Source organism: Cetorhinus maximus, chromosome 13 (assembly GCF_964194155.1).
Source record: "Cetorhinus maximus chromosome 13, sCetMax3.hap1.1, whole genome shotgun sequence".
NCBI classification, from domain to species: Eukaryota; Metazoa; Chordata; class Chondrichthyes; order Lamniformes; family Cetorhinidae; genus Cetorhinus; species Cetorhinus maximus.
The window spans coordinates 90,367,335-90,655,692 of record NC_135891.1 but is presented as its reverse complement, the minus strand read 5'-3'; the positions used below and the strand labels follow the sequence as shown (position 1 = coordinate 90,655,692).

The window sequence follows — 288,358 nt, the reverse complement described above, 5'->3', positions numbered from 1 at the left end:
CAACAGCACCTCATATTTCAATTAGGCATCTTACAGCCTTCCAGATTCAACATTGAGTTTAACAATATCAGACTAATCTCTACTCCCATTTTGTTTCCTTTTTCTTTGCAGGTCTCAGTTTTATTCTTGTTTTTCTCTTGTTTTCAGAAGGCAGCTGTTCATCATTCTGCCATTCACACACCTCTAGACACATCTTTTATTTATTTTCTTGTCACATTACCACTCTCTTTGGTTCAACTCATCAACTCTACTCATCAACCACATTCACATCCACAAACATTCACTCCCTCCACCACCGATGCACAGTAGCAGCAGTGTGTACCATCTACAAGATGCGCTGCAGCAACTCACCAAGGCTCCTTCAACAGCACCTTCCACTACCATTTAGAAGGACAAGGACAGCAGATAGATGGGAACACCACCACCTGGAAGTCCCCTTCCAACTCACTAACCACCCTGATTTGGAAATATATCATTTCTTCACTGTTGCTGGGTCAAAATCCTGGAACTCCCTCCCTAACAGTACTGTGGGTGTACCATATGGACTGAAGCAATTCAAGAAGGCAGCTCACCACCACCTTCTCAAGGGCAACTACGGATGGGCAATAAATACTGGCCCAGCCAGCAAAGCCTATTTCCCGTGAATGAATAAAAAAAATTAATCTCTCTTGTCCTCCACTCTATCATAGATCTTTCCTTTGATTCTTTTTCCGCCCTTCACCACTTTCACTTGCTTAACCCCTTTTACATTTCTAACTTTTGCCAGTTCTGATAAAAAGTCACAGATCTGAAACGTTAACTCTGTTCTGTCTCCACAGATGCTGCCTACCCTGTTGAACATTTCCAGCATTTCCTCTTTTTGTTATAGTGTGGCTCATATTTTGGTGAAAAAGTTTAATCTATGAGCTATGCTGATGGGCTCAGTTGTTAAAGCCAATCTTTAGTGCAGTCCTGAGCCATGTCACCCGCAAATTGTATCCCGGATCTGTCCTGGGTTAGCTGCTGTAATAGTAGACGTGTTACCATTGAATGTAATGCCACAGCTGTGTGTGAGGACAGGCTTGGGTTTGTCTGTGACCCTACAGTAAAACAGCCTAATGAGATTCATTGTACTTGTTCACCAAGGAAGGAAGATCACTTCAGTCCCATGATTCTCAAACATTTTTGGTTGGAGGACCCCTTTTCAAATGGATTAATAATCATGGAGCACCACCCCCTCCCCCCCCCAACATCTAAATTATAATATTATATAACAATTGCATTTACAAAAGTGTTGCATGTAAAGTGTTTTAATAATGCTCTCAAGATAACAGGTAATTAATTAGAGTAGCAATTTGAGGACTATTTCACTGCTGTAGATAGTGATGAGACAACACTGTAGATAAAGGATATGTGTGATTCTATTTACACTTCAGTGCATGACAATAATCTTTAATTGTTAATGGTATTCATACCTGATCACAGATCATATCCAATATAAACAATTCTTGGCAAAGTCAGTCTTAACAGTGTCTCACCCTATTTAGATGTTTAACATGCTCAAAGAAGGTTGTTATTGTAATTTTAAAAGTTAAATTTCCATCAACATACAAGTTTCCTTCTCTCCAATTCAATTACACTAGAATATGACATTCTTGGATTTGTTTTACAGACCTGTTCAAATCCCACCAGTTTCTCAATGTAATTTAATCATTCCAGGAATTTACATTACTGCAACGTAGTGGAAGATTTAATAAGTCAAATTGACAACATTCCCACAATTACAAGGTTCAGACCAAGAAGAATAAACAAAAAATAATACTGGAAATACTCAGTAGGCCAGGCAGCTTTATAATGGCAGTTGCTCATTGCATGAGTCCAAATTGAATGCACCCGAGTGTAAGAGCATCCGCTGAGCTCCCACCTCCCCCTCTCATCCGTCCAAAAGTAAATGCGAGACTCACCGCTGAAAACCATGCTGCCGAGATGTCTGTCACCTTGAAAAAGGCAAAGCATTTGGGGAGCTTCAGATGTGGACATCTTTTCAGCTACTTGTGCGGTACTAATACAGACTGCTTTTAATTAACACAAAGCCTTCTTTTTCTCCCTCCCCCGCCCCACTTTTTCTCCCCCTCTTTTACCCATTAGAGAGATCATTTTGTGAACCCCCCCAGAAAGTCTCAGAGGAGAATCGCTGACTTATGTAAAGTACCAAAGGGTGACCGCAGTCACCATGGACACTTAACGGGTCAGTTTGACCCACTTGATAATACAGTCAGCTCTGACCCAGAAGTTTCATAGGCTCAAGGGTCCTATGGGTCAGTTAGTAGCACTCTTACCTCTGTATTAGAAGTTTGTGGGTTCAAATCCCACTCGAGAGACTAGAATTTTTAAAAAAAACAAGGCTGTAGGTGTTGTGCAGTATGAGGAAGTGCTGTATGGTTGGAGGTACTGTCTTTCAGGTGAGATAGTAAACTGAGGTGGTTGAAAAAGATCCCTTGGCACAATTTAGAAGAAGAGAAATGAAATTGTTGCTGGTTTCCCGGCCAATATTTTCAGAGTCCCTGACAACTAATGAATTATTTTTTCAGTATAGTCACTGTTGTTATGTAGACATGTGTAGCAGCCAATTTGCACACAGTAAGGTCGCACAAACAACAAATGGTATCAATGACCAGTTAATCTGTTGGTGAGAGATAAACATTGGCCAGGACATAAAAACAACTCCCCTGATAGAACCATTGAAGAGTTACGATGCAGATAGAGGCCATTCAGCCCATTGTATCTGTGCCGGCCAAAAAGAGAGAAAAGAAACTAGCCACTCATTTTAATCCCACTTTCCAGTAGCTGGTCCATACCCTTGCAGGTTACAGCACTTCGGTTGCAGATCCAGGGACTTTTTAAATGAGTTGAGCGTTTCAGCCTCAATCACCAACTTAGGCAGTGAATTCCAGACACCCACCATCCTCTGGGTGAAGTCCTACTCGAGAGACTAGAGTTTAAAAAAAAGGCTGTAGCCGTTGTGCAGTATGAGGAAGTGCTGTATGGTTGGAGGTACTGCCTTTCAGATGAGATAGTAAACTGAGGTGGATGAAAAAGATCCATTGGCACAATTTAGAAGAAGAGAAATGAAATTGTTGCTGGTTTCCCTGCCAAAATTTATCCCTCAATCTGCTTCATTTTCTACGTTACAACAGTGACTTCACTTCAAAAGTATCTCATTAGCTGTAAAGTGCTTTAGACCATTCTGCGGTCGTGAAAGGTGCTATATAAATGCAAGTCATATTTTTATTCTGGGGTTTGAGCATTTAACCTGGTGGCATTCTACCCTATGTAAACTTGGGGTTATCCAAAACTCTGCTGCCACTGTCTTAACTCACATCAAGTTCCTTTCCCTCATCATCCCTATGCTCACTGATCTACATTGGCTCCTGGTCAAACAACGCCTTGATTTTAGCATTCTCATCTTTGTTTTCAAATCCCTCCATGGCTGCACTCCCCCCTATCTCTGTAATCTTCTCCAGCCCCATAACCTTTTGAGATATCTGCACTTCTCTGATTCTAACCTCTTGTGCATCCCCAATTTTAATTGCTCCATGCTTGGTGGCCGTGCCTTCAGTTATCTAGGCCCAAGCTCTGGAATACCCTCCCCACACATCTCCACCTCTCCACCTTGCTTTTGTCCTTTAAGGCATTCCTTAAAACCCACCTCTTTGATTTGGTATTCTGACCTAATATCTCCTAATGTGGCTCAGTGTCATACTTTGATTTATAATGTTCCGTTGAAGTGACTTCATTGCATTGATGGCACTATATAAATATAAGTTGTTGTTGTTCATGATACATTGTACAATACTATGGGATTGCTGCATTATTTGAGGTGCTGTTTTTCAGATGAGACATTTAGCTGAGGCCTATCTGCCTGTTGGGATGGACATAAATAATCCCATTGCACTATTTCACTGAGATAATGAGGAAAAGCCTTTTCACCCAGAGGGTGGTGGATGCCTGGAATTCACTGCCTAAGTTGGTAATTGAGGCTGAAACGCTCAACTCATTTAAAAGGTCCCTGGATCTGCATCTGAAGTGCTGTAACCTGCAAGGGTACGGACCAGGTACTGGAAAGTGGGATTAAAATGAGTGGCTAGTTTCTTTTCTCTCTTTTTGGCTGGTGCAGATACAATGGGCTAAATGGCCTCTATCTGCATCGTAACTTTTCTATGGTTCTATCAGGGGAGTTGCCTCTATGTCCCGGCCAATGTTTATCTCTCACCAACAGATTAACTGGTCATTGATACCATTTGTTGTTTGTGCGACCTTATTGTGTGCAAATTGGCTGCTACACATGTCTACATAACAACAGTGACTATACTGAAAAAATAATTCATTGGTTGTCAGGGACTCTGAAAAGTCCTGAGAATGTGAAAGACACAGTAGAAATACAAATATTTTAGTACATTTATAAAGTGACCTCCCTGCACCAGATGACTAAAAACAATTAATTGGATGCAACTGGACTAAAAATACAATAACTAAATGGACCTCATTTTGAGGATATAAATGTACCTTTGTAGTTAATCTCACTCTTTAACTTCTAGCAGCTCTGTTCAATGGGTTTAGTTTATATTGGCTGAGAATGATCCGTAAAATAACTCCTCAAGTGGAAAAATTACAGTGCTACGAGGCAAGGGCCAGGGAGTGGGACTAACTAGTACATGACCAAATGGTCTCTTTCTGTCCTGTATGATTCCATGAAACAATTTAAAGCGATTATCTGATTATTCAGAACAACCTTTCCACAAAATGTTTTTATTCACTGGAATAATCCTGTGCCTCCATTGAATCTCTTCCCCTTAATATTTGATAAGCAGTAGTGCATCACATCAGACCTTAGTTCAAGTTTATAGGCGAATATGTGAATATGTAATGAAATAACAGAACTTAGTTCCAGCGACAGGGGTCCCTCCCACCACTGGTTAGAGAACCAGTCGTAACCCCGCATTGCTTTTCTCCAGAAGGCCCAACGCAATTATGTGGCAAGCAGGCACTTAGCTGGACAGCATCAGATCTCCTGACGGATTAAGTCCCCAGTAGGACAGAAATCCCGCCCCCAAGAGCTGCTGGCCAATTTGGGTCTGGCAGCTCTCCGTTGTTGGCAGCGCAAGCGGGAACACAGGCTGCTGTTGGTAATGTTCCGAGGCCTTCACCAGTGATCATCACTGGATCCCTGGAGATAAGCAAGTGGTGTAAAATGGGGGATCGTGAGGAGCGTGTTGCCAAAATGAGGGGGAGGGTTTTTGCTATTCTTTCATGGATGTGGGCGTCACTGGCAAGGCCAACATTTGTTGCCCATCCCTAACTGCTCTTGAAAAGGTGGTGGTGAGCTGCCTTCTTGAACCTCTGGAGTCCATGTGGTGTAGGAACACCCACAGTGCTGTTAGGGAGGGAGTTCCAGGATTTTGATCCAGTGACAGTGAAGGACAGCTAAGTTTCAAGTCAGAATAGTGAGCAGCATGGAGGGAAACTTGCAGGGGTGGTGATGTTCCCATGCGTCTGCTGCCCTTGTCCCTCTAGGTGGTGGAGGTTGTGGGTTTGGAAGATGCTGTCAAAGGAATCTTGGTGATTGCTGCAGTGTATCTTGCAGATGGTACACACTGCTGCCACTGTGTATCAGTGGCTGAGGGAGTGAATGTTTTACATAGTAGATGTTGTACCAATCAAGCAGACTGCTTTGTCTTGGATGATGTTGAGCATCTTGAGTTGTTGAAGCTGTGCTCATCTGGGCGAGTGGAAAGTATTCCATCACACTCTTGACTTGTGCCTTGTAGATGCTGAACAGGCTTTGGGGAGTCAGGAGTTACATGCCTCAGAATTCCTAGCCACTGACTCTGATATAATTGAACACAGGTGAGGCCAGCTGCTTCAGGACATTACATTTAATCTTGCAGATCGCTTTAATTGTGCTTGCATACAGCACTATTCAAACAGCCTCACAGCTCCAAGACACCACCAACATTGCTTATCCATTATCCGTCAGTGCAATTTAAAGGTCTGGGTGTTACTGCCCTAGTGAGAGGGTTTTATATCCCTTCAGAGGGTCTGGCAATCTGCTGCAGAGGAGTGCCAGATTTAAATACAACAAAATGATTTGAAGGTGAGGACATTTTATTGCACTTGTTTCTTGCTTATGACATTTTCTCATACTCTACAATTACAAACCTGCCATTTTAAGTACTGCCTTCTCTCTCAACCATCTTATAGTGATGTCTTGAATTAAAGCTTGGATTGTAAGGTATGGAAGCAGTACCTATCCTATACTCTGCACTTCTGAAGGGCTAAGCATGACCCCATTTTCAGTAATTGGATTACTGATGGATTTAACATGGCTCACAATAGGTTCCAGCTTGGGGGTGAGGCCTAGACACCTGCAGAAATTCCCAAGGTATAGTTAGAGATTAGCCTCCTGGTAACAAAGCCTTGGAACAATGACAATTGGCAGAGGTTGCCGCTGTTGAAGTGAGCAGTTGCCCAGTACCTCTTCTTCCCATCCATGTTCTGCTAGTTATCTTGGATATGACTTTAGTGATATGGGCGCCTGGCAATGAAATTCAAATGAGATAATCTAGCCTTGATTCCAGATAGTGTCAGTGCTGGAGCACCCCAGCCGGTGAGATTAAAGCACCTAGACAGGCTGCAAAAATCTCTGAAAATTCAGGAACAAAGGTTTGGTATTGGTATTCTTGCTCTGTAACTGGAAAGTTCCTATTATATAATGATGTATAGTTTTGTTCAAGCAATGAGAGTAACAAAGGGCAACATCTTTTACTGGCCTGACCTGCAGGGAAGGCGTCTTCGGAAAGTTGTTGGGAAGCCGCTTTTCGGGACTCTCCACCCCGCCACAGACCCCACCCCCACAATGATATGGAGCTTTAACTTTACAGTGTGACTAATATAATTGACTGTTTCCATGCCCAGACTAGAGGCCAGACTGATTGACAGTTCACTGCAGCAAGGAAGAGTTGGTCAGAGGGGGTGATCAATCGGGGGGTCGGGTGATGTCGACTAGAGGGAGGATGATTGGGGTGGGTGGAGGGGTTTGATCACATGGTCTGTCAATCCCAGAGTAGGGTAGGAAGTTCACGGCCTGAAGGGGGATTAGGTCTGGCATTGATGGTGGTGGAGGGGGGCAGGATTGAAGCCTGGTGTTGTTAGGGGATGTTAGATTGGGCCTGGTGGTGGTAGGGGATGTGAGATTGGGTCTGGTGGTTGTGGGGGATGTGGAATTGGGCCTGGTGGTGGTGGGGGATGTGGGATTGGGCCTGGTGGTGGTGGGGGATGTGGGATTGGGCCTGGTGGTGGTGGGGGATGTGGGATTGGGCCTGGTGATGGTGGGTGATGTGGGATTGGGCCTGGTGGTTTTGGTTGGGGGGAGTGGGTGGTGATTGCAATGCTGGGGGTATGGGGAGGGATTGAGGCCTGGTGGTGGGGTGGTGGGGTAGGTCAGAGGCCTCATGGTGGAATTGGAGGTCTCAGGGGAAACTTTGGATGGGATTTTCTCAGGCTGGTGTAGGTCTTGCCCATCGTCAGTTCCGTGGAGGAGCCCAACAGAATCAAGTGCCTTTCAGGCACTTAATTGGCCACCATCAGGCATTTCCCATAATTAGGGACCCTGGTGATGGAAGTCCTGCCCACCAAGAGATGCTGGCCAATCACAGTGGGAGCAGTGGCAATGCACCCACCAGAAGCCCAGGATCATCATGGGATCCCAGACCAAAGGTGAATGAAGGCAGGGTGGGGATCATGAGAGAGGTGGGGCAGATGGGTCAGAGGTAAGGACAGGGAAGGTGACTTTCAGCAGACATCCTCCTGTGTCCAATGCAGAGTCCCTCAATCAGGCAGAAAGGTGGAGGGGCACCTCTCGGAGGCCAATGGCAAATCCGGCAGCTTGGCTTTCCTGGGCAGCCTTCTGAGAGCACGAGAAAGACGTGCAGCCCCTATTTAATTGCTGTGCCACCATTAAGTTGTGGCCTCCGGGATAATGGGTGTCAATTGGTTCATTAATGAACCTAACTGACATCCCGCTGGCAGCGGCCGAGAATCCTGCGTCAACCCTTCCACCCTCCAACTTAATTGGGGGAGACTTTTCCCACCACCAGGACACTGATATGGGGCCTCTCCTGTGATTAAGTGAGCCTAAGTGCCATGTTTTTCAGCGTGACTGGCTGCATTATATCCAGACGGTTGTGGGGTACAGATCGCGATAGGGTACAGACCGCGATGGGGTACAGATCGCGGTGGGGTACAGATCGCGGTGGCGTACAGATCGCGGTGGGGTATAGACCGCGGTGGGGGACAGACCGTGGTTGGGTACAGATCACGATGGGGTACAGATCGCAGTGGGGGACAGACTGCGGTGGGGTACAGATCGCGGTGGGGGACAGATTGCGGTGGGGGACAGATTGCGGTGGGGTACAGATCGCGGTGGGGGACAGATTGCGGTGGGGTACAGATCGCGGTGGGGTACAGATCGCAGTGGGGGACAGACTGCGGTGGGGTACAGACCGCGGTGGGGTACAGATCGCAGTGGGGGACAGATTGCGGTGGGGGACAGATTGCGGTGGGGTACAGATCGCGGTGGGGTACAGATCGCGGTGGGGTACAGATCGCAGTGGGGTACAGATCGCGGTGGGGGACAGATCGCGGTGGGGTACAGATCGCAGTGGGGGACAGACTGCGGTGGGGTACAGATCGCAGTGGGGTACAGATCGCAGTGGGGGACAGATCGCAGTGGGGGACAGATTGCGGTGGGGGACAGATTGCGGTGGGGTACAGATCGCGGTGGGGTACAGATCGCAGTGGGGTACAGATCGCGGTGGGGGACAGATCGCGGTGGGGTACAGATCGCAGTGGGGGACAGACTGCGGTGGGGTACAGATCGCAGTGGGGTACAGATCGCGGTGGGGGACAGATTGCGGTGGGGGACAGATTGCGGTGGGGTACAGATCACGGTGGGGGACAGATCGCAGTGGGGTACAGACCGCGGTGGGGTACAGACCGCGGTGGGGTGTAGACTGCGGTGGGGTACAGACCGCGGTGGCGTACAGATCGCAGTGGGGGACAGACTGCGGTGGGGTACAGATCGCGGTGGGGGACAGATTGCGGTGGGGTACAGATCGCGGTGGGGTACAGATCGCAGTGGGGGACAGACTGCGGTGGGGTACAGATCACGGTGGGGGACAGATCGCAGTGAGGTACAGACCGCGGTGGGGTACAGACCGCGGTGGGGTGTAGACCGTGGTGGGGTACAGACCGCGGTGGGGTGTAGACTGCGGTGGGGTACAGACCGCGGTGGGGTATAGACCACGGTGGTCAGATCATGGAAGTTTCTCAGGCTGACACCTGGATCCAGGAGGTATGTGTGATGGCAAATACTCCCTGAATCCACAAAGCCCTTGCCTGGTTGATGATGTCAATAGCAGTTAAAGTTGTAAAGTGGAATGACAATGAGGCAGCCTTATTATCATATTTAAAGTTCTAATCTGCCTCCTTGCAGTGGTTTGGTCTCCCACCCTCCATCCGACCTTAAGTAAAGCGGCTTTGAGGTTGGCTTGGATCAGGAAATGGATTCCTGAGAATTTAAACTGCCACCCAACCCAAACCTTCCCATTTTAAAAAGTTAAAATCCATTCCAAAGTCTTTGTTCTTTGAAAACTTTGGCCCATATCAACTCCAATCTTTATTCTCCTATGTGTCCCTAACCCATCACTTCTGTAACTCTCTTTAAAGGAGAATTTTCCTGATATGCTCCACCATGCTTTATTTTATTGGAACAATTCTGTGATATTGGGCAGTGTGGCTCCTGCTACCATTGGCAGGGAGGGAAGAAGTTAGATACATAAGGGAAAAGCTTAGAAAGTTCAGTGGATAGGGAGAAAGAGATAGAGAGAGGTGGAAGGTGAATTGTTGTTGCAAATGCCAATGTGATAATCTAACATTATTATTAAATATGCTCTGCTAATAATTGAACATAATTGTAAAAACAAAAAGCTAAAAGCTACTGCGGATGCTGGAAATCCAAAACAAAAACAGAATTACCTGGAAAAACTCAGCAGGTCTGGCAGCATCGGTGGAGAAGAAAACAGTTGACGTTTCGAGTCCTCATGACCCTTCGGCAAAACTGAATCATAGTTAGGAGAGAGGTGAAACTCTCCTAACTATGATTCAGTTCTGCCGAAGGGTCATGAGGACTCGAAACGTCAACTGTTTTCTTCTCCACCGATGCTGCCAGACCTGCTGAGTTTTTCCAGGTAATTCTGTTTTTGTTTTGAACATAATTGTGTTTTGTCAGGGAATTGAAGACCATGCTAACTTGTACTTAATTGGATCTTCACACTATCTACCGTTGAGAATAGTGAACCAATATCTCACATCATTGCCACTTCTAATCTTGACAATCTATGTGACGTATGATTGGGCATTTGAAAAATATCCTGTCACACCAGAGAACTATTGTTGAGAAACTAGCTCCTTGCAAACTACCGCCCAGCTCCAATCACCCTTTCCTCTCCAAGGTCTTCAAATGTGACGTTGCCTCCTCAATCTGTACCTTCTTTCCTGGATTTCCAAGTTTGAATCCTTTCAATCAGGTTTCCACCCTGCCCATATTACCGAAATGGCTCTTATCAAAGTCACAAATGACATCCTACGTGACTTTGACAAAGGTGAACTATCCTTCTTCACCCTTCTCGACCTGTCTGCCTGACCTGTCTGACCTGTTTGACACAGTTGACCAGATCATCCTCCTCGAACATCTCTCCACTGTTGGCCAGCTGGGTGGGACTGTTCTCGCTTGGTTCCATTCTAAACTATCTGATGAAGAGTCATACGGACTCGAAATGTTAACTGTATTCCTCTCCGCAGATGCTGTCAGACCTGCTGAGTTTTTCCAGCTACTTTTGTTTTTGTTTCAGATTTCCAGCATCCGCAGTATTTTGCTTTTATCTAAACTATCTAATCATTGGGCAGAATCTTCTGTTCGGCGTGCGGGGGCAGACGCCACAGTCCGACGTGTAAAATGGTGTGTGGTGACGTTGTGTGTGCGTCCCGACATCACCGCACGTCATTCCGATCTTTCATTCGGCGGGCATGCACCGGAGTTGGCTGCATGCCCGCCGAACTGTCAAAGGCCTGTTAAGGCCATTAAAAGAGCAATTAACCAATTTGACAGGGCTGCTCACCCAACCTTAAGGTTGGCAGGCAGGCAAAGAGCCCAGGTGGCCTTCGCATTTTTCATGAAACCTCATCCACGGGCGGTATCAGGTTTCATGAAGGTTTTATTAAATTAATAAATATTTTTAAAACATTTGATAAACGTGTCCCAGCTCATGTGACGCTGTGACATGAGGGGACATGTGTAAATGATTTTTTATTTTGAAGTTTGAAATTAAACTTAATCTCCTTGAGGCAGCTCCGTGCCTCGGGGAGATTTCTGCGCTCTTTTGTGCTCTTTGTAAAATGGCAGCACGCAGCCAATCGCGGATGCTCCCAACCGGCCCGCCCAATGGAGAGAAAAGTCCCCCCATTGTCATAGAGTTGTAGAGTCATAGAGGTCTACAGCACAGAAAAAGGCCCTTCGGCCCATCGAGTCTGCACCGGTCAAACAAGTACCTATTCTAATCCCATTTTCCAGCACTAGGTCCATTGCATTGTATGCCATGGCATTCGCAAGTGCATATCCAAATACTTCTTAAGTGTTATGAGGGCTTCTGCTTCTACCACCCTTTCAGGCAGTAAGTTCCAGATTTCCGCCACCCTCTGGGTGAAAAAATTCTTCCTCACATCTCCTCTAAACCTCCTGCCCCTTACCTTAAATCTATGCCCCCTGGTTATTGATCCCTCCACCAAGGAGAAAAGTTCCTCCTTGTCTACCCTATCTATGCCCCTCATAATTTTATACACCTCAATCATGTCCCCCCTCAATCTCCTCTGCTGCAGGGAAAATAACCCCAGTCTATCCAATCTCTCCTCATAACTAAAACTTTCCAGCCCAGGCAACATCCTGGTAAATCTCCTCTGCACTCTCTAGTGCAATCACATCCTTCCTATAATGTGGATTCCAGAACTGCACACAATACTCTACCTGTGGCCTAACCAGCATTTTATACAGTTCCAGCATAACCTCTCTGACAAGGAATCCGTTGCAATGACTCCTCTTTATGCTCCCGCACTGTTACCTCTGGTGGCCCCCAGGGATCTATCCTTGGCCCAGCCTATTTCTCATCCACATGCTGATCCTTGGTGACATCATTCAAGAACACTGTTAGTTTTCCCATGTCCACTGATGACACCCAATTCTACCTCACCACCTCTCTCAATTCCTCCATTAGACTCCTTATCTAACACCTATTACTGGATAAGCAGAAAATTTCCTCCAACTGAATATTGGACAAACTGAAGGGATTGTTTTTAGCCTACATTCCAAATTTCATTCCCTAACCATTGACACCAGCCCCTTCTCTGGCAGCAGTTTGAGACTAAACAGCCTGTTCACAGCCTTGGTGTCATTTGTGACTCTGAGTTGAGTTTGTGACCACATATTTGTGCCATTACTAAGACTGCCTGTTTCCACCTCATTAACATCATCCTAATCTGCCCCTGTCTCAGCACATCTGCTGTTGAAACCCCCATTCTTGCCTTTATTACTTCTAGATTTGATTATTCCAGTGCACTCCCGGCTGGTGTCCCCTATTCCACCCTCTGTAAATTTGACGTTATCCAAAACTCTGCTGACAATGTGTTAAATAACACCAGGTCCCATTCCCCTATCACCCCTGCGCTTACTGACCTACATTATGTTGTATGGTTGTATGTTGTCTCATGAAGAAGTCTGGAGACTTGTATGGTTGAACAATAGCTGTTTATTATTAACACATATACATAGATACAGGATACAGTCCTGACTCGGTGCTATCTTCATGCCAACTTCTACCAGACTCACCACTGCCCTCTACTACTCCCATGTGACTCTATATCATAATGTGGGCGATACTGTTTCCTCAGTCCCACAATAACTCTTACAGCCCCGAACACCCTAATACTACACCTTGCTCCAAGCCTTTACAATAATATTTACATGCTACCCCTTCTCCCCCCAAGTCTCAACTTTACAGATTCAGACGATCTGGAGGCTTTATGATTCTTCCAGATCTCAATTCTTTTCAAGTTTGGAGAAGTGGTAGTCTCAACTGCTTTGGTCTGACTTTGTTGGTGTGGAGTAGAAGTTGTAGTACTTGGTGCTTCAATTATTTGGGTGTCAACATCTGGTTCGCTCAAATGTAAGATAGAAGGTTCACCACGAGGAATGGGGAGGAGACTTCTCCTGTTCTGACTGATTGTGATCTTCTGGAGTATGTATCAAGTAAGACTGTTGTTGATCTTCATCCCTCAGGACAATGATGCCTTCTCTGTCAAGGTCACTTATTCAAACGTTGTCACCTCTTTAGCCTGGGCTGGTTTTTAGTACCTCCTATCGTAAGTGGAACCGTGTTGCTGTCTATAGGACTGCTCTCAGTCCTGAACCTTCTGATAGTCCCTGACTGCCAACCCTGGGATTAATTTTTTCAGCAGCATGGGAAGTTGAGTGCAAGGTTTTCTGCCCATCAGCAGCTCTGATGCAGCTAATCCACATTGCAGTGGAGTGGATCTATATGTCAAAAGTGCCACTGGAAAGTCGTCATTTTACTTCAAGAGCGTTTTAATAGTGCGGACGCCCCTTTGTGGACGTTACTGTTTCTCCTGTCCCACATTAATTCTTACAGTTCCAAACACCCCAGTACTACACATTAGCTCTTGGTCAAGCAACGTCTTGATTTAAAAATTCTCGTCCTTGTTTTCACATCCCTCCATGACCTCATGCTTCCTTAGCTGTACAATCTCCTCCAGCCACACAGCCCTCTGAAATATCTGCACTCATCTAATTCTGGCCTCTTGAGCATCCCTGATTCTAATCATTTCGCCATGCCTTCAGTTTCCTCAGCCCCAAGCTCTGGAATTCCCTCTCTACACCTCTCTATTTCTCTGCTTCACTTTCCTCCTTTAAGACACTCCCCAAAACCTACCACTTTGACCAAGGGCAGAATTTAGCCCTTGTTGGGCAGGCTCGACGGGGGTGGTTGGGAAGCCGGCCGCCGTCCGCGATCGAGGCCGGAAGGCGATTTCACACTGGCGGGCCAATTAAAGCCCACCCAACACGGAACATGAGCGGCACCGCTCAGCGCTGCCTGTGTGGGCTGTGGGTGGTGGGGGGGAGGTGGGGAATTGCGAGTGGGGTGAGCGGAAACTTTGTGCATGCGTGCGAGTGCACGCTTCAGAATCTCCCTGAGGCACAGAACTGCCTCGGGGAGACAAAGAGTTTTAGAAAAAAATACATGAGTAGGGACATGGTATAAGTGAAATCTGAAAAATTTTATTTCATTTTTATTTGATGTTGGAAACTTCATCCCGCCTGTGGATGAAGTTTCCGAAAAAGTGCAAAGGCCGCTTAGCCTTTTTGCCTGCCCACCAACCGTAAGGTTGGATGGGCAACGAAAAATTCTACTTAATTGACCCTTCAGTGGCTTTAATAGGCATTTTGTTTGTCCGCAGGCATGCTGCCAACTTGACACGCGCCCACCAACTGAAATATCGCGCAACTATGCATTGACGTTGGGAAGCTCGCCCAAGGTCAACATGTGTCATTTTACGCTCAAGCAGGTTGGGTGTGCGCCTGCCTGCCGAGGTAAAAATTTTGCCCCAAGTTTTTTGGTCATCTGAGCTAATATATCCTTATGTGGCTTGGTGTCATGTTTTATAATATCCCTGTGAAACGCCTTGGAATCATGTTACAGCCACTATATAAATACGAGTAGTTGTTGTTATTGGAGAAAGCCATCCAGAAGATGTGAATTGAACAAAAAAGGGAATTGATACTTGGGAGGGGATTGAAGAATTTTTGTATTCTGACATCATCCTGATAAATCCAACCACTCACACATTTGTTGCAAACACTTCACACTATACAACAGAGTAAGTAAGCTTTTTTTACATCAAAGAAGCCATTAAATCAAGAAAACAATCCCATTTGATCTTTTGATCAAAAGACATTGGCTGGACTTTAAGTCAAACAAACAAATCAAAATTTGCCACAACTCTGTTCATAGAGTAATATAAACTGCAGCGTGAGAATAGCTGTTTTCAGAGCTTGAATATCATTCCAATGGCCAACTTTCCATTCTGCACCCAAGCGACCATGCTTCAACTGTGAATATAGACAAAAAGTGTCAACAGGATATTCAACTACAGAAAGAATCAGGCTAAGCTTGGCCTGATCTGGCATCTATGTGTGCACTTTCCAGCAGGGATTATGGGATAATAATCTTAACTTAATTTTCCCTTCCCTGAACCCAGAGTATTGATGCTAATTATGGTCTATCATATTCAATTTTGCACAGGGCTGGAATTTGGTTGCTTCATGATTGTTATGGTTCAGTGCCAGCATGACATCAGTGGCAGCTAAGGTTCTAGAGGCCATAACACAGGGTAAAATTAATACTCTTCAAGGAGGACATGGGTTGAGTAAGGACAGCCAGCCCAGATATGTAAAGGCAAATTGTGTTTGACAAAGTTAATAGTATTTTTTGAGAAAATAATGGACTAGATGTAGTGTATATGCATTTTAAAAAGGCATTTGATAAGGTGCCACATAAAAGACTTGATAAAATGAAGGCAATGGCCTGAAAGGGAGAGTGGCAGCTTGGATAAGAAGTGATTAAAGGACAAAGGACAAAGAGTAATGGTTGATATCTATTTTTTAGACTGGAGAGCTATAAAAGGCGGAATCGTCTGTGCCCACAGGCGTCGGGCGTGTTTGGTGGCGTGAGCGGACAATATGGTGAGAAGGCCAAAAATCGGTTTCACGATGTCGTGGAACCAGTTTGCGATTGTCCGCTCAGCCCGTCGATGGCTGGCTGCATTCCCCACCGTTGGACATTGTAATACATCAGCATATCATTATAAGGCCAGCTCACCGAACTCATCCCCTTCCGCTGGATCGTCTGCCTACTTTGGCGGGAAAACACGCGGATGCAGAACACGCCTCAACAACTGTGACGTGCAGAAGTTGGGACTTACCACAAGAGCCTTTCTCACATTGCGGACATCCGAGGAGCTGAAGATGTTGGAGCCCGACAGCAACAGGACCCTGGAAGAACGTCCAAGGCATGCTGGATGGATTCTCATGGACATGGCTCTGCTGTGAAGCAGCTCACGGAAGATGGAAAGTCACCATTGATGCTCACAACGGATGGTGGTCGAGGGGGTGGGAGAGGAAGGTCTAAGATCAACTGGAAGAGGAAGAGGTGTCATGGGGTGAGGTTGGGAGGGGGGGAATGAAAGTGTCACAGGGTGAGGTTGGGAGGGGGGGAATGAAAGCGTAGGGGGGTGAGGTTGAGGGGATAATGAAAGTGTAGGGGGGTGAGGGGTGATAATGAAGGTGTAGGGGGGTGAAGTTGGGGGGGGAATGAAGGTGTTGGGGGTGAGGTTGGGGGGGTAATAAAGGTGTCAGGGGGTGAGGTTGGGAGGGAGGGAGGGGGTATAGGGGAGGAGGTGGTAACGGGGTAGATGATGGCAACTGTGGAGGTATGTGTAAGGGTGGTAGAAGATGTAAGGGAAGGAGTGTCAAGAGGGGAAGAAGTCCAGGGAGAGCAAGGAGTGCGGAGAGGGGAGAGAGTCTGGCGGGGGAGGAAGGAGTGCAGAGAAGGGAAGGAGTAAGGGTGGAGGAAGAAGTAAGGGTGGAGGAAGGAGTTGGGAAGGGGGAAGGAGTAAATCTGGAGGAAGAAATTAGGGTTTCTGACAGAATCTGGAAAGGAGAAGAAGTAAGGCTAGAGGAAGAAATAAGGTTGGAGGAAGGAGTCGGGAGGGAAGGATTAAAGGTAGAGGAAGAAGTAAGGGTGTCTGACGGAGTCAGGAAGGGAGAGGGACTAAGTTGGAGGGGGAGTCCAGGGCAGGGATGGTGGGTGGACTAAAGGGGGGTGGGGAAGGGGTTCTGGAGGGGAAAGGGGTCCGGAGGGTGGAGGGGGTTCCAGGTGGGGAAGGGGTTTGGTGGGGGGGAAAGGGTTCCAGTGGGAGAAAGGGGTTCTGGGGTGGGAAAGGGTTCTGGGCTGGGGAAGGGATTCGGCGGGGGGGGTGTTCCAGGTGGGAGGGAAGGGGTTCCAGAAGGGGGTGGGGGGGGATGTACAGGTGAACGTGCAAGGGAGGGGTCTGATGGGCCCATGACTGCCTCCTGGGGAGAGAACTGAGGGAATGACGAGAATGACCAGGGGCAGAATGAGGCGGGAGGGAGGAAGGGTGAGGGTGCAACGGTATCGATAGAAGGGATGGCGAGGGTGGTTGGTGGGGTCTTGGAGGCAGACACGGACCCTGGGGGTGGGAAGGAGGAGGTCGGGGAGGTGAATGTGGATATGGGTGGGATTTTCGGGAAGGAAGGGAGCATGCACATTCACCTGGACATCCCCGAAGGAAAAGGGTTGTGGCTGGTAGGTCACGGAGGGGAGGTGGAAGGTGATGCTGCGGGGGTGTCAACTGTAATGGGGGAAATGAAATGGGTGATTGGGGGAGGGGAAAAGACAGGGGAGCTTACGAGAAAGTAAATCTGGACCATAGTGTCCAAATCGAAAGTGAAATTACATTCATGGTGGGCGAGATCAGATGCTGCATGGGAGTGTGATTGTTGGGCATGTGGAGATGCAGGTCAGCTCAAATGGACAACTGAAAGCGAACCCCAGCAGGCAGCAGTCAAAATGCTCAGGACATTGAGGTGAGTATGATATGTGAAGGATCCATGTGCATGGGAGAGTACTTGTACGAGGCTCTGAAGGGCCCTGCCACACAGACACTTCTCCCTCCAGAATCAATCTTTTGCCAGCTGCTCCCTCTGTTGTGACAGAGGATGAGATTGAGGGGCTCACAGGCAAAGGTGTCTTGGAGGGAGAGGACAGCCTCTGAGATTCTTGAGTGGATTACCCAGGGATGTCCAGCTGCCGCTCCTCCTGCCTTTGGGTGAACGAGGGCCCCAGCATGACTCCTTGAGGGGAAGGAGCACCTGGAGGGACATCGAAGTGTCCCATTTCCCTCTCACGTTGCCACTGCAGGAACTTACCCGTGGCTCCCGCGATGGAGTGCAGGTCTGCGCACATCTCCATGTTCTGCAGGACCAGGGTCTCCATGTCGTCCACCATCCTCCCCATGGAGACCTCCATACATGCACATGTGGGAACCACTTCATCAGAGAGAAGATGGGCGTACTCCTCAGACATGCGTGCCAGCTCTGCTTGATGTTCCTATGCCTTCTGCTAATTCTCCATGATGAGTTGGAACGCCAAATCTAGAGGCTTGTCATCTGACTTGGACCTCACAGATGCCTGATCCCCAGCAGTCCTCCGAGTGTCAGGGAACTTGGCCAAACCTGCCTCCTCCTGCTGTGGACATATGTCCGCGAGGTGACCACCAGCTTGTGAACCCTAACCTGCTCGAGATCTAGGTCCCACCGAGGTGTGTGTCTCTGCGCAGGTAGAGGGTGTGGGTAAGCACTATGACGGGTCTTCCAGGCTGCTTATTTTCAGTGCTTCAATGGAGGAGGTGTCCTTTTGGCTGGAAATGAGGGCATGGATGGAGCTGAGGGACTGGCTGGCTGAGGGTGTCAGTCGCTTGGCAGAGCTCCCTGTGAACTGAAGTAGAGATAATTATTGCATAGCAGCAGAGTCAAAAGCAGGAGAGAGCACTTGCGTTGAGAGAAGGATAATGTGTTGCAGGATCCTCAGGTGGGTGTTCGCAGCTGACCTCACCATCGTCACAGGCAAGGTCCATGTCCTCACCTGTCAGTGCGATGGCACACTCCTCAAAGTGAGTTAGGGGCCTACTGTGGGCCACTCCACCCCTGGCCTGGGACCTCTCCCTGCTGATGTGAGCAGGTTTCTCCTGCATGAAAACAGATGGAGGGAGTATAAGCAGGACACATGGCACTGCATGGAATGTTTATGTGGTGAGTGGAGCCATGGACGGGATGAGGACGTGAGCTGGAGAGGATATGAGCCTGATGGAGATGTGAGTGTGTGTGAGAGTTAGTGGTGTTGTCCCATGCGGTGTGAGATCCCTGTGGATGTGTGATGGGTTTGTGAGTGTGTGAGTTGAGAATGATGAGAAGAGTGACTTACCCTGGCAGAACAGATGAGACCCTTCTTCCTCTAGCGGCACTGGGTGGCTGGCCTCTTTTGCAGGACATTGGTGCTGACCACCGCTACCACTGCATCCCATGCTGGATTGGTGATGCCGCTGCCCTTCCTGCGGCCAGACTGGGGTAGAGTACCTCACGGCGAGCCTCCACGGCGTCCAAAAGTGCTCGAGGGAAGTGTCACTAAACCTGGGGCTGTCGTCTTTTTGCCTTTCAGGGCCATCCTGTCTTCCATGCAGTAGTCTTGGGCTGGAAGCACTGAGAGGTTTGAGCATGGTTGGACTTTAAATACAGCACCCAGCATGATGAAGCGGCGAGGTGATGGCGTGGCGGGCGAATGAGAGCCTGCCTATCATGGAAACGGCGTATTTCCCTGGAATGCATAATTAATGCGGCGGGTTTGGGACGATAGAAACATAGAAACTAGGAGCAAGAGTAGGCCATTCGGCCCTTCGAGCCTGCTCCGCCATTCATTTTGATCATGGCTGATCATCCAACTCAATAACCTGGTCCCGCTTTCTCCCCATATCCTTTGATCCCTTTCGCCCCAAGAGCTATATCTAACTCCTTCTTGAAAACATACAATGTTTTGGTCTCAACTACTTTCTGTGGTAACGAATTCCACAGGCTCACCACTCTCTGGGTGAAGAAATTTCTCCTCATCTCAGTCCTAAATGGTCTACCCCATATCCTCAGAATGTGACCCCTGGTTCTGGACTCCCCCACCATCGCGAACATCCTTCCTGCATCTACCCTGTCTAGTCCTGTTAGAATTTTATAGGTTTCTATGAGATCCCCCCCTCATTCTTCTGAACTCCAGCGAATCGACTCAATCACTCCTCATATGTCAGTCCTGCCATCCCAGGAATCAGTTGGGTAAACCTTTGCTGCACTCCCTCTATAGCAAGTACATCCTTCCTCAGATAAGGAGACCAAAACTGCACACAATATTCCAGGTGTGGTCTCACCAAGGCCCTGTACAATTGCAGCAAGACATCCCTGTTCCTGTACTCGAATCCTCTGGCTATGAAGACCAACATACCATTTGCCTTCTTTACCGCCCGCTGCACCTGCATACTTACCTTCAGCGACTGGTGTACAAGGACACCCAGGTCTTGTTGCACATTCCCCTCTCTCAATTTATAGCCATTCAGATAATAATCTGCCTTCCTGTTTTTGCTACCAAAATGGATAATCTCACATTTTTCCACATTATACTGCATCTGCCATGCATTTGCCCACTCACTCAGCTTGTCCAAATCACACTGAAGCATCTCTGCATCCTCCTCACGGCTCACCCTCCCACCCAGCTTTGTGTCATCTGCAAATTTGGAGATATTACATTTAATTCCCTCAACTAAATCATTAATATATATTGTGAATAGCTGGGGTCCCAGCACCGATCCCTGCGGTACCCCACTAGTCACTGCCTGCCATTCGGAAAAAGACCCGTTTATTCCTACTCTTTGTTTCCTGTCTGCCAACCAGTTTTCTATCCATCTCAATACACTATCCCCAATCCCATGCGCTTTAGTTTTACACACCAATCTCTTATGTGGGACTTTGTCGAAAGGCTTCTGAAAGTCCAAATAAACCACATCCACTGGCTCCCCTTCATCAACTCTACTAGTTACATCCTCGAAAAATTCCAGCGGTGATACGGCGTGAAAAGCTGCTATTGCGGCCAGCGGGTAAAACATTTTACCTGCCCGCTACTGCACTTAGTGCAAATGTGAGACGATTCCGCCCAAAAAAGTGGTACCCTCAAGAGTCAGTGTCGGAACTGTTCTTCCCAGTATATATAAATAATTTGAGAACGTCTACGGAGGACACAATATGAAAATTTTTCAATGATACAAAAATAGACAGTGTAATAAACTGTGCAAGAACCCTGCAAAACAATTTCAGGAGGACAGTCAGGTTTCTAGATTGGGCAGCTGGAGGTCAGACGAAAATTAATGCAGATAAATGTGATCATGTGTTTGGGAGGAAAAATAAGGAAAGAAAGCATCCAACCTTTAAAACCAGATTCATAAAGCTGTAAAAAGGCAAATGGGACTCTAGGTTTATAAATGGAGCATAGTGTACAAAAGCAAATAAGTAAATGGTAAATTTGTACAAATTATTGGTTAGGAATTCCAGTGAAATTGTGTCCCGATTTGGGCACTTTTAGGAAGGGGTTCAAGGCCATGGAGAGGCTCAGATCAGATTGACTAAAATTAGATCAGGGATTAGGGACTTTAGTTATGAGGATGGATTAAAAAAAAAACTAATTTTTTACTTCAGGATAGAGACAGATTAGAGTAATAGAAATGTTCAGAATTATGATTTGTTCAAGATTTTGAGGGGCTCTGATAAAATAAATAGGAAAAAAAAAATTCTGCCAGGATTTAATCAGAATTGAGGTGGGGTCCTGGAAGTCAGCCAGCACCTGATGAATTTATATTGGACCATGACTCAGCACCTTCAGGGGTGTAGAGGTGAAAATTGAGGAGCAGAGATCTTTTTAGTACTTGCATTAAAATATACATAATTTGTCTGCAACCTGCATGTGGTACCATAACCCTTTGTCAGCCAAAGCCATTCCCTACAGTGAAATTTCATTAACCCTTCACCCTGAAATAAAAGCTTCACAATATTTAGCGAAGACAGGTTAGGTTTCCACCAGCTGTAAATGGTGCTGGTTAAATACCTCAAACAACACTCATACACTAATCTATGCCAGACCGCATCTCCCTGTTTCCAGGCACTTGGAAAGGGAGTGTCTGCAGCAGAAACATTGGACTTTCTGTTGCTCTGTTGTGCTTCTGTTACTGAGGGTGTATACCCAGTAATTTGTAAAGGATCTTTACAAACCACCTGTCTGTGCCCTAACAGCACTTGTTGACTTCCTTTCATATCTACTCAGCCGAGTTAATCTGGTTTCGGGGAATACTTAGTCTGATGTAATGTGACTCTGTGCCAGCAAACAAGATGGAGGAATTGTGATGAGGATAAGGAGTACAAGAATGTGTGTGAATTACCTGAGAGCTGCCGTTTAAAATGATGATGTTTAGCACAGATTATGCTGCGACATAGGAGATATGCACATCGTCCCATGTTTCTTAAATGTTAACCATGGCTCAGTGGATGGTAGTCTCATTTCTGAGTGAGAAGGTTCTGGGTTCAAGTCCCACTCCAGAGAGTCAAGTACATAACCAAAGCTGACTACTTCAAGTACTGAGGGAGAATTGTACTCTTGGAGGTGCCATTTTTCAGATAGGTGTGAAGATCCGATGGCATTATTTGAAGATGAGCAGTGGAGTCCTCACCATTGTCCTGGCCAATATTTATGCTGCAATCAACATCACTAAAAACCTTTATCTGGGGATTATCACATTGCTATTTGTGGAACCTTGCTATTCCCAAATTGACCGTGGTGTTTCCAATATTACAACAGTGAGTACACTCAAAGTACTTAATTGACTGTAAAGTGCTTTGTCCTGAAGTTGTGAAAGATGCTACATAAATACAGATCTTTCCTTTTATTTCTGTTTGTTGAAACAACAATATAAAACTGATACTAAGCCCAGCTACTAACAGCTTCACTGTGATGTCTTCCTTTATTCTTGCTCCTCCTTTTTCTGGTCAATCCTGTACACAGCAACTGTCAGTTTCCAGCTCCGATGGCTGTTCAATGAAAATTATAACCCAACTTTCCCCTTTTTAGATGTTGAAGCAGCTGCTGTGTATTTCTGGCATGTCCTCCTTTCACTGCAAGTTTATGAGAACTGATGCCATTGGTAACATGTAAAGCGGCACATAATATTCTGCTGCTAAAGTGCATTATTTTGTTCCTAAGGTATAAAAGTTGTCCTGTCCCCTCATAGTCACAACATTTGATTATCTTATGTAGAATGCACAGTACAGAAAATGTTCTGGCATTTATGCTCCACTCAAGCCTCCTCCCATCCTTTCTCATTTAACTCTTATCAGAATAACCCTGCTATTCCCCTCTCCTTCATATACTTACCTAGCTTTTCCTTAAATACATCTATGTCATTCACACCACTACTCCCTGTTGTAGCAAATTCCACATTCTCACCACGCTGGGTAAAGAAGTTTCTTTTGAATTCCGTATTGGATTTTTGGTGACTATCTTATATTGATGGCCTCTAGTTTTGTTCTTCCCCACAAGTGGAACACTCACTCTGGCTGGAATTTAATGCCCTTCCCCTAGGCGAGTTTGGTGGAAGGGGGGGGCATTTGATCAGCTGGGAGGGTGACAATTAAATCAATGGCGGGAAGACGTGTGGACGGCCTTCCTGCCATGCCGCCAATTGAGGCTCTTAAGTGGGCAACTAATGCCCGCTTAAGGGCCTCATCCTGCCACTGTTGGTATTCACCCAATGGTGGGCAGGCAGGAAGGATTTGCTCTGCCAAGCAGGAAGCCCAAAAAGCAAACCCTGTCAGAGTTGCTTGTGAGCTCCTGGGAGAAGGGGGTCTCTCTTTCAAAGACACTCAGAGCTTGATCGAGGGACATGGCATTGGGAAAGGTGGAGGGGCACTGAGAGCCACACCCCTGCCCTTGCTGCCGATATCCTCCGCCTTGCAACCCTACCACCCCATTGCTAACCCCCTCTTGCCATCACTCACCTGTGGCCTGGTACCTCGGCGATCCTGGATTCGGGTAGGTGCCTTACCAGCACCAGCCAGTGTCCCCTGGTGGCGCTGCTGAGCAATGCGCAGCTGCCAGCTTCTAATTGGCTGGCAGCTCTTAGGGCAGTGCGATTTCCACCCCCAGGGTCCTTGATCCCATTGAAGGCCCTCTGCTGCTCAGACAAGTGCCTGATTGGCCTTCCCAAAAGTAGGCAAAGCAGGCCTCTCGCTGCCTCTCCAGCCAATAGCCATAACCGCTGTCACCTACATTAAATTCTATTCTCTGTGTCTACTCTCTCAACACCTTTTATAATTTTAAAGATCTCTATTAGGTCATCTCTCAGCCGCCTTTTTTCAAGAGAAAAGAGACCAAACCTTCATCCTTTCCTGATATGTATAACCTCTCAGTTCTGGTATCAACCTTGTAAAACTTCTTTTGCACCTTCTCCAGTGCCCATCTATCCTTTTTATATTACAGTGACCAGGAATACATGCAGTACTCCCAAGTGTGGTCTAACCAAGGTTCAATAAAATTAAAGACTTTTCTCTTCCTATACTCTGACACTTTAAACTGTGATGCCATAAGTGCTTAACTCAAAACACTTATTTATTTCCACCTAAAACTGTTAAGTTTGTGAAGACAGAGATATCAATTTTTAAAAAAAGGAGGCTGGAAGTAAATAAGTAAGGGGGTGTTTGAAGCACACTGCAATATAACATATTGGATCAAAGGAGAAAAAAATAACATTAAGGTGCCACACAATGTTTTGCTTTACAAAATTCTATATTTAAAAAACCATCCTCCCCGCCCCACCAGCTCCGTTATTCCAACTTTTCCCCATGTTTCCTGGACAGCTGGCCCCTCTGTTACCTGAGTGAAATTGTAATTCTTCTTGTAAGCCTAGGCAGTGAGTGTCAGTGGGCTATTTGACACAACCAAGCCTGATCTGTCCTTCATCTATGTACACATACATTTTTCAGAAGTGGTCACTAGACAATAGTTAGGAGTGGGGAACCCAGGGTATTGCAGCCAATGGTAGCATCCCAACTGCTGCCCCAACTATGATTGTCTAACTCAGTACAGACTGGAGATCAAACTTATCTGGTGGTACAATTACCAACAGAGCCATTTCTAAAATCAGCTGGAGCAGCACCGATTATAGAGCAGGGAAGCAACCTGTTCAGACCATCTGGCACCATTATGTTCCTAGGTGGGTGTGTGTGTGCATAGAAACCAGTGTTTATAGTTATATCCCTAGAATTTACAACCCATACCCAGAATTTTTTTTGCCTTGTTACCATGGGTTTGAGATTAGAACCGGGATTAACTGCTGACTCGCCAGGTAACCGTGGAAACTGATCACCATTCGAATGAGTGTTTGCAATTTCTAACAAATGGAGTCAACAGCACAAGAAGAGCAAGCTCCAGATATTCTGTGTTGAGTAAGTGGTGACTGCTCCTGACTGGTAGGAAAGCAAGAATGATTCAATCAGAACTGGCTGCAGCTGCTTAAAGGCAGTGATCCCAGGTTCACACGTCTTCATTTGTTTTATCTTCTTCTGATAAATGTGCACGAGTGAACCTTTCCTGGCTCCGGACACCCACTGCTCAGCGTGATACTGTTATAGAGAGTAGGGAGGTTTCAGGTTTGATCCCTGGTTCATGCTGTATCAGCTCATGTTATGCAGATCTTCTGAACCAAGGAGAGAAAAATCCACCAGGGATTGCCACCCAGTGACTTCCCTCCCCACCCTAGTGACCTCTCTCCCCACCCCTAGTAACCCCTCTCCCCACCCCTAGTAACCCCTCTCCCCACCTCCAGTGACCCCTCTCCCCACCCAGTGATCCCTCTCCGCACCCCAGTGATCCTTCTCCCCACCTAGTGATCCCTCTCCCCACCTAGTGACCCCTCTCCCCATCCTGTGACACCTTCTCCCCACCCCCACTTTGGCAGGAAGAACAAAAAAGCAGAATATTACTTAAATGGAGAACAGCTGCATAATTCTAAGGTGCAGAGGGGTCAAAGTGTTCCAGTACATGAGTCACAAAAAGTTAGTATGCAAATATAGCAAGTAATTAAGAAGGCTAATGGAATGTATCCTTTATTATGAGAGGAATTGAACATAAAAGTAAGGATGTTATGCTTCAGTTATACAGGGCATTGGTGATACCGTACCTCGAATACTGTGTGTAGTTTTGGTCTTCTTATTTAAGGAAGGGTGTAAATGCATTGGAGGCAGTTCAGAGGAGGTTTACTGAATTGATACCTGGAATGAGTGGGTTGCTTTATGAGGAAAGATCGAACAGAATGGGCTTGTTTCCACTGGAGTTTGGAAGAGTGAAGGGTGTTTTGATTGAAGTATACAGGATTCTGAAAGGCCTTGACAAGGGGAACGTCAAAAGGATATTTCCTCCTGTGGATGAGTCCAGAACTAGGGGCCACTGTTTTAAAATTAGGGGTCGCCCTTTTAGGACAGAGATGAGGAGAAACTTTTTCTCTTAGAGGGTTGTGCGACTTTGGAACTCTCTGCCTCTGAAGGCGGTGGAGGCGGGGTCATTGAATATTTTTAAGGCGGAGGTAGATAGATTCTTGTGGCAAGGGAATCAAAGATTATTGGGGGGAGATGGGAATTTGGAAATCGAAACACATACTTCTGAACCTGTTCCTTATGTTCTTATGACCCTTCTCTCCACTTAGTGATGCCTCTTCCCACCAGATTGAAAGTGCCTTTTTACAGGTTCCAGTTTACCTGCAGTGCCTCCGATAGTCAGACAATGTAGTCTGTCATCATTCACCACCTGGGCTTATATAGAGAAGCCTATGGAATTGTGCTGCAGTGAGAACCAGTGTCTTCAGGGGAGCAAGCGAGAATATTAAAAATATTTTTTTGTCTCCCAAAGACTGTGGGTATGATTTGCTCTGTAACATATTGTCTGTTTTTCATTCTAGATTGGGCTGTTCTGTATTCAGGAACACCTGAAATCTGTGCACATTTGGCTCCTTGATCCTCTTGTGTAATCACAATGAGAGGGAACGGACTGTATCAGGCACAGGGGAAGGTTCAACAGGTGCCATCCGCTCAACAGCTGGACATCAGTCTGCTCGTGGGACGCTGCCTTAACATTGGTGAAGCTTCAATGGAGAAAGATCCAGCGATTGAAACACCAAGTAAATGGAGAGCCAGTATGCGGTATCCACTCACACCTGCCATTAAATCTGATCAAAATGATATAAAGCCAGAAATGCTGTGTGATGTGGAGCACAGAGGTTCTGAAAGCTGCTGCTCGTTTGCCCTAGAACATCAGCCGCCCAGCAGAGTGCAAAAAATCACTGTCGATCTTCGGGCAGCTTTAGCCGGAGTCCATGAGCAATGTGAACCTGAAGAGGAAGTCAGGGATGAACACACTGTGCCAAAAGAGGCAGACCATCTCTCTTCAGCCACACCTAGGAACACTCTGATATTGAATAATTACAAGAATCAGCAGCGAGCACAGACCAAGATCCTGGGACCAAAACCCAGCTCAATGTCTAAAAGATATCAGACCAAGAAAGATTCCTTTGAACTTTGGAAAATCAAAATGTCCTTGCCACGCTTAGTCAATCCTCCCAGTCAGAGGGAGGCCACTTCTAACCGCCCTAACTCTACCCACAATACAAAAATCAGCCTCCTTCAAGTGACTAAACACAGCATCCTGGCAAATACAGACTATCACTTTTCCCCAGTGAGGTCTCAGAACAACAGCTTTGTTACATTTCCAAAGATATTCCAGACAAATCATTTGAATAGTGGCTCGGCAGTTGATGGATGTACCTCGAAGAAAGCGGTGAGAAAAGTTTAACTTTGTTTCTAGCTATTTTGCTCTAGTTAGCCTCTTTCTCTCGGTTTCCCCCTCATGCCCCGCTCGCTGACTCACTGCTTTACGGTTCCAACAGTGCAAACCATTCTCTCATACCATTAAAGGAGTGTCAATGGGCTAACCGATACAACAGCATCACACAAGCCCAACTCTCTTCCTCAAAAGGCAGTGGAAGCAGAGTCTTTGAATATTTTTAAGGCAGTGATACATAGATTCTTGATTAACAAGGGGTGAAAGATTATTGAGGGTAGGCAGGAATGTAGGTTTGAGGTTATGTTCAGATCAGCCATGATCCTATTGAATGGCGGAACAGGCTCGATGGGGGCTGAGTGGCCTATTCCTGCTCCTAATTTATATGTTTGTATGTATGTTCGTATGTATGTCCAATCCAGTCCTTAGTTGATGTTCAGACATATGCACTTTGCAACATAGGTCAAAGAGCAGTGATCAGGAGGAGCATCCTGACTGCTATTCCCCTCTGCAGGGCACTGAGGCCAATTGTTGGCTCATTACTGCTGCCTTACTGAGATCACACAATGCAGCACAGAGCAGGGATCAAATGAGGAGATATGAAAGAAAGAACTTAAATTTATATAGCACCTTTCACAACCTCAGGAGCTCCCAAAACACTTTACAGCCAATGAAGTAATTCCTTAAAGTAAGAAACGCAGCAGCCAATTTGCGCAGGGGAAGGTCCCACATACAATGAGACAATGACCCAAAACTCTGTTTAGTGATGTTGGGGTAAATATTGTCCAGGATGCCAGGAGAACCCCTTTGCGCTTTGAAAGAGTGCCATGGGATCTTTTACGTCCACCTGGGAGGGCAGACTGAGCCTCAATTTAATGTCTCATCTGATAGAGAACACCTTCAACAGAGCACTCCCCTATACTGCCCAGAAGTGCCAACTTGGATGATGTGTTCAAAATTGTGGAATGGGATTTAAACCCACAACTTTTGGAGCTGCATTTCCAGGCTTCATCAGGAGTTGGTTCGGAGGTGGATGAGGCCCCAAAATACTGGCACCAGCCAGCATGCCAGTTTCCTGGCATCATTCCTGATCCGGGCTAGGTTTGCAGAGGCGGGATCAGGTCCGACAAGGCAGGTATCTGATTAAGCTTGTTAAGGGCCTAAGTAAGGCTAATTAAAGGAGGCTGCCTGGGATTTTCCAGTCTGCCTCCAGTTTCCTGTATCTGCTGGGGCTGGTTTAGGTTCCTGGCGGTGGGCATCTGGTGACAGGCCAGGGCTGCCAGTGCTCCAGGCAGGTTTGGAGGCCTTGTCTGCATGTCGGGGTGCGAGTGTAGGCACGGGCCACCCAGTAGGGGGATTTCCAACTCCCCCGCAACCCCGCCCGAACACCAAAATTGAAACCTTGCGCAAGAACAAACTTCTTGCTTTCAGAGAGTTCATGGTCAGGGAGATTTACTACATGTTTGGTGACATCATTAATCGCGCTGCCAAATCACTCCCGCTTAAGTGAGTTTACAGTGTGGGCATCTTTCAAGTGGATATAGTTTATGGTGCAGTCATCTATTGAGGCAATATAGCAGCACAAACGGGTCACATCGAAAAATGAAATAAATTTGCACACCTCGGACCAAATGCAGTGCAGGGCATGGTATAAATTAGTAACCCTACTATTAATCTGTTCAATCTCTCTGACCATGTACTCTCTAAAAGTGAGGAGTTTGTTCTCATGCATGTCTTCAATTTTGGTGTGCCTTTGTTTCACATTAAACGGGAAGAGGTATTTGCTGAATTCGAATTCCTCCAAATCCAGCTATCCTGCCACAAGCCAGCATCCAATGAAGCTGCTGAGTCCTTGAAAGCATGCCTAGCTGACACGTCTAGCTGATCTAGCACATGCATACTGTGGGATACCCAATGACTTGGCCAATTTTCACGTGCAACGCGAATGTCTACATGCGTTGTAAGGCCTCAAGGCTAACCCAGGCACACATATCTGCAAACGCGACAAAGGAATTGGAATAGTTATCCTTAACAAGTGTGACTATTTTGACAAAATGCACACCGTTCTCAATGATGGGTCGAAATTCATATCCACTGGACCTGTCACTAAGCATGACTGCACAGCGCTGCTCGAAATCAAATTACAAAGACGCTTGTTGGGACTTGTGTAAGAGTTACGAGCTGCCTAGGATTTGTCTTCATGGTTCACTGTATCCACGTTTATAGGGCTGCCCAAGACAGTCAGAAGTGATTTCCCTTTACGCTCTATCTTATCTATGACTGGTTCTGCACAATATGAATTGGCTAAATGTTTGGGCGAGTTGCTACAACCAGTTCTGAGCATCTTACCATATACACGGTGAAGGATTCCTTCACTTTTGCAAAGACTATACAGGACTTGCATATGGATAGCAATGCCGTGTCCATGTGCTCTTTTGACATTACTAGCTTATTCACTAATGTACCACTCAAGGAAGCCATTGACATTTGCACCACGTCACAATATTATGGCGATGCCGCCATTGTCTGAATCTGTATTCATTGAACTTATGAACTCAGCAACTCGCGCAGTTGAGTTCAGTTTTAATGACACCATGTATGCTCAAATAGATGGTGTTGCCATGGGATCCCTTCTAGGCCCTGCTCTCGCTAACATCTTTGCTGGGTTCCATGAGAAATGTGTCTTTGATGGAATGACCCCCAATCTCCTTCGTATTTCCAATATGTAAATAATATGCTATGTTTGAACCTGCAGCAGCATGTAATAATATCCTTGCACACCTTAATGGGCTCCATCTTGTGCTCAAACTTACCTTTGAAATGGAGCAGTCAAATGAGCTCTCTTTCCTCAACGTGCAAGTTGAGAAATCTGCCAATGGGCTCTCTACTACTGTCTACCGCAAGCCCACCTTCACTGGTCAACATACGTGTTGGGATTCCTACCGTTCCACGCGCTGTAAGATTGGCCAAATCGGCAACCTCGTAAATAGGACCCGAGCCATTTGCTCACCATGCAAGCTTGATGCTGAAATAGGGCACATCAAACCATCCTGCGAGATAATGGATACCCTGATTAGATTATTGCTTGCTGTATATCACACAAAATCATGAATGGGCCTAAGGCTGTTACTTTTGGTCCCAAAAAGTGCCCAATCCACCTCAGATTACCATGGAAGGGTGTCTCAAAAATTTGAGCAAAGGTGAAGGTAGCCGTTTCATGCTGCTACTATGCTGCAGCATGAGTGGTATTCTCCACTAACAGGATGCTGTCAGGCCAATAAGACATTCTGCTTACCACACAAATGAGTAATGTGGTGTATGAATTTCAGTGCTGGTGTAATGCCAGGTATGTAGACCATACGTACACCCCTTTGACTGTTTGCACCAGCCATATGGACTGTTTGACCATACTCAACCGGCCCGTACTTGCAAAACTCAGAACATAGTGTCCAATAATAGATGTGATCATGTGATTGGACAACACTTACTGAACAATCCTGACTGTGCTAAGAATTACACTAACAACCAATTTAAGGTTATCAGTTGGGCTCACAATGTGGCTCACTTACCTGTGCTAGAAGCTACATATATTCACATACTGGGCCCTGTCCTTTCCAAACAGAAAGAACATGCCCATGCATTGTGTCATTTTCAACTAAACAAAAGCTTGGGGGAACTGCCCTTCCCAGGTTCATTCCTCATGGCAATGCCTTCACCAGAGTCGACTTGCCTGATTTGCATTTAAACAAAAGCTAGGCAGTTAACTGTTCCTTGGTGCAATCGCCATGGTGCACCTCTACCAGAGTCCACTTGCCAACCAATCAGCACTCTTTTCTCATACAGTATAAATTGTTGTTCCTTTGAGATTTGGCATTCTTGCATCTGTCCTGATGAGTACAAGACAAAAAGCTTTAATTGCATGTCTCTTTTTCAGCAATACTCAATGTTTATTTAAAGGTTAAGATGTTGCTAATGCTCGCAGTTTCTGCTGTTGATTTTTAAAGGGTGTGGATAGTTGACACTTTTATTGCCCTGTAGTAAAATGATTTTTTTTACATAGTATGAATGAATGGCTTTTTCTTTAAAGTTTTTGTTTACAAATCCTGGGCACAACTTTACACCTCACGGATGGGCGAGTGCCCAACCTGATTGGGTGTAAAAAAAGCACGAGAAGCTGTTGGGCGAGCGTCCCGACGTCATCCCGCACACACGCAATTTTCAGGTAGGCAGGCGCGTGTGGGAGTCGGAGACACGCCAACCATCAATTAAAAGGCCACTTAAAAACCCAATTGATCCTGATTTTATGTTGCCCATGTGATTTCACACTCATTGCATGGCGCAAAACAGGCAGGCGGGCAGCCCACATTTTGCAAAATCTCATCCAAGGTCAGGATATAAAGGGTCAGCAGCATTGCCAGTGTGAGTAGTGAGGAGTTTAGGAGATAGTTTGCTGCTGGTTGCTTATTTGAATTTGACAACTTCATCTCTGTTTTCTGAGCTTCATTCTTAACATTTCTAGGCTTCATTTCAGGACTCATTGTGGTGTTTCCAAGGCCCCGGAGGATATTGACCATGTGGACCCTTCCAGGTATCAGACACCATTCTGTTACCCTGGTAATGGGGATTGTAGTCTCCGCTGGAGGCACCTCCTCTGAGGAGGGAGAGAGGGGTAAAAGTGAGCGGAGGCCAGGTGTCCCAATGCAGTTTCCAGGGGAGGGACCTGTAGGGGGAAAGGCGCAGGCACAAGGGGTGCAGAGACAGCAGATAGTCCAAGGTGGAAGGGGCCACAGAAGATGTCACTATCCTACTGCCAGGGTTTACAGGTGGCGATGCAGCTACCTCAATATGTCTGAGGTGCAATGCCGAAGGAGGCTTCAGCCTCTCCAGGGAGGCCGTGACCTCCATTTGCCAGATGATTGGGTCTGAGATCAGCTCCGACTGTGTGGCCAGTGGCTCTGAAGGTCACAGTGGCCCTCAGCTTCTATGCCTCCAGCTCTTTCCAGGGGCCAGTGGGGGATCTTTGTGGAGTGTCCCAATCAGCCGTCCACAGTTGTGTCAAACTGGTGACAGAAGCTCTGTTCAGGTGGGTGATGACATTTATTCATTTCACTACGGACGAGGCCAGCCAGGCTGAGTGAGCCAGAGGCTTTGCAGCGGTTGCTGGGTTCCCTCGTATCCAGGTCACAATTGACTGCACACATGGCCATCAAGGCGCCAGCGGGTCACCCCAGTGCCTTCATCAACAGGAAGGGATTCCACTCCATGAACGTGCAGATTGTGTGTGATCGCAGGATGCTGATTCTACAAGTCTGTGCAAGGTACCCAGGCAGCTCCCATGACGCTTACATCCTGAGACACTCCCAGGTGCCGAGGCTCTTCAGTGCTCCAGCCTGACTGGATGGATGGCTGCTGGGTGACAAGGGCTACCCATTGAAAAGGTGGCTTATGATGCCTCTCCGCCACCCAAGAACAGAGGCAGAGCAGTGTTATAATATGAGTCATGCCTCTTCAAGGGCAGTGACAGAGAGGACCATAGGTCTTCTGAAGATGTGCTTCCGATGCCTGGACCGTTCAGGGGGAGCACTACAATACTCCCCAGAGTAGGTGTCACTGATAGTGGTTGCCTGCTGCACTCTCTACAATCTGACACTGGCAAGGGGGGACCCACTGGAGGAAGAGGATCTTGATGCAGCTCCACGGGCCATAGAGGATGAATCCAGTAGTGAGTAAGAAGAGGAGCATGGTGAAGAGAACGCTGAGGGCATGGAGGCAGACCTCGGTAACTTTCAGGGAGGCAGGGACACCAGAGACGCCTTGACCCAACGTTCCTTCAGCTAGGCTGCCAAAGATCTGCTTCCACATCATGCCAGGGCTGCCTCCTCCATCCCGGATGTCTGAAATGACCCTTTCATTTGAATCCAAAGTCCACTAAGTGCCTGTACAATTAAGTTTAGAGCCACTCACGTCCAATGTTACATACTGGCGTACCCTGCACAAAAAAAATAAAAAAGTGAAGCATACTCAGGCCATTACAACAAAAACAAAATTTATCTCATTTTCACAATCCAATCAAATTAACATAACCTTCTCTGGTGTTCAATCCCAGACCAGTAAACATAAACAAAATATTACAGAACAGAAGATCACCCCTGACTTGTCCCTCTCGTGCTCATGATGCCTTAAACTTAAGTTTACAAGTGCAACATCTTGGTACTCCCCCCTCATTGGCCCCGGCATTGGAGACAGCCTGCTGGCTCTGCTGTCTTGTTGGTCTTGATGATCTTAGCGGTCATCCTCTGGCCAGTGGAGCCTGTGCTGGCCCTGCCTGGGAGGGAGGGCCAGTGCCATGGTTGGCATCTCCCCAGTCATTGCAGCCTCATCAGATACCACGGTCACAGGCAGAGGGGCGGAAGAGCTGCTACCATCATCCAGAGCATCCTGAGAGGAGCCCTCAGAGATGTCAAGCAGCTCGTGCGCCAATGTGAGGTCGCTCTGGACCTCCCTGCACACCATTTATGTACAGGCACCTAGCTTGGATACTGGATGCCTCATCAATCTCCCACACTGGCGCTGACCACCTGAGGTCACTGCCTGTGTGAGGGCTCACAGGTCTGAGCGCAACCCCAGGAACCCCTGATTCTGCCCCTGGAGCTGCCACTCCATGAGAGTCACCACTCTCTCAATGGAGAAGGCAATGTGCTCGGCAATGAGGGTCACCGCAGTGCTTATGCTCCATGTGGACTCTTCCACAACAGAGACCATGGCACGCGTACCCTCATGGGTCTCCACCAGATCTTCCCACACATCACGCTGGACATCTAGCATCTGCCACCTAATGGATGACTCCAGAGGCTCATCATCTGGCTTCGACTCAGCATCGTCTTGGTCTCCAGCAGTCCTCCGACTGCCAGGGCCCTGGGCACTCTCTGCCTCCGCCTGCTCCTCAAGCAAGTGTGACGTCTCCTCACCACTGTACACCAACATTCTAGCCAAACATCTAATGCCCAACGAGGTGCTGCTATCTGCGCTGGTACCTGGTTCAGAGTACGGGTGTGACGCAGGTGCATCTGAAGCATGGTGGTCCTCTGGCGTCAGGGGGTGGCTCTGTGAATGAGTGCATACCGGTGAATCTAAGGGACAACAATAATATATCATCACACTGTCACTGTGCATGCCAGGCACCCTGGTGAGACAATAGAGATCTGCATCATGGTGCCATTGTCTTTCAATGATCAATGGGGACTCCAGTTTTGAGGCTATCATCAATGATGAGACTACACAAGAATGTTTGCATCATCTGAAACTCTCACCTCTATGCACTGCGCTCTTACCTACGTCTGACACCCCAGCCTCTCCATGACCAGCTGACTGAGGTGTGTGGTGCCTCTCCAACTCCAAGGCATCCTGCTCGAATCTGGTTAGGATGAGGAGGTTTGGGGGCCTCCGCCTGTCCATGACCTCTCAATGTTGTTATGGCTCATCTTCTCCTGAAAGGACAGAGGAGCATTGATTAGTCCACTCTCTACCTGCATCGCCATTGCAGCCTGGCCGAACCCAGCTGAGGAACACCTGGCAGGGCAGATCCAAGTCGTGGCCCTCGAGTCACAAGGCACTCAGTTCAAGCAGCCAGGGCTCACCTTCTTGGCCAGCTCCGGCATCATTGACAGTTGACACTCAGACTCCCCTGAGCTCCATGGGGGGACTGCCAGCCCTTAACACTTCACCACATTTATCCACGCCAACACAGTACCCACCCTTCCTGAATTTAGAAGGTTGTTGAACCTTTTGCAGCACTGCACCTAGCTGCTCCGCACAACGTCGTGGCTGCTGACCTTGGCTGCCACCTCCTCCCAAGCTTTTCTCATCAGGTGCAGTGGCCTCCTCCTTCCATCTCTGGGGACGAGGGTGTCCCTCCTGGCAGCCACCTCCTCCAGGAAGACCGCGAGGCACTTGTCTGAAAACCAGGGAGTCGAGTGCCCACCCAACCTGCCCTCCCGCCTGGTGTCTCCAACCGCGGTTGAGGCCATAGCTTTGGTCTTCAGCACACACCAGACGTGTTCTTCCCTGGCAGCCTTCAAGGAGCTGCCTGTGCCATTTTTAAACTGCCCTCTGGGTCGCCATTGGACAGGCACCCGCCCCCGCCCGATCCTTCCCGACCATTGGGAAGACATGTTTCATGCTGGGCGGGCATTAATTGGCCATCCAGCATGAAATCACGGTCGGGGGCCGATCGTGGACAGGGACCCGTTTTCCAACCGGTCCCGGCCCCTCTGAACCCGCACGCCTGCCAAGGGTAAAATTCAGGCCCATGTTATTGTAGGGTTCATTGTTTCTATACAGTGTATAGTGTGTGGGGAGCATAGCCTGGAATGGGGAGCATGAGGAGGACCTTTTGAATTTACCTTTCAAAAGATTTCCCCGTGCACATTGTGACTCATAGCACCTCTGAGATGCCATGAACCCTGACTCTTTGAAAAGTTGGTCCAACTCCATAAAAATTGCGGAGGACTATATATATATATATATATATATATATATATGAATGTATGAAAATGTACATAAAACTATATCAAATTTTTAGATCATATGAAACTTTCAAGCATTGTAAACTGAGGAGGACAGTGTATTCAGTGACCCAATACTGAAAAGTGTATGTAAGGGATGCTGGCTGAGGGTAGAATCAGCCTCAGTGATGAGGCTTTCCACCCTGAATACCCTTCCAACAATGGCTGCCTAGGTTCACCCATTCAAACGGGCAACTTGGTTTGTATTCCAACCAATGTGTCTCAACATGAGTCAGTGTACTATTCAATTCTTCTTCTTCTTAGGCAATCCCTCAGGATCGAGGATGATTTGCTTCCACTCAGTTTGATGGGTTCTGAGATGGCTGATAAGTCCAATGTGTGATCTGTAGACTCTGCCACATGTGGGGTGGGTGGTGCTTGGAGGGTCAGGTAGTTGAGTTGTTTGGAGGTTTGTGTAGGAGGTTTGTGTGCTCCCTCCGATGCCTTGACTTTGCCCATGCAGGCTCCCGACAAAGCCTCTCTATATGTTCTGTGCCTTTCTGAATGAACCTTCTCCATTTTTGCCAGTCACAAACCAGGGTCTCCCATGAGTCGGTGGGGATGTCTGACCCCTTTGTGGATGCTTTGAGGACATTCCTAAAGCGTTCCCACTGTCCTCCTGGGACTCTCCTGTCGTCACTCAGTTCTGAGTGCAGCATTTGCTAATTGAAATTCAAACAGAATTTAATAATTACTCAATTGTTGGGTGAGAGAATGACAAAAATGCAACTCATTATCTTCCAGACTGAAACCAGGACGGGGATTAAAATGAGCTACAAGCTACTGCGGATGCTGGAAATCCAAAACAAAATAAAAACAGAATTACCTGGAAAAACTCAGCAAGTCTGGCAGCATCGGCGGAGAAGAAATCAGTCAACGTTTCGAGCCCTCATGGCCCTAACACTGAAGGGCCATGAGGGCTCGAAACGTTGACTGATTTCTTCTCCGCCGATGCTGCCAGACTTGCTGAGTTTTTCCAGGTAATTCTGTTTTTATTTTGATTAAAATGAGCAGCTGCTCTTCTATTCAGGGGCTTTACTTAAAAGTTCAGCCTAGCCCAAGGTCAAACCTTTTTATGCCTCACCACAGTGAAACTGGTGTTATTGCATTGACATAAATGATTGGAACCGGCCTGTTACCTTCATGTGCTACCTTCTTGACAACCAGAATCAGCCAGCACTGGTCAGGCCATCTTGGAAGCAGCATGTTCTGCAAATATCTACATTAAAATAACTTTCAGTCCTTTGACTACTGCAACCTGATTGAATCCAAAGTCTCCATCTCTCTGCTAGCTGTGAGGATCACATAGGAAATGAGTTAGTCTCACTCTACTTCCTAGTCGACAGCTCATCTTGCCCCTAATTTAGCACTGAATTGGCAACGTCACTTAAAGAGGCTAAACGGTGTCTATTGTGGGAATGGGAAATGTCACGGTAGAGGGGATCTTTTAAGGTTGGGGCTGAGCCCTATTGAAGTATAATGGATGTTTCATTCAGTGCCTAACATATACTCTATCTTACCTATGAATGTTTGATGGGACAATGTAGACATTATAATTATGTATTAAACCCCATCTGTAACTGACCTGGGATGATTTTATGGGATATTTTATTCTTATGTGTTCCACTAACATCCCAAAGTAGTAGCAGAGCACCCAGGAAAGAAAAATAAAACAAACAATTCTGATTAAAGTTTAGAAATGTGAATCCTTTTTCTACAGTGTGTTGCGGACAGGAGGGGAATTACTTTCTCCTCTCACCACCCATCTGTAAACAGAAAGGTGCTTTGATTTTGATTTCCTCTCTCATAAGTGGTGGCATATTTATCCAAATCCTCAGTTTTGGTGTGATCCAATTTCTATTCACAACTCCACAGCAAACTTGAGATAGGGTGAACTCAGAGGGTTAGTTTATTTGCGCACACATTTACACGAGAAGACGGGTCGCAACATAGCTTCCTTTTTCACTCATATATTAAAAGAAATGGGGAATAGAGAAAGAAAGAGGTTTACAGGGCGAAAACCAGAGAATAAAGAATGATTGTTTCACATGAGTCCAGAGTCCAGAATCAAAGTCCAATGGTGTATTCTTTCACAGAGTTGGCAGGTTGAAGACTGATGCTGGATAATTCACTTTTCCGTACAGATGACTTCCATGATGGGTTAGGCATGTAGAGATTAAATGGTCTTGTAGGTGCTGGTATAGAAGTTCCAGTAGAAACAGAGTAGATGGGGGGCCAGACATTTAAACCTGGACAGAGCGCTGGATTAGAGCTGCTGCTTGCTAGATGGAAGATGGCGGAATGCTTTGCAGCTCTTCAAGGCAATATTACAAGTTCCACCAGCTTGTTGGGGGCGGGTGTGTGGTGGTGGGAGGTGGGGGTTCATGTGACTACCACCGCTCCACCTTGGCTTTGACAAAGGATGTATATTCCTTAGTCTGGATTCTTGAGATTTTTAATGTTTCAAAAATTAAGAATTTCAAAAGTGGTTTCAGGATTCTTTGTCCTAGCAGATTGGCAGTCTCCTTTGGACAGGCCTGGCTTGAGAAATGTAAATGGCCTTTGAACCCCTTGGAAGTTGTTCTTTGGCAGCTCATTGGGGTCATTAGCATCTCTTTAGAGATAATGAGGTGTCTGCTTCTCTGATGCTCAGAATGTTCCTTTGGTTTGAGTGATAGCCAGCCATGACTTAAAGCCTTTGTCCAGTTTTAAAAATTTTATAAATTAGCCATGATGATATACATACTTTATAAAAATATCGAGTGAGGTCTTAAACCCCTGATAAGTGCAATGCAGTTTAAATTTAATAGCGATTGGAACAAATATATAATAATATAGACTAATGCTTCATTCTTTCTCTTTTGTGGAGGCCTATGCAGCCCTCAACAGATTTTTTAAAAAAGTCTGATGCTCAAACCACTTTCCTGAAATTGTTGACTTTTCCTGGGCATTGGCTCTTACCAGAGTATAGTCCATGGACACAGGTCATGGTTGGGTTATAGTTCTCTGGGTACTGAGTCTCACTGGGATACAGTTCCACAGACACTGATTCTAGTTAGGCTACAGTTCCATGGGCACTGATTTTCACTGGGCTAAAGTTCCCAGATGCTGACACTCGCTGGGATGCAGTTCCAAGATATTGATTCTCAATAGGGTTCAGACACTGACTCTCACTGGGGTACAGTTCCACAGACATTGTCTCCCTCTGGGGTACAGGTTCACAGACCTTGTCTCTCACTGGGGTACAGGTCCACAGGCCTTGTCTTTCACTGGGGTATAGGTCCACAGACACTGACTCTCACTGAGGTACAGTTCCACAGACCTTGTCTCTCACTGAGGTACAGGTCCACAGACCTTGTCTCTCACTGGGGTATAGGTCCACAGACATTGTCTCTCACTGGGGTACAGGTCCATAGACCTTGTCTCTCACTGGGGTATAGGTCCACAGACATTGTCTCCCTCTGGTGTACAGGTCCACAGACCTTGTCTCTCACTGGGGTACAAATCCACAGACATTGTCTCTCACTGGGGTATAGGTCCACAGACCTTGTCTCTCACTGGGGTATAGGTCCACAGACACTGACTCTCACTGGGGTACAGGTCCTCAGCTACTGTCTACTTTTATTTAATCCTATTAGGGGGAAGTTGGCAGACTTTTCTTTCATGTGAGATATAAAAGTCAAACACGATCATATCTTTCTGCACTCCCCGAGCTGATTTTGCCACTTAGCCTAACACTGAACACTGAAGGCCATTGTAGCATGGACTGAGGACTGACCTTCTGGCATAAAATCACTTGAACCTATTCTTCCAAGTTATCTATTCTCCTGTGTGAGGCCTCCTCTCCCTTCATTGTGCAACAATAATAGCTGCAAGGTGGCTTGGCTCTCAGGCTACCAGATGGCACACTTGCTCACTGAGCAGTTGGCTGGCCCCCTTCACACTCACTTAATGTTACCTGGTATAATACGGATCACTGTGACTGACATGTCTTAAACTTTCAGAGCATCTCGTCTAACCCGCAAATTAAGAGAATGGAGCCGAGTTTCATAAAATCCATTGAGGAATCCACCATCTCATTTAACCAGCTACTGCGTCAAATGAGGAAACAAACATCCAGTGTAAACCATGTGCTGATTACGGAGGTGCTGAAGTCTCTGAGAGAGGAACTGTGGTCAATGTCCGAACAACCAGAACACAGTCACCTGAATGAGTAAGTGTCACAGATCCCTCCTATCCAACAGTTCAGTGAGTAAATGCCCTCCCTGGTGTGGCACTGAGTCACAAAAGACCAGAAGATCACCGATTCCACTGCTGCTCTTTGCTGAGTTTAGCTGATTTGAGAGGAAAGGCGATTGGTGAACTACAATTGGCCTCAGTGGCTTGACCTAAGAAGGAGCAAAAACCTGCTCCTGGTCACTATTTGGTGATGGGCTGCTGGAAAGTAACTGCATGAAGAGAATCCGGCTGGCATTCCCATAATCAATAGTCTGCAGACCACTCACGATCCAGGCTTACATAAAGAATGGCCACTTAGGAAGGGGATCAAGATCAGTGGCAACATTGGGGTAAGAATCCAACATTCACACAGAGGGTACAGATACAATGGAGTAACTGGATGGTGACAGGGAGCAGGAAGCACAGATGGTGTCTCCAGCATCTAGCCCAGGGTTTTTACTGTAGCAATCAGTATTTGCTCTGATTAATTGGACAATGTCTAAGCCTCTGACACTTTCCCCTCTACAGCCTAAAGGGGAAACCACTGGAATGCAGGATCCCAGTTTAACCATTGGCTAATTATATTTTTAAAACTTCATTCTCAGGATATGGACATTGCTGGTGACACCAGCATTTATTGGCCATCCCTGGTTGCCCTTGAGAAGGTGGAGAATTCACATGCTGTTAGTGGGGAATTCCAGGATTTTGATGCAGTGACAATGAAGGAACGTCTACTGCCCTTGTCCTTCTAGGCGGTGGAAATCGCAGGTTGGGGAGGAGCTACCATAGTGAGTTGCTGGTATGCATCCTGTAGATGGTATACACTGCAGCCACCAGACGCTGATGAAGGAGGGAGTTGATGTTTAAGGTGCCAGTCAAGCAGTGATTGACAAAATGAGCTTTATAATTGGCTAATCTTAGCTCCAATGATTTTGAAAGACTTTGTGCAGGTTATCATTAGTGTTTAATTGTTTATAATCCTTCTATTTCAGTATTCGTGCTCAATGCATCAGAAGAAATGTTCCACATCAGAGGGCCGAGAACAGAGCAGAGGCCAAGGCAACATGCGCATGTCCATCATCTGCTCAATTTGAAGATAAACTACCTGTCAGGATCAGCTTGTTCATAAACAGGTCTCTGTAACAGTGTTGGGTTCTGTGGGACATTCACAGAGTGAATGAGGCATCACCAATTAAACAAATACACAGGACACACATTGAAACTGTATACAGGGGCTCCCTCTGGTGGGTGCAGTGGGTAATTGCACCATCCAATGCAGTACTGAGTTGGAACAAAAACAGAAACAGAAATACCTGGAAAAACTCAGCAGGTCTGGCAGCATCGGCGGAGAAGAGCACAGTTGACGTCTGCTGTCCGCTCTGTGTGTGCAGCAGAGCGCAAACCCTCAGACAGCCAAGGACACGTTTATTCTGTTGAAGGGCCATGAGGACTTGAAACGTCAACTGTGCTCTTCTCCGCCGATGCTGCCAGACCTGCTGAGTTTTTCCAGGTATTTCTGTTTCTGTTTTTGTTTTGGATTTCCAGCATCCACAGTTTTTTGCTTTTATTTTGGTACTGAGCTGGCGCAGAGGAAAGGATGAAGGCAGAGGGTGGGAGGAATTGTTAAAGAAAATGGTTTAGGGCAGGTTTTATAACATAGGGAAAGAAGCAGGAAGGCAAAAGGGATGAGGCAGGTAGCGAAGAATGGAGACCTTTGGTGTATAGGGTGCAGGAGACAAGAAACAACTGGTGTGTAGATAGTGTGGCCAGGCAGGAGAGAATGAAGGTTGGGAGTGGAGTGTGGTGTGGTGTAGGAGGAGGATTGAGACACTTTGAAAGCCAGGGTGAAAATCTTTTAGTCAGTTCCCTGAGGCATGGGGAGCTGGTGGAGTTGGGCGAAAATGGAAATGATGCAAGTGAAGAAATCTCTGTTGCACTTTGGATGAGTTCAGGGAGGTTGAAAGTACAAGAGGAAATCAGTTTGGAGGTAATAACAGTAAGATACAGAGCATGAAGATCCCAGGTTTATCCCCAGTTAATAATAAAAAGAGAACATGCTGGAAATATTTAGTATGTCTGGAAGCATGTGTGGAAAGAAAAAGGACTCGACCCAAACCTTAACTCTGTTTCTCTCTCACAGATGCTGAGTGGTTCCAACATTTTCAGTTTTATTTCAGATTTTCAGCACCTGCAGCAACATTTGGAGTGCTAGGATTGGCATCAGGCCCACGGATTGTAAAGGATTTATCAGCCATGGTCCAACTCCTGATCTTTGTTCAGTGATGCCAACATGTAAATATGTGGACAGGATCGGGCTTGGCTGTGATACTCCTTACCGTCTATAACTGAATACCATAGACCACTGGCACTCGCTGAATAGCCATAGCTCCTAGGCCCGACCATCTTCAGCTGCTTCATCAATGACCTTCCTTCCATCATAAGGTCAGAAGTGGGGATGTTCGCTGATGATTGCACAATGTTCAGCACCATTCGTGACTCCTCAGATACTGAAGCAGTCTATGTCCAAATGCAGCAAGACCTGTAAAATATCCAGGCTTGGGCTGACAAGTGGCAAGTAACATTCACGCCACACAAGTGTCAGGCAATGACCATCACAATAGAGAATCCAACCATCGCCCCTTGATGTTCAATGGCATTACCATCACTGAATCCCCCCACTCTCAACATCCTGGGGGTTACCATTGATCAGAAACTGAACTGGACTAGCCATATACATACTGTGGCTACAAGAGCAGGTCAGAGGCTAGGAATTGTGCGACGAGTAACTCACCTCCTGACTCCCCAAAGCCTGTCCACCATCTACAAGGCACAAGTCAGGAATGTGATAGAATACTCCCCACTTACCTGGATGAGCGCAGCTCCCACAACACTGAAGAAGCTGGACACCGTCCAGGACAAAGCAGCCTGCTTGATTGGCACCACATCCACAAACATTCACTCCCTCTTCCACTGACGCACACTAGCAGCAGTGTGTACCATCTACAAGATGCACTGCAGGAACTCACCAAGGCTCCTTAGACAGCACCTCCCAAACCCACGACCACTACCATCTAGAAGGACAAGGGCAGCAGATAGATGGGAACACCACCACCTGGAAGTACCCCTCCAAGTCACTCACCATCCTGACTCGGAGGAAATATATCACCGTTCCTTCACTGTCGCTGGATCAAAATCCTCGAACTTCCTTCCTAACAGCACTGTAGGTGTACCTGCACCACATGGACTGCAGCGGTTTAAGAAGGCAGCTTACCACCATCTTCTCAAGGGCAACTAGGGATGGGCAATAAATGCTGGCCCAGCCAGCGAAGCCCACATCCCGTGATTGAATAAAAAAAAGCTCACTGGCACTCACTGAATAGCTATAGTTCAATGGCACTCACTAAATTAGCTGATGGGTGAATAATGGCTACTTAGATAAGGAACAGAGGCTGCTGCTTTCAGTGTAACCTTATGGGAGAAGAGTATCGACTTTCAGCAGAATATGAAGGGAACTTGCCAAATAAAGTAGATCAATTTAAATACTTGTCAAGTTTCCTTTCATGTTCTTTTTCATAACTCTGACACAACCACCAGATGGCTAGAGTATGGTGCAGAGTAATGCCAACTGTGTGGTGCAATCCTCGTGTCGACTGAGGTAGTTCTTGAAGTTTGACTCCACACTTTGCCCCATAGTGATATCATGGTATAAATCATGTGAGCAACCCTTGGTTGATGAGGAGGCTACATCAAAGGAGAGAGAGAGAGAGCCACTCTCCCTCACCTGCTAGGAAGTGTGTGAGGTGAGCCTCAGCTATGCGTCCACCCTGCTTCCCCACTCCTCCATGGACAGGGCCTCCCTTTTCCCGCTCACTGGGCCTGGCTGAGAGTAAAAATTTGTGGTGGCCTTTACATCTGGTCAGCATTGTTGGGTTGTCCAGAGGAAATCAACCTCCTCATTGCATCAATTACAGATTTATTCTGGAATGGATAGAGGGGTGGGATGGAGGGGCGGTGAAGTTGGAGAAAACTCCTCCCATGGGCCTACCCTATTAGGATGATCTTCAGAAAAAAAGATTGAATATTTATTCTCCCACTAATGGGCCAGAAATTCTTACAGTGCAATAATACTGTAGAAAGCAGGACCACTAAATTCAGCATTTAGATAGGGTACCACTCAAAGCTACCTGAGATGCCCCAGGGAAAGGTTCATTTATTTTCTGCTGTGGCTCGTGGTAGTACTCTTCCCTCTGACTCAGAAGGTTCTGACTTCAAGTTCCACTCCAGGGCTAAAATGCAAAATCTAGGCTAACACTTCAGTCCAATACCGAGGGAGTGCTACGCAATCAGACAGTGTTGTCTTTTAAATGAGATGTCAAACTAATATCTGCCCTCTGAGGTGCATGTAAAAGATCCCATGGTACCATTTTGAAGAAGAGCAGGGTAAGTTCTCTTCGATAGTGTAGCCAATATACAGCCCTCATCCAATTCCTAAAATCAGATGATGTAGTCTTCATCATATTGCTATTTGTGAGCACGGTACAATAGTGTCATAACATCTGCAGACCCCAAATTGGCCTCATCAGCCACCTTTGGACTCATGGAAGACAATCATCCTTGCTAGCGAGGGAAAGGCAATAACAACAGTGACTACAATTCAAAAGTACTTTTTTGGCTGTAAAGCACTTTGGGACATCTGGTGGTCAAGTGAGGTGCTGTAATAAATGCAAGTTGTTTCTTTCTTCTTTCAGCTGCATATACAATACCATACCAATGTGTACAAGTATGATTTACACTGCAGTCAGTGGCAATTTTTTTTTAAATTAAAAAGATCTGGGTGAATGCCTATGGTCCACTCTGCAAGACAACAAAAGAGTTAGAAATAATAGGAAAGAAGACAAAGCAAATTGAGAGACAGTAATCAGGCAACACTAATTTGTAGTTTGAAAGCCCATGGCTCGAAGGAAGAAGATGCAAGATCAAGGGAGTTGAGGAGTTCTGCAATTCAGAAGCCCTGGGAATAAGTTAAAATAGGAGACTGTGCAATGAGAATTTAGGAGGAAGGAGAGTGTGTGCAGGATAAGGCATTTGGAGGGATGAAGAGCAACATTTAGTTGACAACAATCTTTTCCAACACTGATTGACTGTTCAGTAATTCTAATATTGCTGATGAGTTGTACAGACTGGTATTTTTGCACTCACTCTCAAGTTAGAGAGAACAGTGGGAAGACAAAAAACATGGGAATTATTACAAGGAGGAAATCTGAAAATAATTTTCAAACGCTAATTATTGGTTTCTTCTTCTCCAGGTAGCATCGAGTGTCACTGAGCCATGACTTGTGATTTTTCTACAGGGCGGGGCAAGAAGACAATCTCAAAATGACCTCAGCTGGAACAGGGATTAAACCCCATGCGGTTGGCGTTATTCTGAACCACGTGTCTAGCCAACTGAGCTAACCAGCACCCCCCTCCCCACCCCTGCAATTATCGCTTTATTTGAGTTAAATTTTGAAGTCTTTTCCTTTAACCATTTTACAGTTTCCTATGCGCTAGACCAATTTTTTTTTGTGTAGAATTGCAGCAGGTCAGCTTCTCCTTGGCTACAACTCTCTACTGCTCCTGAGATAGCCCCTAGGAGATGTGAGATTAGGTGTCTTATCTACGGATTGTGTCTTGCTCCTGGCATTGTCTCTGATGGTAGAAATTCCAGGCATCGATTGTTGTCCTAGCAAAGGACAGTGCCTTGACAGAACAAAGTCTGGGAAGACCCTGTTGCATTGGGATCATATCACTCCCAATCAAAATGCTCAGTTTGGGTTCTGCCAGCCTCCAGACCTCATTACAGCCTTGGTCCCAACATGGATAAAACAGCTGAAATCCAATGTTGAGGTCAGAGTGACCACCTCAATATCAAGGCAGCATTTGACAAAACATGGCACCAAGGAGCCCTAGTAAATTTGAAGTTGATGGGTATCAAGGCAAAAACTCTCCACCAGCTGGATTCATACCCAGTACAAAGGAAGATGTCTCTGGTTGTTGGAGACCAATCAGCTCAGCCCCAGAATATTGCTGCAGGAGTTCCTCAGGATAGTGTTCTAGACCCAACCATTTTCAACTGCTGCATCAAAGATTTTCCCTCTAACATAGAGTCAGAAGCAGGAAAGTTCACAGATGAATTGCCCAGTTCTATTCATAACTCCTCAAATACTGAAGCAGTCAGACTTGGACTACATACTGCCTTAGCCTGAAAAGTGGCAGTAACATTTTCATCACACCAGTGTCATTCAATGGGATTACCATTGTCAAATTCCCCACCATCAATTTCCGAGCCATCACCTTGACCAGAAACCTAACTGGACCAGTCACTCAAACACTGTGGCCACAAGAGTAGGTCAGAGGCTGGGAATTCTGTGTTTTCCAACCCCAGGGGAGGTGGTAAGGGAATCAGATGGGCTCTGAAGGACCTGTACACAAGTCAAGCAAACTTGTAATTTGCTTAAAATCACTTTAATTATTTTGTTTTGATTTTCCAGCTGCCACGGAACCTGCTCCACCTGTAAACAGGGCACGTTCTACAGTACCCAGCCTCCCCAACATCCCTCTTCCTGCCCACCATTCCATCCCTGCCTTGAAGCGCTTTTACAATAAACACAAACACATGATTGCATCCATCTTTTAGCCTCAGGAACTCTTGACCCCTGCAGTTATCTGGCTCGATTCTTTGTGAAGGGGGAACTTACTATCTCAGGAGGCGAAATGGCAGTGGGAACTAATCACCAAGCTCCTGAATCGCCGCTCCCAGATCAAAACCCCAGTGAAAGAAACATCATGAGAGAGCAAGTCGTCCAGCAAGTATTAAAATAACAGAGTTTACCAAAAATTAAGAAATTCCTGCACTTGAGTCTGGAGCTATGCCAAAATCTGAGCTGGCACAGATTAATGTTTCTGAAAGCTGGTGCTGTTTTGATATTATACACTTTAATATTCCTATCAATAGTGCCGTAATTCTAAAAGTGCAGTTGTTAAAGGTTCCTAACTAAGATTACTTTTGTTTTATTGTGTTTATTTTATGCCTGATTAAAATGTAACTGCTTGCATCATATTATCACATGTACTTTACAGTGGGGGCACTGGACAATAGAAACCATAGAAAAGTTACAGCACAGAAGGATGCCATTCGGCCCATCTTGTCCATGCCAGCCCGAGGACACCCAGGTGCTCTTTCTAATCCCACCTTCCTGCATCCGGCCCATCGCCCTGCAGCTTACAGCACTTTAGGTGCAGATCCAGGTACTTCTTAAAAAAGTTTAAAGTTTCTGCCTCTACCACCTACTTGGACAGCGAATTCCAGACACCCACTACCCTCTGCGTAAAAAAGTTCTTCCTCATGTCCCCCCTACACCTTCAGCCACTTATCTTGAATCTATGTCCCCTGGTTCTAGAATTCTCCATCAAGGGAAACAAGTTTATCCTGTCCACTCTATCTATTCCCCTCATAATTTTGTACACCTCAATCACAATAATCCAAAATCCAATAGTTTCCGCCTTTTTTAGTCTCTGGTGTTGAGGTCAATTGTTGTCTACTCAAGAGGAGGTAAATCAGAACAGAGCCAGGATCAAATCTTGGAACTTCTTTGAGCAGGAGACCAAATCCTTCTGATGTGGGAGTTTCCAGTTGAAAGCTAAAGTTTGGTCGAACTGTAAATTCAAGATAATGCCAGCCTGTGGGAATCCTGTTGAAGCCTGTTGTTAGTTTCTTTATTCATCACTGGTGAAAGTGCCGACTGGTCAGACACTTAGAAACATGACAATGTTTTGCATCATCCAGTGCTGGGGCAGATAGTAGAGGCTGCATAAACCAGTCTCCAAAGAGTAGAATTTTAAAGTAAGAGACCCCATCTGTTCTCACCTGGATGTAAAGGATCCCATGGTGCTATTCAAAGAAGAGCAGACGAATCCTCCTGGCTTCCTGGCCAATATATATCCCTCAACCAACATCTAAAATATCTTGAAGGGGAAAGGCAGGACAAATAAATCCAGAGCACCCTCCACGACAAAGGAGATAGAGGCAAAGATGAAAAGGAAGAAGTGTGTATACAACAGATGTCAGGTAGAAAATACAATGGGGAAGCAGGTTGAATATAGAAGGACCAGAGGGGAAGTGAAGAAAATAATAAGAAAAGCAAGGAGAGAGCATGAAGAGAGGCTGGTGGCGAACATAAATGGGAATCCCAAGGTCTTCTATAAGCATGTAAATAATAAAATGGTGGTAAAAGAAAGAGTAGGGCCAATTAAGGACAAAAAAAGGGGACTTGCATGTGGAAGCTGGAGAAATAGCTTAAGTGCTGAATGAGTACTTTGCATCTGTATTTACAAAGGAAGAGGATGCTACCCAGGCCAAGGTGAGACAGGAGGTAACTAGTACACTAGAAGAACTTACAATTGAGAGGAAGATGTTGTTGGAAATGCTATCTTTACTTAAAATAGATAAAATACCAGGACCGGCTGAGATGCATCCAAGGGTACTGAGGGAAGTGAGAGTTGGAATTGCAGAGGCACTTCTGGAAACTATAGTATGGGGTATAATAAAGAGTCACTTAGACAAGCGCAGGATAATTAAGTAAAGCCAGCATGGATTCATTAAGGGAAAATCATGTTTAACTAACTTGCTGGAATTTTTTGAGGAGGTAACAGAGAAGGTTGATAAGGGAAACGCTGTTGATGTGCTGCATATGGATTTTCAAAAGCCATTTGATGCAGTGCCATACAACAGACTTGTGAGCAAAATTCTAGGTCATGGAATAAAAGGGACAGTAGGCACTTGAATAAGGAATTGGCTGAGTGACAGGTAACGGAGTAGTGATAAATGGTTGTTTTTCAGATTGGAGGAAGGTTTGTAGTGGAGTTCCCCAGGGGTCAGTGTTGGGACCCTTGCTCTTTCTGATATATATTAATAACCTAGATTGTGGTGTGCAGGGCATGAATTCAAAATTTGCAAATGATACGAAGATTGGAAATGTTGTCAACTGTGATTGGGATAGTCTCGAACTTCAAAAGGACATAGATATGTTGGTGGATTGGACAGACAAGTGGCAGATGAAGTTCAATGCTGAGAAGCCTGAGGTGATTCATTTTGGCAGGAAAAATATGATGAGACAGTATAAAATAAAGGGAGAGAATCTAAAGGAGGTGAAGGAACTGAGGGACCTCAGTGTATACGTACATTGTTCATGTACGGGCATGCTGAGAGAGCAGTTAATAAAGCATATAGTATATTAGGCTTTATTAATAGGGGAATTGAGTACAAGAGTAAAGAGGTCATGTTGATATTGTATAAGACACTAGTTGGGCCTCATCTGGAATACTGTTTCCTGTTCTGGGCACCATACTTGAGGGAGGATGTGAAGGCATTGGATAGAATACAGAGGAGATTCATAAGAATGATCTCAGGGATAAAGAACTGTAGCTATGAGGATAGATTGAAGAGGTTGGGTCTGTTTACCTTGGAGGAAAGAAGGCTAAGAGGAGACTTAATAGAGGTATTCAAGATCCTGAGGGGTATGGACAGGGTAAATATGAAAAGCTTCCCACTCAAGAGAACAAAGAAGAACTAGAGGGCACAGGTTCAAAATAATTGGCAAAAGGAGTAAATGTGATGTGATGAAAAATGTTTTCACCCAGAGGGTGGTTGGAGAGTCTGGAACAAACTTCCTGAAAGGGTGATGGAGGCAAGTTCGATTGAGGTATTCAAAAGGTAATTGGATTGCTTCCTGAAAAGGATGAATGTGCAAGGTTACAGGGATGAGGCAGGGCAGTGGGACCAGGTGGAATACTCTTTCAGAGAGCCAGTGCAGACTCGATGGGCCAAATGGCCTCATTCTGCACTGTAAAAGGGACTGTGATAATGTGGATAGTCACTTGCTGTTTGCAAGTTGGCTGCCAAGTTTTCTACATTAAGGAATTGCTTCATTGCCTGGGATGTCCCGAGGTGTTATTCAATACAGTTATTTCTTCCTCTACTTCATCAGCATTGAGGTAACTTTCAAAACTTAGGCCCTGATCCAAACCCCTCCTTGCATTTCTCTTCTCCCAGACTTCAACCCCAACCTTCTGTCCCACTCCAACAACATATACTTATAGAAAAGTTTTAGCATGCATCTCAAACTGCATCATCCTAGCTCACCTGTTCTTGTAAACAATTTCTACAATTCTGGATTTCGTGAAACATTCCACTGAAGTTTAGAGTGACATGGGAGTTTCCGTGGGTACACCTAGAAGCTCACTCACTCTTCCAGAACCCCTTCATCCAACTCAAGGTCGCGGGAAGTCGGAGCCTATAAAGACAGGCAATGGGCACTTGGTAGGGTACACCCAGGACAGGATGCCAGTCCATCACAGGGCACGCAGGACACACACACTGGGGGACATTGGGTAGCCAATGCACCTAACCAGCACATCTTTGGACGGTGGGAGGAAACCCACGTAGACACAGAGAAAACATGAAAACTCCACTCAGACCGACACCCGAGGTCAGGATCAAACCAGGGCGCCCAGTGAGGCAGCAGCGCTAACCACTGCACGGCCTAGAAGCTAAGGAACATATAAATCTTTTGCATGGAATGAATAGGCTAGATTATCCTTTTATCATTTTATTTTGCCCTTGATCAATATGTTTACTTGTAATAGGTGCATGTTTTCTTACTCTCAGTGTGATTGTCCCAATTCAAATAATTTCAGCAGCAAGATTTTTTGAGAGTTTAAAAAATGTTATTCATTCTCACTCACTTGTCCCAGATGTTTAATATGCAAAGTCTCACTCATTTGACTCTCACACACACAAAGATTAGATATAGATAAAGGTAAAGCAATACAATTACAATTTAATATTGTCTTGGTCTCTTTTGTGGCAGGCCTGTAGTTTCTTAAATGAGCTGATGGTTTAATTAAAGAAGGTCTTGTAATGTAGAGGATTCTAAATAAGTTGTAAGGCTTCTTATAGTTAAATTTCCAGGAGATTGGTTCTCAGGTGAACTCGAAGTTGGAGCAGGTTGTGGGGAATCCTTCTCCCACTTTCAAGTATTGCTGTTTATTACCATGGCTGCTTAGATGACCCACAGCTGGTTCAATGGCTTTCTGATGGAACTCCATCTGCAGAACAGCTTCTTGCTGTTATTTTAAAAGCAGAAAAGAAAATGGCTTCCTCACTATGCGACTTGTACAAATTCAAAGTCATTTTTCCAAAAAGGGTAACATTTTGAAATGTACCCAGTCTAGTTTGGAAGAGGGACTATCATAAAAAAAAAGAAGGATGATGGAATCCATTCACATTCATCTAACGCATCTTGAGTTAGAATGTTTCTTTTGTCCATGGTGAAACAAAAAGATGAATTGGCTGGAATGCTATAGTTCTTTTGTTGATGGTCCATCCTTAAACAAAGGGATGTGTAAATTCCCCAGATGGTTGAGAGTGCCCATATTCAATTAGGTATGTGCTTGAGACTCAGGACTGCCTAGTGCTTAAAATGCCAAAGGTCACCTGATTTTCAGCTGCCATTTTAATTGTCTGTGTCCAAAATGTTAAAGTATTAACTGAAAGTTCATAATATAGTGGAACATGACACTAGAATGGTGCAGGGATGTAGGACTTCAGTTATGAGAGAGGCAAGAAAAGCTGGAGTTGCTCTCCTTGGAGGATAAAACATTGAGAAAATTAAATTGAGGTGTTCAAAATCATGAGCTTTGTTATGAGTATATGAGGAGAAACTGTTGACTGTGGCACAGTCAGAGGACACAGATTAAGGGAATTGATAAAAGAACTAGGTGAGATGAGGTGAATTTTTTTCAAAGCAATGAGTTGTGATGATCTGGAATGCTTAAAATGGTGGTGGAAGCATACTTACTAATAATGGTGTTGTGACATTGCAGGTGATGTATGCCAGGCGGACCAAATCCACAAGGAAAGCTTGGGCACGCTATCACAACGGTTTTGCAATTCGTATTTATTACAAGATGTGCGCACTGAATTCAGAAGTAATGAGTCTACCAAGAGCTTTAGAGATTTTAAAAATTAAATTAAAATATTTATTAACCAAATAAAAGATTTCAAGCATAATTACTTAATACTATAACAAACGGCTAAAATTCCTAATTTATTTTTCGTTCGCTCATGGGATGTGGGAATCACTGGCTAGGCCAGCATTTATTGCTCATCCTCAATTGCCCTTGGTCAGAGGGCATTTAACAGTCAACTACATTGCTGTGGGTTTGGAGTCACATGTAGGCCAGGTAAGAACAGCAGGTTTCCTTCCCTAAAGAAATCAGTGGACGGCAATAGCAATGGTTTCATGGTCACCAAACTTTTAATTCCAGATTTTTAATGAATTCAAATTTCACCAACTGCCATGGTGGGATTCAAACCCGGATCCCCAGAGAATTAACCTGGGTCTCTGGTATACCAGCCCAGTGACAATATCACTATGCCGCTGCCGTCCCCAGGTTCCCTGGTACCTGACTCCCCTTTAGGCAACAGTCCAAAATAGATTTTAGATTTAAAAACAAAACCAGCAAGTTAACACAGTACCCACATGCTGGTGGAATTCCAAATTGCTTTCTCCAACTTCAGTTACTGGACATAACAGATTTATGCACAAATGGCTGGAGACTTCTTGAAGGCTGGTTGACACACTCCCTATTAGATCTTACATGGCCCTCTCCATTCATTCTCCTTTATATAGGTTTCTCTCTCTTTATTTTGTAAATTCTATTGTTCTACATGTCTTTGGAATGGTACCTCCCCATAATATGAAAACTTCCATGTTGCCAATATTGTCAGCAATCTTTGGGAAAAATAAACACACTGCTTAGCCTTGCTTATCTGACTAGTTGTAAACAGACTAACATCCCTCTGAAATCCAAACAATCCCTTCACTTATCTAAAAATGCAAATTCCCTTCACACCTTACATGCTAAGCCAGCAGCCATGTTTACTCATTAGCATTTCTACACCTAGTTTCTTTTGATTATTCTAAGCTTGCAATCTAACTGACTCCAAATGTAATCAAATCACACAGACAGAACCAACTATACTCACCCCCATAAACCTACTTTTCAATAAACCAGAAAAATATTATGAAAATTATTATACTTTTGTAACAAAAGGGAATTGGAGAAGCATTTGAAGTGGAAAGTTTTATAGGGCTGTGCGAAAAGACAGGGAATGTGACGAATTGGATAGCTGTTTCAAGGAGCCCACATAGTCACAATGGGCTGAACGTCCTCCTTCTATGCTGTTTCATTCCATAATGGAGTTCCATCTACAAAGTGTACCACAGACAAAGACAATTCACTATCTCTGAACTGGAGGTCACACCAGACAACGCGTGAACTTCCATACACTCAAGATCTCATGTAAAGGCAAAGGAAAGGCTTTCAGAAACAAGATACCTAGCTCAATTTTAAAATTCTGGTGCATTGATCTAGCTAGACTTTCCTATAAACAGTAATAACATATGTTATGATGCATAACAGAGCCAATATCCATCACATGTCCTCAAAATACAAGACATTAATAAACTTGCAAAATGGGCATGAAATTGGAAAAGTAATTTAAATATAATAGTGCAATGTCTTACATTTTGATTGGAAGAATGAAGAAGCCACATAATCCTTGGGAAAGTGAGTGCCTAAATGGGGTAGAGGGGCAAAGGGATCTTGGGTTACAGATACAAATCACTAAAAGTAGCAACACCACTTAATATGGCCATGAAAATAGCAAATCAAGTACTTGAAGGCCTATTTCTAGCGAAAATTCAAAAGCAGAGAAGCTATGTTAAATTTGTTAGACCACATTTGGACCACTGAACAGTTCTCGTCTCCATAAGATAAAAAAGATCTGTGGCATTGGAGAAATGCAAAAAATAGATTGACAGGGTGATGCCAAAACAGAGGATAGACTCATCAAAAGGCTGAATAGGTTGGGGATCTTTTCAGCCAAAAAGGAAAAGCCAAGTACTGACTTAATGGAGACCTTTAAGATTATGAAAGGGTATGATAAAGTAGACAGAGAAGATGCTTCCAGTCTTAGGGAAAACCAAACAACTGAGTCATAGATATAAGATCGTCACCAATAAATATACAGCGGAATTCAGGACGACTTCCTTTACCCAGAGTGTGGTGAGAATGTGGAACTCACTAACCCAAGGAGCAGTTGAGGCAAATAGCATAAATATATTTAAAGTGGAGCTAAAAAAGTGCAGGAGGGAGAAAGAATGGAAGGTAATGCTGATAGGTTAGGATGAAAGGACTGGGAGGAAGCTTGTGTGGAGCATAAGCACTGGCATAGACCAATTGGGCAAAATAGCTTGTTTCTTTGGTGTAAGCTGTAACTTTAATAACTGTAACACTCCAATTTTGATCTTGATAAATGTGGAGGCTGGATTACATTGCATGTGTGCAACAGTGCACAAGACTGAGTGGGTGAGATAGTATGTGTAAATGTAGTGCAAGAAATGGAGCGAGCATGTGTCTGCATGAGTCAGTGAATATGAGGTTCAGTAATTGTGTGTGTGTGTGTATGTTGGTGAGAGAGTGACAGTGTTTGATTACTAGAATGTGTACACGAGATTGAGCAAGTATGAGTGTGATTCACTGACTGTGTCACCTTCTCTGCCATGTATTGTAACATTGGAAAATAGTTGCCCAAAACATATCTTGCTGGGTGTGACACGGAACTTGCAATTAGGTAAGATCCATCCTGATGGAAGGCGAGAAGGAGAGAACAAAGTAAAACCTTTGGACAACCAGATTTCCCGGTCTGAACCCAAAATGGCAGAGACCTTATCCAGTTGCACCAGGTTGAGAATGGAAATGCAAACATTTGCTTTGCTCCCAGTCAGTGTCCAGATTTCTACCATTTGTTCTGCAGTAAGTGTAAATTGTTGACAAAATAACACTCCATTTGTGGAACACAGACTACACAGCAGGCAGTAATTTCACTCTTAAACACAATGGGAGCAAGCCATTAATGAAGATTATGGAGGCAAAGTAGTCTCAGCGTATGCCTTTATTTTCATGTCAAAATCTTGACCATTGTCCAATACAATAATCAGTGGGATCATGAACAGCAGCAACACTAAGAGCAGCTCAAGAGAGTTATAATTCAGCTCAAATATACACATACTTTACTTTATGCAATGTGTATCCAGAAATATCCATATCTCACCCATAAAATGACAACTGGAATGAGTTTTTCAGGAGCTGTATCTAGAATAGATCTACAGCAACTCCATATCAGCATCACCACGTTATAACTGCTGGATTTAGAATGCTCCAAGTCCAATTCCCAGTCACTATTTGAGTTAGTGGATCCAGGCTCAGAAGTTGAGTTGCCTCAGGGCCTCTGACTGAGGGTGTTCAATATATCCCTCACCTGACAACCACATATGTGCTTGTTCCATCAGGGATCATTGGATAGCTGTCGGGAGCAGGAATCTCAGCTAATTCCCCACCACCCCATCTTTTCCCTATTGTGGTGTTCCTGATGTCAATTGTAGCCCCTCCTGTCACCCCAGCTAAAATCAGTTAGCTCAGCAGAGACTAGGCTAGAACCTGGCATCTTGCTCAGAGCTGTTTTCATGTTGATCGATGATAGTATTGGGAATGGCAGATTCGTCCCCTTTAGTACCAAGTACAGCACAGGCTCGATGGAGAGACAGGGTCCTTTCTAGACTGTCCCAAAAAATACTCCTCAGCCCTAAACTCCAGAAATAACAATGAAACGTATCAAAATTAAGTGCTACTTGTGTTCCTAAAAACTTGTGCAAGTGAAGAGGAAGCAAAGTCTCTCATGGGAGTAGATTCTGCTCAAAAGATTTTCCCCATTTTAATGGAGAAACAGGTGGACAAGAATTTTGGTTAGCGTTAGCATTGAGTTGACCAACCTTCCCTGCTGGGTGACTCCAGTGTTACTGGTGGCAAGGACCATCCCTGAGCGGCTTCATAGGAAATGCTTCTTTGGCCAGACATCAGAGCAATCCCAGGAGCTCCAGATCCACAAAATACATTTTCATTGGGTATTGTGTTTGCATGCGAGTAAGAAAAGCGACCACTTAAAATAAAAATACTCTGGTGAGGACATCTCCTGTCACAGCTACAGTATTTTGAACAAAAAGTATCCTTTCTCTAGACTTTCCCTCCCCTTCAGAGAGAGAACAGAAAGAGCTGAATTATATCTGGATTTACCAACAATTCCAGTGTTGCGACTCTTTTCAGTGCCCTGCTCACAATCTGTTAGTTAATAGTGATTTTACTCTCAATATACACATGGCTTTTTGTTCTCTGCTTATTTTCTAGCTTATTACAGTCCATCTCAAACACAGAAGTGCAAAGTAATGAAGCAAAATAGCAAAGTATGCAACATTTCAAACATTATCATCTTGTTTTCAAGTGTTGGTTTATCTGCAGGTTTTCCACCATCCATGCTACAAAGAACTGTCCAACTTAAGATTGAAACCCCCACTCTGACCCTTCACGGGAAAGCTATGATTAACTGAATTTTCACATACTCACACTCAATTCCCCTTGTGCATTCTAATTGGCTACTTACCTATGGGGTGGAGAGCCAAAAAACTGACCAATGCTGACCAAAACTGAACAATCACCAGGTGGGATTCATTTTGCAAACTAAGCACCCAGTATTTCTGACTTTTTGCCAAAGACAATAATCAATACCTGCTTCGAGAGGCAGGAACCCCGCTCTTCGACTGATGGAACCCGAGTCGGCACCTGAGCTTCCCACGTACTGAGTCTCTGATCTTAGTCATCAAGTGTGGGCAGTTGCCAAGTGGAGGGAGGCCCTTCCTTGTAGGGAAGGAAAAAAAATCTACAAGCGCAATAGTTCTATTTTAGTGGGGTTCTTTCACTGGCTCTGTGGACGCTGAAATAATCCTCTGTCCCAATCGTGTTTTCACAGCAGGTGGACAGCAAGGTAATGAATCTGTGAGGGAACTGCACTAACTCCAGCCCTGTCGACATGTCCTAGATACTATGAATGGAGACCCAGAGACATGTGGATTAGCAGCTGACAACTATAGATGCAGGAAGATGAAAAGCATGCAGCCTCTGGTTCATGCACAAATTTCACTGCTGTACAGGGTTCAATTTTAACTTGAACAAAATTGTTGTCAGGGTGAGAGGGTCTGAGGTGGGCGATGGACCTGACTCCATCATTGGTGCGATGTTAATAGTTGGGCTTCACTGAAAGGCAGCTGTCAGCCTCATGGCTAAGCTCAATGCCTGCTCAGCAGGTAAGCATGGGACTTTGGGTATTGGGCAACAGGGTCTTCAGGAGTAGCCCTCACCATTTGATCTTGTTTAGGGAGTCAAGAGGAGATCATAGTGGAGGGGGGAGCCAGGAGGGTGGGGGCAAGTTTGGTGAGTTCTGGACAGGGAAAGCCCATGGTTTCCTTGTGGAGCACTCCTGCCCTTGCAAGCAAACTAACAACTTAACTTACCTCAGAGCCTCTTCCGGTCCTCGATGCAGGTCTTGACAGGTGTGACCTAGTGGGAAAGTCACTACTTGCATCAGGCTAAAATTACAGATGGGCCCAGGATATAATCAGGCCATGATCTGCATGTTTAAAACAGTACCTTGTTATCTTCTGGCTAATGTCCTTTGTCTATATATTTTACATTCCAGTCTTGTGAGAAGACAGTGGGTAAATTACTGCCCGTATTTCAATTGCTCTCCTTTAATTGTATGCACCATTTGTGGTGGTTGCCAGGGCAGGTGGTGGGGGTGGGGGAGTAAAAAAAAAAATCCCCTGATAATATTAACTGTGACATCTTTGAAACTTCTAGCCAGTTGCACCAAATCTTCACAGCAAAGTAGCCATTAAACTGAATGCACCAGCCTCTGTTGTATTAACAAAATTGAGGCGGCACCATTGGGGCCAGTAATCTTGGATGCTCAGGTACAAAGGATTCCACCCTATTAACAACTAAAAACTCATTAAATATACAAGTTGCTTTCTTGTGGCCTTATAAAGGACATGTTTTGTGCTATGCATCTTTGGGTGAAGCTATTGCCCAAGGGTAATATTATAGTGAGGTCATATGCACCAATGAATGTCAATCGCTCTCAAGTCCTTTCTCCTAAGTACACTGATGTCAAGTGTGGCTCATTCTGATATCACTCTTGTTGCTGAGTCAGAAATTTGAGTTCATGTCCCATTCCAGAGACTTCAGCATTTAATCCAAACTGACGCTTCAGTGCAGTGCTCCAGGAGAGCTGCCTTGCTGGAAATGCTATTTTTCTGATGATATGTTAAACATAGGCCCCATCTGGCCTCTAAGGTGGACATAAAAGATTCCATGGCACTACTGTGAAGAAGAACAGGGAGTTCTCCCAGAGTCCCAGCCAACCTCTACCAACACTTAAAACACAATATCTGGTCATCATCACATTACTGTTTGTGGGAGCTTGCTTTGCACAAATTGGCTGCTGGGTTTCCTACATTACAACAGTAACTACACTTCAAAAGTACTTGATTGATTGTAAAGCACTTTGGGACATCCTGAGGTCATGAAAAGCGCTACAAAAATGCAAATTTTTCTTTCATTTTTATACCTCTGGGTGTAAGGCATAGAGATGGATGGTCCATTGCCCACAGTCAGACTCACATATTTGCATTGATTTGTAACAGAAGTGCAAATTCCTCAATACTGATGTGACTCACTGAAACTTCCATTTATCTTTCAAACCCAGGTTAAGGCTGACAGTAAAAATAAACAATACAACTTTTTGTCAACAATAACCAGATGTTCTATTTGATCATTCTCAGTTTAATGCACATATCTAAAAGAGTCATGTGTGGCCTTGCAGTCAGCATTGGGCTTTGAAGTGGATGCTGGGCAAGGATCTGTTTGACATTTCACCTTGAGTAAGGTGTCAGCTGTGGCTCAGTTCATAGCACCCTCGCCTCTGAATCAGAGGGTTGTGGGTTCACGTCCCACTCCCGGAAACCAAGAACTGTGATCGTACTCGAAAGAGTTGCAATCTGTGACTGTTGATAAAAAAAAAAAAAAAAAAATTTCACCTTGAGTAATGCATTAGAGAGAGACTCCCTTAAATGGAGATCCACTCTGCCCAGCTGTTAAATAAGATGTCAACATGACTTGTGTGAGAAGAACATTCATTCAGTGGAATTAGTCAATGGGAGAGAGGTGGGCACTTTCTGCCTGTGCTCAGGGCTGCCCTGACACAATGACACCAAGTTCATTGATTCGAAGAAGCTCAGTGTTGTAGAAATGCATGCTGGGAATACTCCTGCAATTATTTTAAACAGAAATAAACTCAGGTCCTGTAGGTAGAACCCAGAGTTCAAATCAACATCTGAACTCTGAGTGAAACGTGTGCACCCGGCAAAATTGCCAGAACTGGTACAAGACACAGTGATTTTAAACACCATATGTATAGACACTGCCTGGCTGTCAGAAGCAGTGCTTGACCACTGCAATTATGTATCAGACTCGAACTGTAAACAGCAATTTTTGTTTTTTTAAAAAGTGCTTTGTTAATTTAAACAGATAGAATTAACTTGTTTATTGCTTTAAAAAAAAATTAGAATAATTTATTTCAGAACAGCAAGAGCTGTAAGCCTGTGTACCTGGATTGGGATGTGAACGCACAGCGTTCTGACTCAGATGAGAGTGCTGTGGTTGAGTTCTGTTTAGTGTAGGAACTGCCCTGGTTAGTTTACACTGAACGCATGAAAATTAGATACACACAGAACTGAACATCATTCTGATTTTGGGACAGGGGTGTGAAGAATAGTGAGGGGCCCATGTAGATAAGGCTGACACCCTTAATTCAGTTTATAGCAGCTCGGATTAAGGAACTGACAGTATCTGTCAGATGCCTCCAGCCATCCGATGGACCAGTGTATTGGGGCCAAATAATCCTTTCTTAGTTTCCTTAGCCCACACCTTATCCACTGCACATAAAAGCCTTTAGGCCCCTGGATTCCTCCCTCTCTCTCCACGCCAAGCAGCATGCCACCTCTTGTCATCAAATAAGCAAAACACGGTCATTCCGACAGTACAGGATCATTAAGGTGGGATAAGTGGAGGCTAACTGCAATGTATTGTCATGATATTATTCATATCTTTTCTGTTTCAGAAAACTCCAGGACAAAAGTGCCAGATAAACTTCAGCTGCAAGAGCTAAAACAAAACCCCAAAAGTACCTAAAAGGTAGAAAGAAAGTATAAATAAATCAGTTTGTACACTTGAACCGTTGTTCATACAAATCCAGGAAAGGTACAAGGTTAGGAATAAGAGTTTTTTTTCTGTCTGAAGTTAATTAAAGGTAACTTGAAATGGGGCAAAGGGGAAGGTAGGTTTGTAGTTGAGGAGTTTGCCATTAACAGTCCAGTGACAGATACTTCAGTCCTGGCACAACCCTCAACTTACTGCATTTGGAATCTTCTATTTGCATTTCAGATGGGAAGTGGTTTCACTCATACCCGGATCATACTGAACTCTCCCTCATGTTTTCATCTGCTAAAAAGTTTGTGATGTGCTTTACGGTGTCTTTATATTGCGGTCCGTGTGTGAAAATGTCCTTCAAATAGTCATCTTCACTTTGGTCCTTGGCAAAATTGACGAATACCTGAATAAGAAAAAGGAAAGAGTTATAACTGCAGGAAATGAAACATCTAGGTCCAATAACTAGAAGTATGTTTAAATGCATATTCTATTATAAATAATTAATTATTTTCTTGGGTTTTAATTCTCCTGCTTTCCTGAAATGCTTACCCCTGCTAGGACAAGGGTCTAACAACACAGATAATTCTCTTACCTCATACAAGGAGCCATTCCTCACTTGTGAACTTGGACAATGAACATCAGGATATTTAACCATGGGAGGAGTATCAGGATTAATCGCCGCCAAGCCTGACACTGTCCTCACCATATGTCCACCTGTGCATTTTCTTACAAGGATCATTGGTCAGCGATCAGGACCACTAGGTGATTTTTCCCTCCCTTGTCCAGAGCAAAGCACGAGGCCAACTGTAGCATCCCCACCCTCACCCAACCTTTCAGCAGCTAACCAGTCAGATCAAACTGGAGATGAGGAGCAGGGATCTTCCTGACCTATGTAGCTCAGTTATTCACAGCTTTTACCATCCAAGCCATGAGACACCAATTGTAAATGAAACTGCCTCTACAGATATTAAATATAACACATTGCTCATTAAGCCAACAATGTCACCATTGTCCTGTGAGCTAAATCTTATTTCCACTTGCCATAGTGCAGGCAGAGCTGGGGAGTACAGCAACAAACTTGAGGTCCCCCACACCTCCGCCACTCCAACTGCACCACAGTATTATGGTGATTCCGCTTGATGTCATGACAATGGGAAAAGGCAGAAAATAAGCTGCTGCACCCATCCATCTCCTGTTCAAAACATTCACCCTATAGAAAAGAGTCTAACATCTCTCCCATCCTGTGAGCCACGTTGTTAGAATAGTTTTCTATCTTAAACTGAAACAAGGCCAATTGTGGGAGAATCACCCTTGCTGGAACTCGAGGCCAATGGGCTTCTGAATAGCAGGGGGTCTGAGATTCGTGGAGAATGGGGCTTAGAATAGCCTGAATAAGGTGGTGGTGTTGGTGGGGGGGACAGGGTGAAGAAGGGTAGGGGTGGAAGGAAGGTGGTGGGAACAGTCAGGGAGGAAAGCAGAACAAATTTGGAAGGGGGTGGGGAGGGAAAATTGAGCGGCACAAAGTAGTGATCGTGAAGGGAATACCTTGAGAACAGCTCTGACCCAGAGTTTAGTGGAGAATGAGGCCTGGATGTAGGTGGGGGGGTGCCGGGGGTGGAGTGGGGAAAAAAGGGGAAGAACGGGAGGGGTGGGAGGTGGTGGAAATGGCTGGGGAGGAGAGGAGAGGAGAGCAGAGCAACTTGGTGGGGGGGTGGAATGGAGGGGCACAAAGCAATGATGGGGAGGGGAATACCTTGAGAACAGCTCCTGACCTCTCAGCAGCTATCAGCAGCAGTTGGTGGACAGGCTGGGGATCAGAGATACATTTCATAAGGTAATTTCCATTGACCAACCAATCCGACAGGTGTCTCCAGAAAGTCTCCAGGACTACGTACCCACTGCCATATAATTGGAATTAGTACAAACATTAAAATGACCTAACAATTCAGTCCTGGGAACTATTTGAATGAACACATCAAATCTTTAAAAATGTTTATCAAGAGTTGAAACTTGATAGAAGTTGAACTGATACGTGGGCACTGGTGATCATAAATTTGTATACACATCCAGGGCTTGCCTTTCCTGGGCTAGAGATCAACATGGGAGCTAGCCATATGCCCAGGTGTGTCAGTCAGCAATGTGCCTGCCCTGGTCTTGGAGCTGCAGTACAATGTTGCCCTGGTATATCTGGTAAATTAACTCTTACTTGATCTAATGTGGTTTGAGACACTGAATAGTCTTCTATCTTCAGCTTTTCTTTATTGGTCGTGAGGGCACTGAAGATTTTGGCCAGGGAGCAGCACCCAGTTGGTATCTGGTACTGCAGCATGCTGTGGTGCTTTTCTTTCAATACACAGCCTGGGAATGTGGACACCATGAACTCCTCGACAGTAGACCAGTCGGGCGTGGAGCTATCCATCCTCAGGATGATGGTGTAACCGTCTCCAAACCTGGGGCAAAGTGTAGCATAATGGGTTAATAGTCATGGTAATGAGGCAGCAATGTGTATCACGATGTATAGTGATATCAGCAGTCATGTGCTAGAGACTCAGCTGAGAGGATGGAATGGTCAGCACATGAGAGAGATGTATTTACCTAGAAGCTCGTCATGTATATAGTAAAGTAGTTTTGAAGAAACCTACCTGAGTCAGACTCAAGTCATTAATGGCTAGAGAGAAACCTTCCTAATATTGATTAGGCCACAATTTATGTAAACAGAGCCACAAAACAATTCATTAGTTTGACAGCAGGAACTTTCCAAACAGAGACAAAGGAGGAAATAATTTTTAAGTTTGACTTCTATTGCAGCTTTGATTCTTCCTCCCTCTTCCCACCCCTCCTGATACGATGCCCTGCAAAAATATATAGAACGTTTCACATGTGAAAGCAGAGAACAAATAGGCCACACTACAGCACATGCCAGAGGTCAGGCAGGTTGCAGGTTCCAGTCCTGCTCTAAATCCCAGCCCAGTGGGATGGGAAAAGGCTGCAACATCTGAAAAAAGTAATAAAGTCGTAGGAAAAGTAATGCCTGGCCAGTTCCTGACATTTATTTGTAAGAGCTGTGGTGGGGGAGGGCAGGAGCAGAGGGAAAGGCTGACATGTGTACTCATCTGCCTGGTTACAGAGGCATGAGGTCAGATGAGCAGAGAAAAATAAATTCTGCAGGAAAATATCCCCAAAGGAAAACAAAGTTTAGAAAAATTGAAAAGGTTCATGGCTGGACAGTAGATCAATAGAACATTTAAGAGGACATAACTTGCATTTATTTACTGCCTTGTATCCTTCAAAAACATCTCAGTAAAAAATCACTTTGAAGTGGTTACTGTTGTTATATTGACCAAGCAAGCAGCCATTTTGTGCACAGCATGGTCCAACAAATAGCAATGTAACAAAAGGCCAGTTTGGGGTACTGACCAGGATGCTGAAGAGCTGCTTGATCTCAGAATTGTGCCCTGGAATGCTTAACATCCACCTGAATGAGATTGGGGCCTCAAGTCTGCTTCATCCACAATGCAGCATTCTCTCAGTGTTGCACTGCAGTGTCAGCGTAGATTTGATGCTGGAGTGTGATAGGAGCTCATGATCTTCTGACTCAAGAGCACAGAGTGCTATCGATTCAGGCAAGCTAATATTAAGTGGGTTAGATATGTAGGGGTCAGCATCATCAACATCATTTAAAAGACCAATTTATCCTGATCTCACTGTTCTAATTGTACAGGAGATGCTGAGTGGCTGGCAGTGAATTGCATGGCACTAATCCAATTAAGGAGTCCAGATAACCAAATGGACAGTGACGCTGAAACAAACACTGATGCTATAGCAAGTGATTCAAATACCAGGAGCATCACTTTATTACTGGAGATAGCAGTGTTTGTTTCAGTATCACAGTGCATTAGCCAACAACTTTAAATAAATACTTACAGCTCAGTTAAACTGATATTCCCCTCAACAGGGGACAGTCCAAAGGTTAATAAAGCTTTAAAAGTGGTTGGTTTATTCGATACCTCTGGCAATTTCACCACACTGATGTAACACAAGGGCCTCATGCGGCTGCTTCTGATAGTGATTTACAGAAGAATTCACTATTCAATGAGTTAGAAAGGATTAGCTTTGACTTATCCAAAGACTGCATATCCTTGTGGAAGAGAATATTAATGTAGCTCCTGATATTCTGTTTGTGTAATGTTAACTGGTACTTGCTTGCATTGTAGCTTGAATCATAGCTCGATTTGAAAGCAGAGTTTGGTGTTACCTGCTTTTTAGGTGCTGCACACTGCCCAGACAGCGGAATCGCCCATTCACCATGATGGCCATCCTTGTGCACAGAGCTTCGCATTCCTCCATGCTATCTCGAGGAATAAAAAGATCACACACTGTCATCCTTTTACAAACTCAAAAACCTGCAAGTATTGGTTAATCATCCAAAACAGGCTAAATTTATCTTGTTGTATTAAAAATCTTGCGCTTATAATGAGCTAACATTGCTGATTGGGTTGCGCTGTCATGTGGTTGGAATGGATCAGATTGCCACATTCAATGCCTTTTTGAAAAAAAATCTACCCAAAGTTTTGTGTTTCTTTTTCTCCTTTTTAAAATATTTTTCTCCAACTTCCCACTTTACTCAATCTCTCTCCTCTGCCTGACTGGAATCACCTCATCCCACCAGGCTTTGCAGTGTGCTGAGGCCCCGCCCTGTCCTGCCTACGTAACTTGCATTGTCACCTTTAACAGGGAAAAATATTCCAAGGCACTTCACAGGAGTCTAATCAGGCAATAAGCCAAAGATGGAGATATTAGGAGGGTTGACTAAAAGCTTGGTGAAAAAGGGTTTTAAATTGGGCCAAAAGGAAGAGGGATGTGAAGAGGCAGAAGTTTAAACAGGGATTTCCAGAACTTAGGGCCTAGACAACTGGAGACATGGTCATTGGTGGTATAAAGGCAGTGGTAGAAGAGGCCAGTCAGTGGAATGCAGAGTTCTTTATGGATTGTAGAGCTAGAGTAGGTTAGAGATAGGGATGGGCAAAACCATGAAGTAATTTCAAATGAGGATGGAAGACATTGTGGAACCAGGAATCAATCAGGCACAGACAGGGATGGTGGGTGATGGGACTGGACATGAGGCACATACTGGCAGTATTCTGAAGGAGATGAACGTTATCTAGGGCAGAAGATAGGAAGCCAGTCAGGAGATCACAGGATTAGTGGGGTCTGGAAGCATGGATGAGGGTTTCAGCAGCAGTTGGGATGAGGGAAAGAGATGGGTGATGTTGCAGAGGTGGATTTCAGCATGTCTCTATGATGAAGAGGGTGTGAGACTCAGCTCAGGGTTAAACAGGATGTTGAGTTTATGAGCAAGTGGCTTCAACATGAGACAGTGGTTGGGGAGCAGCAGTTTTGATAGAGAGGTGGCCAGTAGGTAAGGATTAACAAAGTCAGCAAGAATGGAGGCCAGGGAGATAAGTTGGCGGTTCAGCAATTTGGTGGAAATGCAGCACAAGGTGGAGCTCATGGGTTATGTGAGCTCAGAGAAGGCATGAGAGGAGATATAAAACTAGAAGACGACATGGGGCAGAATCTTCGGGTCGGCGAGTGGGGGCGGGCTCTGCTCGCCAACGCGTAAAATGACGCACGGTGACGCTGGGCGTGCGTCCCGACATCACCTCGCGTCATTCAGATATTCAGTTTGGCGGGCACGCACCGGAGTCGGCTGTGCGCCTGCCAAACTGTCAAATGCCTATTAAGGCCACTTAAATATCAATTAAAATACTTAACCGAGCTGCCTGTCCAACCTTAAGGATGGCGGGCAGGCAAAGAGCCCAGGTGGCCTTCGCATTTTTCATGAAACCTCATCCACGGGCAGGATGAGGTTTCATGAAGGTTTTTTAAAGTTTAATAACATTTTTCAATAAAATATCACATGAGGGGACATGTCTTAAAAATTTTTTGTCTTTATTAAAATTTTTAAAAGTCAAACTAATCTCCGAGGCAGGTCTTTGCCTCAGGGAGATTCCTGCGCTCCTTCACGCACATGCGCACGAAACAGCGCAGGCCCCAACTCCACCTACTCTCCCTGCCCGCACAAGGAGCGCACAACGCTTTCGGGCGCGAGTCACGCTGGGCGGGCCAATTAAAGCCCGCCCATGTAAAATGGCGGCGCGCAGCCGATTGCAGGCAGCGATCGGCTGTATGCCCGCTTGCCCGCGCTCCGGTCCAACCACTCGTCCGATGGGGAGAAAATTCTCCCCATGGATTCAGGGCTAGGGCAGTGAGGGAGCCAGGGAAAGGATTGTTGGGCAAGGTGAAAGGGGATCTGATCAGAACCTCAAATTTTGGTTTCCTGATTGCTGCTAATTGGAAACCAAGCAGAGTCAGACCACACCAAAGTGCAACAGAATGCTAGCCATTTGACGTTCAACATATAGGCAGGACTTCACTCAGGTGAGTAATGTTCAGTTTGGGGAGGATGGGGTGGGAGAATTACTTTGTTCCAGCATTAAAAGCATTCCAGTCAGTTGTGAACAGATCTTCCAGGTCATTCTGGGCTGGAGCTATTATAATAATATTATAAACATAGCTATTCACTATTCAGTGTTCAAGACCCTGAGAGTATGAGAAATTGTTCCCACTCAGGAGATCAACAAGAGGGCACAGATTCAAAAATAATTGGCAGAAGGAATAAAAGTGATGAGGAAAAAAGTTTTGTTGGAGTCTGGAATGAACTTTCTGAGAAGGTGGTGGAGGCAGGTTCAGTCGAGGTAGTCAAAAGGAAATTGGATTGCTATCTGAAAAGAATGAATGTGTAGGGTTACAGGGATAGCGCAGGGGAGTGCGACTAGGTAGAATGTTCTTTCAGAGAGCTGGTGCAGACTCAATGGGCCGAATGGTCTCCGTCTGCACTAAAGATTCTGTGATTCTGAGCTTTATCACCCCTGCTGCAGCCTAACTGATGTGGGATAAGCCACAGGATGGGGTTTTATATTGTGGGTCTGAGATTCAGACCCAAGTTTGTCTTGTAATTTTATGCATTAATTTACACAAAGCCAGCTCATATGGTGTGACAGAGGAAATGCAACTTGTACCTTAATCTCCCAGAAGAAGGTTCTGTATAAATATTCCCCAACCTTCAAAGGTATTCAAGTAAAATCCCAGAAAAGTCATTCACTGCATTATTTAACCCTGGCCTGCTAATCTCCACAGACAGCATCTACCATCTCCCTATTGTAGCGAGTATCTGACCTGAGACTGCTTGTTGGGGCAGTGTACAAGGAGCTTTACTATGTACTTTACCTGGCAGGGTTAATTACTTTAAGGAGAGACTTCTGCTCCATCTCGGGAGGTCGGCAGCCATCCAATCAGATGGCTGGCAGCTCTGTGGTCCCAGTAGCACCAGCTGGGAGCAATGGCAACTGCTGAGGCTACATGCAGTCCCACTACACCGAAGAACCAGGTCGGTGTTGGGCGGGGGGGGTGGGGTGTCTCGGCGAGAGGGGCTACATTCAGGAGGCTGAGGTGGAGAAATAAAGGTTGGGAGGGGATGGTGCCTCCAATGGGCCCAGGAGGTTTCTTCCCCCCACTGCCCCCTTGCCCGACACCAGCTCACATAGCTAAAGCTGCCAGGCTTCCTGCGTGGGTTCAGCCTCCCCACCATTAATTGGCCACAAGGGGCTCAATAGGCCAAAGGGCAGGGGGTGGGCCACCCGATTCCTCTCCCACGTTTTTGTAAAATTTCAGACAGGTTGGGGCTGGGCAGGTAGGCAGTAGGAAGGCCACCTGCTGCATTTTGTGTGCCCCCACCCTACCTTCAAACCTGCCGGTTGAGAGTGTAAAGTCCAGCACTGTGAATCTACAGCAGAAACTTTTCCGTTCTCCAGCATAATCATTCTTCACCTTAACCAGAATGAAACTGCTCGAAAGAAAATGTAAGGAGAATCAGATAGTGGAGGATTTTGCATTTTGTTACACCTAAATTGTAAAGGCTTAATTTCCAGGTATACAATTTCAATCTCAATCATTTTCAGTCAGTGTAATTGGGCTGCTCAAACTACGCACACAGCTGACAAAGCGCCTTTCATTTTAGGGTGGGTTGCACGTAGACCTGATAATACACACATTTTCACAAAGAATGCATCTCCAATGGAAACCGCAGTTAGTGCACACCAACCTGTGTGAGGTGAGTACCACTGATCGTCCTTCTTTGATCACACTCAGGATGCAATTCCAGAGGAACCTCCTGGCCTTGGGATCCATTCCCGTAGTAGGTTCATCCTGTCAAAGAAGACAAGAATGATGAATAGTCCTTTGGTGACAATATCACTGTCCCCATCTTTTCTCCATTTTGTCTTGAAGTTAGTCATTCTCACTGGGAACAGCTCTGTAGACATGTGGCATCCTCCTACAGCTCGAGAGACTGGGCAGTGAGTGGCAACAGACTGCCCAACTATGAGGAAATCACAAATGAGCCTGGTCCTCTCCTCAGCCACTTGGCCTTCCAGTCCTCAACAGCAATCAGTAACAGAAACCCTGGCTGATTTTCTTTCCCCTCCCTAATGCAATTTGGATTACCCCAGTTGACAACCTGGCTTAAAATTCAGTAAATTCTGAACAGAACAAGGATTGAGCCTGGAATATGCCTGGGCTTATGTGGCCCCCTGGACATGTACCAACTGTACCACATGACTGATCCTCATCAGCAACATTTGTAATCATATTTTGTTAAAACTTGGAGCCCTTAGCAGCTTTCTCATTCCATTCATAAATTGCTTGGGAATTCCTTGGACTTTCTCCGACTCATCACCATAACTTCCATGCAGAGCAGCGGAAATCCTATTCATGCATCTAAATGGATTTCTGCTGATGTTAGCGAAAGGTGGAGTGAGAGAAGCTCAGAGAAAATTCCTGGCCATTGCCTTTGTTACTCATGGATCACATGACTTCTCACTAACCAGGAAGATGACTGGTGGGCATCCAATCAGTGCGATGGCAGTCGACAATTTCCGTTTGTTGCCACCGCTGTACGTCCCAGAAGGTCTGTCTGCATAGCGCGAGAGTCCTAGCTTCTTCACGGCCCATTCAGTGACCTACAAAACAATCCTAGGTCTTGAGGGAAACTGCAAGCAAACTCTCACTCCATCAAAAAAAAGCATTTCAAGCTGTGGTGAAGACATTGTTTGAAAGCCCAGCTCATGGATCTGAGCCCACTGTGCAGGACACCGGGTGAAGGGACCAGTCTCACAGTGCAGGACACCGGACCAATTAAGGGGCAATTTAAAAATAAGGTGTCTCCCATTTGAGAGAGAGAGGAAGAGAATATTTTGAGGGTCGTTAGCCTGTGGAATTCTCTATCCCAGAGAGCAGTGGAAGCAGAGTCATTGAATATTTTTAAGGCTGTGTTAGATAGATTCTTGACTGACAAGGGAGCCAAAGGGTACAGGGGGTAGACAGGAAAGTAGAGTTGAGGCCACAATCAGATCGGCCATGATTTTATTGAATAGCGGAGCAAGCTTGAGGGGCCGAATGGCCTACTCTTCCTAATTAGTGTGTACGTGTGGCCCATAGTGCAGAATATCAGATGTGGGGTCGAGTACCAAAGTGCAGGGCACCGGGTGAAGGGAGCAGTCTCTTCCAATGATATCAGGCTTGTGTTTCAAAAGCCTTCTATTTGACTAAGGATGGGAAGAATGAAGGAGGTAAGAAATGTAATAGGTTTCAGGGCTTGGAAGGAATGGTTTAGGATAGGAGGTGGTAATAATCTGGATTTCAACTAGACAGGATACAGGGAGGAAGAAGAATGTGTAAGGAAAATCTTAGGAGGCAGAAAAGAAAGTAATGGTGAGCAATAACCATTGTAACATTGATAAAAGAGAAAGGAAAAATAAATAAATACAGAAAGGCCAGTGTAAAGGCAAACCTCTACTTCCACACTCCTCTTACATGTAGGACTTGAAAGAGTGATATTATTGAAGGGTCAATGGCAGTGTATAAGGAGTTTTACTCTGTGGTTGACCTCAGTCAGTCAGTCATTCTTTGTTATGCAATACAAGATGGTCACATGGCTTTAGCTCATACTTTGTAAAAAATCAACCTACCTTAGCAACCTCATGCTCAGGAATGCCACGCAGCCGCGAGTAGAATGCCACATGTTCCCGCCCTGTCAGCAATTTGTTGACGGCATCAAACTGAGGGCAGTATCCCATGTTCTGGTGTGCGTCCTGGATGTTAGACAGAATGCTAGGGGAGGAGAGAAACTTGGGAATTAAAATAAATAAGCATTTAAAAATTGTAACATAATTCCTGATTTTATCTACTTGCATCGCCTTACCATCCTCACACCATCAACCTGAGGTGGGATGATCTGGCCTCCAGACACTTTGTAAGTGTGAATACTCTGTGTAGTTCTGGTTACCTGATCATATTACTGGCCTCAAGAGGAGACCACGATGTCGATTCTCGGTAATGGGAATCTCAATTAGGATGAAAGACTCAGAAGTTGGTCATGCTCCTTTAGCTAAAGATGAGTCACTTATCTAAAGATGAGTCTCTAAGCTGATCCAACTAAAATTTACTTTGGATGGAGCTAATAAAACTGATCTAGGCAAACTGTTCACTACGAAGAAGGGTTTAAAATTGCAGGAGAGACAAATTCAAAATGAGCAATTAATATCAAGAAAGGAAGTCAGGAGGAACTTTGTCACCTAAAATGTAATACATTACAGGGGACTGACACTGAAATGAACCATATAAATGAAATCAAAAGACAATTATGTCAGGATATTTCTCCTTTGTGATATGATTATGAATTTCATTGAAGAGTAAATCTCTTGTCAAAACGTGTTTCTGGAGTGAGGCTGATTGCTGAACATGGTGAGATGGTGTGTAGATGAGGATTGAAGAATATGGTAATGGGTGGGTTGGAAATTGAGGGATATGATGAGCCAGTGGTGGGTAGAAGAGATTTAGGAATGAGAAGATAGGTAGAAATGACTGAGGGACATGGCGAGATGGTGAGTAGGATATTATTGAGAAGCGTAACGTGATGTGGGGTGGGGAGGATTTATTTTTATATATTCTTTCATGGGGTGTGGGTATCACTGGCAAGGTCAGCATTTTTGCCAATCCCTAATTGCCCTTGAGCTGTGTGGCATGCTAGGCCATTTCAGAAGGCAGTTAAGAGTCAACCACCAGTCCCTGGGTCCTGATGGACTTCATCCTAGGGTCTTAAAAGAATGGCTAGTGAGATAGTTGATGCGTTGGTTTTAATTTTTCAAAATTCCCTTGATTCAGGGAAAGTTCCATTAGATTGGAAAATAGCAAATGTAACTCATTTATTCAAAATGGGAGGTAGACAAAACAGGAAACTACAGGCCAGTTAGCTTAACATCTGTCGTAGGGCAAATGTTGAAAGCTATTATTTAAGACATTATAGCACTTAGATAAATTCACAGTAGTCAGGCAGAGGGGAGAGGGAAATCATGTTTAACCAATTTATTGGGGTTCTTTGAAGAAGTAACATGTGCTGTGGATAAATGGGATCCGGTGGATGCACCGTACTTAATTTCCAGAAGGCATTTGATAAGATGCCGCAAAGGTTATTGCGGAAAAAAAAGCTCATGGTGTAGGGAGTATCATTGGTATGGATAGAAGATTGGCTAGGTAACAGGAAACAGAGATAAGGGATAAATGGGTCATTTTCTGGTTGGCAAGATGTAATGAGTGGTGTGCCACAGGGATCAGTGCTGGGGCCTCAATCTTTTACAATTTATATAAATGACTTGGATGAAGGGACCGAAGGTATGGTTGCTAAATATGCTGATGATGCAAAGATAGGTAGGAAAGTAGGTTGTGAAGAGGACATAAGGAGGTTACAAAGGGATATAGGTAGGTTAAGTGAGTTGGCAAAGATCTGGCAAATGGAGTGTAATGTGGGAAAATGTGAAATTGTCCATTTTGGCTGGAAGAATAAAAAAGAAGCATATTATCCAAATGGTGAGAGATTACAGAGCTGTGAGATGCAGAGAGATCTGGGTGTCCTAGTGCATGAATCGCAAAAAGTTTGTATGCAGGTACAGCAAGTAATTAGGAAAGTTAATAGAATGTTATTGTTTATTGCGAGGGGAATTGAATACAAAAGTAGGGAGGTTATGCTTCAATTGTAAAGGGAATTGGTGAGATCACATCTAGAATACTGTGTACAGTACTAGTCTCCTTATTTAAGGAAGGGTGTAAATGCATTGGAAGCAGTTCAGAGAAGGTTTACTAGATTAATACCTAGAATGGGCAGGTTGCCTAATGAGGAAAGATTGGACAGGCTAGGCTTGTATCCGATCGATGGGGTCGATGTGGAGAGGAGGTTTCCTCTTGTGCGAGAATCTAGAACCAGGTGTCATTGTTTAAAATTAAGACATTGCCCATTTAAGACAGACGAGGAGAAATTGTTTTCTCTCAGAGGGTCGTGATTCTTTGGAACTCTCTTCCTCAAAAGGCAGTTGAAGCAGAGTCTTTGAATATTTTTTTAAGGCAGAGCTGGATAGATTCTTGGTAAGCAAAGGGGTGAAAGATTATCCGGGATAGATGGAAATGTGGAGTTGAGGTCACAATCAGATCAGCCATGATCTTATTGAATGGCAGAGCAGACTCAACAGACCGAGTGGCCTAGTCTTGCTCCTAATTCGTGTGCTTGTATGTACATACATTGCCGTGGATCTGGAGTCACAAGTAGGCCCGACCAGGTATGAACGGCAGATTTCTTTCCCTCTAGGATGTTTGTGAGCCAGATGGGTTTTTACGACAAATCGATGATTGTTTCATGATTACTATTATTGAGACTAGCTTAAATAATAAAACGAGCAAAGGTAAATTATGAAAGAAAACTAGTGCAAAATATAAAAACTGATAGCAAAAGCTTCTACAAATATATAAAAGGAAAGAGTATCTAAAGTGAATGTTGGTCCCTTGGAGGATGAGACTGGGGAGTTAATAGTGGGGAACACAGAAATAGCAGAGAAGCTTAATCAATATTTTACCTTTGTTTTCACGGTGGAGGACACTAGTACCACCCCAATAGTAACAGGTAGTGCAGAGGGTATAGAGAAAGAACTTAGAACAATCACCATCACTAGAGAAAAAGTACTGAGCAAACTATTGGGATTAAAGGGTGACAAGTCCCCAGGACCTGATGGCCTACATCCCAGGGTCTTAAAGGAAGTGGCAGCGGAGATAGTGGATGCATTGGCTATAATATTCCAAAATTCCCTGGATTCTGAAAAGGTTCCAGTGGATCGGAAAAATGCTAATATTCAAAAAGGGGCGGGGGGGAGGGAGAAAGTAGGAAGCTATAGACCAATTAGTTTAACGTCTGTCGTTGGGAAATTGTTGGAATCCATTATTAAGGAAGTAATAATGGGGCATTTGGAAAGTCAAAATGCAATCCATGAGAGTCAGCATGGTTTTATGAAGAGTAAATCGTGTTTGACTATTTTAAGTTCTTTGAAGATGTGACAAGCAAAGTGGATAATGGGGATCCTGTAGATGTAGCATATCTGGACTTCCAAAAGGCCTTTGATAAGGTGCCGCACAAAAGATTAATACACAAGATAAGATCACATGGAGTTAGGGGTAATATATTAGCTTGAATAGAGGATTGGCTAACCAACAGAAAGCAGAGAGTCGGGATAAATGGGTCTTTTTCTGGATGGCAAGCGGTAACTAGTGGGGTGCCACAGGGTTCGGTCCTTGGGTCTCCAACTATTTACAATCTATATTAATGACTTGGATTCAGGGATAGAAGGTACTATAGCTAAATTTGCAGATGACACCAAAATAGGTGGGAAAGTAAGTTGCAATGAAGAAATGAGAAATTTACAAATGGATATGGACAGGTTAGGTGAATGGGCCAAAATTTGGCAGATGGAGTTTAACGTGGATAAGTGTGAGGTTATCCATTTTGGTCCATAGAATAAAAAGGCGACTTATTATTTAAATGGAGAGAAACTTCAGAATGCTTCAGTGCAGAGGGATCTGGGTGTCCTCGTGCATGAATCGCTGAAAGCTAGTATACAGGTACAGCAGGTAATAAGGAAGGCAAATGGAATTTTGGCATTTATTGCTAAAGGGATAGAGTATAAAAATAGGGAAGTGTTGTTGCAACTGTACAAGGCATTGGTGAGACTGCACCTGGAGTATGGTGCACAGTTTTGGTCCCCTTACTTGAGGAAGGATGTAGTTGCATTGGAGGCGGTTCAGAGGAGGTTCACTAGATTGATTCCAGAGATGCAGGGCATGTCTTTTGAGGAGAGATTGAGCAGTTTAGGCCTATACTCGCTAGAGTATAGAAGGATAAGAGGAGATCTCATTGAGGTATATAAGATGCTAAAGGGGATAGACAAAGTGGATGTGGAGTGGATGTTTCCCCTTGTGGGGCATTCTAGAATGAGAGGCCATAGTTTTAGGCTAAGGGGTCATAGATCTAAATCAGAGATGAGAAGGAATTACTTTTCTCAAAGGGTCGTGAATCTGTGGAATTCACTACCTCAGATTGCAGTGGATGCCAGGACGCTGAATAAATTTGAGGAGATAGACAGATTTTAATTAGTAACGGGTTGAAAGGTTCTGGGCAGAGGGCAGGAAATTGGAGTTGAGGCCGAAATGAGATCAGCCATGATTGTATTGAATGGCGGGGCAGGCTCGAGGGGATGAATTGCCCACTCCTGCTCCTAGTTCTTATGTTCAAATTCAGTTATTAAATGAATTTTCACCATGGTGGGATTTGAAACTGTGTCCCCAGAGCATTAGCCTGGGCCTCTAGATTATTGGTCCAGTGACATTACCACTACGTCACCATTGCCCTAAGGCAGATATGGACAGGTGGCAGACAGGCAGGGTTGAGCTATCAAAGATTTACTGGGTCAGATAGACTTTCCTTGTTCTAATTGTGTGTAGTTAATTATTTAGTAGAGGCATATCCAAGGTTTTTGTCTTCATAGGTCTCTGGGCCTCAGGGATGATATATAAATTTAAATCTATTGCCGTTAATTTGCATTTATCCCAATCTTTTTATGTTAATAGGTCTTACCACCAATGAGACAGCAGTGCTAAAATCAGACCTATCCAAACCTCCAAGCCCATGAACCTCAAACAGGACAAACCAGTAAATAATAGTTATAAATTCCCCTGGTTTTGGACTGGATATCACCCTCTGGTTGTGGTTTAGAAACCCCTAGATCAGCAGTTTAATTTTCAGGAATCACCAAATATCATTTATAAAGGAATTTGTACCTATATCCATCAAGGAAGGCTTCGCCGCTGCTGACCTCAGTGTCACCTGTAAGCATCTTAAAGGTGGATGTTTTCCCTGCTCCGTTGATCCCCAAAAGTCCAAAACACTGCAATGGAATATTTACAGAAACTTCAGGTGTGATTAATCTTGCCAACATATAGAATATGGTTAACCAGAGCAGGGCAGAGAACAGCAGCTTCATTAATCTATGTTAATCTCATTATCTCTGCTAAAGGTGCTGACTCTTTGTTGCATATGGGACCCACAGGCATTGGGTCATCTGATATTTCATCAATTCTCAATGTGTGAAACAATACCAGGAGGCTAATCTACCATGGAAGCAGAGGGGAGCTGATCCCAATCTTTTCCTCACTTGATGTGTCCACAAATGCACTTCCCGGCAAGCGTCATTAGATAGGAAAATGTGACATCCAATGTTGACAGAGCTTTGTGTCAAATATAATGATCTTATCTATTTGTAAATGACCATGATTATGCACACATGCAGGCTCTCACCTCTCCTGGGGGGATTCCCACACACAATCGGTCCACAGCTGGTTTCTTTTTCCTTCTGTAAACCTGAGAGACCAAATGAAGTGATTTATAGTTAGTTAATGGCAGCGGCTTAACGTTTTTCATTGTTGATGTATGACATACAAAAATCTATCCCTAGTTCTCATCTCCCTCCAAACCAAATCTGGAGAGATTATGAACAAAAACAGAAACAGAAATACCTGGAAAGAGAAACAGAAATATTTCTGTTTTTGTTTTGGATTTCCAGCATCCGCAGTTTTTTGCTTTTATCTCTGGAGAGATTATGCACAGGTTGTCAAAGCACATGGTACTGGGTAGCTATCCACTGCTTGTCTAGCTGGAGCTGCCCTCATCACGAGGGTGTTGGCTTGTTGGGTTATCTGCAGCTAAGTGGGAAGCATTCCAAAACCCAGCGTTCTATCCTTCCCGATTCCATTAGTGAGCCGGCTGCCTCGTTTATTGTCAGCAGTACAGCCCAGTATTGCAGTTTGGCCTGGTTCTGCTATAGATTTGGTTCCAAACTACCATTACTGTCATCTTGAAAACAGCTCAGAATTTTTCTTTTATTCTTTCATGGGGTAAGGGAATTGTGGGATCAAGGTCCCTGGGGATGGAAATTCCACCCACCACACCCCACAGCCAACCTGAGGACAGCAACTGTCTATTTTTTTGTTCACTTGTGGGATGTGGGCATCACTGGCTAGACCAGCACTAATTGCTCATCCCTAATTGCCGTCAAGTGGTGGTGAGCTGCCTTCTTGAACCGTTGCAGTCCATGTGGTGTAGGTACACCCACAGTGCTGTTAGGGAGGGAGTTCCAGGATATTGACCTAGTGACAGTGAAGGAACAGCGATATATTTCCAAGTTAGGATGGTGTGTGGCTTGGAGGGGGTCTTCCAGGTGGTGGTGTTCCCATACATCTGGTGCCCTTGTCCTTCGTAGTGGTAGAGGTCATGGGTTTGGAAGATGTTGTCGAAGGAGCCGTGGTGAGTTGCTGCAATGCATCTTGTAGATGGTACACACAGCTGCCACTGTTAGTCAGCGCTGAGGGAGTTGATATTGAATATGGTGGATGGGGTGCCAATCAAGCAGGTTGCTTAACCTGAATGGTGTTGAGCTTCAAGTGTTGTTGGAGCTGCACTCATCTAGGCAAGTGGAGAGTATTCCATCAAACTCCTGACTTGTGCCTTGTAGATGGTGGGCAGCCTTTGGAGATTCAGGAGATAAGTTACTCTCCACAGAATTCTCAGCCTCTGGCCTGCTCTTGTAGCCACAGTATTTACATGGCTGGTCCAGTTCAGTTTACGATCAATGGTGACCCCCACCACTGACCCCCCCACCCCCAACAATGTTGATAGTGGGGCATTCAGCGATGGCAATGTCATTGAATGTCAAGGGGAGATGGTTAGAATCTTGTTGGAGATGGTCATTGCCTGGCAGTGTGTGTGACATAAATGTTACTTGCCACTTATCAGCCCAAGCCTGACTATTATCCAGGTCTTGCTGCATATGGATTACTTCAGTGTGGGTCATCGCGTGTGGTGTTGAATATTGTTTTATTTTATTCGTTCATGGGATGTGGGTCTCATTGGCTAGGCCAGCATTTATTGCCCATCCCCAATGTTCAGAGAGCGTTTAAGAGTCAACCACATTGCTGTGGGTCTGGAGTTACATGTGGGCCAGATCAGGTAATGACGGCAGATTTGCTTCCCTAAAGGACATTAGTGAACAGGTGGGTTTTTACGGCAATCGACAATGGTTTCATGGTCATCATTAGACTTTTAATTCCAGGTTATTATTGAATTCAAATTCCACCATCTGCCATGGTGTGATTTGAACATGGGTCCCCAAAGCATTACTCTGGGTCTCTAGGTTACCAGTCAAGTGACAATACCATTATGACACCGCCTCTCCCTGCAGTGAACATCCCCACTTCTGACCTTATGATGGCGGGAAGTTAATTGATGAAGCATTGTTGGGCTTAGGACACTACCCTGAGGAACTCCTGCAGTGATGTCCTGGAACAGAGATGATTGACTTCCAACAACCACAACCATCTTCGTATGTGCTAGGTATGACCCCAACCAGCAGAGAGTTTTCCCCCTTATTCCACTTATCTCCTCCATAGCCACATTCCTCCCTATTCCCTCCCGCAGCCACCCAACAAGGAGGATAATCACTATTAATTATTAGACATCTGGTAAGAACACATCTGACCCCACATTTGCTGAATATTAAGTATCGTATACTTGCCTTAATTAGCCGAGGCATAGAATATAAGAACAGGGAGGTTATGTTGGAGCTGTATAAAATGCTAGTTAGGCCACAGCTGGAGTACTGTGTGCAGTTCTGGTCGCCACGCTATAGGAAGGATATGATTGCACTGGAGAGGGTGCAGAGGAGATTCACCAGGATGTTGCCTGGGCTGGAGCTTTTCAGCTACGAATAGAGACTGGATAGGCTGGGGTTGTTTTGCTTATAGCAGAGAAGGCTGAGGGGGGAACCTGATAGAGGTTTACAAAATTATGAGGGGCATAAATAGGTTAGATAGGAAGAAACTTTATACTTAGTGGAGGTGTCAATAACCAGGGCGCATAGATTTAAGGAAGGGGCACAGAGGGGAGTAAGGGTTTAGAGGGGAGTTGAGGAAAAATGTTTTCATCCAGAGGGTGGTTGGAATCTGGAACACACTGCCTGAGGGGGTGGCAGTGGCAGGAACCCTCACAACATTTAAGTAGCATTTAGATAAGTACTTGGAACACCATAGCATACAAGGCTATGGGCCAAGTGTGGGAAATTAGGATTAGAGTAGATAGGTGCTTGATGGCTGGCATGGACACGAAGGGCCAAAGAGCCTTTTTCTGTGCTGTATAACTCTATGACATGAGCAGCATAACTCACCATTAGATGTGTGTGTATGCATTGCCACTATTCTTCTGCTATTAACACACTAGCTGTGTGGACAGTGTTTTCAGAAGTTTTGAGAGCAGACAGTCAGAAATTGTGCTAACTGAGATCAGGTAGCTCAACACGGAACGGAAATCAAACCAGAGACTCACATGCTCTGTTTGACTCAGTACCACACAGGGAAAATGTAGCTGCCAACTGAGAAAGCTCTGTGTTGCATTTCTGAATAATGAACCTCATGATCAATGTTACAAATATAATTACTCAGTCTTAACAGAGAATGTACAGCAAAAACTTGGATTTCTCTTACCTTGGTGAGATCCTTGATGACTAGGATGTCACCTTCGCTTCCACTGTATGTAACCCTTTGTCTCTCTCTGGCTACATCCTCATCTTCTGTTCCCAATGGTGGAAGTTTTAAAGACAGAGGCCTATGCAGAAACAGCAATACATCAGATGATCGCTGTAAAACAATGAAGTGAAACCAAAATCTTCTGTAGCCCGGATATGGACCCTTGACGGTATTAATTACAGATGATTCTACATTGACACCAGAGTCTGGAAATGTGATGTCAAACTGGCTCTGTGCATTGCCCCTACCACCACCTCCATGTAGTGATCCAAGAACGGTGCCTCTAGTCTCCTTTAGACCCATTGATGGTTGATTTGGAAACCAGGACACATCTGATTTTGTGGAGGCAGTGGGTAGTAGAGTCATCCTCTAGATTAAGAAAAATTCTTTGGTTTAAAAAAAAAACTGGTGCACGGTCCCTGATCCAATCCAGTGTTTTTTATACATAGACTCGCTATTCCCTAGCCATACAACATAGCATACCCTGACCCATTTCATTGCCTTTATACTCAGAAAATTCCCTGACCCTCCCAACTCTGTTGCATGCATGCACTCACTTCAGGATGTGAGCAGGCTGATGAGCTGACCCAGCTCAGTGCATTTATTATCATGCCGAGGAAGTTGCGAGTGTTTGAGTGAGGCACCCAGCTCTAATACAGGGAACTGAATGTGGGCCTGTAAGCTGATATTTGGCAGTGTGCCTTGATAGCGTGAGGCAGCTTGTTGATGCACTGTGAAGGCTCACACAGAAAGAACGGTAAATTATATATAAGGCAGAGGAGGTCAACTGATGCCAGTAGATGTAGACCTAGCAAAATGTCCATACCTTCAGAAGGAGGTGGGGGCTGGGGGGGGGGTGGGGAGAGAAAAAAATCCCTGAAATAAACAGCAAACATCAACTTGAAACCTGTGGTTAAGGAGATTCAGGAGACAGCACTGTTGTAATGTGTAAAATTAAATTCCTAGCAACTTGTACAGAAAAATTTTAATCGGTACATTTGCCATCAGTAACCCTGCAAGTAAGCTACAATTAACAGGCAAAGATAATAAGCAATGCAAATGATCCTTCTGAATGACAAACAGTTCTGTTTTGTATGCCCACGTCTACTAGGAACAGGACTGAGGTCGTCCACACTCATATCAGATAGAATCATCGCAACCAGCTGGGAGAAGAGACTTTCGCCCCACCAGTCAGGACTGGATGAAAACCCAGACCCTAGTGTTGAAAGGTTACAGTTTAATCCATTGTTAGTTTACCCATACACAATTCCACAATATACATTCTAACAGAGGATTGGATCTAGCATTATAAAATGGGTCTGCACTCACTTATTGATCAGAAATCGCTTTCCTGAAAAAAAAAACTATCAGCAGAGCACCTCACCTTATTTTGATAAAGAACTTGTACTGCAGAAGAATTGTGAACAGAAAGAAGACAACTCCCTGGACAGCCATGGCGAACATGTTCTTCCCCACCAGGTCCCAGGAGAGTGGAGACATGAACTTCTTCTCTCCTGCACCACAAATCAGAAAATGCATGGGTGGATAATTCCCCAATTCTGAATCAACTGAAACATTACCATCTTCACTAAGTCTGTACAATTGGTAATAAAATCTTCTCCCATCTGACTTTGACAAAGTCACTGACCTAGGTTTTCCAATCGTCAAGCCCATGAAAAGCCACTGAAACAAATCTGTAACTTCAGTAATATGTTGTGTTAATGGATTTCAGCTGGGGGGAACATCAGGGGTGCTACAATTGGCCTGAGTGCCCCAAGCACACAGGGTTAGAGAAGGTTCCTACTCCTGATCATTTTTCAGTGACCAACCTCAGTCTGCCCTCCTCGCATCTCCTTGGGTGTAGCGCACATCTGGATGTTAGTCAAAGCCAGATTGGGCTTGGCTGTGAGGACTTGCATTAACAGAGCCTGCAGACACTCACAATTAAGGTTTGCACATGAGAAATGGTCACTTGGGTGAAGTAGGAGAGGGTGACTGCTGCCTAGGCGACCTGTAAAGCAGCACACTCAAGAGAAGAGGGGAAAAAATAAAACACTATAGACCTGGGGAAAAAAAGGCAAGTTTCAGTCTGGGGAAAGAGCAGCAAAAACAGAATATAGGGCCTGAACTTCCTCAGAGTGGCAATCAGCATCAGATTGCCACTCCATGCCCCACCACTTACGTCAAATTTTCGACCTTCGGGCGAGGTCCAGGTAGTGCAGCATGTCTGGGACCCAGCATCATGTCCAGGAGAGTCAAAGGTAAGGAGGCCACGCCCCCTTTTTTATGGGGGGAGGGAGGGTGCCAAAGGTTGGGGAGGGGGTAAATCAGGTAAGTTTAAAAGGTCCATTGAAATTTAAAGGTCCTTGACAGGTCAGGGAGATGGGTAAATGGGTGGGTTCGAGATTGGGGTGGGAGGGGAAGGTGCTGGAGGGGTGGAAAAAAGGGTGTTGGGGGCCGGGCCTTGGGAAGCAGGAATGGGGACGGGGTGGGGGGGGGGTGTCAGGCCTTGGGAGGGAGGAAGTGGGGAGGAGGGGGTACCAGGCCTCGGAAAGGAGGAAGGGTGGTGGTGGAGGAGGTGGGGGAAAAGAGGAGGGAGGAGGGGTGTCAGGCCTCAGAGGGTGAAAGGGGGGAGGAAAGGGCCTCGGAGAGGAGGAAGGGTGATGGTGGAGGTGGGAGGCCGGGGGGGAGGGGGGCGAGAAAGAGGAGGGGTGTCAGGTCTTGGGAGGGTGAAAGGGGGGTCGTGGTCAGGCCTTGGGAAGGAGGACGAGGAGGTTGGGGGCTGTGGAGAGGGGTTGGGCCAGGCAGGTCCCGTATGGGTAGGTGGAATTCTATAGAGGGGGCTAGTTGGAGGCTCGTTTGGGGTGGGGGCGGCGGTAGGGAGGGTGGGGTCTGTACAATAGTAACCCAGAAGTTAGAAATGGTTTTAATTTATTGGATCAATTTAATTCATTGGTTTCATTTATCTGTTTCATTTGTGTTACCCAATCAGAACCATCCGACGTTTGCAATTTAAAATTGCAGTTTCAGATGGTTCCCAGTGCGAATTTGCACTTCTGGGCAATTGCCATGTAAACCTCACCTGTGAACTTCCAAAGGGGATTCCCCAGCGCATTTTTGGGGTAACCCCCAATCCAACGCTGGGGAGGAAATTACGACCCAATGTCTTTTCTTCCCTGTAATGAAGAGCTCATTAATGAAATTATAGAATCAAGGTACAATTTTAACCGGGCTGCAAGAAGAGAAAGACATGGGCTATTTGTGTCCAATACTGGGCACCAGACTCAAGAACACAAAAGGTTTGGAGGGGATATAGAAGAAATGTACAAGAATGCGATGAGGGATCACAGCTACATAAGTAGACTGGAGAAACCGCAATTGATCTTCTGAGAGCAGAGAAGGCCAAGTCAAGATCTGATAGAGGTGTTCAAAATCATGAAGGGTTTAGATAGACTAAATAAGGAGAAACTTTCTAATGACTTAGGATCGAAAACTAGAGGGCACAGGTTTAAAAAGGTGATTGGCAAAAGAACCAGAGGTGACAAGAGGAAAGGATTTTAGGCAGTGAGAGGCCAGGATTTGGGATGCATTACGAGGATAGAGTGATGGATACACCTTCAGAAGGGAATAAGATAAATTCTTAAAGGATGAAAACTGGATTGATTTTCCAAAGAGGTTCAATGGGTTGAATGACCTCATTCTGTGCTGTGCTATTTAAATGATTTTGCCCTGTAATGAAGAGTCCATTAATTAAATCACAGGACCTGGAGCTTTGCAGTGCACAATTTTGACCGACTAATTTTGTTATCAGTCATTATCTACATAATTTACGGAGTCAAACTGGCTAATGGAATTCATTAAAAGATACTCAATTTCCAAGATTTCTATGTGCAGGAAATTTAAATTGACATGGCCCAATTATCTGTCCTAAAAAGGATTGTTTTAAGTTAAAATGAATGGGCATGAAACTGACAGGCTCTCTTACGGACATTTGTGCAACACACATGATTTTTCTAAACTGGTCGCACCCAGGCAATCCAGTTGGCCCAGGAGCAGGAGAATCTCCTCCATTGTTATTACACTCCATATTATGGCAGACTTACAGCGATCAGTGCCATAAGAAATTATACTGTACGAATAGAAACAATTTCATACAACATCTATGCAGTTATCAGGAAAGATTCAGTGGGTTGAGGGATCTTTTCTCTGAAAAGCAGACCACCAATAGGAGACCTAGTCGAGGTCTTTAAAATTATGAAGCGTTTCGATTGGGTGGAGGTGGAGAAACTGTTTCCACTTGTGGACGAATTTAGAACAAGTATAAGATGGCCACTAACTGTTTGCATAAATAATTGAGGAGGAATTTCTTTATACAGAGTGGTGAGAATGTGGAATTTCCTGCTATGTGGAATGCTGGAAGCAGATAAGTGTATTTAATGGGAGGCTTGACACATACATGAGGGAGAAGAAAATAGACAGGTATGGGTACAGGATGGGAAGAGGTAGTTAGATTGGGAGGAGGCTTGTGTGGAGTATAAACAAAGGCTCAGCCCAGTTAGGGTGAGTGGACTATTTCTGTGCAATACACATATACTGGGGAAGTGAGAGGCAGGCCATGCAACTGCTGCTCCTCGGTCCTTGAGAATTTTGAACCGATATCCAGATCAGAGGTTTATCAGCTCAAACCACATAGATCAGGCATGCACTAGGTTTAGAAAAATCATTAGAAGCAGTTACTGACCAATCCTCTCATAAGCATCTGCCATTGCTTGATTCTTCACCATGTCAATCATTCCTCGGCCCAGGCAGAAATGTGGGAAAATGAGGAAAACTTTCCTCAGGATTTCATTGACCTCATTCAATTTCTACACAGAAGAAGAATAAAGAGGTCAAACATTAAACTCTTTAATTCCAGTTTCTCCCTTCCTTTCCTGATCACTGATTCTTACTCCATGGGTACTGACTGCCCTCAAGTACCTTGCTGAAGTGCCCCTTATACCCGTGCTAGCCTAGACTGATGGTTAACAGGCTGTTTGGATTTGGTACAATTCTGCAATACTTGATTCTGTCCTTCCCTGACATCCAATACACACTCTTCAGTGGGGGTAACCAGCTTGTGATCAGGAGCAGGAGCCTTAAATGCTTCTTCTCTCCCCAGTCAAGCTGTCTGGAGGACAACTACAGGATCCTCATCACTGCCCTAGCTTAGCTCAATCTTGCTTGGCAGCTTCTGGCCTGTGTGTCTCAGCATATTTGCAGTTTTCCAACACAAACCATAGGTTGTGGAGAATTACAGCTGGTGCAACCTCAGTCTCATGGTTGCCAGGGAGAAATGTTGGTCAGGATAACTCCCTCCTCTTTTAACAATGCCACAGGATTAACATCCAAATGAAGCACCTGATCAGATACATAAGGACTTGATTTAATGTCACATCTGAAGGACAACATGTCGAACAATGCAGGGCTCCCTCAGTACTGCAATGAAGTGTTAGCCTAGGCTTATGTGCTCAGGTACTGCAGTGAGGCTTGAACCTGCAACCTCCCTACTCAGAGGTGACAGAGCTAGAAGTTGAGCCGAACTGCAATTCATTCATTCACGTGCTACTGTTTCCTTCACAGTTTACTTTTCTAAAGAAATTAAAACAAAAACTGCAGTGGATCCATTAGCATCTAATAGGGAAATGACCACACAGTGACTTTTCAACTTCAGTATTTTCTGTTTCAATTTCAGACATTTGTTGTTTCTTTTTCAATTTCAAAAAAAGCAAATTCAAACTTCTTGTTGCACATGTTCAAATCCTCACCAGAATCCTGGAACATCAATATGCCCCTCTCCCTAACCCTGCAAGAACTAATTTATCAGCATCATATCCAACATCATCACTGAGTGTCACAGGGCATTGATAGCCAGAGGTGTGGGAAAAACAACGTCAGCACCCGGTGATAGCAGGGGAATACCAGGACAATGATACCCAGTGATACCAAGATCATCAACACCTCGTGGATTTAGAGGGATATCGGAAATCAATACCCAATGATACAGGTGAATACCATATGGACAGAGGGGAACAACAGGGCGAAGTATTGGTGAGTACCAGTTTGTCAGTCATTGGTAATGGTGCAGTTTGAGATATATTAAATATTTTGCAAAAAGTGCATCAGATAATAGGAAGGGAATTGGGTTTAAAAGTGATTTTCTTACAGTACATCTGTACTAATACACTGAAAATGCTCGACAATAGCAATGGCAAATACAACCTCATTATCTGTTAATTAATCCAAACTTCCCTCAGGACTCCTGAACATTATAGGGCATTATTCATCATGTAACAAGCAGAAAAATGGTGTCTTACATTGTCGTTAAAGAGCTCCAGGACAAAGGTGGCCACACTTCCATTGATACCAATGAACAGGTTAACACAAGTCAGCGCCACATAGGCAGAACTGGGGATACTGAACAAAAAGGATGCTGGATACATGAGGGGAGTGATGGACCACCTGAAGGAACAGGATTAGCAAACATGAAACCAATCAGAAAGAGCAGCAAGAGAACTTTTACAAATTCAACTGAAAGTACAGTTCGGTGATGAAAGGCACTACCCACTTACCCATAGAGGAACAGCAGGAGGATTAGTGCTGGCAAATTGGAGGCAGATACATAGGATTTTTGTTGAAAACAGATGAAGATGATGACCACCAGTGTAGCTGACACTGCGTAATTACACTGAAAAGGAAAGGTATGGAATAAGATAATGCACTAGTTATTAGTCCACTCCTTCTAAAGAGCAATCTACCCCATCATGTGTGCCATGTGACTACTTTAATCTCCTTTTGCCATGCATGAACAACTCCACATCATCATCAAGATTTAGAATGAAGGAGGAGCCATTTGGCTACTGTGTCTGTGTGGCTCTTTGAAAAGACCATTCAAAACTAATACCCTTCACAGATGTAATGACCACAGCCTCAACAAGTCTGTGGAAGAGGGTTTCATGCATTAACACGCTGCATAAACAGATTTTGTCCGAATCTCTCTTTTCGCTCTTAAGTTGAAATTGATGACACTTTGTCCCTGATTCCTCAACTAAAGAAAGAATTAACAACCTAAACTTTTCATTATTTGAAAACTCACTATTGAATTCCTCAGCTTTTTCCACACTAGTGGAAATAATTCCTGTATTAAATTTCTCCTTGATTTCCTGGAATCACCCGGGTTAATATATGTTGCATGTGCTCTGTTGTTTTCTATAACAGGGCATACACTACTGCACATAATACTCCTATAGTGGTCTAGGTCATGTTCTGTATAAATGCATCATTATTTCTTTACTTTTGCACTCTGTAATCCTACTTATAGAACTTCAAATGCAAGTGCATTTGCACTTTCAGTGAATTATGTATTTGAACTCCATTCTGTTCATCCATAATCTTTCCATTGTGTGAATATACCTGTTCATTCATTGTTTTTCTCCCAAGGTGTGTTACCTTGTACTTATCCATATTAAACTACCTGTCTGCCTATTCTGGCTATGTCTTTCTTAAGTCTTTCAGAGTCACAGAATCACACAGTGCAGAAGAGGCCCTTCGGCCCATCGAGTCTGCACCGACATGTGAGAAACACCTGACCTACCTACCTAATCCCATTTACCAGCACTTAGCCCATTGCCTTGAATGTTATGACGTGCCAAGTGCTCATCCAGGTACTTTTTAAAGGATGTGAGGCAAACTGCCACCACCACCCTCCCAGGCACCGCATTCCAGACCGTCACCACCCTCTGGGTAAAAAGGTTTTCCCTCACATCACCCCTGAACCTCCTGCCCCTCACCCCGTGACTGACCCTTCAACTAAGGGGAACAGCTGCTCCCTATCCATCCTGTCCATGCCCCTCATAATCTTGTACACCTCGATCAGGTCGCCCCTCAGTCTTCTCTGCTCCAACGAAAACAACCCAAGTCTATCTAACCTCTCTTCATAACTTAAATGTTTCATCCCAGGCAAAATCCTGGTGAATCTCCTTTGCACCCTCTCCAGTGCAATCACATCCTTCCAAAACGTGGCGACCAGAACTGCACACAGTACTCCTGCTGTGGCCTCACCAAGGTTCTAAACAACTCCAACATGACCTCCCTACTTTTGTAATCTATGCCTCGATTGATAAAGGCAAATGTCCCATATGGCTTTATCACCACCCCACTAACATTCCCCTCCGCCTTCAGAGATCTATGGACACACACGCCAAGGTCCCTTTATTCCTCAGAACTTCCTTGTCAAATTACTCCTTCCGAAGTACATCACCTCACACTTTTCAGGATTAAATTCTATCTGCCACTTGTCTGCCCATTTGACCATCCTGTCTATATCTTCCTGTAGCCCAAGACACTCAACCTCACTGTTAACCACCCGGCCAATCTTTGTATCGTCCGCAAACTTACTAATCCTACCCCCCACATAGTCATCCATGTTGTTTATATAAATGATGAATAATAGGGGACCCAGCACAGATCCCTATGGTACGCCACTGGACACTGGCTTCCAGTCACTAAAGCAGCCTTCTGTCATCACCCTCGGTCTCCTACAACTAAGCCAATTTTGAACCCACCTTATCAAATTACCCTGTATCCCATGTGCATTTGCCTTCTTTATAAGTCTCCCATGTGGGAACTTTCAAAGGCTTTGCTGAAATCCATATAACTGCACCACCTTCATCTACACACCTGGTCACCTCCTCAAAAAATTCAATCAAATTTGTTAGGCATGATCTCCCTCTGACAAAGCCATACTGACTATCCCTGATCAAACCTTGCCTCTCCAAGTGGAGACAGATTCTCTCCTTCAGAACTTTCTCCAATAGTTTCCCTACCACTGACATGAGACTCACTGGCCTGTAGTACCCTGGCTTATCTCTACAACCCTTCTTAAATAGCGGAACCACATTAGCTGTTCTCCGGTTCTCTGGCACCTCCCCCATGGCCAGAGAGGAATTAAAAATTTGGGTCAGAGCCCCTGCGATCTCCTCCCTTGCCTCCCTCAGCAGTCTGGGACACAAATCATCCAGACCTGGAGATTTGTCCATTTTTAAGCCTGCCATCACCTCCAATACCTTGTCACTCCCTATATCAATTTGCTCAAGAACCTCGCAGTCTCTCTCCCCGAGTTCGATACCTTCATCTTCATTCTCTTGGGTTATCCTTACTGCTTGCCAAACCTCTTCCTTTTGTGTCATCGGCGAATTTCAATATTGTGCTCTTGAAACACAAGCCCAAATCATCGAAACATACGGAGAACAAAAGTAGACCCAGTACTGTCCCCAGGAGTTCAAAACTTTCAATCCTTCTCTGGTCTAAGTAAAGCCCATTAACTGTAAGCTCTTGTTTCCTGTCTGCCAACTAACTTGTTGCTACATTCCCTCCTGTAATAAAACAGACTTTCTAACAAATCTCTTGACTCATCTATTGAATGTCTTCTAAAGTTGAATCGACATCACATATAATACATTTCTTTCATCTGATCAGTTAGCTACTTCTTCAATTAAAAAATACATTGGTCAAAGTGGCTTGCCTTTGACAAATACATGTTGGTTGTCCTGGATTAAGCCACACATTTCTAAATGATTAGTAACATCATCTCCTTTCTTGAATAGCTGTGTTTAGGCTGCTCTCCAATCCCACATCACGTTGTCCCATAATCACCTTCAAAAATCTATTTATAATATATCCTATTTCAGACTCTACACCATTAATTCAGGTTCCTTCCACAACTCATGTACACTTTATTCTATCATTAAATGAATCATACTTACCATATCCCATGCAAAGTTAGCGAGCCAATAAATGCCAGGTTTCACACCACTAACAAACTGAAGGTGCTTGGCTTTGCTGACACGTTCTTCAATGAGGAAGAGAACAAAGCTTGCCGGCACAAAGGACATGGCAAAGATGACACAAATGGAGACGAGCAAATCAACAGAGGTGCCTATCCTAAAAGAAGGGGGAGAGGCTCTGCATCATAAGCTAGGCATGGTCACACAAACAACAATTTTAGACATCACTTTCTTCCTCAATGCATGTTTGAATACTGAAAGCCACATGCCAACCAAAGAGGCGCAAACATGATAATTGGGTAAAGCAAACACATTTGTGAATGTCATGAAGCTCTTAATGTTATTGGAAATTATTTTTTTAAATTAGAGGTTTAATCTGTGTGTGGGGGGGGGTTGTTTTAATTGGATTAAAGCCACCTAGTCTGGGTATTTTGATGTATAGTAGTTTTGAGATGTAAACAGCAAGGTAGAGTGCATTTGCATTTTGTTGAATAGAGCATTCAAGGGTGGGAGTGAAATCTTGCACCTAGCTAGGAGACACCAAGCATACTAATAAAATTTGTAATATGAAAGGAGTTCAAAGGGCCTGGTGATACAATGAAAATTTACATTCAAAGGGAAGTGTTGGGTATAACAGAAAGCAGTTGTGTGTGTGCAGAGACAGAGGCAGCAAAGCAGCTGTAAGCCTACAACTGTTTGCAAAGGAACCAAAGTGAAAGGAACCGCATTTGAATTAGTAAGGTGAAAACGCTTTGCCTGGTGTCTGCTTAAAGTCTATGGGTTGTTGTTGTCTTAGTGGAGATTAGTTTGGGAATTTGTTAGAAAGTTATGATAGTAGTAATTTGTGGCTATGTGTATATGTTTAATCTGTTGTAAATTAATAAATGTCTCATTTAATTTGATATAAAAACCTTTCCAGAACTGGTGGTCTTATTCCTGAATTCAGAGCTGCATCTCAAACATATCACTTGAAAATGTAGGTTATGACAGTTGTTTAAAGTTTCCTTCTGGGATTTTAAATGTCAGCCTTTACCAACTGCTGTGCCATAACAGTGAACCATCAGTAATGAAGGGTGCTTCACAGGAACAATCAAAAAATGGACACTGAGCCAATATATTACATGAGGCAACCAAAAGCTTAGTCAGTAAGATGGGTTTTTAATGTGGCCTTTAAAGGCAAGAGAAGGCAAAGCAGACAGTTTAGGAATGGAATTCTAGACCATGGGCAACGCCATGAATTGGGGGGCAAAGAGAGTGGGAGATGATGCATACTGCTGCAGAGAATTTGGGGGTGGAGGGTGAGAAGTTGTAGGACTGGAGAAGGTTACAGAATAGATAAGGGTCGAGCCATGAAGGGATTTAAACACTAGGATGATAATTTGAAATTTGAGGTGCTGGGAAACTGAGAGCTAATGTGTGTTAGTGAAGATACAGGTAATGGATGAGGGGTATTTGTGTGAGGTACGATACGGGCAACAGAGTTTTGGATATACATATGTGTACATGATGTTGCTAAGGTTCAGTAAGAAGAAAGAGAAGTAATGGCACAGGGGCAGGAGGAGAAGCTTTTGCTGGAGAATCTGTAGGGGTTTGACAGGGCAGACACGGAGGTTGTTTCCACTGAGGTTGCAGCCGTGGATAAGGGATCAGTAAATTAGGGCAGAAATCAGGGCCAGAATTTTGAGGTTGTCGGGCAGGTGCGGTGGGTGGGCCCAGGAGCGGCCGGGAAATGGCCCGCCACTCGCAATTGGCCCCCAACTGCGATTTCACGCTGGCTGGCCAATTAACAGCCAGCCAGCATGAAAGGTGCACTGAAAGGATCGGCACTGCTGGGGTGAGGGCAGGAGGAGGGCGAGGGCTGAAGTCAGCGTGGGTGCAGGGGAGCACGCAATGAAAGTTCCCTGAAGGCAGAGAGTTGCCTCAGGGAGCTGATGGATTTAAAACCATCAAATAAAGATTTTAAGAAAAAAAAATGTCCACACATCAGATTTACTCACCTAAGCATATAGATTATAAAAATTCTTCCCAAACATTTAAAAAAAAATTAATATTGGAAAGCACATCCTGCTCTTGGGATGAGGTTTCCTCAAAAATCGAAGGCTGCCTGGCCGATTCGCCCACCCACCAACCTTAATAGGCCTCTTAATTGTCAGTGGGCGCGCTACTAACTCTTGCGCTCGCCCGCCAACCGAAATGTCGTGTGGTGATGTTAGGACACTTGTCCGATGTCATCGCATGCGATTTTGTGCCCAATTGGGTTGGGTGCGTGCCTGCCTGAAGCATGTAAAACTCTGCCCCAGAAGAAAGTGCCTCACTCAGAAGGTGTGAATCGTAGAAATTCTCTATGCCAGAGGGCTGTAGATGCTCTATTGTTGAGTATATTCAAGGCTGAGATAGATTTTTGATCTCTTAGGGAATCAAGCAATATAGGGAGCGGAGAGGAAAGTGGATTTGAGGCAGAAGATCAGCCATGATTGTACTGGCTGGCTGACACAGATTTGCAAGATAACCTGGAAGATGAGCTCAGAGTGTTTTTGGGACAATTTCTTAGAACAGCACATTCTAGAGCCAACCAGAGTACAGGCCATTCTAGACTCGTAATGTACAATAAGACAGTAATAATTAATGACTTCATAGTAAAGGAGCCCCTAGGTAGCATTGATCTTAACACATTTGAATTATGCATTCAGTTTGAGGGAGAGAAGAGTGGGTCTAAGACTAGTGCTTTAAACATAAATAAAGGCAATTACAAGGTTATGAAGACAGGGCTGGCTAAAGTGAACTTGGAAATTAGGCCAAGGAGGAGGTCAGTAGAGGTGCAGTGGCAGACAGTTAAGGAGTTATTTCATAACACTCAGCAAAGATACATTCCAGTGAGAAAGGGGGACTCCAGGAGAAGGATGCACCATCCATAGCTAACTAAAGAAGTTAAAGATAGCTCTGAAGAAGAGTCATATGGACTCAAAACATTAACTCTGCTTTTTATCTCTCCACATATGCTGTTAAATTTGCTGAGTTTTCCCAGCATTTTCTGCTTTTGTTTAAGTTAAAGATAGTATCAAATTGAAATAAAAAGCATACATTATACAAAGATTAGTGAAGGTAGAAGATTGGACAGAATTTAAGAACCAGCAAAAAAAATGGAGGCAGAAATTAGAGTATGAGAGAAAGCTATCTGGAAATATAAAAAACAGATTGTAAGAGTTTCAACAGGTATTTAAAAAGGAAGAGTAACTAAAGTGAGTATTGGTCCTCTCGAGAGAATCTGGGTAATTAATAATTGGAAATAGCAGGGGCATTAAACAGATATTTTATCTCTGTTTTTACTGTAGAAGACCCAAATAACATCCCAGAAATACTTATAAATCAGGAGCTAAAAGGGAGGGAGCAACTTAAAAAAAAATTACAAATCACCAGGGAAAGGGTACTGAGAAACTATAAGAATGAAAGGCTGACAAGTCCCTTAGATCTAATGGGCTGCATCGTAGGATCTTAAAGGAAGTGGCTGTGGAGAAAGAAGATGCATTGGTTGTAATTTTCCAAAACTCCCTAGATTCTGGAAAGGTCCCAGTGGATTGGAAAATCATTATTCTAAACATCTCTATTCAAGGACGGAGACGGAAAGCAGGAAACTACAGTTTAGTTAGCTTAACATCTGCCATAGGGAAAATGCTAGAATCTATTATTAAGGAAATTATAGCAGGGCACTTAGAAAATCTTAATGCAATCAGGCAGAATAAGCATTGTTTTGTGAAAGGGAAATAGTGTTTGACTAATTTATTAGAGTTCTTTGAGGAGGTAACAATGTGGATAGAGGATGACCTGAGGGTGTCCTTGGATTTCAAAAAGGCATTTGATAAGGTGCCACATCAAAGGTTACTATGCAAGATAAGAGCTCATGATGTAGGAGTAACATGCCAGCTAATCAATTCTCTAACCATGCTATCAGGAAGCAGCAAGTAGGAATAAATGGGTCTTTTTTGGGTTGGCAAGCTGTAACTAGTGGAATGTTACAGGGATCAGTGCTGGGGCCTCAATCTGTATCAATGATTTAGGTGAAAGGACTGAAGGTATGTTGTAAAATTTGCTGATGACAGATAGGTAGGAAAGCAAGTTGCAAAGATGACAGAAGGAGTTTGCAAAGGGATATAGATAGGTTAAGTGAGCAGGCAAAAATTTGGCAGATGGAGTTTAATGTCAGAAAAACGTGAACTTGTCTACTTTGGCAGGAAGAATAGAAAAGCAGGACATTATTTAAGTGGAGGAGATTGCAGAACTCTGAGGTACAGAGTGACCTGGGTGTGCTGGTACATGAATCACAAAAAGTTGGTATACAGGTACAGTAAGTGAATAGGAAGGCAAATGGGATTTGTTGTTTACTGCAAGGGGAATAGAACATAAAAGTAGAGAAGCTTTGCTACAGTTGTACAGGGTGTTGGCGAGACCATACTTGGAGTACAGTGTACAGTTTTGGTCTCCTTACTTAAGGATATAATTGCATTAGAAGCAGTTCAGGGAAGGTTCACTTGACTGATTCCTGGGATGAAGGGGTTATTTTATGAGGAAAGGTTGTGCCTGTATCCAATGGAGTTTAGAAGAATGAGAGGTAATCTTATTGAAACACAAGATCCCGAGGGGACTTGACAGGGTGGATGCTGAAAAGATGTTCCCCCTTATACGAGGGGCTAGAACTTGGGGACACAGTTTAAAAATAAGGGACCTCTCATTTAAGTCGGAGGTGAGAAAAATTGTTTTTTCTGAGTCATTAGTCTGTGGAATTGTCTTCCCAGAGAGCAGTGGAGGCAGGTTCATTGAATAGTTTTAAGGCTGAGTTAGACAGATTCTTGACTGACAAGTGAGTCAAAGGATATGGGGGGGTTAGACAGGAAAGTGAAGGTGAGGCCACAATCAGATCAGCCATGATCTTATTGAATGGTGGAACAGGCTTGAGGGGCCAAATGGCCTCCTCCTGCTCCCAATTCATATGTTTGTATGTCCTGAATGACAAAGCTGGTTGTATGGTCTACTCCTGCTCCTATTTATGTTCTTACATTTGTTGGATTGCTCAGAGTGGAACAAAGCGAGTGCAGTTCCACTGAGATGGACAACTGAGGAGCTTAGTTGGAAGAAACAGGTTTGGGCCATCAAGTCAACAGGTGCAAAGAGATCAAGGATAGACAGGAGGGATGATACACTTCAACTGGGGTCAACAGGCAAGGAGGTGGGTCTCATGGATGAGATAAGCTCGAAGCAGGCATGTTGGGTTGGAGGCAGCGGTGGAAGAGATGAGGGAGAAGATGCAGAAAGATGCATCATCAGGGCTAGGGGAGAAGGAAACCTGGGGGAAGTTGTCACGTTATTTTGATATCAAAACAGCAGAGACAGTTGAATGGATGGTCTCAACTCTGGTGACAAAGAAATATATGAGCTCATATTTGTTACTCGAGCTGAGGGTGGCAGGGAACAGGGGTGAGGGGGTTTAAGATCTCTGGTAGTAGAGAAAAGAAGCCTGGAGTAGTGGGCATCTAATTTAATAAGAAACAGTTACAGGCAAGGTACAGTATAGGACAATGTAGAAGGAGCTTTATTCCATACAATAAACAGCAACTATTCATCCATTAGCCTTATCAGCAGACTATTTGCTTGCACGGTCGAGTCCGATGCAGTTTTTGCCTCACATTCACACTCAGAACCCCTGGACAGGGATCACGAGGAGGGACCCTGGCTGACCTTTCCCCACTCCCTAGCCAGGGGTACTGAGGCCAACTACACCCCAGCTGCTGCACTGACAGATCAAAGGTGGAATCCCTGATCTGTCTGACTCAATGCCAATGAGAATCATCTAATTTGTAAGTGTATTTATGAGGTTCTACCAGCTACTTACAGTGCGACCTCAGAGAACTGTTCTTTAGTCAGGTTGAGTGGGTGGTTGAAGACTGTAATCCCAAACATTCTGGGATCTTTGCCTGATGGAAGATTGGCTCTCAGCACTGCATTGCTCATAATGTTCACAAAACTCACCATGGAATGCCAGCCTTTATTGTTGAACCAGACCTGCAAAAAAAGTAAAGCTTCTTTCCATCATATCAGAAATATGCTCGAGCCTCCTATTTAATAACTTGTTGCATCTAAACATTATGCAGTTGGATAACAGACAAACATACATGTAATTGCGGTGAAGCTAATAACATATAGATAATATCCTACTGGAATGATATCAAAGAATCAATTGTCTTCAACCTATGCCTAATTTTCCACCCTCTCCTGCAGGTGCCAACTAATTTTGCGTCAGTCCTTCAGCAGCTTTCCCCAGTGGCTATTTGTCATCAATGACCTGGCTATTCAGTTGTGGAGGCATCAGAACTGAGCCTGACCTGTCCTTGGCTCATGTGCAGAAACACACAATTTCCAGTAAGGGCCACTCAGTGTAAGCAATCAAACTGAGCAGAATTACAGAAATCTTTAGCACCCTGAAATAACTGAACACCGCCACTGCCAGGAAGGCTGGTTCAGTTCATTCTGTGACCATGGACCAAGGACTGGGAAAATAATATACGGACAGGAGCAATAATGAATATTGTGGTGTCCAGAAGGAATAGTAACTACCCAGGACAGCATGGAGGAATTGCTCGTAGAGTAGTATAAATAGCAATAACTGGGGGAGTGAGATAAAGCCTGATAGATTGCAGCTTGCAACAGCTAGAGACCAGAGCACCATGCAGTGATGACTCAGGGTCGGCAGACAGGATGCACCAGTGAGCACGTCTGAGTGAGCAACCTCACACTCGCGCAGGCACAAACCCGTACCTGGCATCAGCTGACTGGCACACACCAATGAAGTCAGCAGCAGAAGCCACACATACACCTACGGAGAAAATCTGAGCTGAGTGCACATGCACAACTGTTCCTGGCGTCAGGAGTTAGTGTAATCTAACTGAAATGGCTTAGCGCAGTAATGGAGCCAACCCATTCTTGCCCCGTTTAGGATTTCAGGTGTCAGCCAATGTTGCCAGCATAGTAATCCAGAGGCCCAAGCTAATGCTTTAGGGGCACGAGTTCAAAACCCTCCATGGTGGCTGGTGAAATTTAAATTCAATTAATAAATCTGAAATTGAAAACTAGTTTCAGTAATGGTAACTAAGGAACTATCATTGATTGTCATAAGAACACAGCTTGTTCACTAATGGCCTTTAGGGAAGGAAATCTACCATCCTTACGTGGTCTGGCCGACATGTGACTCCAAATCCACAGCAATGTGGTTGACTCTTAACTGTTCTCAAGGGATGGGCAACAAACATTGCCACTGATGCTCACATGCCATGAACGAATGTAAAAAACAAACATATAAAACTGGCTAAAACTCCAAAAATTAAAATGAAAAATGAGCAGATCTCCTGTGGTATTGCACACAGCAAGTCAACTAATGCACAGTTTACAGGATGTTGTACATCACAATACACAGTGTATTAATTCCAAGCTAAAGTACAATTATGTTGAATTTACAGCACAGGGACAGGCCTTTTGGTCCATCTGAACATATGAACATGTTCATACTCAACATGAGCCAAGTCCTGCCTTACTTTGTCTAATTCTATGGCATATCCTTCTGTTCCTCTCTTGTACTTATATAGCTCACCCTTAAATGCATCTTTGCTATTCACCTCTACTCCATGTGGTTTAATCTGGCCTCATCTTTTAAGGCCACATAGTTTAACTGAGTTTGATTGCTGCAGAGGGAAGCTTGTAGGTTGGCGGATGCTTGTAAATTATTAACTCCGGGTCAAAAGAAAACAGCAGCAAATAACTATTTTTTAAAAAAACTTTTGACACCTTGAAGTGTAATGGACTCAAAAGCTAAAAACAGAAAGACAATCAGGAAGCGATCAGTAGAAATCCTTCAGACATACTTTTACATTGTTTTTTGTGCTCAGTCCCTCGATAAAGTTTGCAATGTTTCCCAGCAGTCGGTCCATGGAACTGCCCTGATGGCAACAGGAAACTGAATGTCAATAATTCAAAGTGAGAGGCAAATACTCTAACTACAAATAAGGTAACAGACAAGTTAATTAATAAGCATTTCCAGGGCGGTTATATTTCATGTTTCACCACCCATCAATTTCACCAACAAGCCTGCAGTTCCACTAAGCATCTGCTGATGGCGCTCCAGCCCGAGCCATCAGTTGACAGGAGCAGTTGAGGCAGATGCCCAGAGCTGGGATTTATGGAATGTGTCATTTAGAATATATCTATCACAATGTATTCATATAAAATATATTCATTACATATTTATAGATTACAACATATGATTCATAGAGGAAAGGTTATATTTAAAATTACTTGCACAAGGAGTGGACCCCACTAAGTACAATCAATTATACAACACAAGACCGACCAGGCCACCTATAGCCAGGGCGTGGGGGTTTCAAAATGTATTTATGTTGAAGGACAGATTTAGGTTTAAACTGAAAACCACATAAATACACCATAGCAGCAACATATATAAAAAGCAAACAACTATCTATCTCAGAATTGATGAAAATTTACGATAGGATGAGCTGACAAACACCCATGTTCCCAACCCCTTAAGTAACAAACTAAGGCAGCAGATTTATGAATCACTCTGGAGCCCCCGATTAAAGCTGTCTGTCTGCTGAATGTAGAAATCCAACATAAAATGACTTTAGACCATCCCAATTAGTTGGTTCTTAACACTACTAAACTGACCCAAATTCCAAATGCAAATCCCATTCAGGGGCACAAAACATTCCCAGTAAGGGAAAAATGGAAAAATGTTACAATTGACTCCTCAAAGGCTTGGGTTGAGCAGAAGCTTTACTCTATATCTAACCTGTGCTGTGCATTCCCAGGGAGCGTTTGAGGGGGTTGTGCAGAGGAAGCAAATGTTGTTTCTAACCAGTGATGTACCTGACCTGTGAGTGCATGATGCTAACACATGCATGAACTAACAAAGCATTCCATTGCCCAGTGCCAACAGCCCTCATGTTCATTTTTCACAAAACAAAGACCACCCTATATAGCAGCTCTGAACAGCTCCTGAGGCTCATGGACTGGACTGTACATTAACTGTTGTTACTCAACATCTAACAGACATGCAGCAGAAAACACAACTTAAAGAATGCAAAGATTTAGGCCAGTTCCATACCTTTGTGACATTCATTCGTGACCTGATCTCAATAATGGAGTTATTAACTTCATTCAGGGAAGGTAAAACCTGGGAACTCTGTGCTCCCAATGAGAATCCTCCATACCTACAACAGATCATCACAATGAAGGGTCTGATTTTCTTCATTCTGCTCCCCTCTTATTGTATCCCCTTGAAGCCCGGACATGACATGAAAACATTACATTTTTACACTGTGCAGCTTCATCATTACTTTGATAAGAAAACACTATGCAAATGTTGGAAATCAAACAAACAAAAAGAAACGCAGAAACTTCCAGAAATATACAGCAGGGTTGTCAGCATCTAAAGGAAAGAAAAGACAAGCTGGTCTTCCTCAATTCCTTAAACATTAGCCCGATCTTTCTCTCTTTCAAATGCTGACAGGGTTGCTGTGTTATTTGTATTTTTTATTTAGAACTTTTATATTTATATACACACATTCTTCAAGGTAAAATAGTTAAAAGCCTTCAAACTCTCTAAAACCCGTCCCCATAGAGTAAGAAAAGAGAAATAATTTTTTGAAAGTTAGCCAAGATTGTACTTAGATTAGACAGCACTAGTGATAGATAGTCTGACATCTGACATCAGTGAATGTCCACAGGGAGAGACAGATTATTTTTATTTGGGGCAGTTAAAGTAAACAATACTCCTTAATATTTGCACAACCAAAATATGAATGTAAACCTGGCTATTATTAACCTTGTTGCAATAACTTACCTGAACTCATTAACCCACTTCTTGGTTTTCAGACTGTAAACATGAATAAGAGGTTTAAGTTAAATGCAGAATGCTGCGCTAAAAAGCATGGTTTTAAAAGCATACTTAAGACATTCAGTGCAAATTTAATGACAAATAAATTTGGTTTGCACTCAAGCTGGTGCTACTTTGTACCTTTTACTAATGATCTGAGGGTAGGTCTTCACAAGGTAGTCCGAGATATTCCTGCCAGTTAGGTTCTGAAGAATGTCTCCTGTGTTCCGTCGCAACTGTTCCAAAATATAAATCCGACTTTTGTCAGTACAATGCAGTATTATACTATCCCCAATTATATCCACTGCAGTCATGCACAAAGCAACCATCACAACTGGCCCATTACAATGTAATTACACCTTCTTGCCAGTGGAGAGGGGGGTTTAGATTGGGATGGGGCAGCGGGTGGGAGAAATTAAACATCTTAAATATATATCAAAAGGACTTCATAGTTGCGCCCCACAAGTCAGAGAGTTGAAAGATTAAAAATTTAATTCAGCGAGCCAGCACGGCTAATTAAAACGAAGGCTGAGGGGCACAGGGTGGAACAAAAACATTGGCTCCAGAGTCACAGTAGTAAGGCGCAATGGTTCACAGCTATAAATTACTGAAATATAAATTAAAATAGCTGCTGGAAGCCAGGGAGCCTTAAAATTAAGATATTAATAAAGAGCAATACTGAGCCCATCAAATACTGAAGGTAAATGGGAGGCCCCTAGGTAGGGTTCCTGCTGCCAACTGGTCCACGAATGCAAAAACAACCATTTTCAGAACATATATGCAAATCTGATCTGGAAGGAGCCGCCTGGAAAAGTGGTGGGGACAGATTCAATAGTCACTTTGAAAACTTTTAAAAGCTGGAACCTGAAGAGCAGGCAGCAGCACAGCCTGAAACAATTAAAAGCAGGTCCTTAAAAAATAAAGAGCACTCTCCTTAAAAACAAAAAGGGAAAAATGAGTTAACATTTGGACTTTTTAAAACATCAAAAAATTTTAAATATATAAACTTATGTGAAAGCAGCAAAAAAAAACCCAAGATGAAGGCCAAGCCAGCACACAAACGTACAGGAATTGTGACAAGTTCATTGGTGCTTCCCAAGAAAAATGTGGGTATAAGAATTGATACAGGGTGAAGTTAATCGAAAAAGAGAGACAAATGCATGTCAACAGGAAGTGAAGCCTGCAGACAGGAGTTGCGTGCAGACATAAGATTTTTGATAAATTACAGGTACATATTACAGACACTTCAGAATTACAACCACACTCCAATTATGTGGGTGCGCAGATCTGAGCATGTGCAGTAACATCAAAACAAAAGCAGTAAGATTACCTCAGGCCAGATTCTGTTTCCAATTCTACTAGAAATGCTTAATGTCACTACACATGACACTGTTAATCACACCCTCTGGTGTCCATTCTGAATTCCTAACGAATTAGCAAGAAATCTCACAACCTGGAGATCTGAGTAACATACAAGTGAGCCCTAGCTTTACCGATGCTTTTTCTGTATGTTTAAAAATTACCACCACCACAGACACAGCATGCAGAGTAAAACACCTACAACTACACCCATAGCCTCTGGTCTATCAAACTCACCTCAGAGGGTGGGAGCCCTCCTGCTCCTTCTCCACATTCAGGGAGCATCCTCTGGATATCGTCCGAGCTGCACTCACACGCAGGGGATGGATTTTGTGTTGTCCAATTACCACTGCGAAAGATGTCCATGACTGATTCTGAAACTGGGGGAGTTATCCATTCAGCTTCACCTGCTAGGCATTCTCTGTGGTGGGGAAGGGGGTGGGGGGGGGGGGGGGGCGAGAAACAGGGCAAGAAAATGGTGGGAAGAAATACAAATTAAAGGAAATTCTTAGAAGTTCATCGAATATAAACAAACGATTCAAGATTAATTACAAATTAAGGGGAAGGAACTTCTGGGGAGAGAACATTCTAGCACAGCAGTGTCCTCCTGCAAATTCCATTCCTAAGCCACTGACTCCCTGCAACTCTCTGGCAACTGTCTTGAGGCTAAACCAGAGTGTTCACAACCGTCATGTCCGTGACCCCGAGATAAGCTTCCGACCACACATCTGCACCATTACGAAGACCACCTACTTCCACTCCTGTCGCCTGCTCTGACTCAGTTCATCTGCTATGGAAACCTTCATCCAAGCCTTTGTTATCTCTAGAGTTGATGATTGCAATGCTTTCCTGGCTGGTTTTCCATTTTCTACCCTCCATGAGTTTCAGCTCATCCAAAATGCTGCTGTCTGTATCCTAACTCACATCAAGCCTTTTTCACCTATCACCCCTGCACTTGTTGATGTGCACTGGTTCTTGGTTTAGCAATGCCTCGATTTTAAAATCCTCATCCTAGGGCAGAATGTTCCCTGCGGCAGGTTTGCAAGCTTTGGTTGGTGGGGGAGAGGTGGCGTTGGCACTTGTAAAATTTCCTGAGTGGCCTCTTCTCACTGCCCCTATCCTGCCTGAAAATTTACATGTGACATGAGAGGTTGGGGGACAGCCCTCCCACCCTCAGCCCAACTGTGGCCCATAAGTGACCAAGGGCCACTTCCTATATAGCCTCAAACTTGAGGCTGGCAGTAGTTGTTCAGGGGGTCAAACTGGTCACTCTGCTTGGGCCTCAGGTGGAAAAAGGGGGGGGGTTGCACCTCCCTGAAGGGTCCCCTTTCCATATCCCCCTCCCCTATCTTATAACCTCCTCTGCACTTACAAGCCTCCAATATATCCACACTCCTCCAATTTTAGCCTCTTGTGCATCTCAGGTTTTAATTGCCCCAACATTGGTGGTTTTGCATTTAGCTGCCAACATCTTAAGTTTTGAAATTCCCTTCCTAAACCTCTCTGCTTCTCTTCCCTCCAAAATGCCCCTTAAAACCTACCTTTGACTAAGTTTTTGGCCATCTACCCCAATATCTCCCTGTGCCTCGCCGTCAAATTTTGTTCACGAGGCACCTTGGTATGTTTTACAACATTAATGATGCCAAATGAATCCAAGTTGATGTTCCTGATTTTGCCTTTGTGGGTAGTTTGATGCGTACCCTGAATGATGAGAGTCAGGGTTTGCATCCTTATTCCTGTTCATTTACAGGTACTATGGGTTGCTGATACTATTGGACCTTTGGTGTTCTGACTCAGTTTTTCTTAGTGCTGTACATACATCCTATTCGCAAAGCTCCAGAACCTTGCAGTGTAGCAGCTACAGATCAGTATACAGGAATTCTAAATGGAAATGAATGGAGCGGCCCAGGCTTTATAGGCTGTAGTTTGGATTCACTGTTCAAGGGAAGAAATTACTATTCTTGTGTGGGTGCTTACCATGTGCAATGGGGGTGTTACTCTGTTTATGAGGAGTTTGAAGTGAGTCTGACTAATCTCGGCATAGCCTCCAGAATCAGTACGTTATTAAAAAACTGTGGGCCATCAAATCTGGCGTCTCTTTAATTCAGTTCTCTGATCGCTTGTCTGTTTTTGTGAGCTTCACACAGAATGCATGGAGTAACTCACTGAATTCGTAATGTGGAGTGGGCCTAAGATTTGTTAATGTGTTAATTAAAGTAGTATTGGGAGGCAGATTAAAGGGAGCTAAATATTATGATATCAACAACAGGAATTTCTATTACTTGAGTGAAAAGCAACAGCTGCAGGGTGGGGGGGGAGGAAGAAAGACTAGATGCAAGCATTGTACAAAGACTGAGGAACAAAGTAACCTCGGACTGACACTCACTCAGTCGCTCCATCTGCCATACACTTGGTGCCAAATCCAGGATCGTCGAGGAGTGCACTGATCAGCTCACGAGTACTAGGATCCTCTGGAAAATCATCACTGAAGGGCCGAAAAGATAAATTGGGTCAACAATATCAACATTGAGCTCAACAGGTTTGAGCTCAACACATTTGTTCATAATCAGAAATACAAACTGTGCAAATCATTGGAAAGACAGAGCTGGACCAGATACTACAAGCAAATCTCCTGCCTGTTCTAACAACAACAGGTAGGCAGAGACACCAATAGATTCAAGAGGTCACAGTAGTCATCTTCTACTTACTTGAGAATCACAAGGTCTGTGGGTTAATTCCCTCCCTGGGATGGTACAGAGTCACACAACTCAGGTTCCATCGCCAGTCTGTGGTGAGCTGACAGACCACAGCCAGGAGGGTGGCTAAGGCTTAGATTGTGGTCTCACCATCCTTGGCAGTGTGGGTGGGGAGGGGGGAACAAGAAGAAGAAGAGGCGGAAAATGTTTCTGCTCCTGCTGGAAAGCGCATGTGCAATTGGGCTCGATTGTGATACCTCCCAAATTCAAATCTCAACACTGCACACCACAATTACAAATAAGACCATTCAGCTGATCTTAGCTCATCCATCTAGAAAAAGACTCACCACCTCCCCTAGCATCTAACAGACTCTTGGGGCTGAATTTTTAAAAGGGTGCAGAGGCAGGACCAGAGGCAGACAGGCTCTCAATTTCCTGCCATCGACTGGCATGCCTGCTTGCCGGCATGTTCTTGCCTCAGGGCCATTTTAGAATATGCCAATTTGGGGCAATATAGGGGATTGAGGGAGAGGGGAATGGCTAAGCGCCGCAATCAGGCATCATTAAGGTTACTCTGCCGATACTGACTGGAACTTTCAGGCCCCGAGGCCGAAACTCAGCCAATGAAAGGAGGCAACCTCCTGGCCTCAGACAGGAGGCCAGCACCCCATTTACTATTTTTAACCTCCCCCATAGCCGTGATTACAAGATGGCCAGAGGCCACCCCTGTGGAGTGGTTTTCAATCCGCAGCAGAGGTCTGGCAACAGGTCTCCATCTCCAGTCTCTCTCCTACATAAATTGGCAGCTTCCACATCTAACGGCCTTGCTGCCACTCTTGGTGCTCGAGGGCCTCCGGTTGGCCCTCCACCATCAGAAGCACACCTACCATCTTTAATGAGACAGCGAGCACACTCCCTGGCCACTAATTAGCCAGGTTATCAAAAATTGTGTCAGGCGTCAGGCACTGATGTGAAGCAGAATTAAGACCCAGAAACGCACCCCACATCAGAGTCTTGGCCCCAGCACTAAAATCATCCCTTTGGGTTTGCATTGGACTCTATTCTATTCTAACTTCCACTCAATGTGTTGATCACACAGCATGAAGAGCGACTTAAACATGCTGACATTCACCGTCTTGGTTCACACACATAGCATAGCCACTTCAGTGAGGGGGGGGAAGCGGGGTGCCAGAGAAGCCACACCCCAATGAGAGCTGCTGTCTTTTAAAGGGGAGGAAACTGAAAAAAAACACATATGCATTGACCTTTTACCTAATATTATTGATTTTTGTTTAATGTTTTTGACCCTGCCATAAATATTCAGTGGATATAGACTCAGGCATTACGTGCAGACTGACATCATCAAATGTTCCATGGTTTCCAGTAGGCAAGATGGAAAAATGGATGAATATTGTGGAGTTTTCTTTGATTAATTTTGGACATCTGGGAACATTTACACAAACTTTCCCCCAGGAGATTAAATGTGTGGGTAGTGGCCATGATAGGGCGGAAGGACATGTGTTACAAAAGGATTGCATTTGATGGGCCAAATACTGTCTTCTGTCAGCTTTGTCTAGTTGGGAGAACTGTTGCCTGTTAGTCAGGAGGTTTGAGCCCCACTCCAGGTCCTGAATGCCAAATATAGGCAACTATTCAAAGCAGCTCTCCTGGTGTCCTGGCCAACACTCCTCCCTCAATCATCACCGCCAAAAAGAGATTTGACTGGTCACTCCTCTCACTGTGGTTTACAGAATCTGGCAGTTTAGAAAATGACTGTTGCATATACCTACATAATGACAGTGACTCGTGTACTTGAAAATGGTGACGCACTTTGGAACATTTGAGACATGTGATAAGGCATTGTACGAATCAAAGTCTTTCTTAGGGCTCTGACCAGGGCTTCCTGCTACTTAATAGTACAATGTTCAACACCCATCACTGCTCGTTTTGGACTCTTGGGAGATATAAATCAAGTACCTGATGAAAGTGTACTGTTCGCCATACATCCAGGGATTCAATTCCAATGGTGGATATTTCCCAAATGGAGGCACAATCATACTGAAGAACAGAGCAACAAACACAAACAATGCAGGTAGCACAATCTGGAAAAGATACAACAGGAAACATCCATTGGTTCATTTAAGCCAGTGCTAATAACTATATATAAAACATGACCTATGAGCTCCCCAGCACTGATGTGCTCTATTTTATGTAAACTAGTGATACACAAGGGCTTAATTAAACAAGGACCCCACCAACTAAGATGGGTTTACTTGGAGGCTGCAATTTAAAATTGCAGTTAGCAGCACTCAAGTGGGAGACTAACCAGAAAATCTCCATTTTAACTGCCCTCCCTGCTCATTTTCTGTCAGGTTGGAGTTGGTGAGGTGGCGGGGGGCAAGAAGAAAGGGTTAAAGCCCCCTCAGTGTCAGCATTCAACACCCCCAGGCAGGTTGATTACGAATTAGATGTTGAGTACAGGTCCCTCTGCACTAACCCTCAGAAATGCATCCCATTTCTTCACCAGTATGACGGTTCCATTACTCACTCGGGCCACCTTGAGCAAGGTCACCGAGTAGAGTTGAGCTGAGGACATTTTTTGCTGTGGACCCACAGGGACAAGGTTAAAGCTGGCCAAACAAATCTCACGTTGGAGTCTTAAATCCATCAAAGGAGGAAAACGTTAATCATTCTATAGACTGCGTTTTAACCCGGGCCCCAGCAGTGGCAACGCTTTAATCAGCCTCTGAGTAATGAAAATGAAAACTCAGCCAGAGTTTAAGCACTGGGTCGCTTTTCAGTGACTCCTCCAGAAAGTCTGCACGTGATGATTGGCGAGCAACCTAGTGTCGAAAAGCTTACTGACAATCACGCTCCAGATGATACATGGCCACGTGGACGTGGCACTCAAAAGGAGCTAGCAGCTGTTGAACTGTATCCAGGCAACTCAGCTGCTTTTTGGGGGAGGTTTTTTTTAAAAAAAAGTTCCTTCTGAGGATGAGAGAGTTGCCGACAAGTCTGCCAGTTATTTCCATCCCTAATTGCCCGGAGAAGATCATGGTGGTAGGCCTTCATCTTGAACCATTGGGTAGTGGTTTAATGCAACTCAACATCTTGCTAGGCCACTTCAGATTGTAGTTACCAGTCAACTACATAACTACATTGATGTGGGACTGGGAGTCACTAGTGTGTGTGTGTGTGTGTGTGTGTGTTTGGGGGGGGGGGGTGGGGGGGTAAAGGGGAGAAGGTGGAAAAACTGTAAAAATATCACATTTTAATCCTACAGACAGTTAAAACTACCTGAGCAAAAAGTCCTCTGCGGCTTCGGCGGGCATAGAGAAAGCGTTTGATGAACAAGGAATGGAATTGCTGTCGGGTGAGCTGCCAGCCATGTAACTGGCATGAGCCTCTGCCTTCCATACTATGCATGAAATCTGTCTCCTTGGGTTCTGAGCAAAAGTTCAAAGTAAACTTTTATTACAACATGGTGAAGCTTGATGCTTTTACCTTAATATTTTATAAGATAACCAGCCTGTAACTGAAAATTATTAGGTTAGTTGAAGATTGCAAATAATTCAACAAACAATAAATAATCTTCTTCTGTGTTGTTTTATCTTCTAAAATTTCACTTGGTAAAGTTGACTGACACTCTGGCTGTCATTGGGCTGAGCTCAGTGTTCACTGCTGAAGCTGTAATTAGAAAATTATTGACTTAAACTTACACATATCATTTCAACTTCCCCTAAAATATTCTCCTCTCGGTTCTCACTTCCTCCAGGTACCAGGCACCTTCTCATATCTTCCCAAAGCAGCCATTCTTCACAGGCAAGATAGACACTGAGTTTCTGCAGACCGGCTGTGAGAGATGTCACAGCCAATCCTGTTCAGATGTCTGTCCACATGTGCAGATTCCAGTGAAATCATGATCAGGAATCCTCAGCCAGCTCTCTCCTTAAACCAGGGACAGAGTTCCCCAACGTCAGTCTCATTTGAGATCAGCTAGCTCAGCACAGACCATAAATTCTATGACCTTAACCCAGTCACTGATGGTCATTCTCTTGCTTAAATGTTACTCTAAGACTTAATGGGTTTAAGTATTGGACAAATGCAAGAGGCTCTATGATCAAAACAGCCATTCTTTCAGGTTTTGCGCACACCCCTAATTGATTAACTTCAATCAAAACTGTATCCAATTTATATCAAGTCATACCTTTTGTTCGAACTTTCCTTTTTACTGGCATTTGGAAAGCATTAGAAAAAGAGACACAATATGTTCAATATAAAAAACATTCAGGAAATAAGTTTAATATAATAATCTTGAATTTGTGCCAAATTCCCAGGCATACTGTTCCCACAATTGGAACAAGTGGTAAAAAGGCACCTAGATTTAGCAGTATTCTTAGTGTTAAATTTGGACATTAACACTCAACTATTGGGAAATACACAGTGCATTTTGCACTTGCATTTTTATTAATGATCCTTATTATTTTACTAAGTGTTTTCACTTTTTGCCATTTTACTCTGTTCTTTTTAGACTAACACTCTGGCTAAGAGAGCCACTCAGGCAGATCCCAGACTAGCACCGATGCTCCCCTGTGGCTGGCCACCTTGAAGTGCCAGGGATGTTGCAGCTTGTGAACCTCCCCTCTGAATTTCCATCTGCAACCTGTGCTCAGCACTTTGCCACTTGCTGCCACTCATACTGACAAACGACCAGAGAACTAAGACTTTCCATCAACTTTCCTTTAGCCCTTTGGATTCTGAAATAGATTTCCAAGGGGTGCCCGCCATTCCTTCATCCCCATTACCTGTTTCCCTTCCCTTCCCTTTCTCTCCTTACTTGTGCTGCTCCCAAATAGCTATTCTTCATAAGTGAGCCTAGACAGAAATTGCTGTCAGACTATTCAACTTTGAGGATGGGGTACTGTCAAGTACAATGGCAGCACACCACTAGACACAGGATGTCAGGATCAGGAGAACAGGGTCACAAAGGCCTAAAGCAGAACTGTGACCGTCAACCCAGCTGGAAAGAACTAATGGCTTGGGAATTAACTCTGGGTCCTTTCTGGCCTGTATTGTTCAGTATCACATCAGCTGCAGGGAGGGTCAGTGACACACAACAATATTGCCCCCAAAGTTTATCAGTATCATTAAGTATATTACCAGGTTCTGTGTCAGGCATCTCGAAGTCTCCTTCCTCACTGACTGGCTGCAGTGTGTGCTCACTGGACCTTGAGCATCTGACCCTTTTAATGGGAACATTTCCATCTGTAAGTCCCGAGAAAAATAGTAAGGATACAGAAAGTGACAAATAAACCTTGAGTAAATGAAACTGCTATAAAGTTCAGACATAAGCCGTTTTGCTGATGCAACCTGATCACCTGTCAACATTTGACTCTGACCTCCATTGGCTCCAGTAATTGACAAATAGCCAAACATGGCCCAGCATGAAATCTCACCTCAGAACCTGATCTCTCCATTGGTGTAAGTGCAATGGACTCCTGACCAATGTTCTGTAATTTTCCTTGGCTGTATACATGCCTGTTTGTTGCACTGTATGGTCCCTTTAATATCGCTGTGCATGCGTGCATCTGCAAGTGAACACTGGTTGTACACAGTCTGTTTGTTGTGGATTGCTGTGCAGTCGCACACCAGCGCAGCTTAGAGGAGATACTACTCGTGACTTGAAATCTTGATGATTTAATATATTCCTTCCCCCCGCCCACCCCACTCCCCAGCAACTCAGATCAATGTGATTAAGCAAAACAAAAACACTCCGACACTGCAAATGTCCTTAAATGAGAACAGAGTGTGAGTGGGAGTGTAGAGGTAAAGCAGAAGTCACACATAGCTCCCTTGGTTTTGCTGCAGTGCGACTGTGATTCTCGTGTTTATATACAGTGCAAGGCGACCCACTGAATTGAGTGCACAGGCAATGCTGATGCTTTAAAAATAACTGCATAGGAACACTGCAATAGTTTTCCGAAAAAAGACCAAAGTCCAACTGGTTCACCTTCTACCATGCCGGTAGCCTCATAATACAATGATAATGCAGTTATTGACTAACTGTGGCAATACAACAGACCCAGTGATTACACGAGGAAAACCCCAGGGTGGTGAGCTTTGGGAACCAAAGTCACATTTTCCCTCTCAAGCTTGCTACACTTAGAGCACATCATGCTTCAAATTACTCATATATTGTACACCACGACATGGCCTGTGTACATAAAGAGGCAATTTAAATGAATGTATCTCCAGCAAGTGGGACCGCATCACCTCAAATACATATGGCATAGCCCCACCGCAAAATTGTTATTTGTTATTTTATTCTTCCACCATCCCTTATCCAAATTTCCTTCTCTTTCTCTCTCCATATGTGCATTCTTGCTATAGATATGCTCCATCAGCAGTGACAGCCACCCAATTCCAGTAGGTATCAACAGGCTCCTTCTCTAGAGGGTTAGCACATCGTACTCTCATTGTGTCAGCTCTTAACATAGGACAGCATGACACAGGAGGCTATTTGGCCCATTACATATCTATGGCTCTTTCGAGGGCGATCCAGTTAATCCCCACTCCTCTGCTCTTTCCCCATAATCCCTGAAATTCTTATTCGAAAACTGCTATAGAATCTGTATCTAACACTTTCAGACAGTGCATTCTAAATTCTAACTAGGTGTTGTGTAATGAATTATTTCCCCATGCCACCTCTGGTTCTTTTGCCAATCACCTTAATCTGTGCTCTCTGGTTATCAACCATTCAGCTAATGGAAACAGTTTCTCTAGTTAAATGTTTTACGATTTTAAACACCTCTATCAAGTCTCCTCTTAGCCTCCTCTGCTCTGAGAACAACAACCCCAGCTTCTCCAGTTGAGCCAAGCAATTGTAATTCCTGATCCCTGGAACCATTCTTCTAAATCTCTTATGTACCTTCGCCAAAGTATTTTTGTCTTTGCTAAAGTATGGTGTCCAGAATTAGATGCGATACTCCAAATGGGGTCAGACTAGTGTTTCACATAGGTTTAACATAGCTCCCGGGCTTTTGTATGCTATGCCTTAATTTACCAAGTCCAGGATCCCATATGCTTTGTAACTACTTTGTTAATCTGTCCTGCTACCTTCAGTTTGTGTACAAATACCTCCCTCCTCACTGCCACTCCAGGTCTCTGTTAATGTTAATCTTTATAATTGTATCATTTAACTTTCATTGTCTCTCCTCATTCTTCTGACAAAAATGTATCAGCTCATGGCTTTCTTCAATAAATTTCACCAGCCGCTCCCGGGACTACCGATCGCACCCGCACACCGACCTTAAAATCTTGCCCTGCGTCTCGGGGCTTTAAATAGGATTTTCTAAATAAAACATTTGTGACGAGTGATTGAGAATGGTGTGAAAGTGTATAATGATAACCACTAAGTTACCTGCAACATCACTGTCCACTCCTGTGTTTTCAGCCACTTTGAGAAAAATCTAGAAGATATACCACACCTTAAAAATGTATCCATTAAAAGAAAGACTTGCATTTATATAGCGCTTTTCACAACCACCAGATGTCTCAAAAGCTCTTTACAACCAATGAAGTAATTTTGAGTCACTGTAACATATGAAACGCAGCAGCCAATTTGCACACAGCAAGATCCCACAAACAACAATGACCAGATAATCCATTTGTTTTTGTGCAATGCTGATTGAGGGGTTAATACTGCCCAGGACACTGGGGATAGCTCCCCTGCTCTTGTTCAAAATAGTGCCAGGGGATCATTTACATCCACCCAAGCAGGCAAATGGGGCCTTGGCTTTAATGTCTCATATAAAAAATGGCATCTGTCATAGTACAGTGATCCCTCAGTATTGCACTGGAGCGTCAGCCTTGATTTTTATGTTCAAGCTTTGGAGTGGGACTTCAACCCAGAACCATGTAATCAGAAGCGAGAATTACCAATCAAGCTACATTAAATAAAATTTCATCAATTTCAAAAGAGACAGGGGCTAAAACAAAAAGTGATGAATCATCGGATAATGATATTAGGTATAGAGACAGAGTGCTGTAATTTAATCTGCCTGTCGCACATCATTAAGTGTGACAACAAACAGCAGTAATGTGAGTAACTGCATAAACTGTATTGAATTCACTATCAGAGGCTTGTGAACGAGTTATCAAACTGTAACCACTTGTTCGAATAACTCCCCCCTCCAATTTGATTTTCCACTCTGTGACTCTAACTTTCTCCAGTGTCAATGATCAACACAAACTGGCTGTTAGTGACTGGGTGGTGCAGTGGGTTAGCTACAGTCTTTTCATTTTGGGTTCAAATCCAGTCCAGGTTGATGGGACTAACATCTCCTGGCTCTGCCAATTGCAGGAATCTACGTGAGCCGAGTTTGCTCCAATCCACTTCTCCAGCACAAAGCTGCCCCTAATTGAACAGTCCCACTCAGGCCAAACCAAAAAATCTACCTGTTAGAGCTGCCTCAATCTCCACCACACTTTAGTATGAATATCAAGGCATTGAAGAGGGTGCAGGAGAGATTTACCAGAATGGTACCAGGATGAGATACTTTAGGTATGTGGCAAGACTGTGGAAGGTGGAGTTGTTCTCCTTAGAGCAGAGAAGGTTAAAGGGAGACATAACAGAGGTATCCAAAATTATGAGAGGTTTTGATAGTTTTCCCCCCATCTAGTCTGTTTCCATTGGAAGAAGGGCTGGAAACCAGGAGGCAGAAGTTTAAGATAATTAGGTAGTGGGGCGACGATGAGAAATTGTTCCCAGGTGTGGGTGGGTGGATAACCAAAGGACACAGATTTAAAATAATTGGCAAAAGAACTAGGGAAGAGGTGAAGAGATTTTTATTTTAAAAAGAACTTGAGTTATGATGGTCTAGAATACACTGTCTGAAAGGCAGGTGGAAGAAAAGTTCAAATGTTAACTTTCAAAAGGGAACGGGATAAATACATAGAGGAGCATTTTTGCAGGGTTCTGGGGTGATGGGGGGTGGGAATGGGACCAATTAGACAGATCCTTCAAAGAGCTGGAACAGGCATAATGAGCCAAATGGACTTCTTCTGTGCTATAAGATGCTAATATATGCAACCATTCACAATGCTCCATAACAGTGTAGCCTTGTCTGAGAGAAACTGGCTGAACACGCAAATGCAGATAAATGTGGTCTCCTAGTCGCATATCACACAAAGCCCCATAATCCACACCATTGTACAAGATCATTTTGACCGGAGGCTAATCTGAAATTAACACACCATTCACCCATAACCCTCAACTTTCCCTCTGCATGGGCAGTTGAATGGGACTGAAGCCTGGAATGAGAATGATTCAAACAATATCTATTCTACCACATAAGCATACCAAAAGTACTTCCGAGAGCACGCACTGTTGTCATGCATGAAATACGATAGCTAATTTGCGCACAGTAAACCACAATGAGAGATATGACTAAATGATCTGTTTTATTAATATTAATTGAGGGATAAATATCGTACAGAACCCAGGGAGGAGTGAGGGGTTAGGGATTGGAACTCCCTTGCTCTTCTATTAGTGCCATGGGATCTTTCATGTCCATCTGATGAGCTGACAGAGTTAGATGCAGAGTAAAGCTCCCTCTATCTACCTGGCCTGGAAATTTCACTCAACTGTGCCTGATACTGCCATGGAGTGCCTGATGTGGGAAAGCGTTCTACCCCTCAACCCAAGAAACACAACAACATTTATAAAAACAAAGACCTTTAAATGTAATTCATTAATCATGAAATATGTTGGGATGCTCGGAGGTCAAGATATGTCATATAAAGGGGAGTTCTTCCTTTCAAAGTCAATAAAAACCAACAAGAAAGCTCAGCTTTACCCTCCTATAAAAGCACTCCCCCATCAAAAAACAGTAACTTGTATTTACATAGCTTTTTAATGAAGTGAAATATCCCAAAGCACTTCACAAGAGCAATATCAACGTTTCACACTGAGCTACATGGGAGATAACTTGGTAATGAAGTAAGTTTTAAGGAGCATCTTAAAAGGAGGAGAGAGCGAGGGGTAGTGAGCTGGGAAGATTTAGGAGTGAATTCCAAAATTCGGGGCCTAGGTGGCTGAAGGCAAAGCTGCCAATGATGGAGCAAAGAAAACAGTGGATGCACGGGAGGCCAGAATTGGAGAAGCGTAGAGATCTTGGAGGGTTGTAAGGTGGGAGGAGGTTAGAGGGATGGGGAGGAACAAGGCCATGAAGAGATTTGTACACAGGGATGAGAACTTCAAAGAAAAACAAGGCATTGCTGGACCGTCGTCATATTTCAGTCCATTCCTCTGTGCTTACCTCTTCGAGGCTGGTGTCCGAGATCCCGTAACTGGAAATTCCAAGCTCACATAGACGGTTATCTAATTCTTGGAAGAGTTCCACGAAAGCGCCATCTTTTGCTCCAACATAGGGTAAAATGTAAGTCATTTCGTGCCCAAAATCTTCCACCAGACGTGCATTGGAGACATATTTCTGAACCAGTGCTAAGACAGTTGATACGTCTAGAAAACACAAAAACAAGGAGACAAACATGAGAACCACACCCCTGACCCAAGGTCCGCAGCTGGCCTACCAAACAAACCACAGGGAAGGGCCCAAGGTTTTGTTTGTCCTTTATCTCGAAAAGAGGTGGGACTGAGTCTTAAGATGAATTTCCTGTCCCAACCTAACATGTTGGCCCAAAAAGATCAGCAAGATTTAAAATAAATAAATAAATAAAACAACACCTGAACTTTGAAGGGTTTTTGGTGAAACACCAGATGTGTCTAGAAACAGATAGCCACATGAGTTTTATACACTTATCTTTTGTTACATTGAAATGTAGGTAAAATTCCATGCGAGTCTTAAATCAAAAGCTTTTAATTTAAAAAATTTCCCGGTGACAGTAAATATCTTCTGATTGACTTCAGGGTGTTCTAAAGCCAGTGTGAGCTCAAGCTGCCCTGAGGATTTACTGATAAATAATGAACCTCAGTGTCAAATTTTGTTTGATGTTGCTCCTAAGGAGCTCCTTGAAACATTTTACTATGCTAAAGGCGCTATATAAATGGAAGTTGTTGCTGTCAACAACTGACCCAGCTGTCAGGGTCAGTTCTTACCCAGTTTTAGAACAGAGGGGCGCACATGCCACTGAAATATGGTAAATTGCAACACCACAGCTACACCACCAAAAGACACCAGACACCAACATGGCAGACAGACACGGCTACACGCCCAGAACGTATACCTAGAGCAAACCACTCAGACTCAATCATCATTCTATATCATCCACGCTGTACTAGTTCAATTCTCAGGCCAGTCTCACGCTGCAACTTCAAGCGCTCTCAAAGATCCACTGTCGCGCAAACCACACTAACGTGTAAAAATTTAAAAAATACGTTAGTGATTAAAAGCTAGCTTGCTCGCTCTCTTCTTCCTCCTCGCCCACATTGAAGTCCCAAGAAACAGTCAAAAATGGGAAGATAAAGGCCCAGAGATATATAGAGCAAGACACTTGCCAAGTTCCATGGGGAGAGGTTTCTGGAGCCATAATAGAAGAATCAGAACCGAATATTATGAATGTAATAGTGAATAATGTATCGTAACCAGAGAGAAATTGCAATAAAGGAAGTGAAAAGCATTCTCCTTAAATCAAACTCTTCTGTAAAGCTCATACATACTTACTTGAGTTAAAATTGCACTTTGTAAGAAATTCTGTTCTCTGGTGTTTTAACCCATTCATTTCAAGCAGGTTAAGCCCTTCATTAAAATAGGACACAGAGGAATTTCATACAAACCCATTACTAACAATGACCAGCATGATAACTGAACTCCTTAAAAGAAGTGAGGCTGTAAAGCTTTGTTTCTGAGCAGAGGGACCTTCTTAACATTCTCTCAAACAAGGGCAGAAGTATTATGTTATATCACACCCAGTGTATTATTCTACTGCTAAAGTTTGATTATATAGGACTCTAGAACCTTAAAGGGACATTTAAAGTGTCCTTGCTGTGCCTTGCTGAGTCAGTTGTTAATGACAACAGCAACTTGCGTTTGTCTAGCACCTTTAACATAGTAAAATCTTTCAAGAAGCTTCATAGGAGCAACATTAAACAAAATTTGATACTGTGGTTCATTGTTTATCAGTAGATTCTCAGGTCAGCTGGAGTCCATTCTGACTTTGTGTATTTTTTAAATCATTCTTGGATGTGGGTGTTGCTGGCTGGGCCAGCATTTATTGCCCGTCCCTAATTGCCCTTGGGAAGGTGATGGTGAGCTGCCTTCTTAAACTGCTGCAGTCCCTGTGTTGTAGGTACACCCACAGTGCTGTTAGGAGGGAGTTCCATGATTTTGACCCAATGACAATGAAGGAACAGAGATATAGTTCCAAGTCAGGAAGGTGAGTGGCTTGGAGGGGAACTTCCAAGTAGTGGTGTTCCCATGTGTCTGTTGCCCTTGTCTTTCTAGATGATAGCGGTCATGGGTTTGGAAGGTGCTGCTGAAGCAGTCTTGGTGAGTTCCTGCAGTGCATCGTGTAGGTGGTACACATTGCTGCCAGTTTGTGGAGGGAGTGGGACACCTGAAGTCAATCAGAAGATATTTTCTGTCACCAGCAAAGTTTCTCCTTTTCTGAAATTAAAAGCTTTTTATTTAAGAGTTGCATGGAATTTTACCCACGTCTCAATGTAAAGAACGATAAATCTGTTTCTAGACATATCCTGGTGCTTCACCAAAATACCCAAAATCCTTCAAGATTCATGTCTCGCATTATCTATATTTAAAATCCGACTGATCTTTTTGGACCAATGTGTTGTTAGGTTGGGACAGAGAATTCATCCTGAAGCTCAATTCCACCTCTTTTATAGACCAGGCAGAATCTTAAGCCCTCCCCTGCGGTGGTATGCATTTAATTGGGTGAGGGGGTGGCTGGTGGGGACTCTGTCACATTCGCACCTTCACCCGTTTAAGTGTGTGGTGTAAAGGCCTGCCCACTGAAAGGTCTCATCCCACCACCGCTGCTGGGATTAGCTCCTGGTATTTGCTTGCAGACGTTTGGGTGGTCCCTTGTTAAAGGGGACTTGATGCCTGATTGAGACACCTGGCATTGGGAAGGGAAGGCCCACTGAAGTCCAACTCCCACCCTTGCTTCTGAACCCCTTGCCCCCAGCCACCCCCTACCCGCCACTCACCTGTGCCTGGGTCCCTCCTCGATCCGAGGCCTTGAGTGGGTATAGTATGGGCAGCAGCCACCCCCTTTCTAGTGGTGCTGCTGAGCGTAGAAGAGTTGCTGGCCTCCAGTCGACTGGTGGGTCTCGGCGGCTGGGATACCCCCCTCCCTCCCGGGTCCTTGATTCAGGCCTGTCAAGCGCCCGAGTGACAAGATGCAGCAGACCGTCCCAAAAAGACAATGCATGGGTCTCGCTGGCTCTCTAGCTGGTGGCCGAGACCCGCATTGCCTCCAGAAGATTCCACCCATTGTTTCATTAAGTGTAACAGTCATTTCAGACTCACTCTGTTGAATGGACTGTCTAGATGAACAAGCCATGAAAACCTGGGTCTATCATTCTGCAGTCAGAAGAAAGGAAAGATTCTGTGGATTTGCCTCCAAAACCCATGGGAATGTTTTGCAAATGTAGAAGTTAGAGAATGATGTAAAGGCACCGCTCAACTGAAACTGAATCCATTTGAATTACAAAAGATAGAATTACCTGAGTGCTGAATTGGATTACGAGTGCTGTAAACTACTTCTGAAATGGAACAATGACAAAGCACACCTCATTCTAACCAATAAAGGGAATGAAACATACCCAAAGCACCAGTTTCACTGTACTGCTCACTGCCAAGGCCAGTGTCATAGCTCCTCTCAGAATCACTGTCATCCTGGTAATATTAAGAAAACAACAGACAGTTAATGATGAGTAAAGGCCATTTGGTCCATCAGAGTGGGCCCCTTTAGTGTCCCTGCATTTTGAGTGTCCCCGATTGTTTTTAAACCAGAGAATTTTAATGCTCCAGAAAAGCAAATGAGTTTGTGCATGCATGTGCACACAGTGCAGGACAGCAAAATGATTGAAAAGAATAGAAGATGAGGTAAATCATGTGGCTATATTTAAATGTTTTGTAATAACTGTAGTTATTATAATAAGTTTAAAAAAATATAAATTCATTAATCCAACCGATTTACTTCCCTCCCGTGTCAAAATCAAGGTTTAATGCACCATCTCCTACTCTGACTGATTCTTTCCCAGGACCTCAAAACTGTGGAACTCCTCACCTCGCCTAGTTTTCACCCCTTCTTATGATCTACAGGCTTTTAGATCCAATCTTTGATTTTACCAAACCATTACTTTCTAATGTACTTGATACTATTATCTTCTCATTCCACCCTTACATTCCAGCACTTTTATAAATTAAAACTGTCTCAAAATTTATCCAAATTCACTGGACAGTCTTTTTGGACAAATGAATACTTGGCACCAGGTCAAGATGATCATTCCAAATCTAAAAAAAAGAAATCAGCTACTTCAAAGGCTACATCTTGTCTGTAGCAATGGCAATTTCAACATTATCCATTGCTAGTGTTGGAGAGTCATTCCCATTGCCACAGAATTCCTTTCCTTCTGGAGTTGTGGTACTGTGGGCCTTGGGTCACTCACATTGCTCAATAGTATAAGAAGCGCGTACGTAGACATAATTCTCAGGCTACCTTCCTCACACCGATGGTGGTGCTGCTGGAGCTGGCTGGTGTTGTCTTGTCATTCTCTTTTTTAACTAAGGTCAGGTAATATCCAGTCCCCAAATGGTTTTTGAGGAACAGCGAAGAGCCACAGCAGCAGAGTTTTCCATGTGAGATGATGGCAATTCTGTCCCCAAGGAGGTCCGCCTCATCCATGTAATGGGTCGATAATATTATGGTGCGGCCTGCAGAATGACGAACCACAAAACCAACAAAAGCACTTTCCTTTAAAAAAACTCCATAAGTAGTTACAGGTTTGACTGAGCTGTCAAGTTCCCAAATTCAATCCCTGGTCAGCAATGAGTGAACTGATCTCTGCTTGCATGGCTGAGTGCGCCACTAAAATTGTTCCCAGTAGCCCTAGGGATAGGGGCTGGGGAGCAGAGCGATGTCAATCAGCTGGTATTCCTGCTGAAAGGGACAGCATCGGGCTCGGCCAGCATGTCCTCCACAGTCACAATTGTCTGGCAGACACGAAGGGGTTTTTTAAAAGTCATTTTACGGGATGTGGGTGTCGCTGGCTAGGCCAGCACTTATTGCTCATCCCTAATTGCCCTTGAGGTGGCGGTGGTGAGCTGCATTCTTGAACCGCTGCTGTTCCTGTGGTGTAGGTGGCTACCTGGGAAAAGTACCAGAGGATATCAAGCATCTTTAACCCAGCACCCACTAAAATGTTTAGGACAAGAAAGGAGTGAGCCAGTTTTTTGACCTACCTGGGAGTATAAAGCCTGGCAGGAGTGGTGTTCGTACAGCCAGTAATGGAAACATTTGTTTTAGTTTAATGACCATTGATTTTTGCTTTGGAACAAAAAATTTAAAGGATCAATGAAGAAATCCCCGAATTTGGGTTAAAATTTGGTTCGGGTGACCTTTGGATACTGGTCTTGGTAACCAGAAAAGCAAAAATGCCTTGGTCACAGAAGCAACTGCGAAGAAACCCGTATGAGTTAGGGAGGGAGGAGACGAGGATCTGGAAAATGGGAAAAAGGCTTGGCAAGTGACCTGAAACTGGCCCGTTGTTTTCCTCGTATTTTTCTTTTTTGAATAAAATTGGTCACAATTCCTTGCAATTTTTCAGAGTTTACACCAGCAACTTAGGCACAAAAGAGAGATGTTTGTAAGCAGAGAACATCCAATGATTTATTGCAGATCGAAGCGCGACTCTCAATCAGCATTAGTCCCACCAACAAGTCATGTGATACCTGACTCACCTTTCCTATATTTAAGCAGGAGCTCCCATATTCCTCGGCGGGAGTAGGGGTCAACACCAGCAGTTGGTTCATCTAAAATAACAACTTTTGACCCACCAACAAACGCTATGGCGACTGAAAGCTTTCGTTGCATGCCACCTTAGAATACATAAATAGACCATTTACACATTTAGGCAGGAAAAAAAAAAACATGCCAACCTCCTACATGGAGGGATGTGAAGAATTGACTCCTCACCAGAGAGATTTTTTGTTTGTTCCCGACGTTTGTGCGCCAGATCCACATCGTCAATCATCAGCTTAATTTCTTCATTTACCTCCTCCTCAGTCAGCCCTTTCAGTCTTCCATAAAACCAGATGTGCTCCTCCACAGTCATTCTAAAACATCAGTTTAACAATTACAAACAAGAGATAATTGAGAGATTATTCAATGCTGCAGCATTTATTCTCCATTGGCCTTTTATAGAATTGCAAAAGTCACTGAGCCCTCTTGTTTTCCAATCAGATATCAAACCTCTGCTATTGAAGTGGTGTATTTGTTAATACTTACTGGTGAAGAAGACTGCTTTGCATAGAAGCAACGAGTCAATTTCTCAACTTTCTCACTGGTTCAGTGGGTAAACGTATCATCCAGTGTTCGACCATGCCACACAGACCAGGAAGATCCCCAGACTTGTCCCTTGTTTTGTACTGATTTTTAATAATGCAGAGGTTGGGTACTTCAATTGAACTCAGGCTAGGGAGGTCTACTGCTCCCAATCACTCTGCAGTGACCCACCAACTGGAAAATATGTGTATAGACACGGGATGACAAATTAAGGCTCAGTTAGCATAATCTTCATTGTTGAATAGGCTACTGACACTCAGGGCAGGGTCTAATGCCCTCCCCCAAGGCAAGTTTGGTGGCGGGGTCATTTAATCAGGCAGGAGGGTGCTGGGTGGGAAACCCACCACTTTCCTGCCTCTGCCCTGATTAACTCAAGGTGGGAAGGCCATCCAAGTGCTTTCATGCCCTGCCAACAATTGAGGCCCTTAAATGGGCAATCAAAGTCACTTAAGGGCTTCATCCTGCTGCTGCTGGGAACGAGGCAGTCAATATGTGGGAAAAGCAAATCCCATTGAGCTTGTGGGCTCCCTGGGGAACCCTCGGTCAAAGGCATTTAGTACCTGAACGAGGGACCAGGCATCAGGAAAGGCCAGGCTATTGAGAGCTACCCCTCTGCCCTCGTTGCTGACCTTCTTTCCCCCGTCCACAAACCCCACACCATGACCCCCAGCCCACCCTCACTCACCTGTGGCTTGGGTCCTTTGGTGAGGCTAGGCCTCTCCTTGGGTGCATTGCCGGCAGCTACCAGCAACTCACCAAAGCTCCTTCCAAACCTATGACCTCTACCACCTAGAAGAACAAGGGCAGCAGACAGATGGGAACACCACCACCTGCAAGCTCCCCTCCAAACTACACACGGTCCTGACTTGAAACTATAGCGCTGTTCCTTCACCGTCACTGGGTCAAAATCCTGGAACTCCCTTCCTAACAGCACTGTGGTGTTCTTACATCACATGGATTGCAGTGGTTCAAGAAGGCATCACCTCCTCAAGGGCAATGAGGGGTGGGCTATAAATGCTGGCCTTGCCAACGACACCCACACTCTATGAACAAATATAAAAAAAATGGACAGATGCCAGTCTCCGATTGGCTGGCAGCTCTTGGGGACGGGAAGGTGGAATTCCCACCCCCAGGGTCATTGATCCAGGGGAAGGCCCACTGCTGGCCATTTAAGTGTCTGAGATACATTTAATTTGGCAGGCCTTCCACAAGTGAGGTGACACAGAGCTCTCACCAGTTTTCCAACGGCTGGTGATAACCCTGTTGTCTGCATTAAATACCACCCTCAATTTCCACACGCACTACTTAGACAAAATACTTGTGGGCTACCAACACTAGCACCCGCCACTCATGGGAAATTTCACAGCCTTTGATTCATGGTGGGTAAATGAAGGGGACCTTTTTTCCTTTACAGCAATAAATGCTACAGAACTTGAAAAAAGAAATACGGGATGGATACGAGAATATTCTTCATACAGAATAACCAATAGTTGGGTAGAGTAACGAAGCTTAAAAAGAACTCTTGGAATTATTTATGAAACAACAGCAACTTGCCTTTAGCACCTTTAATGTAAAATATTCTAAAGTTCTTCATAGGTACGTTATCAAACTAAAACTGACATCAAACTTGAGATTTTAGGACAGATGACCAAAAACCATGCCAAAGAGATTGTAAGTAGCAGCTTAGAGGAGGAAAGAGAGGTAGAGTGATAGAGAAGATGTTTAGGGAGGTAATTCCAGAGCTTAGGGCCTCGATAGCTGAAGGCGCAGCTGCCAATGCTGAAGCAATTAAAATCAGAGATGTGCAAGAGACCAGAAATTGGAGGGTTGTAGGACTGGAGATGGTTACAGAGAAGGGCAAGGCCAAGGAGGGAAACCAAGGATAATAATTTTACAACTGAGGCATTGCTGGACCAGGAGAAAATGCAGGTCAGTGAGTACAGGGGTGATAGGTGAGCTGGACTTGGCAGCAGAGTTTTGGATGAGTTCAAGTTTACGGAGGATGAAGCTTTGGGATCCGAGACAGAAGAACATTGGAATAGTCAAGCCTAAAGACAACAAAAGCATGGAACGAGGGATTCTGGATGCTGTAATTAGGAGGGCTTCAGATTTTCCTTGATTGCTAAACTGCAATTGGATGATAAGATGGATATGAATGAGGCAGACTGTGATCTGGGTGATGCAAAAGTCCTTATTTAAAAAAAACAGTACTTACATGTCAAAAAGTACATTGTGCTGTGGACATATCCCTAGTGACTTTCTGATTGTATCCATCTCAGTGAAGATATTTCTGCCCAGAATATATGCCGTCCCAGACGTGGGTGGGAACAATCCAGTCAGGATAGACCTTGTGGGAAATAATAAACATAATTTCCGACTACTGTATATTGAAATGTCGCTGTAGAAAGGCAGACCATCAAAAATGTGAAATAGAAAATGGCAGAGATACACAGCAGGTATATCTGGCAAGAGAAAAGACACATTATTGTTTCAAGTGCAAACCATATGTTGGAATTTGTCAAGGCAAATGTCAGATACACTATTTCATCTTCAAGTACCTGAAACACTATTTAATCTTCCTCGGGGTAATGTCCTCTGGCCTGCCTTCAAAAGTACTAGAAGCATACCAGGCTCTGTTGCTTCCCTTCCCCCTCCAAATTTTTCATTGGGTTTTCCCATTCACATTCTATTACTCTTTGGAGACATGTTTAGCTCTTTGATTTTCCATCTCTTTGCAGCCCAGCTAAAATAACCTTGAACTGATATCCAGCCCTTGGCATCTTTTGCGTCCTAATGAAAGGTTCTACCTGAAACATCAAACTACCATTTTGCTTCCAGATTCTGATTGAACTACTGCACGTTTTTGTCCTGCAGATGCTGGCTCACCTCATTTGGTAGCATTCTAAGCAAAATTAGGTTGTGGATTCATATTTTACTCTAAATTTTGAGCCTACAAACTAGGCTAACACTGCAATGTCCGAAGCGGACTGCAACATTGTCAAGCCTGTGTTCCTGTGGCAAGATTTTTGGAAAGAGCAAAGAGTTCTCCTGGTGTCCTGACCAACATTCTTTCTTAACTAATGCCACCAAAAACAGATGAACTGATTGATTATCAAAGGATAATGGGAAAGGACAAGAAAATCAAATGAGGAGTTAGCTCTAGCTGCAGAGCTAGCACCAGCACAAGTGGGCTGAATGGCTTCGGTGATGTAAATTTTATGATGCTACTGGTGTTTGTAAGATTTTATTGCGTGAAGAGTTGTCACATTTGCTTACACAAAATCAATGCAATTTGGGGTGGTTCATTGGCTGTGAAGCTCTTCTGAGGTTTGTTTGAAGTGCAAGGCCCAGTATAAAGATATCTTCATATTTGCTTTAATTTTCTAGTTTTCCTTTTTCAGTTTTCTCTCTCTCTTTGTCCCTCAAAGTGAAGAGGATGCATGGAATCTTTTAATGTGGGGAGGCTCTAGGGCTGCAGCTACCACATGGTTCTGGCTGACCAGGAAACGCTCCTGTTCTTACTGCCTGCTACAGGCATGTCGGAAGGATTTACAGGTTGAAAATCAACCTGCTTGGCCATGCCACGAACGCACCTTCTGTGGCCATCAAGTCCTGGGATGGGACTCAAATCCGGAGCTTCTGGCTCAGACACAGGAACGCTACCCACTGCGCCACAAGATCTCCAGTGCAAAAGAACTACTCTCACACACGAGACAATCATGTTTATCCTATAAAGGTTGAGGGGAGTGATTTGTTGGGTGCATCATAGCTCAAAATCCTACCATATCTACACTTAACCATGAAGAGAGATTCAAAGTTCCACAGACAGAGAATGCCAGTGTCACTGGGTCTGAATGTAACAAATCATTGACTTTAAAAGAGGATCTAAGAAATAGTTCCAAAAAATGTAATTTTTGCATATTGCCACTATTTTGAATGGGAGCTGAGATAAGGAGAGGTTTTAAAGGGAAAGTAGAGCAGGCCATTCCCTCAATCGAAGGACATTAAACTGGCCAAGTTCATCATTGTTAGAGTGCAGCATTTATAAGTGTAGTTTGTCAATAAATCAAATTTGATGTTTATTTTGTGCTCTGTTCCAAAAGTGAGGTAATGCTTTTTCATGAGTGGGCAGATGACTGAGAGAGGAATCAGTGAAAGAGAGAGGGCGAGCAAAGAGAGAAAATGCAGAGGAGAGGGCAAGATGGAGAAAAGGGAGATAGAAAGATGGAGAGGAAAGCAAGGAGGCAAGGGAGCTAAGATGGAGTGGCAAGGAAGGAGGGGGACAAGAAAGGTTAAGAGATGGGAGCGAGGGAGATAAGAAAGGGGGAATGAGTGGTGGAGGGTGGGGACAAGAGAGATAAGGAGGGGAGATGGGATGGGCAATAAATGCTGGCCTAGCCAGCGATGCCCACATCCCATGAATGAATAGAAAAAGAGGAGTAAGGATGGGTCAAGATAAATGGTAAAGAAAGAGAAAGACTGAAAGAGAAAAATGACAAAAGAAGTGACCGACAGAGCAATCAAGAGCACACATGCAACAACAAAGGGAGATGGGACTCGATCTTCTGCTCCAAGTTGTGAATTGCATGTGTTACTTCAATAACTTGTTTGATCAGGACAGCTCCCACAGAAGCCAACAGCATCAATGTTTGAGCTAGTATGGGTAATTCATAATCCTCACTGATACATTTAGAAAACTGCAATATATACGCATTATACTTGGTGGTATAATGGTGGCCAACTGTTAGTTATTACTAGATCAAAAATTGTAACATCATAATGCTTATTTAATATTAAAAACTGCTTGCCAGGCAAGACATCACCTACCTAAACACCCCAATCAATACCTACCCACCTGTCAAACAAGTCTTACATGGTAGTTGTTTTTCCAGCTCCATTATGTCCTAAGAATGAGGTGATTTGCCCCTCATAGAAATTGAGGCTAAGTCCATTAACAGCCACCTTCTTCCCATTTCCGTAAACCTTCACTAGCTTCTGGATGGACACGCCCAACTTGAGGTGAGTTGGTTCCTTTTCCAGATGGACTGAAAAAAAAACACAAGGAAGATGCTCCTAAATGTTAACTATGTAAAATTATCACCACCAGAACATCAGTCACACAGCAAACAAGATGAGTCAAGCTTAAAAACATGCAAAATTTAAAAAAAGTGCTGGAAAAACTCAGCAGGTCTGGCAGCATCTGTGGAGAAAGAAACAGCGTTAACGTTTTGAGTCCAATATGACTCCAAAGAAGTTCCAAAGAAGAGTCATATTGGACTCGAAACATTAACTCAGTTTCCCTCTCCACAGATGCTGCCAGACCTACTGAGTTTTTCCAGCACTTTTTTGTTTTATTTCATATCTCCAGTATCTACAGTATTTTGTTTGCTCTTCCTTAAAAACATGCGCCCCTTTCACTCAGCCATTTTAAACTAATCACATGGAGTTGTTAATCAAACACTTCTCAGTAGAGGAACAGGTGGGGAACTCCCTTTACTTGATACTGAAATAAAATGACACTCATATCAATATATTCTTTGTCTCCCTTCTGATTCTCCTCGTCACACATTACTCCAAGGAGGACAGGTGGTTTGGCCTACAATTCACACCAATTCTGTTTTTAAAATGGGAGGCGCATTGACCACTCAGCTTGTCATGTCCAGCAACAACATTGGCTGCACAAATCCACAGGCAAAAACTCAAGTCATAAAAGGTGACAACCCAGTTGTCCAGATGTGTCACTCCAAGTCCACCCTATAGTGTGAACAACTCATATCTGGATATCAGCTGTGTTACCCAGATTAATTTTTTGAAATATGAATTGACCACACAACCTTGAAGGAACAGGAGTAAAATACTGTGGTTACTGGAAATCTGATTTAAAACCAGAAAATGCTGGAAATATTCAGCAAGCCAAGCAGCATCTGTGGAGAGGAAAGCAGAGTTAATGGCCTGGATTTTCACCCAGCCAGGATGACACAGGAGCTCTTTAAAATTCTGGGATTCCTGACCCCATTCCTGGGCTGTCTGATTTTCAGGAGTGCCTTTAAAGAGGGCGGTCTGGTTTCCGTCAAAAGCCTGAATCCAACGCTCCTGACCTGTCCGGCTCTATTGCAGAGATAGGCATGTCCTACTCTTCTGCAATTTTAATGGACTCGGGCCAGGTTTTTAAAGGGTTGCAGCTCACAGTCCCTCAGGGGAGTCGTGAACCCCAGTCTGCATGAGGGGACCTTTTAAAAAAGTAAGTTCAAAAGGTCCTCCTCATGCCAAGTTATGCCACCCCAGCCAATCCCCATGGCCCCTCATGCCCCCTCTGCCAAACTATGTCCTTTCACCCACCCCCTATGGCCCAATGCCAAGCATACATAATGAGGCTTGGCTGAGAGCCCAGACAACCATTACTTTTGTCGGAACACCTTAGCCTAAGAGAAAACATAGCTTGATTTACAGCTCAGGCTGTCTGATCTATGCAGTCAATTGCACAATGTTTAATTGCACAAGGTTAAGTGGCTTCAAGGGCTTCCAGTTTTTGTTATTGATACTTTAAAGGGTCCAGATGATTGGCACTTTTATTGACTTCTGGTGAAATGACTTTTTTTTAAAACCGTAGAAAGCTGTGAACAAATTGCTTTTTTAAACACATCTTACTGTCATGATAGGGTTCATTGACCCCTTATATACTGTATAAAACTAATGGGGCATGGAAGTGGCATAGCTTAGCATTGGGTGTATGAAGGGCCATGGGGAGTGGTTGGAAGGGCATAGCTTGGCACAGGGGTACAAGGGGCCATAGGAGTAGGTAGGGGGACATGATGTGGCAAGGATGAGGCATGGGGAGTGTGTGAGGGGTGAGGGCTGGAGGGCCTGTGTTTTTAATTTAACTGGGACAAAGTCCCACAGCACGGAGTCAAGCCTCTTAGACAACCGGCGGCCACACCCAGCTACCCCTGTGGCTACCTCCAAACTTTTCCTGGGTCAGTTGTCCTGACTCCATCCCGCACCTGCCCCCCGGCAATGAAGATCCCACCTTTGCAGGCACTCTCTCATGAGGTGGGCAACTACCGCTACCCGCATTTAGGATGAAAATCCAGGTCAAAATTTCAGGTTGATGATCTTTCATCAGACTGTTGATGATCTTAAAATTATTGGAGATGTACAAAAACAACAAACCCAAAATGGTGGATCTGTAGCCCTTACCTTTATTGGTGCTGCTGTTATCAGAGAGTTCAAACAGATCCTCATTACAGTAGAACTCTCCGCACCAGTAACTCCTGAGGACAGGAAAATACCAGGGTTTCGGAATTCCATATTGACCTACGAGCAAATATCCAGTAATAAAATGGGAGCAGAATCTTCCACACCTGATCAACAACAAATCCATTCATATAGCGTTCTACATCCAGAAAGATGCCTTAAAGCACTTCACAATAGGTTGGAAAAATACTTTCAAAACCAAGCATGGGAAAACGTGAGGAGAGTGGGAAATGGTGGCGAGCGAACCAATGAGAATGAGGTTTGATGAGAAACTTCAAAAGTAGAAAGAAAGGTGAAAGGGAGAAGGATGCGTGAAAGGAAGAACATGCATTTGTATTGTCGCTTTCACATCATCGGCCAATGAATTACCATTGTAGCTCAGTCAATGCTGTGCTGTAGTTAAACGCAGCAAGTAGTTTGCAAGCTGTAAAGTCCCTTGGCAAATATAACCCAGTTAATAGTGCTTTTGATGGTGCTGGCTGAGGGGTGAATGTTGGCCAGGGAACAAGACAACTCCCTATTGTGCAAATAGTTTAGCGGGATCTATTATATTCATTTAAACAGGGCCTCAGTTTAATGTTTCAGTTGAAAGGGGACAGTTCCAAAAAAGGACACCCTCCTTACAACATTGAAGTGTCAGCCTAAATTATGGGCTCAACTTCTGGAATGGGGCTTCAACCCACAATTCTTCTGACTCAGAGAAACATGCAGCCAACTAAGCCAAGGGACACCTAGGGAATTCCACAAGATGCGTATGTAGTGGCCAAAGGAACAGCTGCCGATTGTAGAGTGCGAGCAAAGGATTAGTGGTAGAGGAGTAAAATGAACAAGGAGTGATGAGAAACATGAGCTGGGATTTTCCCACCCCACCATGGCAGGACCTGCTGCAGGGGATGCAGCGGGTCAGCCAAGTCCATTGACGGGACTGGAAGATCCCGACGACAGGCGGGGCTGGAAAATCTGGGCCATTGTTTTTGAGGAGATGTCCAGTGTTTGAGCTGCAGTGTGTGTATGCAGGAACCTGAAGCAAGAGATCACAAAATTAAGGAGGAGCATCGATACGGACAGATTTGAAGAGGAGGACAAGAACTGGCTAATCAATACAAATCAATGAATTTTTCATTGCAGTCGACCATATGATGGCGCAGTAAATGTGAACCAATGGCATTCAACCAGGTTTAAGTTCTATTGAATTATCAAATTGCACATAACTTTCAGAGAACATTTGCCTTCCTTCTTCTGGGGAAGCTGACTCTTCTTGAAATTTGGTCAAGGGGTAATGGTTGCTTTCTGGTACATCGAGCAAGTTCTTCATGCAAGAACACATACACTTATGAGTTTGCAGGATATTTAGCCTTGGGGCCATCACAGACAAGCTTGACCAGCTCTCGCCCGATGCTCATACACGCACCTTCAGAGTGGTCATTGGATAGCTGGAAACCAGGCTGATTAATCTTGCCCCTAGCCCAAGGCATGGAGATAAATAGTAGCTTCCCCTATCACCCAATTGAGATTGGCTAACTCAGTGACAAAATTTGGGTTTTCCTGGTCCATATGCCTCAATAATGCACTGTACAATGTTCTTATGATATGATCCACCAGAAAAGTTTATCTAGATGAAGTGTTTCAAAATGGATTTTCATTGATCTAAAGGTAACGAATTTATGAAATTTGTTTAAAAATATATTTGCCTTTATTTAGTCCAGCTAGATCAAGGAGACATTTGCATTGCACTTTTGCCATAATATAACTTGATAAGATAAATAATTACCTGGAAACACTGCTTCAATGTACCATGCGGCAATGCCATAGAGGACAGCGTCAATCAGCATGAGGATGATGGAAGTAGTAAAATTGTATGCATCACCCTCTACAGGGCTGGAGACAAGGTTAAACCACTGAATACCAACTCCTTGTTCCTCATAGAGAGAGAAATATTCGCACCCAAAGCCAAACGCAACCGGAGATAACAGGCTCTGTGAGCAAAGACACAAGGGATTTCAGAAACTATCGAATGCACTTTTTAATCTCATGAAGAGTAGAAAACTCCTGGTAAATCATGAAAATGTCATTTGGTTGCAAAAATGTCTAATTTCATGATTAGTTTGTTTTAGGAGTATAGCTTTTAGTGGGGATTGAAGTTTTTAAGTGTAAAATAATGGAAGCACCTGGCTTGGGAGGCAAACTCTTGTAAAGTAATTAAAATTCAAGGGGTGGCCTGTGTTTATTAAATAAGGTCAGAGCTGGGAGTGGGAAAACATTAAACAATGGGTGGCCCCTTTGAGAGTTTGAGGGTGGAGAGGAGATGTCTACAGTTGTCTTCAGAAGGGGTTTAAATTATTCACATGGTTTCCCAGGACAAAGGGAAAGTTTGGGAATTAAAGTTAATTAGTTAAAATCTATCTGCAACATCCTCGGTGTGCCACGTTGCCAAGAGGGTAGGTTGCAGGGAAGTGCCTTTTTATTTTGTGTTTAATGGCGTGATTTCTCACAGAAACAGAGGCAGTCAGCTGGAACCTGGGAGCAGTTTTGAGACAAGCAGAGAGGGAAGTCTTCCGGAGTATACAAACCAGTAGCAGAGGGCTATCAGAAACCAAGGGTGTTTTCTGATTTTGGTGTCACTGAACAAGAAAGCAGTGGGGTCCATGCTCGAGCTAGGGTGTCCACAATCCTGAAGTGCTCAAGGAGAATTGGAGAGTCACCTAGTTGGTACTAGTGGAATGGCCCCAAGGAATCTCAAACCTCAGAATAGCGGGAACACCGAGGAGAATCAAAGTGAATTCCTGAGAGCTGTGACTTGGTGCCAGGAGAAGTGAAGGAAACCTCAAGATCCTGTAAAGTACAGGAGAACTTTTGGAATGGAAATAAAAGTAGAACGGGGAGTTTCCTGTTGAGATTTTTGGGCTTAAGGAATAAGGGTTTATAAAATAGTGTTAGGTTAGTAGAGTTTGCTTTGTTTAACTCTTGTACAGTAAAGGCTTTTGTTTAAAACATGAAATCTTGTGGCGCAATTCTCAGTTAATACCTGGGAGTTTGAATTTCTTTTAAAAATGTTACTGGTCTCCCTCAAGATCAATTAATTTTTTCCACAAGAATTTAGTGTGGGCCTGTCATGAAGCTTTTAATGTATATATTATTGGAAAATATTTTCTTTTTAAAATAGAGGCTTAGATAGTCTGTGGGTGTGTCTTAAGTGGACTAAAGCTAGCAAGTCTGGGTGCTTTGATGTGTACTACTTTTGAGATGTAAGAGAGGTAGAGTACATTTGCATTTTTTGAACAGAGCATTCAAGAAGGCGAGTGAAATCTGACACCTAGCTAGCAGAGACAAGCAATGTGTTTATATTGCTAATAAAAATGATACTGTGAAAAGGGTTATATTGTTAGAAGAGGTGGAGCTCAAAGAGGCTAGTGATATAATGAAAATTTACATTCAATGAACTGTGCTAGGTATAACTTCAGCAGTTTTCGTGTGTGTAGGGCAGAGGCAATGTAAGATCAAAGTAGCTGTAAGCCTACAATTATCTCCACAGGAGCCAAAGTGAGAAGAACCTCATTTTGAATTCGTAAGGTGAAAATGCTTTGCCTGGTGTCTAGTTAAGTCTAAGGGTTGCTATTGCCTTAATGGAGATGAGTTTGGGAATTTGTTAAAAATTATGATAGTAGCAATTTGTAGCCATGTGTATATATTTAACTTGTGTAAATTAATAAAATGCTTTATTTAGTTTAATATAAAACCTCTCGAGAACTGGTGGCCTGATTCCTGAATTTAGAGTTGCATTTCAAACACAACACTTAAAATTATAGCTTATGACAGCTGTTTGATGTTTCCCTCAGATTTTTAAATAACTCACTTTTACCAAAGGCTGTCTCATAACAAGCCTCAAATTCCAAGCTCGAGGAGAGCATAGTGGGGATGGATTACCTGAGGGACAGTGTGGGCAAGAACTTCAATTTGCTGGGTTTCGGCCCTGATTAAATTTGGCCCCAGGTTCTGATGGCAAGTCTTACTGGCATATCTGGAGACATTTCTGGGAATTTTATTAAGATCTAACAGAACTCTTGCCAGCAGAGAACTAACAAGTTCTGCTGTGGGCTGCACAAAGGTCAAAAAACAAAGATCCCAGCGGGGACTGATTATTTTTGAAAACATGCATACTTGCTCCCTTAGGAGCAGAAGAATATGTAACTTATTATTGTTTTCTTTGCCTTTCCCAGGATTTGATGTCTCACTATTGGAGCAGCCAGACCTCAGTATAACAGGGCTGGCACCTCTGACATGCTGTTATAGAGGAGGGATCAAAAGATAATCAAAGAGTGACATCACAGGGCAGTAGGTAGGCAATTGGCTGCTGAGTGTTACCATGTTTTGCTCTTTAAGCTAGGCCAGTAGTTTAAATTAAGAGCTAGGAAACTATATCACTTTACGGAAATCAATAACTAAAAGCAGATAAGCTGAAACAAAACTAAAAATATCAAGTAAATCAAAACCTTAAATTAATTTTAATTAAATAAGGTCAGACATGGAAGGCAGGGCAAGTAGAGAGTGTCATTACTGCTGTGTGGGGAAGCTGGAGACCAGCAAGATCCTGAGCAACCATATCTGCAACGTGTCTGAGACTCAAGGAACTTCAGCTGAAGAGTTGCTACATTTCACCTACTTAAAACTTATTACATTTCTAACTTATCCCAATTTTGATAAAAGGTCATCGATCCAAAACATTGGGTGGTCGGGAGAGCCAGAGAGCCCTGCGTCGTCTCTTTTCAGGAAGGCCTACCGAATTAAGAGCCACTCAGGTACTTGACAGGCCAGTGGCAATCCTGCCCCAGGATCAATGACCCCAGGGTGCATGTCCCATTTGTCGAGAGTGCCAGCTAATCAGAGGCTGCCAGCTCTATTGAACGGCAGTGTCACCAGAGGCTGCTGTTGGTACTAAACCTACCAGAGGCCTAGGATTGTGGATGAACACAGGCCACAGGTGAGTGATGGCATGAGGGGTTCATGAGGTAGGGGTCACAGGAGAGGAGAGTTGGCAGCAAGGGCAAGGGGTAGCACTCAGCAAGCACCCCCATCCCGATGTCACTTGATCAGGCACTGAGTGAAGGAGCAACCCAGAGCCGGCAAGCAACTCTGTATAGGTTTGCCAGTGTTCCCAGCATGGCGAGTCCCCAGCCTGCCGCTGGGTTAATACCTGCAGCAGCAGAATGAGACACTTATGTGGGCATTAATTGGTCACTTACTGGCCTTTGGCCTTCCCAACATGGACTTAATTGGAGTGGATTGGGGGTGGGGGTTGGGGGGGGGGGGGGGCAGTGGCGGCATTCCCACCTGCCACCCTCCTGCCAGATTAAATGCCCCCCCCACTACCAAACTCACCACAGGGGAGAGCATTAAATTATTTTTTTTATTCATTCACAGAATGTGGGCTTCGCTGGCTGGGCCAGCATTTATTGCCCATCCATAGTTGTCCTCGAGAAGGTCGTGTTGAGCTGCCTTCTTGAACCCCTGCAGTCCATGTGGTGTAGGTACACCCACAGTGCTGTTAGGAAGGGAGTTCCAGGATTCTGATCCAGCGACAGTGAAGGACGGCATTATATTTCCAAGTCAGGATGGTGAGTGACTTGGAGGGGAACTTCCAGGTGGTGGTGTTCCCATGTATGTGCTGCCCTTGTCCTTCTAGATAGTAGTGGTCGTGTGTTTGAAAGATGCTGTCGAAGGAGCCTTGGTGAATTCCTGCAGTGCATCTTGTAGATGGTACACACTGCTGCTACTGTGCGTTGGTGGTGGAGGGAGTGAATGTTTGTGGATGTGGTGCCAATTAAGCGGGCTGCTTTGTCCTGGATGGTGTCAAGCTTCTTGAGTGTTGTGGGAGCTGCACTCATCCAGGCAAGCGGGGAGTATTCCATCACACTCCTCGCTTGTGCCTTGAAGATGGTGGACAGACTTTGGGGAGTCAGGAGGTGAGTTAGTTGTCCTAGCCTCTGACCTGGTCTTGTAGCCACAGTATTTATATGGCTCGTCCAGTTCCGTTTCTGGTCAATGGTAACCCCCAGGATGTTGATAGTAGGGGATTCAGTGATGGTAATGCCATTGAACATCAAGGGGCGATGGTTGGATTCTCTCTTGTTGGAGATGGTCTTTGCCTGGCACTTGTGTGGTGCAAATGTTACTTGCCACATGTCAGCCCAACCCTGGTATTGCCCAGGTCTTGCTGCATTTGGACATGGACTGCTTCAGTATCTGAGGAGTTGTGAATGGTGAACATTGTGCAATCATCAGCGAATATCCCCTCTTCTGACCTTATGATGGAAGGAAGGTCATTGATGAAGCAGATGAAGCTGGTTGGGCCGAGGGCACTACCCTGAGGAACTCCTGCAGTGATGTTCTGGAGCTGAGATGACTGACCTCCAACAACCACAACCATCTTCCTTTACACTAGGTATGACTCCAGTGGTGAGTTTACCCCTTGATTCCCAATGACTCCAGTTTTGCTGGGGCTCCTTGATGCCACACTCTGTCAAATGCTGCCTTGGTGTCAAGGACAGTCACTCTCACCTCACCTCGGGAGTTCAGCTCTTCTGTCCATGTTTGAACCAAGGCTGTAATGAGGTTCTGAGATTCTACCCATTAACTTCTCTCTCCACAGATGCTGCCTGACTTGCTGAGTTTTTCCAGCATTTTGTGTTTATTTCAGATTTCCATCAGATGCAGTATCTTGCTTTTGTGTGTTTAGTGAATCACACCTGGAGTACTTTGCAGTGTTTTGGCCTCCAAACTCAAAGAAGGGTATACTTGCCTTAAAACGGATGCAACAAAGGTTCACTAGATCGATTCTAGGAATGACAGTGTTGCCCAACAAGGTGAGATTAAGTAGAATTGGCCTAAACTCTGGAATTTAGAAGAATGAAAGGTGTTGGCATTGAAACATAAGATTCTGAGGAGTGACAGGGTAGATGCAGAGAGGTTGCTTCCCCTGGCTGGAGATTTAGGCCATGATGCGTGTTTCTTTTGTCACACTCTGCGCAGTTTCTAATTAAAGCAATGCCTCTTGGAGAGTTGGAAAGTGGAAGACGGGTATCTTCTTGATAAGGAAGGAAAATTAGGACAGCATTCCCATTGGGTTGCTATCTCTTTCCTCCAGGCACTTGCTGAAGATGATGTCAGGGGAGCCTTGCCCTGTAGCAAGCTTCAAATGACATCGATCCCAAGCTGGATATTTGGGTGCATGAGATATCTCTCTCACACACCCACCCGACACACACACACCCACACCCCACCCCCCCGACACACACACACCCACACCCCACCCCCCCGACACGGACACACACACACACCCACCCCAACCTCCCGACACACAAACACCCACACCCCACCCCCCCGACACACACACACACACACACACCCCCAGCCCACCCCGACACACACACACACTCACCCCAACCCCCCGACACACACACACACACCCCCACCCCCCCCGACACACACACACACCCACCCACCCCACCCCCCCCGACACACACACCCACCCCACCCCCCCGACACACACACACACCCCCCCCCGACACACACACACACACCCCCACCCCACCCGACACACACACACACCCCAACCCCATCCACCCGACACACACACACACCCCCACCCCATCCACCCGACACACACACACACCCCCACCCCATCCACCCGACACACACACACACACCCCCACCAATTCCCCCGACACACACACACACACACCCCACCCCCCCGACACACACACCCCCCCAACCCCCCCGACACACACACCCCCACCCCACCCGACACACACACACACCCCCACCCCACCCCACCCGACACACACACACACCCCCACCCCACCCCACCCGACACACACACACACCCCCACCCCACCCCACCCGACACACACACACACCCCCACCCCACCCCACCCGACACACACACACACCCCCACCCCACCCCACCCGACACACACACACCCCCACCCCACCCCACCCGACACACACACACACCCCCACCCCACCCCACCCGACACACACACACTCCCACCCCATCCACCCGACACACACACACACACCCCCACCAATTCCCCCGACACACACACACACCCCCACCCCATCCACCCGACACACACACACACCCCCACCCCATCCACCCGACACACACACACACACCCCCACCAATTCCCCCGACACACACACACACCCACCCCACCCCCCCGACACACACACACACCCCCCCCCGACACACACACACACACCCCCACCCCACCCGACACACACACACACCCCAACCCCATCCACCCGACACACACACACACCCCCACCCCATCCACCCGACACACACACACACCCCCACCCCATCCACCCGACACACACACACACACCCCCACCAATTCCCCCGACACACACACACCCACACCCCACCCCCCCGACACACACACACACACACACACCCCCAGCCCACCCCGACACACACACACACTCACCCCAACCCCCCGACACACACACACACACCCCCACCCCCCCCGACACACACACACACCCACCCACCCCACCCCCCCCGACACACACACCCACCCCACCCCCCCGACACACACACACACCCCCCCCCGACACACACACACACACCCCCACCCCACCCGACACACACACACACCCCAACCCCATCCACCCGACACACACACACACCCCCACCCCATCCACCCGACACACACACACACCCCCACCCCATCCACCCGACACACACACACACACCCCCACCAATTCCCCCGACACACACACACACACACCCCACCCCCCCGACACACACACCCCCCCAACCCCCCCGACACACACACCCCCACCCCACCCGACACACACACACACCCCCACCCCACCCCACCCGACACACACACACACCCCCACCCCACCCCACCCGACACACACACACACCCCCACCCCACCCCACCCGACACACACACACACCCCCACCCCACCCCACCCGACACACACACACCCCCACCCCACCCCACCCGACACACACACACACCCCCACCCCACCCCACCCGACACACACACACTCCCACCCCACCCCACCCGACACACACACACCCCCACCCCACCCCACCCGACACATACACAGCCCCACCCCACCCCACCCGACACACACACACCCCCACCCCACCCGACACACACACACACCCCCACCCCACCCCACCCGACACATACACACCCCAACCCCACCCGACACACACACCCCCACTTCACCCGACACACACACACATCCCCACCCCACCCGACACATACACACCCCCACCTCACCCGACACACACACACATCCCCACCCCACCCCACCCGACACACACACACCCCCACCCCACCCGACACACACACACCCCCAGCCCACCCCGACACACACACACACACCCACCCCAACCCCCCGACACACACACACACACCCCCACTCCCCCCCGACACACACACACACCCACCCACCCCACCCCCCCGACACACACACCCACCCCACCCCCCCGACACACACACACACCCCCCCCCGACACACACACACACAACCCCACCCCACCCGACACACACACACCCCCACCCACCCGACACACACACGCCCCCACCCCACCCCACCCGACACACACACGCCCCCACCCCACCCCACCCGACACACACACGCCCCCACCCCACCCCACCCGACACACACACGCCCCCACCCCTCCCCACCCGACACACACACACACACACCCACCCCACCCGACACACACACACACACACCCACCCCACCCGACACACACACACACACCCCCACCCCACCCGACACACACACACACCCCCACCCCACCCGAATAATACACACCGCCACCTCACCCGACACACACACACACCCCCACCCCACCCGACACACACACACACCCCCACCCCACCCCACCCGACACACACACACCCCCACCCCACCCGACACACACACACCCCCACCCCACCCGACACACACACACCCCCACCCCACCCCACCCGACACACACACACCCCCACCCCACCCCACCCGACACACACACACCCCCACCCCACCCCACCCGACACACATACACACCCCCACCCCACCCCACCCGACACACACACACACCCCCACCCCACCCCACCCGACACACACACACACCCCCACCCCGCCGACACACACACACACACCCCCCCAACACACACACACACACCCCCACCCCACCCCCCCGACACACACACACACACCCCCAACACACACACACACACACACACCCCCACCCCACCCCCCCGACACACACACACACCCCCCGACACACACACACACCCCTACCACACCCGACACACACCCCCACCCCACCACCCCCCCGACACACACCCCCCCACCCCACCCGACACACACACGCCCCCCCACCCCACCCGACACACACACACACACACCCACCCCACCCCCCCCGACACACACACCACACACTGATTTACTGGTTTTCCTGACCTCTTAACAGAAAACAAGAAATTCAGAAATGCATGTAAATTCATCTACTTTGATCTCTATTTATGCTGTAAATCTGTAGAGTTTTACGCATAAAATTGTTAGCAGCTGGGTACGAATAATGTTTCAATCCTTTGGGGAAAATGTTCAGTCTACCTAATCTCTTACCAGTGATCTCAATGTCCTTGGGATCGTAGATGTTAGTTGGGAATAGCTGCATCTTTGACTTCTCTCTTTAGACTTTTTTCCTTTTAACTTGCATGATGTAGATATATCTCAGTGATCTGATATGATACTGCTACTGAAAGAAAATGACCTCTAACAGTAATGCTATTACATGCTAGACAAGTAGTGTTGTTGGACAGAACCACAAAATTTAGAGGTCCAGAGCTTTAGATTAAAAATTTGTAGGTTACAAAATATGAAAGCCAAGATTTTAAACAAAGATGATGTTTTTATTATGCAGTCAGCTGGTGGTTGTAAGGCACATGATATCACGTTCTGTGTTACAGCAAATTGTGCAGTATGGACTCGGTTTCAAATAGTGCTCTCAGCAAATTTTTTTTAAATTATTTAGAAAATTTTTGTCACAGTAAAATTGATCAAGAGGAGGTATTGGAAAGACTTGGGCACTGGGGATGGATGGGATGCATCTGAGGATGCTGATGGAAGGAAGGCTGGGAATTACAGAGGCAGTGGTCATAATTTTCCAATCCTCCTTGGAAACGGAGGTAGTGCCAGGGGACTAGGAAATTGTGAATGTTACACCCTTATTCAAAAATGGATGGAAGGAGAAGCCCAGCAACTACAGGCTAGTTAACCTTGGTTCTGAGAAAGATTTGGGAAACGACAATCCTGGACAAAATTAAGTCGCTTGGACAAATGCGGATTCATCACAAAGAGTCTGCATGAATTTGTTAATGGCAAATAGTATTTAACTAATATAATTGAGTTTTTTTTTAAAATGGAGGTTTAAAAAGAAAGAGGATTATGAGTGGAATGCGGTATACATGGACTTCAGAAGATGTTTGATAATTGTCATATAAAGGGCTCGTCAGCCCTTTGGAATAAAAGACAGTGGCAGCATGAATACTGGTTGGCTGAGTGACAGGAAACAGTGGTGGTGAATAAAAACAAAAAACTACTGCGGATGCTGGAAATCCAAAACAAAAACAGAATTACCTGGAAAAACTCAGCAGGTCTGGCAGCATCGGCGGAGAAGAAAAGAGTTGACGTTTCGAGTCCTCATGACCCTTCAACAGAACTGAGTAAAATTAGGAGGGGTGAAATATAAGCTGGTTTAAGGTGGGGGGGGAGGGGGGGGTTGTTGTAAGGACAAGCAAGCAGTGATAGGAGCAGATAATCAAAAGATGTCACAGACAAAGGAACAAAGAGGTGTTAAAGGTGGTGACATTATCTAAGAGAATGTGCTAATTAAGAATGGATGGCAGGACACTCAAGGTACAGCTCTAGTGGGGGTGGGGTGGAAAGACTGACAGGGCATTACAGGTATAGATTTAAAAATAATGGAAATAGTGGTGAATGACTGTTTCTCAGACTGATGAAAAGTATATAGTGAGGTTCCCCAGGTATCAGCAGTCAGACCACTGTTTCTCATGATATACATTTATGACCAAGACTTGGGTGTACAGGGCACAATTTCAAAATTTGAAAATGACAAAAATTGACAGCATTGTGAACTGTGAGGAGGATGGTGATAGGCTTTAAGGGAACAGACAGGTTGGTGGAATAGGTGGAACCCATGGCAGATGAAATTTAATGCAGACAAGTGGAAGTGATTCATTTTAGTAGGAAGAACTGAGAGGGGCAATACAAAAGAAAGGGTACAATTCTAAAGGAGGTGCAAGAACACAGACGTGAGGGTATAAGTGCACAAATTGTTGAAAGTAGCAGGGCGGGTTGAGGAAGTGTTTAAAAAGGCAGACAAGGATCCTGGGCTTTATAAAAAGAGGCATGGAGTACAAAAGAAGGAAGTTGTGATAAACCTTTGTAAAGCAATGTATCCAATTCTGGGTACCACACTTTAGTTGAGTTTGAACACTTTAAAGAGGCTGCAGAAAAGATTTACACGAACGGTTCCAGGGATGAGGGACTTCAGTTGTGTGGATAGATTGGGGAAGCTGGGATTGTTCTCCTTTGACAAGAGATGGTTGAGGGGAGATTGATAGGGATGTTCAAAATCATGAGGGATCTACACAGAGTAGATAGCGAGAAACTATTCCTATTGGCAAAAGGGTTGAGAGTGAGAGGGCAGAGATTTAAAGTGATTGGCAAAAGAACTAACAGGGAGATGAGGAAAACATTTTTTTAATGGAGTGAATGGTTAGGATCTGGAATGTACTGTTTGAGAGTATGGTTGTGGTTGATTCAATCATGGCTTTCAAAAAGGAATTGGATAAGCACCCAAAAAGAAAAAAATTGAAGGACTCAGAGGAAAGACCAGGAGAATGGGACTTGCTGAGTTACTCTTGCAGAGACCCAGCACGTACACAATGGGCCTCCATTTGCGCTGTAACAATTTTATGATTCTATGAACGGGGGCATTGTCTCCGGATAAGGAGTCACCCATCTAAGACCGAGATGAGAATTATTTTCACTCAGAAGACTGTGAATCTTTGGAATTCTCTACCCCCAAGGGTATATTCAATATTCAAGACTGAGATATACTGATTTTTTTTGGGACTGTAATGGAAGCAAGAGACATGGAGATCAGGCAGGAAAGCGGATTAAATTGGGTGATCAGCCATGATCCAGATGAATGGTAGAGCAGGCTGTGTGTATGGTTGCAGCAGGAAAAAAGACAAAAATTTGTTGCAAAATGGACAGCAGCTTCCTCGTCGGATGATGTATATTTCCAACATTTTTAGATTTTATACCCATACAACACAGCAGAATTTAACAAATTCTAAAACAAGACTAATCAACTACAACCAGATACTAACCAACTAACTCAAGACTCAACCCCAAGATCTAACTTGTTATCAACTCGAACCCCAGGTGAGTTGACTCCAACCAGACATTAATTGAGACTGACAAACTCAGGCATGAGACCACACTCAAAACCAAGATTTAACCCACCATAGCCAACTTTAAATCTATTCTAACTCAAGATTTGAAGTAACCCTAAATTAAGTCAAGCCTGAGTCTTAATACCATCGTAATCAAATCTAGCCCAAGAACAAAGAGCAGGATTTTGCCTCTGATGATGGGAAATAGACGTCAGGACTATTTCCGGGACCTAAACCTGGGGGAGAAATGGTCACAGGACCCGACTGTCATGAGAGTGGCAAATTATTGGCCAGAGGGTGGACTCGTTGTCCTTGCAGACTCTCAAAGTTGGAGGGCTAATTAGAGCGCTTCCAGTGTAAAAGGAGCAGCAGACTGCAATAAGGGAAAGTAAGGGAAAGGACCGTTCAAAATGGAAGCACACTTTCTCCCTTTCTTCTCAAAATTTAAAACATTAAAAATTTGATCTTGCAGCCCACTTACCACTGTCGGGGTGGGTGTGCCCGTCCACAGGGTGGCCTGTGGCTGCTCCTGCCCCAAGGCAAGGGCCTCAGGTGCCTGGAGCACCGGCCCATAAGGTCTGCCCCTGGAAGGCTGTCTCTAGGCAGCTAAACTGGCCCCTGCTGCTGCAGGGGGACGACTGGAAAATCCTAGTCAGCCTCAATAGGCTCTTAATGATTCCTGCCAGGTACCTGCTGTCTGGGCAAGTAGCTCTGCTGCCACCCTCCCACCTCCACAAAAATGGCCCAGTGCCTGGATAGAACCAATGAACTGGCACTCTGGCCGGCAGGGCTATTTTTAGCGCCCACTCAATGTTGTTGTCTCTTACGGTCTGCTGCCACCATACATGTTGAGGGTCACGAATGTAGACCTCAAGGGATCGGTGTCTTTGCCAACTATGCTAAGCAAGATATTGAGACTGACGAGCATTCTGGTTGAACACAATTACATGAAGTTCGTTACTAGCAACACCCATATACAACTCTGCACAGGCCTTGATCTAGCCTGGGCCCTAACAGTTACATAGGCTGATTACTTGACTATAGGCGTGACTCATAAGGTACACACAAAGACTTACTGACACAGTCACAGACTGTAGCAAACATCTGCAGTAGAGATCACAGGCAATAGTGAATATCTAACATGGAGGCTGTACCTTTTATCCTCCAGCCTTACGTAGTGATGTCACTATGCAGCTTAGAAGGTAAATGTCATTATTTGCATTGGCATGCGTACAATATCACAAACACCAAACTTCTATGCTGGCCCCGGCAGAAGCTCAAAATCATGCCAACAACTTAATCCACTGCTGTCGGAGATCAGCTTTGTATAACAACGCTTTCATCTTGTTCCGGTTCTTCTTTAAAATAACAATTTTTAGCTTATTAAATCCATTAGCTGTTCCTTTATACTAACCTTTAGCACCGAACCTTGTAATCATTACATGCTACTTGGGTTGGCCTTCCTTTTTTTCCGGAGTTCTGATGCAAGGCCTCTACCTCAACTTCAACTCTCGGGCCGAAATTTTCCAGCGCCTCACACTGGTGGGATCTTCTGGTGCTGCGCCTCCACTTTCGCAGTCTCTCTAGCCTCTACAATCTTCAGCTTTTTTTGAATCCCAACTTTGTTGACACTAACTATTGCTTTTTGATTTACCTCATCTATCTTTGGCCATGTTTCTGTGTTTCTCACTTAAAATAAATACAATCAAGCAGCAATCAGAGGGAAAACCTGACCCATAGCCGTATACTGCCCCAAGCTGAGTAATTCAGAAGAACAGAACGGAGTCGAATATTCACCTGGCTGGGGTGCAGTTTATTGGATGGAAATTTGAAACACTAGCCTGGTCACTGAATAGTCTGTGAATTGGTTCACTTTTTCCTGTGTTCAATACAAGGCCATTTCCTCACCACTTCTAATAACATGATTAAATTGAGACTAAGGTAACATTGATGGAAATTACTCACCATGTATTCAGGCAATCTATTTTATTTCTAGATCAAATGAGTCATATCATTTATTATTTAATATCCATTAGCCAAAGCTCCGTTTTGATATTGGTAGGTATTTTCAGCACAAGCAGGCCTAATGGTCTATGCAGCTGAAAAGTGAATCGTGAGGGTGATATATGCCACTTGCCCTCTCCAGTCCTGGCTTTAATCCCAAACTGATGAGATTTGGGAAACTATGTCTACTAGTTTGACAGGCCGCACATTAAATGACTCCAGCAGTCTTGTACTGTTTAGGCTACAGTTTAAAAATTGTGCTAAAGGTAGCTCTAATCTCAATCTCACTTAGAGGATATATATGACAGCTGGCAGGGAAGTGGAAAATTGTCATACTGATACAACTTTTGGGGATTGGATTGAGGACACGTAGTTGGAGTGAAGTAGCGGGAACTTTACTCTCTATCTCACCGTTCTAAACCAAATCTTAGAATGCTTGATGAGACAGTGTAGAAGTGTTGCTCCTATCTCATACCATACCCATTGTCCTCAGTCCCAGTCAATGTTCCCTCCAAATGAGCAGTCACGTATTGACTCAGAAATCCCCACACATACTGCATATAAGTTGACCCTTTTACGTTCTGCTTATGTACGGTCACACAAAAATTTCAAGGGCCTGCACACTACCAAAAACAAAGATTTAAGTGTTGGTCCCAGTTAGAAACTCCATTCCCTCGCCACTGACTCCATCTCTCTCACTTTGGCAACTGTCGGATGCTGAAGGACCATAATTCAGTTAAAAAAAAACCCTCCTCTCCCTACTGTGCTATTTTTTGGGCAATTATCTTAAATCTGTCTCTTCTGGTTACCAGCCCTCCTCCCAGTAGATATAGTTCCTCCCTATCCAGTCCATCAAGCCCATCATAATTTTGCATCCCTCTATGAAATACTTGCCTCTGCTCTAAGCAGAAGAATTCCAGCTTCTCTAGTCTCTCCACACAACAGAAGTCTCATTTTGGATATTATTCTGGTAAATCTCCTCTGCAACTTTTCCAAGGCTTGACATCCTTCCTAAAGTGTGGCACTCAGAAATGGACATAATACTCTAGCTGTGGATTTTTTAAAAAATGGTGCAAAGTCTCACGAGAACTAAAGTGGTACGAGGGGAAAAAAAATAGTTGAAAAAGGTTATTCAATGAACCTTCTTTCTAGGTCTCTAAACTGATTCCTGTAAACAGAGCAACCTTGGAAACTCAATTGTATGAATGTAATAAGGAATTGGCATAAAGGTAGTGCTGTTCTGTCATTTCTACATTATTTGACTATATAATGAAGCTTCAGCTGCTGAACTCCCAACACACCCACCCGCCTCCCAACCACCTGGCCCCAGCTAACCAGATTGCACATAACAAGCAGCAGGAATGGCATTGTAGATCAGTGACTCAAGTAGGTTTTAAGCAGGGTCTTAAAGGCGGAGTGCTTCCAAAATTCCAGGGTTTGGGGCCTAGGCAGTCGAGGACACGGCCGTCAATTAAAAATCACCTCCCCATGAGCTGGGAGGCACTGCGCACTCAAACTAAACACTGACCTTGCCCTCCTTTTAACTCCCTTAGCCTTCTCTTCCTTCTACAATCTACACACTTCTCCAAAACAAGCTAACTAATACTGAAGAGTCCTGCCCAAAGCTTTACCCTACTTCTTCTCTCAGACTTCAACAGACCTGCTGTGCAGTGACAACACTTATTTTGTTTATTCCAGAATGAACAGCAAATGGATTCATCCAGTAAATACCAGAACAGAAGCCATATGGTATTATGCCAAATACTGCCATTAAACTCACCGCGAATATTTGGAGTGAGTAAGTGACAAAGTTTCTCCATGCCACGCACAGGACATATGGGAGGTAGAGGGAGAAGTAGATGATTCCTCCACATGCAGCTGCTAGGTTTGCACCAGAGAAGAACGTACTGATCAAGAAACACTGCATGATGGTAGCAACAGCAAAGGTTGCAAGAAATACGAACACGACAGAAGGGTCGCTGTATGGGAGAATCTCTCCTTTCTGTAACACAAAGAAAAAATGAATATAATTCTTTGCCAAACATTCAAGACAAGTCTAGCAATCCAACCCAATCTTTTTAACTTGTACACACAAATAAACGAGAGAACGATCCATTCAGCATTAGAAATCCACCAAAAGCAATCTGTATTTTATTCAAGCCCAGCAAACTGAAAAGTGCATTTCTAGGAGCATAACACACAAAAAGAAAGATTAATATTGAAAACTACAGATTAAAAGAAAGAATATCTAGATATCTGTTTAGAGTCAGTCTAACCACCCTTTAATTGCTTCAGAGATAATTCTTGGTACTTTGTTAAATTACTTAACTTACTAAGATTTGAAATTAATTGTGCTTCATATAAATGTTGGTGGGCTCAAAGTTTGATCTCCAACAGGCAGAGAAAAACTATATAAAAATACAGGAAATAAGAGGGCAATTACTACAAAGAGAATTGGTAAGTGCAAGACTTATGAAGAACAGATCCAGAAGGTTGATAAAAGGTTTTTAAATTTGTACCAAAGAGTATAGGTAACAATCACCTCAGAACTGTGCAGCACATTCCTTTCCACAACAAAAGTCAATCTATAGAGGCAATTACCACAAGGTAGGAACAAGCATGAGTCCAGATGTCCCAATCCCAAATGTATGTGATTACATGTGATGCAATATCAGACATGGGATCAATGAGAGACACGTGAGAAATACAAAGCAAGAGAAACAGATGGGATTGCCACAATAGTTATCTCCGACCTCTGGAAAATATCCTGAGGATGAAAGCAAAGGTATGAGGTATAGTCAAAGTTAGTAGGAATTCTAGGGCTGCAGTACAATCCACAGGGGCTTTAAGTAATTACAGCCTTGAAGTAAAACAAGGAGGTCAGTGCTCGTGGTTATTCAGAATGACAGGAAATTGAAAGGTCTTCATTAAAAAGATGTACAACTGCCTCAGGAATGGTCTTCAGCATGAAGATAAACTGAAAAAGAAAATAATTTCACTTTCTTCAGCCATTACAGGGCATTTACCTTCAGGATTAAAGTGAGAAAAGCAGAACTGATGAGGAAAGGGATGAAGCTACTGATGAACCAGCTGATCCACAACATTCCATTGGTCAGTCCCATCATCTTCATTGTCTCCTTCAGTCGCGCCTCCTTCTCGTGAACCATCCCTTTGATTATCATCGCTACTGAGTAAATCCAAGACAGGATCATGAAGAGGGGCAATGAACGGTTCAAAACTCGCAAGAAACTGATTTAAGAGAAAACCAAAATTAATCATTGATTTGGAAGAAGACAGTCAGTTAAATAGTTTGGAATATATAGTTGATTTCGGGAAGATAATATTTAATAACTACAGTGCTCTCTGATGGGTCAGTAGGTTTACAGTGAGAGTACCCGGGACGCACAGGCCTCAGACCAAAAAAGTCAGAATGTAAGTTACAGGTCTTTGCCGAATTAGCTGATCTCAGCCAGGATGATGGTTTGGGCATTGCAATTGGCTTCATTGGGCCAGGTTGGTTTGGCAGAAAGGGAGTGAAGGGAATAACAATTAGTCTGTGTTTTGGCTCCTGATTGATATCCAGCACATGAGTGACAGGTGCAGACAAGGCCAAACTGTACCATGAATTTAAATGGCCTTTCAACATTGTCTAAACTCACATGAAGAATGGCCAATTGGATGAGGTATCAGATTTGAGAGAGACTGTGGTAATGTCACTGGACTAGTAATCCAGGATCCCAGAATAATTCCTTAGGGGCATGGGTTCAAATCCGACCACAGCAGCTGATGGAATCATTGATTACTGTAAAAACTCATCTGTTTCACTAATGTCCTTCAGGGAAGGAAATCTGCCACCCTTAGCCAGTCTGGCCTACATATGACTCCAGGCCCACAGTTATGTAGTTGACTCTTAACTACCCTCTGCAATATGTTATGGCACAGCAGATGGTAAATGCTGAACCATTTGAATCCCAGAGGGAAATCTGAAACAAATGCCACAAACATTTTACAATTTGTATTTATTTCGAGACTCGTACCTTGAATTCAGTAGTAATAAGACCACTGAGTCTTATGGGTCTCTTACAAAACTAAATTAAACCTTTATTAATAAAAAATGATTTTAAGCACATACATAAGTTTACAAATTACTACTATGATAACTCCTAGCTCCTCTAGTTAATCTAACTCTCAATTACACCTCCATTAAGGCAACAGTAAAACACAGATTTTAAAAGATCCAGGCAAAGTAACACAATACCCTGAACAGTAAAATGCAATGAGTTTTCTTCACTTCAGTTCGTGCAAACAGCAACTTGAGGCTTAGAGGCTGGAGGCTTTTCACATTTGTTAGATCTTAGAATGCCTTCTTCTTACACATAATCTCATCTCCTTTATACAGGTTTCTCCCTTTTTAATGTAAATCCCATTGTCCCAATACGTCTTTTCAACTGTACTTATCTAATAATAAAAATCTTTCTTGGTACCAAATTTATCAGTAAGCTTTGGGAAAAATAAACACACTTTATTGGCTTCTTCTGGCTAAGTGTAACATTTCATCACCTCTTTTGAAATTCAAATTATTCTGGTTTATCTAAAAATGTAAATTTTCCCTTTATACCTCACATTCTAAAACTTCTGTCATGTTTACCTATTTAACATTTCAAACCTAGCTTCTCTTCTGACATAAAGCCTTCAGACCAGCTATCTTTAATTCAATTAAGTCCCACACAGATACAAACTACCCAGACCCCACTACTTACAATAAATTCCAGTAACATTATGAAAATTATTATATTTTCCTGACAAATAGCCTAGCAAGACACTAGGTTCAAGAGCAATTAGGGATGGGCAACAAATGCTGGCCTCGCCAGTGATGCTCACATCCCATGAAAGAATAAACAAAATCACAAAGTAGCCAAGAACCAAGCTCCAACAAGAATCAATGGCTTCAAGAGAGGAAGTGAGAATACTGGAAATATCTGGCAAGAACCCACTGTTACAGCAATGTAAACAGACACTTAAGAGCCCATTATCTGGAATTTAGTACATCCTTTGGCACAAAAATAGCTGAGGTACATCTTAAAATATTTGGTTCAAATTTATTAATTCAAATAATGATTACATCATTAATTTATTCAGCATAGTATCAGCTATAAAACTAATTATTATGATTTAGTTTACACTGACACTGGTTTGTAAAGCTGAAGCCTAATCACCAAATATCTCTTAAGCACCAAGATTGTAAGATAGTTATTTTTGAGTAAGGCCATTTGGCCCATTTAAATTCATCAATACAAGAGATCCTAAAATCATAACCCCGCTACAGCATCCAAATGATTTTTTAAATGCTTCTGGGGTTTTGCCTCCACGAAATATATTTTCAGATAGTTTGGTGTGCAAGACAACACTATGGGGGAGGGTTCGGGGCAGGGGGGTGGGGGGCAGAGAATTATGATATTTGCCATTTTATTGACTTGAACCCACTCCTCTTTGTCCAAATCTTTTCTATCCCCTTAACTATCTATCTTATATACCTTTGTAAGGTAACCTTTCAGAAAATCTCTCTTTCCTAGGCTGAAATGTCCATGACTCCCCATTGTTTCCCAATTAAGATCAGCCTCATGGTCCTTTTCTGAACTGCCTCCAGTGCCGAATATCCAGTTCTGGTAATTGAGAACCAAGCTAGGAATGGTACTCAGTCTGTGACCAGAGCACTTTACAGTTTGAACACTTCTTCCTCTGGTTTATATTCTAGGGCTTTGGCTGTCTATCTGAATGCTCCATTGGCTCGGTTCATTATGGCTCTGCATTAGTTCCTTACAGACAGATTCACCTCAGGTTTGCACAAAGTGTGGTAGCTGGCGAGAAAAAGGACGTTTTACCCGCTGACCACAATGGCGGTTTTTCATGCCATATCGTGTCATTCCTGGCACATCCCACCTCATTAATAATGCATTCCCAGAAAACACGCTGGATCGCTGGTGGGGTGGCCTCTGATTCACCCGTCCTGCCATAACCTCAGGTCTTCAGTAATCTGGGCGCCATATTAAAGGGTGCCCCTGCACAGAGCTAACACTCTAAGGGATCAGAAACTGCTGCAAATTCATGGTTGCCAAAGGGATGAAACATGCTGCCTCCAAATTTAGCAACACCCCCCTCAGGTGCTTACTGGACACAGTGGAGGCCCACCGTGAAGTCCTCTAAACCCGCTCTGGACAAAGACCAGCAAGCAAGGTCACCAATCCAGCATGGGAGGCGATGGCAGCGGTGGTCAGCACCAATGCCCTGCCAAATAGGACAGCCAAACAGTGGAAGAGGATGAATGGTCTCCTCTGTTCCACCAGAGTAGGTCACTCATCTCATCACTCAACTCTAACATTCACAAACCCATCACACATCCACAGGGATCTCACTCATTGCCAGTTCAAGGGATATCACTTTTCACACTCTCTCACACACTTTCATCTGTCCTGCGGATCATGTCCTCATCCTGTCCACGGCACACTTCACCACCCACAAATGCCAGGCAACTTTCTCATCTGGCCTGGCAGGCATCCTGCTTACACTCTCTCCATCGGCCTTCATGCAGGGCAAGTTGGCATGCAAGAGGGAGAGGTGATGAATGGTGGACAAATGCCTGACATCAAGGTCCTCACAGACTTTGAAAATAGAGTCATCCAGCTGGCCGGCGATGATCTGGACCGTTCTTGTGCTGATGGTGAGGTTGTCAATGCTCAACCAAGTAAGGATCAAGCAGTGCAACATCCATCAGACAACCATGCTGTGAGTCAGTTCCCCTGTTCCACAGTCCCCTGCCAGCACTAATTATTTCTTTGCTTTGGCAGGTACATCTGGGAAGCAGCTGAGGGGGCCCACGAGCCAGGTCCTCGACTCAAACCCTGAAGGCACCTCAAAAGAAGAATCTGATGACGGCCTAATGTAAGGCCCATCACAGCGCTCACCCACACCCCGTGATCCCAGCAGCTCCAGCTCCACAGGCTGAGGGTGCCACTGCCACACAGCGGGACCCCAAAAGCAGGTTGGGGCCTCCAGGTCTCGGCCCTCCAGAGGACGTCCACCAAGCTCATCACAGACAGGGCGTGGCAGACTGCCTCCACCTCCGCTGTGGATGTCGGGGGAAGCACCAAGACATAGCGGAAGGGTTAGGAAGGTTAAGAATATGTAGTCGCACAGCTTGGGCACAGGTGTTAATAGTGAACATTAAGTACAAGTGCTTGCTAATAAACTCCCAAGAATGTCTCCTTGTCTATGGCTCCTTGTTATGATGAGCAGTGTGCATGTCACTCAGATGTGAAACCTTGGATCCTTCACAAGATGTCTCAAGTGTCTCAGTCCAGGGCCTCCTCCCTATACAGGTGTGTAACCTTCAGACCAAAGTGATGGTGCAGCTTCACACTCACTGAACACATCAGTGATGCATGCACCTTGATGGTGCTTGTCATTGCTGCCAGAATGTCGTGGGCAGGCATCACAGAGTTCCATCATTCTCTGTGTGCTCTCAGTATCTTTTGAGGTGGGGCTCGTCCCCCATCTCTTCAGCATCTGTGACCGGTGATGCTGTGCTCCTGAAGGGGTCAGGTACTGAAGGCTGACAAAGGGTCAGGTGCATTAAAAGTTTCACAGCTGTGTCTCCATGATATGACCTTGATCACAGAGCGCAAGTGAGCTGCCCTCAGCCTTACAGGAATCAGACATTCACAGAGGCAATTTGAAAATCTATGGAGTGTGCTCACTACACATCATCATCATTCTCCTCCTGAAATCTAGCGACTATTAGGGCCTCCGTTGCGACTCCATAACATGAGCCTGAACACAGTATGTGCACTGCCATCAGCCGCACAGGAGTCAAACGTTCATAGATGCAAGGTGAGAATCTCAGGGCTGTCTTCGTCATCACCCTCCACAAACCTTGTGGCTGTGAGGGCCTCCCGAGCATGCCTGAATTGTCTGACCACTGCGATGGCCTCATCGCTGGCATCTTTGCCTTCAAGGACTTCATCATAGTCATCCCCTTCAACGTCCTCCTCACTGGAGATGTGCAGTTCCTCCATCTCTTGAGCCAGGTTCTCTCCCCGTTGCAGCGCCAGGCTGTGGAGTGTGCAGCAAACGACGATGATGCATGGCACTCTCTGGGGCATGTATTGCAGTGCTCCACTGGAGCTGTTGAGGCACCGGAATCTCATTTTCAAGATGCCTATCATTTGCTCCACCAAAATCTAGGTCGTGGCATGTGCCTCGTTGTATCTTCGCTCTGCTGCAGTCTGAGGCCGCTGCACGGGCATCATTAGCCACGTCCTCCATGGGTAGCCCTTGTACCTGATGAACCAACCCTACAGCCTCTCTGGCCCCTCGAAGATGTCAGGGAACTGAGACCTGTTAAGGATGTAGGAGTCATGGATGTTCCCTGGGAATCGTGTGCCGACTTATAGGATGTGTTTGTAGTGGTTGCAGACCAGCTAAACATTCAGCGAGGGGAAGCCCTTGTGGTTAATGTAGTTGATTGCTTGTTGCCATGGAGATCTAAACACCACGTGAGTGCAGTCGATGGCACCCTGCACCTGTGGAAAACCTGAGTTTTGGGCAAAGCCCAGCGATCTTGCTTCCTGGCTTTCCTGATCCTGAGCAAAACGCACAAAGTTCTGCGCCTTTGCAAAGATGGCGTCTGTGGCCTCCTGGATACACTTGTGCGTGGAGGCTTGTGAGATCCTGCACAGGTCACCTGTGGAGCCCTGGATGGAGCCATTGGCTTAAAAATTCAGCACTGCGGTCACTTTCACAGCTACTGGCAGTGGGTGCTCTCCATTACCCCATGGCGCTAAATCCTGCAGCAGGTGGCAATGTGACCAACCAGTTCCCTAGACATGCGGAGTCTTCGGCAACACTGGTTCTCAGTCATCTGCAGGAATGACGGGCACTAAGACCCTGGGTCAAGCAAGGCACCTACGAGCAGCAGCTTACTGTGGATCTTCAGTTATGTAGGGCCTGCTGCCCCTTCATCTTGAGGTGCTCGTCCCTTTGTGGAGCCAGGTAGCTCCGCTGCTCTCTTCTTCTTTGGTCTTTAAGCCACAAAGCTGCACTGTTAGCTTGAACCACAATGGAAACTGGCCCAAATCTTAATAGAGACATCGCAAGGTGACAAGGTTAGAAATGCAGGTCCCTTTAAGACTAAAACCAGGACAAGTTTCAATGAGCTCAATGAAGTCTGTACTTAAGAGCTTGGGTTTTTCCCCAGTAGTGGGTTAGCTTCTGAACGTAGAGAGGATCCAGAAGGGAAGAGTGTGAATTGGTATTTGTTCTGAACTATAATTTAACAATACAACAGTTGTGATTCACAGAATGTCTTCTGCGCCTGATTTGGTAAATGGATATTAAAACACAAGGGGCTGTGAGTGCCTCTACCAGTGACTGCACCATGTCCACCTTTCACAAGGTGATTGTACAACTTGTCCAGTCGGCCAATTGCTCTGCTGCCCCCTAAAACACACATTAATTTGCAGTCGGCGCCTGAGGGGTGAAACGTTCTGGAGCATTTGGTGGCACTTTCATGCTTCTGCGTTGCTTGAGCAGGCAGAAAAGCTTCAGAGGCCCGACTCCAAGCATGTCAATGGAGCTGCTGCTGAATGGTCTCAATGTGGAAGAATGCTCACTTTTGACAAGCTTTCCCAAGTGTGTGGCTACTTCCCTCACTCCCCGGCCCCTCGGCATGTGCTTGAGTATTTCCTTCAGCCTGTCTGTGCTGCCTTGCCCCCCCTAGCACCCCCAACCACACCCCTGCTCACCCCTCCCCCACCAGCCTGACCCGCATTGGAGCCTTTGCCCTGCCACCGCCCTGAAAGCCAGCCGGGAAAAGAAACGGCTTGCCTGTGATCCCCGCAAATGCCTCTTCCCAGATGTCCTACGGTCAATGCTCCCGACTGCTGTGCAAGGTTGTGTGCACTCTCTTTCGAGCTCCCCTCAGAGTTCAGGTCACCAGGTGCACACCTTTTAAAGACAGTCGGACAGTCGTGAAGCACGCTGTTCTGAAGTCACGCCGATGTGGGTGGTACATTTGACGTGAGGTTTGTGGGGAGGTGGGGCGGGGGAATGATTCCGGCCAGCAGGGCTTATAATTAGATGCAAATATATTAAAATGACATTCCCAACATGTGGCGGCAGGAAACTTGCCCTGCCATTAATGGGTGGAGCGGACTATCGCAAACTGGTTTCACGATGGTTTAAAACTGATCTTTGGCCTTCTCGCCATATTGTCCGTGCCCCACACCCCACCAACCACCATGATGTCTGCCACCAATGGAGCTGGAAAATTACAGCCTACATTTAGTGTCAAGCCTTCTGAAACTCCTAGCCTCGGTTCAGCTTTGTGTGTTGCTTATCTTTTCTTCCACGAAAAAAATAAGGTGACAGCTCTTACCAAATGAAAACTGACAACTGCAAATCCAACCGTTTTCCTCCAAATTTCCCTCCTCCACTCACTGACTCTTGCTGGAGCACAAATTCCATATGCGCTTGACTCCAGCCTGCACATCCCTCAAATCACATTTTTCATGTAGAAGCCTAAACTGCTGGTATCATATCCCCCGCAGGAGTTAAATGGATGGCAATCAGGAATGGGCTCATGAACGGTTTTCCCTTCCCTCACTGGCGCAGAGACACGGAGGTCAATTTTAGTATACCAAACATCCGCTCAATAACATACTGGGTGGGATGTTAACCTACTTAAGCAATTAGAGTAAAGCTAGCACTTCTGTATAAATGTGGAAATGCAGAAATAGATGATGGGCAGACAGAAGCACAAATACCTTATTTTGGAACAGGTGAAGTGAACCGAAATTAAAATTTCCTTAAACATGCTTGGCTTGGGGAAAAATATCAGGTGGTGGTTTCTTTGCCCATGTTTGATCCGATGCCATGAAACTTCATGGGGTCCAGAGTTAATGTTGAAGACTCCCGGGGTCATTCCCTCCTGATTGTAAACCATTGTGCTGCCAACTCTGATTGGACTGACCTGCCAGTGGGGCAGGGCATACTCAATAATGGTGATGGGGGAGTTTGGAACATTGGTTGTATGGTATGATTCACTGAGTATGACTATGACAGGCTGTTGCTTGACCAGCCTGTGGGACAGCTCTCCCACAAGACCCCAGATGTTAGTGAGGAGGACTTGACAGGGTGGCCTCAGTCGATGGTGGGTGATCTGTCCAGTTTTATTCTTATTCAACTTTTCTGTAGCAGTTTGCTATAATTGATTGACTTGTTAGGCCATTTCAGAGGTCAGTTAAAAGTCAATCACATTACTGTGGGTCCAGCATCATGTGTAGGCCAGACCAGCTAAGGATGGCTTCCTGAGAACATTAGTGAACCAGAAAGGTTTTTAACCATAATCCTGTAGATCCATGAGTAATGATCATAAGATTTTTCTTGATTCCAGATTTATCAATTAATTTAATGTAAATTCCCCAGCTGTTGTGGTGGGCTTTGAACTCATGGGCAGGATTTTCCTTACAAGCTTCAGGGCCCCCCATCCTCGGGGTCAAATGGGGTCAAAAGTCCACACTGTGTGCAGAACAGTCAACGGGCAGTGATTTTCCCCAAAATTGGGCAGTTAGTGACCAGAGGGCAGGCTTCTGAAGCTGGAGAGCCAACAGGAGGCCCCCCAGCACTGAAACAGCAGCAGGCTGACTGCTTTTATGCAAGTGAGAGAGAACGCGCTTCAAGATGGAGGTGCACTTTCCCCAACATTAACTGCAAAGAGAAAAAAAAAGCCCCTAGCAGCTAGACCACTATTGCAAAAGAGGAGCCCCTCCACTGGGAAGCCTGTGGCCGCAGCTGAAGCCAGACAGACAGGGGCTTTAAGCCTGGCTGAAGCGCTGTCACCCTGGCATGCTGACAGGAGGCCACCTCCAGGCAGCTGCACGGGTTCCTGATAGGGGGCCTCAAGGCCAGCTAATTCCAGTTCACCTCTGACAGTACGTCTTAATAGGGCTTTAACGAGGTCAATTGTTAGCCACCATTTGTGGGTGTTATTGTTGTGTTACTGCTGTGCTCTCATCCCGTCTCTGGTAAAATGGCCTGGGAAGTGAGATGATGCCAGGGAACTGGCACGCCAGCCACTGGCAAGAATTAATACACCTGCCCGCCTCCATTGGAACTTAAAAATTTAGCCCCCCATTTCCAGAGCATTAATCCAGGCTTCTAAATCACTAATCCAGTAGCATCATCGCTTTGCTACCATCTCTCTAATAATTACAAATCATTGAGATTTTAGATCAGTTCTGGCACTCACGCATCATCTACATAGCATGGGTATGGCATTTGTTGTAAATAAATCCCAGTCTTCTTGTGTTCACCAGTCTGTACTCGAATGATTGCTTGTTCCACCAAATCCTGAATGTAAACAAATCCTCCCCAGATGTAACGCAGGTTCAGAATTGGGTGTGCTGCAGGTCCCGGGTCCCAAAACCTAAGAGGTAACACAGCAAAAGAACATTCATCAGTGTAACATGACCTGGTCCTAGTACTCCATAAATCAAACACTGAAAAAGGACACACTGTTAACATGTCTTCCTGCCTGGGCTGGGCAGGCCATATTGTTTGTATGCCCCAGGTGCCACCATCATCATCCCTGGGTATGTCCTGTCCCACCGGCAGGACAGACCCAGCAGAGGTGGTGGCACAGTGGTATACAGTCGGGAAGGAGTTGCCCTGGGAGTCCACAACATCGACTCCGGACCCCATGAAGTCTCATGGCATCAGGTGGACCATGGGCAAGGAAACCTCCTGCTGATTACCAAGTACCGCCCTCCCTCAGCTGATGACGCAGTGTTCCTCCATGTTGAACATCACTTGGAGGAAACGCTGAGGGTGACAAGGGTGCAGAATGTTGTCTGGGTGGGGGACTTCAATGTCCAATGTCCATCACCAAGAGTGGTTCGGTAGCACCACTACTGACTGAGCTGGCCGGGTCCTAGAGGACATAGCTGCTAGACTGGGTCTTTGGCAAGTGGTGAGGGAACCAAGAGGGAAAAACATACTTGAGCTCATCCTCACCAACCTGCCTGCTGCAGATGCATCTGCCCATGACAGTATCATTAGGAGTGACCACTGCACAGTCAGTCATTGTGGAGACAAAGTCCTGCCTTCACACTGAGGACACCCTCCATTGTGTTGTGTGGCACTACCGCCATGCTAAATGGGATAGATTTCGAACAGATCTAGCAACTCGAGACTGGGCATCCATGAGGCACTTTGGGCCATTAGCAGCAGAAGAATTGTGCTCAAACATAATCTGTAACCTCATGGCCTGGTATATCCTCAACTCTACCTTACCATCAAGCCAGGGGATCAAACCTGGTTCAATGAGGAGTGCAGGAGGGCGTGCCAGGAGCAGCACCAGACATACCTAAAAACGAGGTGTCAACCTGGTGAAACTATAAAACAGGACTATTTGCGTGCCAAACAGCATAAGCAGCAAATGCTAGATGGAGCTAAGCGATCCAACAACCAATGGATCAAATCTAAGCTCTGCAGTCCTGCCACATCCAGTCGTGAATGGTGGTGGACAATTAAACCACTCACTGGAGGAGGTCGCTCGACAAATATCCCCATCCTAATGATGGAGGAGCCCAGCACAGCAGTGCAAAAGATAAGGCTGAAGCAGTCGCAACAAATCTTCAGCCAGAAGTGCCGAGTGGATGATCTATCGCAGCCTCCTCTGGAGATACCCAGCAACACAGATGCCAGTCCTCAGCCAATTCAATTCACTCCATGTGATATCAAGAAATGGCTGAAGGCACTGGATACTGCAAAGGCTATGGGCCCGGACGACATTCCGGCAATAGTATTGAAGACTTGAGCTCCAGAACTTGCCGCACCCCTGGCCAAGCTGTTCCAGTACAGCTACAACACTGGCATTTACCCGACTATGTGGAAGTTTTCCCAGGTATGTCCTGTACACAAAAAGCAGGACAAATCCAACCCAGCCAATTACTGCCCCATCAGTCTGCTCTCGATCAGTAAAGTAATGGAAGGAGTCATCACTGCTATCAAACGGCACTTGCTTAGCAATAACCTGCTCACTAATGCCCAGTTTGGGTTCCGCCAGGGCCACTCAGCTCCTGACCTCGTTACAGCCTTGGTTCAAACATGGACAAAAGAGCTGAACTCCCGAGGTGAGGTAAGAGTGACTTCCCTTGACGTCAAGGCAGCATTTGACAGAATGTGGCATCAAGGAGTCCAAGCAAAACTGGAGTCAATGGGAATCGGGGGGAAAACTCTCCGTTGGTTGGAGTCATACCTAGCACAAAGGAAGATGGTTATGGTTGTTGGAGGTCAGTCATCTCAGCTTCAGGGCATTACTGCAGGAGTTCCTCAGGGTAGTATCCTAGGCCCAACCATCTTCAGCTGCTTCATCAATGACCTTCCTTCCATCATAAGGTCAGAAGTGGGGGATGTGCGCTGATGATTGCACAATGTTCTGCACAATGTTCAGCACCATTCGCGACTCCTCAGATACTAAAGCAGTCCATGTCCAATTGCAGCAAGACCTGGACAATATCCAGGCTTGGGCTGACAAGTGGCAAGTAACATTCGCACCACACAAGTGTCAGGCAATGACCATCTCCAACAAGAGAGAGTCCAACCATCGCCCCTTGATGTTCAATGGCATTACCATCACTGAATCCCCCACTATCAACATCCTGGGGGTTACCGTTGACCAGAAACTGAACTGGACTAGCCATATAAATACTGTGGCTACAAGAGCAGGTCAGGGGCTAAGGATCGTGCAATGAGTAACTCACCTCCTGACTCCCCAAAGCCTGTCCACCATCTTCAAGACACAAGTCAGGAGTGAGATGGAATGCTCCCCACTTGCTTGGATGAGTGCAGCTCCTACAACACTCAAGAAGCTTGACACCATCCAGGACAAAGCAGTCTACTTGATTGGCACCACATCCACAAACATTCACTCCCTCCACCACCGACACACAGTAGCAGCAGAGTGTACCATCTACAAGATGCACTGCAATAATTCGCCAAGACTCCTTAGACAGCACCTTCCAAACCCACGACCACTACCACCTAGAAGGACAATGGCAGCATAGATAGATGGGAACACCACCACCTGGAAGTTCCCCTCTAAGTCATTCACCATCCTGACTTGGAAATATATTGCTGTTCCTTCACTGTCCCTGGGTCAAATTCCTGGAACTCCCTTCCTAACAGCACTGTGGGTGTACCTACACCACGGACTGCAAGGTTCAAGAAGGCAGCTCACCACCACCTTCTCAAGGGCAACCAGGGACAGGCAATAAATGCTGGCCCAGCCAGCGAAGCCCACATCCCGTGAATAAATTTAAAAAAAAAACATTTGACACCATGCTCCCAAGCAACTGTTCTACTCGGAACTTGGTGGTGGCAGGAGACTCCCAGGAGGGCTGCAGAAGCACTTCAGGTAGGCCCTCAAAGAGCCCCTGAAGAGATCAAACATTCCTTCCAACTCATGGGAGTGGCTTATGGCTGACCAAAATTAAGAAGCTTTATTCTGGAAGGCAAGCAACACAAAGAGAAAGACTTTGTCGGGAGCACACAGAAGTGAAGTTAAGCCATTGGAGGGAGCGTACAAACCTCCAAATGCCTCATCTGCCTGACCCTTCATGCGCCACCTGCCCAGCATGTGGCAGAGTTGCAGATCATGCATTGGAGTAATCAGCCATCTCAGAACCCTCTAATCAAAGTGGAAGGAAATAGTTGTCAACTCTGAGGGATTGCCAAAGAAGATGTCCCCTTCCTGCCAATGGCTGTGCAATTTTGGGGCTCCCTGCTCTTCAGACAGTGCAGCAGTGAAACTCCAAAACTCCAGCCTTTAGAAGAACACTCCTGACATTGAAAGGTCAATTTTAGAGTGTTTTATAATTTAATTTTATCATGCACACATGACAAACCAACCTCGGGGAGGTTTTGAGACTTATTTTGGGTCATATTATATAATCTAAGTTTAAAGTCATGGGTAATCATATAATCCATCTCTACCTATACCACATTAAAAATCTTATGACCATACAGACTTCCCAAGTTTACTTCCAGTTGCCATGCTTTTATCACACCTTGTGTGTCACCTTCCCCAGTCCCAGCTCCTTAGCCTCTGTGGTAGAGAAAATGCAAAGCACCAAACAATGATATTTCTCTACTTCATAATATGCATTTGCACTCGCAAACGCACACACATGCAATGCAGAAACAACTGATTGGGCAGCATGGAATTAAACAGATAGGGTGTGGAGCGCTCGGCTTGTATCAATACTTTCCAGGATTGGACAACTCCTGGGCAGCCTCAAAAACACCAGCAGCTCCCCCTTAAAGTGAATGGGACCAAGATGGGATACATGCTGACCCCACTCAGTTACATCAAGTTATGGTGGTGGCTGAGAAACAAGATTCAAATGGTCCAATTTTCTGAAGCTGCTGTAGGTACTATTTTGAATCATGTAACAAGTACAGAATCAGTGCACATTATTTCCACAGACAGTCTAGTGCCAAAACTTCTTTTACTTCAAAAAAGAATAAACAGCCGTTGGGAGATAACGTCATAAAGAAATTAATGGAAAGTGGTTTTATGCATTTGCATAGCACAGTTAATTACTTGAATTTGACAGCAGACCTAAATATTTGATCGCTCAAGGGTAATTTCTGGAAAGGCCTAGAAAATATTAAAACAAGACGGCCAGGAATCTCCCAGGCATCGATTGCACTTCACCACCAAAACTCTGCATTAAATATGGCAGAAACTCCTTCATGCAACTGAGTGAGGTTTCTGGTGAACTTATGAAGACAGAGCAGCAGCAGCTCAGGAAATTCCCAGCCCATGTTCCCAAAGGAACTTAATTTGGACAACACACAACCAGACCTGTCCTTGATTTTATTGGTCCGAGTGACATCATCAATGTCCATCCTGATCTTGTACTTGATGTGGCGCTGAAGGTTGTGCGACTCACTGCCCGTTGGCTCCTCAACCAAAAACACAACACCAGCCCAGAACTGTCTCTCCTCCAGAAGCTGCAATGCCCGGACCACTAACTTCTCTTCAGTCGGAACAGCTTCTAATTTATTCAGAGATATGCACTGTCAAAAACAGAGAAACTAGGATTTTAATATAATTTGTAACTTGGAACAATGTCTATAAGTAACAGAAACAAACCTCTTGGGGGAGGAAAAGAAAAGTTAAAGCAGGATTATGGTTTATACTTTTATGGAAAACCCCATGGCAAGAATCAAGGACTTTGTGTAGGATATTAAGGTTAAAAAGTGTTTGAGAGAAAATATGAGCGAAATCAAAAACTAGTGATTAAATGATACCATGTTTCCATTTTAAAAGGCTGCAGATTGTAGCTGGAGGCAAAGAAATAAAACTGTAGATGTTGGGAATCTGAAACAAAAAAAGAAAATAGTGGAAATACTCAGGCTAGTCAGCATCTGTGGAAAGAACAGACATTAATATCTTAATGACACTGGGTCACACAAGCCTGCCTTTAAAATTACCGTGTGTAACACGAGTCCCAGGCGTCAAAGAACAAAGCCTCTGGTACAGGTTTCATGTTGCAACAAACCCAGAGGGACCACAGTTTAAATCAGAGACTACAAGCTTCTGTCAATGAACAGTCACACTGTCCACTATATAGAGACTTGTTCACACAGATGGCACCTGTGCATGTGCTAAGGTCTCTATTGCTTATCTATGGGCAGAGGCAGGATAGAGGGGAGTGGAAGCACTCCACTAAGAACATAAACAGGGCACAGCTGACTTAAGAGCACCATCTAAAATAAGTTGATCACCAGGTGCCTGTATAAACAAAATAATTTGAGAGATTTATTTATAAGCCTCATCCTCTGTCTCTCTCCACTGAGACTTCTCATCTCACTCGATTTTGTCAGTGATCAGTGTTCCACTGAACTTTTCCTCTTTCATAAGCTTGTTTTTCAGATGCGGTCTCTCTCCTTTCTGCATCCGCTCGGCGATGTAGTCAAGGATTATCATAGTCTCCCACACTAACTCATTCTTTCCCAGGACTGCTATGGAGAACCTCACCTCCTTTAGTTTCCTACTTTCTTTGATCCAAAACAGTTAAGCTTGGTGTCACTTAACCACTACTTCCTGATTTATCTTTTGTTCTCTCCAACACTTTTCAACTTTGGTGCTGTCCAATACTGTGTCCCTGACCTTAGTTTCTCAACATCACAGTTTATGACACATAGGGCTGGATTTTACAGTCCCTCCACCGGCATGTTTGAAGGTGGTTGTGGCGGGGGTGTTGGGCAGGCTCCCTCATGGCTTTCCCAACTGTCCCTGACCTGTCTCCTGTTTTATGGTGGGTGGGGGAGGTATCAGGCAGCCTGCTCACCATTGGGACTATTGAGGTGTTTAAGTGACCATTACCGCCTCATTCCATCTCCACCACTATTTTACCCTTGGCAGGGGGTGGCCCGTGCCAGGTGGGTAACCCAGCAGCTTTTACTGCACAGGCTGGTGTCAGGTAAAGGGGGTGGGGGGGGTGGGGTGGGGGGAGGGATGGGGCAGCGACGGGATAACCTTCTTTGGGGGATCCAGTGCCCAATGGAGGCACACCCCCTCCCCTTTAACCATATCCCATCCCGGCCTCTCAAACCTGGCCCCCAACCCTTTTTACCCTCCTCTTTGGGATCTGCCAGCCAGGCCCTGCTGATACCTGGGACTTACCTTGAAGTCTGACTCCATAAGCTCTAATCAACCCTTCAGGGTGTTCAAAAGCAAAGAAAGGAGCAGAGAAAATTGAAGAAAAAAAGCTTGTGTAAAATTGTTGCAGTTCAATGGAAAAGGAATTATTTACAGATATATTGTTCCTTGGGACTCTAGGTTTGATGCATCTTTTAATTAGTCCTTAACTAGCAGATCATGGATAAAAGGACAGACAGGAACCACATGCTTTATGTTTGAATCAGCAATTTCCCACCAGTAAAATATGTCTCAAATGATTCTTATATACCAAAATTATGTACCAACAACCATTCTTCAAACATGCAGTACAAACATAAGCTCAAAGTACCAGGCAATTTGGCAGCTAGCTGGTTTCCAAAAGTCATAACTCATAAGTGGACAAATGCCCAGACTGTCTGTTGATAACCAGGCATCTGAAAATTGTACAGCCACTCATTTTAGCTCAAAGCTTGGAATCAAAACAGGGGGTTTGCTGTGTCAAATGAGTTTCCACATGCTTCACCCAGTAAATAAAACACACACATTGACTACCACATCTATGTTGTTATTTAGGTACATTAAAAGTCAACTATTTGGGGTGAAATTGGACATCGAATTGGATTGGTAGTGAATCGGCAGCCTATTTTTCACTCTGCCTGATCTCCTTTCCACTGAAGCTCACAAGGTGATTGCTCAAATTCTTTTTGGAGACTCATTTCCTAGTTTTTGTTGCTTTTACTTGCTTGAAAAATATTGCCAAAATTCTTAATTTCAAAGTCAATGTAAATTAAAAACTTGTTCAATGAAAAAAAAATATTGGCCCACTATTTGCTCGGAGCCCATTTCACACTGCTGCCTCTAGACTAATGTCATACCTATTGCGCTTTTAATCAGCTTAGATAATGATTTGGGTGGGAGGAGAAATTTTTACAGACCCCTGCTGGTGTGTATTTGAAGGCAGGGGAACAACAAATTAAAATGGGTGGTGCCTTCACACTCTTCCCCCTCCACCCACCGAGCTGTCCCCCATACTATGGTTAGCAGATAAGGCGCCAGCCCAACTGCTCTTCGGCCTATTGAGGCCCTTTTGTTGCCTTTTAAAGGCCAATTAAGGGTGTCATTCCTCCTCTGCCGCCATAATACTTGGGGGGGAGGGGGGAGAGAAGAGAAAGAGGCAGAGGAAAGTGGCCAGCCCACTACCTTCCCAATTCAGGTGAAAAAGGTGGGAAGGAAGGGGGTGCACCTCCTTTGGGGTGCCCCCTGTGCCTATTCAGGGCACCTACTCCAAAGATGGTGGCCCATCCTTTCGCCTCTAGAACTCAAGTCCTCCCATTCCCCTCCCCCACCTTGCTAGGGTCCCTGGACCCTCCCTGACCAAAAACCCCAGACTTATTTTTTAGTCCAGCATGCATGGATCTTCCTCCCAGGACTCCCTCAAGGTCCCAGCAGCAGCTACTTTTGCATTTTAGTGCTGCTGGGACTACTCAGCTGCCAGCCAAGGCATGACTTCCTGTCCCTGAGAGGCAGAGGCTCCACTCTCACCTTGTTAAGGCTGCCTCCTAGTGTGGTATTGCTGCAGGAAAGCCCTTGTTAAAGTCTGCAGGCTCACAATCAACTTTTCTACGGGGATGGTGAGGAATATGAGCCCCGCCCCCCCCTCCCCCCACCATACCCACCTCCTTCCCCCCACCATCCCCACCCACAGTAAAATTCACCCCATGGAGTATTGTCCCATGACAGAAGATACCAGTAAGCTACAAAGGTCACTAACAATGTAAGTGCATTCCATAGCAGGATAAATTCCATTCCCAGCTGCTTCACATCAGGGAGTTGCCATCACAGCCACAATATGAAAAGGGCATCAAAATAACATTCAATTTAATTGACTATGGCAGTTGAATTTACTGAGGATTATTATAAAACATGAATGATTAACTTCAATTAGAACATGAAAAGCTCGGCGCCACTTTATGACTATTTCCTAAGTCACCTCACCTTTGTGGTGGGGTCTGATGTTTCATTAAAGGGACTGAATTTATAATAAAATATTGAATTTCTTTAGAACATCCCACAACTTAAATTAAATAACTTTCAGATCTATATCCCGAGAATAATTTTCCCAATAAGCTTAACATCCAATTCGCAAGAGTTACGTTCTGGTCCAGCTCCCAGCTACTTGTGAACTGCTTCGTATTTCTGAGTGGCACTTAGGATATATTTATAGTTTTGTAATATTGAAACAGTCAGCTAACATTCTTACTGCTAAACATCAGGGTCAGGCTCCACTCCCCTCTGTAACTTCATTTGAATTGGATTTGTAGAAACAGTGCTCGATATGAAAGCGCCTCAGGGATATTATTAAACTATATTCCAGTGTATGCCTTTTAATACTAGCTAGCTCACCTAAGCAATAATTGAGAGTTTTTTCTGGATCCATCGAACAGAGAAATGTAAAAAAAAATGAAGTAGTACATACGATATGAAAATTCCCTTAAACTATTGATCATAAAAATACAATGTACTCTCATATATGACTGAAGTTGACTGGGTCAGGGGGACAGAGATGGAAATGAAGCACAGTCCAAACTCAAATCTTTTTCAATTATGGATGCACCATGACTTCCAAAATGTGCAGATTAAAAAGAGTGCACTCCATTTTTAGAGCTTTGACCAAGTTGGGGATCTTTCTTGTAACCAGAAGGCTTTGGACTGCTGTAGGTTTTAACAGAAATATACCTCAATGACATGGGACAAGGAGTTGACCATCTGATCTACTTCTCTGTAAGCTTGTTTCCAGGTGTAAATGGAATTCTCACTCTCCTGAGTTTGGCTCGACAGGAAGTTAGCAATACTTGCCGCACTCCAGGAGGTAGAATTAAGCTGTAGGTCAATAAGGCTGGTGATAGCAGGGTTCTTCAGCATTTCCTGGTAAAGACAAAATAGCAAGTTTTCATAAACATGGCAAGTATATTTAATAATACAGTATTGAATTAGGTAAGGTTTCCCTTCTTTGCCCATGTGCCAGAAATGAGAGGTTGAGACATTGATGTTTACACTCAAAAGTTTATTAGAGGAATTGTTACTCACAGATGACACACAAGATGATGCGAAGGCTGTAGGAGAACTTAAGGCTGGAATTTTATAGGCGCCTGGGAGCAGGATGGCAGAGGCAGCTCTCGGAGGCAACACCTCCTCTTGGAAGGGGTTAGAAGGCTTGCCTTAAGCCAATTAAAGGCCCGCTGGCCACTAAGTGGCTGTGGGGCGAGCCGACCAAGTGGAGGCGTGCTTGCCACCGACTTTTACAGTGGAGGGCGATGACCTCATCCCCAGCGCAAAATGCAGCCCTGTGTTAAAGCAGATAAATCCAGCAGTAGAGTGATCAGCCCTGGTGTCCCTAATTTAGCCCTTAAATCATCTCGTTTTTATCCCTTAGACATAGGCAATTAAATCAGACTTCTCCCATGACTATCATGCTCACTTTATACCAACTGCCGTTTGCTCATTATTCCACAGATTTGCTGACTGTGGTGGTAAGAGATGAAAGCTCCATCGTGAGTTTCAAGGCTAACTTAGCTGTCTGCCTTCTCACAAAAAAGGCTAATCTAGGAGATCACAACCACACCAACCATCTTTCATGATGTCAAATTCAAAAGGGGCCTTTGGGAACTAATTTTTCATGCGATGTGGGTGTCACTGACAAGGCCAGCATTTCTTGCCTATCTGCCCTTGAACTGAGGCGATTTCAGAGTTAAGGGTCTGGAGTCACATGTAGGCCAGATCAGGCAAGCATGGAAGATTTCCTTCCTTAAAGGAAGGCATTAGTCAACCAGATGGGTTTTTATGACAATTGATGACAGTTTCATCATCATCATTACTGAGACTAGCTTCCAATTCCAGATTTGATTAATAGAATTTAAATTCCACCAGCTCCCATCATGAGATTTGAACCCATTAGCCTGGGCCTCTGGATTACTAGTCCAGTGACATTACCACCACACCACCATCTCCCCCAGGGATCAACTGCTTGTTGACAGTCTCCAGTTACTGTATGTTTCAGCAGGTGTCTTTAAACACTGACTTTTTGCTACAAAATAGAGTTTGTAACATAAAATGGATTATTTAAAACAACCTTTCCTGGTTCCTAATATCCTTCAACTCTGAAAAGTTGGAAGGAGCCTGAGCCTCAGGAGGTCAAGTCTGGAATCAATGGAGATCCTGAGCAATAGCTGACTCTGCCCTCTCATCAAAGGGTTTGGGTTGTGTTAACCTACTATAGACCTTAGCTTTGTTGGCCCACTGATACATTACCTTTGCCTATATTGAAACACTTGCAGGCAATTTATCCTTCTTATAATTATTAAACACTTGCTTTTATATAGCACCTGATCATGCCATTTGTCTCAAAGGTAATCATATATAGGAAAATGCAGTTATCCAGCACTATTCACAATCAGCACCACTTCTTCTATGTAATTTGATTTGGGGAGCATATTGCATATCTTTCTCTCTCTTCAAATAATGCCATAGAACTTTTAATGTCCAGTTGAACTAGTAAATGGACCTAGGTTTAAAGTCTTGCCCAGTGAAGGACTCCCTCAGTCCTACACTTCAGTATCATGTGTTTAAGTCCTATAGTGATGCTTCAATTGACATTGTTCTGACACAGAAGCATGATTGCTACTGAAGCAAACTAATACAACGTGTGAGAATGAGGGTAAGCAGAGCACTAACTTGGAGGAGACGGATTTCCTGACTACTTTCCATAAACTTCCGGATCTGGGGTCCAGCTTCATTCCACGCTCCTCGTACCTCCTGCAACAAACTGAGATCCTCAAATGTTCTGTTAACCTGATAAGGGAGGAGCAAAGATAAACCATTAACAACTTCAGTGTTGAAATGCTTCAACACATTCAAGCCAGGTTTTCAATTCCTACTGACATGGTCTGGTCATCCTGCACTAGCATGTTGTGGACAAGATTTACTCTCATCTAATAACAAGTGAAATTAATTGATAACCAGTTGCTCAGATTTTAGTTTACTTGGCACGAGTTCATGGAGCAATGAAAACGGCAACTAAGTCAATCAAAACACTTCTGTTTGTTCATAATAGCTGCTTATGGGCTGTACAGGTCTAATACTTTGTATGGTGAGAAAGTTGTTTAGATTTGTTTCTTTGGTCCCATTCCAGCATGTCACTAAAAGTTAGAAAATTCACTGTCCATCAAAACTTTTTAATTAGCTTGTTAGTGCATAAACAGTGTGGTCAATCAAAGAATCTTCAAATTGACTGAAGTCATCATGGTCAACATAAACTAACTCCTCATAAGCATTCCTACCTTATTCCGATTGTGTACTTTATGGACACTGGCCACACCAATTACACAGACCTAAGACAAGAAATTTTCACCCCTAAAATCAAGTACCTCTTTCATTATCTTCAGTGTAGCTGGAGTATCCGGAGTATATAGAATCTTCCCCACAAAAAACGGCTTGATGCTTTTCCACATAACCAAAGAGTAAGATTCAAGAGTCTTAAGTATGTCATTACAGTGAGGTGCTATGGAAAGCAAGGGGAGAGATTCAGTTCAGCAGAACACACTTACACCCCTCTTAACATTTAATGCATTATTAATGCTGAGCCCCATCCTCACTTCACAGTTGTACTAATATCATCAGCACGCAAAATAAAAACTTTTATCTTGAAAAAAATGGTACAAAACCTCAGGGCTGCATTGGATTCTGAACTGAGATTCAAGTGCTACATCCCATCCATTACCAAGGCAGCCAACCTTCAACCTCTGTCTCTGTCCTGACGTAACCATGCACACTTCTGCTTAACTTTTACTCACCACTTTGTCACCTCCAGACTTGATTTTTTTCAGCAACTCCTTGCCAATTTCCGAGTGCCACCCTCCCTAAATTCCAACTCATCCCAAAATCCATGCTAGCCCTGTTCCACTATCATCCCCATCTTTATTCCTTGCATCCTTGTACTTCCAAACTCGGAATCCCACATCCTACCATCAGCCCCAGGGGCTTCAAGCATCCTTCAGCACTCAAGAAGTCTCTTCCCCATCTTTGATCGCCCATCCCTCCTCCAACAAACTCCTTTCCTCAATACCTTCAGCCACCTCCCAATTCTCTTTCTAACCCTACTCAAGTGTAATATCAAATGGTGAAACATCTAAAGATGCACATCAGCTCCAGCCTCAGAAGAGTGCCCAGTGCTGGATTTCCAGTTTCTATAGCAGCCAACCTATGGATTTTCGGAATGAGATTGCCAATTACTACTGAATTAGGGGCAGCTTTGCACTGCAGGCCCGAGCCCATTAGGAATTGGGCTGAGACTGCTTAAATTCAAAGTATTAGATCTTTTTACTTTCAAGATTTATTGAGAGAGTAAAAATTCAGTACTCACCTGTTAAGTTGCCAAAATTGATCATTTTGTCATCTGTGCCATTCCTGCCAAATAAGGCCTTGTAGTCATCTTCCTCATACCAGTTCAGGAAAGGTATCTGCAGGCCACCTCCATCTGGATGCCCACAAACTATTTTTGATATCATCCGAGATATCATCTTTGGTGACCCAGTGGTGTTTGAACTAGTTAACCACCGCACTGCATCCCGGAATTCAGAAAAACTTGTCATGTTGGAAAACTTGTTACGAAATCATAAGAAAACAGAAGAAAAATACATAAAACATTAATAGATGCCATAGTATTGAAAACCCCAGATGAAGAGCCAAAGTCCTACTGCAGGACACCAGAAAACAAAATGATTGAAGACAAGGTAAATTTAACAATGGTAGCTGGTTAACACTTGAATTGAGTGCTTAAGTTGCCTTTTAGCAGCTTGAAACAGTGTGTTCTTGTGTTTTATATTTATTGTGATTTACTTTTTACTATCTTAGATATCTCACTGAAGTCCCTGTTCCGTCACATCCTCTCAACAGTGAAAAGCAAGCGCGTCTCTAATTCTTCCGAATAACTCAGGTCTCCCACTCTTGGTCTTTCCCTATGTCACCTCCAGAGCTACAATATTTCCCTTACACACCTTTGTGACCAAAATTGGGCAAGGTACTCGAGCCGTGAACTAACTAGATCACAATGGAGCTTTACCACATCTCAAATTTGTGCTTTGTTGTTATCCACTGGTTATTAGAATAATTTCTGTTAATAAAATACCATGAAACAAGGCTTTCATTCATGACTGCCATCTGGAGCTTTCACTCTGTTGAGCACTGAAACCAACGACCTACTCACAGGCCCAGCCTCAGGGTCAGCAAAGGGGTCCTCAATTCACAAGGTGAGTCTTTACAGGGACTCTCTCCCAAGCCACTTTATTACAGGAACTTTCTATGCACAGATTCCAACAGTCTGCATGGTTTTGGTCCACAAAACCAAAATCCTCTGTTAAGCCAGTGTGAAAACATAATTCTCTAAGCAAAATGGGAGAAATTCAAATAAAAAGAAAAAAGAGAGGAATATTTGGGATTTTCTATAGATGACAGCTAATGAAATCCTTGGAATGTGAAACTTTGACTTGTATGATTTCCTGTTGATTATGAGCGCTCATTCCGACATTTCCATGATTTGTCGGTGGGTTGTTAGTTTTGGAGAAAGTCAACACAGTCTTAGGAGTTGAACATTACAGCTGAGCTCCAGACTCCACCCTGCCCAAGGGCATTGCTGCTGAAGACTGCCTAGTCCACAAGCTGACAACATTTACAAGGCATTTAAAAAAGCTGACAATGGCGCATAGACAGGCCCATATTCCTCCACCCCCAACAACCTGGTTGTCACCCATTGGTCGGAGTTGGAGTTTGCTGTGTGTAACTCCCAAGTTCAACAATGAAGCACTGGCAAGGAACTGGAGGGCAACTCCCTCCTGACCCCCAATACACTCACAGCAATGTTTATTGCCTTTGATGAGAAGGAAATTGGAGACAGTTATTGGGGGTGGGGACTGGAAGAACTATGCTGTGCAGTGACTACAGGCATCAGCTTGGGTTAGTTAACTGGGATCACCTTTGCATCCAAATCAGAAGATGTTGCATCTCAACCCCCTGCATGTTTACATATTCCAGACTAACATCAGGACAAAACTGCATCAGCAGAGATACCATCTCCTTCAGGTGAGATGTTAGAAAGAAATGTTGTGAAGAAGACATAAGGAATTTGCAGACGGATGTAGAAAAAATTTGGCAGATGAAGTATAATGTGGGAAAATGTGGTGTTTGGCAGGAAGAATAAAAAAGCAGAGTCTTACTTAAACAGAGAATGACTGCAGAATTCCAAGGTGCGGAGGGATCTAGGTGTTCTCGTACATGAGTCACAAAAAGTTAGTATGCAGGTACAGCAAAGTAATTAAGAAGGCTAATGGAATGCTATCCTTTATTACAAGAGAAATTGAACATACAAGTAAGGATGTTATGCTTCAGTTATACAGGGCATTGGTGAGTCTGCATCTCGAATAGTGTGTGCAGTTTTGGTCTCCTTATTTAAGGATGTAAATGTGTTGGAGGCGGTTCAGAGGAGGTTTACTAGATCGATACCTGGAATGAGTGGGCTGTCTTATAAGGATAGGTTGGACAGGCTGGGCTTGTTTGCACTGAAGTTTAGAAGAGTGAGGGGTGACTTGATTGAAGTATATAAGATCCTGAATGGTCTTGACAAGGTGGATATAAGTGAGTCCGGGATTAGGGGGCACTGTTTTAAAGTTGGGGGTCGGCCTTATAGGACAGAAATTAGGAGAATTTTTTTCTCTTGAGGAGTTCTCTGCCTCAGAAGGCAGTGGAAAAGGGGTCACAGAATATTTTTAAGGCAGACGTAGATAGATTCTTGTTAGGCAAGGGAATCAAAGATATCGGGGGTAGATGGGAATGTAGAATTCGAAACACAAACAGATCAGCTATGATCTTATTGAATGGCGGAGCAGACGCGAGGGGCCGAATGGCCTACTTCTGCTCCGATTTCATATGAGCTCATATGAGAAACTATTTTTGGAATTAGGAAACATTTCCTATTCTTTCAATCACATACTGCCCAAGTTAATTTTCTCTAAGCATCACCTTTTGCTACTTTCTTTAAAGCTAATGAAAGCCACGTTCCAAGACCTTGCTGTTCAAGACACTCCTCCTCCTTCCATTTCTGTTTCCTTGCCTTGGGTTACCCATTACCGTTTCACCTCCGCAGTCAGAGCAAGGTTGAATTGGTTTTTCAAAAACAAGCAAAGTCGCAATATAACATTGAGCAAGAAAAGACCAAATCAGCCTATCAAGCACGCTTTTTTCCCCCATCAAACACCAACTATCCATTTAATGTCCGTGAACAGCCTATTTACAACCTACCCTATCACGGATTCACCAACAGTGCCACACATACCTTCCCTCTGTCACTGGCCATCACAAGTGCTCAGTTAGCCACAATGCAAGCTGACAGAAGTCAGAGTTTCCACTGCAACACCCAGATATTGGGTGACTTCTGCTTGCATTGCAATGGAAGCAGAGATATCAGCCATCAGATGGTGCAACATAGCTAGGTCTGTAAGTGTGCTAGTGAGGTTGATCACCACCTCCTCATTGGAAAAGAAGGTTCCAAGCTTTGTGCAAAGCCTACGCCAAGTTGATGTCCGACTGCTCCACACTCCTTGATGCTAGCTGCAGGCTTTCTGGCAGGCCAGCCAATCTGCCGAGCACATTTTTTGTGCCGCAAGCTATGCCATCGAAGCCCTCAGAATGTGTGTGTAACATCCTCCTCTGTCAAGGATATACGTGTACCTTCCCTGGCTGAAGATCATTTAGTCCTGGTACCTCACCCAGTGCAGATCCCACTTCTGAGCTATTATCTAAAGTATGTGCAGTGACACCAGCTGAGATGGTGGCTGCAAATGTGAGGGCAAATAGCAATGTTTCTTGTTCATTACTCTTGAACTACTGCGTAGCCAGAGGCAGAATCTTGTAGTTGTATCGTGCGTTCCAACCGCAGGGCCAGAAGTACGCAGGACTTGCCGCTCGGAGGCAGGACACACGCAATTATAGTTACCTCACGGGGTCGGAGGTCCAAGCACCACATTTAAGCAGCAGCTGGACTAGCAAACACTCCCAGCAATCCATCAACATCAGTCTGGCTGTCTGAGTGGACATTTTGAAAGTACAACTGCTGATCTCGCCCACCATCTGCCCCCAACACTGGAGAACTGCCACTGTTACCGCAACCACCTACTGTTTTTGAGTAATGTCTCAGAACAGAGAATAAGTGGCCCCAAGGTTTAGCATTGCCTCCCTGCAGCTTCACCTCCAGGCTGTGCAGGAACTGCAGGAAGTTCCATTTCCCAGTAATGGCAGTGGGAGACCCTCCCTCCTGACCCAGGCATCCTGGAAGGAGATTGCAGTGGAGTCCAAGCAAAACTGGTCCAATGCTGCAAAAAAGGTCAATGACCTCCTGCACTTTGCAAGGATAAATGGCTTGGTGCAGTCACTGTAAAGTGGCACACATGATGGCATCAAACAATGTAAAAATGAGAGTGGAGATGAATGCAAGGCAGGAATTTGGGTTTGGGTTTGTGGCCTCAATAACAGATGGGACATGTGGACTGAATGAGTGACAGGCTGTTCATGTTGTGAAAGTTGTACCAGTTGCATGTGTGGCACACTCACTAGGGAGGTGTCATTAGCTGTCATAAGCCTGCATGCTTTTAAAAGGGATTTGCTCTTCACTGAGTGGACACTCAATCCTTCTGTCTGCCTGCAGGAGACGAGGAACACATAATATCAGGAGGCACCCAAAGACTTTTTATCCTTTCATAGGATGCGGGTGTCACTGACAAAGCCAGCATTTGTTGCCCGTCCCTACTTGCCCTTGAACTGAGTGGATTGCCACCCCATTTCAGAGGGCAGTTAAGAGCCAACCACATAGCTGTGGGTCTGGAGTCACATGGAGACCAGACCAGGTAAGGACAGCAGATTTCCTTCCCTAAAAAGGGCATTAGTGAACCAGACGGGTTTTTACAACAATTGACAATGGTTTCATGGCCACCATTACTGAGACTAGGGCCAGGATTTTCCCCTTGGCGATTTGGGGGCGGGGCCCGGTCGCCGAGGGGAAAATGATGCGGGATGACATCGGGAGGAATCCCCGACTCCATCCCAGTCCATTTAAATTTTTAGGACAGCGGGTGGACAGCAAAATCAGCTGTCCACCCGCCGACCTGTCAATGGCCAATTGAGGCCATTGACAGGCTATTTAAAGTAATTAAAGACCTGCCCGGCCAACCTTAAGGCTGGCAGGCAGGCCAGGAGCCCCAGCGGGCTCCAGATTATTGATGAAACTTCATTCACTGGCGGGATGAAGTTTCATGTCCGTATTGTAAAAAATTAATAAAGTGTATGTGTTCTTTATTAACATATCCCATCTCGTGTGACATTGTCACATGAGGGGGACATGTTAACAATTTTTTAATGTTTCTATTTTTAATGTTTTTGACACTATCAGTATTCTCCCTGATACAGGACTTTGCCTCGGAGAAGTGTGCTCTTTTGCGCGCATGCGCGAAAGAGCGCACGTTGACAACTGGGGATTCCCTCCCTCCCCCGCACAGGAAGTGCATAGCGCTTCCCGTCGGGAATGTCGCTGGGCGGACCTTAATTGGCCCACTCACTTAAAATGGCGACGGGCCCCATTTCAGTGGCGGGGGTCGGCTGCCTGCCCTCCACCAAGGGCAAGATTCTGCCCAAGATTTCAATTCCAGGGTATTAATTGAATTTAAATTCCACCAGCTGCTGTGGTGGGATTTGAACCCTTGTCCCCAGAACATTAGCCTGAGCCTCTGGATTACGAGTCAGGTGACATTACCACTATGCTACCGTCTGCCCAACATCCACATATTGTCACCTGCAGAGTTGTCGTTGAACTGGCCAGGGAGTAGGCGGATGCTCAGTTGTGGATGGTGAGGCCAGAGTGTCAAGACAGGGTGAGGATGTCTCCAAAGTGGGGGTCAAGAACTTGTCATAAAGGAAACATGCATGGTACAGAGCTGGGAAACAGGACTGTCATTTACCCTAAACTAATGTGTGTTCTCCATTGAAGTCCCCTGCATTCAGGAGAGATGTCAACCTCAGCTAAGGGCAAGCCAGAACTCCACCTGAGGATGACGACACTGAACACTCAAATGATGCAACCCTGCCCACCTGGACAGAGACAGTGACAGAAATAGTCATCTCCATGGGAACATGTTCCCAATTAAGCTTGTGATCATAATCTGATGAACACAGACTTTTTTTTAAAAAAATTTATTCACGGGGTGTGGGCTTCACTGGCTGGGCCAGCATTTATTGCCCATCCCTAGTTGCCCTTGAGAAGGTGGTGGGGAGCTGCCTTCTTGAACTGCTGCAGTCCATGCTACTTGGCGTCAGTGCTGGAGGGAGCGAATTTTTATTGATGTGGTGCCAAACAAGCAGGCTGCTTTGTCCTGGACGGTGTTCAGCTTGAGTGTTGTGGGAGCTGCACTCATCCAGGCAAGTGGGGAGTATTCCATCACACTCCTGACTTGTGCATCGTAAATGGTGGACAAGCTTTGGGAAGTCAGGAGGTGAGTTACTCGTCACAGGATTCCTAGCCTCTAACCTGCTTTTGTAGCCACAGTATTTACATGGCTAGTCCAGTTCAGTTTCTGGTCAATGGTAACCCCCAGGATGTTGATAGTGAGGGATTCAGTGATGGTAATGCCATTGAACATCAAGGGGCGATGGTTGGACTCTCTCTTGTTGGAGATGGTCATTGCCTGACACTTGTGTGGTGCGAATGTTACTTGCCACTTGTCAGGATATTGTCCAGGTCTTGCTGCATTTGGACTTGGACTGCTTCAGTATCTGAGGAGTCACGAATGGTGAACATTGTTCAATCATCAGCGAACATCCCCACTTCTGACCTTATGTTGGAAGGAAAATCATTGATGAAGCAGCTGAAGATGGTTGTGCCAAGTACACTACCCTGAGGAACTCCAGCACTGATGTCCTGGAACGGAGATGATTGACCTCCAACAACCACAACCATCTTCCTGTGTGCTCGGTATGACTCCGACCAGAGAGTTTCCCCCCGATTCCCACTGACTCCAGTTTTGCTAGGGCTCCTTGATGCCACACAGTCAAATGCAGTGTTGACGTCACGGACAGTCACTCTCACTTCACCTTGGGAGTTCAGCTCTTTTGCCCATGTTTGAACCAAGGCTGTAATGAAGTCAGGAGCTGAGTAGCGCTGGCAAAACCCAAACTGGACGTCAGTGAGCAGGTTATTGCTAAGCAAGTGCCTCTTGACAGCACTGTTGATGACCCCTTCCATTGCTTTACTGATGATAGAGAGTAGACTGATGGGGCGGTAATTGGCTGGGTTGGATTTGTTCTGCTTTTTTGTGTACAGGACATACCTGGGCAACTTTCTGCATAGCCAGGTAGATGCCAGTGTTGTAGCTGTACTAGAACAGCTCGGCTAGGGATGTGGCATGTTCTGGAGCACAAGTCTTTAGTACTATTGCCAGAATATTGGCAGTGCCTTCAGCCATTTCTTGGTATCACGTGGAATGAATCGGATTGGCTGAAGACTGGCATCTGTGATGCTGGGGGCCTACGGATGAGGCCGAGGTAGATCATCCACTCGGAATTTCTGGCTGAAGATTTGTTGCAAGTGCTTCAGACTCATCTTTTGCACTGATGTGCTGTGCTCCTCCATCATTGAGGATGGGGATATTTGTGGAGCCTCCTCCTCCAGTGAATTGTTTAATTGTCCACCACCATTCATGACTGATGTGGAAGGACTGCAGGGCTTAGATCTGATCCATTGGTTGTGCGATCGTTTAGCTCCATTTGGCACGCAAGTAGTTCTGTGTTATAGCTTCACCAGGTTGACACCTCATTTTTAGGTATGCATGCTGCTGCTCCTGGCATGCCCTCCTGCACTCTTCATTGAACCAGGGTTGTTCTCTTGGCTTGATGGTAATGGTAGAGTGGGGAATATGCTGGGTCATAAGGAGTCTGAGACTTCATGGGTCTAGAGTTGATGTTGAGGACTCCCAGGGCAACTCCCTGCTGACTGTATACCACTGTGCCACCACCTCTGCTGGGCCTGTCCTGCCGGTTGTACAGGACATACCCAGGTTTGGTGATGGTGGTGACTGGGGCATGATCTGTAAGATGTGATTCCACGAGGGCAACTATGTCAGGCTATTGCTTGATTAGTCTGTGAGACAGCTCTCCCAATTTTGGCACTAGTCCCCAGGCGTTAGTAAGGAGGGCTTTGAGGGTCAACAGGGCTGAGATTGCCGTCATCGATTCCGGTGCCTAGGTCGATGCCGGGTGGTCCGTCCGGTTTCATTCCTTTTATGTGACCTTGTGGCCGTTTGATACAACTGAGTGGCTTGCTAGGCCATTTCGAGGGCATTTAAGAGTCAACCAGATTGCTGTGGATCTCGAGTCACAGGCCAGGTAAGGCCAACAGATTTCCTTCCCTGAAGAACATTAGCAACATTAATCAACAATGGTTTCATGGTCATCATTAGACTTTATGATCCAAGCTGAGGTTACCCCTGGACTAGCCTGATCCCAGAGTGAAACCCAGCTTGATAGATCCTTACTTTTATTTTTGTTTATTTAGATATGTGGAGTGTCGCTATGGAACAGAGGCATAGGAGTCAGCTGATGAACTATTAACAGAAGGACAAAACATTTATTCAACAAGAAAAAATGAACTATATTACAATACTCTTAACCCACAACTATATCTTTACAGATGTATACAGATTTGTAAGGATAACACGAGTTACAAAAGCCACCTTATACTTTAATGTTCACACTAAGTACACAATCCATGTAAACCTATGGCACCCTGTGGTCAGGCACACCACACTTTGAGTTCAAGTGACAGATGCCACCTCAACCAGATGCTATGGATCTCTCCTCAACTCCCTCCAGATGCCTGTCACACCGTGAACCAACCGGTCTCACTGAATTCCGTCCTTCACATGAGGGCTTCCAATCTCCACTCTCCAGGACCTCGCCTTAGAATCTTCTCCCAAACTGACGTTTTCACTCAGACACCTTCCACAAAGGTTCACCTCCAAGGTCTTGAACTCTCCTTCAGACGTTCCTCTTCCCTGGGTCACCACATGCACTCAAGTTGTCTTCCATGCTCTCTCTCTCACCAACTTGGCCTTAACAGTACACCACTGCTTCACATGCCCATAGCAAGAATTACAGACCTTCAGTTGTCTCTTTGAACTTTCTTGCTCCTTGCAAGCTGTTCTCACTTTAAGTGTGAAGCTTGAAGCCTTTCTCTCTGCCCCTCACTCTTAACATGAACTTTTCCCAGGTTCCTGTCCTTCCTTTAACTAGATAATCTTCTTTCGACTTTCTCTTCTTCCACTCCCCTGGACTTCTGGGGTTTCTCTTAGCTTGGGACTTGCTATCTGTCCCCTTTCAGGCTGCTTCTGTTTCACAGCTGCTTTCAAACCAACTGAACTCAAACAGCTTCCAAAGCAAACTGCTGTCTTTCTTCTGCGTGTGTTTGTGGGAGGAACCTGCCTATCTGAACCTGCCTATCCAAAAGAACAGCATTGTTCTTCCTACTTGTGTTTATTTATATTTTATAGGGATCGTAAACATCTCATTAGGAATGCAAGCAGCCTTTTAAAATGAAACTAAAACTCCACTTGACCATTCTTAACACACAGGTACAGGAATACAAATCAAACTTAAACTTTAAGCTAAAATTCATTCCTAACACCCACAAGTACAAACATAACATGCTTAAACTATTTCCTCAACTTTTAATTCCAGATTTTTATTGAATTCAAATTCCACCATCTGCCATGGCAGGATTCAAACCCAGATCATGACTGAGTCTCTAGATTACTTGTCTAGTGACAATACCACTATGCCTTCGCCTCATCCTCAATCAGTTGCGGCGGTGGGTATGACCAGAGGTCCTGGTCTGTTGGAGACCAGGCCTATGCCGAGCCCCATGTTGATGGGCCTCTGGAAATGGCACCAAGAAACCTGCTGGAGATGCAGAGACAAGCAAGTGAAAATTTGGTGGAGATGCCAGAGACAATGTGCAGCGTTAATGAATGGTGAAGTAGTCAAATCAAGCCACGAGTTCTGCATGGAAAGTTTGGCAATTACCATGGAGAGCCAGACCCAGAAAAAACTCAGCAGCTGCCAGGTATGCATTCAGGCCCGCATTGCGTTGCTCTACCCATTGGCTCTAATCGAGCGGTGGCTAGGTGAGATGGGCCCAAGGTACCTTGGCCTCCATCCAGGTGCCCCTTCTCCAGGAGTCAGGGAGGTGCCGTTGCACACAAAAATAGGGAGGGGGGCACGAGCCAGCAACTGGCCGGGGGGGGGAGGTCATCTCGGTACTCCAAGGGTGAGCTGGCATTCCTCATCCCCTTTGCCAGTGACCCCAGTGCTTCCAGTAGGCGAGGCCAAGGAGAGTGCCCCTGTGGAGACCCTCAGCAGGCCGGAGCTAGGTCTCAGACCAGAGGATGACTATCAACGTCAAATCAACAACAGGACATAGCACTTAGTAGGCTGCCCCCACCTCAGCTGCAGATGTTGGGATTGTCCCAAGGTGTAGTGAAAGAAAATGCAAACCTTTCTAATGGCACAAAAGGTGGCACGGGTGTCTAATCAATTGATGGCATTGTACTGTTGTGCAAACATAGTTTCACTCTGTGCTTAATCGTCTTGTTGGTGGGACATTTCCAGGCAAACAGTAGCATGTTAGGGCTTGCCGCTTCATAGACAAATAATGATGACTGAAGTGGATGTTATGGATACCATATGCCTGGTGCATTAGAAGTAGCAGAATGCCTGTGTTTGAGAGATGAAGATTTTACTGTTTGTCAAACCTTTAAGTCTGGTGATTGGAAACTCTATGGTAAGCCAACACACAGTGCTCACCCCCCTATCACCCCTTCAGAAGGTGTTGTCTGAATGTTGTGTGCACCTGATGCATTCCATCATTTATTTGGAGCTTGTGTCAGTGAAGCAAGTGCTACCTCTTTCCAAGTCAGAAGTGTGTGTGTGGTTTTGACAGAACCATCCATATGGATTAGTCCGTGCCAAGGACCGGCAGCCATTTCCCTTCTAGGTGCAAGAGGTCACAGGCCTGGAGGAAGTGTGCCCGATCTGGTGGCACTTCAACTGTTCCTTGGGCCAGAGATCAAGGGATTTTACAGGGGCCTTACTCTGGCTGAAATCAGGATTTCATGAGTGGGTCACGGGCCTGTCTGGAACATTGCTCCTTCGCCCTGGCATTTGCAGCTGTAGCTGCACCATGCTTCACCTCAGACTCTTTTGATTCTTCCCCTTCATCCTTGTCAGGACGGCAAATCTGGTTCCTCCATCTCCCTTCGGCTCCATCTCCCTGGCTGGCAATTTTTGCGTGGCGAGGTTGTGTTGAGGTTGGCGCAGTAGACCACAAAGATCCACAAGACTCTGTAGCGTATGCTGCAGCACTCCGCCTAAGCAGTCCAGGCTGTGGGACCTCATCTTCAGCAGTCCAATGGTTTGTTTTATTGTTGGCTTTGTTGAGGCATGGGAGGCACTGTACTCACTCCTCTGCTGGACTTGTGGGTTCTGCACAGGTGTCATGACCCAGGTCTTCAGAGGATATCCCGTCATTGAGGAGGTATCCTTACAGTTGCACAAACAGGGGGAGCAAACAGCTGTGGCACCCAAGAGTGACTGAGAATGTAAGAGTCATGGGAACTCAGAAGCGAGCACACACCCGCAGGATTTGTTTTTGGGGGTCACAAAGCTGCTGCAAATTGATGAAATGAAACCTTTTTAGTTTATGAATGCTGTTGGCTGTTCCCAGGGAGCTTTCAGTGTCATATGTACTTGGAAGTCCAGTCATGGAGCCGAATCCAACAGCTCTTGCTGCCTGGCTCTCAGGGTCTGTGGTGAATCTCCCTCATGCACCTGAGACTTACTGGGAGATGCTACACAGGTCCCAGTGAAGCCCTGGAATGATCCAGCGGCACAGAAATTCAAGGCCGCGGTGACTTTTAAGGCTATTGGCGTCGGATTGACTCCCATTCCAAAGGGCCATGGATCTTTCTGCAGGACTGACTGCTGTGACATCTTCAGCTGTCTTTGACATTTGCAGTTAGTTACTCCAAGTGTGGTATATTCGGTTACGTGCCATTGCTTGGCCTCACGCTGGTCCCTTGTTGCCAGCATCCTGTGCTGCCTGACCCTTTGCTGCCACCTTCTGTCCTCCTCCTGGCCGTTGCTGTGCCTGGTCCATTCTCTGCCAGCTCCTCTTTTCTTCAGCCACAGCTTCATAATGCAAAGGGTAGACGAGACCCATCCTGTCTGCCTAAAGTGAACTGTGGACAGAAGGCTGCCAAAGATTTGGTCAGCACAATTAATTTGGTTCTCTTTCCTGACTTGAGGACTGTGGACCAATGGGGAGCTCACTGCTTTGTACCGATCACACACTGGTCTCCACCAACGCCACCGTGGATCCAACCATCTCTTGTTGCTGTTGCAGCTATGTTCCTGACACTGGAGTTGCAAGCAATCACCCAGCACCCTCCCTCAGTCATCTTTGGCCTTCCCTCTATCACCCTTGCCCTGCTTTTGGTAACCCTCAAGCCACCCACTATAAACTATCTGTTAATGTAGAGCTACGCACTGTCACCATCATGCTGCCCCACAGCAGCCTCGACCGCCAACCCCCCCAACCTTCAACTCTCCCAACCTCACCACTGACCTGCTCACAAATCACACTTGATCTCCCCTCAATCACACTCGACCTGTCCAGCTCTCTCCCTCTGTCCTCCATGACCCTTCCCACGGGCCTGCTCTCCTTTCCAGTCAGCCATGCCCTGAACTGCCTGGCCATCCAACCTCAAATGCAACAGCCCAACCTTCTCTGTCCTTGTTCAACAAAGCTGCTCATACAAGAAAATCCATTCCTTCTCACTCAAATTGCACCTTGAAAATTATCTCACCTGCTGTATGCCACCTTTAACCAGTCATGAATCTGAAGGCACGTGTTTCTCATTTGCTGCCAACTTAATCACAAAAGGTATATTTTAATCCGGTGTGCGTGTTTAATGAGAATTTATGACATGTTAATTCATTACAAATAGGTTCCCACTGCTTTCTGTCAGGAAACCTGATCCACTTCCAACTTAATACTCACTTACAATCCTGCCATCAGGAAGCTGACATTTTGCCTCCCGCACAATTAAGTTCCCCTGTCCACCTCAGATCCCGCTCCCAGGAGCATCATTAGATTCTGCCCTGGTAGCATCTCTGAAAGGAGAAATGCACAAGGGTAGGGCTATTGTGAAAGGAGGGAGGAAAACAGGAGGTGCATGTTTACACCACCTGCAGCTTATGCAACAGAACACATTATGTGATAAGGGGTATGAGAAGGAGCATTAGGTATGAGCATAACATCATCTTCAACGGTTTCAGCCCCAATGCTTTCAGCCCCAACGCTAGCCACGCTCTTGGTCGTGGCCACTTCAGTCTCTTCCACAGTGGAGAAGACGTGTAGCCATGCCTGCCCCCAAAGGTTATGTGTTGCTGCCTCTGGTTATGTGACACATTGCCTTTGCAAGAGACAGGGGGAAGTGTGTCTGAGTGTGAGACAGTGCATTTGGGTGTTGTGGCTGTCATAATTGACTAGCTGGCTGTGTGAAAGCTGCCAAGATGTAGTTATGAGGTTTGCAGCAATGCTATGGGTCTGAGAGTCAGGTGAAGTTACAATTATTAGGAATGAGCCATGATTGATAGAATATTTTCAGAAGAGCAATGGGGTGTGATGCAGTTGGTGGAACATGGCACATGAAGATACAAATCTCTGATCTTGACTGCTCGTGAGAGATCATAGAGCGTCTTGCAGCACTGCATCCAGATTTTCAGGGCTAGATTCCTGGGATTCACTGTCATAGCTATCAGCTCCCAATGTCTTAAACAAAAAAATTATTTGGAGATTCTCCTGATTTTCAATGGATAGACAAGCTCTCCTGCTCCTCTCCACCTCCTGTACAAAGGCCTCCAGTGCAGTGGTGGAAAATCTTGGAGCTCCCTCTCTCTCATGTTGTACCATTTTTGTCTTTTCCAGATCAGAATCACTTGTGGAATAACTTCCAGCACCAGTTTCAGCCATAACACACCAGCCTTGAAAAGGTGCAGGCTGGATTTAAGTTAGTGCCGGTTAGCCTCTCACGATTTTCCGACCCCAGCTCAGTCATGCAGTCACTGAACACCCTACTTATCGGTGATTGCATGTTCCAATCATTTAAATTAGCAGGCAGCACAAAGTTAGCTTGTATCAGAAACAATAGCCATGGGTTAATACGATCCCAGTTCCCATTTTTGGGCCCTGTCCAATTATGTGGCTCTAATAAGTACAACTTCAAGATTTGTTGATTATTGAGCAGGTAGTTGCTGCTTATGAATTTAATGTATTTTAGGTTCTAGCTGGTTAATGGGTTAGGTAAATGAAAACTTTGAAGAAAAACTTGTGATACTCTGACCCAAGTGTCACAATCAAAGAGACAAATGGGTAGTGTCTAATCCAAATAGCAGAGAGATTTTGATTTTATTGGTCGATGCCACTAATTAAAAAGAACTGGCTTGTTCAAATGGTGGAGGCCCTGAACTGATTAACTAATGAACTGAGATTTATATATCCGGATTATTTTTCTCTTGCTAGAGAGACATACATATTCCCTACTGTAGGTGCTCAGGGCACTCCCACTATGTTGCTGTAAAATTCTACATCCGCTTAATGTCTTGAATCAGATTTTCACATGAATACTTCCTAATTTTCTCACGAAACAATCTCCCAGGTTAACCAGAAAGTTGCACGAGACGTTGTTTAATTTGATCTGGGACCAGCAACCATTGAGATTTTACCAGAAATGCTGGTGTTGACAACCACCAAGCTAAACACAAAAACTAAGATGCACCCAGAAATTATTTCAGAAGCTGGTGTGAAGAGTTCATGAATTTCTTAAAATGAAGGTGTTTTTTGAATGTTGAAGCAAAGCACAGTCAACAAAGTCTTTGTTCATCCAATTTGACAGGCATTTCAATTGGAAACAAAAACAGAATTACCTGGAAAAACTCAGCAGGTCTGGCAGCATCGGTGGAGAAGAAAAGAGTTGACGTTTCGAGTCCTCACCACCCTTCGGCAGAACTGAAGTATAGTTAGGAGAGAGGTGAAATATAAGCTGGTCTAAGGTGGGGGGCGGGGGGAGAGAGAAGTTGAGGGTGGGGTGGTTGTGGGGATAAGCAAGCAGTGATAGAAGGTGGTGATAACTTCTTCCTTGAACAGAGGCCCGAACAATCCCCATCCACCACTACTCTCCTCCGTCTAGCTGAACTTGTTCTCACACTGAACAATTTCTCCTTTAACTCCTCTCACTTCCTCCAAATAAAAGGTGTGGCTATGGGTACCCGCATGGGCCCCAGCTATGCCTGTCTCTTTATGGGGTATGTGGAACATTCCTTGTTCCAGTCCTACTCCGGCCCCCTCCCACAACTCTTTCTCCGGTACATCGATAATTACTTCGGTGCTGCTTCATGCTCTCGTCGGGACCTGGAAAAATTTATTAATTTTGCTTCCAATCTCCACCCCTCCATCATTTTCACATGGTCCATCTCTGACACTTCTCTTCCCTTCCTTGACCTCTCTGTCTCAATTTCTGATGATAGACTGTCCACCAATATCCATTACAAGCCTACCAACTCCCACAGCTACCTCAACTACAGCTCCTCACACCCCGCTTCCTGTAAGGACTCCATCCCATTCTCTCAATTCCTTCCCCTCCGTCGCATCTGTTCTGATGACGCTACCTTCAAAAACAGCTCCTCTGAGATGTCCTCCTTCTTCCTTAACTGAGGTTTTCCACCCACGGTCGTTGACAGGGCCCTCAACCGTGTCCGGCCCATATCCCGCGCATCCGCCCTCACGCCTTCTCCTCCTCCCCAGAAACATGATAGGGTCCCCCTTGTCCTCACTTATCACCCCACCAGCCTCCGCATTCAAAGGATCATCCTCCGCCATTTCCGCCAACTCCAGCATGATGCCACCACCAAACACATCTTCCCTTCACCCCCCCCGGCGGCATTCCGTAGGGATCGTTCCCTCCGGGACACCCTGGTCCACTCCTCCATCACTCCCTACTCCTCAACCCCTACCTATGGCACCTCCCCATGCCCACGCAGAAGATGCAACACCTGCCCCTTCACTTCCTCTCTCCTCACCGTCCATGGGCCCAAACACTCCTTTCAAGTGAAGCAGCATTTCACTTGCATTTCCCCTAACTTAGTCTACTGCATTCGTTGCTCCCAATGCGGTCTCCTCTACATTGGAGAGACCAAACGCAAACTGGGCGACCTCTTTGCAGAACACCTGCGGTCTGTCCGCAAGAAAGACCCAAACCTCCCTGTCGCTTGCCATTTTAACACTCCACCCTGTTCTCTTGCCCACATGTCTGTCCTTGGCTTGCTGCATTGTTCCAGTGAAGCCCAACGCAAACTGGAGGAACAGCACCTCATCTTCCGACTAGGCACTTTACAGCCTTCCGGGCTGAATATTGAATTCAACAACTTTAGATCTTAAACTCCCCCTCCCCCCATCCCCACCCCGTTTCTCCCCCCCGCCTTTTTTTTTTCAATAATTTATATAGATTCTTCTTTTCCCACCTATTTCCATTATTTTTAAATCTAAAACTAAAACTTTGTTAGTCTTTCCACCCCACCCCCACTAGAGCTGTACCTTGAGTATCCTGCCTTCCATTCTTAATTAGCACTTTTCTTAGATAATATCACCACCTTCAACACCTCTTTGATCCTTTTGTCTGTGACATCTTTTGATTATCTGCTCCTATCACTGCTTGCTTATCCCCACAACCACCCCACCCTCAACTTCTCTCTCCCCCCGCCTCCCACCTTAGACCAGCTTATATTTCACCTCTCTCCTAACTATACTTCAGTTCTGCCGAAGGGTGGTGAGGACTCGAAACGTCAACTCTTTTCTTCTCCACCGATGCTGCCAGACCTGCTGAGTTTTTCCAGGTAATTCTGTTTTTGTTTTGGATTTCCAGCATCCGCAGTAGCTTTTAGCTTTTTGTTTTTATTTCAATTGGAAGCCTAGTTAACACATCAGAGGTGTTTTCATTGCATTCATGTTATATTTTACTTTTAGCATCTATTGCTGTGATTCATATTGCTATTTATTTGCAAATAAAGTATTAATTGCTTTCATCAGGTCAGTAAAGATCCAACATTTAGAAGATAATTTAGTTGTGTAGTGTGAGACTACATGAATTCCAATAAACAGATTACTGCAAGTGGGATCATTGTTAGCCCATAGGGCATATCTCTGAAAAGTACGGTTGGCAACCGTCCAGGATTAATCTCCTGAGTATTGGTGTGGTCAACGCAGGAAAAAAAATCACAGCAATATTCAAAAGATATACTTTTTTTTAATGTTTTAAAGACATTAGAGATGGAAAAAAGGCTGTTTGAATGTTGGGCATTTGGTCATATGATGAAACCCCCAGGAATATGCCCAACCAAAAAGGCAGAGTACAGAAAAGGTTCAACCTCCTGTGACATTGTTGGATCGTGATTTGAACCTTTTGGTATATTTATAGTTTTACTCTTTGAACACGCCTGTGCTTTGAATAAGTTCAATATTTTATTTAATGACTAAGATGTTTTTAAATCACTGCATTAAGGCAGTCACTTACTCTCACAATTTAAACTACAAATCTGCTTATCTAGCTCAATTGATTTCATATCTGCATCAGGGCCAATAATGAGTGATGACTGGCAGTCCACAAGTCACAGAAAGGTTGTTTGGTTAGACCAAACCAATTCAGCCTAAAATAGCTAAAGGTAAACATCAGTCAGAATCAGTCTCAACCCTTCACAAATTAACAATCCTGAGGAAAACCGATCCCATTTTGGTACAAAGGTCTTATAGTGTAGTGTTATCGTGTTCAAGGGAATTTCAAGTAGCAGCTAAATTCTTTCCAATCTTCTGGCTAAGTGGTGAATACATTAAAAGCGGATTGAACACAACACAATGCCTGCATGCAAGCTACTCCAATCAAAGAACCTTTTCTTAAGAGTGTCACTAAAATCTTTTCACTGATTCTTGGCATCCATTTTATGTGGAGCATATGCTCCAGCACCTCATGAGAATTATGGGGAAGAAAGCAAATACATTTGCAAAGCAGAAAAGCAACAATCATAAAAAATCCTATTGAATAAGATTACAATTAATAAACCAGCATATAATGCCTGCAGTGACTAGTACTGTACACTTACTGCAATAATGTAAACAACAGGTCAATATCAAATCTTAAGAATACAGAAAAGGTGAAGCATGAATAACATGACTAAACAAAAACAAGCACTGGATGGCTAAGCTCCAATCTCAATCATTCTTCTTTTGAAAAAAAAGTTTTGCCTATTTTCTCCCTTTTCATCTTGAAGGTCTCATTAGGATATAATTCAATAATTGTGAACATCTCTCCAGTACCTCACCACCATGTCCATTCTTCACGTGCAAATCCAGAGAGAGAGGGTGTTGGATGACAATTGTGAATTGCATTAAGCCCAGCTGCAACCATATCCTCACCTGCACACTTAATTACAGGCTGGGATTCAGCAACAACTAACACTTTATACATACAGTGCCACAAAATGTTCCAAAGTCTTTCAAAGTGATAAAAAAAGAGACAACGAGCAGTGGTGGAAAGGGTTATGGTTATGTGATCAAAGACTTCGGTCTGATGGAGAAAGGAAACATCCTCTTCTAATACAGTGCAATACTGGCCCTGTTCTAGGACCTTGAACTTTTAATTTAATTTCTGTATAAAAGAGCTACACTCATACTTAGAAAGCTGGAATATTTATATGCACATACACATGCGCACAAAGAAAGGACAAGAGATATAAAAAGGGCACATTTATTCATGTCTTTCATGCCATCAGGATACCCTGAAGAACTTTACAGCCCATGAATTATTGTTGAGCGGGTGTATAGTCATTGTTGCCATTATATTCAACTTACCTGCTGCACAAGAGATCCCATTTTGTGTATAAAATTGTTCAGGGCATTGGTTGCATTAAGTGTGTTCCCAGCACTAAATGTGACCCTCTCCTGCAGAGAAAACAATGCATCAGAAACAGGTAGGTGTATTCCTCCAAAATGAGAATCAATAGGATTTGTCTATCACCATGTTTTGATCATCTTAAGAATACAACAGCAACAACAGATGAAATGCAGAACATTCTGGCACTACAGATTTGGCTTTTTTTCTTTAAATATAGAACACCATTAGTAAGAATACATTTCCTCACCAACTGGCAAATGTCAAGTAGATGCTTCTTATAATATAAGGAGAGACTACGCTTACTTAAATACCACAGCTACTTCTGGGTCAGTCAAATATCCATAATTGGATAATACAGTACTTTCCACTCAAGTATAATAAAGGTGCTACTCTGAATGGAACATCAAAAAATGTTTGCGTAAAAGCCAAAAGGATTAAACTACAGTCCAGGAGTAACTTAGGCTGGCACTCGTGTAGTGCTGAGAGAGTCCTATAACGTTAGAGATGTAATCCTTCAGATAAAATGTTAAATTAAGGTTCATCCTGCTTAGGTGTACCTTAAGACAGCGTTATGGATGGTACTAAAATTCATATTCTGCAAGGTTGGAATCACTGAGCTAATGGGATCCAGATCTGAACTAATCTTGCATATTCTCAGACCTCCTGTCTTATTGCTCATGGTAAGTTTGGGGATAAGGGCAGGAGCTATGTGACATAATGTATTAAACTGCTGCTAAGGTGGAGCTGTACAACTGGGCTTCAGTGGTGGTGCAGCTGAAATTACCATACACAATTAACATGCCATGCAAAGACTCTACCGCAATCACACAGACTTCAGGTTAATAAATAAAGGGAACAAACTAACCGCCATGAGTTTGGGTACATTGACCTCCGAAAAGAAAATAGTTGTTGCTTTTTGCAGTGTCTCCTCTGGTAAGGCACACAGATTCTTGTGCAAACGGTTAAATGCCTTCTTGTTCTTTGTCACCAAGAAACTGGAGAGATGGGATACGTTGCAAACAACCTCTTTATAACTTGCCCTTGGACCAGCAAGGGATATCTGCAAAAATTCAAACCCAGGTAGACCAAAGTCCAGTCCAAGTATATGGAAATCTGACTGAAGCAAGCTTTTCAAACACCACAAATAACCTGGTTACACATAACATTGGGTAAAGCTCTACACTCAAAGTAGCTTTCTTTAAAAATTTGTTCATGGGGTGTGAACATCACTGGCAAGGCCAGCATTTATTGCCTATTCCCAATAGCTCGAGAAAAGTGGTGGTGTTCCAGGTTTCTGAACAGGTGACAGTGAAAGAATACTGATATATTTCCAAGTCAGGATGATGGGTGGCTTGGGAGGGTAACTTGCAGGTGGTGTTCCCATGCAACTGTGCCCTTGCTCTCTATGGTAGAGTCAGTGGTTTGGAAGGTGCTATCAAAGGAGCCTTGGCAAGTTGCTGTAGTGCATCTTGTAGATGATACACACTGCTGCCACTGTGCGTTAGTGGTGGAGGGACTGAAAGTACAGAGTTTGAGTGTTGTTGGAGCCGCCCTCATTCAGATAAGTAAAAAGTGTTCCACCACACACCTGACTTGTGCCTTGTAGATGGCGGACAGGCTTTGGGGAGTCAGGAGTTAAGTTATTTACTGCAGAATTCCCAGCCTCTGACCTGCTCTTGCAGCTGCAATATCTATATATGGATGGTCCAGTTAAGTTTCTGGTCAATTGGTCAATTCTCAATTTTGGTTCCAGTGATGCTGACAGTGTGGCTACCAAGCGATCGCTCAGTTGCGGGGGGGCAACTTTTCTCTTCTGTGAATAATTTGCTCAGATTTTGAACTGCTGCTGACAAGCCCTGCACTATTTCTTGGAACAAAGATGATTTTTTGACACTGTACAAAATAGAAGCAACTGAAAACCCAGCACAAAATGTTCAATTTAGTCATGTGAAGTATCACAAGTACAGACCCAGAACCCAGCAGTGCATGTTGCATAGTTTCTAAAAGTGGTCCTCAGGTAATAGGCTGGTTGAGATAGTGGTCCTTAACAAACATTTGGGAGTAACACAGATGGAAAAATGAAGTGAAAAAAAAACACACCAACGATACAATGCAGATAGTGGCCATGTTGCAGGAGAACCCAAAAGAGGAGACACAAGAGATGATCATACACCCCTTCCAATCCAACAACTCATTATTACTCTTTTGCATTCCACTTCCCCAGGTTTTCTCCTCAAGACATGGGTCCTGAAATTCCACAAGGATTCATCCAATCTCCTGTGTAACCTTGGCCATTTTTCTCAGAGCTCTGCCAATCTCCTGCCAAACCAAAGTTACAGTGGGAAGCAGAGCCCCAGTAGAATTTCAGGGCTATAAATATACCTGGGTACAATTGCGTGGATACCAGGTGCTATGTACAAGAGGCCATTCACTCGCTAGATGAGGAATGCTGGTGTTTTTTGATCCTGTGATCCACATCGATCTTTGTATACTTTTCATCAGGATTTCGTGTGTAGCAATCAAGAATTTGGCTGCTTTGTTTCCTTTGTAGCCAAATGTACCACTGTCATTGCTGCCAGAATCAGCTTACTTATGAAAGTGAGGGGATTGTGCCTTCCCGGTCTGCCTAGCTCAATGGTCAACAGAACCATCCACCATGAACTCTTCTCATTGCATCACATCATATCCTGCAATCACAACTCAATATAACTCCTCAGCAAGAACTTTATATACAGCTACATATTAGTGATTACCTGCTCGAGATTTATTTTTGCTGTCATTAGGTCATTCACCACTTCTGTTGGAAGAGACGCATTGTTCAGGAGAAATTGGGATAGTGTCTGATTCGTCTTTAGGTATTCTCTTACTGGCAGACCTATGGAGGAATCAAAAGTAAATCAATGCATTGATTGCATTTGCACTAACATCAGAAGAAATTATTTTGAATTACAAATGTGGAGAACCTGCTTATGTTACAGGAATCTATCCCGCTGATGACAGGCCTGTAATAAAACAAACCTGATCCAGCTATTGCATCAGAAAACCTAGGGAAAACAAACCATAATTAACAGTAAAGTTAGTCATTACTGAATAATAAAGACTTTAAAAACTGCGTGCTTTCAAGACTTCATTACTGGGCTGATTCTACAAATAGCCCTGGTGCACTGCTGGGCAGCAGACAAGGAGGTTTGACATTTGAGAGATGATCCTTCTCTCGTCTGACCTGTCCTATTTTTACTTTCTCAAAGTGCCTATGGTCATTGTTCCTCTGAACTTTCCTCTACTGCTTTTAAGCTCCTAATAATCCACCCTACACACCCTTCCTCCTCCCCAAATTGTCATTACTGAAATCTCCCACTCTTTCATTCTTTCCCAGGACATTACCTCCCTCAGTTGCTTCCTTCCTCCTACAGCATTTCTACTTTTAAAAGCCAAATTTGTTACCACCCAACTAATTCTTGCTCATTTATTTCATCTACTCTATTCTTTTGAATCTTGATGGTGTCCTGCCCTAGGAACTTTTGCTGTTCACTTGCATTTCTCAATTTAAAATAAATAAATAATAATAATAATATTTGAATTCATGAAAACTTTTTGAAATATTTGAAATATCAGGGCAGGTTCAAAATCTGAACTTTGATTTCTAGCTAGCACTCTCACTGCTATTGCAATGTGCAATTCTACACCAAGCCATTTAATGGAATACATGGAGCTGAAGTTTTGTCTGGGTGCGCAAATGGCCACACTTCACCCTTTACCATTTTTCTCTGGCCTTCTTGTGGGTCAGAAATGCTTGCTGTGCAAAATGCGCACCCATCCTAACCAAGGTCAGGTGCTCCATTTTAAATGGGCAACAAAAATCGGATTTCCTCCTGCACACAATTTTCATCTGGTGCAGGGTTTGGGAAGCACATCAAAAGCATGCCAGGTTTGAAAGTTTGTGATGGTTTTGACAGCTGATGCAAATAGTTCATCAAATTCATCCTGAGGCACTTTGGCTATGGCACCATCATAAGGATTCCACTCTGGATCAGATAAGGAGCATTGGTTTCATAATCATCTCTCCACAACAAATTTTCTCCTCCATCCATTGAATTGAATATTCTGTATTTTTGAACGACCTTTTCATTCGGTTGCAGGGCATAATCAAAATTCATGGGTGTTTCATCCATGTTGTCTGTTCAGGTTTTGAAATGCAATCATTACTAAGTGTCCTACCTGGCTTGCCATAGTCACGTGATCTCTGCCATGAAGGAATGTCTGAGAGCAGCCATGTTACATTCAGTTCAATAAAGACATTACACTAGAAAGACTGTAGTCTTTGAGCTTGTAACATGGTGTTAAGGGTGGAGATGAGATGGAGTTTTGAAAAGCTGGAAGAGAAGCCACAGCCACTGAAAGAGGAATACAAATGTTCCAACCTGCTAAAACAAAAAAAAACAGACAAGCAAAAACTAACACAAGCTGAAGGCTGCAAGTACAACACTGGGTGAAATGAAAGGAGATATATGGCAGAACTGGCAATTTTTCCACTTGCAACAGCAAAACCACGAGATTGCAACAGATTTAATTAACAAGTCGAAGTGATATGCATAGCAACACTTAATGCTGCTGGGAAGAAGCAAATTGTATTCCACCCTAAATCTATCCAAAGAACAGAAAAAGCATAGACTGCAGAAATTTTGAAAGCCTTAAAGGCATGCTTTGAACCCCAAGCGAACGTAAACTATGAACGGTATATGTTCAACATTAGAGCTCAAGGTGAAAGAGTCCATTAATCAGTATGTGAATGCAATAACACAGCTTGCAGAATCGTGTAAATTTGGGCAGCTAAGAGATGATCTCATTAAAGTTAGAATAGTCTTGAGCATAAGAGATCCAACAGCAGGAGCAAGTCTACTGAGGGAGGAGAAACTTACTCTCAAGAAAAAGTGATAGACGCGTGCAGAAATGTGGAGGTTGTAAAAGTGTCAGCTACAGCACATGTACAGCAGAACAGACCAGGAGAGCTGAATGACATTCCAGGCCAAAAGAGAAGAACAATCACAGACAAAAGACAGGATGCAAATAATGCAGAGGACATCATACAAAGGAGAAGGATTGTCCAGCATGGGGAAAAGCAGTGTTTTAACTGCGAGAAGCACAATCATTTCACACACAAGTGTTTGTCTAGAAAGAAGCAAAATAATAGACGGCCATGGGAGAGATATCATCAGAAAAGTCTGATGAAGCACCATACGCAATTCAACAGGTTGGTTCCATCAAGTCTATGAGTGCTAAATGGTTTGTGACTATTATATTGATGGTCGCAGGAGAGTGAATATCAAATGAACAAGAAGTGTTAGATAGGCACTGGTGCATCCTGTACCTGTGCAAAATGGCTCAACATGGCGATCCAAAAACAAAACCCTCGAAAGTAAGGTTGAGGCTATATAATGAAACAATACCCATACTGAAAGGACAAATTAGTCTGACAGCCCAATGCAATGGCAAGAAAGAAGATCTTGAGCTCCAGATCATAGATGGTATGCAACAGCCACTCATCTCAGCTGGAGAAAGTCTAAAGCTTGGACTGGAAATCCTAAACGCGCTAGAGATTACAACGTGTCGTAGTACACAAAACCATTGACTGAACAGATCCTAGAGGAGTACAAAGATGCATTTACAGGATTGGATGTCTACCTGGGGAATGTCATCTCGAAGTAGATGAGAGTATAAGACCAATTCAGCATCTGCTGAGAAGAGTTCCAGCTGCCCTCAAGTCAAGCCTAAAAAACAAGATAGAAGAGCTGGAAAAGGGAGGGAGTAAGCAAGAAGTGACAACTCCTACAGACTGGATTAGCAGCATGGTAGCAGTGAAATCATGTGGAAAGCTGAGAGTATGTTTAGACAAAGGATCTAAATAAAGTGAAGAGATCTCACTTCCTTTGATGGTTGGCATGGAGTATTTTGCCAAGACAAAGATTTTTACTACCCTAGATGCAAAGGATGGTTACTGGCAAGTGAAGCTGGATGAAAGCAGCAGTTTTCTAATTACATTCTGATGCCATTCAGGAGATACAGATGGTTGTGCATGCTGTTTAGCATTTCCAAGGCTCCAGAAGAGTATCAATGCAGACAGCATGAGATAATCAGTGATCTTCCCAAGTGGAAGCCTTAGTGGATGATCTACTAGTCTATGGATGTGGAGACACAATGAAAGAAGCTATAGCTGACCATTATCATAATTTAATATAAGACTGCTAGAGAGAGCTCGGCAGATGAACCTGAAGCTGAACAAGAAAAAAACTGCGATTGAAGATGCCTGAAGTCAAGAACATATGTCATGTACTGACAGCAAAAGGTCTTCACCCAGAACCTCACAAGGTGAGAGCTGTAGCAATGATGCAACGACCAACAGGTGTGAAAGCAGTGCAACGATTTGTTAGTTTCGTAAACTATTAAGCAAATGTTTTGACTAATTTGTCATCAGAGTGTGAATCATTACACAAGTTCACTGCCAATGATGTGCAGTGGTATTGGGGCACAGAACAAGAAGCAGCATTCACTAAAATCAAACAACTAGTCATGACAATACCAGTACTGAAGTGCAAAAGATGTCAATGATGAAGTTACCCTGCAGTTTGATGCCAGCGAGACAGGTCTTGCAGCAGCCTTGATGCAGCAAGGACAACTAGTCACATTTGCATCCAGGGTATTAACGCAAACTGAGCGATGCTGCGCTCAGATCGAGAAAAAGAATGCCCGGCCATTGTTTTTGCTTGTGAGCATTTTCATCAATACCTCTTTGGGAGACACAAATTGACAGTGGAGTCCAACCACAAGCCACTTCAAAGCATTTTTCTCAAACTGCTACTATGTGCTCCAAAGAGTGTTACTTCATTTACAGAGCTATCGTCTGGAGGTGACATACAAGCAAGGGAAACAGACGTATATGGCTAACATGCGCTCCCCATGAAGAAAGTTGAGGATGCTACAACAATGTGAAATCTTCCAGCTTCAGCGTGAGGCAGCAGCTTGACATGCTCTGGAGGTCATCAACCCTCGGAGACATGGGGCGAAATTATCCGTGCCCGCTGGCGTCGGGCGTGTTCAACAGCGTGAGCTGACAATGTGGTGAGAAGGCCAAAAAACGATATCATGAAATCAGTTTGCTATCGTCCCCTCAGCCTGTCAATGGCTGGAAACGCGGCCTGCCATCAGACATCGGGAACCTCATTGTCATACATCTGCATATCATTATAAGGCTCACACCGGAACTCATACTCCCACACTGGATTGTCCGCCCAATCAGGCCAACGTGTTTCACAACTGCATATAAGTGACATGCACCTGGCAAGCTGCACTTCGCTCAGGTCTTGGGGTTTGTTTGCCTATCTTGATTTGGGCAGCATTTGCAGTCATCAGCGCCAGGCTTCACAGAGAGCACCACAGCACTTTTAGGGAGGCTCAGAGGCAGGTCTCTACCTACCAGACCAGCCATAAGGCGGGAGTGGCTTTGTACGGCTGCAGGATTATGGCTTGCTTGGGGAAGGGGGAAAAGTGGCCTTAGGCAATGGAAGAGGCTGCAGCATGAGGGCTGTACTGAGGAAGGGGCGTAATCCAGGGTGTGTGTCAGGCACAAGTTGATCTGTGCAAGTGGCTCAAGATGGTGAGGGCTGTGGAGGCAGTCGCCAGAGCAGATGAGGCCAATGGAAATGAGAGAGTGAGAGTGAGAGATGTCCCTTGAGCTGACAGTGAGTGAGGTGGGCTTGAGTATGCGAGTTTAGAGAGATGAGCCTTACCCTGGCGGCACAGATGAGATCATTCATCCACTATCTGCATTGGATGGCCAGCATCTTCTGTGCAGCATTGGCACTGATCACCATTGCCTACGAAGCTGGAGTGGTAATGTAGCTACCCTACCTGAGGCCAGAGTGATGGTAAAGGACATCACAGCAGGCCTCCACAGCATCCAAAAGGCACTCGACTGATGCATCACGAAACCTGGGGGCTGCATCTTCTTGCCTTTCGGGGTCATGTCTTATTTGCAGAAGTCCTGGGTTGGAAGCAGAGAGGTACACACGTGGCTGTACTTTAAAATATAGCACCTGGTGTGATGAAGCGGCGAGGTGACGACATGGTGGGTGAATCAGAGCCTGCCATCAAAACGGCATCTTTCCCAGGAAAAGCATAATTAATGCACAGGTTTGGGACAATACGGTATGAGAAGTCGCTACTGCGGCCAGCGCCTGCTACAGCATTTAGTGCAAATCTGGGACGATTCCACACATTGAATCTAACAGACATGTGCCTTGCTCAAATCAAGCAAACTATCCAACAAGATGCAACTCTCCAAGCACTGCAAGAAATAATGATGAAAGAATGGCCTGACAGCATCAAGGACACACTTGTGGTCACAAGAGAATATTGGGCATACCAAGATGAAGTGCCAGTCCAAGATGGTATCTTGGATAAATGATGGAAATAGAGTCATCATCGCTAAGGAGATGAGAGGGAGGTGCTGAAGCCCATCCATGCAAGCCATCAAGGAATGGAATATAATCTGAGGAAGGCAAGGGAAGTGCTCTAATAGCCAAACGTGAGCAATGAAATTAAAAACCACATTGGCCAGTGCGGTGCTTGTAATGAGTACCAAGCTAAACAGCAATTGATGACGCATGACATCTCAGGCATACGATGGATGAAGCTGGGAGAGACTGCTTCATTATAGCTGGATTATCTTGCTACTGTAGCCTACTATTCTGACTACTGGGAGATAGACCAGTTGACTTCAATGACGACAGGAGAGATAGTAGAATGCTTGAAAGCACACTTCAGTCGTTATGGCATTCCAGACATTGTGCTGAGTGACAATGGCCCTCAGTTCATGAGTGAAGAATTCAGCTGCTTAACAAAGGATTGGGAAATTCAACACTACATCATCTCCACACTATTCCAAGTTGAAAGAAAAGGCTGAGGCGGAAGTGAAAATTGCCAAAGGAATCGTCAAGAAATCAAGCAAATCTAGCACAAATTTTAAAAAATATTATTCATTTATGGGATGTGGGCTTCGCTGGCTGGGCCTGCATTTATTGCCTATTTCTAGCTGTCCTTGGGAAGGTGGTGGTGAGTTGCCTTCTTGAACCGCTCCAGTCCATGTGGTGTAGGTATATCCACAGTGCTGTTAGGGAGGGAGTTCCAGGATTTTGACCCAGTGACAGTGAAGGAACGGCGATAAATTTACAAGTCAGGATGGTGAGTCACTTGGATGGGAACTTCCAGCTGGTGGTGTTCCCATCTATCTGATGCCCTTGTCCTGCTAGATGGTAGTGGTCGTGAGTTTGGAAGGTGCTGTCGAAGGAACCTTGGTGAATTCCTGCAGTGCATCTTGTAGATGGTGCACACTGCTACAACTGTGCGTTGGTGGTGGGGGGAGTGAATGTTTGTGGATGTGGTGCCAATCAAGTGGGTGGCTTTGTCCTGGGCAGTGTCAAGCTTCGTGGGCCATTGTGGGAGCTGCACTCATCCACGCAAGTGCGGATTATTCCACCACACTCCGGACTTGTTTCTTGTAGATGGTGGACAGGCTTTGTTACCCAATGCATGATTCCTAGCCTCTGACCTGCTCTTGTAGCCACAGTACTTATATGGCTAGTCCAGTTCAGTTTCTGGTCAATGGTAACCCCCAGGATGTTGATAGTGGGTGATTCAGCGATGCTAATGCCATTGAACATCAAGGGGCGATGGTTTTATTCTCTCTTGTTGGAGATGTCATCATCTGGCACTTGTGTGATGCAAATGTTACTTGCCACTTGTCAGCCCAAGCCAGGATATTGTCCCGGTCTAGCTGCATTTGGACATGGACTGCTTCAGTATCTAAGGAGTTGCGAATGGTGCTAAACATTATGCAATCATCAGCTAACATGTCTACTTCTAACCTTATGATGAAAGGAAGATCATTGATTAAGCAGCTGAAACAGTTGGGCCTAGGACACTACCCTGAGGAACTAGTGCAGTGACGTCCTGGAGCAGAGAAGACGGACCTCAACCATCTTCCTTTGTGCTAGGTATGACTATCAACCAGCGGAGAGTTTTCCTCCTGATTCCCATTGACTCCAGTTTTGCTAGGGCTCCTTGATGCCACACTCAGTCAAATATGGCCTTGATGTCAAGGGCAGTCACTCTCACTTCACCTTGGGAGTTTAGCTCTTTTGTCCATGTTTGAACTAAGGCTATAATGAGGTCAGGAGCGAGTGGCCCTGGCGGAGCCCAAACTGTGCATCAGTGAGGTTATTGCTAAGCAAGTGTTGCTTGATACCATAGTTGATGATCCCTTATAATACTTTACTGATGACAGGGAGTAGAATGATGGGGCGGTAATTGGCCGGTTTCCATTTGTCCTGCTTTTTGTGTACAGGATATACCTGGGAAAACTTCCACATAGCCAGGTAGATGCCAGTGTTGTAGCTGTGCTGGAACAGCTTGGCTAGGGGTGTGGCTAGTTCTGGAGCACAAGGCTTCAGTACTATTGCCAGAATGTTGTCAGGGCCCATAGCCTTTGCAGTACCCAGTGCCTTCAGCCGATTTTTTGATATCACATGGAGTGAATCCAATTGGCTGAAAACTGGCTTCTGTGATGCTGGGGACCTCTGGAGGAGGCTGAGGTGGATCATCCACTCGCCACCTCTGGCTGAAGATTGTAGCAAATGTTTCAGCCTGATCTTTTGCACTGATGTGCTGGGCAACTCCATCATTGAGGATGGGGATATTTGTGGAGCCTCCTCCTCCAGTGAGTGGTTTAATTGTCCACCACCATTCACGACTAGATGTGGCAGGACTGCAGAGCTTAGATCTGATCCGTTGGTTGTGGGATCACTTAGCTCTGTCTATTACTTGCTGCTTATGCTGTTTGGCATGCAAATAATCCTGTGTTATAGCTTCACCAGGTCGACACCTCATTTTTAGGTATGCCTAGTGCTGCTCCTAGCATGCCTCCTGCACTCTTCATTGAACCAGGGTTGATCCCCTGGCTTGATGGTAATGGTAGAGTGGGGGATATGCTGGGTCATGAGGTTACAGTTCGAATACAATTTTGCTGCTGCTGATGGCCCACAGCGCCTCATGGATGCTCACTCTTGAGTTGCTAGATCTGTTGGAAATCTATCCCACTTAGCATAATGGTAGTGCCACACAACACGATGGAGGGTATCCTCAATGTGAAGACGGGACTTTATCTCCACAATGACTGTGCAGTGGTCACTCCTATCGATACTGTCATGGACAGATGCATCTGTGGCAGGCAAGTTAGTGAGGATGAGCTCAGGTATGTTTTTCCCTCGTGTTACTTCCCTCACCACCTGCCGCAGACCCAGTTTAGCAGCCATGTCATTTAGGACTCAGCCAGCTCGGTCAGTAGTGATGCTACTGAGTCACTCGGTGATGGACATTGAAACCTCCCACCCAAATCACATTCTGCGTCCTTGGCACCCTCAGTGCTTCCTCCAAGTGGTGTTCAACATGGAGGAGCACTGATTCATCAGCTGAGGGAGGGTGGTACATGGTAATAAAGCAGGAGGTTTTCCTTGCCCATGTTTGACCTGATGCCATGAGACTTCATGGGGTCCAAAGTCGATGTTGACGACCCCCAGGGCAACTCCCTCCCAACTGTATACCACTGTGCCGCCACCTCTGCTGGGCCTGACCTGCCGGTGGGACAGGACACACCCAGGGATGGTGATGGTGGTGTCTGGAACATTATCTGTAAGGTATGATTCTGAGAGGACGACTATGTCAGGCTGTTGCTTGTCTAGTCTGAGACAGCTCTCCCAATTTTGGCACTAGCCCCAGATGGTAGTAAGGAGGACTTTGCAGGCCGACAGGGCTGAGATTGCTGTTGTCGTTTCTGGTGCCTAGGTCGATGCCAGGTGGTCCATCTGGTTTCATTCCTTTATACAAGGCAATCCTTGACTGGAGGAACACACTGACTGAAGGCATGGAAAAGTAGTCCAGTCCAAAGACAAATGCCATGTTGCACCCAAACTGCTCCTCCAGTAGCAAAAATGCTACTGAAACCAGAAGTATTAACAGGCGTGAGTAAGAAAAATCAAGGTGAAATGTCAGAAAGCCAAATTTTATTTTGACAAGTCTGCCAAACCATTACCAGAGTTCAGCATGAGAGCTCAGAGTACAAACTTTCAATGCTCTCAAAAGACGACACCCATGTGGCAACTTGGGACATGCGTAGAGCAGTTATCACCTTGATCATACGCAGTGGAAGTGAACGACCAAATATACCAGCGCAACTGCAGGCAAATATGCACAACTAAGAGAAGCTGATCCTTCACTGCAGGCGCCCAATTAAGAAGTTGAGATCTCACCAGCTGCACAGAGTACAGAATGAGCATCACTCCCAGAGGTCTACTGGTACCCAACAACGGAAATGGAACAACAGCAACAAGTGCCAAAGGAAGGACACTCCTGAAAAGGAACATGATCCAGACAAACGGCCAATGACAACACACACACACCTATCAACATCCTGGGGGATACCATTGACCAGAAACTAAACTGGACTAGCCATGTAAATACTGTGGCCACAAGAGCAGGTCAGAGGCTAGGAATCCTGCAACAATTAACTCACCTCCTGATTCCCCAAAGTCTGTCCACCATCTACAAGGCACAAGTCAGGAATGTGATGGAATACTCCCCACTTACCTGGATGAGTGCAGCTCCTACAACACTCTAGAAGCTTGACACCATCCAGGACAAAGCAGCCCTCTTTATTGACACCCCTTCAACAAACATTCACTCCCTCTACCACCAACACACAGTAGCTGCAATGTGTACCATCTACAAGATGCACTACAGGAACTCACCAAGGCTCTTTAGGCAGCACCTTCCAAACCCACAACCATCTAGAAGGACAAGAACAGCAAATGCATGGGAACACCACTATTTGAAGTTCCCCTCCAAGTCACTCACTATCCTGACTTGGAAATATAATTGCCATTCCTTCACTGTCGCAGGGTCGAAATCCCGGAATTCCCTCTCTAACAGCACTGTGGGTGTACCTACACCACATGGACTGCAGTGGTTAATGAAGACAGCTCACCACCACCTTCTCAAGGGCAACTAGGGATGGGCAACAAATGCTAGCCTAACCAACAACATCCACAAACCATGAATGAATTTTAAAAAGCACATACCATTGAAAGACCTGTATGATTTAACGACTGTGTGCAATGCATGTGTAGAGACTGAAAAGAGGACAGTTTTGGGCAACTCACGATTACACATGATAGTGCATGCAAAGTTGTCTGTTGTGTGTTGTGGAAAAGGGGTGTTTGGGTTTTGAAATGCAATTATTAAGTGTCCTACCTGGCTTGTCATAGTCATGTGGCCTCTCAAGGGAATATCTGGGGACAGGCATGTTACATTCAGTTCAATAAAGACATTACCATAGAAAGACTGTAGTCTTTGAGCTCATAACATTGCCAATGTGACAAAATGGGTACTCATGTTTTTGTTGCTGTTTGAAGAATTTCTGGAAACTGGTAATTCTGGCAGAGGTCTTTTGGTAATCTGAGCAATCTTGGTTTTCTGCTGCAACAATAAACGTTTTCTTTCTATAAAGCAGCTACACTAACTATTGCTTAGAAATCTTTGCTGCACTCAGGGTTTGACTTGGCCCAATTAAGTGTGCATATACCTACATTTTAGCACCGACAGAATGGGGTCTTTTTATATGCCAGGTTGACTTTTATACTGCGATCTATGGTAAATCAAATTTTAATTGTTCATTGTGATGGTGGTTGGTAGATGGTAATCTCATTACTAATTTCCATCTTCAAGTCACGATGATCCATGATAAACTAACTGACTCAATTAATCATTTGCTTTACTTCAGATTGACTGGAATGTGACAGCTGGAGTATGGTGTCTGCAATTCCTAATAAGAAAGAACAAATCTCTTATGGTCTTGCTTATAATAAAAGGTCAGAAGTGGAGATATTCACTATTCAGTGTTCACCATTTGCAAACCCTCAGGTAATCAAAAAATCCATGCCTGTATCCAATGGACAATATTCAGGTTTGGGCTGATGATTGGAAAGTAACATCTGTGCCACAGAAGTGGCAGGCAATAAGCACCTCCAACAAGAGAGAGAACCTCACCATCTCCCCGTTACATTCATTAAACTTGCTGAGTCTCCCACTATCATCTGGGGACCAGAAACAGAGCTGGACCAGCAATTTAAATACTGTGGCTTTCGAGCAGGTCAGAGACTGGGAATTCTGTGGCATATAACTCACCTCCTGACTCCCTAAGGCCTGTCCATTATCTACAAGGCACAAGTCAGGAATGTGATGGAATACTCTCCACTTGCCTGGATGAGTGCAGCTCCAACAACACTCTAAGCTTAACACCATTCAGGACAAAGCAGCTCACTTGATCAATATCCCATCCACCACCTTAAACATTCATTCCCTCCATCACTGGCACAGTGGCGACAATGTGTACCATCCGAGATGCACTGCAGCAACTTGCCAAGGCTTCAACTGCATCTTCCCAACCCACCACCTCTGCCAGTTAGGACAAGGACAGATCCGGGAACCACCACCACCTGCAAGTTTCACTCCAAGCCACACACCATCTTGATTTAGAACTATATTGCTGTCCCATCACCTGGCACTGGGTCAAAATCCTGGAATTTCTTCCCTAAAAGCACTGTGGGTGTTCCTGCACCACAAACTGCAGTGGTTCAAGAAGACAGCTCATCATCACCTTCTTAAAGGGCAAGTAGGGACAGCAATTCATATCCCATAAAAAGAATAAAATATAAATCAGGTGATACACAAGGGTGCATTGTACATAAGAACATAAGAAATAGAAGAAGGAGCAGGCCATTTGGCCCCTCAAACCTGCCCCACCATTCAATAAGGTCATGGCTGATCTGCCCCAGGTCTCAGCTCCTCATAGCCCTCAACACCCTGATATTTCAAAAATCTATCTACCTCCTTTAAATACTTTGTGGTCTAGTCTCCACAACTCTCTGGGGTAGAGAATTCCAGACATTCAATACCCCGAGAGAAGAAATTCCTTTGCATCTCAGTTACAGAATAAGGGGACACTCATTTAAAACTATGTTCCCTAGTTTGAGATTCCCCCACTAGTGGAAACATCTTAACATCTACCATGTCAAGGCCCCTCAATCTTGTATGTTTCAATAAAATCACCCCTCATTCTTCTAAACTCTAATGAGTAAACACCTAACCTGTTTAGCCGTTCATGATAAGTCAACCCCTTCATCCCAGGAATCAGCCCAGTGAGTCTCTTTTGAACTGCCTCCAATGCCAGTATATCCTTTCTTAAATACGGGGACCAAAACTGTACACAGTACTCTAGGTGCGGCCTCACCAACACCCTGTACAGTTGTAACAAGACTTCCCTATTTTTAAACTCCACCTCCCTGGCAATACAGGCCAAAATTCCATTTGCCTTCTTAATTACTTGCTGCACCTGCATGCTAACTTCTTGTGCATGAAGCACAACAACACCCAGATCCCTCTGTGCTGCACTTTTTTTGGGGGGAGTCTCTCCATTTAAATAATAGTCTGCCTTTTGATTTTTCCTGCCAAAGTGCATGACCTTGCACTTTCCTACATTAAACTCCATCGGCCAAGTTTTTCCCCACTCACTCAACATCTATATCCCCTTGCAAATTCCTTAGGTCCTCATCACAATATGCCCTCCCACCTACTTTTGTATCATCAGCAAATTTGGATACATTACACTCTGTCCCCTCCTCCAAGTCATTAATATAGATAGTAAATAATTGAGGCCCGAACGGCACTCCACTAGTAACGGCTTTGCAACCTGAAAAGGACCGACTCTGTCTTCTGGGTGTTAACCGATGATGGGAAACATTGGCCCAGAAAGTGCTCCAGCCTCATCTCATGGCAAGCATTGAGAATTGGATACTTTTCCTCACATTTCATATGGTGCTTGAGGTGCAAATTGCACAAAATGCCAATTGATAGAGGTCAACAGGACATCTGGGGCCTTGAACATCAAATTCAATGGTTTATCTCCTTAAAAAATTAAATTTGAGAAAGAAACAAGAGAATGGATAGGGAAACAGGGTGAATTAGAGTCAAATTAGATATAGAAAGTGAAATAAAGATTAGATTTGAAGCACAGGAGCGCTAAAGCATGTGAGAGAGAGGGAGAAAGCGCAAGAGCGGGAGCTATTTAAAACCTCTAGAAACAATTCATTCCCTGTTGAAGTAAGATTTCACAATTTCAATTGCTCCTTTTCTTGCTTTTCAAGATTGAGTTTCATATCAGGACCATAAAATCACACCATTAACAAGGTCCTTACAAAATGAAATAGCAATCCTAATTGTCTGTATTGTTATGTCAAGCAGTTGGTAAAGGTCGAGTTGTTTATATCCCAGAGGGAAACTTGAACAACTGTCATAACCTATATTTTCAATTGGTACGTTTGAGATGCAGCTCCTAATTCAGAAATAAGACCGAGTCTCATGAGGTTTTTATATGTTAAAAAATTAAACATTTATTAATTTAACAAATTAAACATACACGTCTACAAATACTACCATAATAACTTTTAAACAAATCTCCAAATTAATCACTCCCAGGTAAATCTTCACCAAGGCAACAATAACCCATTGCCTTTAAACAGACACCAGGCAAATCACGTTTGACCTTACGAATTCAAAATGAGTTTCCTTGCAATTTGGTCCTTTGCAGACAGTTGTAGGCTTACAAAGTGGTTAGATCTGAACTGCCTCTGGCACACACACCTGTTTATACCTAGCTTCCACTTTGAATGTAAATTTTCCATTCTATTACTAGGTTTTAAAAAAAATTTACCTCTCCTCACAATAATCTTTTCATTCCACCAATTTTATTAGTAATAGAAACACATTGCTTGGCATCTCCCAGATGGGTGCAAGATTTTACCCATTCTTTTGAATGATTTATTCAACAAATGCAAATTGCACTTTACCTTTTAACTTATTTACATTTATCTAATTAACATCTCAAACTAATATACATCAAAGCACCTAAACTAGCTGGCTTTAATCCAATTAAGGCACACAGACACAGACCCTACTGGTGTCAGCTGTGGCTCAGTTCATAGCACCCTCGCCTTTGAATCAGAGGGTTGTGGGTTCATGTCCCACTCCCGGAAACCAAGAACTGTGAATGTACTCGAAAGAGTTACAATCTGTGACTGTTGATAACTCGAAAGAGTTACAATTCCAATTTAAAAATAATTTTCAATAACATTATACATATTAATATCTCTTCATGACAGAATCAAGATTCATTTGTATTTATGGTGCAAATCCAACAATTTCATGGCACTGAGGTCAACAGCGACCTTCCCTTCTTGTGAGGCTAATGATGGTACAGCACAAAATGGACCAGCAATTTGCGATTCATGGCATCTCTTCCATGCCACAAATTGTTGTTTTTTAAAAAAAAAACAGCTTGCACCCTGAATTCACCATTAATTTTCTAGCAATTACTGACCAAATATTTATTCTTCTGCTAAATTGAGAGTTAAAGCTACAATATCTAATTAAATGTTAGACAAACACTAGTCGTCTTCATTCAAGGGTTTGTCATTCAGGCTGCAGACCATAACGCAGAATATTTGTGGGTTGGTCATTGAGAGTCTGCAGACATTGTGGTTCTGGTAATTGCTGTGCTGGAGAGTTGTCTTTACGTGGTAAATGACTGTCTCTATTTTTTTTTTAAAAAGTAACAGAAATTTATATTCAGCAATCTGTGATGTTATAGTCAGTTGGCAAACTAATTTTCATTACATTTCAACTTAAAGTTAAATTAATTGAACTTTGCTAAATTTTGAGGCATACCAGAATATGAACCCTTCCCCAATACACCAATTTCACTGGCAGCATCAATCTCAGTTCCAGTACAGCATGGGCTAGACAAGAAAGGAGCAAGTATTGAGTCCTCAGAATGTCAAAGTACTTTACATCCAATGGATTTTTGTTATATAGTCCCAATTATAGAACACAAAAGGAGGAGTAAACTATATAGGCCGCTGAGCCTGCTTCACCATTCATTACACCCCAATACCCGCAAGATTCAGAGGATAATGACGAGGTGCAGTAAGGACAGTCCTGACAACCTCACCTTGCATCTGTGATCATTTGACTCCTGTATGGCTGATGGCAGCACACATACTGTGTTCAGGCTCATGCTATGGAGACACAGCGAAGGCCCTAATAGTTGTTGGATTCCAGGAGGATGACGACGATGATGTCATGCAGTGAGGACACTCCATAGATCTTCACACTGACTCAGGGTCACATCATGGAGGCACAGCTATGAAACTTTAAATGCATCTGACCCCTTCAGGAGCACAGCATCACTGGTTATAGATGCTGAAGAGATGGTGGGCCAGCCCCACCTCAAAAAGGTTCTGAGAACACACGCGCACAACAGGACTCTGATACCTGCCCATGACATTCCGGCAGCAATGACAAGCAACATCGCGGTGCAGGCACCGCTGATGAGTTCAAGAATGTGAAACTGGACCATCACCTTGCTCTGAAGGTTACACACAGCACGAGGCAGAGGCCTTGGACTGAGACACCTGCCTTTATCTTGTGCAGGAACCAAGGTTCACATCTGAGTGACATGAACACTGTTCATCAAAACAAGGAGCCATAGGCAAGGAGACATTATTGGGAGTTTATTTACAATAGTGAACATTAAGTTCAAGTCTCACCCATGTCTCATGCTGTGCAACAAGATCTTAACCTTCCTTGCCCTGCCACTGTCTTGGTGCTGTTATGATCCCAGCTGGTGTTACCACACAACAAACCTGATCCCAGGGTGGAACCTGGCTTGATAGACCCTAACTTTTTTTTTATTATTTAGAAATGTGGAGAGTGGCTACTGAACAGAGTCATAGGAGTCAGCTGATGAACTTTTAAAATAATAAAACATTTATTAAACAAGAAAAGATGAATTATATTACAATACTCCTTTACCCACAACTATACCTTTACAGATATATACAGATTTGTAAGGATAACACAAGTTACAAAAGCTATCTTATATGCTAATGTTCACAGTAAGTATATATCCCTTGTAAACCAATAGGTGACCTGTGGTTAGACACACCACACTCTGAAACCAAGTGACAGATGCCACCCCAAACAGATGCTATGGATCCCTTATCAACTCCCCCCAGACGCTTGTCACACTGTGAACCAACCGGTCTCACTGCACTCAGTCTTTCGCATGAGGGTTTACAATCTCCACTCCCGAAGAACTCGCTTTGGAATCTTCTCCCAAATGATACTCTCAGACGCCTTCCACAAGGGTCCACCTCCAGGGTTTTGAACTCTCCATCCGATGTCCCTCTCCCCCGGATTGCCACGTGTATTCATGCTTTCTTCCTCGCACTCTCATATGCTCAGCTGTGCCAACAGAACACCACTGCTTCACATGCCCATAGCAAAAAGTTACAGACCTTCAGCTGTCTCCTTGGAGCTTCTGGCTTCTCACACGCCTATATTGCTTTAAATCTGCATCCAGCAGCTTCTCCCTTTAAGCTTGGAGCCTCTGTTCCTCACTCAACTTCACTTAATAGGACCTTTTCCTGATTCCTATTCCCTTTGACTAGAAGGGCTTCTTGGGGTCTTCCTTCTTCTGTTCTTTTGGGCAACCTGTTTCCTCTGCAGTTCCCAGCCTCTCCTGGCACCTGCGTCCACCTGAACTCAGACTGGTGTGTGTGTGAGTGTGTGTTCGTTCCCTCTCTGGACCCTTGTTACTAGGCAACAGCAGTTTATGTATTAACACCCCTTCAAGAGTCATAAAATCTCATTAAAATGTAGGCATCTTTTAAAGTGAAACTAAAACTCAGGTTTCACCCTTTTAACCCACAAATACATAAATACTAATAAAACTTAAACTTAAAGATATACCTTATTCCTAACACCTCCAAGTACACAAATAACTTGAATACTGTTTCCTAACAGTGTTCTTCCTACATCCTCAGTGGAGGTGGAGGTGGAGGCAGCCTGCTCACTGCTATGCCCTATGATGACCTTGGTGGGTGTCCGAGGGCCAAGACCTAGAGGGCCCCGGCTGCATGGCAGTGGCACCCTTCTTGGCCTATGGAGCTGGAGCTGCTGGGGTCATAGGAAGAGGGGATTCGGATGGGCTGGACACTCCCAGAGTCATCTGGGTGGATGGCCCCATGGTGTGCACCTGCTGATTCTCCTCCCTATGGGTGCCCGAGAGCCCTAGCTGACTCCTTGAGGAGGAGGAGAAGGAGAAGCTGGAATGAGATTGAGCTGCCCAGTACTGCTTTTGCACTGACACTGTTGGAGGCCAATTACAGCGTCAGCGATGGAGTTCAGCCCGCACAGCAGTGGAGGATCCTGGATCACGGTCTCCATGGCAGCCATCATCCTACCAGTGTTGACATCAGCACGTTGGCGTGCCGGCACTATCACCTCAGACTGAGGGTGGACGGACTCCTCCATTGTGCCTTGCAATCGGGAGGAGTGCAGCAAACATCCCTTCCTGATGTTTCCAAGCTTGCCTTTATAGCTCCAGCAATTGAGGTATGAACGAGTCCAGAGGCTCCTTATCCAACTTGGACTCAGCAGATTCCTGACCTCCAGCAGTCCTCCGAGTGCCAGAAACCTGGGAAGTCCCTGCCACTGCCTTTTGAGGATCAGACAGTGCGATGTGCTCACCAGATTGTGACCGAGGCTACTCTAGGTCCCACGAAGGTGTCTCTCTCTGCGCTGGTGGATGGTGTGGGTGAGCGCTGTGACAGGTCTTCCATTAGGGTGTCATCAGATTCTTCTTCAGAGGTGTCTTTGGGGCTTGAGTCAAGGACCTGGCTCGTGGACCCCCTCGGCTGCTTCCCAGATGTGGCTGTGAAAGCAAGGAGATAATTATTGCATGGCAGGGGACCACGGGACAGGGGAAATGACTCTTAACATGGTTGTCTGATGAATGTTGCACTGCTGGATCCTCACTTGACTGAGCACCACTGACCTCACCATCAGCACAGAAATGGTCCAGATTGTCGCCGGCCAGCTGGATGACTCTATTTTCAAAGTCTGTGAGGACCTTGATGTCAGACAATACTCTACTCATCTGTGACCTCTCCCTTTTGTTGTGTGCCAGCTTGTCCTGCATGAATACAGATGGAGGGAGTATAAGCAGGATACCTGCCAGGCCAGATAAGAGGGATGCCTGGCATATGTGGGTGGTGAGTGGTGCGATGGACAGGATAAGGACAAAAAAGGTGTGTGAGAGAGTGTGAATAATGATGTCCCTTGAACTGTCAGTGAGTGAGATCCCTGTGGGTGTGTGATGGGTTTGAGGATGATGAGAAGAGTAACTTACCCTGATGGAATGAAGAGATCATTCATCCTCTTTCGGCACTGGGTGGCTGTCCTCTTTTGCAGAGCATTGGCACGGACCACCACTGCCTCCCATGCCGGATTTGTCACTAAGTCTTTTCCCAGAGTGGGGGTAGAGGACTTCATGGCGGACCTCCACTGTGTCCAGCAGGCACTTGAGGGAGGCGTCACTAAATTTGGGGGGCAGCATGTTTCCTCCATTGGGCAGCCATGACTTTGCAGCAGCTTCTGGTCCCTTAGAGTGTGCTCTGTGCAGGTGCACCCCTTTAACATGGTGCCCGGGTTATTGAAGGCCTGAGGTGACAGCAGGGCAGGAGAATCAGAGATCACCCCACCAACAATCGGCGTGTTTCCTGGGAATGCATTATTACTGAGGCGGGAATGGGACAATACAGCACGAAAACTTGCCACTGCGGCCGGCGAGTAAATGCCCTTTTTCCCACCCACCACCTCACTGTGCACAAATCTAGGATGTTTCCGCCCTATATTTCTTTGCAGCCTGTGTCCTCCCAACAGCTTACCTTTCCACCTAACTTTGTATCAACAAACCTGATTACTCTGTCTCTTCATCTAAGTCATTAATATAGATGGTAAATAGCTGAGGCCCCAGCACAGAACCTTGTGGTACCCTCCTATTCACCACCTGCCAACTTGAAAAAGTTCCATTTATGCCCACTCTCTCATTCCTCTGTTAACCAATCCTCCATCCATGCTAATATATTACCTGCAACTCCATGCACACTTATCTTGCCTATTAACCTTGTGTGGCACCTTCTTGAAAGCCTTTGGAAATCCAGGAGCATGACATCTACTGATTCCCTTTCATCTACCTTACTAGATACATCCTCAAAAAACTCCAATAAATTTGTCAAACAGAATTTCCCTTTAGTAAAGCCATGTTGACTTGTTCTAATCACACTATGCCTTTCTAAGTGCATAGTTAACACTTCGTTAATAATAGGCTCCAGCATTTTCCCCAACAAATATTAGGCTAACTGGCATGTAGTTCCCTATTTTCTCTCTCCCTCCTTTCTTGAAAAGCAGAGTACCATTTGTCAACTTCCAATCGGATGGGAATTAAATTTGACATGGAGGGATGAATCCCGTGTGAAGGCACGATAATGAGATGCAAATGCATTAAAAAGCATTCCCAACATGACTGAATTCTGGAAAATCACAACCAGCGCATCCACTACGACTGCAGTGATCTCCCTTAGAACCCTAGGGTGCAGGCCATCAGGTCCCAGGGATTTGTCACGTTTTAGTCTTGTAAGTTTCTCCAATACTTTTCCTCTGTTGATATTAATTTTCTTGCTCTTTTTAGCCCCTAGGATACCGTCTATTTCTAGTATGAAACTTGTGGCTTCTGCTGTGAAGACAGATACAATATTTGTTCAATGTCTCTGCCATTTCCTCATTCCCCATGATAATTTGTCCCATCTCTGATTCTAATGGGCCAACTTTTATATACTTATAAAAGCTCTTACATTGTTTTTAGTTCGCTCTCATTCTATTTTTTTCCTTTTTATCAACTTTTTGGTGGCCCTTTGCTGGTTTCCAAAACACCCCCAATCCTCAGACTTGCTACTGCTTTTTGCAATATTCTAAGCTTTTATTTTAGTCTAATACTATCTCTAACTTCCTGAGTGAGCCATGGATAGGTCTTGCTGCGGTTTTCTACGGAATGTATTTTTTTTGGGAGTCTTGAATAGTTTCCAGTTGTTCATTTACAGCTGTACCTTTTAGCATATTTACCCAATTTACCTTAGCCAGTTCCCCCCCTCATACCCATGTAATTGGCTTTGTTTAAGTTTAATATTGTTGTTTGTGATTGGAGTATGTCACTTTCAAATTTAACTTGGAGTTCAATGGTACTCCGGTCACTATTCCCCAGTGTATCTTTTACTACGACATTACTAATTAACCCTGCTTCATCTCACAATATTCGATCTAAGATAGCTTCATTCCTAGTTGGTTCCAAAATGTACTGGTCCAAGAAATTGGCACGTAAACATTCTACCAGCTGACCTTCTAGGCCATTCTTGCCAAATTTGATTATCCCAGTCTATGAAGATTAAAGTCCCCCACAATTATTACATTGGAGCTTGTAAAAAAGGCAGTGATTCCTTGTTTAATGCTCTGTCCTGTTTAATGTTCTGTCCAACATTATAACTACTATTAGGGGGCCTATAAATTACTCCCACTGGTGTTTTCTGACTCTTGCTATTTCTACCCATACAGATTCTACTTCAAGATCTTCTGAGGCCAGGGCCCTTTTCTCTAAAGTCCTTATGTCACCCTTTACTATCAGGGCTACCCCTTCCCCTTTGCCATTTTGTCTGTCTTCCCGAAATATTGTGTACCTTGGCATATTTATTTCCCAACTTCAATCACCTTATAACCATGTCTCTAATTGTGATTAGATCTAAATCATTTAACTCTATTTCTGCCATTAGTTCATCTCTCTTATTGCAGATGCTTTGTGCATTCTGATAAAGAACTTTTAATTTCATTTATAAAATTATATTCCCTGCAATGACCTTATTCACTGATGTACGATTTTTGTTAAACTTTGTCCTTTCCGGTCCCATTCTGCTCGTCTTTACCCACATTGCTATACTCCTCCGATGCCTCGATCTCTCTTTGGATTTCTAAATCTCCCCTCACCCAAACCCTCTCCCCTCCCTCGTTTTAGTTTAAAGCCCTGCCCACAGCCCTAGTTATACGATTGGCTAACACACTGGTCCCAGCCCGGTTCAAGTGTAGTCCATCCCAATGGAATAGCTCTTCCCTGAGTACTGATGCCAGTGCCCCATAAATCAAAACCCCTACTTCCCACACCACTGAGCCATGCATTTAATTCTCTAATCTGCTTAACCCTATGCCAATTAGCACGTGGCTCAAGTAACAATCCAGAGATTATTACATTTGTTCTGCATTTTAATTTGGACTAACTCCTCAAATTCTCTTAGCAGATCATTGCTGGTTCTACCCATGTCGTTAGTTCCCATGTGAACCACAACTTGATGTCGCAAAAAGTCACAGGCAAAAGTTCACATATTCAGCAATGAGATAAATGCTTACTGGGGGAGAGACATTGGCCAGGACACCAGGAAAACTCCTCACTCTTTGAATAGTGGCATAGGACCTTATGTCCGCCTGAACAGAAGGGAGTGTGGGAGGTTTGGTTTTAAGGTCTCATCCAAAAAAGATTGCACTTCCGACAATGCCCCTCTCACTCACTACTGCACCAAAGCTTCAGCTCCAAATGTGCTCAACTCCTGGCTTCTCATTCAAAAGGCAAAGTGCCTTTTTGAACCAATTTGAAAATATGAATTTTCTCTAATATATATTTAACTGAAGGGTCATACCGACTTGAAACGCTAACTGTTTCTCTCTCCACAGATGCGGTCTGACCTACTGAATTTTTCCAGCATTTTCTGTTTTTATTTCAGATTTCCAGCATCCGCAGTATTTTGCTTTTATCCTAACTTTTATTTGTTTGTTTAGACACGTGGAGAGGAGCTACTGAACAGGGTCACCGAAGTCAGCTAATAAACTTTTAACAAAAGAATAAAACATTTATTAAAGAAAAGGTGAACTATATTACAATACTCCTTCGCCCACAACTATACCTTTACAGATATATACAGATTTGTAAGGATAACTCAAGTTACAAAAGCTATCTTATACACTAATGTTCACAGTAAGTACATAGTCAAAGTACCAACAGGCACCCTGTGGCCAGACACACCACACTCTGAAACCAAGTGTCAGATGCCATGGATCTCTCCTCAACTCTCCCCAGGCACTTGACATACCATGAACCAACTGGTCTCACTGAACTCAGTCTTTCAAATGAGGGTTTCCAATCTCGGCTCTCCAAGACCTCACTTTGGAATCCTCTCCCAAACTGACGTTTTCTCTCAGACACCTTCTGCAAGGGTTCACCTCCAGGGTTTCGAACTCTCCTTCCGATGTTCCTTTTCCCTGGGTCACCACATGCATTCAAACCATCTTCCATGCATTCTCTCTCAGCCATCAACAGTATTATTGCTTCACATGCCCGTAGCAAACAGTTACAGACCTTCAGCCATCTTGCCTCGTGCATGCTGTTCTTGCTTTAAACCTGCTTTCTGCAGCTTTTGTCTTTTTAAATCTGAAGCTTGGAGCCTTTCTCTACCCCTCACTCTTAACAGGACCTTTTCCAGGTTCCTGTCCTTCCTTTAACTAGAAGGTCTGCTTTGGACTTTCCCTTCTTCCACTCCCCTGAATTCTGGGGTTTTCCTTAGCTTGAGACTGGCTACATGTCCCCTTCTAGGTTGCTTCTGCATCACAGCTGTCTTCATACCAACTGAACTCCAACACCTTCCAAAACAAAACTGCTGTTTCTCCTCTTGTCTCTGAGGGAGGGACCTGCCCCTCTGTCCCCCTGTTGCTAGGCAGCAGTCCAGTTCTTCTAACCTTGTTTGCTTAACAACTTAAAAAGGTGCTTGCATTTCTAATGTGAAACTAAAACTCCATTTGACCTTTCTTAATGCACAGATACAAAAATACAAATCAAACTTAAACTTTAAAGCTAAAACTCATTCCTAACCCCCACAAAGACCAATATAGCTTACTTAAACTGTCTCTATTTCCTAACACAGGATAATTTTAAATAGCAAAATTATTCATGTTTAAAGAGTTGTACTTACATTGGCTGGGGTTGTATTGCACCAGGTTTGCACCTGAAGCAATGTCAAGCTGCATAAGTACTTTAATATTAGTCAGGTATCAGCACCTCTATTGGTCACACGAATAGGAGTGGGGGCTGGCGAGCTGGGAGAGGGGGCTGTGGTGCGGGGGTAAGCAAATTCCTCAGCCCTATCAATGTGCAGCCATATTAAGAGATAGTTGCAGACATGGGGGATTAGGCCCATTGCATATCCACTGATGGAACAACTGGGTTTCCATATTACATAGCACAGCTCAGCACAATCAGCAGTCAGCTGTAAAAGTGAGGAAAGAGCAGCAACCGAGGTAACGTTGCCCAGCAGTAACAAAAAAGAGAGACCAAAAATGACTTCAGGCTAGTTCTAGCATTGACCCAAAGCCCATTTGGCTATAGTTAAGCAGCAACACAACAAATTGTGATGGACAGTAGATGCATCTGTTATGGATGCAATATACAGGACGTCAACAGGTAGCTATCGGCACTTCACATTCGAGAATGTCCTTTGAGATTCTTCAACAGGAAGTGACTCAGCATTTCCCCCAGCAGCAGATCAAATATGCATTAAAGCAACACAAACCTGCTTTTAAAAATGAATGTAAACTACAAAAGCCCATTGAATCAAAATCTCTCTTATAAACTTTAAAGGCCAAAGACAGTGATCAAACAGCATTATTTAAAATCAGTGACCTAAGGGCGGGAGACAAAATTGACAAGAAAGGAACACTTAAACCAGAAGTTTAAGCTTCAAACAATTACTGATTGAGGTACTATTGTTATTAGGTTAGCATGTCACTGTGTTATTGTTATTAAATATACTATTAAACATGCAATTGGACAGAAATCTAGTGTAGCTTTAGCTGACGAAGTTACCAAATTCTAATATAAAACTTGCTTAATATTAACTTGGGGGAAGTGTAAATTTTAAAGATTTTCAATTTTTGGGCTAGGAGGGATGAAGAGCAACTGAAAGAAGACTGGTTTATAAATGGAGATCACAGGGAGTCTGCAAGATCATTAAACTTTTGTTTGTAGGTATTTGTATACATGCTGAATTACTATTGTATTAAGCAGAATTTTACCACCGAGTGACAGGAACAGAGATGGGGTGCTAGTAAAGCAGCAGGAGCATTATCGGGGCTGCTCTACAACAGTCCTTTGCCAGCCAGAGGGAGCCTATGGTACAGAAGACCACTCCTGTGGCCCCAACGTTCTCTTTGGAGGGGTTTTCCCTTCCGATCCTTTTGTTTCCTCAATATTTCATTTACTTAACTGGAGGGAGGCACCCCAAGGTGTCCTGCCTGCCTCAGCAGCACCCACCTCTCCCAGGACAAGCTTAATATCCTTAATTGGATAGTGGGCCTGGAGGTGGCCAATTAGAAGGCCACCTGCATTGCCCATCCAGTCCTGCTGCCAGCAAGTTGTGGACTCAGGATCCACTTTTTGCCCCAACGTTGGGGTCCTGAAGGCTGTGATAAAATTCAGCCCATCATTTATTACTGTGCAGCAACTAAAGTAATGTTTTCAGCCAGTAAAAGACTGGGATAGCTGCCATTGCCTCATTGATGTTAGAAAGTGGTTCTCTGCAACTTTCTGTATTCCCCCTCCCTCCGGTGGTTTAGAATAATTCAATGAACCATTAAGCCTGATTTATTATAGTACATATCTACTTTCAAAACAGTTTAACTGCTTAACATATACAGTACAGTACTGAGCAACAGGGTTTACAGGCTTCTATGGATTAATTCCAAGATAGGTATAGGAGCAGAGAATATATTTTGTTTGCAATTTTTAGCATTCCTTGCATCTGCTGTCAATCTTACAAGATTTTCAAACATCTTCTGTTAAAACAGAGAACAGCAGAATTAAAAGCTGCGTCTACATATGGATTTAATGCCACCTTAGAGCCACTCAGTGAACACTGTTATGGCACAGCTGATGGTAAATGCTGAGCTGTTCAAATCCCAAAGAGAAACTTGAAACAACTGCCACAACTTGTTTTTTGCAGTTTGTATAAATTGAGATGCGGGTCTTGAATTCAGTAGTAATAAGAACATCAAGTCTTATAGGCTTTTTACAAAGCTAGATTGAATCTAAGAAAAATGATTTTTAAGACCATGCATATGTCTACAAATTACAACTATAATAGCTTCTAAATCCCCTATTTAATCTGACTCCCAGTTACACTTCCATTAAGGCAACAGCAAGACACAGATTTTAAAAGAGCCAGGCAAAGAAACATGATACCCTAAACAAGTCGAATTCAAAGTGAGTTTTCTTAACTTCAGTCCTTTGAAGACAGCAGCTTGAGGCATAGATGTTAAAGGCTTTTCACACTTGTTAGATCTTACACACAGCCTTCGCTCCTTTATACATATTTTCCCCTTTGAATGCAACTCTCATTGTTTCACTATGTCTTTGGACTTTATCTTTCTGATAATAAAAATATCTCATAGCAATAAGTTTTACCAGTAATCTTTGAAAAGTAAACACTTTCTAAACTTCACCTGGCTAGGTGATATATTTCACCCTGCCTTTGAAAACAATCTAGTTTATTTAAAAATGCAAATGTCCTTTTACAGCTTACATTCTAAACTTCTCCCATGTTTACATCAAAGCCTTAGACCAGCTGCAATTAATCCAATTAAATCTCACACACACGCACAGACACCACTATTTTACAATAAATTCCAATAACATTATGAGAATTATTATATCTTCCTGACAGACAGCAAATTTGTTCTGGTGGTGGCAGCAGCTGTGTATTGGGAACCAGAGGCCTGAGAACAACACTAAGCCAAATCCTCAAATTAATTTATTTTCAAGAGTTGTTTCTCTGGACAGTGTGGGGGCTGGGATGGAAGGAGTAACACTGGCAAATCTTATTTAATGCCCATCCTGAGATGATTTTTAGCCTTCTCCTCGAATGGCGATGCTCCCACAATGTAGAGAATTTTGAGACATTGAACCAGTGATGAATAGTGATGTGTCAGGAATAGGGAAATGACAATCTTCCCACAGAATGTTCTTCTCTTGCTTATCTCAGCGCTGAAGTTACAACTGCATTGCATTCGGGAGATAGTGCCCCCCGTCACCACAGTGTGCCATTGGTGGAAGAGTGAATAAATTCCTGTGGCAAAGGTATTTATTAAACAAACTGCTCACTCCTGACAGATGTTGAGCTCAGAGTGTTTTTGTGGCTACACCCATCCAACTGAATGCAGACTCTGCCCTAAGCTGATGGATCTTGTCAATGATTGGGAGAATACAGGGGTGATAGTGGTCAGGCAGTGAGCCAAATATCACATGGTGCTTAGCTGTTGTCCCGCTCTCAACCAAATTGTTGATATGGTTGATCCATTTAAGTTCCTAGTCAATGGTGTTTCCAAGATATTGATAATAAAAAGGGACTCAAGCATTGCTGTTGAAGGTGAGTGGAGAAGGTTGGCTTTCTTGTATCCGAAGTGATCACTGACTGGTACAATTGCCCCTGCTGTTGATCAGCCCAAAGCTGCATGTTGTTCACTTCCGGCTACAGCCGGGCATGGGCTGCATCGTTATTGGAACAGTTGCACATGGAGGCAAAACATAAAATCAGCCCCACTCCTGATCTTATGAAAAAGGCAGCTTGATGAAATAGCTGAAAATGCTTGGGCTGAGGATGCTTCTCTAAGGAATTCTTGCAGCAAAATTCTGATGCTATGACAATCAATTTCAGGTAAGATTCCAATAGTGGAGAGTTCTTGACTCCCATTAATTGCAGGTTTACTGGGGCTCTTTGACATACTTGGTTGAATCCTGTTGAGGGGTGGGGAGATATGAAACTCTTTTGAGTTATCAACAGTCACAGATTGCAACTCTTTCGAGTACAATCACAGTTCTTGGTTTCCGGGAGTGGGACATGAACCCACAACCCTCTGATTCAAAGGTGAGGGTGCTATGAACTGAGCCACAGCTGACACCTCTGGGGAGATATGAAACTCTTTCGAGTTATCAACAGTCACAGATTGCAACTCTTTCGAGTACAATCACAGTTCTTGGTTTCCGGGAGTGGGACATGAACCCACAACCCTCTGACTCAAAGGCGAGGGTGCTATGAACTGAGCCACAGCTGACACCTCTGGGGAGATATGAAACTCTTTCGAGTTATCAACAGTCACAGATTGCAGCTCTTTCGAGTACAATCACAGTTCTTGGTTTCCGGGAGTGGGACATGAACCCACAACCCTCTGATTCAGAGGCGAGGGTGCTATGCACTGAGCCACAGCTGACACCTCTGGGGAGATATGAAACTCTTTCGAGTTACCACCAGTCACAGATTGCAACTTCTTTCGAGTACAATCACAATTCTTGGTTTTCCGGGAGTGGGACATGAACCCACAACCCTCTGATTCAAAGGCGAGGGTGCTATGAACTGAGCCACAGAGCAAGGATTGAAAATTCTAGTCAATCTCTGTTAATTGGTTTTACGTGGCCATTTATCTACCTCAGTTAGCTACCCATTGTTTGCAGGTGTGTAGCCCATCCAATGCTGATCCCCACTCTGGGAAAATGGCTTGGGGAGGGGTGTCATTGACAAATGGGCATGTCAGCTACTGGTGTGCATTTTCAGGCAAGCCCTCCTCCGTACTCTCCACCATATGGGGTGATAATTCAGCCCATGGAGTTTTATATAATGTCAGCCATGGCTCTCTGGGAGCACTCGTGCCTCACAGTCAGAAGGATGTGTATTTAAGTGGCTCTATAGAAACCAGAGCACGTAATCGGCTCAACATACTAGTTGTGCAGCACTGAGGGAGTTCTATACTAGAAGTGCTGTCTTCCAGATGAGTTGTTAAACCTAGGATCTGTCTGCCTTGTCCGAAAGATAATATCTTATGCCATGATGTGAAATATCCTATGCCACTATTTGAAGAACAGTGGGGGAGTTCTCCTGGTGTCTTGGCCAACATTCATCCCTGAACCAACAGCACAAAAATACCCATTTATCTCGGCCATTTGTGGGAACTTATTTGGAAATTGGCTGCCATGTTTCCCTACATTCAATGGTGACACAACACTTCAAAAGTACAGGCACCTCAAAGTCACAACAGGTAAGATAAATGCAGGATCCTCCTTCCCGATTCACACAAGGATAGATGAGAGAAACCGGTATGGAGCCCCATTCATGGCGCTCCAAATTCAGGTCATTAGTTTTATTATTTTCCACGCCAGATTCTGCAGACAGCATCTGTCAAACTAGACTCAGCAGAAACAGCTGAATGTCTTGACAATGTAGCCCTATAACCTCCTCCCCCAAAAAAAAAATCTGTAATGATGTATACAGAACTATTGGGATAAACACAGTGGGAGCACATCTGAATAGTAAGTGACAAAATTCAGAAGAATATTCTCCCCAAATCCTACCCTCAGCATCTTTCACTTTACACACATTAGTGGCCAATTAAACACCTCTTTGGTTCAATGCAGCCACTGAATAAGTTAAATGATGCAACAGGATATCATGGGGCAGGGAAACACTGCCTCACTTAGCTTCTGTCATTGCAGATATGATGACTAGTTACAAAGGTGGCTTCCTCAATCGTTGGTATATTTTGCATAATTTTTTTCTTATTGAGAGCCTGCATGTAAAATTACAACCCTAGAGTCAATGAAGAATAATAGAAAGTGAGACATTGAGAAAATAGAGTCACAGATAATTTAGAATTTTCTTTGCATTAATTTAAAAATTGTGCACTGGATTTTGTGCTCTATAAAGTGAAGATGAAAATTAGTAGCACAGAATAGCTGCCACGTTTACCCATATACCAAGTCACTGCACTTCAAAATAATTCAAGTGTAATACTTCATTATCTCTTTCACACAAGAAAGAGGGATAGGAGCAGAAGACCATGTGGCCCATCGAACCTGCTGCACCGTTCAATATCATGGCTGATCTTGGACTTCAACACCACTTTCCCACCCCCTTCCCATATCTCTCGATTCCCTCAGAGACTTACACTACACGAATAAGAACAACAAGTGACAGCCTAAGCTCAGACACACTACCACAACCTTACTAGAGGTCCTGAAGAATAATAGAACTTCAAACTCAGGCCGACAAATTGAGCAGAGCCTAGGTTTTGTTTACATTATTGATCTTTAATTTCAACTGAGTGGATCCAGCTCCATATTCCAACTGATGCTTTTCAGCTCGGTCACTGCGAATTGACATCAGTTCACAAATATTCCTTTTTTAATATATATTCGTTGGAAATAAGCAATAGGTTTACCGATGTGAAACTGAAAGAAAGGGCATCCCCATCAGACAAAGAAGTCCACCTGAAACAATTACCCCTTTTGTTTATTTTAAAACCCCAGAACATTTATACAACTTATGGTTAAGCCACAAGTATCTTACTAGAGAAGAAATGAAGCAATACAAAAAGCAAAATACTGCAGATATGGAGCTGGAGATAATTGCTCAGGAAGGAGATGTGGCTATGGAAGAAATGAAGCAATATTGGAACAATAGGTAATATTCTTGGATAAAGAGCATATAGGGATATTCAAGAAATAATTAACAAGTTTTTGCATCAACAAGAAGCACTCATACCAGACAATGGAGGACTGTTTTCACTGAATTTTTTCAATGCACTGATGAGTTGTTGGAAGCTGTGAAGAGTGTGGTCCTGGGTCGCGTGAAGTAGAACCTTTTGAGCATCAGAAAGCAAACGAGAAACACTGCACAAAGGAGAAAAAAGACATACCCATAAATACTTGTGTTCCTTGTTTAAAAAGTGAAGAAAAATCCAGGGGAGGAAAGGCCAATCAGAGCCCCTAATGCTTGCCCATTTGAGTTCAGCTAACTCAATACAGAGCAGTAATCAAGCTTGCGAAATTCATGCACTGTATGGCTCAGCAACTGAATAAGCTCAGGCTCATTTTAATGGCAGCAACTGTTCCAAAGATGTTAAAGCCTTACATCACTGGCTAACTTCAACTACAGTGTGTAAATTTATGCTATTGCGCTTTGTTACTTGTCCCTGGGTTCAGCATTTGTGGGATGTAGGTGGCAGGGGTGGGGGCAGCATGATGAGGTGTGGGTCAATGAGGAGTGGGAAGATGGTAAAGTGGCACAAGAGAGCATTGGTAATGATGCAGGTACCCAAAATACCAGGGTCCTGAAATGAATCCCTATTGCTAATCGCAGTGGGGCTCTGGGTCTTTGTATCACATAGGTTTGCACATGGCAGGACTGGCTGGATTCACATGACAATATGAACTGAAACCTTAGCTTTAAGCTGTGGGTATGCTGTCTGATCATCTCCCATTCAAACAGAGCACATCATTGATCCAAAAATAGGACTGGGGAACAAAACTGAATAATAAGATCAGAGAGACCAGAAATTAACCACTAGATAATAGGAAAGCTATTTCGGCCCATCTAAATTCTGTCAAAAAAAATCTTAATTGTTTGAATCTAATTGGTTCTTAAATGATTCCAGGGCTTTTCACCTCAACTATTCCATCTGGAAGTGGATTCCAGACATTGATCAACTTGTATGAAGAATTTTCCAGTTTAATAACAATGTACTTTCCATAGGTTTGAGCCTGTGTCCCCTGTTCTACCCTCTAATTTAAGGTAATATTCTGGGTTAAACGTTTCCATTTCATTTATAATTTTATTTACCTTTAGATCACCCCTCAGACTGCTTGTTTCCAAACAGAAAAGTCTAAGGGTTGGACTTCCGAGGCCCAATGGGGTGAGACTGGAGGCAGGTGGGCCTGGAATTTCCTCCCATTAGTGAGCGTGCCAGTTAGCCAGCACAGTCCCGATCTGGAGCCATTTTGAAAAAGGCTGGGTCGAGGTAAGATGACTCCTTGGCCACGAGTGTCAGGTAGCCAATAAGATCAGTTAAGGGCCCTATTAAGTCTCTTTCCTGTGCCAATTGGAATTTTCCAGTTGGCAGACAGGTTCTACACTGTGACCAAAACATGATCTATTAAACAAGGTGGCCTCCTGCTTTTTGCAGGGGTGGATGGGAGGCCATGCTTCATCCTGTTAGGGTCTCCTCCATCCATACCCATCATGGGTGTCAGGCTACAGCTATGGCCACTTGCTGTACACTGGAAGGGTTACCCCTTCACAATCACAGCCAAGCAGCTGTGACCTTTTGTAATTTAAAATTTTATCACCTAGTCTTCAGAGGACGTCTCCAACGCCAGGCGCTTTCCCTCGATGTAGGAATCAACAGCTCCCACCTTTTAAGACTGCTGATATGCCATTGTTGGAGAGCCTCCTACTGGCCCTTCAGCCTTGGGAGCCCATCTGCCATTCTTATTTGGACAATGAGTGCCATCTGGCCATTATTTGGTCAATCTTGCAAAAATCATGTCATGTGACTATTCCTACAGTGCAGGGTTGGGACCCACATTTGATCCAGACATAGAGGTCCCAACCCCAAACAGAAAATTCAGCCTCAAAATCTCTCCAATCTTTCCTCATATCTCAGATACCGACAATGGAGATCAGTCTCGTGGATCCCCCCCCAGTACTGGCTCCAGCTTTAGGAATGTGTCTCATAACTTGGTGACCAGAACTCAAACTGCAGCCTGACCAGAGCTCTATACAGTTTGATCTCAACTTCCTCTGGCTTGTATTCTATTGTCCCTGGCTGTGCTAGTTCAGCATTTATTCATTGCTGCTCTGAATTGTTTGAATACAGATACTTTGAGATGAAACAGAATATGTTCTGACATTACTTACATAGATTGGTTGAAATTCCCCACAACTCTTGGAGTTTCTCCGGGTGTAGCATGCGGGAAGCAAGGATTTTCAATATTACAGATGATTCCCTGTATCCATGGTAATGTCCCTGCTGATGGTAATGCTTTGTTTGGAAAATGACCTGTTAAGAGAAATGAGTGAACTGTGAAGCCAAATGAAAGCTAAACTTCAACCCTTTCCCACTCAGTTTTTATTTCCTAGACATCGTTAGTTACATTGGGTAGAAAACAGTAAACACAACTAATATTGAACTTTAAACATGGTGCGCCTGGAAGGCCTAGCTATAAAGGCAGAATTCCACCCCCCCGTCGGGGAGGGGAAAGAGTTGAAGAGCAGGCGCGCGGAGATGTGCCTCGTCGCCATTTTACATGGGCGGGCCAATTAAGGCCCGCCCAGCATGACATCCGCACGGAAGCGCTATGCGCTCCCTGTGCAGACAGGGGGGGATTCCTTAACCCGAGAGTGCACTCTTTCACACATGCACACAAAGGAGCACACTCATCTCCCTGAGGCAAAGTGCTGCCTCAGGGAGATTGGATCTACTGTAAAAAAAATAGAAAAAAAATTCCTTGACATGTCCCCTCATGTGACACTTGATGACAAACACTAATTAAATTTTTAAAAACCTACATGAAATCTCATCCCACCCATGGATGAGGTTTCGTGCTTTTTCTAATGCCCGCCAGGGCTCCTGGCCTGCTCGCCAACCTTATGGCTGGACGGGCAGGTCCATTAATTACTTAAATGATCTTGTCAATGGCTTCAATTGGCCATTGACAGGTCGGCGGGTGTACAGCTGATTTTGTTGCGCCCCCGCCCACCTGGAAATTTAAATGGGGTGTGGTGACGGCCCTGCCCCCCGCTCTCCGACGGGAAAATCCGGGCCCAAGTGTGAAAAATCAGTCATCAGCAAACAGTCTATAGGAGTGGGTGCAAAAATAAAGGCCAGGATTTTCTGTGCCCGCCGGTGTCAGGCATATTTGGTGGCATAAGCGGACAATATGGCGCGATCGGTTTCACGACAGCATGAAACCAGTTTGCAATCATCTGCTCAGCCCGTCCAATGGCGGGCTGCATTTCCTGCCATTGGATGTCAGGAACCTCATTATAATACATCAGCATATCATTACAAGGCCAGCCCGCTGGACTCATTCCCCCCACCCCCCAGCTGGATTGTCTGCCCAAGTCGGTGGGAAAGCATGCCGATGTGTTTCTCAACAGCACATAAGTGATGTGCACCTGGCGTGTTTCCTGGGAACGCATAAGTAATGCAGCAGGTTTCGGACAATATGGCATGAAAATCCGCCATTGTGGCCAGTGGGTAAAACATTGTTTTGCCCGCCCACTACCGCACTTAGTGCAAGTCTGGAATGATTCTGCCCAAAGTAGCAATGCTGTTTGTGTTCACTGAGGTACAAATACATTAGAATCTAGAATTGGTGCATGAGTCCTTTCCATGCACATAGAAACCTATAAAATTCTAACAGGACTAGACAGGGTAGACGCAGGAAGGGTGTTCCCGATGGTAGGGGAGTCCAGAACCAGGGGTCACAGTCTGAGGATATGGGGTAGACCATTTAGGACTGAGATGAGGGGAAATTTCTTCACCCAGAGTGGTGAGCCTGTGAAATTTGCTACCACAGAAAGTAGTTGAGGCCAAAACATTGTATGTTTTCAAGAAGAAATTAGATATAGCTCTTGGGGCGAAAGGGATCAAAGGATATGGGGAGAAAGCGGGAGCAGGCTATTGAGTTAGATGGTCAGCCATGATCATAATGAATGGAGGAGCAGGCGCGAAGGGCCGAATGGCCTACTCACACTCCTAGTTTCTATGTTTCTATGCACTGAAGGCAAACTTCTATTTCACTACCACCAAGCTCAAAACTATACCTGTCAGGAACATGTTAGAGCATTGCTCACCCAGCAGAGATAAAATCTACCCATCAAAAGTGATTGAGAAGTAAATACTAGGCTGGGAGTCCAGTTTCTCAATGTGCATTTCCATGTTGGTTAAGCAAAACAGAAAACTCAACTGTCACCATCGAGCACTGTAGATTCACTCCTGATGGTAGCACTTTGTTTGAAAAATGACCACTAAGAGCTGCAAGTCTAAGCTGTCACTGAGCAAAATTCTCAACTGTAACAAGAAATAATCTCCAAGACGCAGAGTTAATGCTACAGAATGGAACTTATTTTATTTCTGCTATTAAATATTCCCAGGTCTAGTACTTGGATTAGATGCAAAGTAAAGTTTCCTTCACACTAACCCATTAAACACACCCAAGTCAGGTACAGCACAGCTTAAATAGAGTAAAGCTCCATCTATACTAGCCCTATCAAGCACTATCAGGTCAGGTAAAGGTTACATACAGAGTAAAGCTCCATTTATTCAACCCAAACAAGGAGCCCACGTCCTAGTTCAAGAAGTATAGAAAAATGCTACTTCCCTCCCCAGCTATAGAGCAGGACCTGATTAAAAATAATCTTGGGGGAAATTATTATTCTATGTACCTCATAATGAAAGCTTCAGCTGAACTAGAGAAAGCTTGTTCAAACAGCACTTAGACAGCTGGCAAGGCAGTTCAGGGGCTGTATGGAGCCAGTACAAAGTAGAAATGTATTCCTTTCAAATTTGGAATGGTGCCAAATGAATTGCAAGAGAAGTATAGACATTCTACTGGAATAAAAGTCAGCAAAGACAGAGCCATGAACAGTGAGGGACTCAGAGCCTGAATATCTGGTTCACAGGGCATCTTTTATTTCTAAGTATTCCATTATGGGCAATCAGCTACAGAGTGATACTTACCCTAGTGCATTGGCCTGCTGCCAGTCACTCCAATGTTGGCAAAACCCTTATGCTCTGGATCAACTTATTTCATGGCATAAGGCCCAGCTCATTGGACAATATTCTTCAGTGTGGCTACATTTTTATAGTCAGGGTTTACTAGCTGCTCACACTGGCTTCACTTCCTCTGAAAGATGGAGTACTGATGTTGTATGCAACATATGCATTGCACAGCACTATATTACATGTACACACATGAAACTATAAATTACACAAGCTTCCACATGCCTATATGCTAAGCTCATGATAAATATGTGTGTCAACATATGTAACACCCATATATTACACAAGCAGCCTCATATCACATGGTATCAGACCACATATATACTCTTTGGGGGTAATGTTGCTACATATTTTTAATAATCCTGATGGCTCAGAGGATAAACTTACCACCAAGTAAGGTACTGAGCCATGAGGCAAGGTGCCCTCAGATTCAAAACTGGGTTTCTGTTTTGAATTAGGTGTTTTTTTAAAATAAAGAGTTCCCGTTTCTGATTACTATCCAAGGATTCATGCTGGAATCTGGTGAAGGCAGGACAGCATTGAGTTCGGCTTTAGAAAGCGACAAGGTCAAGGCAGAAGGAGGGAGGGTTTGAGAAATAAACAATGTGTTCGTGGCCTCCTGGAGTTGGTGAGGAATTTTAACAGAACTGGCTGCAACTGCTTTTTTACCTCTCCTATGAGGGGAAGGGGGATGGAGCGAAGGGAGGGTTTGGACATGGATCAGAATCCCATGATAAGCACAGTAAACTCATATGATAGCTTTCTCTCATCTCAACGCACAAAATAATTCCTTAACCCCACATCCAAAGTTAACCATCCTGCTGACAATTACTTTCAAAGTTCACACATTATGAATGGCCACTTACATAAGGCCCCAGAACGAAGCATTTGCAGAACCCATTGTAGTGCAGAATGAATTAAAAAGGTTAACCAGAATAATTTGGGTTTTTGAAGTCATTGTTTTCCTGTAATTCTTGGGGTTGAACACAAGTCAGGGAATAGAATTCCCTACATCCATACCAGAGCCAGAGGCAGCACTTGGGGAACTGACCCCCAGCACAGATTTCAAGACAATGGTGAAAATAGTGGAGATAAACTAGGACACAGTGCATTCATGTATTAAGCACCATATTACTTACATTCATGCTGCTGAAATGCTAAATGGGACTGACGCACCGAGACTAATATAAAGAAGAGAAAAAGAGGCCACAGGAGCTCAATAATCAGCTGAACCTGCAAAACAAATGCCATAGAAATTATGAAATGTTAATGCAGGTTTTAACACTCACTGCACACACAACATTCTGTATCATATAGTCCTCTTCAATGTGCCCAAGACTGCAGCAATAATCTGTTAAATCTGTTTGCTGATAGAACAATAAGGACTGGCAAAATATACATGCATTAATCTGCCACACCTATTTTGTTTCAGCTTTGTGCTAAAATCAGACTTGGTAAAATCCAATTCACAAGCACCTCAGACCAACAATGTCCTATGGCTTGTAGATGAACATTACTTCTGATACACATTTCATATCATCCATGCCAAAAGGAGAAGGAAAGTCAGATGGGGACAGTGGGGAATTAACTTAGTTTTAAGAAAGGAAGAACTTGCAATTAAATAGTACCTTTTGTCCCAAACCATTTTAAAACCAGTTATTAATTTTGAAATGGAGCCATTGTTATAATGCAGGAAACACAGGTGTTAAATTGCTAGGAAGGTGGGACAATGAGAAAATAACCAGATGATCTGCCTTAGTTATCTTGGTGGATTGATTAATATTGGCCAGGGAGGAGATGTCCCCAGTTCTTCAAAATAGTGCCATGAGATCTTTTACATTTACTTGTGGGGCAGACAGAGCCTTGGTTTACTGTCTCACCTGAAAGACAATACCTCCAAGAGCATAGCACTCTCGGTATTGCATTGGAGAGACAGCCAGATTGTGTGTACAAGTCTCTCAGTGCCATAAACTTCTGACTGAGGCAAGGGTGCTACTGAGCCACAGCTGACACCTCAAACTACTTGGGAAGGCAGTGTTGCAGCAGTAATGTCACTGTACTTGTAATCCAGAGACCCAGATTAATACTCTAGGGACATGAGTATTATATATTATATATATTTTATATATGCTGATGACTTATGTGTCACTGCCCAAAGCACTGATTTTAACACAGTGGAGAAAACGCTTTCTGAGGCCTTGGAGGGACTAACATCCTACTATGAAGAAAACCACCTTCGCACAAACCCATCAAAGACACAAGTTTGTGCATTCCACCTCAGAAACCGTGAAGCCAAATGCCAGCTTAAAGTAACCTGGTGTGGAGCAACACTGACGCATTGCGAGCACCCTATCTACTTAGGAGTCACCCTTTACAGATGCCTCACCTTCAAGAACCACATCGAAAAGACAAAGGCAAAAGTGAGTGCACGAAACAACATCCTGAATAAGCTCACTAACACAAAATGAGGAGCAAGCTCGAAAACATTGCGAACCAGTGCACTTGCTCTTTGCTATTCCACTGCCGAATACGCCTGCCCTGCATGGGAAAGATCTACTCATGCTAAGAAGATGGATGCCGTTCTGAATGCAAGCTGCCGACTTATCACAAGTTGTTTAAAACCAACAAACACCAACAGCCTATATATCCTGGTGGGGTATCGCTCCCCCTGATATAAGAAGAACGGTAGCCAGCAAGAAAGAGCAACTCCGTCAAACATCAGATGAGAGGCACCCTCTACATGGTCATACACCTACACCCAGCCGCCTAAAGACAAGGAAGAGCTTCATGAACAGTGTTGTTCCATTACAATCAACCCCATCTGAAGCCCGCATCGCCTTGTGGAAAGACCGGCTCGCCAGTCTCGAAACAACCTCCAGCGATGGAAATTCTACCGGATGAAAGCCTTCCCCCAGGAGCTAATTGCAACTGGGCAACCTGGAAGTGCCGTAACAGACTTAGGACTGGTGTAGGTCGTTCAAAGGTGTCACTAAGCAAATGGGGATATACAACCAGCCCGACAACTTGTGAATGTGGAACTGAGCCACAGACTATGCAACATCTCCTGCAATGCCTATCGCTAGAGGAACCCTGCACTGTTACAGATCTTGCCGACTTCAACAACAAGGCGCAAAAATGTGTCCAGCTCTGGCTGGGCCATGTATAGACTGTCCGTGGACACGATAAGAAGTTGTTCAAGTTCCACAATGGCAGTTCGTGTAATTTAAATTCAATTGAAAAATTCAATGAACTGATGAAGAAAACTGGAATTGACAGCAAGTCTCAGTAATGTTGACCATGAAACTATTATCATAAAAGCCCATCTGGTTCAATGTCTTTCTGTCATCAATCTGCGGTCCTTACCTGGTTCCAGCCAAATGTGGCTTCAGGCCCTTAACTGCTAAGGGATGAGTAACAAATGCTGGCCTTGCCAGTGACACCCACATCCCATGAAAGATAAAAAACTTCCCCAGTGTCTGTGCGTGATGATGTACTAGTGACCAGTCACTGCTGCTTGTGCTTTTTGATTCACTCCCAAAATCTCCCCACTTCACCTCCCTCCCTGCTCTTAGAATACTCTCCTCGCCCTGGTCCCTGTCCTTCGTCTACTTCTGCTACTTCTTCCTGCCCCACCCTGTGATGGACTGAACAGCATTCCAGAAAAATACAATTCTGAAATATTTTTAATTTAATTATTTCAGGAGGAACATCTTTACTTAGAGCGTGGTTAGTGTGTGGAACTTTTGAGTAGTGAGGCAAATAGCACTGATGTATTTAAGGGAAAGTTAGATAAATATGGAGGGATAAAAGAAAAGAAAGATGTGTTGATAAGAAAAAATGAAGTAGGAATTGAGACTTGTGCAGCATAAACACCAACAGAGAGCAGTTGGGCCAAGTGGTCTATTTCTGTGCTGCAAAATTCTAAGTATTTCTATGTAATATGACATTGCCTTTTCAAAAACAAACATATCCCATTTCTTATTGCAAGCAGGTTCACCTTATTGGGTTCCTTTACCTTCAGCACCACACAGCAGTGTCACTGATGGGGAATAATCATCCAGATCTGGGAAATGTTTAATCAGCTTTAAAACAAGCCTGCAATTTGAAACTAGTCAGGGAACAGACTTGAGTCACCCATTACTGGTACCACAATTTCCAGTTAAGGAATGATCAAGATCAACAGCAAAATCCTGGAAAATGCATCTTCACTATCTTGGGAGCCTCCTCCAAGAAGGCAGAAAGACGATAAAATTACTCACCACTTCCCATGTGCCACTTCAGCCTTTAGCCAACCAAGGGAAAAAAAAATGAGTATTTCAGGACCAGGACCTCGAACCAAAGACCAAGTCATGATTTACGAGGCAGCAATGATTCCCATGCTCCTATATGCTTTAGAATCTTGGACAACCTACAGAAGGCACCTCAAAGCACAGAAGTGCAAGCAGTGGTGCTGTTGCAAGATCCTCCAAATCCAGTGGCAAGAAAGGCGATCCAACAGCATAATCCTCTTGCAAGCCAAGATGCCCAGCATCAAGGCCCTAATGACAAAACCTGTTCCACTAGGTGGAACTTGTCATTTGTATGCCTGACACCAGGCTCCCAAAGCAACTGCTCTACTGAAGGACAACAGAAACGCTTTAGTGATGCCCTCAAAGCATTCCTGAAGAGGTCAAAAAAATCCCCACTGACCCATGGGAGTCACTCTGGCTTGTGACTGACCAAAGTGGAGACAGTTCACCTGGGAAGGCACCAAACACATCCAGAGACTCTCTCAGGAGCATGCAGAAACAACGTCGAGGCATCAGAGAGAGCTCACAATCAATTCATTTACCCAACCCTCCAAGCGCCATCTGCCCTGCATGTGGCAGAGTCTGCAGATCACACGTTGGACTCAATCATCTCAGAATCAAAGTGGAGACATCCTCAATCCCAGGGGACATCATAAGAAGGTTCGAGAATACAGGCTGCAATGATTTACATCACAAATAGATCACTTGGAGACATCATTGCAACAAATGTCACACTGTTTCTTTACCACCATAAATTATATGGCAAGCATTTCTGCATTGATGCCCCAAAGGGAAATATACTGCCAAAGCTCCCAAATTCATTCCCCTCCGTAACAAGTTCGATTTCAGTCATGGGTCACAATTAGTCCTCTACCCGAGAACTAGGGACGGGAGAAACAAAATCAGCCAGAATTCAACAATGATTCTTATTCAGGTGACAGACATTTACTTGTGTGAAAAATAGGACTGCACTTGGTTATGATCCTACCATGACTGAGTAGTCTGTCAACACGGTCTAGGTTTCATGTAATGAATGGCTAATTCAGTGAAATACCAGAGAGCTGACATGAGCAAGCAGTGAGTGACCTCAGGAGACAATAGGTTAAGGAAGGAAAAACATTTTGCAAAACACTTTCATTCAGACAGTACCCTTTTAAATGAGCTACTCTGAAGTGTCCTCCAGCAGTACAAATGGAGTACTGAAGATAGCTAAACAGTCAAAAGACAAGGATTTAAGACATGGGCTTAATAAATCTGTAACTCACAGTTCGCCTTTTCCGATATGTGAAATTCTTCCAGAGGAGAAGCCGGAGCTGTATCCAGAAGCTCATTTTGGCCCTTATTATTGTACGTTAGGCAGCAGAGGTAAGGCTGCAGAGGAAGAATATAAAACCATCACGTTCATTTAGTTTAATACGTGAACTGTGTCAACATCATATATCGGGCTACTCAACAAAAAAAATGGCCTTCTTGAAAATCAGCCACGTTTATTTCCTGTCCAACCTAATTTTCTCCCCTCCTACCAGAAAGAAAGACTGCTTTAAATAGTACCTTTCACAACCACAGGTCCTCTCAAAGGCATTTACAGCCAATGAAGTACTTTAAGTATAACCACTGTTGCAGTGCAGGAAATGCTGCAGCTAATTTGTGCTCAGCAAGTTCCCACAAACTGCAATGTGATAATGACCAGATAATCTGTTTCTGTGACATTGATCAAGGGATAAATATTGGCCAGGACACCAGGGATAATTCCCCTATTCCCCTTCAAAATGGCACCATGGAGTCTTATACATCCACCTGAGGGCAAGCAGAGCCTGGACTGAACATCCCATTTGAAAGATGACACCCACAACATTGCAGCAGTACTACACTGGAAAGCACAAAAATCATGGCTGGCACAAGTATTGGACTTGAACGCAGGTCCTTGTGATTCAGGAACGAGTGCCACTGACTGAGTCAGATGGGGTACTGACTGATTAGGGGACAGGTCCCCATGTTCAATTCTGCAGATGCTGATCTTTTCCATGACATGATTCCACAGCCATTGCTTTTGATGGGATACGGTTCATTGCTGCCCTATTGTACCTTATCCAAATAATCATTTTTCGTACATCTGTTTAACTCTTGCGTTAGCAGGTTATTGAACGGTGGACAGCATTGCAACTGAGCCTAATCCTGTTCTAACCTGATGTCAACACACCAGCATTATAGAGGGAGGGATCTCTGGATAGTGATCAGGAGCAGGAATGTCCGCTGGTTTCTCTCCTTCCTAAAACAAGACTGCTGAGACCACAATGTTAGAGACCCCTACTGTCCCAAGGTATAACCTGCCAGCCACGCTTACCATCTTGGCTCACATGAAGGATATTCACTTGAAAGAGATACTAAAAGGTGACTGGCAGCTGGGGGCAAAATGCTGCTAACAGTCAGCACCTGGAGAGCTGGAGCCCAACATGAATCAGGATCCTCAAGGCAGGAGAGAAAATTGGTGAAAAGAAAATAAATAAAATTGAGGATGTTGACCAAGTTTCAATACAGATGCAAAAGAAAACTTGCCAGGAGCAGCCTGCTGCAGTTTGAGGCCCATGTGGTTTGGGTAAAGAGCTGGGAATGAGCTGGAGAACCATAAGCTGGTTCCAAGGTCACACTTTGATTGTACTATAAATAAAGCAGGTTTTGGACACAAAGGGGAGCAGAGCTGGAGTTGTTTCAATTTCAAGCTTAAAATGAGTCCAAGAGAAAAAAAGTACAGTTAATAGGACGATAACAAGGAATGCTGGGAGGGGCAGATTGAAAATGACAGTACTCACCAGGTTCCCCTCTGGGAAATAGGAGTTTGCAAATTCATCTGGGTCTCTTGATGGAAGAGGGGGGGGACAAAAACCAGAACAATACTTTCAGATGCAGAGTGGCACAGGGTCAGTTAGGAAGGACATGTTTTTAGAAGAATATTTCTTTAGAGGACAATTGAGGGTTCAGTGCCCATCAGTCCTATAAGTAGTCTGAGCATCTTATTTAGTTTTATGGAGTTGTCTCACATTTACTTGTACAAAAGCATAACCAGGTGTGTAAAAAACATATACCCTTGTGACCCACATCTGATAACATTTCACACAGGTACCCCTCAACCCTCAAGGCCAATCAAGATTTCATACAAATTGTTAAGGTACTTTATTTCACAGATTAACATATAGATTAAGAGTTATGATCAGATTCAAACACGTTTAACAACTGAAACTATGCAAAACTACATCAGTGGGATCTCTTGCTGACTTAACTAATCTAACTCCTCTAATCTGTGTTGCATCCTTCGCACAGGCCTTTTGCTGCCTGACTGCCTCACTACATCTTGTTTCAAACAAAAATATTGTTTCAATTCTAGGGTCAGAGCCTCAGTGTCACACTCACTCTGGGTCCCAAACCTGCATCACTTCTGCAATGCACATGCATTGCAATTTTATTATGGTAAGTAGCTGATTGGACTAGAGTAGCATTTGCTGTCTGATTGCCTGTGGTGGGCATGGGAAGGAAGCAGGACACAGGTAGCAGCAAACTTGTTTTAAAGGGCGACAGCCATTGCTGCGATTGCCATTTGTCCCCATGTTACAAAGAGAAGCTGAGCAGAGGGTAATGGACAGGTCACCGACAGCACCCCCAAACTCATTTTTCCCAACATCTCACTGGGGGCATGACTGAACAGAAACAGCTTGTTCCCTGCCAGTGGCAACAGTAACCCTGCCAGGCTCAAGCTCTTCCTTCTTTACTCTCTAGCCCATTTCCCATGGTTGGAGATGGCCAGTGAGGTAAACAACAGGGACTTGATGAGAACTGGGTGCAGTGCTGGAAACATTTCAATGACCTGCTTTGATCTGGCAAGGTGAGTCCAAAGATAGAACCAGATGGTATGCCTCCTGGTTAGTAGTCACCATTGCAAAAGGGGACATCCTTAGGGCACCCGACCAGGGGAGTGGAGTGGTGTGGGCTCTCAGCAACCTTGATGTCCAATAAACAGGGGGTGAGAACTCTGTTAAATTTGGACAGGAGGCTGGAATGCAGACCGCAACATCTTATGCAAATGGTAAGCTGCCAGTAATGAGGGACAGGCAATGTCCTAGCAGCATTCTTCAGGCCAAGCAGGAGATGGATGCCAGGGGTGTGTGCGTCTGGATGGTAAGGTTCCATTGCTTGTGTCACTGGTGCATTTCAAGGAGCTGGCCTTTTGTTCTGACCAGAGTGGCAAGTCATTGGGATGCTGGAGATGAGGAAACAGGAGTCCAGCATAGATAGGGTGGAAAAGATCAACATCTCCAGATTCAGGTGATGTAATGCTCCCCTTGCAATGAACTGTCAATGCATGAGTTGTCATGTCATTATTTTAAGCTGCATAAACATCTGTTGACTCTCCCAATTTGTCATCACCACCTTCTCTTATGTCTCCTTCAGGGCCAGTTACAGAGGGACAGGAGGCCACAGAGTCAACTTGTTCCTGAGAAGTTAAAGGAGTAAGATATCTCAGCCTGCACCGTCGTATCTTTCTTGCACACACTCTACCAGTGCAGACTCTCACACCTCGGTGGGTCCTTGAGTGTTATTAGGAGATGGAGCTGGAGGATTCGGGGAGGTAGAGTCCCCCTCAGTGGATGGAGGACAGGCACAGTCCTCCTCAGAAGGGGAAACAGGTCGATCTACCTGGAGAACCAATGTGTGGTGTGTGTCCACATGTCAGAGCTCCCAGAGGCACTGTGGAATCCTGGGATGAGAATGGAGAAGTCCATTCACCTCATGTACTCCACAATGTCTCAGTGCAAATTCAATCAGGTTGTATTCTGGAAGGGGAGGATCAAATAGAGGAAAATTTAGAGGCTGATGTCAAACATGATCAAAATAACACTTAAATGAACTACTGGGTGGAGGCAGAAATCTCGCAATCATTCAAAAAAAAGTTGGCCACCTTGATGGAGGCAACTGTAGAAGGAGCCTCACCTGAACCATTTGGCTTGTACTATAAAATCAACTTCTGGTATAGTGGGGGCATTGAGCTGGATCAACCTGCCCGAGTAACAGAGGCCACACTGGCTCAGCAATCCAACTGCTGTACTCCCACTAGACAGAACAGGGAATGAAAAGTTCCTGTATAGATGGTCCTACAAACAAACAGCTTGGTTATCTGATGGATCCACCAGTCGGCTAACTGGATCACTCGGCTTCAAGGATCAACCTGTTTTTGGTACAAATGTCTTCAGGTGTCATTGGGAAACTGTCTTTACAAGTGGGGGAAGATGCTGGACAGAAGCCAGGGACCTTGTTTAATCTTCAATTCAATTTCCAACTTCCCAAGTTCTTTCTTCTTTTCTCTTGCCCATCTCCTGTGATCCTTCACTCTTGTTGGTACGTAGTTGTTTTGGCAGCTCGGCATTACCTATTTTTGTACATACTAGCTGATGTCCTGTGGCCTTTCTGAGATCATGAGGAGGGCTCTAATTTTTGTTGTTAACATGGAGCTGTGTTGATCTATCCCTTTTGAGAGCAGTGCTTGGGTACTCCCTGTTCAAAGACAATTTATAAAGGCACAGCCAAGCAGCAGGTAGCTACTGCTTGTAAATCATTGGCTTTTGCGAGTGATTGGGGTGTCCCAGGGCATTGGATGTCCAGACTTTTGTTCTGAGCCTGGAGGACCCCTCCTGGCCCCACTAAATAAAGTCTCACCTTAGAGGGCTACCTCTTCTTCCCAGAGATGTTTTACTCTATGGAACATATCCGACAGGCACTGACTCAGTAGGTCATCAAAAATGCCATCGGAATCCTAATGTCATCATAGAATCCGAATCTCCACCTATTAATGAGACTGTCTGACTCGAGCAGAAGCCCAACGGTCCTGTCAGTGGCTGTTAATCAAGCAGGAACAGGATGGTAGATCTTTCCTACATTACAACACTGACTACTCCTCAAAAAGTACTTCATTAACTGTAAAGCATCCGGTGGTCATGGAAGTCTCTATAACTGCAAGTGTCTCTCTTTTTTCCTTTGTACATCCATTTTAATTTCACACCCAGCCCATTCCACCAGGCTGGGTTAAAACTACCCCCCACAGTCAGTCCGTCAGTTCTCCTGCAGTTATACTGTAGGCAAGTATGCCTCTCAGCGGGACGCTGAATTATAAGGTCCCAGATTCCTATTCTTTGGTGAATTAGCTTATCTCAGCCAGGATGACAGCATGGGGCTCTACAACTGGCCTCTGTGCCTGAGGGGTTAGGGGACGGACAGCAGTTCAACATTACTGGTGCTTCCACTCCCAGTGACCCCTGCTGGACAACGAAGAGGTGGGCATCAGGCATTGTACAAGTTTGAGGTCCACTCGGATGCCTCAGGTTCACATACCCTGCCGGGCACCCAACATGTATTGGCACTTGTGTGAGCTAAAGGAGAGGGTTAACAGCCATGAATGTTACTTGACAACCTTAAAAAAAACATGGAAATTAAAGGCAACTTTTGTTCAGATCTTTAAATAAAGATCAGGAACATAACACGTTGACACGTCAAATAACATATACAGACATTTAAAAAAAAAATTCATATGCAGTAGACATGAGTCACGTAATAACATACATTTTAAATCTTTACCAAGACACTGACAACACTTTTCAAATAAGACTGAAGGTTTAAAAGAAGCTAGTAACTGTTACTAGAAAAGACCATGAATTAGTCCCACCCCGCGAGATTTTTATTTTGAGAAATCTAGGTGAAAGTCCAAGGCCCATAAAACAGCACACCACCAAGGCTGAAAAGATTAGATAGAAGACAAGATTAACTAAGAAATAGTTAGGTCAGGGACAGTCAAGTTTATGGTTTTTTTGGGTTGCTGGCTTGCGTATCATGGAGCCCAGGGGCCTCTAAGTCTTATAGCCCATACTAGGAGATCCTGGCTATTTTGATTTAACATTTACTCACAAACAACACCAAGAATAGCCCTTTCCAAACCATGAGGCTCTCAAAGCTTCAACAGGACAAACCAACAAGTAACAAATAAGTTTAAATAAAGGTGAGCTGCCTGGACTTTTGAGGGCCAAAGTTCCCAGTCTTAGGGGCCTTGGTTGACATAAAGCTTAATTTTTTTAGAAGTCTGTAGATTGTCAGAGGGAGGGAAGACTAAAGGGGTCATAAGCTTTGAAGTTTTGGAAGTAAATGAGAGTAGATAACTTCAACATAGCAAGGACACAGGGAGGAACAAGGAAGGAAAGCTTATGAACTCTTTCCATAGCATAGACAAAACAGCAAGATAAGAAAAGCCAAAAGAGAATTTGGAAAAGTAATGAGTGCATAACATTTCCTCCAAAGCTCTCACTCTAGTCTCATTTACGAGAAAGCCTGAGATCATCCTGTACCAAATGTCAACTGTTCCTATCGAATATGCAGATAAGTAATGAGACGCACACGCGCACAAAACTGCAGCAATGAGCTGACTGTAGCCACAGGAATACACTTAGCCAAAACAATTTATTGAGGAAAGAATGGGGAAAAATACCCAAATATTAGTTTCATTGTACAGTCTCAGTTATACCGTGCAATATAACACCATTCACAACTTGTATGAACACTCTCTCCATGAAATAGTTTTAATCACTGGTCACAATTGGCTTTACTTAGCACTGCAGAAAAATAAGAATGGGAGTCTATTCATCTTAAAGCTGCCTTTTGTTTCCCAAACAGGAGAAACTCATTTTCTACAGCAACCTCCAACCATTTCTCTCTCCCTGGCAGTGAGATGTGGGAACTGCCAAAATATTGTTCAACATTTCCAGCTCATTTTCACAAGAAATGGGAGAAAGTTTATTCCACCCAGCTTGTCCTCCGGCCCGTAAAAGATTATTTTTGCATTAAGGGAAGCATCATATAGCCAAGGCCTGTTCTCACTGTTACTGAATAGTGACCTGAAGCAGGAATCTAGTTTTTTTCCCCACCAACTCAAAACGTTGAAGCCAACTGTAGTACCCTCCATGCCAAAACAGCAGAGACAAGTTTGCTCAGCAAAGACCAGGAATTGAACTTGGAACCACAGGTGAACCAGGACATCTGAAAGCTTAAATTTGTCATTTTAGTGTTTATTTATTGTTGCAAGAAAAAAATGATTAGGCAAGTAGATCTGAACACAGTGGATGGTTGCTATAACACAAAGTTTAGATGACAATGACAGCAACTTGTATCTATAGCATCTTTAACAGAGTAAAAGATCCCAAAATGCCTCATAGGAGTGAGTGTTATCAAACAAAATCTGACACCAAATCATGTGGAGATATTAGGGCAGTTGACCAAAGGCTTGCTCAAAATAGCAGATTTTAAGGAGAGTCTTAAAGGTAGAAGCAAAAGGAGGTTTAAGGAGGGAAATTCCAGTGCTTTGGACCCTGGCAGCTGAAAGCACAGCCACCATTGCTGGAGTGATTTAAAAATAGGATGCTCAAAAGGCCAAAACTGGTAGCGTGCTGATATCTCACAGGGTTGTGGAGCTGGAGGAGATTCCACAGATAGGGAGCGGGGGGATGTCATGGAGGGGTTTCAAAACAAGAATAAAAGTAGTTTAAAAATTGACATGTTCCTTAACTAGGAGCAATGTAGGTCAGCATGCACAGGGGTGATAGGTGAACTTAGTGTGTGAGCTAGAACACAGACAGCTGTGCTTTTGGATGACCTCAAGTTTACAAAGGATGGAACATGGGAAGCTTACCTAAAGGTAAAATGATGGATGAGGATTTCTGGAGGTGAGCAGAGGTTGGGGTGAATTGGACGATGCTAAGGAGCTAGAAATAGGCAGTCTTCGTGATGGCACTGATGTGGTCAGAAGCTCACCTCTGGGCCAAATATGACATCAAAGTTGCAAGCAGTCTGCTTCAGCCTCAAAGTTAACAGAGAAGGATAGAGCCAGTGGCTTAGGAATGGAGTTTCTGGCAGGGCCTGAAAACAATCACTGTCTTCCCAATATCTAGTTGCAAGAAATTTCTGCTCATTCAGTAAGTGGAGGTGTCAAGAGAAGTGCTTCTAAACTCAGGGGGATTATAAACCAAGTTTATGCAACCTACCCTCAATTTTACCCTTTAAGCTTTATGTCATTATGGTGACTCTGCACTGTAGCACCTCAGATTTGAGATCCAATAGGACCTTCTCAGAGCAACAAATGAAAGTTTCTCACCACATGCCCACATCAAGAAAAATAATTGGAAAATACTGTTTCAATCTGATCACCATGTTACCAAAAAGACAAACACATGCTGCAGGAAAGAACAACAAGGCTGATCCCAGTGTAAGCGTATGAGCAAAAACAGAAGAAGCTTAAAGTCAACTGTGCCAAAAGGTGGTGGTTTTGAGTATCTCAGAGAAATATAACACTTTAATATGATAAACTATAGCCAGAATACCACTACAACATAAACATGGAAAGCAAGAGCAGAGGACAAAATTAAATTTGTGATTAATAAATGTAAATTAGTCATGGACAAAAACAAACTGTCTTTAACTTTCTGCATCTGTCTTTCCTGTGAAGTGCACTGGGACAGTTCGCTACATTAAAAGGTTCTATACGTTGTTGCTGTTCCTAGTCATAGTATCCACTTTCTAATTTTTTTTGTATGACTGTCAGGCACTTTTGTCATTGTCTCTATCTGCGATTCTCTTCTTACCTTTTCCCTCCCCATGTTCCTCTCTCCCAGATGTCAGACCTCTTCTCTTATGCCTTTCATACATTTTCTCTTCCCTTCTCTCTGCATACTTTTCCCTTCTTACTCTTTATCAGCTCTAAAGAGCTGAAACAAACTCAGAGAGGCTCAGGTTCAATAGGACTGAGGTGGAGTAGGTCAAACCCAGTTGTTAGGAGGAAATAAATACTTAGAGGAACATAAAAAATTACAAAAAAGAACTTTAAAAATAGAAACGTACGAAATAGAGTGATTTGTGTGTTTGGATAGTATCTGCTTCATCAATAATATCATGTGGGAACTGGTTCCTGCGTCAGTTAGCATAGACATATGTTGGGATTTGATTAGTCTGTGGTATCTCATCCATGGTGCAATTAGCATTGCTTAAGGATTATTATAATGTTACAAATATAAAACTTTTTAACAATGTAGAACTCTATCAACCTGCATGATAGGAAAGGCAAAAGCATGGGAACATACAATAAAGCACTGGATACCAAGATGAGACAGAGAGGGTAGAGCTTCAAAGGAGCTAATTGGCCTCATGTGTTAGCCACATGTGGCAGCCCAACTTCAATCCTGGTTGTGGTGAATTAAAGCAGCACAGAGTGGGGACTGAAACTGGGACCGAAACTGGCCTGTTTGGCTGGATGCTTTACTCAGTAATGCATTCAACAGCATTAGTGGTCGAGGTGGTGAAGCCATTTAACATCCACTGAACTAGCAACAAAGCACAAATTCCCTACATTTATTGTAATTTTCACAAGCTACAAAATAACATTGTATCATGCTGCCGACCAGTCTAGCCCAATTTCCTCCCTTATTCTCCTGATGGAGCCAACTCTGACCTATGTGCAGTTCTACAATTCCAACCACCCTCTGGTATCTCACATTCAATTGGTAATTCTTCATATCTGAGGCTTCACAGTGAGCACTGCCAAGCTAATTAGGCAGTGGTGGGCACAGTAACTGAGCTCAAAGACATGTGACTTTAATTCTGGCTTGAAATCTCTTTCTCCCACTAAATTCCCAGACTGCTTAAAGTAGCATTAAATCTTTAAGCACCTAAGCAGCACAATCAGCAATAACATGCAAAACCTCTTACAGTCAGCATGTTCAAGCAACCTGCTGGAAAATTTCTTTTTTAAATATAGGGGCAGCGGGGGGCGGGGGGGAGTGTTTGAGAGTCTTCTCTCAGGGGCAGGAAGGTGGTCAGAGGGTAATAATCAGGATATCATAGGTTTGCCAACTGCAATTAAATGTATTCTTAGAGGTTATTACAAGACTTGCCCCCACACTATTGCCATTAGTTGGCCAACACATTCATCCTTGTGACTTACTGCCTATGTCATTGGAAAGCAAAAAGACTCATTACCTTGACCATTAACCAAACTGCTCTTTCCTCCCCACTTTCAATATTTTTATATCTGGTAAAGAGAAATGCTCAAAGACCATAAGACGTAGGAGCAGAAGTAGGCCATTCGGTCCATCAAGTTTGCTCTGCCAATCAATGAGATCATGGCTGATCTGATAATCCTCAACTCCACTTTCCTGCCTTTTCCCCTAAATTTTCGATTCCCTTACTGGATTAAAAATCAGTCTCTCACAACCTGGAATATACTTAACGACCCAGCCTCTACAGCCCTCTGTAGTAAAGAATTCCACAGATTCACTACTCTCAGAAGAAATTCCTCCTTATCTCTGTCTTAAATGGATGACCCCTTACTGAGATTATGCCCTCTGGTCCTAGACTCTCCCACAAGGGGAAACAACCTCTCAGCATCTACCCTGTCAAGCCCCCTGAGAATCTGCTATGTTTCAATAAGGTCGCCTCTCATTCTTCTAAACTCTAATGAGTACAGGCCCAACCTACTTAACCTCTCCTCATAAGAAAATCTCTCCATACCTGGAATCAACCTAGTGAACCTTCTCTGGACTGCCTCCAATGCCGGTGTATCTTTCCTTAGATAAAGGGGACCAAAATTGTTCACAGTATTCTAGGCATGGTCCAACTAGTGCCTTGTATAGTTTTAGCAAGACTTCCCTATTTCTATACACCATTCCCTTTGAAATAAAGGCCAACATTCCATTTGCCTTCCCTATTATCTGCTGAACTTGTATGCTAACTTTTTGGGATTCATGCATGAAGATGCCCAAATCCCTGTGCTGTAAGGAAATTATTTTTTAAATTTGTTTTTTTTGATGCTGAGGATTTTTCTCCAGGGTTGCACAGAGATATGCCCAGGAGATTGATCTTCAATTCCTGGAGACTCCAGGCCAATCCTAGAAGATTGATAACTCAAGAATATCACCTGGCCTTGAGTGGTCCCCTGTGCCTGCAATGTCCTGGGAGCCAGTCAGCAACCTCTCAGGTGACAGGGGGCAGGCAAACGAAGGCTGGGGATAACAATATGGAAAAAATAAAAGAGGGAAAGTATCTCCCTAAAAACAACCTTCTAAAAATAGCTCAAGGATTTTACAAAAGGTTCAAAAAAAAATTTGAACAGAACGAGTAAAGTAGCTAGGACATTTAGCAACAGTTCCAATGGAGTTGATCCAATGAGCGCATTTAGACATTATAGCACAGTAAGCACTTCCATTCAGCTTTGTACAAATTTTAATACACATCTGCCTGTGTGTAGTCATAAAAATTATAGCACATTACAATCTCATTTGGCTCATTATGTCTTTACCAGTTCTAGCTCTTTCATTACAGCCATCTACCCCAATCCCATTTCCCTACCCCGATCCTTATTCAACCTTTTCAAATTTATTCAATCCCTGTTAAATTATGTTAAAGTGTCAAAGGTGTGCATTTCCACAACCTGACATCTTCTTCATCTTCAAGTAGAGTGGGGTGGAGGAGGGGGGGTGTTGTGAGAAAAATAGGGATTCAAATGGTAGTGCAGCATCTTTTGCCAGGAATTGGTCCTGTCACCCCAGAATTGTGTGTCTTATATATATCGTTTACAAAGATTTGCATAGATCAATTTCATCTCTTCCCTATGCTATTAAATACCTTATTGGTTAAATTTCCTAATTCCAGATGGGATGTCTGAAGGGACACTACAACTTACCTCAGTCCCTTGGTTTGGGAGGGGCAGGGAATCGAAGAGTCACCCAGAGTTCCCAATCCTGACCATTATCCATTAACTCTGACTAGAAAAATGTGCCAGAAAGTACGAACAAAAGAATGAGTGGGAGTATGTCAGATGTGATGTTTTCATAGTAGAAGTCTGCTGATAGTCTCAATCTGGGCTGATGTTTGAAGCATGGCCAATTGAGTAGGAAACCGAAGAGCAGCCTAAACTGCTAGAGGCACACTCCTGCCAGAGAAGGGAACAGGAAATAGTCGTTTGGTAGTACAGAATTTGAGCATGGCTGAAAAAAAAGTTTTTTTTGTCAAAGCTTTTCATCTTGCACTCATAAGGATAATGCACAAGAATATCAAATGTAAAGGGAACAACAATTTATATTGTGTGAGAAGAGAGTTACATTGGTGGTGCATTCTCCATGCCAATACCTCTACCAAACAGAGTTCACTTGCCAACCAATCAGCACTCTTTTCTCACAATATAAAATTGTTGTGCCCTTTATATTTGGTATTCTTGCGAATTGCCCTGAGTGCAAGTCGTAAAGCATTGACAAAGGAATAGAAAATAAGACAAAATAAAATAAAATTTTACAGTAGTTTCTATCCTCACTACTAACAATTTAAGGTGGTGCATAACTAGCTGCACACACATTTAAGGGCAATACTTGCTTGCTCAGCTAAAAATATACAAAATTAAAGGGCCATAATGTAGGTGTAACTACAGATCTGAGGTAAGTTTAGCAACTTAGCTCTCCTCCCTCCCTCAGCCTGTTATTCTGTTAATTACCCTAGTTATAGACTCCTCCACTTCAGAAGATTGAACATGTAGGATAACAGCAAAGATTTCAAAACATTGCAAATCTCCTCTGCTACAGCAATTTTTTTTAAAAAAAGATCCACAAATCATCCTCTAGTCAGACTTAGATAAATGCTGCTCATAACATGGTCCCAGAACGATTTGCAACCTGGTCTTCTCAATCACTGTCAGTTCACCAGATCTGCTCCATAGGGCTGTGTGGCTAAAACAGAGATTCACTGCTGCCTTTTACCCCATTAGTCCCCATGGGCAAGTGGCAGCCAGAGAGCAAGTGAAGGGGCCCTAATAGTTCCATTGGAAATTCAAACACCAGTCCCATAACATTATTTCACGTCGTCCCACATGGAAGTGCCCAGGGTGACTTCTGAAACTCTCCATGTGTGGTGGTGTTGATGACTCCCATCACTGCAGTGGAATTAGTTGCAGCATTCCCAAGAGGGATCTTTGAACATGCATGTTGGGGAGTGTGATCTTTAACAGAAGGTCAGTGAATAACAATCCTAAAAAACATCCAGGACAACTTGGGCTGTTTCACAAATCATGTCCCTCTGCAGCTTCAAAGCATCTGCTGCCCTGAAGAGAATTAGACAAAACAGGACTCTGTCTAAAAAGCAAACTTTGGTGGCACTTATCTCTAGATAGATTAACTCTTCACTCATATCCCACAGCATATTGTCTTTTCAAATTAATACTGTAGGAGATTCACCAATTCCAATATCCCACAGTATATTGTCTTTTCAAATTAATACTGTAGGAGATTCACCAATTCCAACAGCAAGACAAGTTTATAACATGCATCGCAAAAACCTGACAACAAAAATATCTCCATGACCTTCTCTTTTGCTGCTACAAAATCTATGAATTCATTCCCACTGCCTCCATTGTATCCCTCCCTCATCTCACCCTCTCCATTGTATCCCTCTCTCAAAGCCCACCTCCTTCCCTATCCCACCCTTTCCATTGTATTCCTAACTCAAAGCCCACCTCTTCCCCTAACGTCTCCTATAACCAGCCCCCATCTTTCAATTTTTCCCATTGGTGATGTCACTCAGACAGAATTACAGCATCTAATCAGCCTTCAATTGCAGTGAAAATAACCCATTCCCCTTCAATGGCACTCAGGATGCACTCAGCCCCTTCATCACTCTCTCAGTATTGCATATCCCGAAACGAGCAGCGGCAGAACAAATGGTGAAAGGAAAAGGTAGGAATGGTAACTTCACCAGCAACAGCTCAGAAACTACTAGGACGCTGATTAGAGGGAGACACCAGGGGGGTGGTAGACACTTTGGTTCATCAATCCCAGGTGAAAATAATGATCCTCCAAAGTTCAATTCTTCAAGGCTCTCTGTGGCACAAAAATGAAACTGTTGGGAAGATTTTTGAGAGCTATGAGAAAGTGCTATTATCAAATTTCTCAAGGTGCTTCATACACAATGAATTACTCTGAAGTGCAGCAACTGCTGTAATATGGAAAAATGAGGCAACTATTTTGCACAGAGCAAGATACCACAAACATTAAAAACATAAGCAGTAAGAGCAGGAGTAGACCAGGTAAGGAGATAAATCACCAGTTCATCTGTTTTTTTTGGTTGCCTGCGGACCAGAGTAATTCTGCACTCTAATTAAAATAACACTCACATGAACCACAAACATGCAGACAGAGCCTTCAAATCAGCCTCTTAATTGAATGAGATCAGTAACAATGCAGTACAAATACCTAAATATACAAATATCTTTATTGCCGTATCTCTAAATCGGCAATATGTCTGACTTTTTACAAGTCAGTATGGGGGGAGGTGAGGTGGGGTTGCGGGAGGGGGGAACGCAACAAAAGCAACATAGCAGCTTTCCACTGGTATGACTCTCCATTTGCCTGTTATGTCCAAACTGCTGCCCATGGACTGAGGAACCCAAGCCTTCAGGTGCACACAACTCAATTCTATTTATTTGTAACCAAGCTATTTCTTATTCGTGGTTTGTTCTATTAACTTTATAGGCCTCGAAGATTTGGAAATAGCTGTCTCAGCAGCAGCACTGCTTCATTGGTGGACAGTCAATTGATCACCAAATGTACAACAAAATGCCAATTAATGAAACACGGATTTCAAGTCTAGGTGTAAACCCAAGGTTTCATGGGGCTCAGCCAAACAACTCAAATAAAAGCATGGACACCCCATGATAAACCAGCACAGGCGCAAGCACATGCATGCACATACAAACACAAGACAGTCATTCCTTGGCTGAAGGGACTGAAGATATGGTTGCTAAATTTGCTGATAACACAAAGTAGGAAAGCAAGTTGTGAAGAGGACATAAGGAGGCTACAAAGAGATAAATGGGTTAAGTGAGTGAGCAAAGATCTGGCAAATGGAGTACAAATGTGGAAAAAATGTGAAATTGTCCATTTTGGCAGGAAGAACAAAAAGAAACATTATCTAAATGGAGAGAGATTGCAGAGCTCCGAGATGCATAGGGATCTGGGTGTCCTATTGCATGAATTGTAAAAGGCTAGTATGCCAGTACAGCAAGTAATTAGGAAAGCTTAATATCATTTATTGCAAGGGGAATCGAATATAAAAGTATTGAGGTTATGCTTTGGTTATACAGGGCTTTGGTGAGACCACATCTGGAGTACTGTATACAGTATTGGTCTCCTTATTTAAGGATGTAAATGCATTGGAAGCAGTTCAGAGAAGCTTTACTAGACTACTACCTGAAATGGGCAGGTTGTCTTACGAGGAAAGATTAGACAGGCTAGGCTTGTATCTGCTGGAATTTAGAAGACTAAGAGGCAACTTGATTGAAACATATAAGATCCTGAGGGGTCTCAACAAGGCAGATGTGGAAAGGATGTTTCCTCTTGTGGGAGAATTTAGAACTAGGAGTCACCGTTCAAAAATAAAGTGTCACCCATTTAAGACAGATGAGGAGAAATTTTTTTCCTCAGAGGTTCGAGAGTCTTTGGAACCCTCCTCCTCAAAAGACGGAGGAAGCAGAGACTTTGAACATTTTTAAGGCAAAGGTAGACGGATTCTTGATAAGCAAGGGGGTGAAAGGTTATCAGGGCTCCGCAGGAATGTGGAATTCAGGTTACTTTTTTTTTTGCAAAAATATACTTTATTCATAAAATATCTTCAATCACATACCAAACCATTTCAAAAACACCATTACAAGGGTACAATCCAGGTTAAACTTTTACAAAATGTATCACCAGGTGCATCAGTACAAACAATATTACAGTCATTTACAGCCTTTCATTTTGAGCTGTACAGCCCGAGGGGCTCTAAACAGTTTCCAGTCTCTCGGTGCGCTGTGGCAGAAAGGTCTTAGACAGCGACCCTTCCCCATTGCGCCTTTGTGGCAGCTGCCCCAAGCTTTAGTGCGTCCCTCAGCACGTAGTCCTGGACTTTGGATTGTGCCAGTCCGCAACAATCGGTCGGGGACAACTCTTTGTGCTGGAAGACCAACAAGTTTCGGGCAGACCAAAGCGCGTCTTTCACCGAGTTGATGATCCTCCAGCTGCAGTTGATGTTTGTCTCGGTGTGTGTCCCTGGGAACAGCCCGTAGAGCACAGAGTCCTGTGTCACAGAACTGCTCGGGATGAACCTCGACAGCAACCACTGCATCTCTCTCCAGACTTTCTTTGCAAAGGCACAATCCACAAGGAGGTGAACAACGGTCTCTTCCCCACCACAGCCACCTCGAGGGCAACGTGCAGAGGGGGTGAGACTCCTGGCGTGTAGGAAGGATCTGACGGGGAGGGCCTTTCTCACCACCAGCCAAGCTACGTCTTGGTGCTTGTTGGAAAGTTCTGGCGATGAGGCATTCTGCCAAATGACTTTGACAGTCTGCTCGGGGAACCATCCCACAGGGTCCACCCTCTCCTTTTCCCTCAGGGCCTCTAGGACGTTACGTGCTGACCACTGCCTGATGGACTTGTGGTCAAAGGTGTTTTTCTGCATAAATTTTTCCACCAGGGACAGGTGGTACGGCACGGTCCAACTACTTGGAGCGTTCCGCGGCAGCGTGGCCAGACCCATCCTTCGCAACACCGGGGACAGGTAGAACCTCAGCACGTAGTGACACTTGGTGTTTGCGTACTGAGGGTCTACGCACCGCTTGATGCAGCCACACACAAAGGTGGCCATCAGTATGAGGGCGATGTTGGGTACGTTTTTTCCCCCTTTATCTAGAGGCTTGTACATCGCGTCCCTGCGGACACGATCCATTTTCGACCTCCAGATAAAGCGGAAGATGGCTCGAGTGATCGCCATCGCGCAGGAGTCTGGAATGGGCCAGACCTGCGCCACGTACAGCAACAGCGAGAGTGCCTCACACCTGATGACCAGGTTCTTACCCGCAATGGAGAGGGAGCGTCGCTCCCACATGCCCAGTTTCCTTTTCACCATAGCCACTCGCTCCTTCCAGTTTCTAACGCATGCCCTGGTCCCTCCGAACCATATCCCCAGCACCTTCAGGCCGTCAGCCCTGACAGTGAAGGGGACAAAGGATCGGTCAGCCCAGTTCCCAAAGAACATGGCCTCGCTCTTCCCACGATTTACCTTGGCTCCCGAGGCCAGTTCGAACTGGTCGCAGATGTGCATCAGTCTGCGCACCGACAGCGGATCCGAGCAGAAGACGGCGACGTCGTCCATGTACAGGGAGGCTTTTACCTGAGTGCCTCCACTGCCTGGGATCGTCACTCCTCTTATGCCCGGATCCTTCCTGATGGACTCGGCAAAGGGTTCTATGCAACACACGAAAAGAACAGGCGAGAGAGGACAGCCCTGCCTGACTCCAGATTTAATCGGAAAGCTATCTGTTTCCCACCCATTGATTGAGACTGCGCTACTGATGTTAGTGTAGAGCAGTTGGATCCAATTTCGAATTCCCTCCCCAAACCCCATTTTGGAGAGCACATCCACCATGTAGGTGTGCGATATTCTGTCAAAGGCCTTCTCCTGATCCAAGCTGATGAGGCAGGTATCCACACCCCTGTCCTGTACATAGGCAATCGTATCCCTGAGCAGCGCGAGGCTGTCAGAGATCTTCCTGCCTGGCACAGAGCAGGTCTGGTCAGGGTGAATCACCAATTCCAGAGCGGATTTGACCCGATTGGCGATGACCTTGGACAGAATCTTATAGTCCACGTTCAACAGTGAAATGGGTCGCCAATTTCTAATTTCCTCCCTTTCCCCCTTGTGCTTGTAGATGAGGGTGATGATGCCTTTCCTCATGGATTCTGACATACTACCGGCCAGGAGCATACTCTCGTACACTCCTAGCAGGTCTGGGCCGATCAAGTCCCACAGAGCCGAATACAACTCCGCCGGCAAGCCGTCGCTTCCGGGAGTTTTACTCTTCTCGAAGGACTCAAGGGCCTTAGTCAGTTCATCAGGAGTTAGCGGTTTGTCCAGGCTCTCCTGCGTACTGTCGTCTAAGACCTCCGTGATAGAGGACAGGAAGGACTGGGAGGCCGTGCTGTCCGTGGGCTTCACGTCATACAATCCGGCATAAAAGGATTTGCTGATCCTCAAAATGTCGGACCGTGATGACTTTACTGAGCCGTCTTCTTCCTTCAGGCTGCTGATCACAGAGCTCTCTCTGTGTACCTTTTGGAAGAAGAAACGTGAGCACGTCTCATCCTGCTCCACGGAGCGGACTCTGGCATTCAGGTTACAATCAGATCAACCATGATCTTATTGAATGGCAGAGCAGCTCGAGGAGCCAAGTGGCCTACTCCTGCTCCTTGTTCGCATGCTGCTCACAGTAAGCCTATGGTGGTAACTAAAAACTCCATAGTATTTCTAGCTTTTGCCCCATCCCAATTTTTTTTCTTCCTCTCCTTCACACATTGACTTTTCCAGGGTCAGATAGTGCTTGATTGCCAGAAACTCCCTCACCCATTGCCTAATAGTGTCAGTGAGTTTTAGTTACAGACTCCATTCCATGCAGCCAAGCTTGATCCTACTTTCAGCTAACTTCCCCCATGTCCACATTCCACTTAGAAATCCCCCCAATCTCAGCCTGCACAAGGGTCAACCAGCGTAGAGAAATTTGAATCCATGCCCCTTCTAGTCTGCAAGGCTCAGTGCCAAGTGAGGCAGTGCATTCACTTACTAAGCCACCGGGCAATGTATTTGCTGCAGAAAGAGCTGGGGGCAGAGAGTTGCTGCTGTTCATCTCAGCCTTAGAAGACTTGCTGTCTTCTGAGGTGCTGTAACAGTGTTGCTAATACCCTAGATGTAAGTTAAATTATATCCTGGACACAGAAACACAATATGTTGCATTATTGTATCCACAAGCTGCAATCAGCCAAACATCTACCACAACTCCCAATCACTGCATCTGTGTCACTTGTTAAGTGGAATGATGCTGACGTCTTCAATCTATCTCTGCAGCTCTTTCCAGTCCGATTTCTCAAATGTACTTTTAAAAAAAAACTTTGGCCTTACTGTACATCTCCTCTTTCCATTACTATTGAAGACAGGCTAAAATCACCATCCCTCTCCACCCTGTTATCACTCTCTTCACAAATCATTCCTCCTTGTAATTTCTCTCCCTCTTTTCAAAACCCTCAAAAATCTAATATTTGAACACACCAATGGCCCCAAACCCTGCCTTTTCCTCTAGGTCCTGCACGGTATGCCCCCTCATCCTATTAAGGGGCATTTTGTTACAGGAAAACCCCATATATAAGTAAAAGCTGTTGCCAACAACGTTTAAACAAACAGTCTCAGTTGGAGACAAGAATCTCCAGGGACCAGTTGGGGAGTCTAGGACAAGTGGGCACAGTCTAAAAATTAGAGCCAGACATTTTAGGGATGAAATTAAGAAACACTTCATGCAAAGGGTCATAGAAGTTTGGAACTGGCTTCTGCAAATAGAAATTGATGCCAAATCAATTATTAATACAAAAATCTGTCTGTTTTAAAATTAAGGGATACAAGGCAAAGGCAAGTATATCGATTCAGGTCTCAGATCAGCTATGATCTCATTGAAGGACGGAACAGGTTTGAGGGGGCTAAAAAGCCTACCCCTGTCCCTTGGCAAATGATTCCAATACCAGGTACAATGTAGGAAGCTAGGAGTAAGAAGAAAAAAGCCAGGCAAAAGAATTTCATCCATTGGGAAATAGAACTGCAGATACATCAGAAGGAAGCACCCTCAGGACTCATGCATACACATGTAGAACATAGCCACACAAACTTGGCCAGAAGTTCCAAATCCCAGTTGTGCTGAAGTAACTGCTCTCTGGAGGGCAACTGGTGTTAATTGTGTTTAATTATATGCAAGTGACAGGTGTTAACTGGGAATCCACTTGTACTCCTATAAATAGGAACAGACTAACTCCAGTTGTGTTAGGCGATGCAGGTTTGTAAACAAATGCTTATTTTAAAAAAGTGTAAAGATTGGCTCAGTTCTATCCTTCACCATCTGGCTTTTTGGAATAGAACAATTGGGGTACTATGATTCACATCCGTGCCCTCAAATAGGGGGAGGGTGAAATTACCCTATATCACCGTCTCTTCATTGTCACTGGGTTAAAATTCTAGAACTCCCTTCCTAACAGCATGTGGGTGTATCTACATCATGGACTGCAGTGGTTCAAGGCGGCAGCTCACCACCATCTTTAAGGGCAATTAGGAATGGGCAATAAATGCTGGCCAAGCCAGCAACACCCACAACCTGTGAAGGAATAAGGAATAAAAAGTTAACAGGTAAAATAACTAATGAACTAAATAATTCAAGTGGATGGGTTGAGTGGTATAGCAAGGAGACTGTTAGGTGGAGTTGAGTGGTTTAGTGCAATGATAAAGTGGGTCAGTGGGGTTAAGGTACATGGTGTGATGATGAGGTGGCTGGTGGAAATGGAGTCTGGTAAGAAGATGGGTAGGTGCCATTAAAAAATTCAGTGAGAAACCTGTACGTGGAATTAGGCTTGTTGGAACTTTCCTAGTCCAAATATTCAGGTTCCTAGATTTCTGCATTCCTTATGGATGGAGGGCAGATAATTGTTAAACTGAACTTTGCTTCTCATTTTATTCCTATTAGCTTTCTTTGCCAAGTATTGTCCTGTTCACCAAACTAAGAACTTTTAAAAGTAACTTAGTAACCTATACAGGGGCTCTTCCCTGGCTAGTGCATCATTGATCTTTGTCTACCATCACTTTAGAGAAAAATGTTTCTCCAACTGGGAAAGGATGAAGGTTTGCCTCGTTAACTGGCAGGGACACAGCAAAAAGTTGGAACTCACCAGTTCAAAAATTATGAGAGATGTAACTGGAACCAGTGTGTTCACAGCAGATGGTATGAATGACCTCAAGCTCTCATGGCCAAGCTTTTTAAATCTATTATTTATTTTTAACCTTTCTTGCCTGGTGCTGGAGTAAACATCCACACCAGAGCAGGGGTTACAAGAAACAATCTGGTACCTCTCCAAAATGGTTAGTTTTCATATGAATTGCAAGAGCACCAGTTTCACATTTACAATTCTGTAGGCCCCACTGCCTTTCCTTCCTCCCAACCTACCCCACAACTTGATCAATCTAGGGCCAAATGTAGCAACCCACCTACCTGACCCCAAGTAGCTCAGCTATCTCACCACAAGGCTAGGACCTTCCTAGTCATGGCGCTGAGTCCTACAGTGAGCTGTGAATATACCATCAGAGAACAACACCCAGCCTCCTTCAGTTTTTTGCATGTGGGGAAATATAATAATAACACCTCTGTTTAATCCTCTTGCTGATTAACTTAAGCAGCATAAGATGACAGAAATAAATACAGGCAGCAGGGAGGTAAGACAACAATTGTACAAGTGCCCACAAAAGAATGGAAGAACAAGGGCTCCCATCTCTACGGGGGATGAGTGGAGTGTTGCCCGTGCTTTACATAAATGGAATATGGCATTCTGCCTGTGGACCCCAGATTCACCCTTAGGGAGTATGGAAATAGCTCTGAAGAAGGGTCATACGGACTTGAAACATCAACTCTGTTTCTCTCTCCACAGATGCTGTCAGACCTGCTGAGGTTTTCCAGCATTTAGTTTTTGTTGGAAATACTCCAGCTTTGGTCACCATTATTCACATTGGGTCTTACCTGGATAAGGTGTGAAAGCACTGCTGTATACGTAGGTCTGGAATTGTGTTTTAACAAGGCAGAGTGCATTGGAAGCAAAGCTGTCAATGCAGTTTAATAGGGGAAAATCAGGTGATCCATTGGGAGCGAATGAAAGATGGAAAGATAAGGCTGAACCATTCGCAACAATCTTCAGCCAGAAGTGCCGAGTGAATGATCCATCTTGGCCTCCTCCAGAGGTCCCAGGCATCACAGATGCCAGTCTTCAGCCAATTCAATTCACTCCACGTGATATCAAGAAACAAAGAACAAAGAAAAGTACAGCACAGGAACAGGCCCTTCAGCCCTCCAAGCCTGCGCCGATCATATTGCCCGTCAACTAAAACATTTTGCACTTCCAGGGTCCGTATCCCTCTATTCCCATCCTATTCATGTATTTGTCAAGCTGCCTCTTAAACACCACTATCGTTCCTGCTTCCACCACCTCCTCTGGCAGCGAATTCCAGACACTCACTACCCTCTGCGTAAAAAACTTGCCCCGCACATCTCCTCTATAGTTTTCTCCTCTCACCTTAAATCTATGTCCCCTAGTAATTGACTCTTCCACCCTGGGAAAAAGCTTCTGACTATCTACTCTGTCCATGCCACTCATAATTTTGTAAACTTCTATCAAGTCGCCCCTCAATCTCCGTCGCTCTAGTGAGAACAATCCGAGTTTCTCCAACCTCTCCACATAGCTAATAACCTCCAGACCAGGCAGCATCCTGGTAAACTGCCTCTGGACCCTCTCCAATGCCTCCATATCCTTCTGGTAATGTGGTGACCAGAATTGCACGCAATATTCCAAGTGTGGCCTAACCAAGGTTCTATACAGCTGCAGCATGACTTCCCAGCTTTTATACTCAATACCCCTGCCAATGAAGGCAAGCATGCCATATGCCTTCCTGACTACCTTTTCCACCTGCGTTGCCACTTTCAGTAACCTGTGGACCTGTACACCCAGATCCCTCTGTCCGTCAATGCACTTAAGGGTTCTGCCATTTACTGTATTATTCCTGCCTGTATTAGACCTTCCAAAATGCATTACCTCACAGTTGTCCGGATTAAACTCCATCTGCCATTTCTCCACCCAAGTCTCCAACCGATCTATATCCCGTTGTATCCTTTGACAATCCTCTTCACTATCTGCAACTCCTCCAACCTTAGTGTCGTCTGCAAACTTACTAATTAGCCCAGTTACATTTCCCTCCAAATCATTTAAGTATACTACAGACAGCAAAGATCCCAGCACTGATCCCTGCGGAACTCCACTAGTCACAGCTCTCTATTCAGAAAAGCACCCTTCCACTGCTACCCTCTGTCTTCTATGACCAAGCCAATTCTGTATCCATCTTGCCAGCTCACCTCTGATCCCATGCGGCTTTACCTTCTGTACCAGTCTGCCATGAGGGACCTTGTCAAAGGCCTTACTGAAATCCATGTATATAACATCCACTGTCCTTCCATCGTCGATCATCTTTGTCACTTTCTCGAAAAACTCAGTCAAGTTAGTGAGACACGACCTCCCCTTCACAAAACTATGCTGACTCTCACTAATATGCCCATTTGCTTCCAAATGGTAGTAAATCCTGTCACGAAGAATCTTCTCCAATAATTTCCCTACCACTGACGTAAGGCTCACCGGCCTGTAATTTCCTGGATTATCCCTGCTACCCTTCTTAAACAATGGAACAACATTGGCCATTCTCCAGTCCTCTGGGACCTCACTCATAGCCAGTGAGGATGCAAAGATTTCTGTCAAGGCCCCAGCAATCTCCTCCCTTGCCTCCCTCAGTACTCTGGGGTAGATCCCATCTGGCCCAGGGGACTTATCCACCTTAATATTCTTCAAGACGCCTAACACCTCCTCTTTTTTGATCTCATGATCCAGGCTATCTACACACTCTTCCCTAGACAGAACTGCTGAAGGCACTGGATACTGCAAAGGCTATGGGTCCTGACAACATTCCAGCAATTGTACTGAAGACTTGTGCTCTAGAACTTGCCGTGTCTCTAGCCAAGCTGTTCCAGTACAGCTACAACACTGGCATCTACCCAGCTATGTGGAAAATTGCCCAGGTATGTCCTGTACACAAAAAGCAGGACAAATCCAACCTGGCCAATTACAGCCCTTTCAGTCCACTCTTGATCATCAGTAAAGTGATGGAAGGGATCATCAACAGTGCTATCAAGCAGCACTTGCTTAGCAATAACCTGCTCACTGATGCCGAGTTTGGGTTCCGCCAGGGCCATTCAGTTTCTGATCTCATTACAGCCTCGGTTCAAGCATGGACAAAAGAGCTGAACTCCAGAGGGGAGATGGAGTAACTGCCCTTGACTTCAAGGTAGCATTTGACAGAGTGTGGCATCAAGGAGCCCTAGCAAAATTGGTGTCAATGGGAATCAGGGGGAAACCTCTCCACTGGTTGGAGTCATGCCTAGCACAAAGGAAGGCGGTTGTGGTTATTGGAGGTCAATCATCTCAGTTCCAGGACATCACTGCAGGAGTTCCTCAGGGTAGTGTCTTAGGCCCAACCATCTTCAGCTGCTTCATCAATGATCGACCTTCTGTCATAAGGTCAGAAGTGGGGATGTTTGCTGATGGTTGCACAGTGTTCGGTACCATTCACAACTCCTCACACTGAAGCAGTCCACGTCCAAATGCAGAAAGACCCGGACAATATCCAGGCTTGAGCTGACAAGTGGCAAGTGAAATTCACACCACACAAGTGCCAGGAAATGACCATCTCCAAAAAGAGATAATCTAACCATTGTGCCTCAACATTCAATGGCATTACTTCACTGAATCCCCCACTAACAAGATCCTGGGGGTTACCATTGACCAGAAACTGAACTGGACTAGCCATATAAATACTGTGGCTACAAGAGCAGGGAATCCTGCAGCAAGTAAGTCACCTCCTGACTCCCCAAAGCCTGTCCACAAGGTACAAGTCAGGAGTGTGATGGAATACTCTCCACTTGCCTGGATGAGTGCAGCTCAAACAAGACTGAAGAAGCTTGACATCATCCAGAACAAAGTAGCCCATTTGATTGACACCCCTTCCACAAACATCATCCCTTCACCACTGAGAACAGTAGCAGCAGTGTGTACCATCTACAAGCTGCACTGCTGAAACTCATCAAGGCTCCTTAGACAGCACCTTCCAAACCCACAACTGCTACCATCTATCTACACCACAGGCAATGCAGCGGTTCACAAAGGTAGCTCATCACCTCCTTCTCACAGGCAATTAGGATGGGCAATAAATGCTGGCCTAACCAATGACACCCACATCCCACAAGTAAATAAAAAAGTCTATAGGCAAGTTTGCTATTTGGTTACACAATGGCTGACTTTTGAATGTATTCATTGCATTATAAATTTGCTCTGTGAGACACATGCTGCTTGATAGTTAAAATAAAATCACTCAACCTAAACAAAAATAATGTCCAATTTAATAAGCTGAGACAGCACGTTGATATATTAGAACATTCAAAATACAATTACCGATGCAGTATGAGGAGCTCAGGCACTGTTGGTTCCTTTTGCCCTTCACATCTGATCTACTCTTACTTCCTTCATCACATTTTATGGAACGAACTCATGGAGGTAATTGAACATAACAGTTTAAAACACCAACAAACTCCTCTTTTATTACAAGCTATATCCTTGCCAGGCATTTAGTTTTTAAGACTATGACAAAATCTCAGGCCAAAGTTAAACTAATACTTTCATAGCCTGTATGCAAACATTGGAAACTGATTCTCTGTTCACCATAACTAACTCCAGTATTTCGCTCTGATGCTATCACAAACTCACACTTTCCTCTCTCTTCAAAATCAATACCACTATAGTCGGAGCTCCTCAAACATCTTTTCAAATACTCCATTCTACACTCACTTCCTCAAAATTGAGACTCATTACAATACCTCTAACCCAATTTTTCCCCTTAAAACAATGGAATGCCTTGCCGTTTTTCCCCCTTCCTGAAAACTTTTTAAAAGTCAAGCATTGCGTCAGTTAACCACTATTTCTGATTACTTTCCTAGTCTTTTCAATCTAGATGTCCTCCAATTTAGCCTTGGCTTTAATCTTGTTTTCTAAAAGTTAAATGAATTTCTTCAAATGTTCTTTTCTCCCTCAAAGCTCCAAGTTTGTCAGCATTATCCCCGATCTCATTCAAGACCTTGGTGCTCAATTCTAATGATATTAACTTGAAGTGTTAACAGTTTATCTTTCCCCAGACACCACCTGACCTGCATTCACAGTATTTTGCTTTTGCACAGATAAGTGAGTTTTACCCTCACCTATTGGCTGGTGATTTTATTTTTATTCACTCATGAGGAGTCAGCATCACTGGCAAGGCCAGCATATATTGCTCTGCCCTTGAGGTGGTGGTGGTGAGCTGCCTTCTTGAACCGCTGCAGTCCATATGGTGTAGGTACACCCAGTGCTGTTTGAAGGGAGTTGCAGGATTTTGGTCCAGTGACAGTGAAAGAACTGTACTCTCAAGCTGGATACTTTATCCAGCTACTCAAAGTAGTAGGCCGAGAGGATTTTCTGGTAAGCTTTCATTGAGCACAAAATAGCATCTACATAGGAGATATCAAAAATATATCAAAGGCAAGAACTGAACTTGGCATCTTCTGATCTGTATGGTTCAGTTACTCATTGGGTTTACCAACAGGACCATCAGGGAAAGTGCTAGTAATGTACAACATCATTATGTATTTGTGTATTGGAATTAAGGAAGAACTTCAGAAGAACTACTTATGCTAATTCTCCTTTACTGACAATAGATAAACAGTACCAAATTGCCAGACGCATAGCACCAGGAGTTGGCCATTCAACCCCTTGTGCCTGTTCTGCCGTTCAATCGGATCATAGCTAGTCTATATGTTAACGATTTGTGGTCTGGCTTACCTAACAAAGATCTATCAATCTCAGTCGCTATTATTCCTCAATAAACATTGTATCCAACTGGCATGCACATTGTTGGAATTCTAGTTAACTATTATAGAAAAGATCCAAGTTGGAGAACGGACTTTTCCCCAAATTTCTGGGTGAATTAGTGCTTATGAGTGATAGCAACAAAGGAGGATGGCACACATTTCTCACATGTCAGCAAACACTCCCAAGTCAGGTTAAAGTGTGATTAGATACAGAGTAAAGCACACTGTACATTGTCCTGTCAAATACTTCCAGATCAATACTGGATGTGAAAGATGCAGAGTAAACCTCCTTCTGGGGAATCTAGAACAAGAGGGCACAGTTTCAGGGTAAAAAAATTCTCCTCTAGGACGGAGAGGAGGAGAAATTTCTTCACTCAGTCGTGAATCTTTGGAATTCTCTACCCCAAAGGGTTGTGAATATGGCAAATGTATTTATTTAAGCCTGAGATACAGGTTTTTGGTCTCTCAGGGAATCAAGGGATATGAGGAGCAGGCAGGAAAGTGGAATTGAAACCAAAGATCAGCCTGTGTCATATCGGATGGTGGAGCAGGCTCGACAGGGCGTATGGTCTTCTCCAGTTCCTTGTTCTTATGGTCTACAACATCTAATCAAGCATAAAGGGAATAGGTACATTATGGGCTAGATGCTGAGGAATGCTCCCTCTACACTATGATCCAGCACCCACAGGATAGGAAACACCCCAACCCAGATTCATGACTATCGCTTCAGCATTGCCATCTCATGTGGCCTCACTCCTTCATATCAAATCACAGGTAAGGAAGTGATAAGACATGGCCTCATCACTCTCACCCACATCCCCTTTCTTTCTGTGCCTCCTGGAAAAATCTCTCTCCCAATTCACTTACTTTCAAAATTCCAGCTGCCTCATCTTTGGCCTTCCATTCACCATGACATTTCTGCAATGAGTGATCTGCTGAACCACAACCTCATCTCCAACTTTGATGCCATATTCCCCATTGAAACCTTTACTCTCCATCATCCTGCCTTTCTCCCCAGCACATCCATCGTCTGCATCCCTTGGACTTAAGGGAGTGGAGATATGAACAGATTATGGAAAAAAATCTGGTTGAGCCACTCATCTGGCTGGTCCACAAAACACCATTAGGTCTTGCCCTCATCTGCAAAAACTGCTCACTATTCCAGTATCATCCTGGAATTCAAAAACAAGTGCAAGGAGCTCATGAACTAACTCGTCACCAAGATTGAGATCATCTGATCAGCTGCCTCTGCCATTCTCCCCCCCCCCCCACAAACAGAACAATCTCTAAGGTTCCCCTCTGCTCAAAATCCTGAAGTTGTACTGTTCTCTCGTTCCCCTTCCATCACCCCCAATGTCCAAGAGACCCAATCTGTATTCCTTTGATCCCATTTCCACAAAACTGTGGATATCCCAAATTCCCTTCCTGGCTCCCATGTTAGCTGATATTGTTAACTGTTCTCTCCTCAGATACTGTCCACCTATCTTTCAAAGCTGCTGCCATCACCCCTCAAAAGCAAAAATCCTCAACTCCTCCATCTTTGCAAATACCATTCTATCCTCAAACCTTCATTTCCTCTCAGGCCCTCCCAAATTTGTGCCCTACCTCACTACCACCTCTTTTAACCTCTTCATTATCTCCAAACTGTCAGACTGCCAACTTGACATCCAGTATTGGATCACCAGAAATTTCTGTCTAGAAAATGAGAAGACCAAAGCCACTGTCTTCAATCCCCACAACAAACTCTGTTCCCTAGGCTGGACTCTATACCACTTCCGATCGGAGGCTGATCCACACTATTGAAACCTTGGTGTAATTTGCCCGAGGTTGCTCCAGATCGTTCTGAACCTTGGTGTCATATTCAACCCCAAAATGAGACTTCGACCACATCTCAACACCACCACTAAGACTGCCTATTCCAAACTCTAACATTGCCCGATTCTGCCCTGCCTCCGCTCATCTGCTGCTGAAACCCTCCTCTGTGCCTTTTTGCCTCTACACTTGATTCCAAAGCACTTATGGCCTGTCTCCCACATTATGGCCTGTGTAAACTGGAGATCAACAAAAGCTCTGCCGCTCATGTCCTAATTCACACCAAGTCCTGTTTACCTATCATCCCTGAGCTAGCTGACCTACACTGGTTCCTGTTGGATTTTAAAATTCTCATCCTTGTTTTCAAATCCATTCATGGCCTCATCTCCCCCCCTCCCTATCTTTAACTTCCTCCATCTCCACAACCCATCAAGTTATCTACTCCTCTGATTCAGACATCCTGAACAGCCACAATTTTAATTGTTCCACTATTGGTGACTATGTCTTTAGCCACAAAAGGTCCCAAGCTCTGGAATTCCCTCTCCAAGCCTCTTTACCTCTCTCCTCCTTTAAGATTCACCTCTTGGACCAAGTTTCCAGTCATCTACCCTATTATTTCCTGGTGATTCAGTGCCAAAATTTACTTTATAACACTCTTGTGTAATACAATTATCCAAGTTGTTGTAGTAGAGTATGGGCTAGCTGTTAGCAAAGCTCCATCTACACTGATTGATTGCTCCCAGGATAAGTACAGCAGGCTAGATGCAGAGTAAAACTCCCATGTCCTGCAGTACGCCAATGACATGAATCATTCCACACACCTGCCTTTGTGTGCCTTTTCTCACTGGAGTGGCAGTTTAGTGCCAAATTAGGGGCAATATTAAGCTACAGTTCACATCACTAAACACTGAATAAATGCATTTAAAATGTAACCTTTGAAACAGAGACACAGAAGACTTTCATTTGAGCATTGAATTGGATTTGAACTCAGGTCACAGGAGTTAGAGGTCAATGTCTTGCCCACAGAATCAGTCACCTACCAGTTAATTTATTTTTATTTGAAAATTAAAGCCAGTGCAGTACTGATGTCCTGTTATTATATTTCAGCACCAAATTTAGTAAATTGAGTACAATGTTTGTTTACAAAGTACACTAAATATAGCTTGAGCTAGACAGTCATTACTGCACCCGGACACCCTCAATCTAACACAAATAGTCACAACCTCAAATGCATTCAGTGATTTGACCCACCTGGTGTGGGGCTGCTGGTTTTACAACTAAAGACCATGAGTTACATAAATATGCCATCCATCTGAGAGCAAGTTAGCTAACCCCGCAGGCAGCATAACAAAATAAAGTACCTACTTTTGGCAAATCTTAGTTTCCTCCCCCCACCCCCAAAGCACATACTATAAACACAAATTCACTACAACTGCCACTTTACATGACAATTAGTCTCACCCTTTTTAAAACTACTTATTTTCCACTCTCCTCTCCAGAAGGCACCAATTCTTGTTGAGGCTTCATCTAGTACTTCACCTAATTGGCCATCCTCATGTGAGCCCAGACAGGGAACATTGAAAAACTTCACAGCCAAACCTAATCATGTCTTCATGTGGCATCTGTAAACAGGTACTTTTCAACCAAGGTCACTGAACAGCTTTCAGGAGCAGTGCTTGCTCTCGATTAGATTTTATCCCAGGGGCACTGAAGCCAATCATAGTGCCCAACTGCTCTCCCAGGTATCATCAGCTAACTTCACAACAACCAAGGATCAAAGCTGGGACCTTCTGCTCTTTACATGCCCATTTACTTACCAACAGCAACATGGATGCTGTGCTCCCAACCCTTACCACTGATTTAAAGAACGGACACTGACACATCACACTTAAAACTTGATTGCGGCAGATAGTGACTAAAACAACAGAACCAGAAAATGTACATAGGAAAAAAAGTATTTTTTTTTAAAAATCCCTAAGAATTACAACACAATGTTACATAGATTAATATGTACAGCAAGAAAGTTTTGAAAGATGTTACATCCAAATGAATTTACACTTGGGGAACACTTTGTGCATTATATAAATATAATATAAATATTTAAAATATTAAGTAAAGGCAATACAAAACATACATTTAGATGCAACTTAAAAATCTAGAATGTTTACAAATAAATGTAACATTTAAAATTACAAACACATTCATAAGATGTATCTTGTTAAAAATACAGACTTAATAACAAGTAAATGCAACACTGTTTAAGCAATATTTCCCCATAGCACTTAGGAATTGCATCAAAAATTGACACTTTGACATGAAGCACAAATAAGGTATAGGTGGATGTTAATTCTAGTGTATAAAGAATCTGAAACACAAGGACAAATCTCCTCCAAGTGCATGCGGCTGTAATAAAATCTAATGCAACAATATCTGAGGCAGGCTGAAGGCTGACAGCATCTCTCCCCAGCCCTTCCTGCATCTCCTGTAAATTATTTATAAGCAGCTTCACTTAAACCTTTCTAGGCTATTGTCAAACACGCCATTTGTACCTGTTTTTTTTTCAGCATGCAGCTGTCCCTGACTCCATGCTGCCCTGCTCTTGAGGTATTTAACTGATCTTCGCTTCCTCTCTTCAGTCGCTGTCTTTCTCACTAACCCGAGCTTCCCCGAGTCCCGCCCACCCGCCGCACTCTTATTGGCTCCAGCCCAGCGCCCTGCCCGCTCATGTTACGCTTCCATTGGCTGGCGAACCCGTCAATAACCGGCATCTGTTCAACACTGCAACACTCGAACCTCCCTCTGATTGGATAACGTGAAGGCCGCGTTGGGGGATAGTTTGTTCAGATCGGGGTTCAATCTTAAACTCTGAGGCTGGCGAAAGAGAAAATTAATTTCAAGACTAGCAAATACCTGCAGAACGTTCGCTGAAATTAGTATCCTTATGGCAACAGTACTTCTTTAAATCGCCATCCCATCCTCTCGCTCAGCTTATCTTCCAATGCATCTCCATCCCTCCCATGTCGCCCATTTCCCACATCCATGTCAACCCATCCATCCCACACTTTCCCTCTACCCCCCCCCTTTCCATCTACCTTCCTCTCCTCTCTGCTCCCCTACTAATTGGATCCACACCAGTTGGTAAAGTTAAAACTAAGACACATCGTTTTCTTTGCTGGATAGAGTTTATTGACTTAGATCACAGGCAATACTACCTCCTCATCAATGTGTCCCAGGTATCCCCATTTATAGGTGGACAAATAAATTCCCATCACCTGTTTAATAATGTAATTGCCATTAAACCTTAACAATGTAATTAATAAGACTTTGACATTCCCCTCCCTCTCATGCTGTTCCCCCATGCCACCCCACTTTTCCCCTCCTTCCTATATACCTTACCCCCTCTCACACATGGCATCCTCTGAGTGCTGCACCCCTCCCCCACCAACTATGCAGCCTCCTCCCTCCCATGCCATTCTGCCCCCATGCTGTCCCTTCCTCCCCATCGTCATCAGGAGCTGTCAGTGGGGTGCAGCCTGAGCCCTGTAACAGAGGCTGGAGAGCAATGAGAGCCAGGAACCCAGTTATCCAGACTGGCAAACAGTGGGACATGGAGCCCAGTAACCACTATGCATGTGTCAGGCTCCACCCACCAATTAATTCACAGACCAATCTGAAAATGCAGACAGACAAAAACTATTATAATAAGTTTACTTCTTTAAAATATTTTGATCTTAGTATTCCTGCTTTTTCTAATTCTCTTTCAAAACCCTACACCGGTCAGCTTGGCTTAGTGACAGCATTATTACTTTAAAGTCAGAGCCCCACTCCAGGGACTTGAGGACAAAATCTAGGCTGACACCACAGTGCAGTCCTGAGGGGGTACTGTACTGTTGGAGGTGCAATCTTTCAAATGAGAAGTTAAACCAAGGACATTCTGAATTTGTGAAAATTGCTATATAAATTTGTCTTTCTTTTAAGATGTTTCATTGCAATACTATGGTTGTGTTATATTGTCAAAGATGCTTTTCCTACTAGTGAGGTGTGAACCCAAAGCCCCATCCAGTTGTTCAAATGGGTGCTAAAGATGGGTGCACTATTTAAACCCTTTGGGCTGTATGCTTGACAAGGAATGAATATTGTAAATATATGCTGTATTTGTAAGTGTAGTGAAACACCTCAGAGTGTCACATATTATATTGAAAGAAACTGACATTGATTGCATGTATGATTTATGTAAAGTCAACTTTGAAATGTCGTGTAATATACTTTTATACATTTTATGAATAAAACATTTTTTGGGGAATAAGAAGTACAGAGGAGAATCTCCCAACATCCTGGCCAATACAAGCAAAAACTGGTCTTCACATCTTAATTGTTGTTTGTGGAATCTTGCTGTGCAGAATTGGATGCCCCATTTGCCTGCTTAACAAAAGTAACTGCACTTCAAAAGTAATTTGTTAAATGAGAAGTGTTTTGGGATTTTAAAAAGTGCTATACAAATCCAAACTCTTCCTTTATTTGCCTCTCTTCCTTCTTCCAAAAGTCTCTTAAATCTTAGGCATGAGTGGAACATAAATGGTAGCATGGAAAGCTTGGGCCGAATGGCCTGTTTCTGTGCTGTACATTCTATGTAATTCTGTGTAAAACCTTAAAAATCTAAATCTACCTTTGGTTCCCACTTCCCAAGCCGAGGCTAGTTTGACCACATTGCTCCATCACACAGCAGCTTAGTAGACTGGAGGAGATTTGACCTGAGTGGTCTCCATTTGAGGTAAGTAATTGGTAGTGTTTTTAAAAAGGTCACTTAATATTTTTATGAACACCATTTTTTTCAATATTTATTTCTCAGTCTTTTGAATAAAAAGTTATTTTCCTTTAATGACCATCACTACATGATAAAGGAAAAAAGAACTGACATTTATTTTGGACTTTTCATGTCCTCGGGCTATTCCAAGGTGCTTTAAGCTGCTGAATAACTATTGAAATGCAGTCCCTCTTTAGTAGGCAAACAGGTTGACCAATTTGTACCTGCAATGTCCCACAGACAGTATTAAAATTAACTTAGTCAGCTCTTGGACTGCTGACATGATCGTATCACTGAACCAGCTGGTTTTGTTTGTTTCCAGTTCACACACTGACATTGAAGCAAATAATAACATCACAGAAATGGATTAATTACTGAAATATTTATGCTACCATATTTAAATAAACATAATTTATTTTTGCTAATCTCCTAACTCTTGTTTTGAGATCTGGCAGTTCTAAAACTTCCTAGGAGAATAAAAGAGTGAAAGAAAACACAGCACCAGTGCTTCCAATCAGGTGTATTATAAGAGAGAGAAGTCTACTAATGACAGCTTCAAAATGCTTTGAAGAGCAGTGTGAGCTCTATTATCACAGTGATGGCAGCAGCATCCATATGTTCATTGCTTCCTCACAATGTTATGAAATCAATGAAGGGCCGAACTCGATTTATAAACTTTATAAACATCTACCAAATGCTGATCCTTGGCCACCCCCACAAAGCAAGATTGGCGATGATTGAAAACTTAGAAGGCAATAATTTCCAATTATTAAATTGTCTATGGGATGGCAGCAAGTCTCCGAATTTGTTTTAGTTTACCCTTATTGCCTCCTCCCCCACTCCCTCTGATAGCCCAATGACTAATGTTACTGGTAAGTGCAGCAGTACAGAGCAATCTGGAGTGAAATTAGGGTTGTCAACTCTACTAAGAAGTATTCCTGGAATGCTCATCAATGACTCCCTGTCTCCAATCACCCATCTAGTAAAACAACTTGCTTTCTCCATCTTCAAATTTTTTTAATAATTAAAACAGAAGTTACATGGAATATACAGCACAGAAACAGGCCATTTGTCCTAAACAGTCCATGCTAGCACTTCTCCTACACTTAAGCCCCCTTCTATCCTTTGTCATTTAACTTGTTCAGCATGTCGCTCTATTCTCTCACCCTTAGTACGTTTATCCAGCTTTCCCTGAAATGCATCTACACTATTCGCTTCAACTATCCCCTGTGGTAACCAGTTCCACATTCCCACTGAAAGGTCCGAGGAACACTCTGGTACAAAATTTCAACACTCAGAGTCCAGATGCAATATTCAAATGGTTCCTTTATTACGCATGCAGGGAGCAAACGCTGGGCAGTCCAGGCGCTTCTCCACCAAAGTTCCAATGAGCATAGTTTATATATTTTTTTACTATCAGTTAAAACTTAATGGTATTAGCTAGACAAAGACCACAGCACAATGACCCCCCTCCCGGTGGGCTGATAATTGTGTTCTTGTACAGTAGTTGCAGTGCAGAGACTGGTTTTTGTCGTTTTGGCGACAGCAAAGAATGTATGTTTGTTGCAGATAAAAGGTTTATGGAGGCTGACTGGGTGTGGTTCGAGGCCATCAGATGATGTGAAATGGCCTTCCCCATTTCTTGATCGAGTCATCCCGTGTCCCCGCCCGTGTGTATCTCCTATTTCCTAATTGCAAATTTACAGCTGAGCCCTTTGTACAAGTTTTTAGCTTTCATGTAAGGGTGTGATTGTCTGTGTATGTTTTGGCACCCTAGCTGCTGGTCTTGGTTGGCACTTTAAAATAAATCCAAATTTTCTGCATCTTCAGTCCCCCCTTTTGGGTGCGTAACCGTTAGGTTAAGTTAGCCAATTAATCTGCATCCGATGGCTATGTCATGGCTCCGGTGGTACCGATCCAAGCAAGTCCTACGGGCCATGACATCACCCGGAATTCTCCCCAAGTTTTTAAGCTTCCTAATGTCCAAGGCTCCTGTCTTTCTGGAGGTGCACGGCCAACAAGACGGGAGGCTGGGACCCGACTACATTAATACCGTGTCCTATCCCAGCAGCCGTTGTTGCTCCTTTAACATTATTTTTGTCCTATGTCTAAAAGCTTCCTTGTTACACGTGTGACATGCTGCAATTCCCCACGCCAATGCTAACACTAGCTGCACTGCAACGAGTATATGAGAGATTATTCTTATCCAGGGGTGTATATCCACATTCAGCCCCCAGTCCCACGCTTGCTCCCACCATGTTGGATTTCTCAATTGCTCTTCCGTATCATTGATTAGCCTTTTAAACACCACCTGTAACACGTGATACTGTTTCATCACCTTTCGTAAGTCACCTTTAATCTTTGTCAGGTTTTCGGTAAGGTAGGGAATTAGGGCCTGCTTAGGTTCCTTATACTGTTCCAGGGTATCATGGAATGTGTCGGAGGCGTTGACTGAGACCTCACCCCTTTGTTGAACGTACATCATTTGCGTTTGTCCAATAGTAACTGGGAGCCGGGGTTTGAAGCAGAAGTTTGGGGTGGTGATGTTGCAATGTAGGCTCCCGTACATGTATGACTGCTCAGTAGTTGTCACACAGTATTCCCCTTTCCCTTGTATCCTGAGCGGGTGTGATGGCTTTCTCTGTGGGTAATTTCTAACATACAACCCGCATTCATCCAGCCCCCCCGTTCCGACTGGATGGGGGCAAATCGTGAGGCTACCTTTCCACCTGCACCAGCTCAGTGAGACCCCATGTCTGCCCTCATTCTTGCGTATGGTATGCATGTCTATGGGTTAGTACCAGAGGGAGTCATTGTCTCGGATTAACCCAATGTTCTCCACTTGGTACTGAGGGTACAGGCCCATATCTGCTGTGACTGAGGGGATTGCCAATACCATGCCTATCACATTCATTTGGTTTGTGGTGCACTTCTGAATCACTGGATACACCCTGGTCATTCCTTTCAATGTACAGGCGTCGATGACGCCTGGGTTCTTGGCCATCCCCTGCAAGTGGGTACTGTTGATTCAGCTCAGTACCTTCCCCCATTGGATCTGGGCCAGATTGTGTCTTAATTGCCTGATCATCCACTGGCCGGAAGCGTGGCACAGCTGGCTTTTTTAGGTCGTGTCCTCTTGTCGTTCCTCCCTTTCTATTAATTGGTTGGTGGTTTTAGCATGGGTGTCTATAACGTGTACACTTTCCAATAGAAATGCCACACTCTTGCCCCCTAGGGCCCCTGCCGTTTCACCCCCCCTCGCTGCTCTTATGAGCAGCTGTCTCATGCTCCCTTTAAGATTCGTGACCTTGGAGTTGATTCCTTGAATGTCGAGAGAGTTTACCAGGGAAGTCCCTGTGTTCACCCCTGCCAGTACATTGTTAACTAACCCTCTCTTCTAGCGGTGGAAAGCAGCATGTCCCCTGAATCTAGTGGCGCCCGTGGCGTTAGCCGCCTGATTAATCACAGCCTTAATCAGTAATTTGTATAGTTTTCATAGGGGCGCTTGGTTACTGCAATACTCAGGCAGTTGTATACCTGCCAGGTTCACAATTACCGGTACAATTTCATGTTTAACGTTATCATACAATAGTTCACCGTCCGTATACAGTACTAGTCCATTTTGTGGCCCAGGGGGCATGTCTGGGCAAGATAGCCTCTGTAGTGTCGTTGCGTCCTGTGATAGTGGGGTGGTGTCAGTCCAGGGGTCCACCATTGTAGTCAACTCTGCGTGTTTGGGCCTCAAGATCTAATTCCAGGTATATGTCATTCCCATCTGTCACCCCTCTCCGGGACAGTGACCCCAGTTGTTGTTGTTCCGGGGTGTGAAGGTAAATTGTGAAATATCTCTCACACATTGTATCTGGACCTGTGCCCCCTTCACACATGTCCAGGGTCCGCCTGAGCCACCGCTGATCTGGAAGCATATTGAGCCCTCAGTTTTCCATTGGAGTTCCATTCCCATATCCGAGCTCTGCCCTGGGCTCTCTCCATCACTCATTCCAACGGATAGTTGCATAAGGCCAGTGCCACACTTGAAGAGCATTGACCTGTCCATTGTGACGTTCACACCTCCTTTCACATAAAATCCACCGCTGACATTCTTGTAGTATAAGCCCATACCAGCCGCTGCTTCGCAGTTTACGTTCTATATGCCGGTGGCTGCGATAGCCAGGGCCCTGATAATGACTATCAACACCCAGCTTTTTCCATCTTGGCAGGGAGGTTACCCAGTTATTGATATTTCTGTAATGAAGCATACTGCTGGTGAACGCCAGGGGTTAGGTTGTATATAAGAGGCAGCTTTCTCCTTTTCACCCCTCCTTGTGCACAGCCCACGGTGACCCTCCCTTTTGTCTTTCGGATGGCCAGTCCTCCAGTATGGGCTGCTCTTTGTCTGTTTTCCCCCCACTGCCTGGTAATTCAGCCTTTCTTTCTTACATCATACCTTTTCAGTTGCGACCAGTGTTTCCACCTACCTTTTCCCTTCATATCGACGCAGGCACATGAATCGCTGGTCCAAATAATTTCGTACAATCCTGCCCATTTTGGGGCAAAACCTGGTTGGCTCGGGGTGATTTGAACAAACACCGTGTCTCCAACCTCAGCCGGTGGTGATGGGGGTCTCCCCTTTGTCCTCTCTTCTAAATCCTTGATAGCCTGTTGGTCCTTCACTTCCTGTTGTAATTCCTTTAGTTGTCCATCCAATTACTTAATATAGTTTTTAATTTTATCTCTGATGGGTCCCATATCCTCGCTTCCGGTGGCTATGCCCTCTGGCAAGCGCATAGCCCTCCCAGTCATCAACTCATAAGGGGTTAACCCAGTTGTCCTGTTGGGGGTAGCCCTCAGTCACATCAATATGCAGGGGAGCACATCCACCCATTCCCTACCAGTTGCTGTGATTGCCTTTCCAATAGCGTTTTTTAATGTGCTGTTGATACGTTCTACCATTCCTGGGCTTTGTGGATGGTAAGGTACGTGAAATTTCTGTTTTACCCCGAGCAGCTCACACATCCTTTTCATAATTTTTTTTTTTTTTTTGTAAAAATATACTTTATTCATAAAATATCTTCAATCACATTCCAAACCATTTCAAACACAACATTACAAGGGTACAATCCAGGTTAAACTTTTACAAAATGTATCACCAGGTGCATCAGTACAAACAATATTACAATCATTTACAGCCTTTCATTTTGATCTGTACAGCCCGAGGGGCTCTAAACAGTTCCCAGTCTCTCGGTGCGCTGTGGTAGAAAGGTCTTAGACAGCGACCCTTCCCCATTGCGCCTTTGCGGCAGCTGCCCCAAGCTTTAGTGCGTCCCTCAGCACGTAGTCCTGGACTTTGGATTGTGCCAGTCCGCAACAATCGGTCGGGGACAACTCTTTGTGCTGGAAGACCAACAAGTTTCGGGCAGACCAAAGCGCCTCTTTCACCGAGTTGATGATCCTCCAGCTGCAGTCGATGTTTGTCTCGGTGTGTGTCCCTGGGAACAGCCCGTAGAGCACAGAGTCCTGTGTCACAGAACTGCTCGGGATGAACCTCGACAGCAACCACTGCATCTCTCTCCAGACTTTCTTTGCAAAGGCACAATCCACAAGGAGGTGAACAACGGTCTCTTCCCCACCACAGCCACCTCGAGGGCAACGTGCAGAGGGGGTGAGCCTCCTGGCGTGTAGGAAGGATCTGACGGGGAGGGCCTTTCTCACCACCAGCCAAGCTACGTCTTGGTGTTTGTTGGAAAGTTCTGGCGATGAGGCATTCTGCCAAATGACTTTGACAGTCTGCTCGGGGAACCATCCCACAGGGTCCACCCTCTCCTTTTCCCTCAGGGCCTCTAGGACGTTACGTGCTGACCACTGCCTGATGGACTTGTGGTCAAAGGTGTTTTTCTGCATAAATTTTTCCACCAGGGACAGGTGGTACGGCACGGTCCAACTACTTGGAGCGTTCCGCGGCAGCGTGGCCAGACCCATCCTTCGCAACACCGGGGACAGGTAGAACCTCAGCACGTAGTGACACTTGGTGTTTGCGTACCGAGGGTCTACGCACCGCTTGATGCAGCCACACACAAAGGTGGCCATCAGTATGAGGGCGATGTTGGGTACGTTTTTTCCCCCTTTATCTAGAGGCTTGTACATCGCGTCCCTGCGGACACGATCCATTTTCGACCTCCAGATAAAGCGGAAGATGGCTCGAGTGATCGCCATCGCGCAGGAGTCTGGAATGGGCCAGACCTGCGCCACGTACAACAACAGCGAGAGTACCTCACACCTGATGACCAGGTTCTTACCCGCAATGGAGAGGGAGCGTCGCTCCCACATGCCCAGTTTCCTTTTCACCATAGCCACTCGCTCCTTCCAGTTTCTAACGCATGCCCCGGTCCCTCCGAACCATATCCCCAGCACCTTCAGGCCGTCAGCCCTGACAGTGAAGGGGACAAAGGATCGGTCAGCCCAGTTCCCAAAGAACATGGCCTCGCTCTTCCCACGATTTACCTTGGCTCCCGAGGCCAGTTCGAACTGGTCGCAGATGTGCATCAGTCTGCGCACCGACAGCGGATCCGAGCAGAAGACGGCGACGTCGTCCATGTACAGGGAGGCTTTTACCTGAGTGCCTCCACTGCCTGGGATCGTCACTCCTCTTATGCCCGGATCCTTCCTGATGGACTCGGCAAAGGGTTCTATGCAGCACACGAAAAGGACACGCGAGAGAGGACAGCCCTGCCTGACTCCAGATTTAATCGGAAAGCTATCTGTTTCCCACCCATTGATTGAGACTGCGCTACTGATGTTAGTGTAGAGCAGTTGGATCCAATTTCGAATTCCCTCCCCAAACCCCATTTTGGAGAGCACATCCCCCATGTAGGTGTGCGATATTCTGTCAAAGGCCTTCTCCTGATCCAAGCTGATGAGGCAGGTATCCACACCCCTGTCCTGTACATAGGCAATCGTATCCCTGAGCAGCGCCAGGCTGTCAGAGATCTTCCTGCCTGGCACAGAGCAGGTCTGGTCAGGGTGAATCACCAATTCCAGAGCGGATTTGACCCGATTGGCGATGACCTTGGACAGAATCTTATAGTCCATATTCAACAGTGAAATGGGTCGCCAATTTCTAATTTCCTCCCTTTCCCCCTTGTGCTTGTAGATGAGGGTGATGATGCCTTTCCTCATGGATTCTGACATACTACCGGCCAGGAGCATACTCTCGTACACCCCTAGCAGGTCTGGGCCGATCAAGTCCCACAGAGCCGAATACAACTCCGCCGGCAAGCCGTCGCTTCCGGGAGTTTTACTCTTCTCGAAGGACTCGAGGGCCTTAGTCAGTTCATCAGGAGTTAGCGGTTTGTCTAGGCTCTCCCGCGTACTGTGGTCTAAGACCTCCGTGATAGAGGACAGGAAGGACTGGGAGGCCGTGTTGTCCGTGGGCTTCACGTCATACAGTCCGGCATAAAAGGATTTGCTGATCCTCAGAATGTCGGACCGTGATGACTTTACTGAGCCGTCTTCTTCCTTCAGGCTGCTGATCACAGAGCGCTCTCTGTGTACCTTTTGGAAGAAGAAACGTGAGCACGTCTCATCCTGCTCCACGGAGCGGACCCTGGAACGGAAGATGATCTTGGAGGCCTCCGAGGCAAAGTGCGAGGCTTGCTGGCCCTTCACCTCTTGGAGCTCCTCCTTGACATCGACCCCCATCGACTGCAGCCGGAGCAGATTCTGCATCTTTTTCTGGAGTCGGGACATTTCCCTCTGTTCCTTTCTAGCTTTCTGGGTGCCTTTGCGGATGAAAAACCTCTTGATGCTTCCCTTGATCACTTCCCACCAGTGTGTCAGGGACTCAAAGAGGGGTTTCACGGTTCTCCAACCTTTGTAATCCCTCTTGAGCTCCTCAATGTTCTCTGGGGTCAGCAGTTGCACATTTAGCTTCCATGCCCCCCTGCCCACCCTCAGGTCCGTCTCCAAGTGGCAGTCCGCCAGTAGGAGGCAGTGGTCAGAGAAGAACACCGGCTTGACCTCGGTGGATCTGACTGTGAATGCACGGGACACAAACAGGAAGTCTATCCTGGAACGAATGGACCCGTCTGGCCGCGACCAGGTGTATCTACGCTGCGCTCCGTCTGCAGGGTTGCTGAAGACGTCGTGCAGCTTGGCATCCTTAACTGTTTCCATCAGGGATCTGGACGTAGCGTCCAATCTGCTTCCGGCCCTGCCGGATCGTCCAGCCGCATCGATGATGCAGTTGAAGTCACCGCCCAGAATGACCGGCCTGGAGGTCGCCAGCAGCAGTGGGAGCTGCTGAAAAACCTCCAGCCGCTCAGCCCCTTGTGCCGGGCCATACACGTTAATTAACCGGAGTGGAGCGTTCTTGTACATTACGTCTGCTACGAGGAGGCGCCCGCCCACCACCTCCTTGACCTCGGAGACGGTGAAGTTGCCTCCCCGCAGCAGAATACCCAGGCCGGAGGAACGAGAGTCGTTTCCGCCCGACCAGATCGATGGCCCGTGGGACCACCATCGTGACCATTGCCTGTAGGAGCTGAGGTGCGGTATCGCACACTCCTGCAGAAACAACAGGTCAGCTTTGACCTTGGCTAGGTAGTCCAAGGTCGCAACACATCGCGTAGTAGATTTAATGCTACGCACATTTATGGATACAATCTTTAAACCCATTTTAAAGCATTTATTCTCCTACCAAACCCACTGTCTCTGAGAGTCCCAGACCTTTAGTCTGCTCCTTCATACCCGTAGTGAGCTCAAATTCCTTCACTTTGGATGGGCTGAGGTAGATCTCCTTGGCCGTGTTCTGCTCCAGTGGCATCTGGAGGTTCACGTAGAGAGCGGGTTTTGAGATGACCTTTGCTGGAGAAGCTTCTCCAAAACTCACCCCCTCTGGGGTGTTGCTGTTCCCGGCTTCCTGGAGCTGGGGTGCGATGATTGCCTCACTGCTCCCAGATTCCAGGGGCTGTGGTGCACTGGCCTCCTCAGGTTGCAGGCAAAGTTGGGGTGCGCTGGTCTCCTTGTTGTCTCCAATTTTCTGGAGCTCGGGTGTCTCGTCCTCCAACGCCCTGGAGCTTTGCCGCCTCTTCTGTCGGTGCCGCTCTGGCACTTCATCATCCGAAGAGCTGCTGCCCTTGTCATCCGTGTCGGATGGGAGACGCCTCTTGCCGCTTCTCTGGGAAACGCCCTTGCTTCTTCTTCGCTCCCTCTTACTTTTCTTGTTCTTCACCGTCCGCCACTCCCCCTGCTGCTTTTCCACTGCTGCCTCCTCCTCCATTGATTCGCTGTCCTGAGGACTGGGAGGTTCAGGGGGTAGTGCTGTTGATTGGCTCTCTGCTGCCTCAATCTCTTTCTCCACCTTGTCTCTCTCTGTGTCCTCCTTTGTCCCGTTGAGCTCCCTGGGGGCCTTGGTGGTTGGAGTGACACGAAACATTTCTTCTGCTTCCCCCTGGTCGGCTTTGGCTGCCTGTGCGTAAGTACGGCAGCGTTTGGGGCAGATCCTGTAGAGGTGACTTGCCTCGCCACACAGGTTGCAGCACTTGGCCTGTTTGCAGTCTTTTGTCTGGTGCCCTTCCTGTTTGCAGATCTTGCAGAGGGAGGCGCTGCAGTTGGCCGCCACATGACCAGCCTTGCCGCATGAGCGACAATGCTTGGGTTGCCCAGCGTAGACCAGGTAGCCCCGGTTTCCCCCGATAGCGAAACTGGAGGGAGGGTGGAAAATGGCTCCCTTACCATCGGTCTTTAGCGTGACCTTAAACAGGCGTTTGCCTGTCCAGATCCCCAAGTCGTCTCGAATCTCGGTGCCGCTCCCCACCTTATCGAAGTACCTGGTGAGGAAGGTGACCACGTCGGCGACAGGGACGAAGGGGTTGTACACATGCACCATCACCACACGTTCCCGTTGCAACGGCAGAGAAAAGTGCGGCTCCGCCGTCAGGATCTTCATCTCCGGCAGGTCTCTCTTCTCCTCGAACACCCTCAGGAGCCAGACGCAGTCTGCCACCCGCTTGAACGTCACGTCAAAGTAACCACCTTTGCGGGAGTCATGCAGGGTGAAGATCTCCGGAGCTTGGAAGCCGCACGCCTTCAACAGGATCCTCCTGGTGAAGAAGCCCCGATCCATAGGTGATCCTCCTTCGCTGTGGTTCACCGTGACTCGGACGGTGATAGGTAATCCACGGTATGGATTTGGATTGCGATTGGTTATCGCCCTTCCATCCCGACCTTGCCTTGGCAGGACCATGGTGTCGCCCCTGCAACACTTGATCTTAGCCATAATGCTGCCCATAAAATGTGTTCCTTGATCCGAATCTATCTGTAAAGGGATTCCCCACCTTGGTACTACTTCAAAAGCGAGGGTCTTTGCGACCGTGGTGGCGCTGCAGTCCCTGGTGGGGAAAGCCTCCACCCATCTAGTGAACTGGTCGGTTATGACCAGGCAGTATTTACTTCCCCTGCTGTCGGGAAGGGGTCCCGTAAAATCTATCTGTAGGTTTTCCCATGGGCCCTTGGGGCACGGCTGGTGTGATAGCCTTACTTTGATTGGTTTGCCAGGGTTATGCTGGCCTCAAATGATGCATCTCTGACAATACTTGGCTACATCCCTACCAATGCCAGTCCACCACCAGTTCTGAAGCAGTCTACTGAGCATACTGCCCCGTCCGCTGTGGTCTGGTTTGTGATACAGTTTCAACAGGGTGTATTGTATACAATTCGGGGCCATTGCTAACAACCCTTTCCTCCAAGTTCTGTCTTTTCCTGTGGTGGCCCCTGCCCTTCTCTATTTTTCCTTCTCGTCGGGATCTATATCTGCCTGTAATTTCTGTACATTCATCTCCTCTGGGTTATATGCAGCCACCTGGACTATGCGCGGTTCCTCTTTCTTGGCTGCCTCTTTGGCCGTTGCGTCTGCCAACATATTACCCCTTTGTTGCTGGTTTTCCACCTTCCTATGCACCTGTATTTTAATAACTGCCGCCTCTGCGGGCACCCGAACTGCTTCCACTAACTCTCTTGCTACATTCTCGTGCCTCCTGAGGTGATGAATCCCCTCCTATTCCATGCTGTCATGTAGTCATGGACTACCCCGCTGTCAGTGTACACATTCACCCTCTTGCCTTATGATCTGTTACTACCTTATCTTTTGGTAGTAACACAGCTTCCCATGCCGTTGATCTGGAGTCTGACACTGCTTTCAGTTTCCCAATGTTTAACAACTCCACTAAAGTATGCTGGGCGTGCAGTATTACATGGTGACAGCTTCACACACCCGGACTTCCCACGCAGCACAGTCTAGCGCTGCCATGCACCTGGCCAGTCCCTTCACTACAGGGGACTGCTGTGTGGAATAATATGCTATGGGTCTCATACTTCCTCCTCGTTGTTGTGTCACTACTGCGTTGTAAAAATCCCCATCTATACTGCTTTAAACGTGGAACGGTCAGGACATGTCAGGTAGCTTGAGGGCCGGTGCTGACATGAGACCAACCTTCAACTCTGTATACGCTGTCTCTTGCTCTGGTCCCGATTCGATCTTTTCTGTCCTGGGCTTTCCTCCCTTTTCTAAACCCTGTATCGGCCCGGCCGTTGCTGCAAACTGGGGTAGGAAGTTGCGGCAGTAACTGAACAGCCCCTTGACCTTTCGAACCCCCCTTACTGTGGTGGGGCGAAGCATGTCCGTGATAGCCATTTTCCTGTCCTGTGGTAGGATCTTGTTTCCCTGACTGATCTCCTGTCCTAATTACCTAACCAGCGTTTGCCCTACTTGCACCTTTTTGGGGTTTATCTTGAATCCAGCATTTTTCAGTGTCCTTAAGACTACCAAGAGGGCTCCAATGTGGCCCCTTTCTGATTCTGACACTATTAGGATATCATTTACATATTGTAAGATTGTACTGTTGTGTACTGTTGTATGGCTCTATGTCGCACTGACTCAGCTTCTCACTCATGACCTGATGGAATATGTTTGGGCTGTTGTGGAATCCCTGTGGGACCCTTGCCCAGGCATATTGCCTCCCTCCTACTGAGAAAGCGAATTTATCTTGGGATTCCTGGTCCAGTGATTTCGACCAAAATCCATTGGCTTTATCTAAAACTGTAAATGTTTTATGTTCGGGTTTCAATCCGTTAAAGATGGTCGCAGGATGTGACACTGTTGGGTGTTCCAGTGGTGTTATCTTATTCAGCACTGTATAGCCTATCGTCAATCAATATGACCCGTCGGGCTTCTTGACTGGCCATACTGGGGAGTTAGTGGTCGAGATAGTTGGCCTCAGGATTCCCTGATCTGCGAGTTCTTGCACAAATCCCTCCACAGCCTTCATGGCCTTTGGTTTTATGGGGTATTGTTTGTGGGTCTGGAGGAGCGGCCCTGGGACCACCACTGGTGGGGTATCAATTAGCCCACAGTCCTGTTTGGTACTTGCCCATACCTCAGATAGTGCCTGGCCCAGGAATCCGTATGTCCCGTCCCCAGACCAATCTTTTGTTATGGCTGAGGCACTTCCCAGGATGGTTACATTTTTGGCTAGAGCCTGTCTCCCCTTCGTTTTCTGTATCTTCCCCCGGTTATCTGTCCAAATTATCTGCTTATTCCTAGGGTCTACTAGTACATCTAATTTGTTTAATATATCTACCCCCAGTATTGTACCTTCGGGGTTCTTACAGACCCAGAATTGGGCTGGGATTAACAACCCTTTTATTTCTAACTCCTGGGTTTGGCTTTTGTATGCTGTTACACATTGTCTCCCTGCTCCCTGAATAGGTCAATGGCAAATCTAAATCGGTTATGGAGACCGATGCCCCCGTGTCTACAAACATATCATATTGCCGGCCCCCTAACAATGCTGTTATGTATGTGCAAGGATCGGTTCCTTTCTTGGGGGCCGATGCTACCTACTGGGGTTTTGTCTTGGTCAGGTTCTCAATGATACTGATCAGTTGGGAGTTTGACATGTCCGTCAGATTTGCTGAGGCGCTGTTGGGATTTTGTGTTGCCTTGTTTTGTCGGGGTCCCCTCCCCTCGGCCCCTCTGCCTTTTGCCCAACAGCCTCTTTGTGTGTCCTAGCCTATGGCAATTACGGCAGTGGTCTCGCCTTGGGGTTTTACACTCATTTTGCTTATGCCCTGGGTTTTTACAATTAAAGCACACCTCAGGTTTAGGGAAGGCTGTCGCCGTGGCCATCGTCTCAGTGGGGTCTGTAACCCCCCCCCCCCCCACCCCCCACTGCCGACACCTTTATCTTCGTTTTCCCTATGTGGTTATCTACCTCGGTGGCCCATCTTTCTAGCTCATCATATGTGTTCTTGTCTACTAGCCTAGTGTCTAGGATTGCCTGGTGGGCCGGGCTAAAGCCATCCTTGTACAATTGCATAAACTGTACATCGTCTCGGTTTGGCGCGACACCTACACCCCCGTAATTACAATATGCCTCAAACTCCTGATAGCCATATTCATCGGCACCCTCACCCTTTTCTTGTTTTACTCCAGTCATTATATCCCAATTGACTGGGGCTTGCCCTAAGACTTGTGCTATTTCTGCTCTAAAGGCTCGGAAATCAGCTCGCTGCTGTGCCTGGTCTGCAGTGATATCATTACACCAGGTTCCATCCTGATACCCTTGCTGCAGCCGTCCCCAATACGCCTCAGGTAGTTTCATCTGGACTAACCCGTGAACGTCCCTGTTATGGAGACCGTGGCATTGCCGTATTTCCCGCAATTTTTGCCAAAACATCTCATTTCCGTGTCTAGGTTTTAGTTGGGGTAATTTTTCCAATAGCTTCAGAGTGTCGCTAGGTGACAGGGACACATACGTGGTTCTTAGTTGCACCGGGAACCCCCTCTGTCCGTGCCAGCTGCCCATTTTGTGCCGGTTCGGTCGCTTGAGCTGGTCTGCCTGGTTATCCGGGCACGGGGGCACATACTCTATCTTAATTGGGGCCACGGGATATGAGGCTGGTGATTCCCAACCCGCTTCCCGTTGTTCCTCATATCCTGCTGTCTGTCCCACCAGCCCATTCCAACTACATTATCTGCATATTGTGGAGCTACTGGTGGCTGTGTTAAAGCTGGCAAAACTGACATGAGATTTTTGCCTGTACTAGCTCTTCATTATGGGGTTTGTTGGCCAACACTCTATTTACTTTTTTCTTTAACCCTACGTGTTGTCTTGACATTAGGATCCATGCTCTATCATCTTTGTCTTTTTTCTGATTATCCCACCGTTTTCTCTGATCCTCGGGTGAGTCAAATGGATTCCAATTGTTCTTTATCATTTTGCCTATCAATTTCTTATTTTTGTCAGCTAAATACAGCGTCAGGGATCCCTCTGGTCCCCACTTGGGTTTGTCACTACTGGCCGTCTCTGGGTAAGACGGTCGGGGTATATTTGTCGTCAGCGGTACGGTTCTTACCTGGGTCCTTTCTGACCGAACTCGTTACTTGCGACTAATACCGGATGTAATTATAACAAGCGTTTCTACCCCACCCTTACCACCCCTTGAACAATTGCCTGGAGCCTAGGTTTTGGATACGTGGGGCACCTGTCACTTCCTGGGTCGCGATGGAGTCAGATTTAGTATTAATAAAAATGTACTCACACTGTGACTCGTCCCGGTTCCCCGTCAGTGTCCTGTGTTCTTTGTATCCTGCCGACTACGCCATTTGAAAATTCCGAGGAACACTCTGGCACAAAATTTCAACACAGATGCAATATTCAAGTGGTTCCTTTATTACGCATCTGGGGAGCAAACGCTGGGCAGTGCAGACGCTTCTCCACCGAGGTTCCAAAGAGCACAGTTTATATATTTTTTACTATCAGTTACAGCTTAATGGTATTAGCTAGACAAAGACCACAGCACAATGACCCCACAATGGGCTGATAATTGTGTTCTTGTGCAGTAGTTGCAGTGCAGAGACTGGGTATTGTCTTTTTGGAGACGGCAAAGAATGTATGTTTGTTCTATACAAAAGGTTTATGGAGGCTGACTGGATGTGGTTCGAGGCCGTCAGATGGTGTGAAATGTCTTTCCCCATTTCTTGATCGAGTCATCTCGTATCCCCACCCGTGTGTGTCTCCCATTTCCTAATTGCAAATTTATAGCTGAGCCCTTTGTTCAAGTTTTTAGCTTTCGTGTAAGGGTGTGATTGTCTGTGTATGCTTTGGCACCCTAGCTGCTGGTCCTGGCTGGCACTTTAAAATAAATCCAAATTTTCTGCATCTTCACCCCCAATCTCTGGGTATAAACGTTTCTCCTGAATTCCCTATTTGATTTCTTGGTGACTATTTTACATTAATGGCCCCACAGGTGGAAACACTCTGTGTGTCTGCTCTATTGAAACCTCTCGTAATTTAAAAACCTCTGTTAGTTCACTCTCAGCCTCCTCTTTTCAAGAGAGAAGAGACCCGGTGTGTTCATCCTTTCCACAAAGGTAAAAACATGCAGTTCTGATATCTTCCTTGTAAATCTTTTTTTCGCTCCCTCCAGTGCCTCCATATTCTTTTTATAGTATGGTACCCAGGATTGCACACAGTACTCCAAGTGTAGTCTTACATAATTTCTCTACTTTTCAATTCTACAATTGATGGTCAGGAAATCAAAGTGTGCGACCCTCCCTCAATCTCGATCCACAGCAAAGGATTCAAAGTAAATGAGAAAATGCACCAATGGCGACATCACTTTTCTCCTAGCACAAAAGTCAAGGCTGAGAGACTGCTGCAATGGGGAGGTTTTGTCTTTCACTTGAGGCATTAAACTGGGGCCCTACCTGCTTTCTCAGGTGTCCTGGCCAATATTTATCCTTCAATCAACCTCACTAACAACCAATTATCTGGTCATTATCACACTGATGTTTGTGGGAGCTTGCTGTGTGCAAATTTGTTGCTGTGTTTACTACATTACAAAAGTGACTACATTTCAAAATTATTTCAGTGACTGTAAAGTGCTTTGGGACATCCAAAGGTTGTGCTATACAAATGCAAAATTTCTTTTTTTCTGGGCTGCTGTTAGCAATGTGCTGGTGATTAATTTTCAATTGACCGAGACTCCAGAACAAAGCTAGAGGTTTGGCAACCCTGAGTGGGATGCCTGGCTCATGTTTTATTACCACCCCATAGCCAATGTTACTTAGGCTAATTTTTAAAAAAAATTCATTTACAGGATTTGGGTGTCGCTGGCTAGGCCAGCATTTGTTGCCCATCCCTAATTGCCCTTGAGAAGGTGGTGGTGAGCTGCCTTCTTGAACTGCTGCAGTCCATGTGGTGTAGGTACACCCACAGTGCTGTTAGGGAGGGAGTTCCAGGATTTTGGCCCAGCGACAGCGAAGGAACAGCAATATATTTCCAAGTCAGGATGGTGAGTGGCTTGGAGGGGAACTTCCAGGTGGTGGTGTTCCCATGTGTCTACTGCCCTTGTCTTTCTAGATGGTAGTGGTCTTGGGTTTGGAAGGTGCTGTCTAAGGAGCCTTGGTGAGTTCCTGCAGTGCATCATTATGATTGATATCAACTAATGCAGTGCTGGGGATTGATCCTGGACCTTCCAGATCTGTATGATTTATCTCAATGGCAGCCAGTATTTTTATCCACAGAATCATCAAGTAATATGAGGGGAGAAATACATTTAATTTGATATAAATCTGCCTGTTAAGGTGTGGAGAGACAACTGGCAGCAGGTTAGCATTCAAGCTAAAATCACACTGGTTCATGGCTCAAGTGAATCTCTGTACAATATTGTCTCTCTCCAAAACACATGATCATTTTGGATAGAGGTTATACATTAAAAATGGCCTTTGGGAGCACTTTTGAATTTGCGGTGCTGCCCCATTGTTAATTGTACACTGCCCTCCCAACAATGAGCACAGAATGAAGGCTGACAGTTCAGTGCCCTGTTGACGCTTCAGTGCTCTATTGAGGGGTTTGCTGCACTGTTGGAGGTGCTGTCCTGCAGCTGAGACATTAAACTAAGGCTCTATCAGCCTTCTAAGGTGGATGTGAAAGTTTGGTAGGCACTATTTCAAAGAAGAGCAGGGCTGTTCTCCCTGGAGACCTGGCGAATATTTACCCTTCAACTGACATTGCGAAAACCGATTATCTGGCCATCATCACATTGCTGTTTGTGGGAGCTTGCTGTGCGCTAATTAGTTGTTGTATTTCTTACATTACAGCAGTGATTTCATTTCAAAAGTGCTTAATTGGTTGTAAAGCACTTTGGGGCACCTGAAGCCATGAAAGATGCCATAGAATTCCAATCTTTATTTCTTTATAATGACAAAACTTTTAAACCAGAATTTATTTATGTTTTGTGTTTTCTATGATAAGACGATAGGAAACTGTGTGACCCTCCCCCAATCTTGATCCTTTATATCATGGTTTGAAAGTGATTGCCCAATCTGCTGGCTTAGCATGCATACAAGGCTCATTGCTGATTGAAAGGCTATAGGTTAGCTATAAATGGTTAAAATGTGACTCGTACATCATTCTCATCCAGTTTATACAATGACCACTAAAATGTACAGAAAGCTGAAAATCACTCCGTGTAGATGCAAACTGACTTGAAATGGTTGTTCTAGTAGTCACCATAAGCAGTTTCTATGTTCTCTGGTGTTTGATTCACAAATGCTACATTAATCATTTCCGTCTGATGGCGTTTTATTGGTGGTTTTCAGTTTAAGCCAAAAACTAAAAACCTCAACTGCAATATGCAAATATATACTTGGGATCTGTCTTCGTTTCTCACAGAGCTATATGCTTCTGGTTTCCATTTATGCTGCTTATCTTGTATATTTGATGATCTTTGGTTGTTGTAAAACAATCTTCTGAGGCACAAAATAGATATTGCACAGAGGATTATTAGACAAGCTGACTGGCTTCCAGACTCTCCTGGGCAAAAAAGAGTTGGAAACATTGCCCATGATGCATATTTGAACTTGTTAATATCAGTTCCAGCCGAGCTGTAACCTGCGAGGATCAGTGGTCTACGGTTTATTATGTGCATGTTCAGATGCTGAAAAGAGCGATTACATCATTTACTCTATTGCATGCTGTCAGTCCAATCTAAAGTCTTCTAATCTTGAGACTGCTGAAGTTGGCCCTGAAGTTGTGCAGCATTGTACTTGTTGCCCATTGTAGCCCTGATGGAAGACTAATAGGATGTCATAAATAGGCGTTTCCACCATTTCCCTCAGGTTTCCACTTGTTGGAGTGACAGCAGGAATCTGGTAGTGTTCCCCTGGAATTTCAAGGTCAATTTGTCAGCTTAATAGTCAGTGGATGAAGCAGACGTGCATAAGAATAAAATGGCCCGATAGCTTGTGAGGAACAGTCTATGGTTTATTCTTATTTAGTGAGAAATATTACAATTGATTGCTCTTGTTCGATATCTAAAAGTGCAATATCAATAACTGGCTACAAGAGCAGGTCGGAGGCTGGGAATTCTTCAATGAATAACTCACCTCCTGACTTGCCAAAGCCTGTCCACCATCTACAAGGCACAAGTCAGGAGTGTGATGGAATACTCTCCACTTGCCTGAGTGAGTGCAGCTCCAATAACATTCAAAAAGCCTGACACCATCTAGCACAAAGCATTGATGATGCTGACGCATCAGAACACCATCACCTGCAAGTTCTCCTCCAAGCCATCCTGACTCGTAACTATATCGCCATTCCTTCTCTGTCTCTGGATCAAAATCCTGAACTCTCTTCCTAACAGCATTGTGGGTGTACCTACATCACATGGACAGCAGCGGTTCAAGAAGGCAGCTCACCACCACCTTCTCAAGGACAATTAGGGATGGGAAACAAATGCTGGCCCAGCCAGCAATGCCACATCCCACTAAAGAACATTTTCTTTAAAAATCCTCGTTTGAAAGCTTTGCGGAAAGCCACTAAATGGTTGTTGGGATAATGCAGTGGGATTCCCAGCTCCAGACTGTTACAACATGGAGATATCCTTGTGTAGCTTTAAACATCATTCTCTGATCTGGTTCCTTGTGTTCTACCAAAATGTAAACTCATAATTTCCAACCAATTACACTTAGAGCACAGATGATCAATTCTTTTTTTCCCCTCCCATTTTTTCTGTTTATACAGCAGCATCGAAAACAACTTTTCTGGTTCTGGCTGACGTCACTGTGCAAAGCATATTAACCTGTCTTGACCCTTCTGTGCACGCACAGAGGAGGCAAGTCACTGTGTTATATACAGCCAGAGACATGGTAGCTATCTTAGAAGCTGCCAGCAAGAAAAGGTTGGCAGATATGCTCATTGTATAGAAAGTGCCAAGCAATATGTAGGGATTGCACCAAACACCTGCTTGCTTACTGACCCACATTGGCTTCTAGTCCAGCAGTGTCTCAATTTTAAAATTCTCATCTTTGTTTCCAAACACTTCCATAGCACCAACACCACACCCCCACCCGCCAATCTCTATAACCTCCATCAGCCTTGCAACTCTCTGAGAATTTGCATTCCTCCAATTCTGGCATATTGCCTATTTTTATTGCTCCACCATTGGTAATTGTGTCATCAGCCACCTTGATTTTAAGCACTGGAATTCCCTCCCTAAGTCTCTCCACCTGTGAAACTCTATTTCTCTCTTCTTAAAAGCTACCTTTTTGATTGAGCTTTTGGTCATCAGTTCTAATGTCTCCTTAGGTTGTTTTGTGTCAAATTTTGTTTGGCAATGTTCATGTGAAGAACCTTGGGATGTTTTTACAATGTTAAAAGTGCAATATAAATGCACGTTGATGCTCTTGTTGTTGATATACTAGTGGTCTAAGTGTTTTGTTATGGATGTGTTTGAGAGATGAGAATCAGCACACAGATGGATGCACTTGTGTTTTTGTCAATGGATTCATAAAAGGGTCTTTCAGTTTAAGCAGTATCTAAATAACTCCTAAAGGTTTATTGTTAAACTCAATATCCGTAACTAATGATTAAGCTGTCTACATACTCCATTAACTACTCCACCACTGATCTACAAGATCACTTCAGTACATAAAAGCAAAGAACTGCGGATGCTGGAAATCCAAAACAAAAACAAAAACAAAAATACCTGGAAAAACTCAGCAGGTCTGGCAGCATCAGTGGAGAAGAGCACAGTTGACGTTTCGAGTCCTCATGACCCTTCAACAGAACTAAGTAAAAATAGGAAAGGCGTGAAATATAAACTGGTTTAAGGGGGGTGGGGTGTTGGGACAAGAAGAGCTAGGTAAAGGGCCAGTGATAGGTGGAGATAACCAAAAGATGTCACAGACAAAAGGACAAAGAGGTGTTGAAGGTGGTGATATTATCTAAAGGAATGTGCTAATTAAGGGTAGAAAGCAGGACAAACAAGGTACAGATAGCTCTAGTGGGTGTGGGGTGAAGGATTCTAAAAAGGCTAAAAGGTAGAGATAAAACAATGGATGGAAATATATTTAAAAATAATGGAAATAGGTGGGAAAAGAAAAATCTATATAAATTATTGGAAAAAACAATGCCTGCATGGGCCCCAGCTATGCCTGTCTCTTTATGGGGTATGTGGAACATTCCGTGTTCCAGCCCTACTCCGGCCCCCTCCCACAACTCTTTCTCCGGTACATCGATGATTACTTCGGTGCTGCTTCATGCTCTCGTCTGGACCTGGAAAAATGTATTAATTTTGCTTCCAATTTCCACCCCTCCATCATTTTCACATGGTCCATCTCTGACACTTCCCTTCCTTTCCTTGACCTCTCTGTCTCAATTTCTGGTGATAGACTGTCCACCAATATCCATTACAAGCCTACCGATTCCCACAGCTACCTCGACTACAGCTCCTCATACCCCGCTTCCTGTAAGGACTCCATCCCATTCTTTCAGTTCCTTTGCCTCTATCGCATCCGTTCTGATGATGCCACTTTCAAAAACAATTCCTCTGACATGTCCTCCTTCTTCCTTAACCGAGGTTTTCCACCCACGGTGGTTGACAGGGCCCTCAACCGTGTCCGGCCCATCTCTCACGCATCCGCCCTCACGCCTTCTCCTCCCTCCCAGAAACATGATAGGGTTCCCCTTGTCCTCACTTATTACCCCACCAGCCTCCGCATTCAAAGGATCATCCTCCGCCATTTCTGTCAACTCCAGCATGATGCCACCACCAAACACATCTTCCCTTCACCCCCCCCGGCGGCATTCCGTAGGGATCGTTCCCTCCGTGACACCCTGGGCCACTCCTCCATCACCCCCTACTCCTTAACCCCCTCCCACGGCACCTTCCCATGCAACCGCAGAAGATGCAACACTTGCCCCTTCACTTCCCCTCTCCTCACCGTCCAAGGGCCCAATCACTCTTTTCAAGTGAAGCAGCATTTCACTTGCACTTCCCTCAACTTGGTCCACTGCACTCGTTGCTCCCAATGCGGTTTCCTCTACATCGGAGAGACCAAACGCAGACTGGGTGACCGCTTTGCAGAACACCTTCAGTCTGTCCACAAGCATTACCCAGACCTCCCTGGTCTCTTACCCACATGTCCGTCCCTGGCTTGATGCATTGTTCCAGTGAAGCTCAATGCAAACTGGAGGAACAGCAGCTCATCTTCCGACTAGGCACTTTACAGCCTTCCGGACTGAATATTGAGTTCAACAATTTTAGATCATGAACTCTCTCCTCCATCCCCGCCCCCTTTCCATTTTTTCCCTCTCCTTTTTATTTTTTCCAATAATTTATATAGATTTTTCTTTTCCCACCTATTTCCATTATTTTTAAATGTATTTCCATCCATTGTTTTATCTCTACCTATTAGCCTTTTTAGATTCCTTCACCCCACCCCACACCCACTAGAGCTATCTGTACCGTGTTTGTCCTGCTTTCTACCCTTAATTAGCACATTCCTTTAGATAATATCACCACCTTCAACACCTCTTTGTCCTTTTGTCTGTGACATCTTCTGGTTATCTCCACCCATCACTGGCCCTTTATCTAGCTCTTCTTGTCCCAACCCCCCCCCTCCTTAAACCAGTTTATATTTCACGCCTTTCCTATTTTTACTTAGTTCTGTTGAAGGGTCATGAGGACTCGAAACGTCAACTGTGCTCTTATCCACCGACCTGCTGAGTTTTTCCAGGTATTTTTGTTTTTGTTTTTGTTTTTCACTTCAGTACATAGTTCAGGTTAACAATATCAGACATCATGATGGGTGTGTGTGATTGCAGTGTATAGAAATAGCTGGCTTGACAGAAGACTTGTCAGAATGAATATTGCAGCATCCATTTATTGACATTCATGCCCAACTGGACTAGAGCAGAGGTGTGATGCTGCAATTCCTATATACAGTAAACTTTGTGCTATCTGGCACTCCACCAACCAGAATTCTCTACTAACCAGAATTTCTGATGTTCCCCTATTTCGAATCATCACTTTACCAACTAGAAACAATTATGAAGTTATCTAAAGCCTGTGCCTGTATACTGTATTAGTGTATGCTTTATGTTTTAATGTACTGCTGAAAAAAGAGACATGTCAAAGCCTTTTGTCTTGCACTCATCAGGACATTTCACAAGAATACCAATGTAAGGGGAAAACAACTCTTCACATACGGTACAAATTGTTGTTTTCCCCTTATATTGGTATCCTTACGAAGTGTCTTGATGAGTGCAAGATGAAAAGCTTTGACATGTCTCTTTTTTTCAGCAATACTCAAGTTCTGTACTACCAAACAACTATTTTAATGTACTGTTGAAGATTAGAAGTGAAAAGAATACTGTTCTCCTCTGTCTGAGTACTTGCATATTAGTTCATGCTACAAGTATTGCATTGTATTCCATTGGTAAATGTAACTCTCCATTAACCGACATTTTTGATTCAGCAGCAGGAACCTTCCCCGTGTGTACTGTATAGTAAAGAATTTACTGTATTCCTATTAACTGGCATTCAAGCTATTTGTTAGATTTTCAAAGTCTGTATATGGACTGGCCATGTACCAGGTGGCATATTTACAACAATCTATATATGGACTGTGCACTTTACCAGGCAGTGTATTCATAAACAATTTGTAATAGGGATTGTGCCCTGTTGAGTGACCTATTCGGCAACATTTTACATTACTTTCTACAAGAGCTCCCTCTGGTGTCCAGAACTTTTCTTTGCCTCTATTTTCATTTTACTATTCTGCAGATTTTGTTACTGCGCTTTGTGAAATGTAGTTTGAGTAGAGTCAGCATCTCACCTCACCTGCACACCGCTTATCCAGTCAGCTAATTGTTTGATCTACAAGGAAAATAATTAATATATGTCAGAGCCATGGTTAAACCATTGAGAGTTTTGTAGAGTTTCTGTGCAAAATTTGACTTGCACGGGGACAAAGTGTCACAGACAGATGTGGTTCATGCATGGACCTGCTGTCACACACAGTCACACACGTACATGCTGTCAAACATGGACCTGCTGTCACACACAGTCACACACGTACATGCTGTCAAACATGGAAATGCTGTCACAAACGTACATGCTGTGACACACAGACGTGCTGTCAAACATGGGTGTGCTGTCACACACAGTCATACTGGGATGTGCTGACACACAGATACATGTTGTCAAACATGGATATTCTGTCACACAGAGTCACACTGTCACATACAGACATACAGGATGAAATTTTCATTCCAGGGTCAGGACCCCGCTGTTGGGACTATTTCTGTGTCCCGACCCTTTTCAACGTAGCTGCTGGGTGTCTGACAGTATTTGAAGGAAGCGGCTGATTAGTGGCCTGCTGGTTAGTTTGTCATCCAGTTAGGGGCTATGAGCATTTTGAGAAGGTGCAAGGAAACAGGGTAGGCTTGATTGATAGGGCACCCGGCAGCTATGATTGTGGATGCTGGCATCCTGGGCAGAGGCCGGAACAGAACAAAGCAGCATTATGGCATGTAACCTCTGAAAGGGCAGCCCCACAATATGCTAATGTACTTGCTGGAGGTGCTGATAGAGACAGTGACAGCCTAGAGGAGCGTCTAGTTTCTGGAGAGCAGAAGGAGGAAGCCAGCCAGTCAGACAAAGCAGGTATGGACTCAGGAGGTAAGCAAATGCAGTGTGGTCAGCAGGATGTGGGTGCAGTCCAGGAAGCACTCCGACCACCTTCCAAGGGCTGGGAAGGCGAGCGTGATGCTACAACCAGACCACAGGCCTCCAAGTCTGGAATCACCAGCACATATATGAGCAGAACAGCCCAAGGGCACGCGATGCTCAGGAACAGGATATGGGCTGCTACAGCCCTGTGTAAACAGCTACTGATAGAGGAAAACTTTCCTAACCAATGGCTTACATCTCCCACAGGCCCAGTTGTGAAGGGGGAACCTCAGCATACCACTGAACCATCAGCGGCAACTTCAGAGGGGGAAGATGCTTCTGAGGCATCAGGGTCTCAGCAGTAAAGTACGCCCTCCAGCAGTGCAGATACATTCAGCTCGTTGGGGCCTCATGCGAACTTAGAATGGGTGGCACAAGGTGACCAGGACTTCACCTGTGAGCAGAAGGAAGTGATGGAGACAGAGAGAGCCGTGGGCAGGTCGTCTCAGAGGATGGCGGATTGACACATCCATGCTCAGCTGAGTAGAAAAACGGAGATTCGGCAGTGACACACAAGGTGGGAGACGTTTGTCCAAATGTCAGAGTTCCCTAGACGTAGCACTCGCAAGCCTAAGCTAAAGGCACCATGAGCACAAGAGGGACAGGTCATGGGTGATTTTTTGTTCATTTATGTTTAATTAATGGATACCAGTCTGGGAATTAAGACCAGAGAAGTTGATGTAAATAGCCTGTACTTGTCAAAATGATATAAATTTTGATTTTGTTGTCATGGCCTGAGTATGCTTCACTTTTTTATTTTATTGGTGGAGGGTACGCCAGTGTGTAATGCTGGACGTACGTAGCTCTGAACTTTATTGTACAGGCACTGAGTGTTTTTTGTGTTCAAATGAAAGGGTCCTTTCAAACAACTGGAATGGAGGCTGCTGCCCTGGCATGCGTTTGAAGCTGATCTCGGTAGCCTTGCTCATGGATCTCCACCATATCCTCCTGCACATCCCACTGGACATCCAGCATCTGCCGCCTAATGGACGACTCCAGAGGCTCATCGTCAGCTTTCGATTGAGCATCGTCCTGGTCTCCAGCTGTCCTCTGACAGGCGGCGCCCTGGGCACTCTCTGCCTCCGCCTGCACCTCAAGCGTGTG

General features: G+C 44.7%; 2 protein-coding genes across 2 annotated transcripts; both read right to left on the bottom strand.

Moving 5' to 3' along the window:
• Positions 1 to 55,539: 55,539 nt before the first annotated feature.
• On the bottom strand, positions 55,540 to 187,814 carry LOC144688799 (phospholipid-transporting ATPase ABCA1-like). The gene is made up of 45 exons (XM_078555751.1): positions 187,706 to 187,814; positions 186,798 to 186,887; positions 168,111 to 168,348; positions 167,116 to 167,249; positions 166,424 to 166,540; positions 164,429 to 164,617; positions 159,869 to 160,083; positions 155,249 to 155,425; positions 145,971 to 146,193; positions 144,725 to 144,946; positions 129,209 to 129,413; positions 127,381 to 127,497; positions 125,057 to 125,228; positions 122,399 to 122,530; positions 119,815 to 119,954; positions 119,580 to 119,717; positions 118,339 to 118,553; positions 117,440 to 117,512; positions 113,955 to 114,157; positions 111,056 to 111,104; positions 108,796 to 108,900; positions 106,933 to 107,081; positions 105,610 to 105,734; positions 103,323 to 103,421; positions 101,174 to 101,357; positions 99,719 to 99,813; positions 99,545 to 99,577; positions 98,807 to 98,912; positions 97,551 to 97,625; positions 95,528 to 95,697; positions 89,623 to 89,800; positions 86,431 to 86,546; positions 86,176 to 86,320; positions 84,564 to 84,687; positions 81,207 to 81,336; positions 79,781 to 79,901; positions 76,545 to 76,607; positions 76,028 to 76,134; positions 70,843 to 70,984; positions 69,700 to 69,834; positions 68,919 to 69,022; positions 65,010 to 65,102; positions 62,961 to 63,204; positions 59,584 to 61,157; positions 55,540 to 59,422 (listed from the first exon to the last, which is right to left on the bottom strand). The coding sequence occupies exons 1-44, from the start codon at positions 187,709 to 187,711 to the stop codon at positions 61,017 to 61,019; spliced, it is 6,039 nt and encodes a 2,012-aa protein (XP_078411877.1). The 5' UTR covers positions 187,712 to 187,814; the 3' UTR covers positions 55,540 to 59,422; positions 59,584 to 61,016.
• A 1,761-nt stretch (positions 187,815 to 189,575) lies between these two features.
• On the bottom strand, positions 189,576 to 261,040 carry LOC144688311 (phospholipid-transporting ATPase ABCA1-like). Its single transcript, XM_078554741.1, has 6 exons — positions 260,922 to 261,040; positions 230,159 to 230,264; positions 225,744 to 225,837; positions 221,736 to 221,877; positions 219,582 to 219,709; positions 189,576 to 189,715 (listed from the first exon to the last, which is right to left on the bottom strand). Exons 2-6 carry the CDS (start codon positions 230,222 to 230,224, stop codon positions 189,576 to 189,578), a joined length of 570 nt encoding a protein of 189 aa, XP_078410867.1. The 5' UTR covers positions 230,225 to 230,264; positions 260,922 to 261,040.
• Between the last annotated feature and the right edge of the window lie 27,318 nt (positions 261,041 to 288,358).

Bases quoted from the DNA above. Each gene is read 5' to 3' on its own strand.
- LOC144688311 (XM_078554741.1), bottom strand. From the start codon at position 230,224: ATGAGCTTCTGGATACAGCTCCGGCTTCTCCTCTGGAAGAATTTCACA. The intron at 219,710-221,735 runs GTAAGTAATGTC...TCCTTTGTGCAG, and splicing joins GGGAATTTCAACCAATCTAT to TGTTTCTCGTTTGCTTTCTG. The intron at 189,716-219,581 runs GTATGAGTGCTT...ATTCCTCCATAG, and splicing joins AAACAGTCCTCCATTGTCTG to GTCTGCCAGTAAGAGAATAC.
- LOC144688799 (XM_078555751.1), bottom strand. The intron at 119,718-119,814 runs GTGAGGAGTCAA...ATGTATTCTAAG, and splicing joins ACAAACAAAAAATCTCTCTG to GTGGCATGCAACGAAAGCTT. The intron at 111,105-113,954 runs GTAAGCACAGAG...TATATCTTCTAG, and splicing joins CGGACACCAGCCTCGAAGAG to ATTTTTCTCAAAGTGGCTGA.